Source organism: Salvelinus sp. IW2-2015, linkage group LG28, assembly GCF_002910315.2.
Source record: "Salvelinus sp. IW2-2015 linkage group LG28, ASM291031v2, whole genome shotgun sequence".
In the NCBI taxonomy this organism is placed as follows: Eukaryota; Metazoa; Chordata; class Actinopteri; order Salmoniformes; family Salmonidae; genus Salvelinus; species Salvelinus sp. IW2-2015.
Window position 1 is genome coordinate 3,644,515 of NC_036868.1, and position 267,082 is coordinate 3,911,596.

The following is a 267,082-nucleotide window of genomic DNA, read 5'->3' on the forward strand; positions in this document are numbered from 1 at the left end:
CTGACTGACCACTGGGTTCTGCCTCACGGACTGACCACTGGGTTCTGCCTCACGGCTCGACTGACCACTGGGTTCTGCTCACAGAGCTCTCACTGACTGACCACTGGGTTCTGCCTCACAGAGCCTCACTGACTGACCAACTGGGTTCTGCCTCACTGGGCCTCGACTGACCAACTGGGTTCTGCCTCACTGAGCCTCACGTTGGACTGACACTGGGTTCTGCCCTCACTGGGCCTCGACTGACACTGGTTCTTGCCTCACAGAGCCTCACTGACTGACCACTGGGTTCTCTCACTGAGCCTCACTGACTGCCACTGGGTTCTGCCTCACTGGCCTCACTGGACTGACCACTGGGTTCTGCCTCACTGAGCCTCACTGACTGACCACTGGGTTCTGCCTCACTGAGCCTCACTGACTGGACCACTGGGTTCTGCCTCACTGACTGACCACTGGGTTCTGCCTCACAGAGCCTCACTGACTACCACTGGGTTCTGCCTCACGACTGACCACTGGGTTCTGCCTCACAGGGCCTCACTGACTGACCACTGGGTTCTGCCTCACAGGGCCTCCACTGACTGGACCCACTGGGTTCTGCCTCACAGAGCCTCACTGACTGACCACTGGTTTCTGCCTCACAGAGCCTCACTGACTGACCACTGGGTTCTGCCTCACTGACTGACGACTGGGTTCTGCCTCACTGACTGATCACTGGGTTCTGCCTCACAGAGCCTCACTGACTGACCACTGGGTTCTGCCTCCTAGGGCCTCACTGACTGACCACTGGGTTCTGCCTCACTGGCCTGACTGACCACTGGGTTCTGCCTCACAGAGCCTCACTGACTGACCACTGGGTTCTGCCTCCACAGAGCCTCACTGACTGACCACTGGGTTCTGCCTCACAGAGCCTCACTGCAGCACTGGGTTGCTCCACCCAGCGGTCTATGGGGGAAGGATGGTAGGACTGGTCATTATGTCCGTGGAGGACCAGACCATCTGTCTCACTGGCTTTGTTCACTTGTGTCCAGCCAGGTTGTGTGATGGGTGGGTGGAGTGAGGGTTGTTGGAAAAGGGGGTTTGGGGATGGTTGAGGGGGGGACACAGGGCTGAATTGAATGCTCTCTAAAAAAGGCTAGAGCAGGTGGACCAAAGCTCACAGGTTAAAAAGGTCTAGCTGAAGTGATTCCTCCTAGCCAACACATTTGTAAGCACAGGCTACATCATCAATGTACGCAACAAAGGCTAAACGAATAGGTAGTCAACAGGAAACTATATCTATTAAAATCAGATCAGGGAAACATCCTCAGAAAGGTGTCTGGACAGATTAAACCAGCAAGTCATCAGCACTAGGGCTCCCGAGTGGCACAGTGGTCTAATGCACTGCATCTCTGTGCTAGAGGTGTCACTACAGACCCTTGTTCGTATCACATCCGGTCGTGATTGGGAGTCCCATAGCGCACATTGTCTGGGTTTGGCCAGGGTAGGCCGTCCTTGTAAATAAGAATTTGTTCTTAACTGACTTAGTTAAAGAAAAAAATATAACGAAAATGTTATGTAAGCTTTCAGCTATGGTTGATGGCCAGAGGGAACATACTATTGCTATAATTGTATCTATAGAACATGCATCCCAATTCAAGTTAATGTTCCGACAATGGCTTCTGTCAAATTGCCACCTGATCAGCTTTATTCTTTCTAGAGACTATTTCAATGCATACAAAACCCCATTCTAAATGGTGTTACAGAAAAAAAACTTGAATAAACCCAGACAATAGAGACCTACCACATGCCGACCCCCACCTCCCTGAACCATTTGGCCACATTTTCCAATCACTATGGGTAGCAGCCTGGGACTCAAATGTAAATAAAGTGAAACAATGGMGAGTGCGGTGTTGTCTGGTTTAACCAGGCCAGGTAAATGTGGGCAGAGGCAGCAGGACGCTGGAATGCTGTATAGACTACTAGAGCCGTTTGGCTTTGTGGAATGCTCCCCCAGGGCCGCTTACATAAGGCCYTCTGCCTCAGGGCTGTTCACTGGGCTACAGAGCTAGGCCAGGGGCTAATATGGCATACTGCCCTGCCTGGAGATGGACGCTAATTCRCAGTCACTAATGACGTTTGTTCCCACTGTAGATTCCCTTTCAAACGTACTGTAGATTCACYTTCAATGTAGATGTATTGTGGAAGAAGCCATTTGAAATGGCTGAGAAGCAGTACGGTTACATGTATTTTCTAAGGCCTTCAAGTGGCTTTAATAGTCTTACTWCTAGACCAGTCTACTGGATCAGTATCATTGCAGATATTAACTGTGTGTGTGACTTAAGTGTAGACCTAATGTCCAAAGAAACAGTATGTAACTAGACAAACACAGAACAGCTTAACTGTACCAAACAAGCATGTTTAATTTTCACAATGACACATTGACAGGTACTGTAATATATCAAAAACACATCTAAAATCCAAAAAACGACAACTCAATTTTGCACAGAGAGATTGAGTCTCAAAGATACCGAATAATAGTAACCAGACATTTTCAAAACAAAGAAACGTGTCAAAATACATTTCCCAATACAATGCTTCTATACTGCATACACATTTACTTTGAGRGGATATCTGAAATGCATCCTTGAATCATCATATAAAATGATATCTTTGTGATGATAAATGATACTGGATGAGGAATGATCAGATTTCCTTCTATTAAAAAGGCCACTAAGATTACTGTAAAATCGGCACATGAAGCCTAACAAACCCATTCACTACAAAGAAAGGAAAAGCTTAGGCCCAAGTTATTCTTGCCATCCGAGAAAACAAGGAAGTAGGCTACTTTTTTGCAGCACTGTTGGCTTGTTTTGAAGCTCTGTGATTCAAATAACACTTCAGTTTGGTCATGCAAAGTTGCAGCAGAAGGACTAGAAACTAAAAACGTTCAGCATGGATTTTGACTAGGTCCCTTCCTCAACACATTCATGAGGAATATTAGTATGAATTTCAACAACCCATCTGAATGTCCTCCAGCATAGATTTAAAACAATATAGTTGTTGACATTTTGTAGTACACATTTTATTTCAGTGAGACGCACAGGCTTGCAAGGCCGATTTGATGTTTGTCGAAGTTTGCCAATACAAGATAGGCTAACCTACAGGACTTATTTCAACTGTACTCAGTGCCATTTAAACTCAGTTTGAAATAAAGGCGAGGTTTGAGGTTTTTTACATTTTTTACACAGCATCTGCATTCAACTCACAACAACCATTAAAACAGAGTCAAGGCCAGAAAAAAAGTCATAATTAAAAGTAAAATGCACAATTTCAAAAACAAGTCTACAGCATAGARGGTTTGTCAAATATTCAAGTGGCAGAACAATTACAAAAAATGTAATCCATCATCCAAACTAAATATTATGAAAGCATTGACAGAGAGAAATAGATCATTACTAAACTTAAATACATAAATATTTTTGTTGTAATATAATCATTTTCCATTGGGCGCCCGAGGCTAATAAAATAGAGATGTTCAAAGCCTATCCAACAGAAATGTAATAATACATAAATGAAAGGTTCAGAGATCGATTTAAAAAACCTGCGGGGTAGACAGGTGTGCGTTGCCTTGCATATGTCGTATTTGCTCTTTGTCCTTGTTGGAGTCTCCCCTTGTCCTTTCTGCCCTGCATTGAGAAGCTTTGGCACAGAGACACCATGGAGGGARAGGACGACACACATCACAACATGGTACTAACGAGGGGTAGGCCACACATGCAGCAGGCCAGACCAGGCCGAACCCCAGCCTGGGTGAGAGGTGAAGTCACAAGTATCATCAATGTGCTGCTCTCTGTGACACTCAGAGTGGGTCAGGGGTGAGGGGGTCAGAGGTGAGGAGGTAAAGGTGGCGAGGGGTAGGTTGTGGAGGGGGGGGCAGTGGGAGGGTTAGGGGCTCAGAACAGAGGGTGTCATCAAACCAGACCGCGGCGGTGGAGCCATTTTTCAACCCGTCTCCAGAAACCGAGAGCGCTTGTACAACGACAACCCGTCTCAGAAACCGAGAGCGCTGTACAAACGACAACCCGTCTCCAGAAACCGAGAGCGCTGTACAAACGACAACCCGTCTCCAGAAACGAGAGCGCTTACAAACGACAAACCCGTCTCCAGAAACCGCAGAAGCGCTGTACAAACGACAACCGTCTCCAAAACCGAGAGCGCTGTACAAACGACAACCCGTCTCCAGAAACCGAGAGCGCTGTACAAACGACAACCCGTCTCCAGAAACCGAGAGCGCTGTACAAACGACAACCCGTTGGCAAGTTTAGCCCGCACTTAAAAAAAAAAACCTCCTCTGACCGTCTGGTCTGGTCTGGTCTGGTCTCTCTCACAGAGAAGACTCCACCTCTCGGGTGATGACGACCTCGGGCTCCGGCTGAGGAACCACCTGGACAATTGCAGTGGCCGCCTGCTCCAGGACTGCAGCTTCGGGTCCTGCTGCTCCCTCTAGGGTCTCGTTGATTACATCTATGGCCGAGGCTGCCAGCGCATTCCCCTCACCGCTCAGGATCTTCTCCGTGCCCACCGGACCAGCACCAGCCACGCCCAGCTTGTCAGCAGCGCCACAACACAGCTTAGGTGCGCACTGCGTCCGGCAGGAGAGCTCGCAGAGGGACGCACTTGACTCGGAGTTGATGGTAACGAACTCGGGCTGGATGGTGGTGGCYTGGATGCCCTCGTCGTGGAAGAAGTCCTTGATGCGCTTGGCCACGTCCATGTAGGACGTGGGGTCGTGACACTTTATGTGCGCCGTGGCGATGATGCGTGAGCCCGCCAGCTGCCAGATGTGCAGTTCGTGGATGGCCAGCACGCCGTCCAGCAAGAGCAGCCGCTCGTTGAGGCGGTGCATGTCGATCTGCTTGGGCACCGTCTGCAGGAGGATCAGTGCAGACTCCTTGAGCAGTGGGTAGGTGGTGTAGAGCAGGATACCCACCATGATGATGCACAGCGTGGGGTCCAGGTACAGCACCCAGCACGGTCCCACCATGGTCCGTTGAAAGCTAGAACTGTTGCCCTCYGTGGAGTGGCTGTCGATGCATGGGTTGAAGCAGGTCTCGCCGGGGGGGCATGGCCGCCATACGAAGGTGAAGATGAGGGCGTTGACCACRACGATGACAGAGCCCAGGGCATCGCCCAGCACATGTAGGAAGACGCCGCGCATGTTGAGCGAGGCCTCGTCGTGGCTGTAGTCCAGCTCCTCGTAGGGAGCGCTGCCGTTCATCTGCATCTCACTGTCGTTACAAARAATCTCTGAAGGAAGAAGACAGAGACGAGGYGTTAAAGAAGTACAAGGGAGGCAAAAGCACAGCCCTGTCACAAATTCATCCTTCCTTCCTTGAGATAAGCATCGACCTATAAGTGATTAGATAGGTGAAAGCAGTGACCACTATCCCCAATGACAGGCAATTCAGATAGGTAGGAAGGATGCATTTTTACAGCATTTAAAACAGAGCCCACATATTTGAGAGGACGGAAGGAAGAATGTCAGAGAAAATGGTGGGGGGGCACTCTTCCAAGGGATGGAGAAAAGAAAATWGAGATTTTTTTCAAAGACGAGGAATGACTAATACATAAATCGTGAATGACTCACGAGTCCCGCTGCAATTTATCAGCTGACTGGTCCAACTAGTGACCCAAACAAAGCATAATGATTGATGACTGCGTCAGGGTTTTTGGAGGACATGGTTGAGGTACCGTAAGTTATGGCTGCCCCAGGTGATAAACACCTTCATAGGAAGCTAAGTCGTGTTAGACATGAAACCCATTTACTTTGACGTGGGAAAGAAAATAGGCCATYAGACATCACCTGAGGCAGGCCTCCAGTTCTAGACATGAACTACAACCAGTGTGGTGGTGGAAGCCAGTATATTAACCAACCACAACRGACTCCCCTGCTTAACACCTCGAGGATATTCAAATGGTGTCTGCAGACAAGTGAGACGGCCTAGCACGACACTACAGCTCATACAGTTACATAATGGCCAATGGCACCAGAACCAGTGCTAGGCTAATAGCCTCTGGCTTGGCACACAGCGACGTAGGGGAAATTCATGGGGCTAAATAGTCTGGGTGTCGGTCACTGCCTTCGATGATGTATGGATGGCCGGGTGGCAGCGACCAGTGCACGGAGAAATGGGCTCAATTTATTGAAACTGGCAGAGCCTGACAGGCCCAGGGTTGGGGGGAAATGACAGTCTCCTGGTTCTACCCTTTTCTGTACCAACAGGAAGCAAGGCCAAGMGCAGCTCTCAGTACCCAACCCTTAGTACCAGCAAGATGGTCAAACAATGTTTTACCTGAAACTGGAGGATCACCAAGTCTAAATCATGATATCTTGTTAATATGACAAAACAATAGGYGACATGAATCCCTGAAGGCATGTGACAGTGATTTAACACAAGTATAAACAGAAAGAAAATGGCTTATAAACACATGGGTTTTGTGAAAGAAGACAACTTCCTGTTATGGGTGTAGCAGCACCAATAGAGATCAAGTGTCTTCATAAAAAGGTCACGATTTGAATGTGTAACAGTTCAAATATTCATTAATTTACCCAATGCAATTGGAGTGACCAAATCAGGATGGCGGGACTCCCACCAGTTTGGTTTTGTAACAAGTCATGACTCGTCCGCCACCATGTAAAACACATGTCAAACTCATTCCACGGAGGGCCAAGTGTCTGCGGGTGTTTGCTCCACCTCTTGTACTTGATWGATGAATTAAGGTCACTAATTAGTAAGGAACTCCCCTCACCTGGTTGTRCAGGTCTTAATTGAAAGGAAAACCCCAAAAGCTGCAGACACTCGGCCCTCCGTGGAATGAGTTTGACACGCCTGATGTAAGACATCTGCAGGCTGAGTGGGGGCTAGATTCTTCAGATAACAAAGATCAACTCAAAACAAACTTATGTGACAGTGAGGATGAAGGGGCACAGGTTTAGGAACCATTAGGTCTTTCCCTGACAAGCTCAGATGCAGAACCTCAGAGGTCATATTTATCCAGCTATTGCCTGATAACAAGACATAAAAAAATTGTTTCCTAAAGTGATGAAAATAATGAATGAGTTACAAGGTCTGTCTTGCACTCTCATTGCCTCTGCTAAAGGTACTTCAAAATGGGTGTGCAGAATGGACACAGTCATGGACCACATTGTTCTGTATCAAGTCACTGCTGATACCAGTCYCTGAAGTTTATGAATTMAATAGCCCCGTCCCGGTTCCTGTTCAAAACTTAAAGCGACGGGCTGGATTTCATTATGATGCTCCCAACACATGCGTCTTTGACTGGTCTGGTAAAAAGGCTCCTACAGCTTACAGGGCAACAGATGATACTGATGATGCCCAAGCCAGGAGACACACATCAGCCCAGTTACACGTTTGAGATTGTAGTGGATATCGATCCATCTACAATACTACAGAAGAAACCCAGCCAAGACCATGTGAGACTGGCATCTTGATCAACAGGGCAGTTGTGTTGAATGTCTCTCCTCAAAAGGCAGAAATATCAAAGGGTTTTAAGGTCATTGCCATGTAAAAGGACCCATGAGGACCAACATGTGAAGTCCATATAAGCATGTCAAATTGGGTGTCAAATGAAAGCTAAGAGTCTATTTTTGAGAAATTACGACACACATATATACAGTACCAGTCAAAKGTTTGGACACGCCTACTCATTCAAGGGTTTTTCTTTATTTTTAGTGTTCTTTACATTGTAGAATAATAGTGAAAACATAAACTATGAAATAACACATATGGAATCATGTAGTAAGAAAGAAAAAAAAGTGTTAAACAAATCAAAGTAGCCCCCCTTTGCCTTGATGACAGTGTTGCACACTCTTGGCATTCTCTCAACCAGCTTCATGAGGTAGTCACCTGGAATGCATTTCAATTAACAGGTGTGCCTTGGAAAGAAATTCCACAAATYAATMTTTAACTTCTTAATGCGTTTGAGCCAATCAGTTGTGTTGTGACAAGGTAGGGGTGGTATACAGAAGATGGTCTTTTACCAAATAGGGCTAAGTCCATATTATGGCAAGAACAGCTCAAATAAGCAAAGAGAAACAACAGTCCATCATTACTTTAAGACATGAAGGTCAGTCCGGAACATTTCAAGAACTTTTAAAGTTTTGCCAAGTGCAGTTGCAAAAATTAAGCGCTATGATGAAACTGWCTCTCATGAGGACCGCCACAGGAAAGGAAGACCCAAAGTTAGCTCTGCTGCAGAGGATAAGTTCATTAGAGTTAACTGCACCTAAGATCGCAGCCCAAATAAATGCTTCAGAGTTCAAGTAACAGACACATCTCAACATTAACTGTTCAGAGGAGACTGCTTGAAAATCAGGCCGTCATGGCCAAATTGCTGCAAAGAAACTACTACTAAAGGACACCAATAATAAGAGACTTGCTTGCGCCAAGAAACACGAGCAATGGACATTAGACCGGTGGAAATCTTTCTTTGGTCTGACGAGTCCAAATGTGAGATTCTTGGTTTCAATCTCTGTGTCTTTGTGAGACGCAGAGTAGGTGAACAGATGAGCTCCACATGTGTGGCTCCCACCGTGAAGCATGGAGGGGGTGTGATGGTGACACGGTGATTTATTTAGAATTCAAGGCACACTCAACCAGCATGGCTACCACAGCATTCTGCAGTGACACGCCATCCCATCTGGTTTGAGCTTAGTGGGACTATCGTTTGTTTTTCAACAGGACAATGACCCAAAACACACCTCCAGCCTGTGTAAGGGCAATTTGACCAAGAAGGACAGTGAGAGAGCGCTGCATTAAATGACCTGGCCTCCACAATCACCCGACCTCAACCCAATTGAGATGGTTTGGGAGGAGTTGGACTGCAGAGTGAAGGAAAAGCAGCCAACAAGTGCTCAGCATATGTGGGAACTCCTTCAAGACTGTTGGAAAAGCATTCCTCATGATGCTGGTTGAGTGAATGCCAAGAGTGTGCAAAGCTGTCATCAAGGCAAAGCATGGCTACTTTGAAGAATCTAAAATAGGTTTTGACACTTTCTTGGTTACTACATGATTCCATGTGTTATTGCATAGTTTGTCTTCACTATCATTCTACAATGTAGAAAATAGTACAAATAAAGAAAAACCCTTGAATAAGTAGGTGGTTAAACTTTTGACTGGTACTGTATATACACGCACATATTTTTTTTGACAATCATTTTCCATCCTAAAAAGTATGAATAGGCTTTGATAAAAAAGGTATTAGAAACACACCCAAAAAATTAAGTAAACACCCCTGCCAACTAATAAACACACATTTAGTTTAAGATAATTTTCAGCCTTTTGTAAGTTTAAGAAACCTGACCTCATGCCTTGAAATTCCATTGCCAAAAACCCACATATCTTCAAGATATTTTCTAATTTCTCCCACTCATGGTGGGAGGATAATGACATTTCACAGAAGTAACAAGGTAGACCTATCAACTAGTTAAATTACATTTTGTTTATGAATTATGAAGTGATTAAAARGCAATTGTTACCAAATCGGTAACAGACTTTRTGAAATTGTATTGGCTACAATGGGAAATCATAGTAGTCACAAACCACAATTGGGTCGACTGTACTGTCCTCCCTTCCTCTGGCATACCGTTAGGCTTATGTTCAGATGAAATTTGGTCAGTCCGCCCTGGCCTTAATTTCAACGCCCATAGACGCCTGGACTGGCCTTCATTTGGCCCAATGATTGGTACAGTACATTCAATACATCAAAGAGTAAAGTACAGTAAAGAAAAGTAGAGTAAAGTTCAGTACAGTACACAGTAGAGTACACTATAATTTACTGTACTATACTGTTATGTGCTGAGCTTTAATGTCAACTCTTGTGAAACAGACGTCTATGGTTGGTTCAGATTTGGTCCTGTCCAACCAAATTTGATCTTGTTTGATGATGGCGCTCAATATAATAGCCAGTGTGTAGAATAATACCTAAATATAAAAAAGGAGGATATTGCATGTTTATACATTTGTGTACCTATTTATGATACATCACCATGATGACAATGACATTCATATCAACAATTATGCATTTCTGTGTAGTACAGATCAGGGACCCATGATCAAATTCTGTTACCGCAACTCTGTTACTGGATGTAAATCCACTTCAATATCCAAAATATATATATATATTTTTTTTAACCTAAGGTGTCATGTCATAGCTGACACCCCATTCTTTKGGCAAACAACGTTGAATCTTAATTTGGAGCCAATTTGCAATATSATTAGATTTTGATGACAGAATATTCCAGAGACAGCCACATTCGCATTCATTTTAAACAATACATTTGACAATGTTTTTACGATTCTACTACATAAGATACATTTTATTTTAATGGTAAATCTCTTGATAAACTGGGTAAATTAAGATGGCATAGGCCTACTCACAATACAGGTGAATGCATATTCAAACTTCCATTTGGGACTTATATTAGCCTACTGATCAACAACATTTGCATAGAAGCATCACTCCAGCATGTCACACCTGTATGGAAGGACATCATAGATGTCTGCCTTTAGTTTGAGAATATAAAAGGACATATATTCAATGAAAATCGGTCCACGTAACGTCATGATTTGGGATCAGGGATGATTATGAAACTATTKTTTTTTGTCAATTTCCATGATCTGGATTTTATTTTAGACGTCAGGACGTATCTCTAAACAAATCCACATGAGCCCCATTATCGGTAAATTAACTAAACTAATATTTGCAACAGGAGTTCGATTTAGGACACTGTCAACTCATCCATTTCTCTCAATACTTCACCTATCTGTTGGAGAATGAGCTAGCACGCTGCTGATTTACCCTGCTGGACATTCCTCGGCATTGTGCAGTGCTCCTGGCTCAGGCAGTGAGTGGCAGCTTGCATAGCAGTATTTTTGCAATGATCGAGAAGTGCGAACAGACTACAAAAGGTTCAAATCGACCAGATATCGGCTCGGCCGATTATCCGTGGTTCTCCAAAAAAATCTATGGTTTTTGTTTTGCATATATTTAAGTGAGTCTCAGGGCAATTCCATTCYGGGCAATTCGGTTACCATGGAATTGCCCTTAACAAGAACACCACAGAGATGGCTTAGTTTGGACTAAAGATCGCTTCATCTTCAGTAGGCCTAGCCTACGTTATTTAGTCAGCAAAGTCCCAGAAGTTTCAGTTATTTTAATAAATTCCCTGTCTGTGTGAGATTGTGAGTGTGTGCTCCGTCTGCCCCCACTCCCCAATAAAATATCTTATTTTAAATRGATGAAACCACATAGCTAGCCAAGTACAGTAGTTACAGTATAGCTAGCTACTGTAATAGACAAATGATTAACATAACTTACCATGTCTACGTCTCTCGGTGTTCACGCCATTAGGGGGGCTGTTGTGGCTTCCTACCAGGTTGTTGGTCTCCTCTCCTGATGATCCATTCGGTCTTTCTGACTTGCATAGTTTACCCCTCTTGTTTTTCTTATTTCCATGAGAATGGCCTCCTCCTCCGTGGGAGTGCCCGTGTCCACCACCTGCGTGTCCGTGGAACAAGCACAGCCCGAGGAGGTTGACCAGGAGCCCGGCGGCCCCCACACCGATAACTACATGGGGTTTCTCGATTTCATGTGGGTTGGTGAATCGCTCGACGGCCTCCAATATTATGGTAAAACAGAGAGCTGTGAGGAACACTGCGTTGACCAGAGCCCCCATCACCTCAGCCCGGATCCATCCGAAGGTGTTTTTATTTGTCGATTGTGTTTTCTGAGCGAAGCGCACGGCCACCAAAGCCACAAGCAGCGCTATGACATCCGATAGCATATGYAAGGAGTCCGAAAGCATTGCTAAAGATGCAGTGATCCGACTGACGACAACCTCCACGATAAAAAAGCCAAAAGTCAATGAAAGCATGCATACTAGCCGCACACGATTAGGTTCACAAGCCATTTCTCTACGCTGATCACTTGTTAACGTTAACTGAGTTAGCTAGCTAGCTTACGATATGCACGATGTTACGGTATACTAGCTGTAACGTTAGCTACAACATGCGAGCCAATCGATAGGCATATGATGCGATTCCACCACGTCTTGTAAATATTTATACGGTCGCTAACAATTCGTCATTGTCATACGATTACAACCGACTCCAATTCCAGATACAGCTAAGACCGATGTTGGTTCCTCAAAAGCAGACAATTGGGAACATTCAAAGACAAGGGCATATTCCAGAAACGTTGACCGTAGACTCCGATTTGCAGACGGCTGAAACTTTGCACCCGAGCCGGTAAAGTTTCCACACGGAATAAGGCGACTAAGAGGCACGCCCTGGTCTTTTGCTATTGGTTGTTAGGGATAAAGTAGAATTTGGTTGGTCAATTTATACAACCATTTCACGTGGACGGAGCCCATCGTTGCTATGTAGCCACGTTGATTAATGCAAACATTTAGACGTTGCGGACTCCTCCAACATTCTGACTCATCATTTTTTAGGATGGTGTGTAGCATCGGCACACGGCCCCCTGTCTTATTTCTGTGTGGTTAACAAAATTTTATCCATTCGAAATACATTAGGTTAGACTACGTTTCAAGCACCCAACTGAAAAGAAGACTAGTCCTACTAGACTATAGGTCTAGACGTATTATTTCGCAATCTGTTCAAACACTTTTGAGAGGTTAAATGTCCTGGCAATACTTCAATAGAATAAACAACTTTCCATGCATCTAGGGCTGGGCCCTCACACATTCACAGGATTCACTTTGGTGGAAGCGCTTTACCTGCAGATTTCTCCAAAGCCACTATCGAAACATCTTTCAACCTTTCCAACATGAAGAGAAAATATAAGGATAAACGACGACATCATGTGGGAGATACTGATAACTACAACCCTTTAGATACACAGTAGCCTACGTACATCACCGGGCTGTACATTTTGTTTCCCTTTCCATTGTTTGAAGTGAAACAAGTCAGTCAATCACCAGATAAACTCTTTACGAGGTGTGCATGGAGATCAATGCATGCAACAGAAACTTTCCATGTAGAAAAATAGATKATGTAGATATACATTCTGCAACAGTAATCACTCTGATTACATCTGCATTAAATGTTTACAAGAGACCATTCACTACATGTTATGTTCCCACATAATTTACATGACCAAATGTATATGCAAACTAATTATGTAAAACATGTAAATTAAGTTTAAAAACATACATACCAAGAGTTGAACTTCATCATGCAACCAAAATAATGTACATGATGCCAATTTGAGATGAAAAACAGGAGACAATTCAAGGGCAAAGGAACAATAAAGCAAGGGCAAAGGTCAATCAGTTGACAGTTCAACAGAAAGTAATGCCACGTTCCCGTCTTGTCGGAAACTCAGAAATGTTCGACTTGCTTGCTCGTTGTAGAAAAATTATACCGAGTTTAACCACTTGGGAAGTATCAGAATCAAGCAATAGGAAGCTCTACGCAAATAATTTATGTTAATTTTAAATCMGAGATTCTGAATTTCCGACATTATSTGAACGCAGCATGGAACTTTGCACCCGAGCTGCTTAAAGTTTCCACTTTCCACACATAACTAGAGGAAAGCCCTGGTATTTTGCTATTGGTTGTTAGAGATAAATGTACAATTTGGTTGGTCAATTTTTACAACCGTTTCACGTGGGCGGYGCCCAGCGTTGCTATGTAGCCACGTTGCGTAATGCAAACGTTTCAACGTCATCGTTTGGAATGCGCTGCGAAGTCATCCAAAATTCTGACTCATATTTTTAGGATAGTGTGTAGCATCTCCACACGGCCCCCTTATCTTATTTCTGTGTGGTAACAAAATAGTATAAATCCAAAATACATTAGGTTAGACTACATGTCCAGCACTACTACAAACTGAAAAGACTTGGCCTACTAGACTATCGTTATAAATAAAAATMGTGTATTTTTTCACCTTCTGTTCAAACATCTTTGAGAGATAAAATGTCCTGGCAATACTTAAATAAATGTAACAACTTTGAATGCATCTAGGGCTAGGCCCTCACATTCACATGATTCACTTTGTTGGAGGTGCTTTGAAGAGAAAAGATAAGGACAAATTACATCATGTGGGAGATTCTAAATACAAACCTCTAAATGTACAGTACATCAACAGGCTGCAAATGTTTCCATTTACATTGTTTCAAGTGAAGCTAGTCAATCACCAGATAAACTCTTTACTTGGTGTGAATGGAGATCAACACATGCAACATAAACCTTTCATTTAGAAGAGATAATGTAGGTGTACATTCTGCAACAGTAATCACTGATTACAGCTGCCWTTAATGTTCACAAGAGGATACTCACTACTTATGTTCCCACATCATTCTCATGGCCAAACTTCTATGCAAACTGCTTATGTTTAGAAAACAAAACATGTAAATGAAGATTAGAAACACATTTTCCAAGAACTGAACCATCATGCAACCAAAATAAAGTACATGACGCCACCTTGAAATAAATAGGAGACCATTCAAGGGCAAAGGAACAATAAAGCATTACGGACAAAGGTCAATCAGTTGACAGTTATACAGAAAGTGGACCTGCCTGAAACAGACATTTGTTGAAGGTCAACAGTGCTTGTTTTTTGCCAACCCATCCCAAAATCATATTTGCAAAACATTGACATATTTCCTGAACAGAAGTGTATGCGGGAGTGTACACATATTTATACATCTTCAGATAACGTACAAACATTGCCCGTAAAATATATTTTTAATGCCACAATACAGTATGTACATAGTGGTTATAAATCACATATTCACAAATCAGAACTTGAGTGAAATTCTGAGCATCAACAACACATTTTAAATGTCAAGGTTGAAGAAACACAAACACCACTATAAACAGAGATATCTGGCATCCAATATTTGGCAATTTCACCATAGTACAAACCAATCACCATGATACAAATAAATTAAAGCTACATAATTTCCCTATGGACCGCTAGGTTTCAATAGCTCTGAAACTAATGTTAGTCAAGAAAACTAAAGCAGAGACCTGCTACTTCAGGGACACACCTCAGACAACCATATATTCATCCATCCACATGACACTGTTAGTCAGGCCCTAGGCAGCAGACTCTCTGTGGGCTAGCGGATGCCTAGGATCTGCCAGCTCTTGAGCTGGTAGAGCCTCTCCACCTCCCCCAGGGCCTGGGCCCGCATGTTGGCTGCCTGCAGCCTCTTCTTCAGCCCCTGGCTCACACTCTGCTTCTGATCTGGCCTCTGGTTCTCTTTGCTTTCTCCGGCAAAATGGACCTTCTTTCCAGGTGAGACGTTCGCCTCTCCCTCATCTAAGGGGCCAAGACGGCAAAGCGTTATATTTTTTATTTATTGAACTCTACAAAAAACAGCTCAGATAAAGACCCTCCTTTGTAGGATGCCTCTGGGATTTTTCAGACTACCCAGAAATGTTAAAATTCATAACTTAACTCTAAATCAAATATGCTTCCCACCTTTATTTCATTTAAAAACATGGTTACCCCATGGCTACTGTATATTATATTGAACTTCAATTACAAAGCAAAACAAGTACCCCTCATTTACCTCCTGGTTCCCACCCCATGTTTGTTGCAGGTTTTATTGCAGTAAAAAAAACATATATATATATATATATATATATATATATATATATACACACATTCACAAGGTTAAAAATCATAAATACACAAAAATACAGTAAAATGCTAAAAATTCCCCAATTAGAGAAGTGAACACAATGCTCAGTTCTTCTCAATGTTCAGGGGGTCCAGAGGCCTTCGCTTGACTCCCATACCCATTTCATTGGAATAGAGCAGTGGCAGGGCCTTCTGCTGTTTCACCAAGTTGTAGCTCTTCAACAAACTCTCCGCTCTAAAACCAAAAGCAAACATTGTTGGAAGTCAAAATGGATTATACCCACTTGCAGTTTTATAGCAAGCAATGAGATTATAACACCAAAGCAGGAAGCAAAAGTAGCATTAGCACAGCTTGGAGGAGGATTAAAGCCTTAGAATTTAGTCTGACAAACAGCAGTTTGCTGCATTTCAAGTAAATTAAGTGATCCAAGAGAGCTCCGTTTTACCTGGCAAGCTTCTCATTTGATAGTCTCTCGCGAACACAAAGCTCCTGCTCCCGCTCTGTAGGAGGAATGGAAACACATTCACCAGATTTAAATTAAACATACCTCAGGTAACAAACAATTCAGTCTGTGTATACTCAGTAGCATAGCCAGTGACACATTGACCTCCTTTACAACCAATCATTTCAACAAGACTGACCCCAAAAAACATGCACGTTCCAACACCACAGGGTCTCATCTGTGACTAGGACATTATAGGGACCAGGGTTGGGGTTGAAAACATTTTCAATTCAGGACATTAATTGAAATGGACATTCACTTCCTGAATTGGCTGAGCTAAAAACAGAATTGAGCCCGACCCTGATAAGGGCAAATGACACTCACGCTCCAGCCTCTCCTCTCGCTCCTTCAGGGCCTTCTCCCTGTGCCGCAGCACCTGCTCCTTCAGCCTCAGTCCTGCAATGGTAGGGGCGGTTGAAGACTCTGCAGGCTTTGGTTTCTCTGGATCAGCCGACCTCCTCCGGTGTCTTGCATGCGCCCGCCTCTGCTCATCGGCGACCAGGTCCGTCAACAGGCTGCTCTGGAGAATGGACTCAACTGAGGGCCTCAGGTAGTCCTGGCAACACGGCACAACAGTCAAATCGACAAAGCAAACTGGTAGTTTGAGTACAAGGGAGTGAGGGATTCAAATCTCTTGACGTTGAAATTGTATATCGAGCAAAATTACATGCTTGGTGATTCAGACAAACAATCATCTCAACAGAAGTGCAGCAGTTGCTCACAAGATGCCCTGAACTTTATATGGAGATAATCAGTGCTGTGAAAGTTGTTCCAAACCTTTAAATGGAGCATTCTGGACAGGAGTGTATTCAGCTCCTCTGAATACCGGTAGGGGATTCTCCTAAACTTTCCCTCTCGGATCTTCTCTGCCAGCTCTTTTTGGTTATAAGCTGTGAAAGGTGGCCTACATGGAAGAAATGCATGCGTCAGACTTCAATATCGTCTAATGCATTGACTGGGGGATATTGAGCAAGAATATAGATGACAGGCAAGGTAACTCACGATAAGGCACAGAGTTCGTACAACAAGCACCCCAAGGACCAGATATCTGATTTCTCATTGTAGGACATGCGATTTATTTGTTCCTGTAAAATATGAAAGTGTCCACACAMTGACAAACTGATTAGACAAGCTCATTATTTCTCTAAAATCATAATTAAAAAAAGATCTACTTTTAAACCATAATCATAGTTGGAGTCGGTATTGACAATTTCCCCACCGTGGGGGAAAACACAGGGAAGTACTCAGACCGCCAGCAAAAAAGGCCTCTATTTACACGTTGCTTAGGAGTGCATTTCACACGACTTTTTGATTCTAAATTGGATTGTAAGGCACGTATGAATGTCCTGCGTAATATAATGTTTGTCATTGTAGCCAATCAGCTGCATTATACTTAAAAACACTTCAAATCAGTTAAAATTCCCTTTGGAATGTAGGTTGTAACTTTGTCACAACCTATATCAATGAGCATTAGCATTCTAGCTCAGTGGTTCCCAACCTTTCTCGGTTACTATACCATCAAATACATTTTGCTCTGCCCGGAGTAACCCTGAAGAACCCCCCCACGTGAATTTTATCAGTAGGCCTTTGATCTCATGAATCTTCTCATCAACCCCTTGTAGATAAGCCAAGTACCCCCAGGCGTCCTAGTAACCCGGGTTTGGAAGCACTGTTCTAGTGAACTGCTGCATCCAAAATAGGTATTCTAAGATCACAATCAAATGTAATCTCACCGACTGTTCAAGCAATAATCAAAACATTGTAAGAGTTTGAGAACCCCTCTCCGAAAGACCGCAGTAAATCTAGGCTGTTGAAAGGGCGCAGATGGCGAACGGCAGTTATCCCTACGGTGGCCGTTGTTCACAGGGCTACCTGTTCATGACATGAATAGCAACTTGGAGTATAGGATTCACAATTATATGATTGCCTTTGCTACGGACTCACAGGAGACATGTAGTATGGGGTCCCGACGAAAGTCTTAGCGAAACTGGTGTCATGGTTCAGGATACGTGCGAGACCAAAGTCGCCAAGCTTGACATTCTGCTTGACATCCAGGAAGATATTGGCGGGCTTAAGATCTCTGTGCAGCACTGTGGCCCCACCATTGCTCCGGCGATGGCAGTCCTTCAGGGCAAGAGTGAGCTGTGCCATGACTCGCATGATGAATTCCTCCTCCAAGTAACGCCTGGACACCAGGAACACAACATACAAGTTTTATTAGTCACATGTAAGAAATACACATGGACGATGTCTAACGAAATGCTTTCTTGTAGGTTTCTTCTCAACAATGCAACAATAAATAATAAAAATCCGAACATTAAGTAAATGGCTCAATAGAGTAAACATTTTAGCATAATACAGGAACACGCAATTTATAGTCCAATGTGCACACGGGGGTGGGGGGGGGGGGGGGGGTGTATAAACTGAGCAATATAATAAATGTCTGGTAGCAGCAGTTGTGATGTGTACGTAGCATGAATGTGTGTGTAGCATATGTGTGTGTACAGTGCATTCGGAAAGAATTCGGACCTTGAATTCCACATTGTTACTTTACAGCCTTATTTTAAAATGTATTAAATTGTTTTTATCCCCCCTCATCAATCTACATACAATACCCCATAATGACAACGCAAACAGGTTGACATTTTTGCAAATATATAAATAAATGAAATAACACATTTACATAAGTATTCCGACCCTTTACTCAGTCTTTGTTGAAGCACCTTTGGCAGCGATTACAGCCACGAGTCTTCTTGGGTATGATGCTACAAGCTTGGTTCAAGTCCGGGCCACTCAACGACATTCAGGAGACTTGTGCCCAAAGCCACTCTAGCATTGTCTTGGCTGTGTGCTTATGGTCGTTGTTCTGGTGGAAGGTGAACCTTTCACCCAGTTTGAGGCCCTGAGCGCTCTGGAGCAGGTTATCAAGGATCTGTCGTTCTGCCCCTGAACAAGGCAGTAAACCCACTGTTCCTAGGCCGTCATTGTAAATAAGAATTTGCTCTTAACTGACTTGCCTAGTTAAATAAAATAAAACATTCAAAACCCACAAAGGGTGTTGCACTGTCGCAGTTCACCACCTGGTGTCAGAGTGGGATGGCCATCAGAGAGGTGTATACATGACACATGCTGGACAAGGGAACCAAGGTCAGCACAAAACACACACACACACACCTTTCTTTGATGCATCTGGTGATGAGGCTGGAGAGGTCACCGCCTTCACAGTGCTCCATAACGATGTACAGTGTGGTGTTGGTCCGGTCAATGATGCGGTCATAATATCTCACAATGTTTGGATGCTTCAGTTCACGCAGGAGATTGACCTCGGACACCAGCATCTGCTTCTCYCTCTCAGCCATTGTGCCGTAGTCCAACTCCTTCCAAACTAGAATCTATGACGAAACCCAGACAACAGGACTAAACATGTATTGATTGGCCAAAGCTTGTTGATGTTGGGAAACATTTTAAAGATAAACATACAGTGTAGGATATTTGCTAACTACCTGTTTGTTTTACGTCAAATCCTGGTTTAGCTAAATGTTAGCAGTGTGGTTCATATGTATAGCTAGTTATATAACACATGCCATACCATAAAACCACACAGTTCCTCGCAGTAGTAGGCAAACATGGCAAATGCTTTAGTATTGCTGATGTGGGGAGGTCTGGTGTTGTTCCCCGCTTTATTTCTAAAATAAATTTGAAAAAAAATGTCTGTCCACTTAGGGGACACCTTTTGTCTCGTCTCAAGAGCATCCCCCCGAGGCAAACGTTACGCACTGGCTCTGGTTACCTTGACAGGTGCAATGAGAGCATGCAAAGCAAACATAGCTAGCTAACGTTGGTCGAACAACGCCTTACTAAACGTCGGTAACACTTACCTTTGCATCAGATTTCCTCCGTATTTTCTGACATTTTCCGTAAGACCCTGACCCTATGGTATACAACACCTCATAATCTTCAACACGAGATGGCATTTTGTCGTAGCGAACGTTATATAACTAGCTAGCTAAATGCAGATTGCAATGCAAGGTAGCTAACGCAGCTATCTATCGAAGAGCAATAACGACTATTCTGGACGTCTTCTTTCTTGAAATATCGTTAGCAAACGTAAATGCTGACTATATCTCTCCGATAACGTATTGATAATTTTAGCTAGCTAACTACTGGTCAAAACAACGTGCTTTATGTTGATAACACAAGCGACGAAAGGAAGCAGGGGATTCCTTGCGCTGGTTTCAAATTGGTGCCTGAATCCTTCAATGTGATTGGTCCGTCTACTACATATAGAATGTTCTAATTGGCTGTAATGAAGACACAAGCTGCTGGTTGCTAAGCATCTGAAACCCGCGAGATTTGGCGCGGTTGTTTAAAGGGGAATAATTATTTTGCCGACGGGAACCGTTCTGATGATACCTCAGTGACGGAAACGTTCTATCAAAGACAGTACGATTGCGTGGGAAATATATTTGCATACCGCATTTGTCCAAATTAAAACGTAGTAATGTAATAAATTCACAGAACCCCATGTATACATCTAAAATATGGAATCTTCACTTGCTGATTACCACAGAGTTTAAGTAATCTATACCATCTATGACACCACATTTACATGTTTGTCATTTAGGAGACGCGCTTACCCAGAGCGATTTACAGGAGCAATTACGGGGTAAGTGCCTTGCWCAAGGGCACATCGGCAGATTTTTCGCCTAGTCGGCTCGCAGATTRGAATCAGCGACCTTTCAGTTACTGGCCCAACGCACTTAAACGCTAGGCTACCTGCCACTACCCCGTGTGTATCTCACCACAAGGTGGCAGAAAAAGCATACTCTACTTTTATCCTGCCCCATGAAACTGAAAACTGAAGGTGGCCACTGTCCATGCAAGTTAGAATATAATAACTTCTAGTGATTGTCTAGTACTTCCACACATCTATCTGATAACTAATCAAAGTACATTAGGTCCATCTATGCCAGTTAGAATATAATAAAACAAAATATAATAAAAGAGAATAGAATATCCAGTGTAAATAAAAAAACATTATTTTGTGAACTCTACAATTCCTCTCAGATTCTAGTAGATATCAAGATATAGACAGCCTTGAACCCTCTTGGGTGTTTTTACATATGCATCATTGACTTTATAATCATTTTCTGCTGCGTAGCTTGTCATTGTGAGAACATGTGGCAGCCAGGCTGAGTTCTCTGTCTGTCCCACAGTCCCAGAGCAATGATGKATATGGTTATCAGTCTGCATCATAAATCACTGTCAGGGGAGCAGTGTGTTAGACATTGTTAGCAGTTGACCTCACATAGCGAGTGCCACATTTTGTGATCAACTGTTGATCTACCCTCATCACAGAGAAAGTGATACCCTACAACACAACACTGCTCATTGATTTACTGCCTGCATTGACAGGGAGGTTGTTTGGCGTTTGTACTAAGGTTGAGTGGGCCAGCTAGGCTAGATGATAGGCACRCATGAAATCTGCAGATCGTGTTGATTACTGTGAGGTACATTGAAACTCGAAACAGAGACCTCACACTCCATCCAGGGATATCAATAGCCCTTTACCTGGGTCATATTCATTCATGCACACCATCGCAAAACATTTTACAACAGAAAACAAAAAATGAGCATTTCTCATTGGACACGTGCAGGTATTCCTTACGTTTCAGTCCGCTTTCTTCTGTTTAGTGCCTAATMAACATGACCCGGAACTTGTCAGTGTGAAATGATCTCGTCGTTGTCTTCATATCACCAAGCATCTTCCCTGTTGTGATGCACTCTGTGAAAGACAGGGGCCCATGTAGACAGGCTAGTTTGCGGCAACAATATCTAATTCCAATTATACCTGTGCACCTATTAATTGCCCCAAAAAGGTCATTGCCACTAGGGCTGTTTCCATGGCACCCTCTCATGCACACAGGGGAGGCTATTGGGAATCAAGATCCAGCAAACACGGTATCAATCCTCAGCAGCGGTGTCATGTAATTAACAAGGCCCCCTGCAGAGTCCCTCTAGGGGCATACCGTGGTGACAGGCGTCTTCGAATTACCCCTGTGTCACTCGTCTCTCTCTCCTGCCGTCACACTGAGTCGTACACACACATGTCAGGAGGACATGGCAGGGCTCACGGTGCGGTGTAAAAGAGTCTGTCTGTCACCACAAAGGTAATTTCCTACAGAGGGGCTGTTATGGTACCAGTGTCCCTCTTTCTGTAACCAAGTCAGGAGCGTTGGGGTGCTTAATGTGAGGCTGACAACCAAAACAACAAAGACTGCCGGGGGCGACTAGGGTCCCTTGGGGGGCCACGCTAGGTGTCACCCATCTCTCTGAGGGCCTAGGAGGGATAGGAGCTAGGAGGGAGAGACAGTGGACCCCGTTTGAATGGCACACTATCACAACAGGGGTGTCAGTCAGTTTTCTTGTCTATATCCTTTGGTCTTTTTATATACCGTGTGTGTCAATGTGTATATGCTTGTGTACTGCGTATGTGTGTTTATGTATCTGCGTGTGTTGTGTACCGGACATGCCCCTATCCGAGGAGTTGGTGGGTCTTTGGTGTCACCGGGCATGGAAGGTGGCGGAGCTGGTGGCTGCAGCCATGTTGCTGTACTGTGACATTCATCTGCCTGCTTCCCCTCAGACTGTCCTCCATCGTAGGTCACCCTGGCCTTCCCCCCCGCAGATCACCCTGGCCTTCCCCTGCCACCATGCCAAGTTTTAGTGTTTGCTGACTCAAGGGGAGCAGCCACGAACCACAACATTTATCAACCAGYCCAGAGCAGCCGAGCATGAAGACATGGTACACTGTGGAGCTATGCTTGTGATGCATTTAGTGTAACTGTCACTGCAGGCATTCTGGGAGCGACGCTATAGCCTAGCTTACCTGCGGCTGGGCATGGTGGAGTCTGTGTGCAGTCAAGAACATACCGGTACATGTGTTTGTTTCTACACTGATGTGTTCACATTGGCTCCGGGGTGAAGTTTCCCTCAAGGGACAGATCTAGGATAAGCTTCCTCTCCCCTAATCCTAACCATCAGTGGGGGAAATGCAAAACTGAACCAAGATCAGCATCTAGGGRGGGGATCGGCAACTTTGATGAGGGAGGGGGCCACAAAAAAAAACATTATTCATCATGAGGGGCCACAGTGGCTCATGGGTCTGCGTACCCACATCATATATATACATATACAAAAGGGGGGCCGGCTGCCAGTTGCCCATCCCTGGTCTAGCGGCAACTTCGTCCTACACCTTTCACATCACATGTGTAAAACAGAAAATTACTAGGCCTTCAGAGAAGAATATGTATGGGGTTGTTGTAAATGTAGATTATTAATATTAATTCTGTAGTCTCTGGCTTACGCTGGCCATGAAAATGCACAGCTCTGACACGTTGTGACGAAAGGAGATCCCTGGTCTGACTTTGGTCCTCCCTCTCAGTTGTTTGGTATGGAGATGACGCTCTGGTGTGAATCCCAGATTAGTCATTTTGCAGGTCAGCAGGGTCCTTATAGTCTCTCCTGTGCATCTTTAATCCCATTTTCCAGCTCACTTCCRAGTGCCTAGGCCCTGGCTACCCATTGGCTGCCTGCAGCTATGTGGCTCTCGCAGAGACCCGGCCCTCCTCCTCCCTTCCCCCATCACTCCAGCTGCTATGGCGATGACAAGCCAGGCCGCCCTTGCTCTAGTTCCTCGCTTATCATCCTATACATGATGTAACATTTTACTACATCTGCCAGTCAGGRGGCTTAGTTTAACAAGTGGCCACAAGGCCTCTCATTCATGACCTCGCCCCAGTGGTTTATGCCTACCTGGCAACAAATAAATGCAACAATCTTAGTAATTCAGTCCTGTGCCAAATGATAAGCGTAGAAGGATAAAGAGAAGTCTGAGAAGTGACAGATACTCTGTGTAGATAGAACAAGTGTCTGTTCAGAAGGGTGCGAAACGTGACATTTTCAGATAGAAATGCATTTTGTAGAACAGGCATGATATTCTGTCATGCAGAATTGGACATAAAAATTTAATTAATAAAGCTGACACTATCTGCAATGTTCTATAACGTGAATACACACCAGGAAGAAACGTGGTGGCATTCACTCACTTCCTCTAACATGGGCTGTGTTCAGAATGGCACAGCGTAGCAAAACGTTTTGGAACAGGAAATGAAAATCTATGAACAAATTTAGTTAGTGCCTCCCCGGTTTGAATGGTTTTCTTCCTACTGAGGACTACCGGTTTCAGAGCTGAAAGAGGATCTGTAATGTAAACCGTTGGGTCTCTGTGGTCAAATGACAGATGCCACGGTTAAACAAAGAGCAGAGACCAAAAGCAAGGACAGGCTTTAGTTACCTGGAGACCGCCCTGCGGCAACGGCATCACTATCAGTGCCTATGTCAATAGAAAATGAGGAAATAAGCCTGACAATAAACCTGACAGATGCAATCAGAGCACCATAAAATCACTATTTATTGTGCTGGGTTTAGGTGTGGGAGAAAGGGGTTTGCTTACCCATACCACTCCAAGACATAGAAAAAAATACAAATACATTGTGAAAGAGTTTGATTTACAAATGTTACGCTCCTGTTGTGTTATTTTTTTAGTTCTTACCTCGCCTTGAGACATGGCTGAGCTGCAATTGTTTTTTTTCTTCTTCAAATTAAGGAGTGGGCCTTTATTAAAAATGCCTCATGCACCGCAGTCTAAGTTCAATCAGGTCTCAGTAGCTCACAAGTATATCACACATTCTATGAGAGTGACATACCCTCTCTACACATTCTCAGTATATTAGTGAGATAATGGCTCCTAATAAAATGTATATATATATATATATATATCTATCTATCTATATGTATATTTATTTACATAAAACTCCAACAGAGATAAAAGTGTGCCATCTGAAAAGGGGTGTGTCAGACACTTCAAAAACCAACATCAAATACTGAGTATGAGGCAGAGAGAATATGAGGCAGAGAGTATGAGGCACAGAGAATATGAGGCAGAGAGAATATGAGGCAGAGAGAATATGAGGCAGAGAGAATATGAGGCAGAGAGTATGAGGCAGAGAGAATATGAGGCAGAGAGAATATGAGGCAGAGAGAGTATGAGGCAGAGAGAATATGAGGCAGAGGAAAAATCAGACAAGCTATCAGGATCTTTATGACCATCACTTTTATTCCAGCACAAGTTCTTTGTGTTGTAAAATGGCTGTGTAGCTAGGAAGAAAGGGAGGAGTACAAAATGGAAAATTACAGAGTTTCTAGTATCGTTTGTTAAAATTCTTAACGTTGTCATTGTTTTTCTTTCCTAAAACCATATCTAGGAAATCAGATTTTTACCTGCCTTTCTTTGGAGACAGTTAAAAAGAAAAAAGAAAATGAAGCTTCATTTTCTGTCACTCTCTCACATTGAAAAGCAATCTCACGGGACCGGCACAAAGATGACCGCTAAAAATGTACGTCCCTATCTTCAAATGGACTCCTTATCTCCCGAACCAGCCAGCCTTCTGTCTTTCATACACAGCCTGTTACTGGACAGTATTAACCACAGTTTAAGAGGTAAGTCATGACTAAAATGCATTCCGTTTGCATTCCTTAGACATCATGATTGTAGCTGTTCATCTAAAGCGTAAATACCTCTTAGGTGTGTTTATATATATTTTTTAGATAAAAAAACCCCCATGGTATTATTAAAACAACTTTTGGGAGAGAATTGGTGCATAATTGCTGGGCCGTGTCTGAATTCCCCTCCAATGTGAAGGAGTGATTTCTTCCTGGATGGTCTAGTTTCAAATCAAAAACGTAATGCCCTACCAATAGACAGCTTCTTGGTACCCCCCTAAGATCTAAAAGGACTGGATAGAGATCAGTAAATTGGCAATATCTTTAATAGGCTAGGTGGGAGATTTGCCATATACTGCACAKATCAATCAAGTCCTTTTAACATCTCCAAGTGGGAATCATCCAGTGCCTAGGGGGGAGGGGCCTATGTCCCTGTCCCGTTACTTCCACCAATCCAACCACTTCAGAGCTGTGATTATGACAAGAAAGGTAGAAAGGAAAGGATGCATTTCTGAAGTATTCCAACAGGGCCATATGTGTATCAATGAGCAGTGTGACAGTGCAGGAGATGAGAGCCTGGCCGAGCKCTCTGGATTCATGAAGCGCGAATGAATAACATCCAGGTCAGAGGTCAAACCAAAGGTCAAGAAATAGGGAAGTAACAGAGAAGTGACTGGTTTCAAAAGCCATTTGCTTTTTCTTCCTCATTTTTTTCTTGTTCTTTAAACATTTATGATATTTCAAAATTAAAAACAAATCAGAAATAGTACGGACCAAGAGAGAGATAACATCGGTTGCAGTCCCTCACAACATTGAATTTCTTCCTCAGCTTCGTTATGTACAAGAATAAACATACCCATGACGTAAGGACAACAGTTCAAGTCATTTAAAATTGAAATAAAATCTGACTACTAACAGTGATTTGCTGTCGAAACTCCGTTATCGCGGAGCAGCGCGACATCAATTATATATATATATATATATATATATATATATATATAAAGGGGGGCGGGGGAGGGGGGGGGTTATGCTGTAAATTTACAGTAATGACACCTATGAGTGTGTCAGCCAAAATCTCTAATTTAGAATGCAGAGCATTAGGGTAGCCACATCTATAAAAATAATATTTTATTATGTCATTCCCCACCCCATGACTTAAATATTTGTAAAACTACAGTATGGAGTCCAATGGGGGTAAATTCAGCTTTGTCCTCCTTTTTCAGTTTGGCTCGCTGAGACGTTCCTATATGGACAGAGATCCACTCTGCTCTGTGTGTGTACGAGTGAGGACAGGGGGGTGGGGAGTTTGTTTTCAGGGTGGATCGGATCAGAGTGCTGTCCCAATGTGCCATCAGTGTTCTGTCATCAGCGTTTGGGCACTGTTCCTCCGCCGCTGTGTCCTCCTCCCCCCCTTGGTTCCAGAACCAGGTACCCCCGACCACATGTTGTGGAAACAGTCCTAACCAGAGCCTGACATCGRCGCTAGCGTCCCTTTAGGCCCAGACGGAGGGCCACTAGTGTAAACAAGAAGATTCCCCCGCAGTCAGTCAGTTCAGAATACTGTCGAAGACAGACAGAGTAAAGTCTCCAAGACTTCAACGTAGATAGAGAGCGACGACGACCACAACAAATGCAATGGCCGTTGTTAAGGGGAGGGGCAATTTAAAATAAACATTAACAGCTACCATTCAGGAATATTTCCTGGAGTAGAAGAGGGGGTAGTAGGGATCCTTTTAGTGCAATGAAGGCTAGAGGAGAGGGGTTGGCATGGTAGTCTCTGATGGTACATACAACAGCCCCCCCTCTCTGTAGTGTGGGTCAACCGCAGAATCAGCAGGCCTGGAGAGAGGTCCAACTGGGGGTTGGTTCACCCGAGGGTGGGGGTGGGTACAATGGCAGACACAATGCATACTCGCACACTGTAAAACTACACCTAAAGACCAGGAAGAGAGTCCACTTGAAAACACCCTCAGTTTAAATCCTGAGCCTCATGCTTGATTTGAGAATGAGGCTCCAGTGGAGAGACCAACTAGATTGGGGCGTTTATATCCAAGTAGTAAGTATGTGTAAATGATTAATGTTCAGAAGTATGGGCTTCAGTCAATTGTGTGTGTGTCCGTCCGTTTGTCTGTGTGTGTGTAGGTATTCATGTAACCAGGGGGGAAAATAGCCTCCAACATGGTCATTTTTTTTCAGTCTCTCCCGGTTTTTGCAAAATGTACATTCATCCATCATAGGAAGGAGAGATGGCGCCGGGGCGGGCGAGCCATCGACTGATCCAGAAGCAGTGCCATTAGGGTCTGGTCCACTTTTAAACTCCATCTTCTTCAGCACACTCAGAACAAACAGTAGTAGAAGTACTGGAGGACGCTGTACCACAGGTAGCCCGAGGCAAAGGCCAGGGATTGGATGAGACAGAGCCGCACGGGGTCAAGGGTCATCGCCCGGGAGACGGCCTCCTTCTGGCCTTTCGGTGGAGGGAAGGCTCCTGTTGGGGGGGACACAGGAAGGAATAGTCAGCGACATTGTTATCACGCCTCAAAGTGGACAGTCACTTCTCTGAAATAGAGGGAGAGGCCAGAAAGAGACAGCTCAGAAAGAAAGGCAGAAAGAGAGGAGGGAGAAAAAGAGGGAGAAAGAAAGCAGTGAATACCGACCTGTTTCGTAGAAGTGAGCCAGTAGATCCTCCTTCTCCACAAACCTCTGGTACAGCCAATCTGTCAGGGGCTTGGTCTCTACCGGAACCTCCTTTATGGGGTATACCCTGGGAGAGGATCAAGGGGAGAGAATTATTACATTTAATTACATTTATTTAATATGTTCCTATATGTTTGCGTTGGCAATGTATGTGGTTACCCTTTCCATTCTGACACAGACAGACAGACAGACAGAACAGCATTATTGAAGTTTTTTCTCAACGAAGGCTGGCTGCATTGATCGGTCTCCTCACTCCCTGAGCTGAGTCTATCCCAGAGAAGAGTCTATCACAGTGTGTGTGTATGTGTAGAGAGATGTGAGAATGAGCTGCAACCCAAGTTTGTTAATGAGTTTATCAGAGAGTGTGTGCGCGTTCGTGTGTGTGTAAGCAGTACAAGCCTCAGCTCTTTCAGGAGACTTCATTAACAGACAGGCTAATCACGGTGACAGGGAATCCATCCCTGCCTCTGACTCTACAGAGATACAGACAAACAGCAGTCCCAGCAAACAGAGAAATGCTGCAAGGCTGCCTCACCTAGCTGGTCCCAGATCTTGTTTGTGTGGTCTTGCAAACTTGGCAAGTCAGCACAAACGTATCTGCGACCAGGCTAAACCTCACCTGCCCATATGAGAGAAACCACAAACTCGGTCACTTTATCAGGGCTAAAAACTGCTGGCTGTTGTACAGTGCCGTGCCGTTTTTTTGCATTAGTCAGCTCCGTTGTCACAGGGCCTGTGCAGAAATGGCCTGTACCACACCAAGGCACTTCTGAGAGGATTGGATAGATAGAAACAATATGGTAGTAGCTCCACCCAGCTCTCTGATAGGCTTGTTGTAATTCTGCCATACTGCTTAAACCAATCCAATCCTTTCAGATCCAAGACTACAGTCTTTCTAAACAAGAGATGGCAGAAAGTAAACTAACTGCCATCCAGGCTTCCCTGGACATCATGCTTTCAGATAAAAAAGTCAGATTCTCCCACTCATCTCCCATGACATGAATCCTTGAATAATACAGCTACACAGCCCATCTACCACAATAGTACAGCGGCAGGTAGCCAGGCGGTTAGAGCATTGAGCAAGGTCACTGGTTCGAATACCTGAGACGACAAGGTGAAAAATCTGTCGATGTGTCCTTGAGCAAGGCACTTAACCCTAACTTTCTCCAGTGGCGGTGTACTACTATGGCTGACCCTGTAAAACAACACATTTTACTGCACCTAACTGGTGTATGTGTATTTTTTGTAACATCGACTGTACGGAATAGGATTATTACATTGTGAATCAGTAACAGGGAGGCTTGAAAGGATCAATGTAGCTCTGGTCTAGGTCAGTAGTGCATGCCCCCCCGTCTCACAGCCAAAACCAGGGTCCTGTTAAGTTGGGAAAAAACGTTTTGAAATAGATTGAAACAGGGGAGGTACTGCCTGATCTCATCCAATAAAAACACAGATTTCTGTTTTTCATTGCAAAATGTTTGCGACAGCGTGCCCTACTGAACCTGCTCCAGCTACGCAACACTAAAGAATTGACGAGAAACACACTGAAAATGAAACATGGTTTCTTAAAATAATTCCTCTGCTTTTCAATTGATCCACATTTAGTCAACAGTGGATCTCGAATCAGAAACTGTCTAATCCTAACTATATGTAATAATCCTATATAGTGTACAACCCAAATGACACACAGAGCTGACCAAATGTATTGCACTATATGGGGCAGCGGCATCAAACTCATTCCATGGAAGGCCTAGTGTCTGCATGTTTGACTTTTATCCTTTAAATTAAAGACCTAGACAACCAGGTGTAAGGAGTTCCTCACTAATTAGTGGCCTTAATTCATCAATCAAGTAGAAGGGAGGAGCAAAAACCTGCAGACACTCGGCCCTCCGTGGAATGAGTTTGACACCTGTGATATAGGTAATAGGGTGGCGTTTGGGATGCAGCCATTCATGAGAACCAAGCCCATCTAGCCATGGTTCCACACACACATAGCTGTTTTAGTGTAGCGTGCCTACTGCCTACCTATGAGGCCCTCTCCGGTCCCAGTGGTAGAAGATAACCCAGTAATCCTAGAGCCTAGCGAGAGGAAAGGGAAGCTAGCAGGCTTAGGCCACTTAATTGGCTGTTTGGGCATCAGTAAAGTGGCCACTGCCCTGAGCTTTCCTCTGGCTAAAATATCCATCCAGGTTAATCAGGGACCAGGGGGGCAGAGTGGGGGAGGATCCAGGTAATCCAGGGCGCAAGGGAGGATGATCCAGGTTAATCAGGGACCAGGGGGGCAGAGTGGGAGGAGGATCCAGGTTAATAGACCAGGGGCGCAGAGGTGGAGGAGGATCCAGGTTAATCAGGGACCAGGGGCAGAAGTGGCGGAGGATCCAGGTTAATCAGGGGCGCAGAGTGGAGGAGGACCAGGTTAATCAGGGCCGAGAGGACCAGGTAATAGGGCCAGGGCAGAGTGGCGGAGGATCCAGGTTAATCAGGGCGGGCAGAGTGGGCGAGATCCAGGTTAATCAGGACCAGAGGGGCAGAGTGGGGGAGGATCCAGTTAATCAGGGACCAGGGGGCAGAGTGGAGGAGGATCCAGGTTAATCAGGGACCAGGGGGCAGAGTGGAGGAGAGCAGTTAATCAGGGGGTAGAATGAGGAAGGATCCAGGTTAATCAGGGCGCAGAGTGGAGGGAGGATCACAGTTTAATCAGGGCCCCAGATGGAGCGAGATCCCAGGTTAATCAGGGCAAGGGCGGCAGAGGGGAGGACCAGGTTAATCAGGAGGTAAGAATGGAGAAGATCCAGGTTAATCATGTCCAGGGGGCAGAGTAGATGGATCCAGTTAATCAGGGCCCAGGCGGCCAGAGCCTGGAGGAGGACCAGTAATCAGGGGCCAGGTAGCGCCAGAGTGAGAGGAATCCAGTTAATCAGGGGCCAGAGGGGGGCAGAAGTGGGGAGGATCCAGGTTAATCAGGCCAGGGGCCAGAGGGGAGAGGATCCAGCGGTTAATCAGGAAGCGAGAATGAGAAGGATTCCAGTTAATCAGGGGCAAGGGGGGCAGAGTGGGGGAGGATCCAGGTTAATCAGGAGGTAGAATGGAGGAGGATCCAGGTTAATCAGGGGGCAGAGTGGAGGAGGATCCAGGTTAATCAAATGGTAGACTGGCATGAGATCACCCTTCTCTTATCTGTAGGGAAGTCGTCTGTGCGTGGGCAATAAAACAACTATACTCAACAACAATATAAACGCATCATGCAACAATGTCACAAGTTTACTGAGTTAAAGTTGAAATCAGTCAATTTAAAACAATTCATTAGGCCCTAATATAGGTATTTCCCATGACTGGGGAGCCAGGTCCAGCCAATCAGAATGTTTTTCCCCACAAAAGTGCTTTATTACAAACATAAATACTCCTCAGTTTCATCAGCTGTCCGGGTGGCTGTTCTCAAAAGCCGGATGTGGGTGTGGAGCCGGATGTGGAGGTCCTGGGCTGGCGTGGTTACACGTGGTCTGCGGTTGTGAGGCCGGTTGGATGTACTGCCAAATTCTCATGGTAGAGAAATTAAACATTCAATTCTCTGGCAACAGTTCTGGTGGACATTCCTGCAGTCAGAATGCCAATTACACACTCCCTCAAAACTAGAGACATCTGTGTTGTGTGACAAAACTGCATATTTTAGAAAGTGMCCTTTTATTGTTCCCAGCAAAGGTGCACCTGTGTAACGATTTWTTTTGTTTAAAATTTAAAAAACATATAACCTTTATTTAACTAGGCAAGTCAGTTAAGAAAAAAATCTTATTTACAATGACAGCCTACCAAGGCCAAACCCAGACAACGCTAGGCCAAATGACCATGCTGTTTAATCAGCTTCTTCATATGCCACACCTGTCAGGTGGATMGATTATCTTGGTAAAGGAGAAATGKTCACTAACAGGGATGTAAACATGTGTGTGCAACGTGCTTTTGAGAAATAAGCTTTTAGTGCGTATGGAACAGTTCGGGGATCTTCTATTTCAGCTCAAGAAACATGGGACCAACACTTTACATGTTGCGTTTATATTTTTGTTCAGAATAGTTCCAGACAGCCTGACCCGAGAGAGAAACAACACTATTTATCTCTGTGTGTGCGCCACTGAGGGTTCCTTTTTAAGGGAGTGGAATCCTAATCGCCATTCCATATMTTTTTGTTTATTGGGATAGGCGGATACGAAAGAGAGAAGGAAAGATAGAAGTAGACATAAACAGAGGATTAGATCCCATGCCAACACGTATGGCATATGCACTACAGCCTGTGATTGTAGCTGCTAGACCAGCCCCAGGCCAGAAGGATTCAGTTAGCTCTCCAACAACACCTTTAACCATAGAGGCTGTAGACTTCATACAGAGTCAACCGGGGTAGCCTGCAGGCATACTTCATCTTGCACATAAACATTTGACTGCTAACTGTGGAGCGATACATTGGTTACATGCACACAATATGATTATTGTGGATAGTCCAATTAATATAATAGTTTGTTTGAAACCTTGACATGCTTTACAAAGACAACTTTTTCATCTAATAATCCTGGATACATCTGAAATCAGGCTACCTGATGGGACTTTTGATAAACGCAGAAAATAAAACATTCTATCACAGTGATCATATTATTTTTTATTTGGACATATAAAGTTCGTATGTGAAGAAAAATGATTAGAGTTTTTCTGAACTCGTAAGATGGAGGCTTGCGCTACCGGTGCTGGTAGATGTGCAGATCAAATTCACCGCTGGAAAGCCCATTAAGCTGTTTACATGTRCTAATAATTAAAAAGATTGCTCAGAAAACCAGGCTTTTTAAGTAAGCAATTGAGTAATTGATTTGGGACCTTATTCCGATTAAGACAAGCAGAGTAAGGCGTTTACATGACTAATGTAATACTCTGCGTATTGCCATAATCAGTTTAATATCTAATCATTAGTGTGCATGTAAACATATTGATTGCTTCCAAATAGGGGTTTGGTGTCTGATGCGCCTGGGTCAAGTCCATTAGGGCCTAACGTAGCAAAACATTGTACAACGGAAAACAAAACGTTTCTTATTGGACAAGTAAAGGTTGTACCTCCTCGTTTGGGTCAGTTTTTTTCCGTTTGTGCCTAATGAACGCAGTCCTGATAGAAACCATACACTGGAATTACTCAGGAGTGTTCAGCCAGCTTCACCTGTGTCTGTTTACTACTACGCTACTAGCATCGCCATGGCGAGTCCTCCAAGGAAACCAGTCCCTAAAATGTCACTTTTCATATTCATACTCCCAATAGACTAATAATCCTCATAACCCTCGTTATAAAAAATCACCTGACTATACAGACAGCTGGAGAGAGGAATAGAGATGTAAAGGAGAGCTGGAGAGAGGAATAGAGATGTAAAGGAGGGCGGAAGAGAGGAATAGAGATGTAAAGGAGGAGGCTGGAGAGAGGAATAGAGATGTAAAGAGAGCTGGAGAGAGGAATAGAGATGTAAAGGAGGGCTGGAGAGAGGAATAGAGATGTAAAGGAGGCTGGAGAGAGGAATAGAGATGTAAAAGGAGGGCTGGAGAGAGGAATAGAGTGTAAAGGAGGGCTGGAGAGAGGGAAAGAGATGGTAAAGGAGAGCTGGAGAGAGAATGAGGTGTAAAGGAGGGCTGGAGAGAGGAATAAGATGTAAAGGAGGGCTGGAGAGAGGAATAGAGATGTAAAGGAGAAGCTGGAGAGAGGAATAGAGATGTAAAGGAGGGCTGGAGAGAGGAATAGAGATGTAAAGGAGGCTGGAGAGAGGAATAGAGATGTAAAGGAGGGCTGGAGAGAGGAATAGAGATGTAGAGAGGGCTGGAGAGAGGAATAGAGATGTAAAGGAGGCTGGAGAGAGGAATAGAGATGTAAAGGGAGGGCTGGAGAGAGGAATAGAGATGTAAAGGAGCTGGAGAGAGGAATAGAGGTAAAGGAGGGCTGGAGAGAGGAATAGAGATGTAAAGGAAGCTGGAGAGAGGAATAGAGATGTAAAGGAGGGCTGGAGAGAGGAATAGAGATGTAAAGGAGGGCTGGAGAGAGGAATAGAGATGAAAGGAGGGCTGGAGAGAGGAATAGAGATGTAAAGGAGAGCTGGCAGAGAGGAATGAGGTGTAAAGGAGGGCTGGAGAGAGGAATAGAGATGTAAAGGAGGGCTGGAGAGAGGAATAGAGATGTAAAGGAGAGCTGGAGAGAGAATAGAGATGTAAAGGAGGGGCTGGAGAGAGGAATAAGATGTAAAGGAGGGCTGGAGAGAGGAATAGGGATGTAAAGGAGCTGGAAGCTGGAAGAGGAATAAAGATGTAAAGGAGGGCTGGAGAGAGAATAGAGATGTAAAGGAGGGCTGTGAGAGAGGAATAAGAGTACAAAATGGAGGGGCTGGAGAGAGAATAGAGATGTAAAGGAGGGCTGGAGAGAGGAATAGGAGAGGTAAAGGAGAGGCTGGAGAGAGGAATAGAGATGTAAAGGAGGGCTGGAGAGAGGATATAGAGATGTAAAGGGAGGCTGGAGAGAGGAATAGAGATGTAAAGGAGAGCTGGAAGAGAGGAATAGAGATGTAAAGGAGGGCTGGAGAGAGGAATAGAGATGTAAAAGGAGGGCTGGAGAGAGGAATAGAGATGTAAAGGAGGGGCTGGAGAGAGGAATAGAGATGTAAAGGAAGGCTGGAGAGAGAATAGAGATGTAAAGGAGGGCTGGAGAGAGGAATAGAGATGTAAAGGAGGGCTGGAGAGAGGTATAGAGATGTAAAGAAAAGCTGGAGAAGGAATAGAGATGTAAAGGAGGGCTAGGAGAGAGGAATTAGAGATGTAAAGGAGGGCTGGAGAGAGGAATAGAGATGACAGGGGTTTTCAATATAAAAAGGCACTTTATAAAAGTGCAGAGAACAGGAACGATTCAACTTCCCCACCAAAATCCCCAAAATTGATATGGCGCTGCAAACTTCCTTTCAATGTGTGTGTGTGTGTGTGTGTGTGTGGTGTGTGTGTGTGTGTGTGTGTGTGTAAGCACATGTAAGGACAAGAGGTGCTAGCTAGCTGGTGACCAGGCAAGCATGGAGGTATTGAATTAAGTCCCCCCCCCCCCCAACACACACACACAGAGCAGCAGTTGGAAACACACAGAGCAGCAGTTGGAAAACACCAGAGCAGCAGTGGAAACACACAGAGCAGCAGTTGGAAACACACAGAGCAGCAGTTGGAAACACACAGAGCAGCAGTTGGAAACACACGAGCAGCAGTTGGAAACACACAGAGCAGCAGTTGGAAACACACAGAGCACAGTTGGAAACACACAGAGCAGCAGTTGGAAACAAACAGAGCAGCAGTTGGAAACACACAGAGCAGCAGTTGGAAACACACAGAGCAGCAGTTGAAACACACAGACAGCAGTTGGAAACACACAGAGCAGCAGTTGGAAAAACACAGAGCAGCAGTTGGAAACACACAGAGGCAGCAGTTGGAAACACACAGAGCAGCAGTTGGAAGGAAAGCTCAGAAAAAAAGCTGAAGGAAAATCCTTGAGGAAGAAATCAAGTCACACACACACACACACACACACACACACACACACACACACACACACACACACACACACACACACACACACACCACACACACACACACATTATAACAGAACATGGCCAAGATGTTCAAATGTTCATAGATGACCAGCAGGGTAATAATCCTCATCCTGACACCAGTGCACCACAAGGCCTTCCTCTGCTAAACTCAGCAACATTCATTCCCAGCAGCCAGTGTGTGTGTGTGTGTGTGCACAAGTGCCTCTCACAACAACCTGGGTTCCCAGAGCGGAGCTCCAGAGCGGCTTACCCTGCTGGGGAGGCTGATTGTAGTCACAGCCCAGCGGAAAGTCCCCTAGATGGGTTAGGAAAGAGCGTCTTGTCTCCTGCTTCTCTCATTACTGGGCCTAATGAGTCTTTAGCCTTAATCTGAGCCTGGCCCAGCAGTAGCAGAGAAAGGGGCCTCTGGGAGCCAGAGTGGGGGCTGGTGGAGGGCTGGAGTGGCCATGGTTCACACAGATCACCCGGATGTCAGCATCATAGCCCTCAGAGACCAGAGGGAGGTCTGTACCGGACTGGCTGGAGCACTGGGTCATGTTAATTCGGACCAAACTGACTGTGTTTTTYAACAAACACAACCTTGGATGCAGTGGACGGTGGAGTGGGCAGGAGAGCGAGAGAGAATGCCTCTAGAATGACAGGGCTGTAAAAAAAAGTCAACCCTTGATATAAATCATAGAGATCATTGTGATGCCGTTGGAAAAGAAGACTAATCAAAGAGAAAGTCATTGGAAATGTATATGCTAAGCCATCCACCTTATGAGAGGCCGTCGGTGTGAGGAGGCTGGGGTCACCTACACAGCTGAGCCTAGATCGGAGAGAACTAAAGCGAAGAACATGCCAAGTGTGCACTGCCTTATTAATGTGTGTGTGTATGCACGCTCATACACAAACACGCGCTCACACACAAACGCGTTTGTTTGTACTCTAATCAGTGCAGTAATATCAAGGGAAAAGCAGCTAAGGGAACCTGAGGAGATCAACGCTGTCAGAGGAATGGACTGAACTTGGCTGGGAGTGAGTGAGTGTGTGTGAGCGAGAGAGTGTGTGAGATCTCCTTTAATGAATAGCTGTAGAGCGGCAACAGAGTGACAGAAACAGCTTTTTAACAGCCTTGGCTTTAGGCCTCACCCTACCTGAATGCCTTAACCAGGGAGTGATCTATGCAGTCCTAGTGTCATATCTTAAAGTCTCCTGTTCAGCGCTATCCCTTTAATTCCATGTTGACACGAGGCTAGCGCCACTTTAATGGGTTGTGGTTCCCAAATGGCCCCCTATTCCCGATATAGTGCACTACTTTTGACCAGAGCCCTGTGGATGGGAGTGGGGGAATTCCTAACAGTGCCACACCAACTGTAGGCTTCCGACTGAGGCCATTTCTCTACCTTTTAAGTAGCTGCTTTATGTTGCGTACAGCACTATCAGTGTAATGGCTTTAAAGTAGGTTCAAAGTCCTCTCTGTCTGCACAGAAGTTAGGGCGGTTCCTCCGTATTGCAGCTAGGGCGGCCCCTCCGTATTGCAGCTAGGGCGGCTCCATACTTCCGTCTGGACAGTGTGTCACATGAATAGGGGTTACTATGGAGTCACAACGTCTCAATGTCCCTACTTTGCTAATTAGCAGTAATCCATTAGTGGCATTCCAGGCACCTTGTCACCTAATTTATCAGGTGATTTACTGGACAACAGCACATTTAAGTAGGTGGTGCAGGTATCCTCATGAATGGCATAAATGGGGCGGGGGGTGGTCAATTTGTTCCAGCAAGCATGCAGGGGGAGTGGTTTTCAATGATTTCCTCAAAATGTATGTTTTCACTATTTTGAGAAAGTAACAAAAATAACTGGATGGCTCCTTTTTAAAGGCCTTTAGAGTCTTGTGGAGTCGTCTTTAATCAGAATGGCTAGAGAATGATAAGAATAGAAACTAGGAGTGTGAACATTGTTTAACACATGTTAAAACAAAATTGGGATATTCACGTAACAAAACAAAATCCACATCACAGTGCAGTTAACACAAAACTAACAGGTCATCATCATCCTCAACCCTAACGCAACAATTGGATTTGATTGGACAATGCTGTACCGTAATGCACAAGACAAGTTGCGGGAGACGATGCTAGCGAATGAATAGGACCATATTCTGCATTGTGCACATTTTAATGGTAGTTTAAAACATTAAGAAAAAAWATATATTTTTTGGCACATCCCTAATAGAAACTGCTGAGGGGAAGGACATACAAAACTTACTGTACACAGCAGAGGCAGAGAGTGTGTGTGGGGGAAAGCTACAGCAACCAGCCTCTGTCTAATTAATCAAATCAAATGTTATTTGTCCCATACTTCGTAAACAACAGGTGTGGACTAATAGTGAAAAGCGTACTTACGGGTCCTTCCCAACAATGCAGAGAGAAAGACAAGAGAAATAATATAAATAATAATAAAAGTAGTACTAGATACATAATGAGTAACAATAACTTGGCTATAAACAAGGGATACCAGTACTGAGTCGATGTGCAGGGGTACAAGGTATTTGAGGTAGATATGTACATATAAATCTTTGAATAAAGTGACACAGTAAACAGTAGCAGCAGCGTATGTGATAAGTCAAAAAAGTTACCGCAAAAATGGTCAATGCAGATAGTTAAATAAATTCCGCAAAAAAAGAAACGTCCTCTCACCGTCAACTGTGTTTATTTCCAGCAAAGTTAACATGTGTAAATATTGTATGAACATAACAAGATTCAACAACAGACAAACTGAACAAGTTCCACAGACATGTAACTAACAGAAATTGAATAATGTGTCCCTGAACAAAGGGTGGGAGTCAAAATAAAAAATAACAGTCAGTATCTGGTGTGGCCACCAGCTGCATTAAGTACTGCAGTGCATCTCCTCCTTATGGACTGCACCAGATTTGCCAGTTCTTGCTGTGAGATGTTACCCCACTCTTCCACCAAGGCACCTGCAAGTTCCCYGACATTTCTGGGGGGAATGGCCCTAGCCCTCACCCTCCGATCCAACAGGTCCCAGACGTGCTCAATGGGATTGAGATCCAGGTTCTTCGCTGGCAATGGCAGAACACTGACATTCCTGTCTTGTAGGAAATCACGAACAGAATGAGCAGTGTGGCTGGTGGCATTGTCATGCAGGAGGGTCATGTCAGGATGAGCCTGCAGGAAGGGTACCACATGAGGGTTGAGGATGTCTTCCCTGTAACGCACAGCATTGAGATTGCCTGCAATGACAACAAGCTCAGTCCGATGATGCTGTGACACACCGCCCCAGACCATGACGTATCCTCTACATCCAAATCGATCCCGATACAGAGTACAGTACAGGTACTGTCTTAGGCGTCTCACAGTACGGACATTACAATTTATTGCCCTGGCCACATCTGCAGTCCTCATGCCTCCTTGCAGCATGCCTAAGGCACGTTCACGCAGATGAGCAGGGACCCTGGGCATCTTTCTTTTGGTGTTTTTCAGAGTCAGTAAGAAAGGCCTCTTTAGTGTCCTAAGGTTTCATAACTGTGACCTTAATTGCGTACCGTCTGTAGGCTGTTAGTGTCTTAACGGCCGTTCCACAGGTGCATGTTCATTAATTGTTTATGGTTCATTGAACAAGCATGGGAAACAGTGTTTAAACCGTTTACAATGAAGATCTGTGAAGTTATTTGGATTTTTACGAATTATCTTTGAAAGACAGGGTGCTGAAAAGTCTGGGTAGTTATTTTGTTAACTATTTAGCAGTCATAGCTTGGGGGTAGAAACTTTTCATGGTCCTGTTGGTTCCAGAGTGCAGTAGTAGAGAYAACAGTCTATGACAATTTTTAGGGCCTTCCTCTGATGCCGCCTGGTATAAAGGTCCTGGATGGCAAGGAGCTCGGCCACAATGATGTACTGGGCCGTACGCACTACCCTCTGTAGTGCCTTGCGGTCGGATGCRAAGCAGTTGCCATACGAAGCAGTGATGCAGCCAGCTCTCAATGGTGCTGCAGTAGAACTTTGAGGATCTGAGGGCCCACACCAAATATTTTCAGCCTTCTGTGGAAAAAGAGGCATTGTCGTCCCCTCTTCACGACTGTGTTGGTGTTTTGACCATGACAGATCCTTGGTGATGTGGACACAGAGGAACTTGACGCTCTCAACCTGCTCCACTACAGCCCCGTCGACGTGAAAGGGGGAGTGCTCGGCCCTCCGTTTTCTGTAGTCAACAATCAGCTCCAACAAACCACACTGCCAGGTCTCTGACCTCCTCCCTATAGGCCGTCTCATCTTAATGATGAGTGTTGGAGTTGTGCGCAACCACGTAGCCGTGGGTGAACAGAGAGTACAGAAGGGGACTAAGCACATTCCCCTGAGGGGCCCCCGTGTTGAGGGTCACCGTGCATATGTGTTGTTGCCGACCCTTACCACATGGAGGTGTCACATCAGAAAGTCCAGGATCCAGTTGCAGAGGGAGGTGTTCAGTCCCAGGGTCCTTAGCAMAGTAATGAGCTTAGAGAGCAATATGGTGTTGAACGCTGAGCTGTAGTCAAATTAACAGCATTCTCTCACAGGTTTTCCTTTTGTCCAGGTGGGAAAGGGCAGTGTGGAGCGGTATGCGAATTGGAGTGGGTCCAGGGTGGCTGGAATGATGGTTTTAATGTGAGCTATGACCAGCCTTTCAAAGTATTTCATGGGTACAGATGTGAGTGCTATGGGGTGATAGTAATTTAGACAGGTTACCTTGGCGTTCTTGGGCACAGGGACTAGACTGGGTCAGGGAGAGATTGAAAATGTCAGTGAAAACACTAGACAGCTGATCAGTGCATACTTTGAGTATGCGTCCTGGTAAWCTGTCTGGCCCTGCTGCCTAGTGAATATTAACCTGTTTAAATGTCTTACATCGGCTACGGAGAGCGTGATCACAGTAATCCGGAACAGCTGGTGCTCTCYCGCAAGGTTCAGTATAGAAGGCATTTAGCTTGTCTGGTAGGCTTATGCCACTGGGCAGCTCGCGGCTGTGCTTCCCTTTGTATAGTTTGCAAGCCCTGCCACATCCAACGAGCGTCGGAGCCGGTGTAGTACGATTTGATCTTAGTCCTGTATTGACGCTTTGCCTGTTTGATGGTTTGTCGGAGGGCATAGCGAGATTTCTTATAATCTTCCGGGTTAGAGTCCCGCTCCTTGAAAGCGGCAGCTTTAGCCTTTAGCTCAGTGCGGATGTTGCCTGTAATCCATGGCCTTTGGTGGGGATATGTATGTACTAGAGGTCGACCAATTATGATTTTTCAATGCTGATACCGATACTGATTATTGGAGGACCAAAAAAAGCCGATACCGATTAAATCGGCCGATTTTTATATATATATTTGTAATAATGACGATTACAACAATACTGAATGAACACTTTTATTTTAACTTAATATAATACATGAATAAAATCMATTTATTCTCAAATAAATAATGAAACATGTTCAAATTGGTTTAAATAATGRAAAAACAKAGTYTTGGAGAAGAAAGTAAAAGTGCAATATGTGCCATGTAAAAAAGCTAACGTTTAAYTTCCTTGCTCAGAACATGAGAACATATGAAAGCTGGTGGTTCCTTGGAGTCTTCAATATTCCCAGGTAAGAAGTTTTAGYTTGTAGTTATTACAGGACTATTTCTCTCTATACSATTTGTATTTCATATATCTTTGACTATTGGATGTTCTTATAGGCACTACAGTATTGCCAGCCTAATCTCGGGAGTTGATAGGCTTGAAGTTTCCGAGAAACATAAGATATTACAGTTCTTCAGGTCTCGTTGATAGAATAGTCTAGAACGGAGCTCGTCCAGTTTGTTCTCAAGTGATTGTAAATTCGCTAATTAAACAGAGGGTGGAGGTYGATTATTTACTCTCTGCCGTAGTTTCATCAGGGCACCAGCACGTCGGCCTCTATATCGCCGTCTCTTTATCTTCCTAGTGTAGGGGGATCAGGGCCTGGTCAGGGGTGAGCAGTWTGTCCTGTGTCGCCGATTTWWTTAAGTAGAAATATTAATCCAAATCAAGGTTAGTGATCGCTGTTCTGAATCTGTTTACGGTCATAGGAAACGATGGAGGAAACATTATGTACAGAAAAACAGAAGATCAGCGCACAAAACCCCAAAATAGCAGAGTTGGTCAGGAGCCTGTAAAACAACCGCTATACTTCCCATCGTCATCCTTCCTCAGAATGAATCCATAATTACAAGATCTGAACAACAAGAGCCTTAACATATTCTTATTATATTTTCTATGATGAAGAGGGCCAGACCAAGATATGGATCGCAACCTGGGCGAGCCCTAAAGCCAACAACCTGGGCGAGCCCTAAAGCCAACAACCTGGGCGAGCCCTAAAGCCAACAACCTGGGCGAGCCCTTAAAGCCAACAACCTGGGCGAGCCCTAAAGCCAACAACCTGGGCGAGCCCTAAAGCCAACAACCTGGGCGAGCCCTAAAGCCAACACAACACAGCCCAGCCTTGGATAGAGACTAAGAGGGTGAGAGAGGTCAGAGATAAAGAGAGAGGTGTCAGTATAGTTGGGGTCAGTCATTACCTGTAGTGTACATGTGTGACCGTGGGGGGTCTGTAGCCAAAGATCCACGTCTGGATGTCCATGGGCCTGGCTTTGGGGTACGCTATGGTCACGTCCACCACCCACTGCAGGCCTTTGGGTTTACTACCTGCACAGACGGAGATAGAGAGAGTTAGGACATGAATGAGCATCACAGGCAGACAGTGAGGATGATATGGACAGGGGAGAGAGGGGGGAGATGGGGAGACAGGGGCAGAGGGGAAGAGAGAGAAYGAGGGATGACAGATGGGAGGGAGAGAGTAAGTGACTCTAAGGGGTGTGTCTGTGTGTATGTCTGTCTGTCAGAGTGGGCTGTGCGTCCTTAGGCTGTGACAGAGAGGACGAGAGAAGCTGAGGGGGGTTGAAACCATCAGGAGGAACGTCTGGCTCAGACACAGGCCGTGTATGAAAACCTTACTAGCCGTCATATTCTTGCTTCCTCCGTCCTTGTTTCTTTAGTTCCTCTTCAAAGCTCATTGGAGGGGAGGATCCATAGTCCCTCCCTCAAATCTTCTCCTCCAATGAGCTTAGAGAAATTGCGGAAACGAGGAGGCAAGGATTTGAGGATTAAGTAAGCTTTTCAGACACAGAGCCATGGCATCACAGGGCGGACAGAGCTAGCAGGCGAGGCAGTGACATGGTCCAGGTGATTATCTAAGGATAAACCTCATCGCTCAAGCCGAGCCTCTGATCTGTGACATAAGGCTGCAATGGCCTACAAATACAGATGTAGCACTGTTGACCTGTGTTGTGACTGTTCGGAGACCGGTGTGTGTGTGTGTTGTGGTGTGTGATGTGTGTGTGGTGTGTGTGTGTGTGTGTGGTGTGTGTGTGGACTGTCGGAGACCGTGGGTGTGGTGTGAATTGCGGAGACTGATGTGTGTGTGTGTGTGTGTGGGGTGTGTGATTGTCGGAGACTGCTGTTGGTGTGTGTGTGTGTGTGTGAGTTGTCGGAGACCTGTGGGTGTGTGTGTGATGGTCGGAGACCAGTGTGTGTTGTGTGGTGTGAGTTTGGTACGGAGACTGTGTGTTTGTGTGTGACAGTCGGAGACCGTGTTGTTGTGTGTGGATCAGTCGGAACGTTGTGTGTTGACAGTGGAGGACTGTGCTGTGACTGTCGAGAGTATTGCTGTGATTGTCAGGCTGATTGTAGTGTGAATTGTGTGTGACAGTCGGCAGACCTGTGTGTGTCGGTGAGTGCTAGAGACGGCCAGATAGGATGTGTGTGGTGTGGAGTCGGAGGTGTGTGTGTGTGGTGTGTGTTTGATTGGAGACTGATGTGGTGTGTGTGTGTGCGTTGTCGGAGACGTGGTGTGCCGTGGTGATTGTGGAACCTGTGGTGTGTGTGTGTGCGCGCGCGTGTGTGTGTGTGTGTGTGTCAGTCGGAGACGTGTGTGTGTGTGTTGCAACGTTGTGTGGGGAGACGTGGTGGTGTGTGTGTTGAGCTTTGTGTCTGTGTGGAGACTGTGGTGTGTGTGTGTGACATGTGAGAGTCGTGAAGTGACGTGTGTGTGGTGTGTGTCGGAGACCGTGTGTGTGTTGGAGACTCGTGTGTGTGTGTGGTTGGAGACTGTGTGTGCTGTGTTTGTGGATGTATGTTGTGTGTGTGTGTTTTGTTGGAGACTGGTGTGTGTGTGTGTGTGTGTGTGTGTGTGTGTGTGGTGTGTGTGGTGCATGTGTGTGTGTGTGTGGAGACTATGTGTTGTGTGTGTGTTGGAGACTTGTGTGTGGTGTGGGTGTGGAGACGTGTGTCTGTGTTGGAGACGGTAGTGGTGTGTGTGTGTGGAGACTGTGTGTTGTTGGAGACTGGTGTGTGTGTGTGTGGAGACTATGTGTTGTTGGAACATAGTGTTGTGTGTGTGTTGGAGACTATGTGTGTGTGTGTGTGTTGGAGACTATGTGTGTGTGTGTAGTGTGTGGTGTGTGCTGGGAGACTATGTGTGTGTGTGTGTGTGGTGAGTGTGTGTTGGAGACTATGGTGTGTGTGTGATGAACTGTCGTGTGTGTGGCACTGTGTGTGTGTGTGTGTTGGAGGACTATGTGTGTGTGTGTGTGTGTGTTGGAAGACTATGTGTGTGTGTGTGGTGTGTGTGTTGGAGACTGCTGTGTGTGTGTGTGTGTGTATGTGTGAGACTGTGTGTGGTGTGTGTGTGTGTGGAGACTGTGTGTGTGTGGGTGTGTGGTTTTGGGGACTAGTGTGTTGTGTGTGTTGGGACGTGTGTGTGTGTGTGTGTGTGTGTTTGAGGACTGCTTGTTGTGTGTTGGAGACTGCGTGTGTGTGTGTGGTTGGGACGGACTGTGAATGGTGTGTGGTGTTGGTAGTGGGTGTTGGAGACTGCGTGTGTGTGTTGTTGGGAGACCGCATGTGTGTTGTTGTGTTGGAGACTGTGTGGTGTGTGTGTGTGTGTTGTGGCGACGTGGTCTGTGTGTTGTGTTGGGGGACGGTGTGTGGTGTCGTGTGTTGGAGACGAGCGTGTGGGACTGTGATGTGGTGTGTGTGTGTATTGTGTGTTGTGTGGTGGAGACTGTTGTTGCGTGTTGGAGACGTGTGTGGTTCGTGTGTGTGGTGTGGTGCAGAGGTGTGTGTGTTGGAGACATGTGTGTGTGTGTGTGTTGGAGACTGAGTGTGTGTGTGCGTGTGTGTGGGTGTGTGTTGGAGACTGTGTGTGGTGTGTGTGTGTTGGAGAACTGTGAGTGTGTGTGTTGGGACGGTGTGTGTGGTGTTGTTGAGACGCTTGTGTGTGTGTTGAGACTGGCTTGTGGTGTGTGTGTGGACGGGGGACCGTGTTGTGTGGTGTGTTGGAAGACTAGTGTGCTGGAGACTGCGTGCGTGTGTGTGTGGTGTGGTGGGGGACTGTGTGTTGGAGTGGTGGGGATGTTGGAGACTGTGTGTGGTGTGTGTGGAGACTGTGTGGGAGCTGTGTTGTGTGTGTGTTCGTGTGTGAGAGACTGTGTGCTGGAGACTGTGTGTGTGTGTGTTGGAGACTGGTGTGTGTGTGTGTTGGAGACTGTGTGTTGTGTGTGTGTGTTGTGTGTTGGCGACTGTGTGTGGTTGGACTGTGTGTGTGTGTGTGGAGACTGTGTTGTGTGTGTGTGTTTGAGACGTGTGTGTGTGTGGTGTGTGCTGGAGACTGTGTTGTGTGTGTGTGTGTGTGTGTGTGTGTGTGTGTGTGTGTGTGTGGTGTGTGTGTGTGTTGTTGGAGAGTCTCAACGTCAGTGAAGAGGCGACTCCAGATGGCTGGCCTTCTCGGCAGAGTTGCAAAGAAAAAGCCATATCTCAGACTGGCCAATAAAAATAAAAGATTAAGATGGGCAAAAGAACACAGACACTGGACAGAGGAACTCTGCTAGAAGGCCAACATCCCGGAGTCGCCTCTTCACTGTTGACGTGGAGACTGGTGTTTGCGGGTACTATTTAATGAAGCTGCCAGTTGAGACTTGCGAGGCGTCTGTTCTCAAACTAGACACTCTAATAGTACTTGTCCTCTTGCTCAGTTGTGCACCGGGGGCTCCCACTCCGCTTTTCTTTCTGGTTCGAGAGACAGTTTGCGCGTGTACTGTGAAGGAGTAGTACACAGCGTTATATGGATCTTCAGTCTTGCAATTTCTCGCATTGAACAGCCTTCATTTCTCAGAACAGGAATGACTGACAAGTTTCAGAAGAAAGGTCTTTGTTTCTGGCCATTTTGAGCCTGTAACCGAACCCACAAATGCTGATGCCCAGATACTCAACTAGTCTAAAGAAGACCAGTTTAATTGCTTCTTTAATCAGACCAACAGTTTTCAGCTGTGCTAACATAATTGCAAAAGGGTTTTCTGATGATCAATTAGCCTTTTAAAATGATACACAGGAGTGATGGTTGATGATAAATGGGCCTCTGTACGCCTATGTAGATATTCCATAACAAATCTGCCATTTCCAGCTCCAATAGTCATTTACAACATTAACAACGTCTACACTGTATTTCTGAACAATTTGATGTTATTTGAAATGGACATTTTTTTTTGCTTTTCTTTCAAAAACAAGGACATTTCTAAGTGACCCCAAACTTTTGAACGGTAGTGTGTGTGTGTGTGTGTGTGTGTGTGTGTATATATATATATATATGTGTGTGCATGCGGGTGTGTGTTTTACAAATTTAAAGATCAGATGGAGGAAGGAGAAAAATATTGTCAATTTCCGCAGGTCTTTTAGACTAAATCACTTAACTGCACTTGGACAACTCTGCTGTCTCAAAACTTTGCTAAGATGAACACAGACAGAATGAAAGCAGAGTTCTGATGCTGTTCAACAGAACATCTATTCCTGCCTGGGCAATGTTGAACATTTTGAATCAGGCCAACAGTGTTCCCATCGCCATGAGGGTAACATGGATCTGGTTCTCGGCACAGTGAAAGCCGAGCAGCCGAGCTTGCCGCTAGATCCGAAACAGGCGTGGTGCCAAGCTATCACTCCCTCCCTGTAACGCAGTGACAAACAATACTGTAATGACAGCACAGCCATTCATTTGATACCACATCGAGGTAGCCTGGATGCTGTAAACAGTTACAGAGGGAGCATACACAGGGTGTCCATCTCAAATGGCACCCTATTCCCTATAGAGTGCACTACATTAGACCAGGGCCCATAGGGAGTAGTGCACTAAAAGAGGAAGTGGGATGCACACAGGGACAAAGGTCTCCCTGACAATGAGGCTAGTCAGGCCATGCTCTTAACCAATCAGGAGGTTCCTGGGTTAATGGACACCTGTGATTAGTCACTGCGCACGGGAAAATCCCATACACAGCTTATCAAAAACCAAAAGGCATAGCATCAAGCGAGTCATCAATTAACTGCCGAATGCGTTGTCATCCCTGTACCTTGTACAAGCGGCCATTAAGACTACAACATTTCCCCTGCATTTCCACATCAGCCCGTTTAACAGCAGTTATCAGATTGGCGACCATGCTTCGGTTGAGTGGCTTGATTAGGCTGAACAGGCCAAGCCACCAGCGAGAAGCTCGGCAGTCATTGGCTCTGGGTTTACACAGTCTCTGTTGTTGTGCGACTGTCTTTATTTACCCCGAGTGACATAGAGCGCGAGCACACAGAGCACGCGAAATGCAGATTAGAAGCAATCATGATCTAATCTCATCGGACGTAGTGTACGAGTCTTAGCTTCCTTGTAAAACTTTAGGATATGTTGAACGTGAGGTAGGAAAGAGTAGCGGGATGTGAGACGATTGGTTATTAGGTTAACTGGTATGACAGAGTAGAGAATCGGTGGGAAGGCAGCGAGCTGTGTGGCTAATACACAGCAGTGGTGGAGAAGGCGCGAGCTGTGGTGCTAATACACAGCAGTGGGGGAGAAGGCAGCGAGCTGTGTGGCTGATACACAGCAGTGGTGGAGAAGGCAGCGAGCTGTGTGGCTGATACACAGCGGTGGTGGTGGAGGAGGAAGAAGCAGCGAGCTGTGTGGCTGATACACAGCGGTGGTGGAGAAGGAGGAAGAAGCAGCGAGCTGTGTGGGCGATACATTAACATCAAATCCCATTTCCTCTGAGTGGCCCAATATCTGCCTGTGTGAGTCAGCAGAGTGAGGCTCTAGGCACCATCAGGAAAGGTGAGAGAGAGAGCGCGATAACGCTGTGCCTTTCATCAGCCAGGGATACAGACGCTAATACAAACTCACACACGCATATACAAACACATACTACACAAACTATTCCAAACACTCTCACACTCTACGTAATAATAACACGTGTTGTATATAGTGCAGTTCAAGAGCCCAAAGACTGTTTTACACTAATGTGAATATACAAACACTCACATGCACTATAAGCGTGCACGCAAACACACGGTGCAAAACATTAATAAAACCAAAAGCGTACCTTGACTTGGAAGAGTTCCAGTGTTGGAAAAGCCATAGCCAGCTAGCTAACATAGCATCCCTCTCTGTTTGAGCCAGGAGTAGGCTAAACTAGCTAGCTGCATTTGCTAGCTAAGTGAAAGTAAAAACAAAAAATACAACCAAATATAGCTAGCTCTCTCGCTTCTCCTTCATTTTTGGAAGAAATTAATTTGTTGTCGAGTAAACTACTCACCACATTTTATACATTGCAGCGCTAGCTAGCTGTAGTTTATGCTTTCAGCACTAGATTCATTCTCTGACCCTTTGATTGGGTGGACAACATGTCAGTTCAAGCTGAAAGAGTTCTGATAGGTTTTTTATTATTCCTTTATTTAACTAGGCAAGTCAGTTAAGAACAAATTCTTATTTTCAATGACGGCCTAGGAACTGCCTTGTTCAGGGGCAGAACGACAGATTTTTACCTTGTCAACACGGGTATTCGATCTTGCAACCTTTCGGTTACAAGTCCAATGCTCTAACCACTAGGCTACCTYCCGCCCCAGGTTGGAAGACGTCCTRTGGAAGTTGTCATTATTACTGTGTAAGTCTATGAAAGGGGGTGAAAACCATGATCCTCCTAGGTTTTGTATTGAAGTCAATGTACCCAGAGCAAGACAGAAGCTAGTTGTCCTCCGGCTACACCACAGTGCCCACCCCCAAGAGTTGCTGCTGYGGCTACTGTAGACCTTTACTGCAAAACAGTGTATATTAATCAATAATTTGGTGATGTGAATATACAGTGCCTTTGGAAAGTATTCAGACCCCTTGACTCTTTCCACATTTTGTTACGTTACAGCCTTATTCTAAAATMGATTAAATAAAGCAATTTCCTCAGCAACCTACATACAATATCCCATAATGACACATCAAAAACATGTTTTTAGATAAAAAATGTTAACCTTATTTACATAAGTATTCCTTTGCTATGAGACTCGAAATTGAGCTCAGGCGCATCCTGTTTCCATTGATCATCCTTGAGATGTTTTTACAACTTGATTTGAGTCCACCTGCGGTAAAATAAATTGATTGTAAATCATTTGGAAAGGCTCACACCTGTCTATATAAGGTCCCACAGTTGACAGTGCATGTAAGAGCAAAAACCAAGCCATGAGGTCAAAGGAATTGTCCGTAGAGCTCCGAGACAGGATTGTGTCGAGGCATAGAGCTGGGGAAGGGTACCAAAACATTTCTGCAGCATTGAAGAGATGGTGCCGATAGAGATGGCAGCTTCGCTTCTAGTCCTTAAGAAACTGTGCAGTATTTCATTTAAAAAAATATTATTTCTTATATTGTAAGCCCAGAAAACCTTAAGTGTTATTATATACAGCCATGAAGAACTATTGGATATCAGAGAGATGTCAACTTACCAGCACAACCAGCACTACGACCAGGAATARGACTTTCCCAAAGCGGATCCTTTGTCTGCACCTCCCAGGGCATTTSAACTGACTCATGGTGTAATTGTAACAACATACAAGAACAAGTCCTTTTGTTCACTTGACCTAGAATTCCTCACAWTCAAATGCCGACCGTATTATCTACAAAGGGAACTCTCCTCGGTTATCGTCACAGCCGTGTATATCCCCCATCAAGCGGATACCAAGACAGCCATCAAGGAACTTCACTGGACTTTATGCAAACTGGAAACCATATATCCTGAGGCTGCATTTAATGTGGATGGGAATTTTAACAAAGCTAAGTTGACAACAAGGCTACCTAAATTCTATCAGCATATCGATTGCAGTACAAGAGCGAGTAACACGCTCGACCATTGCTACTCTAACTTCCGCGATGCATGCAAGGCCCTCCCCCACCTTCCTTTTGGCAAAACAGACCATGACCATCTTGTAGCTCCCCTGCTATAGGGAGAAACAAACAGGAAGCGCCCGTGATTAGGTCTATCTAACGCTGGTCTGACCAATCGGACTCCACGCTTCAAGATTGCTTCGATCACATGGACTGGGATATGTTCCGGGTAGCCTCAGACAATAACATTGCCGTATACCCTGACTCGGTGAGCGAGTTTATAAGGAAGTGTATAGGAGATGTTGTACCCACTTACTATTAAAACCTTCCCTAACCAGAAACCGTGGATTGATGGCAGCATTCACGCAAAACTGAAAGCACGTACCACCGCATTTAATCATGGCAAGGCAACTGGAAACATGGCTGAATACAAACAGTGTAGTTATTCCCTCCGTAAGGCAATCAAACAAGAAAAGTGMCAGTGGCAGGGTCTACAGACAATAACGGATTACAAAAACAAAAAACCAGCCCCGTCGCAGACAATGACGTCTTGCTTCCAGACAAATTAAACAACTTCTTTGCGCGCTTTGAGGACAATACAGTGCCACTGACGCGGCCCGCTACAAATGACTGTGGGCTCTCCTTCTCCATGGCCGACGTGATTACACCATTTAAACGTGTTAACCTTCGCAAGGCTGCCGGCCCAGACGCCATCCCTAGCCGCGTCCTCAGAGCATGCGCAGACCAGCTGTCTGGTGTGTTTACAGACATATTTAATCAATCCCTATCCCAGTCTACTGTCCCCACATGCTTCAAGATGGCCACCATTGTTCCTGTTCCCAAGAAAGCTAAGCTAACTGAACTAAATGACTATCGCCCTGTAGCACTCACTCCTGTCATCATGAAGTGAGAGACTAGTCAAGGATCATTTGACCTCTACCTTACTTGACACCTTAGACCCACTTCAATTTGCTTACCGCCCCAATAGGTCCACAGACGATGCAATCTCCATCTCACTGCACACTGCCCTATCCCATCTGGAATACTTATGTAAGAATGCTGTTCATRGACTACAGCTCAGCATTCAACACCATAGTACCCTACAAACTCATCATTAAGCTCAAGACCCTGGGTCTTGAACCCGCCCTGTGCAACTGGGTCCTGGACTTCCCGACGGGCCTCCCCCAGGTGGTGAGGGTAGGTAACAACATCTCCACCCTGCTGATCCTCAACACTGGGGCCCCACAAGGGTGCGTTCTGAGCCCTCTCCTGTACTCCCTGTTCACCCACGACTGCGTGGCCATGCACGCCTCCAACTCAATCATCAAGTTTGCAGACGACACTACAGCGGTAGGCTTGATTACCAACAATGACGAGATGGCCTACAGGGAGCTGATGAGGGGCAACAGAAAACGGCGATCCTGCGGATTTGCGTCAAGTTAATAATGGCAAAGGTACATAAAGATGACGGAATTCAGAAACGACGCCATTGTTTTAGTACTATGCACATAGTTTTAAAATTATGGCGCACCAACAAATCAGCACAATCTACTCAGTTTTTCTAATTGGTGACATCTTGTAGCTAAAATTGGGATCATGTATACTGTGGTAAAGACAATACCATTTTTTATTTTATTTTTTTATTTTATTTTTTTACAATACGTTGAACTTAGAAAACAAGGCTTTTGTGGTAAGTGCATGGGGGCCGCAAATGTTAAAAACATCTGTTGTTGCGGGGCTGCACAACGCAACGACGCAGAATGGCCTCGTTGTGTAGCTAATTGTAGTTCTTGCGTTGCATATACTGTATAGGGTATAAATCAAGCTTTAATCATCAAGCCCTTAGTATCCTCCATCATCATCCCTTTCCCAAACTATTAAATTGATTCTTTATTGGAATTTTTGTTTTACCTAAGAAGCATGTACTTCCATGCTTTTCAATAGACCTGGATGTATTTGATAGCTCAACTGTAAGTGCTGAGTCTCTTATTGCAGGCCACTGGAGTTAGCTGCATTAGCAACCCCCATGGTGGCCAGATCCCTTAGCCACGCGCACTCAATACTGCTGGCCCCAAAACTACTTTACAATTACTAGAAATGCAGCAGGACCCGTTTAAAATGGATTTTGATCTTAAGCCAGGGAATTCCAATTTGCGTGCGTATGCCTGTTTGTGTGACGGGGGGTTCTTGTGTGTGTGTGTGCGCGCTTCAGTGATGGTGTTTGTTAGGCTTGGGTGGTATACCGTATACCGAGGTATTTGGAAAAACCACAGGATGGTTTATCAATAACGTTAACACTATTTCCTTTAAGTATTTTAATACATTTTTATATTTGTAGCTACTGCACTTAAGTAAATACCTGCAGTCAACTTGTGCAATACGTTAGGAGATAAAGAACATTACCATCTTCATTTCACCTATCATGAAGGTTATGGCAGTCCCCAGTCACGTGGTGTTTTTTGTTGTTTTATAATTATTTATTACAACACACAAGGAAGGGGTAACATAAAAGTATTAGAACATGAAGGACAAACAATACAGCATCAAGACACCTTCAAACATGTATCAGTCTCCGCAACAGAGACATCCTTATGTGTGAGGGTCGTGTGCATGATAGTGATATAAAATATATGTCATAGTTTCCTTTTTCATGATCACAATCTTGTGAAGCCCGAACCCTCCAAGATCCCCCCACAGTTCCCCCAATAGCTGTCCCTCAACAATTCAAGACCCCTCCCACAGTCCCCCCCCAGAAGATTAAAAAAATATATAATTCCATTCCCCACCCCCAAGAACCCCCCCAATGCACCAACAACCAAGAGAATGAACTAAAGAGAAAAAAGGAAAAGACAGAAGAAAACAGTAAACAACAATGCAAAAAATATATAAAAAAATAATAAATTTAAAACAAAGGACATCAAGGACAACTGAAATCATAACAGCAATGCCTACCTTATATGTTTGTGTGCATGTCTGGCACTATTACATGTATGTGTGTGTTCTTGTATGTGTTTAGAGAAGAGAGAACACGTGGTGTTTGTTTACATGCACACAAAGACGTGAGTCACTCACTATTGTGCAGAATACACCAGGTGATCTAGTTACAGTATGGAATTCACAACTAAATGTTTGCCAGCTAGATATCGTCTAACTATTAAGTTTACTGTCTAAAATGTGCTAAATGCTCTGCAGTTGTGCATTCGATTTGCTAATTTAGTAGCTAGTTAGCCATCTAGCTAAGTGGTTAGCTTCTTCCAAAATCAAGCATTCGCTTAGTAACAGCAGAGAACCCCCTCCTGCATCAAGAGCCTTGCTGGCTAATATTTGTTTTGTGCGTGAAGCAAACTGTGTAGCATTTTTGAGTTACTTGTACAAAATGTTCGCAATGCGCTCATCAACATTTAGTTAGCGTTCTCTATGGGATTTTACATGTACTTGTTAGCATTGCTAACCTTCGGATTACAGAGTATCAGTGGCGTTTAAAAACAGCCCCCTTGTGTTCACTGCCGGTATTACCGAATATCCTAGTATGGCACAAGGTCGGTATGAAGGTATGACAATCTGGATACCGCCCAAGCCTAGTGTTTGTGTGCGCCTGTTTGTGTATGCGTGTATATGTGTGTTTGTACTCACGCCTGTGTGTGTGGGTGTATGCAGCCTGGGTGGGGGGGTAAAATAAACATGTCATTTTCAGAGGATTTTCTTAATTGCGGAGACATCCTCCCACTCAATCAGTGTATTGAGGCCTGGTCCCCAGAAAGAGAAATTACTCTACCGCAAACTGTCGCTGGGGGTCCAGGGAACCTCAGTTGCAATTTCTGGCTCCTTCATATGTGACACTATCTGTGTGTGTCGCCCCCCCCCCCCCATCCATCCAGCCCACGCCCTCCCATTTAAAACAGTATTCTCAGAGGGCACTAAAACAGAGAAGTGATGATTTGATGTGAGTATTCCGTCAACAGGCAGCCAGCTCAATACAAAACTCCCATTTGATCAAGATCTGCACTACACATTCTATGTATAGGAAGAGTGACAATATTTACAGGAACAGTATGGTAGTTTGAAAGAATAACTGTCAATATTTATCAAAGAGGCTACCAGTGAAAAAAGTAGTTTACTGACAGTAGAAACTAGTAMTTTACTGACAGTGTGACAAGATTTGCCCCTGGGAGGTATTTTGAAAGAGGTATTTTACTTGAAAACTAGGCCTACTCAAAAAAATAAAATAATGAATCCGCTTTTTTGATGGAATCAAAAGCTTAAGATACATTGTTGAGTCTCATGCCAAAATCGCATGTCTGATTACTACTTCAATACCCACAATCTCCTTCTCTCTKCCCCATTTGGAAAGTATAGAACTAGGGCGTGTTGTACTCTGGGAACCACAGGCATGGTTGATAACTGACCGGGAGAGTCAAAGAGCAGGAAGTGACGGATGGTGATGCGTCCTGACAACTTCTTTTCCAGGAATCGGTGTCTATCTGGAATCAGGTAAAATCCCCTTTAAACCAGGGTAGGGTCGATTCAAATGGAAGTCAGTCAATTCAGGATGTCAACTGAACTTCCAATTCAATCATTGAAAAAAAGGGCACCAACGTTCAATGACMTCTCAATAAACTGAAAATGAGAAGCTGTTTATATTACAATTATAATCGCTTAATAATTTCAATTGACACAGACCCTGCTTCAAACACAGGAGACSTTTGCTTGGTGAGCCCTGGTGGCTGACCTGATCCTAGATGACTATAATAGGTGAACAGATGGTTCTGTCTGTACCTGTCCCCGACAGTCTGACAGGATTAGGGGGGGTGTCAGAGTCCTCTCAGACCTCAGGTGACTAGAGATTTGGATGCAGGGTAAGGTGAAACGGAAGAGTGTGTGTAGGGAGCTTCTGACTTGACAGTGTGTTAACGTGTGTCTCAATGTGTGTGTGTTGGTGTGTTTCTGAATGTGTGTGTGTCAATGTGTGTGTTTGTGTGAGAGAAGTGACAATCGTAAAAGAGAGTTTATGTATGTACATGGTGTGTGTGATCCATTAGCTCCCCCTCCCTGCCCTTTGTGTGTGTGTGTTGGTTACCCACCTGACTGGCTGGGGTGCACCGTGCTGGCCTCCTTCCCCAGGCTGCCGTTCTCCTGCTGCGGTCCGAGGGTCTTCAGGATCACCTGGGTGGCGCCTAGCCGCGGCAGCGTCACGTGCGTCAGGGGCGGTAGTGAGTTCTTCTTGGCAAACGCCTGGCTGGTTTCCCGCCGCTTGCGCAGGAAGCCGCCCTCCGGGAAGAGCACGATCCACTTCCTGTCGCGGCTGCGGTAGTACCGGTCCAGGTGGTCCTTTAGGTAGATCAGCTGCTTGTCCCGGTACGCTTTACCCTGCGGGGTAAACAGGAACACAGACCAGCGGTGTCATGAGGGCACTATCAGGGCTGTCTGCACGAGGAACAATGTTTAGATATGCAGAAAATGTAAAGGGTCCACACACTAAAAGATTTTGCAAAAAGCTTCCGCTTTAATTTGTTTTATTCTTTATTACTGTGGTAGTGTACAGTCGTGGCCAAAGGATTCGAGAATGACACAAATATTAATTTCCACAAAGTTTGCTGCTTCAGTGTCTTTAGATATTTTTGTCAGATGTTACTATGGAATACTGAAGTATAATTACAAGCATTTCATAAGTGTCAAAGGCTTTTGTTGACAATTACATGAAGTTGATGCAAAGAGTCAATATTTGCAGTGTTGACCCTTCTTTTTCAAGACCTCTGCAATCCGCCCTGGCATGCTGTCAATTAACTTCTGGGCCACATCCTGACTGATGGCAGCCCATTCTTGCATAATCAATGCTTGGAGTTTGTCAGAATTTGTGGGTTTTTGTTTGTACACCCGTCTCTTGAGGATTGACGACAAGTTCTCAATGGGATTAAGGTCTGGGGAGTTTCCTGGCCATGGACCCAAAATATCGATGATTTGTTCCCCCAGCCACTTAGTTATCACTTTTGCCTTATGGCAAGGTGCTCCATCATGCTGGAAAAGGCATTGTTCGTCACCAAACTGTTCCTGGATGGWTGGGAGAAGTTGCTCTCGGAGGATGTGTTGGTACCATTCTTTATTCATGGCTGTGTTCTTCGGCAAAATTGTGAGTGAGCCAACTCCCTTGGCTAAGAAGCAACCCTACACATGAATGGTCTCTGCCTGGCCAGTTCCCCTCTCTCCACTGGGATTCTCTGCCTCTAACCCTATTACAGTGGCTGAGTCACTGGCTTACTGGTGCTCTTCCATGCCGTCCCTAGGAGGGGTGTGTCACTTGAGTGGGTTAGGTCACTGACGTGATCTTCCTGTCTGGGTTGGCGCCCCCCCTTGGGTTGTGCCGTGGCAGAGATCTTTGTGGGCTATACTCAGCCTTGGCTCAGGATGGTAAGTTGGTGGTTGAAGGTATCCCTCTAGTGGTGTGGGGGCTGTGCTTTGGCAAAGTGGGTGGGGTTATATCCTGCCTGTTTGGCCCTGTCCGGGGCCACAGTGTCTCCCGACCCCTCCTGTCTCAGCCTCCAATATTTATGCTGCAGTAGTTTGTGTCAGGGGGCTAGGGTCAGTCTGTTATATCTGGAGTATTTCRCCTGTCTTATCCGGTGTCCTGTGTGAATTTAAGTATGCTCTCTCTAATTCTTTCTCTCTCTCGGAGGACCTGAGCCCTAGGACCATGCCTCAGGACTACCTGGCCTGATGACTCCTTGCTGTCCCCAGTCCACCTGGCCGTGCTGCTGCTCCAGTTTCAACTGTTCTGCCTGCGGCTATGGAACCCTGACCTGTTCACCGGACGTGATACCTGTCCCAGACCTGCTGTTTTCAATTCTCTAGAGACAGCAGGAGCAGTAGAGATACTCTGAATGATCGGCTATGACATTTACTCCTGAGGTGCTGACCTGTTGCACCCTCGACAACCACTGTGATTATTATTATTATTATTTGACCCTGCTGGTCATCTATGAACATTTGAACATCTTGGCCATGTTCTGTTATAATCMCCACCCGGCACAGCCAGAAGAGGACTGGCCACCCCTCATAGCCTGGTTCCTCTCTAGGTTTCTTCCTAGGTTCTGGCCTTTCTAGGGAGTTTTTCCTAGCCACTGTGCTTCTACGCCTGCATTTGCTTGCTGTTTGGGGTTTTAGGCTGGGTTTCTGTACAGCACTTTGAGATATCAGCTGATGTAAGAAGGGCTTTATAAATACATTTGATTTGACAGAGTGATCTCCAGCCTTGTCCTCGTCAACACTCACACCTGTGTTAACGAGAGAATCACTGACATGTCAGCTGGTCCTTTTGTGGCAGGGCTGAAATGCAGTGGAATTTTTTMMGGGGGATACAGTTAATTTGCATGACAAAGAGGGACTTTGCAATTCATCTGATCACTCATAACTTTCTGGAGTATATGCAAATTGSCATCATACAAACTGAAGCAGCAAACTTTGTGAAAATTWATATTTGTGTCATTCTCAAAACTTTTGGCCACGACTGTACACAGAGGGAAAACATTTCAAGACGTATTACAGCAGAAAACTAAAATCTTATTGGACAAGTCCTGATAGTCCCTGGGTGTTTCAAATCTTTTATTCTGTTTGGTGCCTAACGAACTAGTCACAACCCCGTTTAGAGGGTACACTACAGTATCAGTGTAACACTCAGCCAAGCTACATTGAAATAAATGGACAGCAAGGTTCATATGAGCTGTGGTTACATTAGCAGTAGGAGCATTATCAGTAGAGATAACACTAGCAGGGTTTTTGGATTGATTGCCAGTTAGGCCAGGTTCAGAGGCAGTTTAACAGGCATCAACACACTGAGGCTGGATTCATGTGCCAGTATTGGGTTTCTATATTTGTGTGATTAGTACATGTGGTATGTTATACAATAGAGTTATACATGTTGGTCAAGTTATGTACGTTATGGCATTTGTAGTGTCGGCATGTGCCTTCATGTTCGCCTCAATTTCTCAACCCGTAGTAATCTAAACCCCAAAACTTCATACACAACCTTTTGGACAGCTGAAGCAAGCAGACCATTTCTCCTTCAGGACAATTACCTTTTCTAGTTTGCATGTGTCGGCATTTGCCTTCATATTTGTATGAGAGAATGTAAGTGAGTCCAAGTAGAGCTCCTGGTACAATATGCAGTAACATCATTCTAGAACACTGGCTACCATGTTATGTGTGTTAGGTGATTTGTGTGTGTCAGCATTCATGCTAGTGTGAGTGCCATGTGGAGCAGTCCAAGTAAAGAGCATACTATGTAGTAATACATCATACCAGAGCCATATATTTACATAAGATGTAAATACTCTGCATCATACTGTCTACTGTTGTGTTATGTATGTTGTGCAATTTGTCTTTTCATGCTTGTGTGCGTGCGATGCATGCCAGTCCGGTCAGTCCAGCCTAAGTAAAGAGCGTGGTGCCAACAGTGCAGATGTTCAGTGTGTGAGGGAGTGTGAGGTATTTGGAGAGAGGAATGCGAGCCACGTGACAGGAAGGCCAGAGGAGATTGGAGCTGCTGGGCCAGCATGCAACTGGCACTGTAACTGAATCAGCGCTCTCCCTCTCTACAGCACCAGTCCCCCTGTCCGTCTGTCTCAGTCTGTGTCCACCTCTCCCCGTCGGTCTGTCTGTTCTCCCAGTCTGTTAAGGTTGGGAAGTGCCAGGGACCTCATGATACGATCACAATACTTAGTTGCCGATACAATAAGTATAGCGATTCTCACATTTCTACATGTATTGAGATTCAATACTGCGATTTAATGTCCCAAACATATTGCTCACTATATGTCTGCTGCAGAGAGACAAGAGAMAGCATGATATAATTAGTTTTGGTTAGACCATGGAAATAAGTGCTGAAAACATGTTGGCTTTATTTAAAAAGAAGATAGAGAACAAGCTAAAGGTTGAAAATATCAGAGTTTTGGCGCATTTACTTTATGATTATTTTTACAACTCAATACTTGGGAGTCAAATTATRGATATATTATCCAAAATAATATTGCGATATCTAACTATCCATTCCCCCTCATCGCTACTGTCCGTCTGTCCCCGTCCATCTGTCTGCCTGCCTCTCTGTCTTCTCTCTCCGCCTGTCGGTTCGTCCCCCAGGCAGAACACTGCTCTCTGTTCTGTTGTCTTCCAGCTGCTCCCACACTGCAGGCTGGGTCACTCCAGGCCATGGGGCTAGACTACTGTACGGTACCATAACACTGCTCTACTGTCCACTGGGCCTGCCTGGCTGTTCCCTGTTAGGAGGTGGAGGCTGTAGCCGTTTCCTGCCTGGCTGTTCCCTGTTAGGAGGTGGAGGCTGTAGCCGTTTCCTGCCTGGCTGTTCCCTGTTAGAAGAGGAGGCTGTAGCCGTTTCCTGCGTGGCTGTGTCCCTGTTAGAAGAGGAGGCTGTAGCCGTTTCCTGCGTGGCTGTGTCCCTGTTAGAAGAGGAGGCTGTAGCAGTTTCCTTCCTGCTGCGCTGATATACTGCTCAGTTGGAGTGCATGTGTAATGAGTGTGTGTGTGTGGTAGGTAATAAAGTGTATGTGTGTGTAAGTAGGTAAAGTGTGTGTGGTAGGTAATAAAGTGTATGTGTGTGTAAGTAGGTAAAGTGTGTGTGGTAGGTAATAGTGTATATGTGTGTGGTAGGTAATAAAGTAGGTAAAGTGTGTGTGGTAGGTAAAAGTGTGTGTGTGTGTGTGGTAGGTAGGTAATAAAGTAGGTAAAGTGTGAGTGGTAGGTAAAAGTGTGTGTGTGTGTGTGTGGTAGGTAATAAAATGCTAACCTATGGGACAAATACAAACATTGGTGAAAATATAAAACACATTTTTAGATAGAGACGATGACAGTGTGGAAAGATGGATAGAGGTTGCCAGAGGGTAGAAGGCCTGATTCAAACCTATGCCGACACTGTAGATGTGTGTGCCGGACGCTGTGGCATTAGCCTTCCGCTAGATCAGCCAGACCACATAAAACAATATCTGATCACAAGAGCAGTTAGGTAGTTATCAACCATCAGGTGACGGCCGAGCTAAAGCCAGCCAGATGGATAGAGGTCTCTGAGAGTCTGTCTGTCTCACCTGTCTGATGAAGAAGTCCCCGTGGATTAGAGACACCAGGCCGAAGTTGGTGTACTTGAACACATGGTCCATCAACCACATCATCTTCCTCACCACCTAAAGGACAGAACGGAACAGACTGTGGTCACACACTCTATAGCCATAGGTCTGGACACACACACACAAACAAACACACACAGTCTACGTAGCCAAAGATGCGTCTGTGCGCGCACACACAAAAACACAATCTATATAGTCATAGGTATGAAGGCAGTCTACGTAACCCTAGCCCCCGCTGATCAGCTTTGGCCCATTCTGCCATTTTGGTCACTTCCTTCTTTCAGCACTAAGAGAATAACTGGGCTGAGGAAGCACGTGATGAGTTGGATCATATCATCATGTTGGTGCGCCCCGCTCTCCWCCTCCTCCAGAAAAACCCTAACCCTCAAAACCTCCACAATTCACCCTCTCTTCATTCCCCAAACCAGGGGCTCATCCATATGATGGCAGTGGGCTGCGTGTGAGGTTGGCAGTCGTCCTCAACAAAGAACTGTACTATCCTGGAGAGAGAGGACAGGACAGGAGCACCAGCCCCCTGCTCAGTCCCCACTGGCTCTACCCACCACAGAGGGGGTGTATCAGTAAGGCAGCCCTGTGATATTACACAGTATGACGTCTGCCTGGCTTGGCCTGCAGAAACCAAAGGCATTTCCAGGCAGCTCTATCACATTGATCTTTAAGTTGTACTGATAGAAATGTAGTTTATTAGATGTAGGCTAGTTTATTAGCCTAGGTCCCCTACTGCACAGTAAGAAGCCCACTCTTATTAGTGTCATGTTGGGCTTGGCAATGAATGAACACAGAGTTGTTGGCAAAAAGAACAAACCAACTGGATCACCAGGATGGAGGTTCATATAAACCTGGGGTGAAACAACTTTTTTAAATAAAATGTTATTCATTGCATGCTTGGTAAAGAACAGGTGTAGACTAACAGTGAAATGCTAACTTACGGGTCTTTCCCAACAATGCAGAGAGAAAGAAACTAGCAAAATAATAGAAAAGTAAATCATGTAATAATACATTCACAATGAGTAACGATAACTTGGCTATATACATGGGGTACCAGTACCGAGTCCATGTGCAGGGGTATGAGGTAATTGAGGTAGATATGTACAATGCATTTGGAAGTATTCAGACCCCTTCACCTTTTCCACATTGTTACGTTACAGCCTTATTCTAAAATGGATTCAATACTCCCCCCCTCCCCTCAAATCTAAACACAGTACCCCATAATGACAAAGCAAAAACAAGTTTATAAATGTATAAAAAAATATATTWAAAAAATATCACATTTACATAAGCATTCAGACCCTTTACTCAGTACTTTGTTGAAGCTCCTTTGCCAGCGATTACAGCCTAGTGTCTTCTTGGGTATGACACTACAAGCTTGGCACATGTATTTGGTGTAGTTTCTAGCATTCTTCTCAAGTGCTGTCAGGTTGGATGGGGAGCGTTGCTGCACTGCTATTTTCAGGTCTCCAGAGATGTTCGATCGGGTTCAAGTCCGGGCTCTGGCCGGGCCACTCAGGGACATTCAGAGACTTGTCCCAAAGCCACTCCTGCATTGTCTTGGCTGTGTGCTTAGGGTCATTGTCCTATTGRGCTCTGGAGCAGGTTTTCATCAAGGATCTCTCTGTATTTTGCTCCATTCATCTTTCCCTCGAGGCCGACTAGTCTCCCAGTCCCTTCCGCTGAAAAACATCCCCACAGCATGCTGCTGCCACCACGCGTCACCGTAGGAATGCTATTGGCCAGGTGATGAGCGGTGCCTGGTTTCCTCCAGGTGAGACGCTTGGCATTCAGGCCAAAGAGTTCAATCTTGGTTTCATCAGATCAGAGAACCTTGCTTCTCATAGTCAGATTCCTTTAGGTGCCTTTTGGCAAACTCCAAGCGGGATATCAAGTGCCTTTTACCGAGGAGTGGCTTCCGTCTGGTCACTCTACCATAAAGGCCTGATTGCGGGAGTGCTGCAAAMATGGTTGTCCTTCTGAAAGGTTCTCCTATCTCTACAGAAGAATTCTGGAGCMCTGTCAGAGTGACCATCGGTTTCTTGGTCACCTCCCTGACCAAGGCCCTTCTCCACCGATGGCGCAGTTTGGCCGGGCGGCCAGCTCTTCCTAGAGTCTTGGTGATTCCAACTTCTTCCATTTAAGAATGATGGAGCCCACTGTGTTCTTGGGGACCTTCAATGCTGCAGAATTGTTTTGGTACCCTTCCCCAGATCTGTGCCTCGACACAATCTCAGAGCTCTACGGAGAATTCCTTCGACCTCATATGCACTGTCAACTATGGGACCTTATGTAGACAGGTGTGTGTCTTTCCAAATCATGTCCAATCAATTGAATTTACCACAGGTGGACTCCAATCAAGTTGTAGAAACATCTCAAGGATGATCAATGGAAACAGGACGCACCTGAGCTCAATTTCAAGTCTCATAGCAAAGGGTCTGAAAACGTACACTACCGTTCAAAAGTTTGGGGTCACTTCAAAATGTCCTTGTTTTTGAAAGAAAATGCAAAACAAATTGRCCTTTTAAATAACATCAAATTGATTGGAAATACAGTGTAGACATTGTTAATGTTGTAAACGAGCATTGTAGCTGGAAACAGCGGATTTTTAATGGAATATCTACATAGGCATAGAGGCCCATTATCATTATTATTATTATTATTATCAGCAACCATCACGTTCCAATGGCACGTTGTGTTAGCTAATCCAAGTTTATCATTTTAAAAGGCTAATTTATCATTAGAAAACCGTTTTGCAATAATGTTAGCACAGCTGAAAACTGTTGGTCTGATTAAAGAAGCAATAAAACTGGCCTTCTTTAGACTAGTTGAGTATCTGGAGCAGCAGCAGCATTTGTGGGTTCGTTTACAGGCTCAAAATGGCCAGAAACAAATAACTTTCTTCTGAAACTCGTCAGTCTATTCTTGTTCTGAGAAATGAAGGCTTCTCCATGCGAGAAATTGCCAAGAAACTGAAGATCTCATATAACGCTGTGTACTGCTCCATTCACAGAACAGAGCAAACTGGCCCTACCCAGAATAGAAAGAGTGGGAGGCCCCAGTGCACAACTGAGCAAGAGGACAAGTACAAGAGGACAAGTACATACGAGTTTGAGAAACAGTTTGAGAAACAGATGCCTCACAAGTCCTCAACTGGCAGCTTCATTAAATAGTACCCGCAAAACACCAGTCTCAACGTCATCCAGTGAAGAGGCGACTCCAGGATGCTGGCCTTCTCGGCAGAGTACCTGTGTCTGTGTTCCTTTGCCCATCTTAATATTTTCTTTTTATTGGCCCGTCTGAGATATGAAGGTTCCCTTTATAGCGCACTACTTTTGACCAGGGCCCATAGGGAATCCCATAGGGCTCTGGTCAGAAGTAGTGCACTATATAGGGAACAAGGTGCTATTTGGGACGCTGTCAGTGAGTTTGGGACAGAGCCACTGGCTGAGGGCTGAGGGACTGGGTTCTCGCATCCCATCACAAGATGTGCCAATCATTTCAGGTTAAACTTGAGGGAGGCTGAGAATCAGATACTTGCTGGCTAGCCAGAGTACAGTATCAGCCAGCAGCTTCGAGTAGAGCTGTTACAGTCAACATGAAGATGTGTGTGTGAGTGAATGTGCGGATGACCCTGCGTGTGTATGTGTGTGTGTGTGTGTGTGTGTGTGCACGGTTTCCATTAGGAAAATGTGGTGCCAGATATTTGACCGCCAGCATTTTACTACATTTTGTTGAGAAATTTAGCGGACCCATATGCAATGTAACCTTATTAGGGCGTCCACCCATGGTGCTCAGAATGACAGAAATCCCATTTAGATTATGACAATTCATCTTAAAAAAGGTCCCACACAGTCACCCTATTTCCCAAGTAAAAATTTCCTTTGAATGACCAAACCATCATTCGTAATATTTTTATGCTATTAAAATGCTCAGAATTTCTCAGAATCGCTAAGTACCAGGAAGCCTAAAAGAACAGGCGGTGAGCGTATATTCATGAGCTCGCCTTGACTAACAGCTCTTTGAAACACCTTTGTGGTCGTAGGCCAGGTGACAAGGTAAGCAATGGGCAACATGTCGTTGATGACCTGGGTCCGGTTTCCCAAAAGCATCTTAAGTCTAAGTTCCTCATTAGAACCTTGGTAGGAGCATTGTTAAATCTCAGAGCTGTTTCCCAAAACCATCGTTATTAAAGTTGCAATATGTTACTTTTTGGGAGACCTGACCAAAATTACATAGAAATGTGATGTATAGATCTGTTACGTGTCGAAAGCAAGTCTAAGAAGCGGTAGATCTGTTCCATGTGTGATATTTCGGTGCTTAAGTTCTGTTTTTGCATCTTTTACCCTCGGTTTTGTACACCAGCTTCAAACAGCTTAAAATACTATATTTTGGGTTATTGATGATACAATGAATCTCTACACAATGCAAACTAGTAGGATTTTAGCAACCAGGAAATGGCTGAGTGATTTCTGCACATTACACCTTTAACGTTGCTTTTAAAAACGCTCGTAATCTAACTTCTGCTTCAGACCACTCGTAGAACTGCTAAGTGCGTCGTTAGATGCTTTTTTGCCCTCCCGCATCACTTAATACATAGAAGATCTCTGCCATAACATAGAATCACATGGTTAATCCGTCTCGCTGTGACCGCGATGTCAGAACAGTGGACTACAAATATAGAAGTTGCCAATGTATTTGTAATTGATAAAAACAAGTATAAAAAGATGCTTAAAATAAAAACCAAAATGACTGCATTAAAATAAACAGCAAGCTATAGGCCTATTTCATTCATATTGAAATATATTTAATGTTCAATCAAATGACTTCTATTTTGATACTTGTAGGCTAGTCTGTAATTTGTCTCAATGTATTTCATGATATGTAGCCTAATGATGTGCCAAATCGGGGATAATGCATTTTTATAGGGTAAGCATTAGAATAAGCCGCCTCAATATTAGCAGCCATATGTTGTAATATCTCTGAGCCAATCCGTCTTCAGTATTTTGAAATCAATTTAATGGGGGGGGGTTCTACTAAGCTAGCATATGGAATTGTGGTCATACCATGGAATATTTAGCTATTTTAGGACCCCTTAAGGCAGGGGTGTCAAAGTCAAATGGACGGAGGGCCAAATAAAAAATTTAGCTACAAGCCGAGGGCCGGACTGTTCGAATGTTCATTGAAAWWWHTTTAAATGACGCATATAGTCTAGTGAACCTAATTGAACCTACTGAAAACCTAACAAATATATTCCAATATGATCAGATAAATAAAGCAATATTTTCTTATGGCTCTGTCAGTAATCTTTAATTTTCAACAGACACAAAAGACAAATTTCCTTTATATAAAAATCCCCATAACATGAACATTAAATGAAAGAAACCGGTATTCAAGGCACCATCAGTAGCTATATCTTTCTATTTAGCAAAACGTGGGCTAAATGTACTTCAAAGAAAAAAACAATAATTAACAATTTCTATCATACACTCACACTGAAATATTTTTAAAATATAATTGGATTGAAATACAATAAAATAAGTTGCCAAAAATCTATTAATCAAAACAAACACTTTGTTTAAGGAGAAGTAACATGCAGTGAAAACAATATTAAACTTTAAACTTTTAAACTTGAACTGAGTAAAAAACTCTAAATATGTGATTACAGTAATGTTCACTTGTTGAGGTGAGGGTGATACTTGGTGGTGTCCCATCTTTTTTCCACAAGTTCATCAATGTTCGGCGGTAAGCTCTGAGCGTGAGAAATCCTCAGAATTTTTGAGTGGGTGTTCAGCAGTAAGTCGACTTCTGTGTGATGTTTTGTTCAGGTTCATCAAAGAAAACAAGTTGTTCACACAGGTATGTGGCTGCCAAACATTAGACAACGTTGAGCAGCCTGTGATGCGCAGCATGGGGCATTGTGCGGGGAGGGAAACGGGCGAAACTCCGCACACCCACTGCCGCATATTTTGCCCTCAGTGCATCATTTGCATTGGAGGTCAATAGAACTCCATTGGAGGTTTGGTGGTGAGCTTTCCACGTCAAAAACAGCAAATGGGTTTACGAGCAGTTCCAACCTGCTTTTGTGCTTCAAAGTCAGCAAATCGGCGTCGAAAGTCAGCGGCAAGCATACCTATTTTATCAGCCAACTGTGCGCTCCGGGAACGGCACTGGTAGAGAGCTTCTCTTTCATGGTCTGGCAGCTGGAAAGTGGCTCAAATTTTCTTTCCGCATCTGCGTCTCCCACAGAGTCAGTTTGGTTTTAAATGCCTTCACTGTACTGTACATATCAGAGATGACATTGATCCCGACCCTGCAGCTGCCAAGTTCATTCATTTCAGATGACTCGATAATGTCACACAGAAAAGCCATTTCACACAGAAACATTTCGTCTCGGAGTTGTGTTGTGTCTTTCCCTTTGCTGTCCAAGAACAGACAAATCTCCTCACGAAGCTCGAAAACATCTTGAAGCACCTTTCCCTGGCTTTAGCCATCGCACCTCTTGTGTGATAAGGCAAAATCACCATGCTCCGTTTCTAACTCCGTTCAGAAAAATGCCTGAACTGGCGGTGATTTCAAACCTTTGGCTCTGATAAAGTTAACTGTGCGCGTGATGATGCTCATTACATTGCTCCATTTTCAAGGCTTTACCGCACAACGCTTCCTGGTGTATGATACAATGATAAGCTGTCAGCTCCCTGTCGCGTTTTCCTCTTGCATCTTTTCCCGTATCTTCGCACCAGTCCGCCTCCTGTGTCCACACATCGCAGGTGCTCCGTCGGTTGTCAAACCCACGAGTTTTTCCCAAGGCAGCTCCATCTCATTTACACATCTTGACACCTCTTCATACCAAATCATGCCCGTATGTGCCATGCATAGGACGTAAGCCAAAAACTCCTCTGTCACGCTTAGGCTGGAGTCCACTCCGCGGATGAAAATTGACAACTGGGCAATGTCAGAAATGTCGGTGCTCTCATCCACAGCCAAGGAATATGCAATGAAATCTTTTCCCTTTTTCACAAGCTGCTCTTTTTAGATTGATGACAACTCGTCTACTCTCTCGGCAATGGTGTTTCTGCTCAGACTCACATTTAAAAAGAGTTGCCTTTTTTCTGGGCAAACTTCGTCACAAACTTTAATCATGCAGTTTTTGATGAAATCCCCCTCCGTAAATGGCCGGGCTGATTTAGCGATCTCTTCTGCCAAAATAAACTGGCCTTGACAGCAGCCTGGCCTTGTGATTTGGCTTTTTTGAACAGAGGCCTGTCGAGATTTGAGGCCTCGTTTTAATTCCTCTGCCTTTGTAGGCCTTTGTTCCATGTCCATATTCTTGTTTTTGTCCGCGTGTTTCGTTTCATAATGTCGTCTCAGATTATACTCTTTCAGTACCGCCACACTTTCTCCACACAGAAGACACACAGGTTTTCCAGCTACCTCCGTGAACATATACTCCGACTCCCACCTTTGTTTTGAAACCCACGGTTCTCAGTGTCCACCTTCCGTTTTGCCATTTTTGATGGGTATCTGAAAGTTAATTTTACTGTGATGCTGACGACTGCTGTGCCAATAAATATTGAAATGAAGCAGCCTACTGCTCGGTGCGTCACCGTTGCATTGTGGGAAATGTAGTATTGGTGCGTGTAAAAGATCTGCGGGCTGCCGGCTTGCTGCGGTCTGCGGGCCGGTTCTAATAATAAATCAAGATCATCCCAGGGGCCGTAAAAAACCTTCTCGCGGGCCGGATGTGGCCCGCGGGCCTTGACTCTGACATATGTGCCTTAAGGTATCAATTTTTTGGGGATGAAACACAGAATTTGGCCTTACAGCTAATAGTCCATGGAAACGTTTGCTTCAAACATGGATAAACAGATCGTACAAAAAAAATCAAAAGTTGGTACTGTGTCTGTCCTAAATCTGAGAGATAAGATAGATCAAGTATTTAACCACTTATTTTAGGGACTAAACTATCTCCACATACAGTGCATTCGGAAAGTATTAAGACCCCTTGACTTTTTCCACATTGTTACGTTACAGCCTTATTCTAAAAATGATTAAATAGTTTCCCCCCCCTCATCAATCTACACACAATACCCCATAATGACAAAGCAAAAACAGGTTATATAAATTTTTGCAAATGTGACCATTGGGTTCTTGGTCATCTCCCTGACCAATGCCTTTCTCCCCCGATTGCTCAGTTTGGCCAGGCGGCCAGCTCTGGGAAGGATCTTGGTAGTCCACTGTGTTCTTGGTGACTGTCAATGCTGCAGACATTTTTTGGTTCCCTTCCCCAGATCTGTTCCTCGACACAATCCTGTCTCGGAGCTCTACGGACAATTCCTTCGAGCTCATGGCTTGGTTTTTGCTCTGACATGCACTGTCAACTGTGGGACCTTATATAGACAGGGACCTCATATGTGTGCCTTTTCAAATCATGTCCAATCAAATTTACCATAGGTGGACTGCAATCAAGTTGTAGAAACATGAAGGACGATCAATCGAAACAGGATGCACCTGAGCTCAATGCCGAGTCTCATAGCAAAGGGTCTGAATAGTTATGGTATCTGTTTTAAATAAGGTATCTGTTTTTAACTTAGAATAAATGTGAAAACATTTATAACAACCTGTGTTCGTGAGAGTCTCATCTTTTCATAGAGGGGTTATTATAGGAGGGGTTTGTAGGTTCGGATGCTCCAGACGTTTTCGTGAGAAGACTGATTTACGGGATGTCTCATGGTCTGTCTGACAAACACCGCTCTAGCTCTGTAACCATTCACCGCAGATGGGGAAGGGTGACATTTGCAGATGCAGTGGAGTGAGACACAGCCCATGCAACAACAAAAAACATCTCTAGCCTATACTGACGAACTTATGGCAATTGTTTTGTTATCCTAATTAGATGTCCGTGGTGGAGCTGACATCGACTCTAGGGGGTTAAGGAAAGATTTGAATGGCAAAAGCTGAACCGAGAGCAACGCTCCCTTTCCTTCGATCCTATCAGCCCCAACAACGCACTTAGCGACTGTTCTCTCTGTATAGGCTGACAAGGAGTATACAATAAGTATACTGGACAATGTATTGGTGCCTCCTCATTATCATTATTAATGACAGGAATTGTATTTTTTTATCAGACATTTAATTCATAATTTACAATAGGCCAATATAGCCGAATAATGTATCAACATGAACACTCATGAGAAATAAAGGTGAGAAACAATGGTGAGACATCATTTGACATAAATGATTAAAGCCATAAGCCTAATATAGGCACCCGGCCACCCTACAGTGTGCAGGACCCCATTGATTCGCACAATTTAACACTCATCTCCAATCTGAATGCTTGAAAAAAAAAGAAAAAAAAAAAAGTGACATATCATGTAAATTAATTACTTAGGGTTTAAGAAATGCAACCAACACAGAGATTGATGGGAGGAGAGCGGGAGTGGAGGGTGACCCATATACCCGCTTCAATCAAGCAGGCTTCAGTCACCCCAAGATTGTAGTGGGAGACAAATCCAGCTATGGCCTCCTAGTCAGGCCTCTCACACTGGGTATACAGGGGTCCTGGGATGGACAGCTCAGGCCTCTCACACTGGGTATACAGGGGTCCTGGGATGGACAGCTCAGCCTCTCACACTGGACATACAGGGGTCCTGGATGGACAGCTCAGGCCTTTCACACTGACATACAGGGGTCCTGGGATGGACAGCTCAGGCCTCTCACACTGGGCATACAGGGGTCCTGGGATGGACAGCTCAGGCCTTTCACACTGGGCAACAGGGGTCCTGGTATGGACAGCTCAGCCTCTCACACTGGGCATACAGGGCCTGGATGGACAGCTCAGGCCTTTCACACTGGGCATACAGGGGTCCTGGGATGGACAGCTCAGGCCTCTCACACTGGGCATACAGGGGTCCTGGGATGGACAGCTCAGGCCTTTCACACTGGACATACAGGGGTCCTGGGATGGACAGCTCAGGCCTCTCACACTGGGTATACAGGGGTCCTGGGATGGACAGCTCAGGCCTCTCACACTGGGCAACAGGGTCCTGGATGGACAGCTCAGGCCTCTCACACTGGGTATACAGGGGTCCTGGGATGACAGCTCAGCCTCTCACACTGGGCAACAGGGGTCTGGGATGGACAGCTCGCACAGCTTCCCCACATACAGCGCTGGACCAAGGGTAACATCGTTAAAGAGGAGATCCAGGAGCCTGTAATGTTTTTGAAAACAGAAATGTTTGTTAAAAATGGGTAGTGAATTTTATTTTATTTACTGTTGTAGGTTATGATGCTATCAATTTGTGATGCAGAGATCTACTCATTCCACAATGTGTTTTTGAAGTACTCAATTTGAAATATTTGGTCCTGCCTTTTTTTGTAAAAGTTTTCAATGTTTGCATTTTGAATGTGTGCCTGAAATGCTCAATTGACTTGAAATTAATTACTATCACTACAGTATGTGTCGTAGCTGAATCAGAATTAGTTAGGTAACATAGATAAATAACATAGATAAATAAGATGTTTTATCTACTTTCATAATATGCTTATGTGAGATACAGTGGGGCAAAAAAGTATTTAGTCAGCCACCAATTGTGCAAGTTCTCCCACTTAAAAAGATGAGAGAGGCCTGTAATTTTCATCATAGGTACACTTCAACTATGACAGACAAAATTAGAAAAAATCCAGAAAATCACATTGAAGGATTTTAATGAATTTATTTGCAAATTATGGTGGAAAATAAGTATGGTCAATAACAAAAGTTTCTCAATACTTTGTTATATACCCTTTGTTGCAATGACAGAGGTCAAACGTTTTCTGTAAGTCTTCACAAGGTTTTCACACACTGTTGCTGGTATTTTGGCCCATTCCTCCATGCAGATCTCCTCTAGAGCATGTGATGTTTTGGGGCTGTTGCTGGGCAACACGGACTTTCAACTCCCCCAAAGATTTTCTATGGGGTTGAGATCTGTAGACTGGCTAGCCACTCCAGGACCTTGAAATACTTCTTACGAAGCCACTCCTTCGTTGCCCGGGCGTGTGGTTTGGGATCATTGTCATGCTGAAAGACCCAGCCACGTTTCATCTTCAATGCCCTTGCTGATGGAAGGAGGTTTTCACTCAAAATCTCACGATACATGGCCCCATTCATTCTGTCCTTTACACGGATCAGTCGTCCTGGTCCCTTTGCAGAAAAACAGCCCCAAAGCATGATGTTTCCACCCCATGCTTCACAGTAGGTATGGTGTTCTTTGGATGCAACTCAGCATTCTTTGTCCTCCAAACACGACGAGTTGAGTTTTTACCAAAAAGTTCTATTTTGGTTTCATCTGACCATATGACATTCTCCCAATCTTCTTCTGGATCATCCAAATGCTCTCTAGCAAACTTCAGACGGGCCTGGACATGTACTGGCTTAAGCAGGGGGACACGTCTGGCACTGCAGGATTTGAGTACCTGGCGGCGTAGTGTGTTACTGATGGTAGGCTTGTTACTTTGGTCCCAGCTCTCTGCAGGTCATTCACTAGGTCCCCCGTGTGGTTCTGGATTTTTGCTCACCGTTCTTGTGATCATTTTGACCCACGGGTGAGATCTTGCGTGGAGCCCCAGATCGAGAGAGATTATCAGTGGTCTTGTATGTCTTCCATTTCCTAATAATTGCTCCCACAGTTGATTTCTTCAAATCAAGCTGCTTACCTATTGCAGATTCAGTCTCCCAGCCTGGTGCAGGTCTACAATTTTGTTTCTGGTGTCCTTTGACAGCTCTTTGGTCTTGGCCATAGTGGAGTTTGGAGTGTGACTGTTTGGAGGTTGTGGACAGGACAGGTGTTCTTTATACTGATAACAAGTTCAAACAGGTGCCATTAATACAGGTAACGAGTGGAGGACAGAGGAGCCTCTAAAGAAGAAGTTACAGGTCTGTGAGAGCCAGGGAAATCTTGCTTGTTTGTAGGTGACCAAATACTTATTTTCCACCATAATTTGCAAATAAATTCATAAAAAATCCTACAATGTGATTTTCTGGATTTTTTCTCTCTCATTTTGTCTGTCATAGTTGAAGTGTACATATGATGAAAATTACAGGCCTCTCTCATCTTTTTAAGTGGGAGAACTTGCACAATTGGTGGCTGACTAAATACTTTTATCACAGCATTCCTGCTGCGGTGGTTGCCTGGGAAGCTGTGCAGACAGAGTAGATGTTGAATTTTCTAAAATGTCTATCATTACAGCTTGATGATAGTGGAAAGACAAAAAGGTGATGGAAATTATTAGCCCCAATCTACATCAACTGTAAGACAAAAACAAACAATGGAATGTCAGAATATGATTTTCAGAGGTAAATTACAAGTACCATACACGCTGCAACTCCTTTTGTGGCCAACATTCCTTCATGTCAGCTGTGTGCTGGCAGTTCTCAGACTCAACGTAGAGGGCTTAGGGATGTTGAAGAAAAAACATTGGTGTTACAGAAAATATACCATTCACAAATCAAAACAGCTACAATTACAGCCACAGCATCAGACTAAAACTTTGATACTTACATTATGGTCATCGCTGGCAAGATCCATTTCAATGATGGCAAAGCATCCGTCTTCAGGATTAGCTTCCTGGCAAGACCCATCGAATGTTCTCCCCAACTGACAGTGCAACTTCGCTCGACATATGCACTACACACGCGTGACATGATCKATTTTTTGTGCAGCCTGTTATCCAAAATGAAAGCGTAGCCACTGCTGTCGGATGTCTTCCTTCTTCAGATAATAGTATACCATTAAATTAACACTATGGCATCCAGTCACAACAGTGTGCCTTTTCTGCCGTGCTAGTTGGTAGCCTGCTAGCTAACAGTAACAACACAGGTGAAAAGGGGTTAGTTACCAGTATAGATCTGCCACATTCCGCTTGAGCCATCGTACAGTTTGTAAACAAAGCTGTATGACGCGCAACTGATGAAGGTTTTAAGGTCTTACATATTGCACCCCCCCTCCCCTCAATTTGCCTACATGTAGGCTATTGTATATATGCCTATTTCACACTATGTTGAGGTAAAAATCGGAGTATAATGCTTGTATGGATATCAACCCCAATATATGTTCATGTCAATCAACTACACTACAGTTAAAAACGACTGACTGCCACCACCGATTTCTGTATGCTAGCTATGCTACCAGCATATACGAACGGGAGTTAGCATTTAGCAGTCACTTTGTCTAAACCTGAAAAGGGACAACTTATAAATGTTATGCTGCGAAAACAGCCAAATGGATTTTAGTAACCACATTGTGGGCCTGTTACAATACATCAATCATGACATAGTTGACAAATATCCACTTTGTTAGATCAGATTTGTTGAATGTGCATCAATCCAGTGTCCTTTCCCCACGGCCTGTATTCCATTGACCTTATCCCCATTACCTCCTCTCTTTCCAGGAGTGCAAACTAATTTTTACATCTTTGAAATCCCTACACAAGGTATCATAAAGATGCATATTATTTGTGAACTGGCTTTGATAGCCTTTCGTCAAAGTTGTCCATGTTTGTCAAGGAAGTGAGTTTGTGTTTATACAGGATGTACTGCAACCACCTACCGTTAACCAATCATGTCAATGCACAGCTCTATGGAGCACTCCACAGTGTTACAAATGTTGTCATGTCATGTTTTGCCATGATCTACTTGCTAGCTAACAAGGTAGAACAGTTGAATTGTTATGAACACATCCTTCTGTCCGTCTCCAACTGTTTGAACAGCGTGCTAGCCTGTCCACGTGTTGAAATCAAGTGACCTACCTTATTTCTCAGAATGAGTTGCCAATTCCATATATAAATTGTTTTATTCTTATTGCACATTTATAAAAAATACAGCTAGTATAACAGTCTTTGGCTAGCGGTACTGCTACAAACTGAGCATACATTTTCCAGAATCAATGTGAATTGATACTCCCATTTTAGTAGTGTCTGCTCTTCTCTCAATGTGAGGAGCTGACATAAAAATGGTATTGTTAGAAAGGTTAACTTCTCTATTACAGTAAAGTAATGTCTCAATGTGTTTCAGTGTCCATATGAACAATTCTGTTGGATCAAAACTGAAATGCAAATAGTGAGCTGAAGAAATAACCTCTTCCTTATTGCTGTGAGTAGCAGTGGGAGGGGCTTGGTGTGTGTAAATATTAAGATGCACACAGTCCACAGTCATTGAACACATCACAGAAGGAGTGAAGGAGCTGACACCAAAAACACAACATGAGAGCAAGCGGACATAAAATGCTAATAAAATGTTTTTTTAAGTTTTAAAAATGGATTCGTGCAATACAGTCATTCTGAAGATCACGCCCCCCAATTTTTTTTATAATCAAATTAATTAAATATCGCACAGGCCCAGCCCTAAATTGAGCCCTAAAATTGCATTGAAATTTCTTAGGAACTATGCACACATTGGAGAGGTGTGGCCACTTGGAGACACCAGTTAGTCCTCTCACTCAAACTCTTGTCATTTTTTTGGTCTTATGTTGCACCTACCCCACATTTTTCCAGGAATAGTCTTAACATGTTACTGAATGTATCCAGGGTATTTTAATATTTTATCTTCAACAAATGCAGCGAAAAGTACAGTAAATGTAAAATGCACATAAAATCAACAGTGTAATGTTTGGATTCAGTCTTGTATCAGGTGAACTGTTGGGTACACACCTTTGGTCTAATACATGCCCCCTTTCAATTGCTGCCATGGTTATGCATATGCTTTTCATACTACTTTTGTAAGAAACATTTCAATTTAGCCCTATCCAGTTAGGTTAATTCCCATGAGTGTAAACGGGTTAAACAACTTCAATTAGCAAATTTGACATTCCTAAGACAAACAAAGAAATACCACTGGATTTGAACTCCAGGCTCAAGTCTTTGGTCATCATCGCTTCTGTCCTTTTACCTTACCAATTATTTACTTTCACACAGTAGAACTGTCATTTTGGGTAAATATGCAAGTCACAAATGACGATATCTTATCTTTGCCAAACACATTCCAGGTAGTGTGTGTCACTGTGGATACTGGATAGTCAGTTAGTCCTGCTGATACAATGGCTAATTATTAATATCATTCATCTGATACTGATAAGTAATATTATGCAATAATGTTGTGGCTCAGCATAGCTATCTCCCTTGGAGAATAGAACTGCTTCAGTGAATATTCCAACCCACACACAACCATCAGCCCACCTTGAGCAGTATATTAAGCAGGATATCACACCCAGACCATAGCCCTGAGTGCGCTGTGCAGCTCCCCCGGGATCAGCCCAGAGAGAAGCACGAGATTGAACTTCACTTAACTTTATAGAGCAGTGATGACCAGCCCGGTCGATCGACTGGTCGATCTCCAAACATTTCTGTAAAAAACCCAACGATAAAGCCTTGTGTTCCTATTTATTTATTTTTTCAGCTCAGGTTGTTGGCGGTAGGTGCACCCAATCAGCTGCCCTGCGTGCCAGGTAGGCCAACTGTTGCCAGGTTGAACCATTTTATCTGTCTGAAGGTCCAAACTCTGCCTTCCCGGCAGGTCCAGAGAGCAAATCAAGTCATTGCTTACCACTGGTGTGCAGTAACGTAGCAGGCATAAAAGATTGCTACAGCAAAGTTGATACTGTCAGTGCGACACGAGTTTCCCAATCAGCCGGAAGAAGGTGTCCCTTTTTGTTCATTGTCAGTGGAGGAAAGGGAGAGCAGAGGGAGGATGAAAGGCTGACCCTCAGTCTGCTGCTCTCTCCTTCTGCTGAGACTGACCATCAGATGCCAGGCACCATCAGCCCAGTAATATAAAAATAAAAAGCAAATGATTTCAAATGTGTGTTCACTCAGCTGTGCCTAAAGTAACACAACAAAGGATCTATTACCAGTGTGATCATATAGCCTACCTCACTGTTTTAGAGTTTGCCCTGTTAACACCATCAACATTTCCCTTTCCTGTGGCACTTGTGATTGAATCAACACCAATATTAGCCCCTTTCAATGCAATGAACTATGCAAGAGATTTTGCTGTAGGCAGAACACATCGGAGTAGGACTCTATTGCATTGACACGCACTACTCAGCCCATACTCAGCAAACACAATCAGAGCTGGAGTAAGCCTACATGCAAATAGACCATTGCCATACATTGATCTGTGCCATTTACTTTCAACTGGACTGGAATTACAGCATGAGCAGTCGTGAGTAGATGAGCTTGTTTTGAGATCAAAGCGAAAGCTGCATGTAGCCACCAATGCACATTTTGTTCATATGTTTTGCTAGTTAGTGAGTTATTAGCCCACTTATAGATTATTTGTAGTCAGCAATAGGGGAGTCATTGCTTCCTACAAGAGCACAAAACTTGTACATTTCTAGGCATCTTTGACAAGCGAGTCAGGCAAAGAGCTTTTTTTGTCTTAAAGGGGCAGTGTTGTATTTTGAGACAGGCTCGAATAAGCGAAGTAGCCAATAGGCAGAGGCTAGCATCATGTCTGATTCTCTGTAATAATATTATGGGAATAATAATGCATTTATTTTGTAAAGTGGTTTCTTGCATCAACATTTTCAGTCACCTCTTAGTCTGAAGGACAAGTGATTAAACAGGTTAATGTCAAGCCCTACATGTTTCTTTCTAAAGTCTCATGGAATGTACGCCTACATTGAACACCACACACAGGCTGCTACTGTAGGCTGAATGATAGAACAGCTATTTCCATGTTAAAATGTTAAGGGATGTATTTTCTCCATTGTTTTTGATGGTAGGCCATTCTGGTAGGCCTACATTATGATCAAATAGCCACAGTAGCCCTCTATGGCCAAAGTTAAAACGGCAAATTAAAAGTGGGTACAGCCTCAGTGTTCACAGTAAACATGCGCTGGAAGTTGCACCGAATTGTCACAATGTTCAAGTTTGCGCTCAGTAGACCTGAAATCTGTTCAGTGCAGGATTTTTTTTTTTAAGGGAAAGTTGGTCCCCAGACACACAATCCAACCACATTCCAGACATCCAAATCAAGTGCCCCTAATGGGTTGAAAGAGTTCAATTCAGTACCAGTCAATTGAAGACATTTTGTATTGAGAAATAGTCCTACCTCTTACATTTAAGGACATGTTTAACTGTCACTTCTAGATCTGTTAGTTTCATCCCTGAATTCACTTGAAGTGATTCGTAGTCTAGGACAGAGTTTCCCAAACTCAGTCCTGGGGCCCCATTTAGTTTTGCCCTAGCACTACACAGCTGACTTAAATAACCAACTCATCATCAAGCTTTGATAATTTGAATCAGCTGTGTAGTACTTGGGCAAAAGCACCCCGGGGGGGGGGGGCACGAGGACAGAGTTTGGGAAACCCTGGTCTAGGAGGCTACATTTTAATGCCAACTATGGAGGTGTCCATTACCGTGCCCTTGTCCTGCAGGCACATCATGAGGGTGCACACGTCCCCTGTGGCTTGGTGGTTGACGATGACCATGGCTTCCTCTTCAGAAAGGGGCCTTACATCGTCGCCCCATTCCATCACTGGAGAAGACGCAACACAAATGAAGTTAGTGGACACATCACAGTGACTGCACTTCACATTACTTCAGAGGATTCATAGCTAGGCCTACATCATATCAAACATCTAAAAGCAAGTCACAACTTGTAGGCCTACATTTTAGTACAAAATGGATCAGAGTTGTCTTCTCAAGCTGGGAAAAGACCAGTTCAAATTAGACTATGTGTAATCACATTATCCAAAAATAGCTTTTCCTTGTGAAAGCCCCAGTGTCAGAGAGCGATAAGCCCTATGTTGTGCTGAAAGAACACACAACCATAACACGACATTGGAAAGCAACTGAACACTAAAGAGGTGCTCTTGACATCTAGCAAATTCTATACTAATCTTGGAGAGAATGTTTCACCATTAAGTCAATGCCTAAAAACACCACACCACTTTGGTTTCAAAATGGACATGGGCCAGTCTTTAGCATTGATGCTCATTAAAGTAGAACTTTCTTGGACTCCATTCATTCCTGGCTGATTTACATTGGCACACTATTCAAGAGATAGCACGCTTAATGGAGTCTCTTTGGCTAACATGGTGGGTGACAACAATAGGCCTTCCACATAAGAAACGAACAAGTTTAATTTGTTATTTAACTCAATTGGACAAGGGTGAGTATTAATAACAGTAGAGCTACCCCTCTGGAGACCTGGGAGACTTTTGGGGTATCGCTAAAGAGCTAAAGCCACAGAGATGGACAAATCAATGGAAGATTGTGAGTGAATCCCCCCATGGTTCTGGGAGGCTCTTGCTGACTGAGGGCCTGTGTAATGCTAATGCTAGCAGGCTCAGGGGTGCCTAGCTAGAATTTACTGTTCTGTGGGAAGGCTAGGTTGGTGGAGCGTGCCGAGTTACATTTTCAAGGGATTACTGGCCAAATGAGTCCCAAGAAGTGGACTATGCTACTGGGACTTGCCGATGAAACAACAGAATATGGCTTAGCTATGGCATGCAAACAACTCACTGGTAAATGGGTTAGCATTGTAGAGCAAATGTGAATAGAAAATACAAATATAAACTTTTCATTGCCCACACAATGTGGAAATTTGCCTTCATGGCGTCATTGCCATCAAACAGTAWAAAACACTGATGGCATGATAAATATGAAGTCTGTAAGAGTCATTGAGATCGTCCCTTTTAGTCTTCACGACGACAAGACAGAAAATGTTTGGCCAAAGGTAAGATCTCTTTAGGCCGTTGCTAGGCGATATGACATCTGATCTATATGCAGCAGCCCTGAGGAAACCTTTCATTGATTGTTCCATTCTCTCATCATAATGATGAATACCCACTGAAAACATTATTAACGGTCAAGTTAGCACAGTCCTACGATTACATGCTTGAGTTACCCTGTTGAAAAAGGGCACAAGTGATCGCTCACTCCTGAAACAAATTGTAGGAAATGGTGTTTATCAAGTGTCAAATCAATAGATTCTTGGCAGATTTCAAATTGCAATATTAACATGAAGACAACAGCTAACTGGTATAAGATACACAGACATATGAAATCCAACCCTACTACTGTTTAAATAACATTATGTACAGCCTAGGCTAACCACAACAGTACTGTATCACCAAAAAGACAAAGAAAGGATGAGAGTTGTGAGTCCTGTACATTTGGCAGCACACTCAACAAAGTGTACAGGACCTGGTCGCAGGCTAGTTTCATGGTAGGAATAATGACAAGCAAAATAGAAGCAACTCTTTGTCACCACCATCATCAAACTATACTCAGCATATGGGCTGCTCGGTAGTTGTTACACAGAAAACTAAGCTAGCCCATCGATCACAATTCATGCCAACTTCAGGCAAACATGCTTTGTCCATGCCTCATCCCATTCAGATACCATGTTGACTTGGATTACAAAAACAATTACAGTAATCTTAAATGAACTGACTGACTGAGAAATGGGAATGATCTGACAAATTGACAAGCAAAGTTGAAAGTGCGGGAGTGCTTGGACGCCCATACAAAGAAAACATTTTCGGCTTGCTACTTTGTCAACGCTGGTGAATTTCAATGATACAAAGTGCTCGGCCGAGACAAAGGCCTCCGTTCAACACAGCTTCTGTGGAGATGTTTCACTCCTCATCCTCAATCAAGAGGGTTTTGTTGGGGGGAATTAGCCCTTTGAGTGCCCATGACACAGCAAGGTCAGGACCCATTCCCTGAAGAGGGGCAAGGATGCATCAGAAAAGGCGCCTGATGGAAAGAGAAAGGCCTGATTAGAAGCCATTGTTATTCACCAGAGATTTGGGGCTCTCAAGTGGTAGTGATTCACAATGTCGAACAGTGCTCAATGACATGGCCAAGTTTTCCAAATGATGGAGCTAAGACAGTGTCTCTCACATTAGGCCTATCCCCACAAAAAGAAACAGAATGTAACATTTAGGGAGAAGCACATCTCAGATATCAAATGAAAAAACTTAAGTGTAAAAGTGTCACTGTGGCTTCTGTGCTGGTAGTTAGACCTATTTACATGTCAGGCTACGGCTTGCCTTTCCGTTTGTCATTTTCATATTCAAATACACATACAACTGTTCCATTGTACATATAACTGAGCATGTGACATCACAGTGGGAAATTAACTTTTTGGTCCACCAGCCACTGTTGCAGGTAGATAAAAAAAWATATATACCAGCCACTTTTTWACCATTATTACACTAGAAATGACAAATAACAGATGAGCATGCTTGTAATGTTTCTAAAACAAGAAATATATTACTAGTCAGAATAAGTAATGTGGTGTATAACTCAATTCAATACAAATTGTGTGACCGGAGTATTTTAAACAATGTATCTTAAAATAAATCATTTAGATACAATAGATGTAAAGCAGATGAACAGTTCTACAAATGAACATCAAGAACCAGCAAAGCGTCTGCCCTGCCACAAAATGCTGATTGATACAGCTTAGGCTAGTTATAATTAAAGTTCAGGGCGCTATGCTGAAAGTTTTTACAAGGAGTACATAGGTTGAAATATAGGAGCACAATGAACGTGTTAAAGATCAGAAATAACTCAAAGTTAATGAAAGATTTTTGGATTGTTCCACGCTAAATCAAGCACAATGTACCCAAATATTTGAGTCATTAGTAGAGATAAAAATGTTCTGCTACCCCTTTAAGGTGTGGGCCGTTACCTGTTAACGGGGCACTACTCCATGTCTGTCAGATATGACGATCTCCATGTCTCTTCAAAATAACTCATATTTAAAAACAACAGCCAAGAACTGGCCAAGAAACACAAGGACAAAGTCACACTTTAGTAGCCTTTCGGGTTAAACAGACCAAGATCTAAATTTGTGTTTTGGATTTTTAAAAATACAACAATCATAAATGCTCTGTGACCACCCGCCAATGTCGCTGGTGAAATAGACATTTTGGCGAAAGCCAAAATCTACTCGCATTTGGCGGGTGTTAATTACCCATCCTGTGTGACATCTTCACATCTTTTGTCAATATCAACTTCAGCCCAATATAAGCTCAATAGCAGTCAGGTTTATCTAGTCTACTTATCATGCAAACAAAAAAAACATCAATGAGTATAGGGGGGAAGCAACTTATTTGCCAGCCTCGATTCATTCCCACCTCAGGAAAGACATCCTAATCCCCATTAGAATAGAAATCGAGCGCAAGCAGTATGACACAATGACAGAGCTCCTTCACTCTTGGGGGTCCCAAGTCCCCCAGAAGGGTTGATGAAGGTCACGCAGCCATACCTCCATCATTGAGTGGCAGGTAGCCTAGTGGTTAGAGCGTTGGACTAGAAACCGAAAGGTTGCAAGATRGAATCCCCGAGCTGACAATGTAAAAATATGTCTTTCTGCCCCTGAACAAGGCAGTTAACCCACTGTTCATTGAAAATAAGAATTTGTTCTTAACTGACTTGCCTAGTTAAATAAAGGTAAATAATAAAGGTAAATAAAAATAGAGTGCGGATGTCCTCCATTGTGTGGAGGAATAGGTGATATTTGAGAGACAGTTCATCTACAACAGGACTGTCATGGATCATTCATTAGGGAAATTGTCTGAGAAACGGTACGGCAGCATGATAGTTGAGTAAAAAGGAACGTTTTTAATCCGTTAAAGGGGGTCGCTGACCTTGTCACCCCTCCTTTCCTCTAGCTCTCTCAGGGAGAGTGGTGATTTCGCAAGACACTCAACCCTCCTCTCCAGTATATTAACATGGGCGCATGCTCATCTTCTCTCAGTGAGGCTACAGAAGGCAGAAGAGGCATCATTATACAATTTCCTGTGACTCACTTCCTGTGTCAGTGTATTTAGAAGTATGCAGTCAGTATCACTTAAAAATAGAAATAGCCCATAACCCCCAAAAATATTGGAAAATCAAATGACTGCTTTGACTTCAATACAAATGCTCTTTCACTCATGTATTAAAAATAAATGTATGTAATTGCTTGATGCCTTTACCCCTAAAGTGATKATTTTTCAAATCATTTGTATGAATTAACATGGGGGCTATCAGACAGAATTTGTGCAAAGTAGAGTGGGTCAATGTTCATAGTTACAGGACAATGCAGCCAATTCTTGGGATGAATAAATAGGACTAGAGACCAAAATCAGGTCAGGATCACCACGTCCTGCTACAGATTAAATACGGCCAATTGTCACCAGCCCAGGAATACCAAGGCAATTAATGTAAAATCCACGTTTCTAAATAATGGTTTCAATTTCAACCTAATACAGGCTACTAGAGCTTGCTTGTTCACAACATCACAATTCATCTATTGGGATAAAAATATTGTCTAACAGATTTGTCAAATGAATATGCAGAAATAAAAAGRGGCATGGCCAAATACGTTAAAACGGGAAGACTTTCACAATACTACGGAACAACAACGTGACCAAAGAACAGAAGGTCAACATTTCTAATCATGAGTCAGTCGCAAGGCACACAGTATATGATCTTCCAGCATTCCATTCTAGTGGAATAAAAAAAAAAGATATAAATAATTTTTGAAAAAGCAATAAATCACTGCATGCCACCGTTCTGTGAGGCTGAAATCTGATCATACGCCCTCAGCTAAGACAATACTTGCTCTAAAGACTTAAAATTATCTTGAAATCTTTTCCACTGGACCAGCCAGTCATTGGCTGCGCTGTTAGTGGCAACCCAATCCCACCAATCTCAGCCTACAGGGGCAACCTTGTGCACTTCAGTTAAAATAACAACCCAATGTCTATATGCAGGACAAATTAGCTAGCTAAATTGCCATAATAGTTTTATGCTTTTTGACCTGTCCCCAAATTAATATAATTGGTTCAGTTTTTGATATTTTAACCTGCGTGTCCTGATCGTATCTGGTGTGGGTGAACAAAATCAACTTGCGGAAGACCACGTATGGTCTGGTCAGCATGTTATTCACAAGTGATAATGTATAATTCACAAGTGATAATGTATAAATCACAAGTGATAGGCTAATATTGTCACCCATCAGACTATTCTTGATTTAATCTCGTCTTTACATATACTAAATAATATATGTGTGAAATTTCTTTTGATTTAGAATGGATCATTATCATGCATCTGTCTGGAAACGGGCAGAGGGGAAAAAATACATGTCATCTATGTACTTAAATAGCGAATGGAGGACGCTTTTCCCGTGGTTCATTTTCATGCCAGCCAGGTAGGCAATACTCCTGTTGTAAAGATAAGCAATGTGCTTAATATTAGTAAAGTTGAGAAATAAATATAGTAGGCCTAGCGTCATCTGGGTTAGGGAGGGTTTGGCCGGTAGGGATATCCTTGTCTCATCGCGCACTAGCGACTCCTGTGGCGGGCCAAGCGCAGTGCACGCTGACCAGGTCGCAAGGTGTACGGTGTTTCCTCCGACACGTTGATGCGGCTGGCTTCCGGGTTGGATGCGCGCTGTGTTAAGAAGAAGTGCGGCTTGGTTGGGTTGTGTTTCGGAGGACGCATGGCTCTCGACCTTCGCCTCTCCCGAGCGGGAGTTGTAGCGATGAGACAGTAACTACTATCAATTGAATACCACGAAATTGGGGAGAAAAAGGGGGTAAAAAAATAAAAAAATTGGACACACCTACTCATTCAAGGGTTTTCCTACATTGCATAATAATAGTGAAGACATCAACACTTGACATGTAGTAACCAAAAGTGTTAAATCAAAATATATTTGAGATTCTTCAAAGTAGCCACCCTTTGCCTTGATGACAGCTTTGCACACTCTTGACATTCTCTCAACCTGCTTCATGAGGAATGCTTCTAAGTAGATGCAGCGGTCTAAGGCAATGCATGTCAGTGCTGGTTTGAATCCAGGGCGTGATTGGGAGTCCCAAAGGGGGGGCGCAAAATTGGCCCAGCGCCGTCTGGGTTTGGCCAGTGTAGGCCGTCATTGTAAATAAGAATTTATTCTTAACTGACTTGCCTAGTTAAACTCAACCCAAACCATCTCAATTCAGTTGAGGTCGGGTGATTGTGGAGGCCAGGTCATCTGATGCAGCACTCCATCAATCTCCTTATTGGTCAAATAGCCCTTACACAGCCTGGAGGTGTGATGGGTCATTGTCCTGTTGAAAAACAAAATGATAGTCCCACTAAGTGCAAACCAGATGGGATGGCGTATCGCAACAGAATACCGTGAGACCATGCTGGTTAAGTGTGCCTTGAATTCTAAATAAATTACTGATAGTGTCACCAGCAAAGCACCATCACACCTCCTCCTCCATGTTTCACGGTGGGAACCACAAGAGATCATCCGTTCACATTTACATTTACATTTAAGTCATTTAGCAGACGCTCTTATCCAGAGCGACTTACAAATTGGTGCATTCACCTTATGACATCCAGTGGAACAGCCACTTTACAATAGTGCATCTAAATCTTTTAAGGGGGGGGGGGGTGAGAAGGATTACTTTATCCTATCCTAGGTATTCCTTAAAGAACCTACTTTGAGTCTCACAAAGACACGGCGGTTGGAACCAAAAATCCCAAATTTGGACTCATCAGTACAAAAGACAGATTTCCACCGGTCTAATGTCCATTGCTCGTGTTTCTTTGCCCAAGCAAGTCTCTTCTTCTTGTTGGTGTCCTTTAGTAGTGGTTTCTTTGCAGCAATTTGACCATGAAGGCCTGATTCACACAGTCTCCTCTGAACAGTTGATGTTGAGATGTGTCTGTTACTTGAACTCTGTGAAGCATTTATTTGGGCGGCAATATGAGGTGCAGTTATTCTAATTAACTTATCCTCTGCAGCAGAGGAAACTCTGGGTCTTCCTTTCCTGTGGCGGTCCTCATGAGAGCCAGTTTCATCATAGCGCTTATTTTTTGCAACTGCACTTGAATAAACGTTCAAAGTTCCATATTGACTGACCATGTCTTAAAGTAATGGACTGTCGTTGCTCTCTGCTTATTTGAGCTGTWCTTGCCATAATAAGGACTTGGGTCTTTTACCAAATGGGGCCATGTTCTGTATGCCACCCCTTTATTGTCACAACACAACTGATTGGCTCAAACGCATTAAGAAATTCCACAAATGTACTTTTAACAAGGCACACCTGTTAATTGAAATGCATTCCAGGTGAAATCAAGTTGAGTTTTAGGCCACATCACCGAGCCCTTACTAGGGCACCTGTCTCGGCCTACTACGGCAGGGGCTCCCAAACTTTCTCACTCAGGCCCCCCTTCTAGCATTGTGGAACATCCCACGCCATGTCTATTTCTGCACATTTGTATGAATTAACATGGGGGCTATCACAGACAGAATTTGTGCAAAGTAGAGTGGGTCAATGTTCATAGTTACAGGACAGGACAATGCAGCCAATTCTTGGGATGAATAAATAGGACTAGAGTCCAAAATCAGGTCAGGATCACCACGTCCTGCTACAGATTAAATACGGCCAAATGTCACCAGCCCAGGCATGCCCATGCAGAGTTCATGTAGAATCCACGTTTCTAAACAAATGGGTTTTAATTTCAGTCTAATATAGGCTAGCTTGCTTGTTCACAACATTACAATTCATCTATTGGGATAAAAATAATGGCTGACAACAGGTCAGATTTGTCAAATGAATACGCAAAAATAAAAAGCGGCATGGCCACACTACGTTCAACGGGGAAACTTCCACGATACTAAGGAACAAAGTGACCAAAAATCAGAAGGTCAACATTTCTAATCATGAGTCAGTCTCAAGGCACACAGTATATGATCTTCCAGCATTCCATTCTAGTGGGATAAAAAAAAAGAACTAAGATCACTGCATGCAACTGTTCTGATAATACTAATATTTTTCCACTGGYCCAGCCAGTCATTGGCTAAGCTGTCAGTGGCAACATAATCCCCTCCTGCCGGCCTACCGGGGCACCCGTCTCGGCCTACCGGGGTAGGGGTTCCCAAACTTTCTCACTCAGGCCATCCTTCCAGCAATGGGAACATCCCGCGCCATGTCTATTTCTATGGGCGCAAGAACTGTGCATTCTACTATCACAACTTTCAAGAATATTATTATATATTTTTTTAAAGCTGGACGGAGTCGGAGTCACAACCCCCCCCCCAAAAAGGGTAGCGCGCCACAGTTTGGGAACCACTGTACTAGAGCACCCGTCTCAGCCTGACGATGTGTGTGACATTCTGGGCAGACGACCGGGCTGCAGCTGTGCCTTAGTGGAGTGGGGTGACGGGGTGCAGATATGCAGCTATTTTTGCAGGAATCTCCTTGTGAATTATTTTGCCGAAAATTGTATCTCCGCCGGCCTGGGCAGCTTGAGCTTTTGCTATAAAAAAATAATGAACTCTTCACGAATTAGCATGTGCCTTAGTGGAGTAGGGTGACCAGGTGCAGCTGTGCTTAGTGGGGTGGGGTGACAGGGTGCAGAGAAAGTCATATGACAGTTCGTATTTACACCCTGTTGAGATTTTTTTTAAAGGTAAAAAGGTACATTTTTTTTTTTTTTTAAGGTTACTTTTAATAGCGACTACCATCTGTCATATAATCTGAGCCTAGAGAAAAGTCGTTGTCCTCAGGCCTGGAAGGAAGGCAAAGTCATTCCGCTACCAAAGAGTGGTAAAGCAACCTTTACTGGTTCTAACAGCAGACCTATCAGCTTGTGTTAGGGTTAGCAAACTGTTGGAAAAAATTGTGTTAGACCAAATACAATTTCTACATAAACAAACTTACAGACTTTTAGCATGCTTATAGAGGACACTTAACATGTACTGCACTGACACAAATGACTGATGATTGGTTGAAATACATTTAGAATAATAAGATTGTGGGAGCTGTAATGTTAGATTTCAGTGCAGCCTTTGATATTATTATTAACCTGTTGTTGAGAAAACATGTGTTAAGGCTTTTCAACTTCTGCCATATTGTGGCTTCAGAGCTATCTAATAGAACTCAAAGGGTTTTCTTGAATGGAAGCTTCTCTAATGTCAAACATGTTAAATGTGGCGTACTGCAGAGCAGCTCTCTCGGCCCCCTTCTCTTTTCTATTTTTACTATTGACCTGACACTGGCATTAAACAAAGCATGTGTCCCAATGTATGCTGATGATTCAACCATATATGCATCAGCAACAGAGCTAATGAAGTCACTGAACCCCTTAAAGAATTGCAGTCTGTTTTGGAATGGGTGGTCAGTAATAAACGGGTCCAGAACATCTAAAACTAAGAGCATTGTATTTGGTACAATTCAAGTTGTAGACCTCAGCTGAATCTGGCAATGAATTTTGTGGCTGTTGAACAAGTTGAGACTAAATTACTTGGTGTTAGCTTAGATTGTAAACTGTCATGGTCAAAACATATAGATTCAATGGTTGTAAAGAAGGGGAGAGATCTGTCCGTAATAAAGAGATGCTCTGCTTTTTTGACACCACACTCCAAAAAGCCAGTACTGCATGCTCTAGCTTAGTCTTATCTTGATTATTGCCCAGTCGTGTGGTCGAGTGCTGCAAGGACAGACCTAGTTAAGTTGCAGCTGGCCCAGGAAAGAGCGGCACGTCTTGCTCTTTTTTTATAATCAAAGGGCTAATTTAAATACTATGCATGCCAGTCTCTCGGCTATGAATAGAGAGACTGACTGCATCACTTATTTTTAGAAAAGTGTAGAYAATTCCAAATTGTTTGCAGTCAACTTACGCAAAGCTCTGACACACACTTACCTCACCAGACATGCCACCAGGGGTCTTTTCACAGTACCCAAAACCACAAATTCAAGAAACGGTACAGTATTATATAGAACCCTTATTGCATGGAACTCCCATCTCATATTGCTCAAATGGACAGCATACCTGGTTTAAAAAAACAAACACAAAGCAACACCTCACGACAACCCTTCTCCCCTATTTGACCTACATCATTTGTGTGTATCTATTGATATGTAGGCTACGTGTAACATTTTTTAATTGATGTAGTTCTGTCCCTGAGCGGTTCTATATTAATGTTCTGTATTATGTGTTGTTTCATGTTGTGTGGACCCCAGGAAGATCCTAATAAAATACCAAATCCTACCCTGTGATTTCAGAGAAGCATTTTTTAGGACCTTATCTTTGTAACCACAGAGTATAGAAACAGACCATTTTCACATATGTAGACACTGGTATTGTGCTGGATGTAATGAGGTTGAAAAGAGGCAGAATAATCCTTTAATATTAACAACAACAAAAAACATCCACACGGGCTTATATTAGGGTGAGGAAGTACATCCTCTACCGGTAAAGGCTGATCATGTGTTTATAGGCTACATCATTGATSATGTTACATCCAACGCACAAGTCACCAAGTTGTGAAACGGCAACACTGCAGACAGGTGTTGAGATTTGAAATGCTTTAATAGCTTTTCGTATTCTTTGTTACTGATCTGCTCCATCATTTCCCTCCCTCCCATCCATCCATCCTGGAATCATAGAAGGGGCACTCCTTCCACTCAGAGGGAAGACCGGTTAGCAGGCTCCAGTGACCTGTTTGACCTTGGGCGATATGGCCTAAAAATGTCAATTTTGTCAAACTTACAATTAAAAAAAGGTCAAATGCACTGCATTGGTAACATTATACCTAGGCTAACAAGTCTTCCACAACCATAAGACCAAATTATTAGTGGATATGTCTTTCAAGTCGATGAAAATGCCCTTTGTTACAAATGTAACCAGAACCATGCATAATGCACATTCCCTAATAATGACTAACTTCTTGAAGCAGGAATTAAAGAAAATGAACAGGTCTCATAAACACAACAAGTCCACATGCTAGAGTAGCCCACTAATCTTTACACAGAACCGTGAAAAAGTATTTCCCCCCTTTCTGATTCTATATTTCTGCATATTTCTGATAGTGAATGTTATCAGATCTTCAACCAAAACCAACTTGCTTTAATAGAACAAGCCATGTGTTCTGCTCTGTATCAGAGACTTCTACATGGAGAATGTCAGGTCATCTGTCTGAGCTGAAGCGCAGCAAGACAATGGTCCAAAACACAATCAAGTCTACATGAAAATGTTTAAAAAGCAACAAATGTGAAGTTTTGGAACAGCCTAGTCAAAAGTCCAGAACTAATCCCAATTGAGATGTGGCAGGACTTGAAACGAGCAGTTCTTGCTTGAAAACCCACAAATGTCGCCGAGGTAATGCAGTTCTGCATGGAAGAGCGGGCCAAAATTCCTCCACAGCGACGTGAGTGACTGATCAAGAACAATAGGATGGCGTTTGGTTGGAGTCATTGCAGCTAAAGGTGACACAACCAGTTAGTGTAGGGGGGCAATTACTTTTTCACACATGGGCATTGGGTGTTGCATAACTTAATGAAATCAATTAAATATGTACACTTAATAATTTAAAATGCAACATGTAAAGTGTTGGTCCCATGTTTCATGAATTGAAACAAAAGATCCCATAAAATGTTCCATATGCACAAAAAGCTTATTTATCTCAAATTTTGTGCACAAACTGGTTTACATCCCTGTTATAGAGCATTTCTCCTTCGCCAAGATAATCCATCCACCTAACAACTGTGGCATATAAAGAAGCTGATTAAACAGCATGGTCATTACACAGTTGCACATTGTGCTGGGGACAATAAAAGGCCACTAAAATGTGCAGTTTTGTCACAACACCATGCCACAAATGTCTCAAGTTGAGGGAGTGTGCAATTGGCATGCTAAATSCAGGAACYTCAACCAGAGCGGTTGGACAGAGAATCTAATGTTAATTTCTCTACCATCAGCCGCCTCCGTCATTTTAGAGAATTTGGCAGTATGTCCACCGGCTTCACAACCGCAGACCACGTGAATGGCATCGTGTGGTCGAGCGGTTTGCTGATGTCAACGTTGTGAACAGAGTGCCCCATGGTGGTGGTGGGGTTATGGTACGGGCAGGCATAAGCTACGGACAACGAACACAATTGGATTTTATCGATGGCAGTTTGAATGCACAGAGACACCGTGACGAGATCCTGAGGGCCACTGCCGCAAGCAACTCATGTTTCAACATAATGCATGGCCCCATGTCGCATGGATCTGTACACAATTTCCGGAAGATGAAAAAAAATCTGTTCGTCAGTGGCCTGCATACCCAGGGAAATGTTACCCATTGAGTACATTTGGGATTCTCTGGATCAAAGTGCACAACAGCGTGTTCCAGGTCCAGCCAATATCCAGCAACTTCGCACAGCCATTTAAGAGATGGAACACACTCCACAGGCCTCAATCAACAGCCTGATCAACTCTATGCAGTGGTGGGCCGTCAGGGCCTGCAAGGCCTTCTCTGCTGGCCTAAACATCATCAGAATATAAATTTATTTTAAAATATATTTTCCCACAAATATGTATTAAATTATTCCCCAAAGTAAGAGTTATACTCTTCATTTCATAGCTTTCCTCTTGGTTGCACTGCTTCCAGCCCCAGGTTGAGATTTGGAGGGCTGGTCTTTATGTTAGATCTTTTATCCAATCATATTCAGCCATCATGTGTTGCCAGGGGTCTAAAATCTGCCCTCAGGCCTTCAGAATCAACAGTGCGGGCGRTTGTAGCTTATAGGGAATGGAAATGAAAATTTAGTGTCAACCAATCAGCTTTAGAGTTGGCTATTGTACGCCTGCTAGCTGGCTCCAGTGTTACACAGGAGCCAGCTAGCAGGCGTAGTGCGTGTACGTCTTTTGATTGGATTACCAATATTGAGAGGCAGGTCCTATGGGCAGGTCTATGCAGATCTAGGAAACTGAATTTGATAAACAAATTAATTCGCGTACTACTAAGCTGTTTTTTCAACCCACAATGGCGGAAGGAGGAGAAGATATCGATTTGGTCGAGGATATAATTATAATGCCATTCTCAAGACGAACTTTAAGAAAAGTTAGACATTGTAAGGAGAGGTCGCCCGACGCCACAAAGCCTGTCACAGGCGGGAAAGCCACTTTCAAAGTTTCAATTACGAGCGCTGTCAATGGCTCACAGGCTCCGAGAAGCACTGCAAACTGTACTGCTGGGAATGCCTATTATTTGCAAGTGATCGATTTGGTGTTTGGAGCCACACTGGCTTTGCAAACTTGAGTTGTCTAACCAAGGCAGCAACGAGACTCCAAAGTACGGCTGGGCACTTACAAGCAATTGTGCTTTTGAAAACTTTTGGGGACACCGGAGTGGATCTACAGCTCAAAAAACAAGCGCGCAGGGCAACGGAGCTGCACAATGAAAAGGTGAAGGGAAATATTGAAAAGACCCATTGATTGTGTCATGTTTTTGGGTAAACACTGTTTACCCAAAAATGTCAATTTGTCAATTTCAAGGTGACGCAACGCCTGGTTATACTGCGTTTCTGTCTAAATGTATAGTGTCTAGAGCCATGGCATCATAATGATGGTAATAAGAGGTGGATTAATTCGGGTGGGACTGTGTAGTACCTCACTGAAGGCCCAGGCCCCAGGCCCACGGCACGCAACTGACTCTATGCAAAGGAGATGCCGTTCCGTTGCATGAGGGAGATGGTGGTCACAACAGATACTGACTGGTTTTCTGATCCACGACCTTAACTATGATAAGCAATAGATGCATATCTGTATTGCCAGTCATGAGAAATCCATAGATTAAGGCCTAATTTATATATTTAACATTGACTGATTTCCTTATACGAATTGTAACGCAGTAAAATCTTTGAAATGTTACGTTTATATTTTAATTCAGCATAATTGTTTTGTTATTTGTTTACTCAGGTACACTTGATCTGATATTAGGTTTTGGTTAAAGAACTGAACATTAAGAATCAAAATTATGCAAAAGTGGAGAAAATTAGAGAGTGGCAAATATTTTCACTGCACTGTATTTCAAGTTTAGCCAACTTGGATCTACAGTGCATTTGGAAAGTATTTAGACACCTTGACTCTATCCACATTGTTACATTACAGCCTCATTCTAAAATGGGTTAAAACATTTTTCCCCCTCATCAATCTACATCATACATTGCAAATGTATTATAAAAAAAACTTAAATGTCACATTTACATAAGTATTCAGACAATTTACTCAGTACTTTGTTGAAGCATCTTTGGCAGCAATTACAGCCCCAAGTCTTCTTGGTTATGACGCTACAATCTTGGCACACCTGTATTTGGGGCGTTCATCCCATTCTTCTCTGCAGATCCTCTCAAGCTCTGTCAGATTGCAGTGACGCTCCCCATACACAGCTATTTTCAGGTCTCTCTGGAGAGGTTAGATCGGTTCAAGTCCGGCTTCTGGCTGGGCCACTCAAGGACATGCAGAGACTTAGTTGTGTGCTTAGGGTCACTGTCTTGTTGGCAGGTGAACCTTTGCCGCAGTCAGATAACCTGCTCCAGAGTGCTCAGGACTCTACTTTTCTCCGTTCATCTTTCCCTCGATCCTGACTAGTCTCCCAGTCCCTGCCACTGAAAAACATCCCCACAGCATGATGCTGCAACTGTTTGGCATTCAGGCCAAATAGCTCAATCTTGGTTACATCAGACCAGAGGATCTTGTTTCTCATGGTCAGAGCCTTTATGTGTCTTTTGGCAAACTCCAAGCAGGCTGRCATGTGCCTTTTACTGAGGAGTGGCTTCTGTCTGGCCACTCTGCCATAAAGGCCTGATTGGTGGAGTGCTCCAGAGATGGTGGTCCTTCTGTAAGGTTCTCCCATCTCCACAGAGGAACTCTACAGCTCTGTCAGAGTCACCACCAGGTTCTTGGTCACCTCCCTGACCAAGGCTCTTCTCCCCCGATTGCTCAGTTTGGCCAGCTCTAGGTGGTTCCAAATGTATTCCATTTTAGAATGGAGGCCACTGTGTTCTTGGGGATCTTCAATGCTGCATACATTTTTGGTATCCTTTCCCAGATCTGTGCCGACAACCCTGTCTGAGCTCTACGGACAATTCATTCAACTTCATGGCTTGGCTTTTGCGCTGATATGCACTCTCAACTATGGGACCTTATAGACAGGTGTGTGCCTTTCCAAATCATGACCAATCAATTGAATTTAACACAGGTGGACTCCAATCAAGTTGTAGAAACATCAAGGATGATAAATGGAAACAGGATGCACCTGAGCTCAATTTCGAGTCTAATAGCCTAGGGTCTGAATACTTATGTAAATAAGGTGTTTATCTTAAATACATTTGCAAAAATGTTGTGGCATTGTGTGTAGATTGATGAGGATTWATTTTTTTTCATTTATTTTTTTCATTGCACTGTATTTGCTAGCTAACAAGGAGAACAGTTGAATTGTAATAAAACACACCCTTCTGTCCATCTCCAACTGTTTGAACAGCATGCTAGCCTGTCCAGTTTGTTCAGATGTTGAAATCAAGTGGCCTACCTTATTTCTCAGAATGCAAAATAGTTGCCAATAACTTATATTAAAATGTTTTATGCTTACTGCACATTTATAAATACACACACTAGCCACCTAGTATAACGGTCTTTGGTCAAAATACTGCTCGCCGTACGTGGATTTCATTGCTTCGCAAGACAAACTGAGTATTAAAATTTCCAGAACCAATCTTAATTTATACTCCCATTTTAGTAGTCTGCTCTGCGCGCAATTTGAGGAGTTGAGACATGTAAATAAAAAAATAAAAAAAGGTAAACTTCATTATTACAGTCAAATAAATGTCTCAATGTGTTTCGGTGTCCATATGACCGATTCTGTTGGACCACACCTCAAAATGAAAATAGCAAGTTGAAACCTCTTTTCAGAAAGGAAGAAGTGAGCTCATCTTTGACAGGGAAAACCTGCCCTAGAGCTATCATACAGCTACTGGATCTCCGCCCAGTCAGTGCTGAGCAAATAAACTCTGCCAAACCCTCTTGCCTCATCTCTCCCATTAATGGAGTTTGTTTTTAACAGGGTTAGCTGATTGAGCGAGGGAGGAGAAGAGCATAAAAACTGTGGTTTGGAGATTATTTGGTTTCCTAGGAACGCCGAGACTCCCATGAAGATCACACACCCTCGTCCACAGTGAGTCAGGAAGTCTTTACTCCCAAAATGCAACTCCCAATCTGCGCCAAACTCTTGTAGATCCAATGCTTGAAACCAACCCATTTAGACTTTTATTGGAGAAAATGGAATATCAGCTTTCACAGAATGCAGATGGACTTAGCCTCATAATTAAGTCCAACATTTAAGCAAAGACCTAGATACAATGTAATTTTAATTAATCATTTTATACCAATGTGGCATAATTGATCTTTAACTGTTGGGCCTTAAAAGATGACACAATCTGAAAGATTTCCTGCTTTTCAAATAGTTTCTGAAGCTAGGTTTCCAGCCAATTGGCAGATTTACCATTCGAATATTCTAAAACCAGCATAAAGAAACTTTGCACATTTCCCCACTAGTGTTGTTTCCACCAAACGGACTTGCTGCAGATAAAAATCACTGCTTGATGACAACGCACACAGTGTACTTTTTCTTATTAAGTTTTCATGTACCAAATAAAACCGTAACAAAAATTGTTGCGTTAAATAGCAAATGTGCCTACTCTGGTCTTGGCATCTGGGCTCTAGCCAACAGCTCACAGATACAGTACGGGTAGGCAAGTCTACATGACGAGATTACGGATAAGTGAGAATTTTTATTTGTCAAAACAGCACTCAAGCATCGATCACCATGTCACCAGAACAAGACCTTCAATAATTATTACAACGGCGCATAAAAGATGACCATGGACTTTCAACACGGAGGTTCGTCATAACTTAATCTGTAGCATAATAAACTGCATGGTATCCCGACTCGTAGCGGGAAGACCACACACAGACTATATTACGTGACTTCAAGTTTACTTCGATATGATGGTTATATCAATATTTGCACATAAAAGGGATTTCACCGCCACTTCAATTTACCACCACAAAAAGACCACAACCACATGGAACGAAAAATTGTCAGCATTTTTTTTTTTTTACAGTTTAACTTCATTCGCATAAAAACTGAAAGGAACCGTGGTTTAATATGGTGAAAGTCACCTCTAGTTCCTCTGTTGGTTTTCAATTAATGATAGAAATGCCTCAAGCTTATAGTACAACGGTCTTAACCTATTATAAACCAAAATAAAGTATCACTCCGTTGTTAATGTACACGAGTCCAGTAAACAAAGGATATAAAGTGCCTTCGGAAAGTAGTCAGACCGCTTTACTTTTCCCACTTTGTTACAGGCTTATTCTAAAATGGATTAAATACATGTTTTCCCTCAAAACGACACAATATCCCATAATGAAAGTGAAAAGAGGTTTTTGAAAAATAATGGCAAAAAAAGTACCACTCAAAAGTTGACACCTATTCATTTCTTGAGTTTGATAATTTTCTACTATTTTCTTACATTTTACTGTAGAATAATAGTGAAGACAACACAACTATGAAATAACACATCTGGAATCATGTAGAAAATGAAAAGTGTTAAACAAATTAATATATATTTTATAGATTCAAAGTAGCCACTCTTGGCATTCCCTCAACAAGCTTATTGAAAAATGCTCCTCCAACAATCTTGGAGTTCCCACATATACTGAGCACTTGTTGGCTGCTTTTCCATCAATCTGCGGTCCAACTTATCACAAACAATATCAATTGGGTTGAGGTCGGGTGATTGTGGAGGCCAGATCATCTGATGAAGCACTCCATCACTCTCCTTCTTGGTCAAATAGCCCTTACACAGCCTGGAGGTGTGTTTTGGGTCACTGTCCTGTTGAACAACAAATGACAGTGGGACTAAGTGCAAACCAGGTGGGATGGCGTATCGCTGCAGAATGCTGAGGTAGCCATGCTGGTTGAGTGTGCCTTGAATTCTAAATAAAATCACAGACAGTGTCACCAGCAAAGCACCACCCACACCATCACACCTCCTCCATTCTTCACGGTGGGAACCACACATGCAGAGATCATCTGTTCACCTACTCTGCGTCTCACAAAGACACGGCGCTTGGAACCACAAATTCCCAATTTGGACTCGTCAGGCCAAACGACAGATTTCCACCGGTCTAATGTCCATTGCTCGTGTTTCTTGGCCCAAGSAAGTCAGTTGTTTTTATTGGTGTCGTTTAGTAGTGGTTTCTTTTAGAGGTCGACCGATTATGCTTTTTCAACGCCGATACCGATTATTGGATGACGAAAAAAAGCCGATACCGATTAATCGGCCGATTTTTTAAATGTATTTGTAATAATGACAATTACAACAATACTGAATGAACACTTATTTTAACTTAATATAATACATCAATAAAATCAATTTAGCCTCAAATAAACAATGAAACATGTTCAATTTGGTTTAAATAATGCAACAACAAAGTGTTGAAGAAAGTAAAAGTGCAATATGTGCCATGTAAGAAAGCGAACGTTTAAGTTCCTTGCTCAGAACATGAGAACATATGAAAGCTGGTGGTTCCTTTAACATGAGTCTTCAATATTTCCAGGTAAGTTAGGTTGTAGTTATTATAGGACTATTTCTCTCTATACGATTTGTATTCATATACCTTTGACTATTGGATGTTCTTATAGGCACTTTAGTATTGCCAGCTTAACAGTATAGCTTCCATCCCTCTCCTCGCCGCTACTAAACTTCCGGCGCCGAAAAGAGATGGCCGCCTCGCTTCGCGTTCCTTGGAAAATATGCAGTTTTTTGTTTTTTTATGTGTTATTTCTTACATCGGTACCCCAGGTAATCTTAGGTTTCATTACATCAGTCGGGAGGAACTACTGAATATACGATTAACGTCAACTCATCATCGTTCCTACCAGGAATATGACTTTCCCGAAACGGATCCAGTGTTTTGCCTTCCACCCAATACAATGGATCTGATCCCAGCCGGCGACCCTGTGCGACGCCGAAAAAGGGCAAACGAGGCGGTCTCGTGGTCAGGCTTCGGAGACGGGCACATCGCGCTCCACTCCCTAGCATACTACTCGCCAATGTCCAGTCTCTTGACAATAAGGTTGAATGAATCCGAGCACGGGTAGCATTCCAGAGAGACATCAGGGATTGCAACGTGCTCTGCTTCACGGAAACATGGCTAACTCAAGGGACGCTAACGGAGTCGGTGCAGCCAGCTGGTTTCTTCATGCATCGCGCGACAGAAACAAACATCTTTCCGGTAAGAAGAGGGGCGGGGGGTATGCCTTATGATTAACGAGAAGTGGTGTGATCATCATAACAACACCAGGAACTCAATCATTCTGTTCACCTGATCTAGAACTCCTCACAATCAAATGTCGACCGATTATCTACCAAGGGAATTCTCTTAATCATAATCACAGCCGTATATATTCCCCCCCAAGCAGACAATCGATGGCCCTGAACGAACTTTATCTGACTTCTTGTAAACTGGAAACCACACACCCTGAGGCTGCATTCATCGTAGCTGGGGATTTTAACAAGCTAATCTAAAACAAAACTCCCTAAATTCTATAAGCATATCGATTGTGCTACCAGGGCTGGAAAAACCCTAGATCATTGTTATACTAATTCCGCGACGCATATAAGGCCTCCCCGCCCCCCTTTCGGAAAAGCTGACCACGACTCCATTTTGTTGATTCCAGCCTACAAACAGAAACAACAAGCTCCCGCGTCAGGTCTGTTCACCGCTGGTCCGACCAATCTGAATCCACCGCTTCAAGACTGCTTCGATCACGCGGATTGGAATATGTTCCGCATCGCGTCCAACAACAATATTGACGATATGCTGATTGTCGGTGAGCGAGTTCATTAGGAAGTGTATTGACGATGTCGTACCCACAGCAACGATAAAACATTCCCAAACCGAAAACCGTGGATTGACGGCAGCATTCGCGTGAAACTGAAAGCGCGAACACTGCTTTTAACCAGGGCAAGGTGACCGGAAGCATGACCGAATACAAACAGTGTAGCTATTCTTCCGCAAGGCAATCAAACAGGCTAAGTCCCAGTACAGAGACAAAATCGGTCGCAATTCAACAGCTCAGACACAAGAGGTATGTGGCAGGGTCTACAGTCATCACGGATTACAAAAAGAAAACCAGCCCCGTCGCGGACCAGGATGTCTTGCTCCCAGACAGGCTAAACAACTTTTTTGCCCGCTTTGAGGACAATACAGTGCACTGACACGGCCCCCTACCAAAACCTGCGGGCTCTCCTTCACTGCAGCCGAGGTGAGTAAACATTTAAACGTGTTAACCCTCGCAAGGCTGCAGGCCCAGACGGCATTCCCAGCCGCGTCCTCAGAGCATGCGCAGACCAGCTGGCTGGTGTGTTTACGGACATATTCAATCAATCCTTATCCCAGTCTGCTGTTTCCCACATGCTTCAAGAGGGCCACCATTGTTCTGTTCCCAAGAAGCTAAGGTAACTGAGCTAAACGACTACCGCCCCGTAGCACTCACTTCGTCATCATGAAGTGCTTTGAGAGACTAGTCAAGGACCATATCACCTCCACCCTACCGGACACCCTAGACCCACTCCAATTTGCTTACCGACCCAATAGGTCCACAGACGACGCAATCGCAACCACACTGCACACTGCCCTAACCCATCTGGAACAGAGGAATACCCATGTGAGAATGCTGTTCATCGATTCAGCTCAGCATTTAACACCATAGTACCCTCCAAACTCGTCATCAAGCTCGAGCCCCTGGGTCTCGACCCGCCCTGTGCAACTGGGTCCTGGCTTCCTGACGGGCCGCCAGGTGGTGAGGGTAGGTAACAACATCTCCACCCGCTGATCCTCAACACTGGGGCCCCACAAGGGTGCGTTCTGAGCCCTCTCCTGTACTCCCTGTTCACCCACGATGCGTGGCCATGCACGCCTCCAACTCAATCATCAAGTTTGCGGATGACACTACAGTGGTAGGCTTGATTACCAACAACGACGAGACGGCCTACAGGGAGGAGGTGAGGGCCCTCGGAGTGTGGTGTCAGGAAAATAACCTCACACTCAACGTCAACAAAACAAAGGAGATGATTGTGGACTTCAGGAAACAGCAGAGGGAGCACCCCTATCCAATCGACGGGTCAGTAGTGGGAAGGTGGAAAGTTTTAAGTTCCTCGGTACACATCACGGACAAACTGAATTGGTCCACCCACACAGACAGCGTTTGTGAAGAAGGCGCAGCAGCGCCTCTTCAACCTCAGGAGGCGAAGAAATTCGGCTTGTCACCAAAAGCACTCACAAACTTCTACAGATGCACAATCGAGAGCATCCTGTCGGGCTGTATCACCCCTGGTACGGCAACTGCTCCGCCCACAACGTAAGGCTCTCCAGAGGGTAGTGAGGTCTGCAGAACGCATCACCAGGGGCAAACTACCTGCCCTCCAGGACACCTACACCACCCGATGTCACAGGAAGCCATAAAGATCATCAAGGACAACAACCACCCAAGCCACTGCCTGTTCACCCGCTAATCACAGAAGGCGAGGTCAGTACAGGTGCATCAAAGCAGGGACCGAGAGACTGAAAAACAGCTTCTATCTCAAGGCCATCAGACTGTTAAACAGCCACCACTAACATTTAGCGGCCGCTGCCAACATACTGACTCAACTCCAGCCACTTTAAAAATGGGAATTGATGGAAATTATGTAAAAATGTACCACTAGCCACTTTAAACAATGCCACTTAATATAATGTTACATACCCTACATTACCCATCTCATATGTATATACTGTACTCTATATCATCTACTGCATCTTGCCATCTTTATGTAATACATGTACCACTAGCCACTTTAAACTATGCCACTTTATGTTTACATACCCTACAGTACTCATCTCATATGTATAACCGTACTCTATACCATCTACTGCATCTGCCATGCCGTTCTGTACCACCATCATTCATATATCTTTATGTACATATTCTTTATCCCTTTACACTTGTGTGTGTGTAAGGTAGTAGTTGTGGAATTGTTAGGTTAGATTACTTGTTGGTTATTACTGCATTGTCGGAACTAGAAGCACAAGCTTTCGCTACACTCGCATTAACATCTGCTAACCATGTGTATGTGACTAATAATTTGATTTGATTTGTTTACCTGGGCTTGAACCAGGAACACCATCAACAGCCACCCTCGAAGCAGCGTTACCCATGCAGAGCAAGGGACAACTACTCCAAGTCTCAGAGCGAGTGACGTTTGAAACGCTATTAGCGCCACACCCGCTAACTAGCTAGCCATTTCACATCGGTTACACCAGCCTAATTGGGAGTTGATAGGCTTGAAGTCATAAACAGCGCAATGCTTGAAGCATTGCGAAGAGCTGCTGGCAAAACGCACGAAAGTGCTGTTTGAATGAATGCTTACGAGCCTGCTGGTGCTCCCATTGCTCAGTCAGGCTGCTCTATCAAATCATAGACTTAATTATAACATAATAACACACAGAAATACGAGCCTTAGGTCATTAATATGGTCGAATCCGGAAACGATCATCTCAAAAACAAACACGTTAATTCTTTCAGTGAAATACGGAACCGTTCCGTATTTTATCTAACGGGTGGCATCCATAAGTCTAAATAGTCCTGTTACATTGCACAACCTTCAATGTTATGTCATAATTACGTAAAATTCTGGCAAATTAGTTTGCAATGAGCCAGGTGGCTCAAAAATCTGGATTTATTTTAGCTAAATATGCAGGTAAAAAAATATATACTTCTGTGTATTGAATTTAAGAAAGGCATTGATGTTTATGGTTAGGTACACGTTGGAGCAACGACAGTCCTTTTCACAAATGTGCACTGCATCCATTATATGCAACGCAGGACACGCTAGATAAACTACGTAGTAATATCAACCATGTGTAGTTAACTAGTAATTATGATTGATTGATCGTTTTTTATAAGATAAGTTTAATGCTAGCTAGTAACTTACCGTGGCTTCTTACTGCGTTCGCGTAACAGGTGGGCTCCTCGTGAGGCAGGTGGTTAGAGCGTTGGACTAGTTAACCGTAAGGTTGCAAGATTGAATCCCTGAGCTGACAAGGTAAAAATCTGTCGTTCTGCCCCTGAACAAGGCAGTTAACCCACCGTTCTTAGGCAGTCATTGAAAATAAGAATGTGTTCTTAACTGACTTGCCTAGTTAAATAAAGGTGTAAAAAAATAAATAATAGGCAAAATCGGCATCCAAAATTACCGATATCCGATTGTTATGAAAACTTGAAATCGGCCCTAATTAATTGGCCATTCCGATTAATCGGTCGACCTCCAGTTTCTTTGCAGCAATTTGACCAGGAAGGCCTGATTCACACAGTCTCCTCTGAACAGTTGATGTTGAGATGTGTCTGTTACTTGAACTCTGTGAAGCATTTCTTTGGGCTACAATCTGAGATGCAGTTAACTCTAATGAACTTATCCTCTGCAGCAGAGGAAACTCTGGGTCTTCCTTTCCTGTGGCGGTCCTCATGAGAGCCAGTTTCATCATAGAGCTTGATGGTTTTTGCGACTGCACTTTCAAAGTGCTTGACATTTTCCGGATTGACTGACCTTCATATCTTAAAGTAACGGTCTGTCATTTCTCTGCTTATTTGAGCTGTTCTTGCCATAGCCTTATTTGGTAAAAGACCCAAGTCCTTACTATCTTCTGTATGCCAACCCGTTGTCACAACACAACTGATTGGCTTAAGGAAAGAAATTCCACAAATGTACTTTTAACAAGGCACACCTGTTAATTGAAATGCATTTCAGGTGGCTACCTCATGAAGCTGGTTGAGAGAATGTCAAGATTGTGCAAAGCTGTAACCAAGAAAAAGGGTGGCTACTTTGAAGAATCTCAAATATAATTATATTTTTTGGTTACTACATGATGCCATGTGTTATTTCATAGTTTTGATGTCTTCACTATTATTCTACAATGTAGAAAATAGTAAAAATATAAAAAGCCTGGAATGAGTAGGTGTCCGAACTTTTGACTGGTACTGTAACATAGATAACTATTCAGACCCTTTGCTATGAGACTCGAAATTGAGCTCCGGTGCATCCTGTTTCTACGATCATCCTTGAGATGTTTCTACAATTTGGAGTCCACATGTAGTAAATTCAATTGATCAGACATGATTTGAAAAAGACACACCTGTCTATATAAGTTCCCACAGTTGACAGTGCAATTCAGAGCAAAAACCAAGCCATGAGGACGAAGGAATTGTCCCATAGAGCTTCGAGACAGAATTGTGTAGAGGCACAGATCTGGGGAAGGGAACCAAAACATTTCCGCAGAATTGAAGTCCGAGAACACAGTGGCCTCCGTCATTCTTAAAATGGCAGTTTGGAAACACCAAGACTCTTCCTAGAGCTGGCTGCCTGGCCAAACTGAGCAATCGGGGGAGAAGGGCCTTGGTCAGGGAGGTAACCAAGAACCTAATGGTCACTGACAGCGCTCCAGAGTTCCTCTGTGGAGATGAACCTTCCAGAAGTACAACAATCTCTGCAGCACTCCACCAATCAGGCCTTTATCGTAGAGTGGCCAGACGGATGCCACTCCTCAGTAAAAAGGCACACGACAGCCCACTTGGAGTTTGCCAAAAGGCACCTCCGACCATGAGAAACAAGATTCTCTGTTCTGATGAAACCAAGATTGAACTCTTTGGCCTGAAGGCCAAGCGTCACATCTGGAAGAAACCTGGCACCATCTCTACAGTGAAGCATGGTGGTGGCAGCATCATGCTGTGGGGATGTTCTTCAGTGGTAGGGACTGGGAGACTAGTCAGAATCGAGAGAAAGATGAACGGAGAAAAGTACAGAGGTCCTTGATGAAAACCTGCTCCAGAGCGCTCAGGACCTCAGACTGGGTCGAAGGTTCACCTTCCAACAGGACAACGACTCGAAGCACACAGCAAAGACAATGCAGGAGTGGCTTCGGGAGAAGTCTCTAAATGTCCTTGAGTGGCCCAGCCAGAGCTAAGACTTGAACCRGATCAAACATCTCTGGAGACCTGAAAATAGCTGTGCAGCGTTGCTCCCTATCCAACCTGACAGAGCTTCAGAGAATCTACAGAGAAGAAAATGGGATTAATGCAACAAAACCAGGTGTGGCAAGCTTGTAGCGCCATACCCAATAAGACTAAGCTGTAATCACAGCCAACGGCGCTTCAACAAAGTACTGAGTAAAGGGTCTGAATACTTGTGTAAATGTGATATTAAATTAGCAAAAAAAAAAAAAAAAAAAAACAGTTTTTGCTTTGTCATTATGGGGTATTGTGTGTAGATTGATGAGGAAAAGAAACAATTTATTCAATTTTAGAATAAGGGTATAATGTAACAATTTGGTGGGTGATAATATTTATCCTCTTTCACACGTATAAGTGTGTATTATACGCATGTGAAATAGATTATTTTTTTATTTTATTTTGCATATCCCAACTCCCCCACCGAAACACCCTCGGACGGTGGGACCATGAACAGGGTCAGCCATGATCAGCGGCTACCCTGGAGAAATTAGGGTTAAATGACTTGCTCAAGGACACAGATTATTATTATTATATATTTTTTTACATTGTCGGCTTGGATATTCGAACAATCAACATTTTGGTTACTGGCCCAACGCTATAACTGCTAGGCAACCTGCCAAATTTCCACAGCCCTCAGCATTAGGCCTACACCTAACAGTGGCAGTGCTGCTGTTGGGCTGAAATACAAACTCAGTATTGTGGTTTTCAGTGTCAGCATTGAAGCTTTCTCAACAGTCTAAGAATGCCYATCATAATGGAGAGAAGAGGAAGGACGACAAGTTGGATGGCTGATGGGAATACTACCCGTGTGATATATACAGTGCCGTCAGGAAGTATTTATACCCCTTGACTTATTTCACATTTTGTTGTGTTACAACCAGAATTTAAAATGGATTAAATTGTTTTCTCCCCCCCACCCAGCTACACACAATACCCCATAATGACAATGTTATTGTGGAACATTTGCCTATTCTTTTTAAAATTCTTCGAGCTCTGTCAAATTGATTGTTGATCATTGCTAGACAACCATTTTCAGGTCTTGCCATATATTTAAGTAGATTTAAGTCAAAACTGTYGCTCAGCCACTCAGGAACATTCCCCGTCTTCTTGGTAAGCAAATCCGGGGTAGATTTGGCATTTTGTTTTAAGTTATAGTCCTGCTTTAAGGTGAATTTATCTCCCAGTGTCTGGGATTTTGCTGTGCTGAGCTCAATTCGGTTTCATTTTTATCCTGAAAAACTCCCCGGTCCTTAACGATTACAAGCACACCCATAACATGATGCAGCCACCACTGTACTTGAAAATATGGAGAGTGGTACTCAGTAATGAGTTGTTTTGATTTGCCACAAACATAACACTTCATATTCAGGACAAAAAGTCAAATTACGTTTTTTGCAGTATTACTTTAGTGCGTTGTTGCAAACAAAATGCATGTTTTGGGATATTTTTCATTCTGTACAGGCTTCCTTTTCACTCTCTCAATTAGGTTAGTACGGTGGACTAACTAAAATGTTTATCCATCCTCAGTTTTCTCCTATCACAGCCAAACTAACTGTTTTAAAGTCACCATTGGCCTCATGGTGAAATCACTGAGCTGTTTCCTTCGTCTCTGGTAACGGAGTTAGGAAAGACGCCTGTATCTTTGTAGTGACTGGATGTATTGAGACACCATCCAAAGTATAATTAATAACTTCACCATGCTCAAAGGGATATTCAATGTCTGCTTTTTATTTTAACCCCTAGGTGCCCTTCTTTGCAAGGCATTGGAAGACCTCCCTGGTCTTTGTGGTTGAACCTGTGTTTGAAATTCACTGCTCGACTGAGGGACCTTACAGATAAAGTTGTGTGTGGGGTACAGCGATGAGGTAGTCATTCAACAATCATGATAAACACCATTATTGCACACAGAGAGTCCATGCAAATTAGACCCATTTTACTCCTCTTTAGGCTAGCCATAACAAAGGGGTTGAATACTTAACTCAAGACATTTGTGGTTATTTTTAATTTGTAAAATAAATTCCACTGACATTACAGGGTATTGTAAGTAGGCCAGTGACAAAAACTCAATTTAATCAATTTTAAATTTCAGCCTGTAAGAATTMTTTTAAAGTCAAGGGGTGTGAATACTTTGAAGGCACTGTAGGCTATTGAAATTCTCTTGTGGTTGGGAGAGTGGTAAAAATATACAGGTCCAGATCTTAGACACTGCACCACAACGTATCATTTCAAAATGATATGTAAAATTGGTACTGCCCTCACTTTTCTCCCAAACACAGTACTTTCCCGAAATTCTCTTAACCAGGCGTAGATAAGTGACAGTAATTATGTTGACAAGGACTTGAGTGGCTGTAGCAATGAGTCACGCAAGATACTACGAATCATGGCAGCTTTAGCAGTCATTTACCTGTTCCTTAAAGTAACAGACCTGTAAGTAACTACTGACCTTGTGTAAACATTTATCATATGTGGAGGATGGGGCATGAAGAAGTCAGGAAAACCCCCGTTGTGCATAGGCAGTCCGGTCACAGACTCCAACATAAACAAGGTACAGGGGTAACCTCATCTGCAATACGCTCATCAAGGTCCCATTACACAAGTTGCAAAAACAAGCCCAGGTGTTCTATAAGAAGACTCCTATGTATTATTTATCAGCAGGCCGTGTTCATTACTTTGTAAAGATTTTGCGCTCAGAGAGCAACGTGGCTCCCAGACACCCAATTGAAAGGAGGGAATGAACATGTAAAGAGTGCCGAGGGGAAAAACACACCTAGAGTGCCATCAGAAAGAATTCAACCCCTTAGATGATTTTTCCCACATTGTTACATTACAGCCATATTCTAAAATTGAAGAAAACTATTTAATCAATCTACACACAAAATAATGACGAAGCAAAAACAGGTTTGGAAATGTTTGCACATAATAAAAAAACTGAAACATCACATAAGTATTCAGACCCTTTACTTTGTTGAAGCACCTTTGGCAGCGATTACAGCCTCGAGTCTTCTTGGGTATGATGCGACAAGCTTGGCACACCTGTATTTGGGGAGTTTCTCCCATCCATCTCTGCAGATCCTCTCAAGCTCTGTCAGGTTGGATGGAGAGCGTAGCTGCACAGCTATTTTCAGGTCTCTCCAGAGATGTTTGATTGGGTTCAAGTTCGGGCTCTGGTTGGGCCACTCAAGGACATTGAGACTTGTCCCGAAGCCAACCCTGTGTTGTCTTGGCTGTATGCGGAGGGTCGTTGTCCTGTTGGAAAGAGAATCTTGGCCCCAGTCTGAGGTCCTGAGCGCTCTGGAGCAGTTTTCGTCAAGGATCTCTGTACTTTTCTCCGTTCATCTTTCCCTCAATCCTGACTCAAAAACATCCCCACAGCATGATGCTGCCACCACTCTTGACCGTAGGGATGGTGCCAGGTTTCTGCCAGACGTGATGCTTGGCATTCAGGCCAAAGAGTTCAATCGTGGTTTTATCAGACCAGAGAATCTTGATTCTCATGGTCAGAGTCCTTTAGGTGCCTTTTGGCAAACTCCAAGCGGGCTGTCATGTGCCTTTTACTGAGGAGTGTCTTCCGTCTGGCCACTCTACCATAAAGGCCTGATTGTTGGAGTGCTCCAGAGATGGAGCAACCCTTCTGGAAGGTTCTCCCTTCTCCACAGAGGAACTCTGGAGCTCTGCCAGAGTGAACATTGTTATTATGGGGTTTTGTGCGTAGATGGATGAGGAAAACAAAACATTTCTAAAAAAATGTTTTATATAAGGCTGTAACGTTAAAAAAAAGGTAGTCTGTATACTTTCCGYATGCACCTTATATCAAAGTTATTACACACGCGGTACTATACAGAGTCCCATACTATTTGAGCATGTGATAAGACAGGAAGCAGCAGTGTACTGTCTGCAACAAAAATTGTGCGTATAATATTTGCCTTCATAAAAGTATGCATACCCCTTGACTTATTCCACATTTTGTTGCATTACAGCCCAAACTCAATGGATTAAATTGCCTCTTTTTCCACACACATACACACTACCCCATAATGACAAAGTGAAAACATGTTTAGAAATGTTTGCAACTTTATTGAAACCGAAATATAGAAATGTCTATTACATAAGTATTCATACCCCTTTGCTACGACACTCCAACTTGAGCTCAGAGGCATCCAATTTCCTTTGATCATCCTTAAGATGATTATTTTCACCTCCGGATGAAAAGCGTGCCCAAAGTAAACTACCTGCTACACAGGCCCAGAAGCTAGGATATGCCTATAATTGGTAGATTGATAGAAAATGCTCTAAAATTTCCAAAACTGTTAAAAATAATGTCAGAGTATAACAGAACTGATTTGGCAGGCGAAAACCTGAGAAAAATCCATCCAGGAAGTGGGATTTTTGAATGTTTGTAGTTTTCTATTGAATGCTATTACAGTATCCATTGCCTTAGGACTCAAATTGCACTTTCTATGGCTTCCACTAGATGTCAACAGTCTTTAGAAATTGTTTCGGGCTTGTAATCTGAAAAATGAGGGAGTAAGACCACTCTGAATGAGTGGACCCCACAGTGTCCCAGAGATTTTTCATGCGCACGACCGAGAGCGCGCCTTTGTTTACCTTTTATATTGCCGACGTTACTGTCCGGTTTAAATATTATCGATTATTTAGGCTAAAAACAACCTGAGGATTGATTATAGACATCGTTTGACATGTTTCTACGAAATTTACGGATACCATTTGGATTTTTCATCTACCTGTGGTGACTGCGTTTGAGCCTGTGGATTACTGAACAAAACTGAGATTTTTGGATATAAAGAGGGACTTTATCGAAAAACACGAACATTTATTGAGTAAATGGGATTCTTGTGAGTTCAACCATATGAAGATCAAAGGTAAATGATAAATTTTATTGCTATTTCTGACTTGTGTAACTCCTCTAACTTGGCTGGTAACTGTTTATAATGCTTTGTCTGCTGGGCGCTGTTCTCAGATAATCGCATGGTTTGCCTTCGCTGTAAAGCCTTCTTGAAATCTGACACCGTGGTTGGACTAACAAGAAGTTAATCTTTAAACCGATGTATAACACTTGTATGTTTTATGAATTTTTATAATGAGTATTTCTGTTTTTGAATTTGGTGCTCTGCAATTTCACTGGATGTTGGCCAGGTGGGACGCTACCGTCCCACAGTGAGGTTAAACACCGTTTCCCATGCTTGCTCAATGAACCATAAACAATGAATGAACACACACCTGTGGAACGGTGGTTATTAAGACACTAACAGTTTACAGACGGTAGGCAATTAAGGTCACAGTTATGAAAACTTCGGACACTAAGAGGCCTTTCTTACTGACTCTGAAAAACACCAAAAGAAAGATGCCCAGGGTCCCTGCTCATCTGCGTGAACGTGCCTCAGGCATGCTGCAAGGAGGCATGAGGACTGCAGATGTGGCCAGGGCAATAAATTGCAGTGTCCGTACTGTGAGACGCCTAAGACAGTGCTACAGGGAGACAGGACAGAGAGCTGATCGTCCTCGCAGTGGCAGACCACGTGTAACACCTGCACAGGATCGGTACATCTGAACATTACACCTGCCTGCGGGACAGGATGGCAACAACTGCCCGAGTTACAACAGGAACGCACAATCCCTTTATCAGTGCTCAGACTGTCCGTAATAGGCTGAGAGAGGCTGGACTGAGGGCTTGTAGGTCTGTTGTAAGGCAGGTCCTCACCAGAAATCACCCGCAACATCGTATATGGGCACAAACCCACCGTCGTTGGACCAGACAGCACTGGCAACAAGTGCTCTTCACTGACAGGTCGCGATTTTGTCTCACCAGGGGTGATGGTCTGATTCGCGTTTATCATCGAAGGAATGAGCGTTACACCAAGGCCTGTACTCTGGAGCAGGATCAATTTGGAGGTGGACGGTCCGTCATGGTCTGTGGCAATGTGTCACAACATTATCGGACTGAGCTTGTTGTCATTGCAGGCAATCTCAATGCTGTGCGTTACAGGGAAGACATCCTCCTCCCTCATGTGGTACCCTTCCCGCAGGCTCATCCTGACATGACCCTCCAGCATGACAACGCCACCAGTCATACTGCTCGTGATTTCCTGCAAGACAGGAATGTCAGTGTTCTGCCATGGCCAGCGAAGAGCCCGGATCTCAATCCCATTGAGCACGTCTGGGACCTGTTGGATCGGAGGGTGAGGGCTAGGGCCAGGGCCATTCCCCCCAGAAATGTCCGGGAACTTGCAGGAGCCTTGGCGGAAGAGTGGGGTAACATCTCACAGCAAGAACTGGCAAATCTGGTGCAGTCCATGATGAGATGCACTGCAGGATTTAATGCAGCTGGTGGCCACAGCAGATACGGAATGTTACTTTTGATATTGACCCCCCCTTTGTTCAGGGACACATTATTCCATTTCTGTTAGTCACAGGTCTGTGGAACTTGTTCAGTTTATGTCTGTTAAATCTTGTTATGTTCATACAAATATTTACACATGTTAAGTTTGCTGAAAATAAACACAATTGACAGTGAGGACGTTTCTTTTCTTGCTTTGTTTAAATGAGATATCTATTTCATTTTCAGTACATTGGTAAAAATATATATATATTTTAAACATGTTTTCACTTTGTCATTATTGAGTAGTGTGTGTAAATGGCTGATAAAAAAAAAATATTTAATCCATTTTGAATTCAGTCTAACAAAATGTGGAATAAGTCAAAGGGTATGAATACTTTCTGAAGGCACTGTAGGTCTAACATTTACAAGTAGGTGTACACTACAAATACAAGGGGGATGACCTGTTCAGCATTAACTTCCTAGTTCCTACAGACAGGTGCTATTGGTCTTGCACTTAAGGTACAACAATCCTGAAAGGGGACCAGGTAATCATTGAAAAAGGTTGTTGTCTTCAATACCRTGAATACAATGATCCCACCACACCAGTCTGAACCATGTAGGCTAATGACCAATAGTGCTTGTGTCCACCATACCCCTTGCATTCATAGCTATCCCCAGTTTCAAACAACTGAGCCAAGGAAAAGCATGTTGTGTGGCAGCTTACCTGTATAGCCTGCAACCCAGCCCCACAGTGACACCATTGCCAACATCCATTTGAACATTATTCCTTCAATGAGCCAGAAATAGCGACTGTCCATTATTCTCAGAGGTTGAAGAAGAATGCAGTAGAGGCAATACGAAGGGATTGCTACACAGTTATTGATGAACACAAAGATGAAACGAAGGAAGGCGTTCAAGAGTACCCAGCCCAGTTTGCGGGCACCTTCTAGAAGCTGTGCCATACTGATACACACTCCTGTAGAAAGAGGGAGAAAACCAGTAAGCCAGCTAATAAATACATTTCAGACTGGTGCATTTCTAATGTGTGTAACAACTTGACATTGACAAGTAAACATGGCTAGCTAAGACTATCACACTGTAAGCTAGCTAATAAATGTAGTTAGCTACAAATATTGTTTGGTCGTTCTAAACTGGAGAGCATACATTACAAGCTAGGTAAAAGTAACATTTAGACACCTGAAAAAGGAAGCAGTCTTTCTAGAGACTAGGCTCATTATCACATTTTAAACATGTGTAGACCTTACAGTGAAATGCTTACTTACAAGCCCTGAAACAATGCAGTTAAGAAAAATAAAGTGCTAAGAAAGTATTCGCTAAAATAAACTGATTTAAAAAAAAATATATATATATATATATATATATATATATATATATATATATATATATAGAGAGAGAGAGAGAGAGAGAAAGATAAATGATTAAAGATCAACAATAAAATAACATCAGCGAGGCTGTATACGGGGGGCGTGTCAATGCAAATAGTCCGGGTAGCCATTTGATTAGCTGTTCAGTAGTCTTATGGCTTGGGGGTTGAAGCTGTTTAGAAGCATCTTGGACCTAGATTTGGCGCTCCGGTACCGCTTGCCGTGCGGTAGCAGAGACCAGTCTATGGGTGACTGGAGACTGACAATGTTTACGGCCTTCCTCACACCGCCTGGTATAGAGGTCCTGGATGGCAGGAAGCTTGGCCCCAGTGATGTACTGGGCCGTACGCACTACTCTCTGTATCCATGTACCAGCATTCGGTTTTATAGCTACACAAGATTCTACGTTACATAGTTAATGTCAATATCATTTTACAGGACTCAGGACGAATACCGCCGGGTTCAAATCACATCACTAGTCCAAATCATGGGAGACCAGCCAAAAGTGGTCTTTGCATTGAATGAATGAACCTACAACACCGTTCTCTGCGTCCAGTGGTTCAGGTAACTAGGTAGTTAACTATTGGGATATAAATAATATTATTAATAATAATAAAGCCATTAGTAATTACATTAACGATAGCTAACTTTGTTGGAATCTTCACCCAGGAAAGAAACTCAACCAGTTCGCTAGCTAATTTTAGCCCAGGTACTGTGACTGAAACAAGCGGCAAACTTATCCACAAAAACTAGTTAGCCAGCTAGTAACGTTAGACCAGTAGTTTATGTAACTAACTAGTTATAGGTACAACGGTTTTTACAACGCTGCATGGATAACCGCGTTTCGGTTAATGTTAACTGGCTAGCTAACTAATAAACCAACGCGACTCACAACATGCTGTCATTTCAATTGGATTTTAAGTACATTTTGTACAAATTCCGTACTAATCATGTCTTACTAGTTAACATTAGCTAGTAAATCAAATCACGGTCAGAGGTTTGTCAGCTAACGTTAGTTAGCTAAACATCAATGTTCTTATCCTACTCACCCAATCTTACTATCACTCCGTCCAAATGCCGGACGATAAAACCAGCCAGCTAACGTCAGAGATAGCTGGCTTAAAAATGGATGAATACCAAGTCACATGTATTTAACATGTTAGATCCTTCAACGTTGAGTAATACATCATCCTGTCTATGTGCGGTTCAGTCTCCGGTCACGGATAGCTCGCCGCTATCCATGTACTGAAACGTCTTCTTTAGCGTTGCTGGGTTGATCTCAATCAATGGCACTCGAATAATTCCATCGATGCAACATCAGTTAGCTAGCTAACGTTAGTAGATAGCAAGCAGGATAGCCAGGCATCTGGTCCAGCTACATCCCTTGCGTCTCTTTTAATCCAAATGCAACAATCCCTTGATGAAAGAGCCATATAACACGCCTTTATTGTTTTAATGCAAAGGCGGCCGCGTTTCAGTTTGTACATCGGGTGATGTTGAATAGATTCTGCTGTCTGCTCCTCTAGCTCGTAAAATCCGTTCGATTATATCTAGCTATTTATGCACTGCAGCGGCCACCAGAGGAGAATCTGTCGTTCTTCTTCTTCGGCATTATGTTGGCGGATCGCATCCAATTTTAACTGCATTCCCCTGCCACCTACTGTACTGGAGTGTGAGGCCATTCACGGCCTATATACATTTTTAAGGTACAATACAATTGGGGAAAGGTAAAAATTACACTGCCAACTATTAGTCCTTTAAAATTAAACAATATTTATATAACAAAGAAACACCCCATTCCACTATTTATCCCCTCTAATCCTTCTCCAGACCAAAGGTCTGGGAGGACAGAACACTACCAATCAACAGCCCCTGCAACTGTACTGCAGTAAAACCTCGCAATCCCAAGTATTTGCCGCTGCCACCATAACCTCTATTTTCTGTGACTTTCGATCCATTTCTGCCGTGCAATTGACAACCATAGCTATGAATGCCAAGAAACCTACCTTACTGAAGCACATATTCTTCCCATCACTCTCTATTAGTCTCTGCCTACTCACAGGAATCATCTCAGGATCCCTCACCCTGTACCCATCTTCCTCTACCTCCCTCTTCATTGCTTCAGCATACAACACTTTCTGTTATTCTGACACAACAACCTCAACCTGCCTTTCTCTCACCGGACACCTCTGATCTCCAGCCCCATGGGCACTCCCACAACTTTCTCCACTGAAACTACACATTCCTTCGTCTCATGCCCTCCTGCACACTTCTCATATCTAGGACTCTCCCTCCTACATACTGCTGTGAGAATCTGTGTTATGGGATAATCTCTCTGCCCTCTGACTTTCTCCTCCAATGGGTTTTGAGAAGGAGACGAGGAGAGAGAGGACGCGAGGAGTATGGAATTGAGATCTTCCCTATGACGACGACCAAAAACTTGGATTTGAGCAAGTGCCGACTGTCCCCACCGACCACCAAATAATTTTGAGCCAGAGATGAACAGTATTTTTTTTTACAAATAAATAGCATCAGTGCATAGACCTACATCAGTCCATCACTGAAGCTATTGTGGAATAAAATGAACTGTACCTAACTGAAAATACATACATTTCTGAAGGACATGTAACAATAACAGAAGGGGCAGAGAGCTGCATACAAGTCAAATTGATCAAGAGACTGTAGTCCATCCATACTTGTTCCAAATATCATTATTAGCGTTCAATGATTTTGTTTAGCCACTGTAGAACATTATTCTACAATAGTTACTGACCGCCCCCTGCTGGTCTTGTTTAGAACAGCGCCGAGTAAAGGGATGGAAGGTGGAAATGGTTTTGAATACTTTCACTGGCAGTCAAGGGCACCTTATGCGGAGCCGGCCCTGCCCATGGAGAATTTAATTTAATGGCTAAATGCTGCATTCTCTTCACTAAACTACAGATGGAGTAAGTAGCTTTGCTGAACATTTATATTTCCACTTTCCACTATACAAATCCTTTATTGAAAGCTAATAAAGGCACAGAGATATATGAAGTTATGTAGAATATTAATATTGTGATCTTGCAGACATTGATTTAGCTTCGATCTAGCTTCATTAAATAAGCACCATTCACCACAAATACGCCTGATTAGCCTGTTCTCTGGGCAGCCGAACGAGCAGAGCAGAGACTGTGCGTTATGTAGAGAATCCCGCACATGCGCAGAATCTTCGGCTCTAGCTGTTGGGAAGAGGGTTCCAGACAACTCGGATCCGCAGCTAATCCGTATAATATAATGGGCATTTGTCCAACTGCCCCCACGTGACAACAATTAAACTACACTCGCACAAAGACTCACATTGCGGAGCTTCAGTAAAATGTGGTCTTTAATAATTGGAAAATGTATAGAATATTAGTAAACAGTCACCTGAAATTCTGTCAGACAAGCAACCTCCTGGGGGGGCTGAACTATAACATTCCAAAGCTTTGTCTCCCTTCCTCCATTCTGTGACCACTAACCTAAAAGAAATGGATAAGTGAAAGCAATGATGAGTGGATGAATGCTCACCAAGCCGTTGCCTCTATTTCTTCAGTCCAGTCATTTCAGAGAAGGAAAGGGAAGGAAACAAACCAAGACCTTTGGGACAAGGCAATGGGTTAGAGGAGTTTTACTAGGGTATCACTGGAAGCGAGCATGTACACTACTCCTCTGGGGGGGCCGGGGCCGGCTTGGGCCTAGCCTGCTGTGCCTGCTGCTGCTGTTGGTGGTGGCAGAGCTGCTGGGAGTAAAGGTCCTCCAGGGACTTGACCGACAGTGATTTTGGGCTGTCTTCCACTCCATGTAGCTCTCGTCCACCACTGAGGCCTCCACGTTGACCGTGTGGCTGCCCAGGATGGAAAAGATGAGCAGGAACTGGGTGCTGAAGTAGTCGTTGTGGGGCTCCCCCCGATGCTCAATTTCATTGGTCTTGCTGACCAGTGGAATCTAACAGGAAATGAAATATGCTGGTGGTTACATACGTTGGCATTGTTGTATTAATGAAGCTGAACCATTGGGAGTTGTACTATTTTTTCTTTAAAATAAGTTAAAAGTTCAAAAACCATAGTAGCTAGAGACATTGTAACAGTATAGGAGTACAGTCTCAACAACTTATAACATCAGCCCATTAGTGTATACTGTATATAACCATTGCAATAATCATTACTAGGGCAGGGGGTTGGGATAGCTGCAGTCTTGGTCTGGAGAGCGGAGCTGACTTTGAGGCAGACAGACTGAATCTTGCGGAACAATCCGGGGGTGGAGCCACCTTCAGAGGCAGCTGTTGGTTGTACTGCACCGGGATTGGCTCGGTTGGGGTCCGAGGAGATGGGGAAAAGCAAGCTGGCAAGCTGGAAAAGCAAAAAATGTACAATAAGTCTGGATCAATTTCTATAAATAATTTAGATGCAAAATACCACTTCTAAAAGGTAATTGCGTATATGATACATACATTTTACAGCGTACAAAATACCAATGCATCAAACGGCCCCTAAAGCAAGAACTGAGCTACAGTAGTGTATTCCCAATAGTATTTCCATTGCTTTAGTTAGTTCCTTTAATACTGGTTGACTGGAGTTTCTGGAAGTACCTCTGGAAGGACAGTGGAACATTAAGCAGAGATATGACCGCGTCACATCAAATGACTGCACACTGACTATAAGCAGGTGGCCAGTCACTGACCGTCAGGGAGGCGATGCCTTTCTGGTAAGAGCGCAGGGCCTCGGCGATGGCCGCCATAGCTGCGCTGTAGTCTCCGTCTTCCAGGCCGCTAAGACACAGCACAGCCTGGGACAACTCCTTCAGACCGTTGAGCCAGAAGTATAAATGCTCCGAGGCCACATGCGTCTGCAGGCTCTGGTACAGCTTGCTGGAGAACTCATGGCAACCCTACGGAGAACAGAGAGGGCCAGGCAGGACAGAACAGACATCAGGACAGTAGGGTGGAAATGCTGCTACACTGATATCTAAGGTATCAGCATCAGTGACTAATGACTAAGGCTTGAATACTAACTTGAGATATGCGCATTGTAACTTGAGTTTTCACGGAAGTATGCCAATGACATCAATGCATAATTTATGCGAGTGTCAAGTTAAGCATGCACATTTAGGATTCCACCCTAAATGAGGGCAACAAAGATCTTATCTATAAATAGAGTATAGGTCTAGTCTTTCCTCTTTACTTTACTTACTTCACCGAGAGAGGACTACAAGAGCCTCCTTGACATCACTATATTAGGTTAATTTGACAGGGACAATAATTAACATTCCTGTAAATGTCCAGATTTAATGAGTCTTGACTTCCCACAGACTAGAAACTCACCATGCGTGAGGTCCGCCTGGCGATGCGGTTCACCATCCAACCGATGGCCATGTTCTCCAGCTGCTGCTTGATCACCGACGCCGACAGGGACAACTGGCTAGCCACAAACACCACAGTCGCCAGGGAGACCTAGGGAGAGGTGACACATGCCAGATGTCAGTATCTAGTAGGTGGGATTCGTGATTGGAGAACAGCTTTGGAAACAACTTGAATAGACTTCACACACAGAATTTATCAGAGACCATTATGATATATGAGAACAAATCAGTGCTCACTCCTTAGCTTCCTATTAACCCTTTACACTCGTGGGAATTTTTCTTAATTTAAATGTTTCAATTTCAATACACTTTTATGACTCAAAGAAGAGTCTTCAACAATAAGGTGCTTTTTTGAGCTCTCCTAACTGTGTCGTTGAGGAACTAGAGCAAGCACACTTGTAGTTGTTTTGTTTGGAACACAACCCTGCATCCCCGCCATCACACAATTACTGTTGTTGTTTACGAATCCAAAAACAGTCCATTATAAAATCGCAATCTAGGTCAGGTAGGCATTATTTGAAAGCTTTTTATATTGCCAACATAACTAGCTAAGTTATAAAATACAATATTACAGTGTTAGGCTTTAAAAATGCAATTCAGGGAAACAGACCGGAATTTTGGTGCGCATAGAAAGGAGTCATAAGTACATTCATGTGTGTGTGCCGCCACTCATTTTCTTCACAGTAGACAAACATAGGCTCATTCTATTGAGAACAACCCAGGGTATGACAGTATGTCATCTTGTAACTGTACATAAAATATAGGCTCATTCTATTGAGAACAACCAAGGGTATGACAGTATGTCATCTTGTAACCCTATCAACATGGTGATCATAAACATTGACACTGTATATTACATGAGTTTTATGATATGGAAATGTGAAGTGCATATTTGGACTCACAGGTGTTTGGCTTGCTTGTATGACATCAAAGCAGTATTTATTATAATCCTCAACATCTCATCTATTAAAATATATCAAGTCGTCTTCATTTACAACATTTCCCTCACTCAGACAACAAAACGTGCAGAAGTTGCCCAATTAGCAATTTTTTCTAATTCAATTCACTACACTTTTACTTGTCCCCTGAGGGCAATAACAGTTAGTATTAGGGCTTTGTGTATCTCTCAGCAGGAGCACCTGCAGCTTGTCGGTGAACGAGTGAATGACCACCCGGTAGAGGTCCACCAGATCCCCCAGCATGCCCTATCCCAGCACGTGTTAAGGGTCGCGGGCCGAGTGCAGCTGGCACAGCAGGAACTCCACAGCCAATTGGCTGAGGTGGGGGCGACTCTTCAGCAGCTGGACTAATGAGGTGAGAGCCATCTGGGGAGTGAGAGAGTAAAAAGTACACAATTACAACAAATGTGTTATAATTGTTTATTACAGATTTTTTTGTAAACTATTGATAAACTAATAGCTAATAAACTACAGTTTACATGACTACCAAGGAGGCCAAGCATCTTTTCCCCTCACTCTAAAAGTACTGTATAGACACTTGGACCAGGGTGCTATCCACCTTGAGCGTGGCCTGAGCTCTGGGGCTGTCGCCCTGACTGCAGAGCTCCAACAGAGACTCCACCCCCATCACTGTGTCCTGCTCCAGCTGCATCATGTCTGGGGAGGGAAAGCAGGACAATAACATTAATATAGATACCATTTTCATCGCTAAATAACACAGGCCAGGCAGCAACAACCATTACAAAAAATATTTTCTTGGCAAAGAACAAAACACTGCCGTTAATTAAATGGATGACTGTTACTTTATTACGGACAAGCCCTAATACTGTACTGGTATCTGTGAAGGCCTGTGAAGACCTTGGAGTGCACCAAACCCATTTTAACATGAATTCGTCCACTACTGGAAGTTTTTCTTAGGTAGACCCTATTTTGGATGGCTGTGAAGTGTGAAGACCTGTGATGGTCAGGTAGCTAATTAAAGATGAGTGAGAGGACATCTCCTCCTACTAAGTGGTACACACACCTTTCTCTGGAACAGAGAAAACACTCAGGTGGGGTCTTTGTCCCACACATACCTGCAAATTCCCAACTCCATAATCCAACAGCGAGTGGTGAATTATCTTTCATTGGTTATTATGAGGATAATCCATGTTTTCATAATACTGTGTTAATTTATTTTCCTTGAAATGCATTACCTTGCTTCCATAGCTATTCTGAAACTGACTTTCAAGTAAATCATTTGTTTTAAACTATTTACTACATATTCAACAACAGTTTTTTCCCTTCAAAGTTTAACAACGCTCCACTTGAAGCCCGTATTCAAAAAGCATCTCAGAGTAGGAGTTATTACCTAACAAATCTGATCCTTTACCAACACACCTACTCTAAGACTCTTTGTGATTACCAGCCCTACTGTTTTGGGGCTTTGTGACATTCAGTCAATTACTTAAGTTGGGTTCAAAACTTTCCAAAACATTCCTTCTTTCTGTTCCTCAGGTGATGCTTCCACCCCTCCTCGGCTCACTGACCTTGTTAAGCTAGCGCAGGAATGCTGTTACCACAGCAACCTGGCCTTCTCTGCACATGGAGTCACTGTGCCCGCCAACATTGCCATTTCCTATCCAGAGATAAGTGGCCTTTTTAGCCAGGAGCTTCAAGTCCTGGATGGCCAGTCTCTTGACTGCATTCCTAGGGTCCTCCTTCATGTACTGGAGAAGCAGCTGTAACTTCAGAGAGAACAGACTATACATTAAACATTATTCAAAGCCTTCTACTGATCTCACAGAAACTTAAGCTAAGGAAAGGAGTTTAGAATTTCTAGCCTGGGTGGGTGCCACAGCATGTTCTCCACTTTTGTTAAGCTATGCTGTCTTGGGACTTCAGGTGCATATAATAAACAGGTCAGTTGTCACTCAAATTCTGTACTTGGACATCTGTTTGTCTGTCTGTTTTGAATGAGATGTACTCTGTCTGCTGCGGTGGTAGGTGTCATGCCAAATAGCATCCAGCTGCCAAAAACTGTCTGGGTTGCGTACCAATGGGATTCTAATATCCATTATTGTCCAGGGGAGAGACTATGAGGACTTTTCTTACCAGCATCCCATTGACAGGCCGTCTAGCCAAAATCTAAAACGGAGCCTGACCTCAACGCTAATCTTAACCAAACCCTTAACACAAACTAACATTAACCTAATCTTAACCAAACCCTTAACAAACTAACATTAACCTAATCTTAACCAAACCCTTAACACAAACTAACATTAACCTAATTTTAACCAAACCCTTAACACAAACTAACATTAACCTAATCTTAACCAAACCCTTAACACAAACTAACATTAACCTAATTTTAACTAAACCCTTAACACAAACTAACATTAACCAAATTTTAACCAATTTGAAAATGTAATATCTGTTTACACGTCAGCCACGCCCCTTAGTTTCCCTCTAGTGTCCGTTGCTATAGCTACCCATTTTGGGATGTCGATGAGCGAGGAGGCGGCCAGCTGGGTGAATGTGTGCAGGGTGACAATGACCATGGGTGTGTAGGGGTAGGAGGTGACCAGCTGCTGAAGCAGCTCCCGGCTGCAGGAGGCCACGCTGCTAGAGGCCACGCTGCTAGAGGCCACGCTGCTAGAGGCCAGGCTGCTAGAGACCAGGCTGCTAGAGGCCACGCTGCTAGAGGCCACGCTGCTAGAGGCCACGCTGCTAGAGGCCAGGCTGCTAGAGACCACGCTGCTAGAGGCCACGCTGCTAGAGGCCACGCTGCTAGAGGCCACGCTGCTAGAGGCCAGGCTGCTAGAGGCCAGGCTGCTAGAGGCCAGGCTGCTAGAGTCCACGCTGCTAGAGGCCAGGCTGCTAGAGACCAGGCTGCTAGAGACCAGGCTGCTAGAGACCAGGCTGCTAGAGACCAGGCTGCTAGAGGTCAGGCTGGCATTGTGGTGCATGTGCTGCAGAATAGGGATTAGCTTCATTTTCAGGTCCACAGGGGCATCCAGAGCTGTGGAGGAACAAGAGCATAGTGAAACATAGCACGGGCCAATGGGAGATCACAAGGGGTCATGTTCAGTTGGCATGAAATGGAAGAAAACGCTCAGAAACCAGGACGTACTATCTGAACTTGTCCACTAACAAACGCTTGCATTTGTCTGCCTTTGTTCCCATTGCAAAATGTTTTGCTACAGTGTGGCATAATGAACCACGACCCTGGATGCTTCATCTAAAAATAAAATCGCATGGCTTTTTTTCTACAACAACACCTAAGGGACAACAGCCAAAGGGACAATGAAGAATCCTTGAAAATGTGCTTGTTCAGTTGCTTGTATATAACTAAACCCTAATTCCTCAGAATGTAATGTGATTCTGCACAAGATATTGTCACTCAGTGTCATGACACTGAGAACATTATGTTACCTTGAATCAATTAACTGATTTTGTTGCAAATCCCAGCTGCAAAGTCTCTGCAGATTGAAATGGGACAGAGAAACGAACATGTTCAATACATAATTATTCCTCTATGGGGCATAGAACCAAAACAACTATGTGAACAGTTTGCAAGGAAGTTAGCTAAATTCAAATAATGACAGATCGGCCAGACAACACAGCTACCAGACTGAAACTTATCTTAAACCACTTACTTTGACTGCGCAGATAAGTAGGCCGATGCAAAGATGTCCGCCTCTACTTCAACATTGTCGTGTGAGTCTAGACTTTGGTGAACGCTATGATGGCCATTCTTCCTTTCAGGTATGAAAGTGGCCAAACTGCCAAGCATCCTTAATAAATCAAAAACAGGACGAAACACACAGATTCAGAAATCATGGAAGCAGAGCTGATTGAGTCTTAAAAAAAGAAAAACGCTTTGTCATCTATGGTGTATTGTATCCCATTTTCTTTTGGAATCAGTGAGGTTTCACATTTTCTTCATGCACTGATGATCTAGCCTTGCATTGCTCTTGAAATAGTTGTAGGTACGATGCATTTGGAAAGTATTCAGACCCTTTGACTTTCTCCATATTTTATTACGTTACAGCCTTATTCTAAAATTGATTAAATTGTTTTTTTTCTCTCATCAATCTACACACAATACCCCATAATGACAAAGCGAAAACAGGTTTCAAATGTACATTTAAAAAAAAAACTGAAATATCACATTTACATAAGTATTCAGACCCTTTACCCAGTACCTTGTTGAAGCACCTTTGGCAGTGATTACAGCCTCGAGTCTTCATGGGTATGACGCTACAAGCTTGGCACACCTGTATTTGGGGAGTTTCTCCCATTCTTCTCTGCAGATCCTCTCAAGCTCTGTCAGGTTGGGTGGGGAGCGCCGCTGCACAGCTATTTTCAGGTCTCTCCAGAGATGTTCCATCAGGTTCAAGTCCGGGCTCTGGCTGGGCCACTCAAGGACATTCAGAGACTTGTCCCGAAGCCACTCCTGCATTTTCTTGGCTATGTGCTGTTGTCCTGTAGGAAGGTGAACCTTCGCCCCAGTCTGAGATCCTGAGTGGTCTGGAGCAGGTTTTCATCAAGGACCTCTCGGTACTTTGCTCCGTTCATCTTTCCCTTGATCCTGACTAGTCTCCCAGTCCCTGCCGCTGAAGAACATCCCCACAGCATGATGCTGCCCCACCATGCTTCTCCTTAGGGATGGTGCCAGGTTTCCTCCAGACGTGTCGCTAGGCATTGAGGCCGAAGAGTTTAATCTTGGTTTCATCAGACCAGAGAATCTTGTTTCTCATGGTCTGAGAGTCTTTAGGTTCCTTTTGGCAAACTCCAAGCGGACTGTCATGTGCCTTTTACTGAGGAGTGGCTTCCTTCTGGCCACTCTACCATAAAGGCCTGATTGGTGGAGTGCTGCAGAGATGGTTGTCCTTCTGGAAGATTCTCCCATCGCCACATTCTCCCATCTCCACATAATTTCTGGAACGTTCCAACAGGACTCTGTTCCAAAAACTTCGTAAATAACAAGGTTGCCAACAAACAACGCATACAAAGGTGTATAGCGGCAGAAGAAAATATCGGGTAGGGAGTAGGCTATTTAATTACGTTTTTTACTGACCACGTTTATTCCGAAAAGGACTCACTCTGGTAGTGAGTGGTAGTCTATGGACAAACATTACAAATTAGCTACGTGGTGAGTTGATGCCTATTCGGCAGCTACTGAATTGATCATGCTACTTTGTATGCGTTTTTTGTTGGCAACCTTGTAATTTACGAAGTTTTTGTAACAGATTCCTGTTGGAACGTTCCACAAATTATACCCACCCAGTCAAGGGGTCTGAATACTTTCCGAAGGCACTGAATGCAATATTTCGGAATCAATTGTCTGAATTGTGAGACTAATGATGACCATCTTGCAAATCTGTAACACAGCTACTGTATGGATTGTGGACTTAACCACCATCATAATAATCAAGCTCTAATGGAAAGACAAAGCGAGCAGCATGCCATGATACCTGAGAGTGATGGCTCTGGTCACAGGGTCGTTGCTGTGGACCGAGGTAAAGACAGATTCAGGTTGGATAGTCGACGGATATTTTGTCTGTAGTTTTCTTTACGTCCACCAACAGCAGTTACGGACCGTCAACATAGTGACAATAGCTTTCAATTACTCCTAAAACTTTCAAAACTGGTTGTAGCTAACCCGATGGCAGACACACACATTGCACACACGTTTTTTTGTCGGTTTACATCTCACACCATTTCAAATTACTTATTTACATTTATGAAATTAAATAGCGCCTTGGTCATGTGACCCACACACCTCAAACATGGTTCATAATGTACACTCAGTGGGCCAACACATTGCACACCCTTTTGTTTGTACATTTGCATCTCATGAGATTTTATGACAATTTTTAAAAGATTCAAATTTCAATAGCTCCTTAGTCTTATGACCTACAACCCTCAAACTACTTTCAGAATATCCACTGAGTAGCCTTATATTTTGCACACCGTTTTGTTTGTCCATTTTCATCTCACAAGATTTTACATTAATTGCCTGCTCTGTTCCCCTGAAGGACAGTGTTACTCACACACCTATTCACTTGGGCCTTCTCCCTGGGGCCTTCCTGAACTCCAGGCAGGCCCCCATTGACCTGGTGACCTCTGACTCCAGGCCTCTAGGCCTACACTCCCTGCCTGCCTGCCCTCTTCCTGGGCCTGAGAGTGTATACTCCCTGGAACTACAGACCTCCACACCTACTCTCCCTACTCAGTCAACACCCCTCTCACTGGGCATCACCCATCACCGAGTCTCAGCCATCTCCATAACCTTGCCCACCAGGCGAACCGGGGCACCCACACTTAAGCACCCCTCCCCGGACACTAAGACGTCTATATTTCCACTGTCAAAAACCACTGCACCTGGTAACCTGAAAACGAGGCTAGTACACCTGGTAAACTGAAACAGGCACTGTACACCCTGGTAAAACTGAAACAGGCACTGTACACCTGGTAAACTGAAACAGCACTGTACACCTGGTAAACTGAAAGACAGGCAATGTACACCTGGTAAACTGAAACAGGCACTGTACACCTGGTAAACTGAAACAGGCAACTGTAATACCTGGTAAACTGAAACAGGCACTGTACACCTGGTAACTGAAACAGGCACTGTACACCTGGTAAAACTGAAACAGGCACTGTACACCTGGTAAACTGAAAACAGGCACTGTACACCTGGTAAACTGCACAGGCACTGTACACCTGGTAAACTGAAACAGGCACTGTACACCTGGTAAATCTGAAACAGGCACTGTACACCTGGTAAACTGAAAACAGCACTGTACACCTGGTAAACTGAAACAGGCACTGTACACCTGGTAAACTGAAACAGGCACTGTACACTGGTAAACTGAACACAGGCACTGTACACCTGGTAAACTGAAACAGGCACTGTAACCTGGAAACTAAACAGCATGTAACACTGGTAACTGAAACAGGCACTGTACACCTGGTAAACTGAAACAGGCACTGTAACCTGGTAAACTGAAACAGCACTGTACACCGTAACTGAAACAGGCACGTACGCCTGGTAATGAAACAGGCACTGTACACCTGGTAAACTGAAACAGCACTGTACACCTGGTAAACTGAAACAGCACTGTACACCTGGTAAACTGAAACAGGCACTGTACACCTGTAAACGAAACAGGACGTACACCTGAAAAAAACAGGCACTGTACACCTGGTAAACTGAAAGGCACTGTACACTGGTAAACTGAAACAGGCACTGTACACCTGTAAACTGAAACAGGCACTGTACACCTGGTAAACTGAACAGGCACTGTACACCTGGAACTGAAACAGGCACGTACACCTGTAAACTGAAACAGGCACTGTACACCTGGTAAACTGAAACAGGCACTGTACACCTGGTAAACTGAAACAGGCACTGTACACCTGGTAAACTGAAACAGGCACTGTACACCTGGTAAACTGAAACAGCACTGTACACCTGGTAAACTGAAACAGGCACTGTAACACTGGTAAACTGAACAGGCACTGTACACCTGGTAAACTGAAACAGGCACTGTAACACTGGTAAACTGAAACAGGCACTGTACACCTGGTAAACTGAAACAGGCACTGTACACCTGGTAAACTGAAACAGGCACGTACACCTGGTAAACTGAAACAGGCACTGTACACCTGGTAAACTGAAACAGGCACTGTAGACACCTGGTAAACTGAAACAGGCACTGTACACCTGGGTAAACTGAAACAGGCACTGTACAACCTGGTAAACTGAAACAGGACTGTACACCTGGTAAACTGAAACAGGCACTGTACACCTGGTAAACTGGAAACAGGCACTGTACACCTGGTAAACTGAAACAGGCACTGTACACCTGGTAAACTGAAACAGGCACTGTACACCTGGTAAACTGAAACAGGCACTGTACAACCATGGTACTGAACAACAGGCACTGTACACCTGGTAACGAAACAGGCACTGTACACCTGGTAAACGAAACAGGCACTGTACCCTGTACTGAAACAGGCACTGTACACCTGGTAAACTGAAACAGGCACTGTACACCTGGTAAACTGAAACAGGCACTGTACACCTGGTAACTCGAAACAGGCACTGTGCACCTGGTGACCCGCCCCCTTTTTTCCACTCAGAAACTAAGTCCCCACTCGAACCTCCATGGCCCCAGAGTCCGGCCTCCCCTGCTCGGACTCTAAGTGGCCTCGCCATGATGGAGGCCTCCTCATGCACCTGGTGACCCTTTGACCTCCACAGCGAGTCCCAACCTGACTCACAGTCCACCACCTAGCCCCCTACCTATCCAGAGCCCCATGTCAATGTCTTACGGCTTCTACCTGTCTGCCTGGGCTCTCTCACACTCTGTGTCTGGCCTCTGGCCCTTCTGCGTGCACCTTGTAACCTGTAAGTAAAGAAGGAGGATGATGGAGGAAGACACCTTCCGTCCCCGACAAAAGCTTGGATCGACGGCTGACTTTCAATAGATCGCAGCGAGTGAGCTGCTCTACTACATACGAAACCCTGACCCAGAATCGGGTCGTCTAAGAGTGATTTAGCACCAGGTTCCCAACAAAATGCGGTGCGATTCAGGAGAGGGGAGGCAACTCATCTGGCCGCACCCAACCCCGTTACGAACAGCTCTACTCACCTGCCAAAAGAGGCAGGCTATCCCGGGCCAACCAAAGATCCGTAGTGCTACGGTATCGTTACGTTTAGGGGGATTCTGACTTAGAGGCGTTCAGTCATAATCCCACAGATAGTATCTTCGCACCATTGGCTCCTCAGCCAAGCACATACACCAAACCTACTTGGGTGATTTGAGTGCGACCGCGACAGGTGGGTATGCTCCTTTGAATTTCATCAAGTTGACATTCAGTGATCTGTGCCCATTGGGAACCTAGGTTTCTTCCGTCCATTTTATGGATAAGCAGCAAATCAATGGCCGTAGATAGCACTAGCCACATCAGATGGACGTCTCCCTCCCCAGACAAGCTGGAGATACCTCTTCCCCACTTCGTAGGGCATGATCCAGTTCCATCCAATGCCCTATCACTGCGGGGCCAATGGGTTTAGTCTCCGCCTCGAGTCTAGTGAGCGTAGAGGAGATCTCCCCACCTACAATGTGTGGTGTCCAGCACTCAGGCAAGCCTGAGGCCTGGTAGTGTCAGCTAATGGTCAGCTAATCGCCACTACATGCTCCAAGGAGCGTGGAGGAGAGCTCCCACATAGAATGTGTAGAGTCCCGCATCCAGGCGGACCGGAGACCTGGCAGTATCCATAACCGCTAACCACATTCAATCTCCATTTAGTGCTCCACTGTTAGCGGGTCCAGCCGAAGCCAGCGTTCAATTCAAACCTTTGCAGTTTATAGTTAGCTAAGTATACGGGGGACGCGTTTAAACGTTTCACCACAGCCGCTCTGTGATCAGACTGATGCCAGTAGTACACTTTCATCAGCCGTCTCCCAGGACTTAACTCCACCCTCCCAGCCAAAGCCAGGGATGCGTTCGAGCCATCATTCTCTGATTGGCTTCTTGTCAAGGTCAGGATTCATTTACAAGAGCCTTGCAGCAAATCATTGAGTCTGGTGGAACCGCCCTCACATTTTCATGCTTGACCGAAAGCCCCATATTCCAGGACAAACTGCCGCCTTCCGTTAACGATCAACAGCCGTCACCATCTGCAGGACTCTCTTTGCGTACGGACTAGTACCGAGGTAACTCCCACTTGGTTTGCATCGTTAGCGACACCTGAAAACAGGTGACATACAGGGAGGGATTGGAAGAGCCCTGCTAGAGGACTACCTCGTTATCCCATACTAAGGCTAAGGACTCCTTAACAGAGTCATTGTTACTCCCGTCGTTTACCTGCGCTTCATTGAATTTCTTAACTTTGACATTCAGAACACTTGGCAGTAATCACATCGCGTCAACACCCACCTCGGGCCTTCGCAATGATTTGTTTTAATTAAACAGTCAGAACCTGTGCGGACCAGGGGAATCCAAGTCAGCTGCTAGGCGTCGGCCGATGCGACCCACCGATACGACCCACCCAGCGCGAACAGGGCCGGCGAGCACCGTAGCTGGGGAGATCCGCAAGAAGGGCCCGGCGCACGTCCAGAGTCGCCGCCGCCAACCACCGAACCCAACCCCCCACCGGTCCGCCTTCGGCCTGCCGACGGACACCACCCCGACAAACCCCCGCACGCAGCTCCTTGCGAGACCACGCACAAGAGACGGCGAGATGTGCCGCGCAACGAACTTCCAACGGTGGCGAGAGGGTGACGGAGCAACTTCTCTCCCAGCCACGGCTTGAGCCCCGCGACTTCCTTTACCAACATTGTTCTAACATAACAAAGGCTGTTCATCTTGGAGACATGCTGCAGATATGGGTACTGCCCAGCGCAAGATTTCCATCCTCTCCCCAGAGAGAGCTCACCGGACGCCGCCAGAACTGCGACCCTTTCCAGGGCTTGGGCCCCTCTCTTGGGGCGAACCCATTCCAGGGCACCCTGCCGTTCACAAAGAAAAGAGAACTCTCCCTGGGGCTTCCGCTAGCTTCTCCGGGATCGGTCGCGTTACCGCACTGGATGTTTCGTGGCGCTCGTCTCCGCCAGTCCGTGGACATTCTGAAAGTAGTTTGAGGTCAGTAGGTCACAAATTAGAAAGTTTGAAAAATGTATGTAAAATCTTGTGAGATGAAAATTGACAAACTAAAGGGTGTGCAATGTGTAGGCCCACTGACTGTACATTCTGAACCTTGTTTGAGGTCAGTAGGTCAGGTCACATGACCAAGGAGCTATTGAAATTTAGAAAGTATGAAAAATTCATGTAAAAACGTGTGAGATGAAAATGGACAAACCAAAGGGTGTGCAATATAGAAGGGTAGTCAGTGGACATTCTGAACCTTGGTTGAGGTCAGTAAGTCGCATGACCAAGGAGCTATTGAAATTCGAATGTAAAAAAGTTTGTACTTTGTTTACGCTTCCTAACTAATTCAACTAGGAATACAAAATGCTGCTCACATTTCCACATGTTTATTAGCTTTGGAAAGCGAATTAATGTCCAAATCGTGAAAATAAGACCTGTGCAATGTTGTGCTCAATTTTTCCAACATCATGACAATTATTTGTAGTCTGTGGCTCAAGTGGTTTGAAAGCACAAATATCCGTTGAATATCCAACTCGAAACGGTCTTTACCTTGGTTTGCTGTGGATGACAGAGAACCCTCTCTTGACAAACTCGTCCACGTTGAGAAACTTCTCCAGGTGCTTCTTGCTCTGTTGAGTCACCTTCAACACACAAAGGTGCAGAAAGTTGTTCCTGAGAGGGGAGAGGTATGTTTATGTATTACTGTAGGAGGACAATATGGTCAAATCTGCCTTGAACGATTCTGTGGCTGAGGTATACGCATTTTGATATTGATCAATATTGCATTGCATTTTGCAGAGTAATGTTTTGTTGAAATGTCACAATCCTCTGTACCCAAGCCTGAAGATGTCTGCCAGTTTCAGGAAGGCAGAGTTGATGAGGATGGGGAAAGGGTAGTTCTGGAAGAGTTTGGGGAAGACGACCACTGCTTCACATTGCTAGCCAATTTTCCAAGACGCAAAACTGTAATAAATGACAGTCAAACATTTAGATCATCGAAGCAGTCTAACTGGGCAATGTCTGAATGTAGCTAGCTAGTTTTAGTTTGCTCATCACTGTGACGAATAGCTAACAAGCTAGCTTGTCATTTTAATTGTAGTAGCTAGCTTAGCAAGCTAGTTGCTTGATGACTGGTTAACTGTACACACCTTTGTCCAACTCCATGAAAGCTGAATTTGTATCAAATTCTTGTTCCCCATAACCAGCCTCTGACAAGAAAGGACGTGCAGTTAAATGCGACATTGCTTATATTTTAGACTTCACGTGAAATAACTTTATATTATCTTCAACCGTATCAATTTAGTATGTTTCATTCCGCACAAAGGTAGAAAGTGACGTAATACAGGAAGTATCAGATTTCCAACCAATCAACGAGTGTGATGTAGGTTTCGCGGGGGATTCGTGTTATATTTCTGTTACTTAAGAATACGTTATGTATGTTAGTTACTTACTTAAGTACGCGCGAAAGGGGAGCCACGAATGAACTGATGACCACCGCACAGAAATTCATCTGAAAAATCGAAATATTAGAAAAATCGTCTAGCTTCGGCTAAGTTACAGAAATGCTTTTTCGCTCCATTGTTGACAGCGGAGTCTGTGAACGGAGGTGCAATGGTAAGAATGTCAATTTATAGGGATCCAGACAGTATTCCGTCTGGTTTGACTCTTATTAACGTTAACTAGCTATAACGTTAGTTAGCCTAAGCTAGCTGGCTCAGCTGTGTCCACTTCAGCGTTGTTGGCTGCTAGGCTGGCCACTGTGTGTCGACTATAGCTAGATCTATCTACTCAGTCGATTGTTGACTCGTTCATAAAAAAACAATACTATCCTGATCATGTTACTATCTTATACTCGATTGCATATTTTCATTGAATATATGTGTCTTGTTAATTGTTGTTGTGGGAAGTACTGGTAACTAGCTCTATAACTAGTGACTAAGCATAGGGCCTACCCAGGCCGGACGGGGTTTAGGGTGGTTATCCATACAGTATTGCACTGCATGTTCCTGAGTGGCTAACGTTATTTGTTTATTTCCCAACAGACCTCAGCCCAAAATACAATTTGTACTCTCTGCTGGACGGCTACCAGTGTGCTCGTCATGATGAACACATCTCATACGGGAATCTGGGGATCGCCTTCTCTACAGGTAATACAGTAAATATTTTACTCTGTCTTTGACGGCGACAACCATGAATCACTGTCCTGATTTCGTTATTTTTTTACTGCATATTTTCCTGTCGATTTCAGCCCCGGGGCTGCAGGGCGTCCTTGCGGTGGCCAGTGATGGGGGAGCCCTGAGGCTTTACAACACAGAGAACCGACAGAGTCCACTTCTGAAAGGTATGTTATGCCTGAGTGACAGAATCACACCACCAACAGAGTAACTCTAGCACCTTGTTTATTCGGCTCAGACAACAGATGGTATGATCATGATGCTCCCTTATGATGCAGACCTCCTTGGAAGGTTGTGAGGCACACCACTAGTTGTGTGACTAGCCAATAGTCACCGCAGCTGTCAGAATCACCAGTCTAGCTTGTCTTGTTGTTGGACCATGAAATATCATCGGAGGCCAATTGAGGTACAAACTTAATGTATTCTATTCCACAGAATGGTTGGCACATGATAGTGCTATCTTTGACCTTGCTTGGGTGCCAGGGGAGGCTAGCTTGGTGAGTAGAAGTTTTTCCTGGTTGTTTCACACACAGTGATCAGACTAGTATTTTTTTTTTATAAGACACATGATAAAATTATGTTTGTATTTTCACCATCAGGTGACCGCATCAGGTGATCAGATGGCCAAGCTGTGGGATGTGACATCAGGGGAGCTCCTTGGTAGCTTCAAGGGGCACCAGTGCAGCCTCAAGTCTGTTGCATTCACACAGCAGGAGAAAGGTACATTTCTAATCAATTCATTGTCCCAGAAAGGGAGCGCACGATACATTGTAGACATTCTTCCTGAATGCAGAGACATTGCTTGCTCCATCGAGTGTATGGTCTTTCAGACTGTACATGTGTATAGCCATGCCACAAATATTTGTTATTTGATTATTCGTAGGCATCATCACTGGCCAGCTTCACAGCTCAGCTACTGAAAACAAAGCTCTTCTTAAACGACTGCTGCAGAGTTTCTGTTTTACCCCAGGAGACCCCATGCTTTTTAGGCCAAATACACACTTAGTTGTTTGTGTCCGGACACTTCTTCATGAGTAACCATGGTAACCGTCCACTCTGGCTTCTCTGTTCTCCCACAGCTGTGTTCTGTACTGGGGGCCGAGATGGGAATATTATGGTCTGGGACACAAGGTGCAGCAAAAGAGGTAAGGCCAGACATAAAAGTGATTTCGCTTTTCTTTAGTGTAAACGATGTTTGAGTTTTTCAGTGAGTAATCTTGAAACTAAAATCTTGGGTTATTGCATCAGATGCTCGATTAAGTTCTGCTTGGACACGTGTTAGAAAATATACTATAACGTGGAGCGATAGCAGGCCGGTAACTCCACTCCCCTCTCTCTGCAAGTTGGCCAAATGTCCCCTTTTCGAAAAGAGGCGTACACCTAGCCAAATGATCAGTTACAAAAAAGAAATCTGTGCACCGGTACAAAGTACCTTGTTAGTCATCGCATCCTACAGTGTGTTGGCAGATGCTACTATACCAGTTATGTAGTCTGTCCACAAGAGATTATTCGGTGAGTAATGGAGTTAGTTTTTTCCTCAGATGGCTTCTATAGGCAGGTAAAGCAGATCAGTGGAGCTCACAATAAGATGGATAGAAACACACCCTCTAAGACGAAGAAGAAACGCCCCGGCACACGCGGCATGGACCCCTCTGTGGTGAGTGGTAATACGCTAATACCCTTAACAACTGACTCGGCGTCAGCTTTGTTTTTAATGTTGAATAGGGGACTGGGATAACTGATTGTCTCCATCTCTCTTGTAGGACTCCCAGCAGAGTGTCACGGTGGTTCTGTTCCAGGATGAACACACACTCATCTCCTCAGGTGCTGTTGATGGGTAAGAATAATCTAATAACACAGGACCATATTCATTGAGACACACCGTAACATAATGTTTTACAACGGGAAACTAAAGCAAGCATTTCTTATTAGACAAATTCAGATGGTACCACCCTGTTTCCTTGCACTTTGTGCATATTGAACATGACCAGATGACTGTCGTAAGGATGTATGTGACGCCTGCATCACGCAGAATGATTCTGACATGAATAGTGACATATTTATCCTCCTAAACAGGATAATCAAGATGTGGGACCTCCGGAAAAACTACACAGCGTACCACCATGACCCCATCCCCCTCCAGGCGTACCCGTACCCAGGGACTAGCACACGGAAGCTAGGTGGGTTTTCTCAAACATGGCTATGGCCCAATTTGAATTCTTCAAAATTGCATCTTCCCTACGTTGAATTAGGCTAATAACTTATCAGACCTCACTGGATTGGTGAAAGCTATTTGGTGTCTGGAACCCCTACTTTCACCTAGCCAACAGTATCAGATCAGTGATTACTTCAAGGAATGAGGGAAACATTTTACAAGTATTCAAATAGGGCCTAGGTTGAGTCCATTTTTGGGGTTTCCTAGTGTAGAACCTGACCTGTGTTGTCTGTGTGACAGGTTACTCAGGGCTGGTATTGGACTCCACTGGCTCCAACCTGTTCTCCAACTGCACTGACAACAACATCTACATGTTCAATGTCAGCGGGCTGAAAACCACTCCAGGTAAACAAATGCTCCATACAAAGCTCATTCTGTGTCATCCTGTTTCTATGGCTACATCCATCAGAAGCATGTCTGCATTCAGCCCATGACTTTGTTTTATAGCAAGTTCGTTACCACCCATTCACATTCAGCTCCAGCACGCCATTGTTTCAATCTGCCAGTACCACTGTTTACCACCAGATGGGGCTGCACACTACTTCTGTTCAGTTGAGGCTATTTGATGTATGGGAAGCTGTCTGTCAGTTTGGCAAAAATGCCATACTTTGGGAAGATTAATTTGCTTAAATAGCTAGTTGTACAGCATGGGGTTGCCAACCTTTTCAAAATGTTGTGTGTAATTCCCCTTTTATTCCGGATGTGGCTGTTATAATTTCATGGCAAAGTTAGAAAATAATAGATAATGATATACTTACTCATGATATACTTCTGCCAGGTAAGCCTACTTTTCAGTTAACATTTTAATTGAGAAGATTTTGGGGATAGTATTTCTGTCAAGCCACAAGATGGTTGTCACATCCACTGGCTGGCTACGCATGGAGTGCAAGACAAACGCGCGTACCACAGACAGACAGAGACAATACTACTGGAAATTAATTATTGTGTTAAGTTTGGCTTTTTAAACCAATATTGACTAACTAGGTGTGGGATAATGTCAATGTTGTGTTGATTAGATATTAGCTGGGAGCTAATGGTGTCTGATACTTGTGAGATTTATTTATGACAGTTTGCGGTGGAACACCTGAAAATTGCATGTACTTTCAGAATTGTTTGGTGAGCTGCTCATAGGTGGGCTGCGAGCAACTGGTAGCTCACCATCGACCTGTTAGAGACCCCTGTTGTACAGCATGACCACTGTTGTACAGCCACATAATGAATTTGGCTACTGTCATTCATGTGCCTGACACGTATCATAATATATCGTCTTTACAATAGCCCAGAGGTTGTTGAATGGCTGAGTGGGTACCTCCGTGTACAAGAGACTGTCTGACAGAAAGATGAGAAATACCTCAGTGTTTGTGTTGTTAATGAGTCATCAAAGTCTAGGTTGTGTTAATTTGAACATGCAACAGAAAACAATTCAGGTTGCAATGGAAAGAGAAAATTAGCAGTTCTTATTGGACAAGTCCAGTTAGTCCCTCCCTGTTTCACTCAATTCCCCTTTGGTGCTTAATGAACTGATCGTTTGTGTGTATGTATTGATATGTAGTTCTGTCCTTGAGCTGTTCTTGTCTATTAATGTTCTGTATTATGTCATGTTTTGTGTGAACCCCAGGAAGAGTAGCTACTGCTTTTGCAACAGCTAATAGAAATCCTAATAAATACCAAATATGGCCCTGGTATTGTTTGCAACCACTATTCCTTAGGAATTAGCCAAGAATGTAGCCCAGGGGGCTTTGACCCACCATGTGACCAGTCTCTTGACCAATCAAGAAGTAATATATGGAGAGCCTCTTAAGGATCCTATTTGTTGACCACTTTGTGTACTCGCACTGTATACTCTGAACAACTGAAATGTTGTTCTGGTGGTTTCACTGTCCAGTTCTATGCATGTTATTCCTGATGTTCATACATGTCTTTCTGTTGCAGTGGCAGTCTTCGGTGGTCACCTCAACTCCTCGTTTTACGTGAAGTCCACTGTTAGCCCCGACAACCAGTTCCTGGCTAGTGGCTCAAGTGACCATCATGCGTACATCTGGAAGGTGAGCTGCCATTTTGATTTGACCAATCCAGTGAAAACCTTTGAAAAGCAGACTGATAGACGATTGCTGACAAATCAACATGCTTTGACTATTCTATCCATGCATTTATTAGTGTCTTACCAACTTATATTCCGACTTCAGATCTCCGACACAAAACAGCCTCCCATGATGCTTCAGGGCCACAGCCAGCAAGTGACCTCCATAGCATGGTGCCCCACAGATTTCACGAAGGTGAGATCTAAGATTTTGTCAATGTTCACATAGCCAGCGTGATTTCAGATGAGTTTGAGAACATTCATCATGCAGCGGCCAGGAAAGATACCCTTTAAGCTGCCTTTATATCCGTTCTGTGTCTCTGGAGAAAATGTTTTCAGTTTGATCTGCTCATTCTAAATATTATTATTTTGCCATAAAACAGAATTGTGGTAGTTGAAGTGGTCTGGAGGTGGAGGTGCAGGTTGGTAGCCTGGGAAGACCAGACTAAAAGCTGTGTTCACCATTGAAACAATGATGAGTGCAGCATTCAGTCTGGTTTAACCAGGCTAGGAGAAGTGCAGGTTGGGGCCCTGTGTAATCTCATGTTCTGTCTTGGCAGATTGCTTCCTGCTCTGATGACAACACCGTACGGATCTGGCGTCTGGACCGGGGTACGGATGGAGCAAAGTCTTCTGTCGGAGAGGCCAATCTGGTGGGCTGGGCATGTTCTAAACCTGCCACCACCATGCACAGTCCAAGTGAGTACCACTACTGCTGCTATCTATCAGTAGAGAGGGGGTCCATTAAATGTTTTACATTCCAGTCAATTAAAGAATTGGATAGTACAGTTCATCTTTACTAATATTGCCTGATGAGGATTGGCAGTATCTAAAATTCCATATCCATTGCGGTGGTTACCATCCTCAAATGCTTTTACTGGTCTGTATAGCCTGTATATTGCCAACCATAACAAAGATGACTATCTCCAATGATTCTTGAACAAGCTGAACTCTTGATTGAAACAAACTCTGTTTCTCTCTCAGTGCCTTTGAACCAGGCGGAGTGCACCCCAGCCAAGAGTCCCCGGCCAAGGCATCTGGGGGCCCTGGCCTCCCCCCAGCCTGCCGCCTGCGCTCCCAGAGGAGCAGACCTGCCTCTCGCCTCCAGCACCACCGCCGCCTCCCCCTTTCAGGCCCAGGGCGCCAGGGCCCCCCTCATACGTCAGAAAACGCCCTCCATCAGGAACTGGTTTGTCCGGACTCCCGGGGAACAGATCACCCCTCCTCTCCGCAAGGTGCTTAGTCCCTGTCCCGTCCCTACCCTTTCCTCGGAGAGGACGGCCGAGTGCCGGCTGGAGATTGGTGACAGTGGGGCGGCAGGGGGCTGTGAAGGTTCAGGGGAGTGTGACTGCATCACAGGGCTCTACCCCGCAGCCAAGAGGAGCCGGGGACTAGCAGGAGTGTGCTGCCCTAGCCAGGAGCCACCTCATGCGGGCACAGAGAGGAGCGAGGCCTGGGGAAAAGCAGACCTCCAGGTGGAGGACCAGAGGCCTGTCCCAGCCACACAGGCAGACAAGGAGAACAGCTCTCCAGAAGGGGCAGACTGGTTGTCAGCAATGAGCCAGAAGCTGAGGAAAGGTTTGGGAAAACCCAGAAGCACCAGTGCCCCCAAGAGGCAAGATGGCAGGATACCGACCTCACCGGTATACACAAGATCCTAAAATTACAAGTTGACCAGAAATGTATGAAGTTTATTGATGTTCTTAACAGGATTTGCGCCATCTCTTTTACGTGTTTTTCATAATGTGATAACACATGGTTGTTCCCAATGTAGAAAAAACATTGATGTCTCTTACTGCATATCCAGGAACCTGTTATCATTTACCTTTCTCCTGTTCCTTCCTTATCCCAGGCAATGTCCTCTCCCTCCTGGGCAATGCGCTCACCGAAATCCATTAAGAAAATATCTTCCTCGTTCCAGCGAAGGAATCGGGAGTGATCAGCTTGGAATGAAATGGTTTTCTCAGTGCTGATTCAGAGACAATATTTAGATTTGTAACAAAAAATATATTTCCTATATATGTATTTTAATTTGGATCACTGTTCAACATAGAGAAATCTTTTTAAAGATATGAGGGTTGATTCTTAACCTTAATATACCCAATATTGCACCCATTTTTGAGGATCATTACAATGAGTTGTCCACTCAACATAGAAGACAAACATACAAGAGATTCCTGTTCTCACGTCTTTATTTTGTACATTAACTTTGTATACAATGATCCGCTTCCCCTCCACCAATCCTAACCTTAACCATTAAATGAGTCTAGGGGCAACTTCACCCTACACCATTCATGTCTGCACAAGTTTGAATTCCAGTCTTAGTTCCCCATTCTGAATAATTAGCTGTGTCACTACCATATCACACTATAAGTCATGAGTATTCACAAAGGCCATGAGACTAAAATTACCATTAGTAAAGTCTAATGTCAGATTTCCCTACAAAATATTTAGATGATAATGCAGAAAGCAAGTCCCTAGACATGACAATACTTATAAAAGTACACTAAAACTAAACTTTGGGTGAGTTAGTAGTGTTGTTAGTACTACATTATAACAGTTCGCAGCCCATGCAATGCTGTTCAAAGGTTTCTGACACTGGTCTCCAAGCTGTTTTTCCAGTATACTTTCCACTTCTGTTGTAACTTGACATGTGTTTGCACTGTGTTAATCCTGTCTTCACATACACCATGATCATTTTTACTGAAAGGAGACTAAGAATGCATGATAGTTTGTAGTCCTGTCAACCTGCAACATTCTTTTGTGTCTGTCTGAAACATGGATGTCTGGTGTCTGAGCTAGTGCCTCCACCATGAGAACATTTTCTTCTGCTCTCTGCATGTGATCACATGTGCAAAGGTTAGCATGCTACTAGTGCTGGGGGCTTACATTCAGAGGATCACATGATTGTGGGGTCAAACAATCTTTTTAACCTCACACCACACTGTTGGATCTCTGCTGCAAATATAGGTGACATTAATTGGATGTTAGTGTATCATCCTGATGGATAAATATAGTAAGTGATGTAATTGCAACCTATGCCTGGCCTCAAAAGAAGCACTCGCCTGAAATGACAATGTTGACAATTTTTGTTTATATGGACACAGTATCCTGCCTATTTATAAACGTTTCCAGTTGCCAATTTACTGGTATTTGTTTTCTGTGCAATATGTCACATGGTTTAGAGCCCAGTCTTAGTCGAATTCAATTGGTAAAAAAAAAAAAAGGCATGAGCATGCCTGTTTGAACATTTTGGTTGGCCACTGCAGTTGTCTGTCAAAGACGTACGCTTTTGTCACAAAATGCAATCCGACAACGATGTACTCATAAAGCTGTTTATGGTTTCACTGAGTTTGCAGTGTGGCGGCTTTTTACATGGAATTGTGTTATCTAATAAATCGAAAAAGTTATTGACGTCCGATTACAAGTAAAAAGTGATTATCGGTGTGTTCAGTGCAACTCGATATTTCCGACTAAATGGACACGGGAAAGTGCTGAACATGACTCCATTGGCGCCGTGGTTCTTCCGATATACGAACGTTACTGAGTAGTTCGAGGTTGCCAGACTTCATTCGTCCAGACTGTTTTTCATTTTGACAAAGCCAACTGCTGCTAGAAGACACGGAATACAATATTTATTTTTCTTGTGGAAAATAGTATGAATTTCATCATGACAGTTCGCTTTAAATTGTAAATGTTCATATTATTTAGGTAACGGTACGTTTTAACGAAGCAGCTAGCAAGGTAGCTAACGTTAGCCAAGCAGCCAGCTGGCTAACATTAGCATTTTTTGTCTGTCATTTAAAAAGCTAGCACTGACAGCTAGTTTTATGCTAGTTAGCATAAGTGTTCTCTCTGAAGTAGCTAACGTTAGCTGGTTAGCTATAAAATGACAATTATAGCAACAGGTTGCTATATTGCAGAAATTACAAGTTAAATATCCCCAGCAATTTATTTAAGCAGTGTTTCTGCTGTCAGTCTATTAGCTAACGTTAACCTAGATACGTTTTCTCATAAATCTGTCATGAGTTGGCTGGCTTGTTGATACGCGTAGCGTTAGCTAACGCTAGCTAGTTTTCTAAACAGCTTACTGGACTCAACAAGCGGGACGAAAATGCGGGCTTTACATGGAAACTGATTAACTAGCAAGCTTCAGTGGATCAAACAAGCAGAAGGTGTTTTTCAAAGTTAGCTGTTTACGCCATTATTTCAAGTTGCAGAAGATTTTGATGCTCCTGGGCTGGGAGACATAGCCCACTTGTGGAACACCCTAAATCTATCGTTGGTGCACATGTCAAAAAATACTTCAACGATACAGTTGATGCTTCAAAATGTCGGCGATCTCTGCGTCTGAGAAAGTGGACGGGTTCACGCGAAAATCAATGAGGAAGGCCCAGAAACAGAAGAAATCTCAAGGGTCGTCCCAGTTCCGAACTCAAACTTTTACCGAGCTTTCACCCTTGCCGCAGCTCAAAGGTAAGAAAATAAAAAATGCTGCCTGAAATAGTCTCAAGTGAAAGGGTGGCGGTGTTGACACTTCACGTTTACTCTAYCAAACGTGATCAATACCCGACGTAGTCGGACATTGACTATTTTCTACCAATCTGTACAGTCAGACGATCTGTACAGAGATAAAAATGTGTTGGTCAATGAAACGCGGAAGCTTTGGGTAGCTAATGACAGTGGCATTTTCAGCCTCTGTTTTTTGGCAGCCAGCTGTGATGTATGCTCACAAGGAGGACTGAAGTGCAATCCTGGCAAAGTAGGCTACATCGAGAGAATGAGAGATTGATCTAATTGCTGATACTTTTGTGTATATTGTGCACTGCCTACGTTTTAGCTGGTTTGAAATCTCCGTCAGTGCCTGTCAATTTCTCCACTCAAATAGTACCGTTATTATTTATGCATGGTAATTGCTCTTTTGACAGCTATATATTTTGTGCAGTACTACTAGTCACGACGCATCTGGATAGTTGTTGGTTATTTTCCTGTACAAGACATATGGGCCAAGGCCAGACACATGCATTCATTTATGTTTTGAATCCATGAAAACTACAGAGCCCTCAACATAGGCCTACTACATTAACTTTATATTGTTTGTTTTGGTAAGGAGGAGCCTGCATATCAATGAAATGTTGCGTTCTGAGAATTTCATCCTAGCTGGAGAGTGATATTTTGTACACCTTGGCAGCCAGGAGAACTGTAATGTAGCCTATGATCTACACTGAACAAAAATATAAATGCAACATGTAAAACCAACATGTAAAGTGTTGGTCCCATGTTTCATGAGCTGAAATAAAATATCCCAGAAATGTTCCATATGTACAAAAAGCGTATTTCTCTAAAATGTTGTGCGCACATTTGTTTACATCACTGTTAGTGAGCCTCTCCTTTGCCAAGATAATCCATCCACCTGACAGGTGTGGCATCTCAAGAAGATGATTAAACGGCATGATCACCTTGTGCTGGGGACAATAAAAGGCCACTCTATTGTTGTCACACAACAATTCCACAGATGTCTCAAGTTTTGAGGGAGTGTGCAATTGGCATGCTGACTGCAGGAATGTACACCAGAGCTGTTGCCAGAGAATGACATGTTAAATTCTCTACCATAAGCCGGCTTCAGCGTTGTCTTAGAGAATTTGGCAGTACATCCAACCGGCCTCACAACCACAAACCAAGTGTAACCAAGCCAGCCCAGAACCTCCACATCCGGCTTCTTCACCTGCGGGATTGTCTGAGACTAGCCACCCGGACAGCTGATGAAACTGTAGGTTTGCATAACTGTCAGGGAAGCACATCTGCGTGCACGTCGTCCTTACCAGGGTCTTGACTTGACTGCAGTTCGAATTCGTAACCGACTTCAGTGGGCAAATGCTCACCTTCGATGGCCACTGGCACACTGGAGAAATGTGCTCTTCACGGATTAATCCCAGTTTCAACTGTACTGGGCCGATGGCAGACAACGTGTATGGCGTCGTGTCGGTGAGCGGTTTGCTCATGTCAACTTTGTGAACAGAGTGCCCCATGGTGGCGGTGGGGTTATGGTATGGGCCCGCATAAACTATGGACATTTTATCGATGGCAATTTTAATGCACAGATTCCGTGACGAGATCCTGAGGCCCATTGTCCGTCATTCATCCGCAGCCATCACCTAATGTTTCAGCATGATAATGCATGGCCCCATGTCGCAAGGATCTGTACACCACTCCTGGAAGCTGAAAATGTCCCAGTTCTTCCATGGCCTGCATACTCACCAGACATATCACGCATTGAGCATGTTTGGGTTGCTCTGGATCGACATGTACAACAGGGTGTTCCAGTTCCCGCAAATATCCAGCAACTTCGCACAGCTATTGAAGCAGACTGAGACAACATTCCACAGACAACTCTGCGAAGGAGCTGTCAATACTGACCGGTTCTCTGATCCACACCCCTAGCTTTTTGAAAGTTCTCTGTGACCAACAGATGCATATCTGTATTCCCAGTCCTGTTAAATCCAAGATTAAGGACTAATGCATTTATTTCAATTGACTGATTTCCTTATATGAACAAAAATATTTGAAATTGTTTCATGTTGTGTTTATTTATGTTCAGTGTAGCTTCTGTCCTGGGCCTTGAATGTAGTGGCAGATTGCTAAATTACAGGTAGCCTTTGTTTTACTCAGAGGTTCTTCAATATGGAGACTTGACATAGAACAGTGACATTGAGAAGAATGTTCACTTTACCTCATATAGTGCAACATTGCAAGTTAGTTTCACTGGAGGGAATGGGAATTGTATGCTGCCAGTGCATTGTTACTGTTAAATCTGAGTCTGTTGCTATGCCCTGCCATATGCCTTGCAATTTTTGTTTTATAGGACATTTCAAGATGGATACTATAACAGTTGCCTCAAAATAAATTTCCACGGTCAAATTCCTCAATCCAAACCGTTGTCAGACACAATGAAACCTATAGATAGGGATTACATTGCTTCATGCTCAGCAGTATTATTGGGATTGAGAGAGCGGTTCAGAATCCAAAACCGCTCGGCACTTTTAAGTGCGTACCTCCTTTTTATTCTTCATTCAGCAATTATGCCAAATTCAGTCCTGGCCACACATACTGTATTTCAATGACACGTGTGAATTGAGCGCCTGTGTTGAACTTCTCTTAGTCAACCCACACTTTGTATGATCAAGAGCTTGGTTATTATCTGATGAACTCCTAGTGTGTGTGTGTGTGTGTGTGTGTGTGAGAGACAGTCCGCTATATCTGGGGCCCTGGATGGGGCAGTGAAGATGGGACTGAAAGCCTCACACTGTAGCCTAAATGAGGTGATTGGGGTGTGTGTTTTAAAAAGCAGGGTAGCCACCAAGTATCAGGATCCAGCCTGGGTAGTAATTGTTCATTCAACCATCATGAATTATTCCTGATGGGAGAATTGACTAGATAATCCAAACCAGGTCATAAGTACAGTTCATTAAAGGAAGTTGATCCCACCACTCCCCAAATGTAGCTACAAGGCATCTGTGTTACAATGACAATTTGATCTTTAATGTTTATGCAGAGTAATTTATTAAGCCCCAATAGAGAATTATGTGTCGCTGAAGCCTGTCTGGGAGAGAAATGTCAATGTATTCAGGAATATGAAAGTATCTCCTTTCACCTTAAGAGTCCATATTGGAAACTCAAGATTCACACTATCCTCACGTCTACTGCATGGTATGAGGGAAGACTGCTGAAACTTAATTTGCTAAAGCAAAACCTCTCACTGACTTCAGCAGTCAAGTTCAGACAAGTTAGCCTGCCAACATGTTGAAATGACGAGGGGGAAAAGTGCAGACACTGAACCTTGGGCCTACATGGCATTGACTAGGCTAATGCTGCTTATGGATTGAGGGAATGTTTGACTTGTTTATTTGTGACTTTTCACCTTTTTGTTTGGTTAGAAACGTAATGTGCCATTATACACTACTCTGAATAAAGTCATTGATGGATATTACAGAGTAACGTGTCACAAACAGCCCCACACCAGCAGGACCGGAAGGACCGAGGGAGATAGCCTAGGGGGCTTTGGGCTTCCCTCGGTGGGGTGGTTTCCCACCTGCGCCCCCCCTTCCATGACCTGCAGCAGCAGGCTTCCTCTCCTGATCTTTAAACTCAGAGAGGGAGGGGGGTGGGTATGGAGCACATGATAACAGATTATCTTTCTCCTCTGTTTGAATGTAAATTGACCACTAATGCCGATTTATAAAAATAAAGTTGATCAGTAAAGTTCTCAATTAGTCTATTTTATTACTGTTTAGTAGCTAGTACTAACATGGTTAACTAGCCTAGTATGTGGTTTCATGGCCCTTTCGATTCTGCGAGATAGTTGTAGTCGACCATAACCTCCTAGGCTACTCTTGTCTGAATGGGTGGCATTTTATTAATGATGTCGCAGACTGGTTCAGCTCTGGGTGATAATGCTGGAGTGACTCGCACCCCTTGAATGGAGGATTGTGTAGGGGAGGGGGTTGGTATGTGGGTGGAGTGTTTTGTCGGGGGCAGTATTCCTGGCCATTGACGGTTGTTACAGCTTGTGTGCATTGAGTACCTTTTTGAGACTCAGAAAACTCCCGACTTGAACTCTGAGGGAGTACAGGATGAACAAAGTGGGATATAATCAGATGTGCACCATGTTGCATAAGGACAAAGAAGTGGGGTTTGGGCATTGGGGCAGTGCAAGTACAAAAAAATGTGTGACGTTTTCAACATTTCTGACAGAATGACCTGCAGAATGAATAGCTGCAAGAATGCATGTCTATTTGAGTGACTTGACAGTAATTAGGCACAGTGGTTGGGGGTGATGAGGGGAGCTAACTGGACTTCTTGGTGAGGTTATGATCGCCATAACAGAGATGCTCGTGTGTCGTCAGACAGGATTCTGATTCACCCCACCAGCTCTCTCGCTCTCCCTCTCCTTCCCTATTTCTCTGGAGCAGAGACCTCATCCTACCGCTCTTGTTTTGGCTAACCTAGTCTGTCTGTTTCTCTGATCCCCATCTGTATGCCAGTGAGAGTAATCGGAGAGGTAGCCTAATGTTGTCTTGAGTGAAATGGGTTGCACAGTGGACGAGTTGCTCACCTCTTGTGTTGGTGTAGTGTGGTTAGGCTCTGATGTATTGATTTGAGCGCTGGTTGTTATGGCAAATTAATTTGGGGCAACTTACTTGTGGTTAGCGCCGTGTGTGGTTGTTTGACTCTGCTCAGGTGTGGGCCCCACACAGAGGTTTACGCCTCGCTCATTTGATTCATGACTGGTTCCATCAGTGGTTCCCAGGAATGCTTTCTGCCTACTCCCCAGAGGACTCACTCTGGTTCCCCCTGTTGTTCCCAATCAGCTACAGGTCGATTTGCTATGTCATTCACGTTTAAGTGGTCCCTGGGTATAAAGATGGATAGGTGAAGGCCTGAACTGTTTTGATTTCTGTTAAATCCATATCCCTGACAGGGAGTGATGTGGTTGAGTACCTCCGGTTTGATATAATTGGCTTAGCTGTGTCTGCACAACACTGATAGGGGAACGACAGCTTTGGTTTCATATTTAATGCCTCCATCCTCACATCACCTCTTTGTGTAAAAGTCATTTTACACAAATAATTAACCATTTTATTCATGTTGTGAAAAAGTGTTTTCCTCTGGTATAGTCCTCAATAAGCCCACACAACATGGGCATATTTCCCAAAAAATAAACAGCTTGGCATTGCTCCTATTTCTTGACGCATTCTAATAGGCTACCCGTCATAACTTAATGGCATTATTACACTTTAACCCACAATCTATGCATCATAACAATAGCCTAAATCTGAGTTTTCTCAGCTTCAAGTTCCTTGGTGTCCACATCAACAAACTAACATTGTCCAAGCACACCTTGACAGTCGCGAAGCGGGCACGACAAAACCTATTCCACCTCGAGACTGAAAATATTTGGCATGGGTCCTCAGATCCTCAAAAGGTTCTACAGCTGCACCATCGAGAGCATCCTGACTGCTCGGCCTCCTACCGCAAGGCACTACAGAGGGTAGTGCGAACGGCCCAGTACATCACTTGGGCCAAGCTTCCTGCCATACAGGACCTCCATACCAGGCGGTGTCAGAGGAAGGCCCTAAAAATTGTCAAGGACTCCAGCCACCTTAGTCATAGACTGTTCTCTGCCACCGCACGGCAAGCGGTACCGGAGCACCAAATCTAGGTCCAAGATCTACCCCCAAGCCATAAGACTCCTGAACATCTAGTTAAATGGCTACCCGGACTACTCGCATTGCCCCCCCTCTCCACACCAGTGCCACTCTGTTGTCATCTATGCATAGTCACTTTAATTAACTTGACCTACATGTACATGCTACCTCAACTAACCGATGCACCTGCACATTGACTCTGTAGCGGCACCCCCTTGTGTATATATTGTTATTTTTTTTGCTGCTGCTCTTGAAGTACTTGTTACTTTTATCTCTTATTCTTATCWGTATTTTTTTTAACTGCACTGTCGGTTAGGGGCTCGTAAGTAAGCATTTCACTGTAATACCTGTATTCGGGACATGTGACTAACATTTTATTTGATTCATGTTATGTTTGCGCTCCTTCCCAATCTAAAGTAATTGGTCAGTTTGTGTAAGTACCTGTGTGCAGGAGTGAGAGAGGGGCTGTGGAACCTGTTGTACAGAAGCTAAATGGTTTTACTACACAATGTTTGGCCAGCTATAATGCATGAATCACAGTATAGCAGGCTGGGGAAGTACTGCAGCTGTAGATATGCTGATCTTTCATCCTGCAGTAGAGTTTCTGGAGTGTTTATAGCCCCATGTTGTGTGATAAGACACTGAAATGATGACTCACTGGGAGACCTGCATTGTTGCCATGGCAGCCAGAAGCCCTGCAAGGTATTTCTCAAAACATGCTAGACCGAATTTTTTCCTGAAGATAGCCGGCTTCATTTAAAGTCAGACTTCAGCGGTGTTCTAAAGCTGGATTCTGATCAAACCCATGCCATTCTGGAGCAATTCAAACACTGATAAGTTAGGCCGATAGCTAAGTCTGTGTCCTGCTTTGTTAAATGCACAAATTTGCCATTGACAACTCCTGACTAATAGATTGATAGGCTTTGTCATATGACTTACTTGTTTCCACTGTGTGTGTGCTAAAACAGGGTTTCCCAAATTCTGTCCTGGGATCTCCTGTGTGCATGTTTTTTTCCTGTAGCGCTACACAGTTTATTCGGATAATGAAAGCTTGATGATGAGTTGGTTATTTGAATCAGCTGTGTAGTACCGGGGCAAAAAACAAAACTTTGTTTAGATATCAAGAGGTTTCGGCAAGCTGTTTAGATTTAGCTCAATGGATGAGTTGGTCTCTTTTTATTCATATGCAAACTGACTCATTTGCAATGGATGCTTGTCAAGTGGTAAATATGAGTGTAGTCTAGTTGTTTGCCATTTATTCATGTTTTTCAAAAGAAGACAAATGAGCGGAGGACATGCTCTCTGTCAACCACAACCAGACACTTTGCAGATCACTTACATCAAGTTTAGCCTATTGTTAGCCCATCACAGCCTGAGTGCTATGGCTGGCACCTATGTGTGCAGATTAGGAAGTGCACTCTGTGGAAGAGTGCACTTCCTTCTCTATGGGTGGGAAAGCAAAAAGCAGCCTTGGGTCTTGGCTGCAACAGTGTGTAACCACAGGGTTACAAGATCAAATCCCCTGGTTGATGATTATGTAATACCAGAGCATTACAAATAGAAAGCTTATACTATTACTAAATGTAACATGAAGTAAAAACAACAATAAAATGTTGTAATAACCTTATGTTATTACAGCAGATAGGCCAGACTGAACAATGTAAAACATGTCTTTTTTTTTTTTCTTCTGTGATTATTTGTGTGGGACAAGATTTAGTATGCAGTGTAGTGTTATACCTCTTCATGAGGTCAGACATCTAAGCACAGCCCCGGCCCCCTCGGTTAGTCTGGCTGACAGACGTCTTTCTCGAAACCCAGTACAGAGCTCTACAGTGCGACAATTTTACTGGCATATGCGCCTAAAAATAGATGTGGACGAACTGTAAAAGTCAAGTATGAGCACGTGCGAGTTGATTTATAGCAAAGAAAATGCTGCCGTAGCTATTTTCAAAGTATTTCTGACGTTTTGTCTCATAGCTGTTAGCTAATCGCATAAAGAACTACGAACTCATAATAAATGGAATCTTTCAGCACGGGCACTATTGCGTGGTATACTTCTCTCACCGCAACGGGGCTGAGCGCACTGTGAAGTGCTGAAAGATACGTTTTGAGCATAGATGTTGGTCGAATTTACCCCATACTCTACTAAAGGGTGACTTTTTCCTTTTGTTTCTTGGCCATTTACATCGTTTTGTTCACGATCTTGGTTGTTTTTCAATGTTAGTTTGAGCTTGCTCAACTGCTAGCGAAGAGATGTCGGAGAATCTAATTTCTCTGACAGACAGGAGTGCCTCGTTACCACGGTTAACGGCCCACCACTTAAAAGGGCAGCTGATCATTGTTCTCATGTTCAAGAACTTTGTCATTTCTTATCATGAAAACTCTAACTCAAATACTTTCGTTGTGTGCCTAAATTTATTTTAGGAGAACATGCTCCTTGTAACGATTTGATCACACCGACAGCGTCATTGCACAAAATAGCACGCAGCATCATCTGGATTTATGTACAACAAAAGTTCAACATGTACCTTCTGCTACCATTTCTGTCAAGCCATCTACACCTATAGTTTGACGCATATGTTTGATAAATTCAACGTATGCACCACACCGAATGCACTGCAAATGCCTTTGCAACGCAATGCTGCAAGGCAAACGCAGCGTTTCATTGGAAATGAATACAATTCTGGTGTATCAAAATGCAATGACGCTGTCGGTGTGATCGAAGACACACTCAAGTGTCACCGTGTCCCATAGACGGAACTGTTGTAACGTGAGTTAAAGACACCTGCGCTACGGATTCCTGGGCGACAGGTGGGGATTAACACTTCCGGTACAGTTGTTGAGGCCAAAATAAACCTCATGAGAATGATTGCAATGCCTACCAGGTGTGTGTATGTATATTATATATTTTTTGAACTTCACAGGACCGTGTAAAAGTCCTGGCTTTGTGCGTTGGCGACCGTCTACTCTTAGCTGAGTGCCCAGTCCCTTATGGACGCCAGGGTTTTTATTTATGTTGTGTTGAGGGTTTGTTATAAGAAATCAGACTGCGGGGAACTTGCCGAGAGTGCATTGGTTGTATGTGGACCCTTTGTGTGCACTGACTCACTCTCCAGTGCATTCTAGTGCAGAATAAGTCATGCTTAGCAATTACATTGAGTGTCTGAAGGGAGCAGTCTTCATTAAAACGTAGACAGATTTCCAGAGTAGATACAATATTGCCTGATCACACCTGCAGCTGAGCCTTTTTTACACCACAATCTCATTAGGCCTATTACGTGATCAGTTACACTGTCATTTAATCATATTCAAATATTCTAGTATAGTGTTATTTCCTTGTTATAAACATATCGATCCCTTGGGATTTTTTGCTAATTGTTCTTGCTGTGGTTAACACATGTTCATTGTCAAAGAGTAGTCTGCACCAGGCCCACTAGGCCTCCTGTTTTTCTTGCAACACACTCTTTTTAATCGTCTCTTTGACTGCTCTTTTCTGTTTTTGTCACATGCTCAGCCGGCATCATTCGGAGTGAACCCTAAAGAAGCCTTTGCGACTGGTGTGAGAAGCAGACCTGACTGACCAGTCTCCCCCAACCGGTTTAGCAACTGCAGTGGGTTGTGCGGTATCAATCGACATGCATTAATGCCCACAGACTAGGCTACAGTAGGCTGTAGGCTGTCTGTCACTCCCTCATTTTATGACTCGCTTCACATGTTCATGCACTTTCTGTTTGCAATGGACCCCTACGTCATTGCCATTTTGCACTGGGCCAGTCAGATCTAGGCCACTTTTTCAAAGCTTGACAATGACATGAGGACCTCATGTCGGTTTCTTTTGATCTAATCCCCCTGTGCTGTCATACCCATATTTAATTTATTCTCCATTTCATAAGGTCGTCTGACCCCTCCACTCAGAGGTTGCTGTCTATTTTTACAGTGTGAGGGTGGGAATATTCTGTAAAAGTGAATCGGCTGAATAACTAAATAAAGTTCAGGACTTGACCTATCAATATGTAAGCTAATAGGGAGGAGTAACGAGGTCCTGTGAAAGCTGCACCATGACTATCTAGAATGGAAACTGGCAACAAGTCCCATTGGCACTAATCTACAATTTATAGCTTAATTTACAGTACATGTTTCTGATAACCTGGCAGTTGACTGAGCAAATCGTTAGGGCAAGTGCCGCTGCACTAATGTCTGCAAGCAGGCCTAAAGTGTAAACCCTGTTCTCTTTTGCGTCTCTTTCAGATTGATGTGGCGTAGCAGTGTAACCTACATTCTGTAATGTAGAATGTGTACCTTGTGTGATTGGGAATATGATCATAAAGCACAGGCCTTATCAGGAGCCAGCGCTAGTGAAGCAGTGTCTTGTGTCCAGCGGTGGGGAAAGTACTCAATTGTGATACTTGAGTAAAAGTAAAGATACCTTTTTAATAGAAAATGACTCAAGTAAAAGTGAGTCACCCAGTAAAATACTACTTGTCTAAAAGTATTTGGTTTTAAATATACTTAAGTATCAAAAGTAAAAGTATAAACCATTTCAAATTCCTTATATTAAGCAAACCAGATGGCACAAATATATATATATATATATATTTGTTTTTTACGGATAGCCGGGGCACGCTCCAACATTCAGACATAATTTACAAACAAATCATTTGTGTTTAGTGAGTCCGCCAGATCAGAGGCAGTAGAGATGACATGGGATGTTCTTTGGTAAGAGTGTGAATTGGAGTACTTTCGGGTGTCAGGGGAAATATATGGTGTAAAAAGTACATTATTTTCTTTGGGAATGTAGTGTAGTAAAAGTTGGCAAAATTTTAAAAGTAAAGTACAGATACCAACAAACAAAAAAACATATCTAGTATTTTTACTTAAGTACTTTACACCACTGAATGTCTCAGGTTTTTGTTAAAAGGTAGGCCAAATGTAAAAGGAGTTTCGTGAACTGTGGAAACCGTTGCCGCTGAAAATTAGTCAAACACTTTTTGACCTTTTCTAAGGTAATAAATGGTGTGCTCAGGTGTGATACCGAGGTCTGTGTTTTTGACATCTGGAAACCACCCCTTGGTGCTAGGTTCACAACCTGGAAGACATCCTCTTGCATTGGCACCTTTGTCATAACACTGTCCACGAGGCCTTCTTTTTCAATTCCAATTTCACATCAAGCCAGTTTGCCTTGTAGCATCATGGACATCTATCAGCCACTAGTTGTTTTTCCATGTTCCCAAAATTTTAAAAACTAAGTCATGTGATCGTTTGTTGTGCTTGCTGAAATTGTCCTGACACCTTAGCTGTCAGTCTCAATTGAATCTTGGGTTCACCCATAACAGGATATTCAGGTTTCTCCCATGGCTGCAGGTGTTTTTTTGTTGTTGTTTGTTTTAGCCTGTCAACCAACAAGATTGGAATCGCATCTCATGTGATGAGTAGCATGTGAACTTTGAGTAGCCTCTCCAACTTGACCTGAAGTCATGCAATAATGATGATGATAATAATAGCCATATTTATATTCTATGACCGTCAGCCTCTCTCTCAATGTGTGTTTTTGTCTCATAACTGTTTCTCTCACAGCATTGGCATAATCACAATCATAATTGGGTGGATGTTATGGAATAGGTTAGATAGGTACGGTCTTAGGAGTGCGATTAGACACTACCACTACCAAGTCCACACTCCATCCCCAGGGGGCAGCATCAACCGGGTTAGGTAATATGCTCAGCCAGGAAGCCTTAATTACTCAGGTGTGGGCAATTGGGATGATCATCAGTCCTGGAGAGAGAGGAGGCCAGATACCTCTCAGCCCAAGTTTCTTTGTGTTAGTTAACCTCTTTAGTTGGGCTTGCCTTTTGTAGTTGTTTATTTTGTCGCCTTGACCATATCAATAATCTGACAGAACCGGCTGACCAAGAGGTCAAGACGGAGCTGGTCCTGAGCTCTGTAAGTTTGCGCTCTACTGGGTACATGTACATACAACACGGTCCTCATACGCTGATTTCTTACACAGATGCACATCTTAAAACGTGTTGCAGACCAGTTAGCTGAGCATAAAATCCCTAGACTTTGCGAGCGTATCAATATTAGTAGTTTAGTTATTTGGTTTCTTAACTGTTTTTCTGCTATCAAATGATGTTCAGTAGATACAGTGCAAAAGGCAAGCTGCTCTCATTTGTGTACTCTTGAGTAGAGGTCGACCGATTTTAATTAGGGACGGTTTTCAAGTTTTCATAACAGTCGGTAATCTGCATTTTTGGATGCCGACTATGTCCGATTACATTGCACTCCACGAGGAGGCTGTGTGGCAGGCTGACCACCTGTTATGCGAGTGCAGCAAGGAGCCAACGTAAGTTGCTAGCTAACATTAAACTTATCTTTAAAAAAACAATCAATCTTAACATAATCACTAGTTAACTACACATGGTTGATGATATTACTAGTTTATCTAGCTTTTCCTCCGTTGCATATAATATAATCGATGCGGTGCCTGTTAATTTATCGACTCACAGCCTACTTCGCCAAATGGGTGATGATTTAACAAGCGCATTCGCGAAAAAAGCACTGTCGTTGCACCAATGTACCTAACCATAAACATCAATGCCTTTCTTAAAATCAATACACAAGTATATATTTTTTAGACCTGCATATTTAGTTGAAAGAAATTCACGTTAGCAGGCAATATTAACTAGGGAAATTGTGTCACTTATTGTGTCACTTGCGTTCTGTGCAAGCGGACTCAGGGTATATGCAGCAGTTTGTGCTGCCTGGCATGTTGCGAACTGTGTGAAGACCATTTCTTCCTAACAAAGACCGTAATTAATTTGCCAGAATTGTACATAATTATGACATAACATTGAAGGTTGTGCAATGTAACAGGAATATTTAAGAGTTATAGATGTCACCCGTTCGATAAAATACAGAACGGTTCCGTATTTCACTGAAAGAATAAACGTTTTGTTTTCTAAATGATATTTTCCGGATTTGACCATATTAATGACCTAAGGCTCGTATTTCTGTGTGTGTATTATATTATAATTAAGTCTATGATTTGATAGAGCAGTCTGACAGAGGTGGTAGGCAGCAGCAGGCTCGTAAGCATTCATTCAAACAGCACTTTCCTGCATTTGCCAGCAGCTCTTTGTGACTTCAAGCCCATCTATTAGGCTGGCAGTACTATAGTGCCTATAAGAACATCCAATAGTCAAAGGTATATGAAATACATATGGTATAGAGAGAAAAAGTCCTATAATTCCTATAATAACTACAACCTAAAACTTCTTAAATGGGAATATTGAAGACTCATGTTAAAAGGAACCACCAGCTTTCATATGTTCTGAGTAAGGAACTTAAACGTTAGCCTTTTTACATGGCACATATTGCACTTTTACTTTCTTCTCCAACATTATTTAAACCAAATTGAACATCTTTCATATTTATTTTAGACTAAATAGATTTTTATTTGTATTATATCAAGTTAAAATAAGTGTTCATTCAGTATTGTTGTAAATGTTATTATATATAAAAAAAATATTTAAAAAAAATGTCAGATTTTAATCAGCTTTTTTTGGTCCTCCAATAATCGGTATCAGCGTTAAAATCATAATCGATCGACCTCTACTCTTGAGTGTGCCCATGTTTTCTCGTGTGCACGTCAGAGGTTGCAATAACGCAGGATTCTGTGTTTTCCACACAGAATAGGAACGATACAATTCAGTCTGCATGGTCAATGCAGCACATGCAACAATGTTGATGACAATGATGTTTCCACTTTGATCTTAATATAAATCCACAAGCGTTCTAGAATTACACTGTTTGAGTTCTTTCTTTTTTTAAATTATTAGCTAAATTGTGTTAGCTGCTAATGCTAGTTAGCAAACGTAGCTCGCTAATACAGCCTGATAACAGTGCTGGTGTAGGCCTAACAGTATCTTCTAAATCAAAGAGGAATATAGTAATAATACCGCCAAATATTAAAAATACTATCGAGCTGATGTCACCTCCCAGCTCTTACTGAAACCTACCATGAGCAGCCCCCTCTTTCCATTTACTTTAACCAGCGTCCTCACCCACTGAGCACCAACAGACACTGCATGTCCATCGACTTTGAAATATGGTCAGTCCACCCTGGCCTTGATGTTAATGTCCACAGACGGACTGGACTGAACCAAATTTGAACCTATCATGGACGTACAGTCGGAAGTTTACATACATCTTAGCCAAATACATTTAAACTCAGTTTTTCACAATTCCTGACATTTGATCCTAGTAAAAAATTCCGTCTTAGGTCAGTTAGGATCACCACTTTATTTTAAGAATGTGAAATGTCAGAATAATAGAGAATGATTTATTTCAGCTTTTAATTATTTCATCACATTCCACTCAATTTGTATTTGGTAGCATTGCCTTTAAATTGTTTAACTTGGGTCAAACGTTTCGGGTAGCCTTCCACAAGCTTCCCACAATAAGTTGGGTGAATTTTGGCCCATTCCTCCTGACAGAGCTGGTGTAACGGAGTCGTATGTAGGCATCCTTGCTCGCACACACTTTTTCAGTTCTGCCCACAAATTTTCAATAGGATTGAGGTCAGGGCTTTGTGATGGCCACTCCAATACCTTGACTTTGTTGTCCTTAAGCCATTTTGCCACAACTTTGGAAGTATGCTTGGACCCATTTGCGACCAAGCTTAAACTTCCTGACTGATGTCTTGGGGAGAACAAGTATTTGATACACTGCTGATTTTGCAGAAAATCCAGAAAATCACATTGTATGATTTTTAAGTAATTCATTTGCATTTTATTGCATGACATAAGTATTTGATACATCAGAAAAGCAGAACTTAATATTTGGTACAGAAACCTTTGTTTGCAATTACAGAGATCATACGTTTCCTGTAGTTCTTGACCAGGTTTGCACACACTGCAGCAGGGATTTTGGACCACTCTTCCATACAGACCTCCAGATTCTTCAGGTTTCGGGGCTGTCGCTGGGCAATACGGACTTTCAGCTCCCTCCAAAGATTTTCTATTGGGTTCAGGTCTGGAGACTGGCTAGGCCACTCCAGGACCTTGAGATGCTTCTTACGGAGCCACTCCTTAGTTGCCCTGACTGTGTGTTTCGGGTCGTTGTCATGCTGGAAGACCCAGCCACGACCCATCTTCAATGCTCTTACTGAGGGAAGGAGGTTGTTGGCCAAGATCTCGCGATACATGGCCCCGTCCATCCTCCCCTCAATACGGTGCAGTCGTCCTGTCTCCTTTGCAGAAAAGCATCCCCAAAGAATGATGTTTCCACCTCCATGCTTCACAGTTGGGATGGTGTTCTTGGGGTTGTACTCATCCTTCTTCTTCCTCCAAACACGGCGAGTGGAGTTTAGACCAAAAAGCTKTTTTTTTGTCTCATCAGACCACATGACCTTCTCCCATTCCTCCTCTGGATCATCCAGATGGTCATTGGCAAACTTCAGACGGGCCTGGACATGCGCTGGCTTGAGCAGGGGGACCTTGCGTGCGCTGCAGGATTTTAATCCATGACGGCGTAGTGTGTTACTAATGGTTTTCTTTGAGACTGGAGACCCATGAGGCAACACACAATTGGCCCAGCGTCATCTGGGTTAGGGGAGGGTTTGGCCGGCCGGGATGTCCTTGTCCCATGGCGCTCTAGTGACTCCTGTGGCGGCCGGGCGCATGCACGCTGACATGGTCGCCAGTTGTACGTGTTTCCTCCGACTCATTGTTGTGGCTGGCTTCCGAGTTAAGCGAGCAGTGTGTCAAGAAGCAGTGCGGCTTGGCAGGGTCGTGTTTCGGAGGACGCATGGCTCTTGACCTTTGCCTCTCCCGAGTCCGTACACATACATGTTATTCAATCATTGCACCCACACTGCTCGCTAGCGTCTGTGTAGCCAGGTGCAAAAATAGAACTTGGTTCTATTTGTGACGCTTGACATGCTGCAAGTCCCGCCTCTCCCATCTCCTCATTGGTTTTTAAGAGCATATACCCACGTGGGTGATTGAAAGATTAACTGAGGTCCACACTCCATTCCAGTTGTTGGTGGTAATACACCTTAAAGTTGGTTGCCAACCACCATATCAAAGTAAAATTCCAAGTAAAATAACAACCCAATGTTTATATCCCAGGACAAATTAGCTAACAGTAAGCTAGCTAGCTATTGCCATAAATGTTTAATGCTTTTCGACCTGTCCCCAAATTAATATAGTTGATTCCGAGGTCGTTTTGATATTTCCTCATGCGTGTCCTGATCGCGTCTYGTGTGGGTGGACAAAATCAACATGCGCGCGGTGGCACACGCATGGTCTGGTCTGCATGTAAGAATCGATCTGTAGTCTGCACTGATATTACAACGCCACAATTTCCACAACATGTTTTACTCCAGTGTCAGCTCGTGGATTCTCTTATTTGCTGTTGTACCCCTGGCTTTGTTCTGCTGTGGAGAGGCCAGCATTTCACTCCAAAAGACTCAGAGCCACCCTCATGCACATAGAGACTGAGGATCTTTTAAGCGAAAGCAGATAGCGCTATAAAATAGGCCCATAAAGCTTTCAGCAGGTCCTTAAATAACCATCTACAGTTTTGTGACAGTCACTAGAAATAGACGCCTTACATTGCACCCTCAGCAAGGCCAGTGCAGTATCTGGTTGCTAGGTGACGGCAATGCGGAGCAGGTTTGCTGTTGCTCCTGTGATATGCTGCTGTGCTCTAGTGTCAGTGTTTCTCAATAGGAGAGAACATAAAAAGGGCATCAGGCCTGCTGCATCTCCTGTAAGAAGTGTGAGCCTGGACAATTTTGTGCGTATAGGCTAAGGCTGTGGCGGTCATGAAGGTTTGTCAGCTGGTTATTGACTGTTAATTAACAAACATGTTTAGCATCTCTAGGCCTCCTCCGCATACAAGCCGCTGATGCATGCCTTTTAGAACATCTACATTTTAAAGAATTCTAAAAAATCGATTTAATATACGCCATCACAATAAATGCATTGTTYTTATTTTTTATTTTTTTGGTAGGTCTAAAGAAACATGATATGGAGAATTTATTTCAGAAGAAACSAATACGAGTTGGCCTACTGTATGTTATCTGGCTATGCACCATACCATAGGCTGGAAGCTAGTTCATTTAGCAGACAAAAGCATATATTTTAATCTCCTGTCATTATGTTATGATTTTGTAAGAATAATATAATTGAACTTTGCTGAATAAAATGGCAATGTTGAGCATATGTGATCATTTGAAACAACTCTAAATCTAGCATATAGGACCTATTTGGCAACATTTGTTGTGAATGAAACAAACCTTAAATGTCTTAGAAATCAAAACATATATGGGCTGCATGACTATTTGAAAAGTTTGTGCTCTGTTCCTTAGCTTCATGTTGCACAACCTATTCTCTCAAGTGATCATATTTTTACCCGTCAGACTATTCTCAGTTTAATCTTGTTACTAATTAGWAAAATTTGTTTTGATTTAGAATGGCCAATTTATCAAATAGGTAAGGGCCCATTTATGAAAGAGGTAGGAACAGGGGCAGGGGGAAAAAGACATGTCATCGGTATGCACTAGAATAGCGAATGGAGGCCGCTTTTCTGCAGTTTAAGTCATGCCGGGTAGGCTACTCCAGGTTTGTAGCAGAGCAGCTGAGAAATAAATATAGTAGCAGCTGGGATCCTGCTTTTATAGTGTCAATCATCAAAACTCTGCTTTCACACYGGATTGCATTTAGAAATGTCTGGCCTTTAAGGACATGTATTTCACTTCACGCATCAACCACTGTTTGAGGAGCATGTTTTCTCCTGCCTCTGTTCCTACCTATTTGATAATAGGTGATATTCCGCCCAAACTATGTATGCAATGGGCTCTCCAACCATGTTCCTGCAGCTACTCAGTGTTTATTTTGGGAAACCAAGTGAAATCTGTTTGGGAACATTGATAGTAACATCTTTTCACAACAAAACATAATTAAACTGTTGACAGCCCCTATCTCTGCGTGCTCAAGAAAGGAAAGAGGAGGACATGGAAATGCATGGTGGTGAGATATATTGTAGCTAAAGGTAATATCAGCTTAGTAATTATAATAAATATAAAACATTCCCTATTACTAGGCTATTCAAATGCAAATTGACGATAATTGTAGGCTAACGCTGTAAGCCGCCCTGCACAATCGATGAACCAACAGCATCGCCTAGGCCTTTTCGTTCTCTCCTAGACTCATGGATAGAACGTTTGGAGCGTAGCATYAGGTAACCATTCCATCGAGTATGCATAATAATATAGTCCACACTCAAAGGCGATAACTAGAATGTGTTTAATTTTGGAGTGTAGGCTAGACCAATTATGTACCAAGACATCTTAAATCTGTAAAAAAATATATATATCTACCGTGCATAATATCCGATAGGCTATGTAGGCCTATTGTATAACGGCACAGTCATTTTTTTTTTTTTTTTTATGCGTTTTTTTTTAGGGCAGGGGGGGTCTCAGAACATATGCATGTGCACAATTTCTAATATGCGTATGAGTGTTCTACATGCAACATCTGAAATGCTTTGAATTAATCAGCACCTTCCACAGTGCCTTCGGAAAGTACTCAGAACCCTTGACTTTTCCCAAAGTTCTTACGTTACAGCTTTATTCTAAAATGGATTTTAAAAGTCMACACACTACCCCATAATGACAGTGAAAACAGGTTTAGACACAAATATAAAAAATAAAWTATTTTATTTACATAAGTATTCAGACTAGAGGTCGACCAATTATGATTTTTCAACGCCGATACCGATTTAATCGGCCGATTTAAAAAAAGAAAAAGTATTTATTTATTTGTAATAATGACAATTACAACAATACTGAATGAACACTTATTTTAACTTAATATAATACATCAATACAATCAAGTTGGCCTCAAATAAATAATGAAACATGTTCAATTTGGTTTAAATAATGCAAAAACAAAGTGTTGGAGAAGAAAGTAAAAGTGCAATATGTGCCATGTAAAAAAGCTAATGTTTAAGTTCCTTGCTCAGAACATGAGAACATATGAAAGCTGGTGGTTCCTTTTAACATGAGTCTTCAATATTCCCAGCTAAGAAGTTTTAGTTTGTAGTTATTATAGGAATTAAAGAACTATTTCTCTCTATACGATTTGTATTTCATATACCTTTGACTATTGGATGTTCTTATAGGCACTTTAGTATTGCCAGTGTAACAGTATAGCTTCCGTCCCTCTCCTCGCTCCTACCTGGGCTCGAACGAGGAACACATCGACAACAGCCACCCTCGAAGCAGCGTTACCCATGCAGAGCAAGGGGAACAACTACTCCAAGTCTCAGAGCGAGTGACGTTTGAAACGCTATTAGCGCACACCCCGCTAACTAGCTAGCCATTTCACATCGGTTACACCAGCCTAATCTCGGGAGTTGATAGGCTTGAAGTCATAAACAGCGCAATGCTTGAAGCATTGTGAAGAGCTGCTGGCAAAACGCACAAAATTGCTGTTTGAATGAATGCTTACGAGCCTGCTGGTGCCTACCATCGCTCAGTCAGACTGCTCTATCAAATCATAGACTTAATTATAACATAACACACAGAAATATGAGCCTTAGGTCATTAATATGGTCGAATCCGGAAACTATCATCTCGAAAACAAAACATTTATTCTTTCAGTGAAATACGGAACTGTTCCGTATTTTATCTAACGGGTGGCATCCATAAGTCTAAATATTGCTGTTACATTGCACAACCTTCAATGTTATGTCATAATTACGTAAATTCTGGCAAATTGGTTCGCAACGAGCCAGGCGGCCCAAACTGTTGCATATACCCTGACTCTGCGTGCAATGAACGCAAGAGAAGTGACACAATTTCACCTGGTTAATATTGCCTGCTAACCTGGATTTCTTTTAACTAAATATGCAGGTTTAAAAAAATATATACTTCTGTGTATTGATTTAAGAAGGGCATTGATGTTTATGGTTAGGTACAGTCGTGCAACGATTGTGCTTTTTTCGAAAATGTGCTTTTGTTAAATCATCCCCCCGTTTGGCGAAGTTGGCTGTCTTTGTTAGGAAGAAATAGTCTTCACACAGTTCGCAACGATAGTCATCGCAACAGCCCTAGGTCTACCATTTTAAAGCAACAGTCCTCTGTAGGCTACATGTAGGTAATGTGTTTGCCCTTTGTCATTCCATTCCTTTAAAAAGCCTCCGGTTTGTGCGCTGTCATTCAACTGCAAGGATGTTTTGTATTTTTGGGTCCTACTTATCATGTGTAGGACCCATGGGTCCTGAATGAGAAAAAGGCCGTTAGCTAGATTGCAATGGAAGCTGTAGATGGGGATTGACTCCTTGTCACAGTGAGTCCAGGTCATGTTGCCATTACTGAGAGATACTAAAGAGCTTAAGGCCTGTAATCCTGGGGCTCCTCCAGCTTCAGGTGCTGGCTGTTTCCCAGACCTGGATCACTGAAAACAGTCTTTAACGTGCCTCTCGCTCCAGAGGTAAACAAACAGACGCTCCCATACTTTACTGTACGTAAGCAGTCATTCATTCTCTCTCCATACTCTCCTCCTCTACCTTATCACGGTATGTTTTCTCTCAAACACACACCTCACTTTGTCTTTCTCTGTCAACAGGTCTGAGTACATTCTGTGTGTGTGTGTGGTTATGAAACGACACACAAATACAATAGACAGAGCAAGATCAATTTGCCAATACGATCTCTCCATGCCATCAGCTATGCAAAGGTCTGTTACAAAACAAAGGCTTTTTGCATGTAGCGCTCACCAATCAGTCACAATGGGAACACCAGTTAATTGGAGTGAACCTGTTCATCTATTATGTGTGTACATCTGTTGTGCATATAGGCTAGTAAACCGGTATTGCAGGGTAACTGCCAACGTCGTGACATTACAATTGCTAATGGCTAATCTCATTCCACCTTATAAGGAMGTTTTCACTTTTTTCCCCACATGCGATTAAGGCTAACCTTTGTTCTTGTAGACAATTTCCCTTGAAGGAAAACCCATGGTGGTCCATTCGCTGTGAGAGGAAGATGGTAGGGCTTTATCTTTAAATCTCCCCAAACCTCTGCCTCGTCGTCTTCACCAGCATTCTAATCCCCAGCTCTATGGTCATAGGCCTAGTTTAATCATGTTTCTCCCGGTGGAAATATTTCCTTTCTCTCTTCTAAAGCCCTCCTAGGAATGTGTGCAACAAAGCATCTTTTTTTTTTCGAGAGCGAGATGTCAAAAATAGCTGCGGATGGGGAGACTTATCTCCATGTCAGGCTGTATCTTCCAGTCTCAGCCAACTCTGCTGCTCCCAGAAGGTTAGAGATGATTCCCTCCATCGCGATCAGGGAGGGAGGTTTCTATTTGGAGGCAATCTGGGTCTCCTCCTTTTAGATGGCTTACAGAGAACATGTACACTACTGTCAAATCAAACTTTATTGGTCGCTTACACATGTTTAGCAGATGTAATTGTGGGTGTAGCGAAATGCATGTGTTCCTAGCTCCAACAGTGCAGTAATATCTAACAATACACACAATTTAAAAAGTAAAATAATGGAATTTTAGAAATATGTTGGAGTCGAGAGTATAAATATACAGTGCATTCAAGGTATGCAGACCCCTTGACGTTTTCCACATTTTCTTACATTACAGCCTTATTCTAAAATGGATTCAATTGTCTTTTAGCTAAATATGCAGGTTTAAAAATATATACTTCTGTGTATTGATTTTAAGAAAGGCATTGATGTTTATGGTTAGGTACACGTTGGAGCAACGACAGTCCTTTTTCCGCGAATGCGCACCGCATCGATTATATGCAACGCAGGACACGTTAGATAAACTAGTAATATCATCAACCATGTGTAGTTAACTAGTGATTTATGATTGATTGTTTTTTATAAGATCAGTTTAATGCTAGCTAGCAACTTACCTTGGCTTCTTACTGCATTCGTGTAACAGGCAGGCTCCTCGTGGAGTGCAATGAGAGGCAGGTGGTTAGAGCGTTGGACTAGTTAACTGTAAGGTTGCAAGATTGAATCCCAGAGGTAAAAATCTGTCGTTCTGCCCCTGAACAAGGCAGTTAACCCACCGTTCCTAGGCCGTCATTGAAAATAAGAACGTGTTCTTAACTGACTCGCCTAGTTAAATAAAGGTGTAATATAAAAAAATCGGCCAAATCGGTGTCCAAAAATACCGATTTCCGATTGTTATGAAAACTTGAAATCAGCCATTCCGATTAATCGGTCGACCTCTACTCTCCAGAGATGTTCGATCGAGTTCAAGTCCAGACTCTGGCTGGGCCACTCAAGGACATTGAGACTTGTCTTGGTTGTGTGCTTAGGGTCGTTGTCCTGTTGGAAGGTGAACCTTCGCCCCAGTCTGAGGTCCTGAGCGCTCTGGAGCAGGTTTTCATCAATGATCTCTATTTTGCTCTGTTCATCTTTCCCTCGATCCTGACTAGTCTCCCAGTCCCTGCCACTAAAAAACATCCCCACAACATGATGCTGCCACCACCATGCTTCACCGTATGGATGGTGCCAGGTGTCCTCCAGACGTGACTCTTGGCATTCAGGCTAAAGTGTTCAATCTTGGTTTCGTCAGACCAGAGAATCTTGTTTCACATGGTCTGAGAGTCTTTAGGTGCCTTTTGGCAAACACCAAGCGTAAATTTCAGTCACTGATTTAATAACATTTGCTCTTGTATTTCAATATTGAAAAATATAATAACATAATGTCGTTGACAGAACTAGTCATTAATGTCCCTTAACGCGCAAAGACAGATTCAATGGCTGTAGCAAAGCATATTCGACTGAATGATTAGCTAATAACTATTTGAGAAATGATGAATAATAAGCATATGCTTTTACCTGATAGACTACTAATGATAATATAACTTCAAATACCGAGCTAGTAACTTTAAGTAGCCTTGGTAAACTTAGCTGACCTTCAATTGAGGGAATTCAGAGACATTTTTACAACTCATTGAAACTCTGAAAATAAATACATGGGCAAATGTTACCAAACACGATAATAATAGGCCTGCGTTATGGTAGGCAGCTAATTTATTAAATTACACTTTCCATCCTTCCTTGGAAGGCCACTGTCTCTGCGCTGATCGCCTGTGAGTGAGACAACGGGAGCGTAGTAGAACGTCCCTCTGAGTAACGGGGCGTGGTTTTGGCTTAACTGCATTGGAGAAAAGAAAGATGCTGTTCTGAGGGCAAAAGGGGATGTGCAACTCAAAATAAGGAAAGTATTCTTAATGTTTTGTACCAGAGTATGTCAGCGGTGCGAGGAACAGAGCGTGCAAAATTGGACTGGAGCACGGTGTGAGATTTCCCAAAGGCTGGAGTGTTGGTCTTCTCGCCTGCTCCAGTAGCACTCACTTCAGGAGCTATAGCCCCTTTAGCTACTGTCATGGAGTTCGCTAAATATTTTCATTAAGAAACTGATAAAACACACAGGTGCAAAATCAAGGTGACTTAGAAAGATGAGGATCAAAAGCAAGAGGAGTGCGGTGATGTGGTGTCCACAACTAAAGAATCATCATGGAATCTGAAAATACATGTATTCCGAGAGCATGATGGTGTACTTACTCTGTGTCACAAAAGGCTGCAAATGCTTCACATTTTTTTGGTATGCTATAGCTTTGAAATAATATAGCCTAAATAATACATTTTTGTTCCTTAGTCTCCCTGTTTGGCTCATGATCTATTTAGAGTTGATATGCTGTTTTTAATATGAAATGTAGCCTATTTGAAATTGTGTGTTCACCTTTTCATATTTATTCAAATACTTTTCATTCAAATCATATGGTTTGGTTTCAATACTTCAAAACCAAATGGTATGTCCAGGTAGTCACAGAAATAGATGGGTGTTGGTTAAATTGTGGTTTTAATGAATGGAGGGAATGTAGAGCTGTAATTTTTTGTGTGAGCGAGGAGCGGTTTTTAGCAGAGCGGTTGGAAAGGACGTGGGACACCAGTACCTACATGAGCTTGGAGCAGAATATCCAACTGCTCAACTCCACTCACGTACGCAGTGTGTGTGTGTGTATATATTTTATTTATTTATTTATTTTAAGGTGACCTCGTCATTTGGCTGTCCAATTAGTCATCCAAAATTCAATGACCGTCACACCCCTACTATACCAGGATTTATTTGCTATGGCACAGGCACAGTAAGCCTAGTTATGATGATAACTAGAGTACTGTAACTAATGTATAGGGTCAAAAATAAATCCTGGCTCCAGTTAGGACAAATCAAAGGGAGAGAAGAATAAAAACAATGTTTAACTTGGTAGTCTCTCTGTTGGCCATGTCAAGGTAGGACGGTGCGACTAGAAGTAAGACAACACGCCTAGAGATGCACAAGGAGTAGTGAACTCTTCCACTCTCCTTCTCTAAGTGCACCTAAATCACACAATGCCAGAGGTGCTCAGGGGGGCTGTGGTTTTGAATATAACTGCGTGCCTTACCCCAGCACATTAGCCAGGGAATGCACTCCTTCACCTAACTCTTACAGATCTAAATCAGATGGTGTTTACAAGGTAAGGATGGAAACCACCAGGCAACAGCACTTACCTCACACACCCCATAAAGGCTGGAACCCAGAGCTCCCCTGCCCTAAGCAAAGAATTCCAGTCTCAGACAGGCCCTACGCTATAGCCTGCAGTAGACTCTTACTGTTGCTCACAGAGGAGGAATGTAAGCTGTGTGTTTGAGCGAGCAGCAGCAGCACCGGATAAAGATTCACGCTATGCAGGAAAAAAGAGGGGACGAAAAAATGTCTGTTACGTAAGACTCGCTAACCCAGAACACAATGACGCCTGATGCATTATGGTACAATCCACTCAGCCTTTGCCTGCCTGCTCCAGTTTAGCTTCAGACAGAGGACTTCCCGGAGTATAGAACCGAATTCTCTCAAAAGCATGACATTATGGGGTATTGGAGAACTGCTCTTTCTGCTATGTGACGAGACCTGAAGCCCTTCAGCAAGCCACGACAAACCGAAATGCATGTAGTGTGTAATAGCCCTAAAGCCAGGTGTGCCTAACCTTTCCTGAGCTTCTCTCATAGCGTGATATTTCCAGATACCCCATTTCCGGAGTCCATATAGTTAGCCAAATGCATGCTTACTGCTAACTTTAGTCTCCCAAGGCTTTTGATCCAAATTGAATCAAATGTTATTTGTCACATGCATACCGTGAAATGTTTAAATACAAGCCCTTCCCCAACAATGCAGAGTTAAAAAGTAAGACATTTAGAAAATATTAACTCCGTAAATAACAATCTCCAGCTGGAACAGATGTCTGCTAATGATGCTTTCCACTGCAATTTGTCTGCACCGCAACAGCCAAACGACCGGACCCTGTTGGAGTTCTGATGCGTCACGCCCCTGCCAGTCCTTCCACGCCACGGGCACAGTTTCACTAGGTTCGAAACCGCGGAGGGAATTCCCATGGAATGTTCTGGTGCTACCACCTGTACAGTCCCTCCATGTCGTAATTCAGAAATGTGTCACTTCTCAATGAAAGACTGCCCCCACTCCCCATCTTGCTTTCTCTACAGTGTCATGGTAACCCTCCCCCTCCTTGCTTGTACCAGCTCTGTCACTCCAACAGCGGATGGAATATATGTGTTCAAGTTTTCATGTTAGTTTGTTTAGGAGTATATGTTTGTACAGTATGTAAATTTAGGTTTGTGTGTGTGCATGTACGCACAAATATACACACTGCACACATGTTACTCAACACTATACACATCAGCTACTGTGACTGAAATGACTGTTAAGTGTTCAAAGAGCTGCAGTTAGTTTCAGAATGGGTGGCAAGGACTAAGTTATTCCTAAATATTTCAAAAACGAAAAGCATTGTATTAGGGACAAATCATTCACTAAACCTCAACTAAATCTTGTAATGAATAATGTGGAAATTGAGCAAGTTGCGGTGTCTAAACTGCTTGGAGTAACCCTGGAATGTAAACTGTCATGGTCAAAACATATTGATACGACAGTAGCTAAGATGGAGAGAAGTCTGTCTATAATAAAGCTCTGCTCTGCCTTCTTAACAGCACTATCAACAAGGCAGGTCCTACAGGCCCTACAGGCACACAGCTCTGACACCCATGCATACCCCACAAGACATGCCACCAGAGGTCTCTTCACAGTCCCCAAGTCCAGAACAGGCTATGGGAGGCGCACAGTACTACATAGAGCTCTATTCCACATCATGTAACATAACATACGCACTATACACACATGTACACATGGATTTTGTGTTGTAGATATGTGGTAGTAGAGTAAGGACCTGAGGGCACACACTTAGTGTGTTGCGAAATCTGTTGTGTGAACCAATCCCACTTCCTTATTTGCTGGACCCCAGGAAGAGCTAATGGGGATCCATAATAAATACAAACAGCATTCAGCAGCACTGCACTATAAAGGTCTTGGTGAATAGGCAGTGAGTGTTAGGGTTTCAGTTAGTCACGTGCCAGCAGTGTGTGAAACGCTTTGCCTAGTTTGCTGTGTACAGTACAGACAGAGCTTTGTAACGTACATGAGAATCCATCTAGGCCTTTACAGTAAGGCCATGCTAATTAAGAAATAACACATGCTGGAATTGGCCTGGCTTCATAGAGAAGGTTGCTTTTAGACCCTAATGCAGGGTTCCCCACCTGGCAGCCCGCGGGTGGTCTCATTTGGCCCCACAAGTTTTATGAGCACAAGTTTTTTTTTTTATTGTTAGACATAGGACTGTAAAAACACCAAGAAATCAGCTCCAAATGATTTTCATTTAAGAAATCTGTTCCTGCGTGTTCCCACGCAAAAAAGAGAGGTGTAATCTTATTCAAATGTAAGCATGGTTTGAAATTGTTTTAGTCAAACATATGTATTTTATTTATTTCACTTTTAACTAGGCAAGTCCTTTAAGAACAAATTCTTATTTCCAATGACGACCTACGAAGAGGCAAAAGGCCTCCTGTGGGGACGGGGGATAAAAAATAAATAAATGTAGGACAAAAAAAACACATCGCGACGAGACACCAGAACACTACATAAAGAGAGACCTAAAACAACAACATGGTAGCAACACAACATGGCAGCAGCACAACATGGTCGCAGCACAAACATGGTACAAACATTGTTGGGTGCAGACAACACCACAAAGGGCAAAAAGGTGGAGACAACAACACATCATGCGAAGCAGCCACAACTGTCAGTAAGAGTGTCCATGATTGAGTCTTTGAATGTGGAGATGGAGATAAAACTGTCCGGTTTGAGGTATTTTTGCAGCTTGTTCCAGTCGCTAACGACAGCGAACTGAAAAAAGGAGTGACCCAGGGATGTGTGTGCTTTGGGGACCTTTAGCAGAATTGTGACTGACAGAACGGGTGTTGTATGTGGAGGATGAGGGCTGCAGTAGGTATCTCAGATAGGGGGGTGTAAGGCCTTTAGAAGGTTTTATAAATAAGCATCAATCACTGGGTCTTGCATCGGGTTTACAGAGATGACCAGTTGACCAGTTTACAGAGTATAGAGTGCTATAAGCAGCATTGGTGGCAAATCTGATGGCCGAATGATAAAGAACATCTAGCCGCTCGGGAGCACCCTTACCTGGCAATCTATAAATAACATCTCCGTAATCTACCATGGGTAGAATGGTCATCTGAATTAGGGTTCTTTTCGCACCTGTGGTGAAATAGGAGCGACTATGATAGAGGAAACAAAGGCTAGATTTAGCTTTAGTCTGCAGCTTGGATATGTGCTGAGAGAAGGACAGTGTACCGTCTAGCCATACTCCCAAGTAATTGTATGAGGTGACTACCTCAAGCTCTAAACCCTTAGCGGTAGTGATCACACCGGTGGTAAGATGGGAATTCTTCTTACCGAACGACACTACCATTATTTTTGAGGTGTTCAGAACAAGGTTAAGGGCAGAGAAAGCTTGTTGAACACTAAGAAAGCCTTGCCTTGTTTAACACAAAATCTGGGGAGGGGCCAGCTGAGTATAAGACTATCATCTCAAATAAAATGTTATTGGTCACATACACGTGTTTAGCAGATGTTATTGCTGGTGTAGCGAAATGCTTGTCCATATAAATGGATGAAAGCTTCCTACTGCCTGAGTTATGTTGTTGACGTAAATTGAGACGAGCGTGGGGCCTACGATCGAGCCTTGGGGTCCTCCCTTGGTGACAGGCAGTGACTGAGACAGCAGATGTTCTGACTTTATACACTGCTCTCTTTGAGAGAGGTAGTTAGCAAACCAGGCCAAAGACCCATCAGACACCAATACACTACCCACAAGAATGGAATGGTCTACTGTATCAAAAGCTTTAGCCAAGTCAATAAAAATAGCAGCACAACATTGCTTAAAATCAAGGACAATGGTGACATAATTTAGGACCTTTTTAAGGTTGCAGTGACACATCCATAACCTATTCGAAAACCAGATTCTGTACCAGAGAGAATACTATAGACAGACATAAAGAAAGCCAGTTAGTTGATTATTGTTTTTCCAACACTTTTGATAAACAGGGCAAATTAGAAATAGGCCTATAACAGTTAGGATCAGCTTGATCTCCCCCTTTTAAATAAAGGATGCACCGTGTCTGCCTTCCAAGCAATGGAAACCTCCCCAGAGAGGAGAGGCTCTGCGATGATAGGGGTTGCAACCTTAAAGAAGAAAATATCTAAACCATCTGACCCAGATGTTTTTTGGGGGTCAAATTTAAGGAGCTCCTTAAGCACCTCAGACTGTGACCGCCTGCAGGGAGAAACTGTGTAGGGGGGCAGGGGAAAAGAGGGAGGAGCATCGGGGCTAGTCGCATTAGAAGGGCTGGGAGATGTTGGGAAATGTTGGATGGGCAACGAGGCATGGCTGAGTCAAATAGGAATCCTGACTTAATGGAGTGGTGATTTTAAAGAGCTCAGCCATGTGCTCCTTGTCAGTAACAACCGTATCATCAACATTAAGGGACATGCGTAGCTGTGAGGAGGAGGGTTTATTCTCCAGAACTTCTTGGTGTTAGACCCACAGAGAGAGAACTGCTCCTTAAATMAATGTAACTAACTTTGGCCTTCCGGATAGCCTGAGTGCACACTTTTTTCTCATTTGCCTAAACGACAGCCAGTCAAGCCTGAGTATTTGTGTGCTGAGCCTTTCGCCAAATGGTGTTCTTGATCAAATCAAATACATTTTTATTTTTCACATGCACCGAATGCAACCGCTGTAGATCTTACAGTGAAATGCTTACTTCTTGAGGTGGAGTAACTCTGCCAGATCACAGTTGAACCAGAGGCTGAACCTGTTTATTAAGTCAAATGTTCTTTATGGTGGTGTGTTTGTTAACAATACCACTGAAAATATTTTAAATAAGGTCCAAGAGGGTATCAAGCTGATTCTATACCAATTTACAGAGGCCAGGTCATGAAGGAAGGCTTGCTCATTAAAGTTTTCCAGCAAGCGTCTATGACAAATCAGGACAGGACGTTTAACTGAGCAGTCCATACGAAAACAGGCTGTGAAACGGTGATCACTAAGGTCATTACAGAAAACACCAGACTGATACCTATCAGGATTATTCGTGAGGATTAGGCGAGTAGCCTTTTCTGCATGTTTGGAGTCCTACCTTGTGGGATTGATAATAATCTGAGAGGGATTTATTGTTTTAGGACTTGGTCAGGTGGTTTAGCATGTCCCAGTTTAGGTCACCTAGCAGGACAAATTCAGATTTAGTGTAAGGGGCCAGGAGAGAGTTTTGGGCAGGTAGGGTACAGGCTGGTGCTGATGGTGGACGATAACACCCAGCAATAGTCAAAGAGCTATTTGAAAGTTTAATGCTTAAAACCAGCAAATCCACAGACTTGGTGGAGACAACCGAGCGCTGAAGGTGTTCATTGGTAAAGATTGCCACTCCACTACCTTTGGAAGATCTGTCTCCGAAAAAGGTTATAACCAGAAAGATTAACGTAAGTGTTAACACTCGTTCGTTCTTTCTTTCTGTTTGGGTTTCTTACGGTCAATTTGCGGTCCGCAAATTATTTGTAATTTAGTTCCGGCTTCCCGACCATCCATTCAACAAAAAATCTGCCTGTGGCTGAATCTAGTAGATCAGTTATTCCCAAACTGGGGTACACAATGCCATTGGGGGTAAGCCCACAAAAAATGGATTCACTTAAAAAAATAATTTAAAAAATCCAACAGGGCTATACAGTTGGGTTAGTTTTTTATTTCTCTTTCTCTCCTTAGTAACCTCGTTTTCACTGCCAAAAATAACTGCCGTCTAGTGTTCAGCGAAATAACAACATGATTTCAAATACAGGTAGCCTAGTCAAATAATTAACATCCAATTACATTAACCATTATTCTCTCGCGGGAATTCCACTAACGGTCCGTATGTAGCCAAACATAGCTGCTGCTCATTCAGTTTGCTCGAAAATGGATCAATTGTTTTTTTTTWAATTAAGGCCCGCATCCATGGAGACACATACCAGCTCTACTGATAGTACTGCTACTACCAGCAGTACAACATCTGCACAACGCAAGTTGTTCTGCTTCCACGAGCACATCCAATGCTAGCATCAGTAATTCTACATTTGTTGTTAGCCCAGCTAGCATGGACACTGACAGTTGTGAATCTGATGCAGCCGAAGAGCTACTGCCCCCTTACCCGGGAAAGCATCGAACAACAGACAGGGACATTTGACCATCAGAGGCGCAAATATGATGAGAACTACATTGATTTGGGGTTCACTTATGTTGGGAGTGGTGCCTTTCCTCAGCCACAGTGTGTTATATGTGCAAAAGTACTATCTCACAACTCGATGAAACCTTCACTCTTGCGCAGACATTTAGAAACCAAACATGCCATTTTGGAAAGTAAGCCACAGGAGTTTTTTGAGCGAGAATTAAGACGACTTTCGAGTAGTAAGACATGTATAAAAGCAACAGATACTATTAATAAGAAGTGGCTGGAAGCATCTTATATGGTGAGCTACCGAATGGCTAGGACAGGCAGGCCCATACTATTGTGGAGGACTTCATTCTTCCTGCTGCCGCCGATATGGCTGGGACAATGCTGGGGGAAAAGGCCCCCAAAAAACTGTACAGACAATGCGTTTCACTACACATCAGTGACATGGCAGGAAACGCTTCGCATACAAGCCAGTGAATACTATGCGTTACAGCTGGATGAGTCAACCGATGTGGCGGGCCTGGCATGTTTACGTTTATGGGGGGTCAATTAAGGAAGACATCATCTTCTGGAAACCAGGACAACAGGAGAGGATATTTTTAAGGTATGGGACAGCTTTGTGACATCAAATGGACTTTGGTGGTCAAGATGTGTTGGTATCTGTACTGATGGCGCAAAAGCCATGACAGGGAGACATAGTGGAGTGGTAATGTGCGTGCAAGCAGTTGCTCCCGACGCCACTTGGGTACACTGCAGCATCCACGAGAGGCTCTTGCTGCCAAGGGAATGCCTGACAGTTTGAAAGATGTTTTGGACACTACAGTGAAAATGGTTAACTTTGTTAAAGCAAGGCCCCTGAACTCTCGTGTATTTTCTGTGCTATGCAATGATATGGGCAGTGACCATGTAACACTTATACAACATGCAGAAGTGCGCTGATTATCAAGGGGCAAAGTATTGACACGTTTTTTTGAAATGAGAGATGAGCTTAAAGTTTTCTTTACTGACCATACTTTTCACTTGTCTGACCGCTTGCATGACGACAAGTTTCTCTGAACACTAAATACAGGCACAGATTGTGTATGGAAAATGATTTAAGACTGAGACTCTCCAATACAACCGAACATTGCAGAGTTATGAGCATCCTTTCAAGCACACCCTTCTCATTAACCTGTGGCGAGTTATTCACAATTTCCGATGATCAAATGAAGGTGTATATGTAAGATGGCTAAATAAAGAGCAAAATTATTGAATTATTATCAAATTATTATTTGAGCCCTTGTCCTATAACAGCTCTTTGTCACAACCCGACTTGTGGGAAGTGACAAACTCACAGTCCATTCTTATGTTTAATAAATGTATTGTATAGTGTGTGTCTGTGGCAGGTTTACAATGATGGCAAAAAACAACATTTGAGAGTGCGCTGACCCTGGTGCTAGTGGGGGTACACAGCTGGAGGTTGAGTGTTTGAAGGGGTACGAGACTATAAAACGTTTGGGAACCACTGATCCCTGCCCTAATGCTTGTTCAATTTGGAAGAAAAATGGTGTTCATCTGGAGAATGTTGAGACATAGGCTGTCTTAAATATGTAAATAGCCCACCCTTTATGTTTTTTCTGTGATTTTAGCAAAAGCTCTGCAATCGGGAAGTGTCAAAGTCAAGAAAACAAGACTTTCCCCTGTGAACAGGAGGATTAAGGATGTCATGTCTCCCGTGTGAGCCATCAGAAATTAAAGGAAATTGCTCTGTAGATCTTGTGCATCACCGCAGCCAGCATAGTTAATGTTTAACGAGCCGTTGGCATAGTGGAGTTGGCAAGGCCTTTCACACAGGTACATGTTATGGCTACGGCCCTGTGTTTTGTACAATCATGTGACATAGCAAGATTTTATCCTGTGTTTTAAACCTTATCCAGAAATAAGAATTACATCAAAAATTAAAGCAATTGTCTGAGGATGGTGCTGGACCATCTGACATAAAAAGAAAATGAGACAGTTTGACGAAAAAGGTAGACTAAAAGGTAGTGAAATGACGTTGCCACGAGCAGATATTGAGATGCAAGAACTTTGCTCTCACGCAGTCACACGGTATCTGCGCAGTGTGGTAGCCAAAGCACCAAAACAGCGGAGAAGTTGAGCCTCACACTTCAACGCTCTTAGTTGTTGCGGAAATTTACCAACTATGCTTCATACAAGTCCAAATCCAGGCATGTTACTTGACTGCACAAAACTCAGGACCCTAGTTATGTGCCTTTTTTAGTTTTCAGGCCTCGTGAAACATCTGGCATTTTTAAAAATGTCTTTTAAAATGACAACAGAACAGTTAACGGTAAACACTGCTTGTTTGAGCTTAAACACTCACCTGTTTTTGTCATAGAGAGCAGCTATAGGCCTAGATGTAAGTATTATTTTTTGCTTTGTTAGTGCCTGAGATTGCTTTATTGACTTTGTTGCCTAACCTGTGCTGGTAAAAGTCAAATGCCAACCCTCTTGTTTCTACAGCGTCCTCCTGAATTATTGGCACCCTAGGTAAATATGAACAAAAAAGGCTGTGAAAAACTTTAATCGTTGTTTGTCAGCTTGATCTTACTCAACATATCATATGAATCTAACCTTTAATTGAGTTAAACACATTTTACAAGAAACTATTTTATTCAAAAACATGCATGCCAGTTATTGGCACCTCTACAAATTATTTTGAACAAAATCAAATTGATGTATATTCAGATTTTATGATTTGTTAATTTTAAAGTTCATCTGAGTCTTCGGGAACCTCATGACTTCCTGTTTCACTGGGGTATAAATATGAGGTGACACACAGGCTAAACTCTCTTTGTCATCCTTCAACATGGGAAAGGATAGAGAACACAGAAATGAAATGAGACAAAAGGTTGCTGACCTTCACAAATCAGGCAATGGCTATTAAAAAGGTAGCTACAAGCCTGAAAATACCCATCTCCACTATTAGGGCAGTAATTAAGAAATGTAAACCTGGAGCTGTAATGAACCTGCCTGGAAGAGGACGCAAGTGTATTTTGCCCCCACGGACAGTGAGAAGGATGGTTCAAGTGGCAAAGAAATCTCCAAGGATCACAGTTGGAGAATTGCAGAAGTAGGTTACATCTTAGGGTCTCCAAAACTACAATTAGGTGCCATGACCAAGTTATTTGAAAGGGTTGCCAGAAGAAAGCCTCTGATGTCACCAAACCACAAACATAAGCGCCTGGAGTTTGCTAAATGTCATTGGAACTTTGATTGGAACCAGGTTCATCGGTCTGACGAGACTAAAATATAGTTTTTTTGCAACTAACACTAGAGTTGGGTTTGGTGTAAAAAGAACCATGTTCATGCAGAAAAGATCCTAATTCCCACTGTGAATGAAGTATAGTGGTGGATCTGTGATGTTGTGGGCCTGTTATACTTCCAAAGTCCCTGGGACCCTTGTTAGGATACATGGCATCATGGACTACAAGTACCAGGAGATTTTAGGTCAAAACCTGTCTGCATTTGCCAGGAGGCTAAAACTGGGTCGTCGTTGGATCTTCCAGCAGGACAACGATCCAAAGCATACCTCCAAATCTACACAAATGGTTCGCTGACCATAGAATCAAGTTTTGCAATGGCCGTCCCAGTCCCCTGACCGAAACACCATTTGAAAACCTATGGGGTGAGCTGAATAGGAGAGTCCAAAAGTGAGGACCAAGGACTGAAGGATCTGGAGTGTTGATGTATGGAGGAATTGTCTCAAATCCCTGGTCTTCTCCCACCTTATCAAACATTACAGGAGATGACTTGGCATCTTTTTTGTTCATATTTTCCTCGGGTGCCAATAATTCAGGAGGGCACTATCTACTAGAGATAGCATTTCACTGCACCTGCGATAACATCTGCAAAACGGTACGCAACCAATAAACTTTGATTTGAGTTTGAGTGTTCTTTGAACTCACGTGTGATAGGGAATTATAGGTCATAAAATATCCCGGGGTCAGTTGCCACAGTGAAGTGATTTTACTTTGTGCATTTCAGTTTTGAAACAATAACATTTCCACATGTAAGGAAAATGTAATGATACAGTAGCTTAGTGGCCATCTGAAAGAAAGGGGGGGGGGGGGGAATGTTGCTTAATGGGTGGGAAAAGGAAAGACCTTCCAGACGAAAGGCAGTTTCCATTATGACAGGCATATCCTGTTCAGCAATGCCTCTCTTCCTCTCGCTCTGTTCTCGATCCCATCACCCACAGCAAAGTTTGAGTGCTCTCTGTCCAAACATACTGCACATTATGTGGTTCAGCCAGCCCGTCACTGACTGAGGCCTCTAAGTGAGTTAGGATGTTGTCAACATGGCACTCTCTATTAGAGCCCGACCGATATATCGATTCACTGATATTATAGGCCGATATTGGCCTTTTACCGCTATATCGGTATGGGACGATAATTCAACCAATGTGTAATAAATAGGATGAAAAAACATATCTCATGCTTATCTGAACACTTGCGGACATTCTCATGATGTCATTATTGTCACAATATTAAATCAGCATTTGAAGCATACATATTGAACAATTTCTCTTTTGGATGGCAAATTCTGAAAATTCACTGTGGGAAAATTACACTTTTTAATTTCCCCGCTGTAAAACAGTATATCACAGATATATCGGTATCTGCAAGTTTTGTCCCCAAAGAAATCTGTATCGGACAAAAAACAAGATTAACTTGGGCTCTAGTCACTATTCATTACTGTATTACAGCATTGAACCACAAACACTGGACATCTCATTACTGTATTACAGCATAGAACAACCACACATTCTTCCCTGAATCTAAATACTGTATGTGTCCAGGAGAGAGATGGAGCTTTAGGTCGTGTTCACGTTGTCATGCTGCGTTACACAGTTGCTAAACTAATCATCAAGCAATCCCCACAAAGTTAAGTGTCACTATTCCAAAGCTATACAATATTACAGAGAACAAGTTAATTATCTCACCTCAGAAAATATTTCTAATTTTGTACTTCTTGTTCACTAAATGCATGCTAATGTTAGGTTTTTGAGCTAGTGCACAATTGGCTCCCATTCACGCCTTGGAGGAGAGCTGTCCTTGTCCCAGAATTGCCGGGAATGCTCCGCATGGCTCATTGACGACATATGGGCAATGTACACAATGGGCATTAATACAAATCCAGTGGAGTTTCCCATCTCCTCAAAAGTGTCTCTGGTACTATGCCCACAATTTTTTTCCCAAGGCTTTTTCATCCTGATACCGTATCAGTTAAGATCCATAACCCTACTGCTAGGCTAGGCTAGCCCAACGCTGTGCTGTACTGTTCTGTCTGGGCGGCTGCCATAAGTGCTGTTTGTAGCCTGGCCGGGATCAGGTTTGACAGCTCTAATAACCCTGCACACACTCACCGTCTAATCCATAAATGGCTTTATGACAAAGGCTAGAGTGACTGGGCTGGCTCTATTGAGTTTTATGTCAAATGCCCGTTGATTGGAACAACACTGACTACCTCGAACTACCAAGGTTAAGGGCTTGTAAGTAAGCATTTCACTGTAATGTCTACACCTGTTGTATTCGGCGCATGTGACAAATAAGATTTTGATTTGAAATTGTGATTTTTAAAATCGGATCTCTGGGTCCTTGCCTGTGTTTAATGTAAATTATAGTCCTCACATCTCTGTTTTCACAGGCTGTGTAAGCATTTGGCCTATTATGATTTGAGGTACAGTATGGAGTGTTTACTAAAACCTACTAAAATGTTCCATTAGGATTACTCTCAACTGCACCTATTGTATCAGTGTTCTGTTCTGTGTTCTGTCACTATACACATAAGCCAAGTACCTGTAAACTTGTCGTCTTTCAGAAAATTTTTGTTTGGCCTTGCACTGAGGATGTGAATTGAGGCCTCTGTATATTGTATAGTTTGGCTCTGTTTCAGTCAGTATTGACATCCAATCTGCCCATGAATTTTCATAAAGTTTTGTACTTTTCTCATGTCATGACGGGTCTTTTCCTAAGTTACATTCAGTCGGGCTGCCTTGGCAACAGTTGACTGCAGTTTGTGGGTAATGTTGTTTAGGCTACAAACCAGGCAAGCTTTTGTTGACATCGATACCATGCGATGGTTGTACAGTCGCCCCATTTAGGAGTCTTAAGGCTAAATGACAATGTAGACTAAATGTTGTTTCCATGTCATCTCTGGTTCCAGATGCAACCTCCACGGAGCAGCAGGAGCTGTTCACCCAGAAGCTCCAGCAGTGCTGCATGCTGTTTGACTTCATGGACTCTGTCACCGACCTGAAGAGCAAGGAAATCAAGCGGGCCACGCTCAACGAGCTGGTGGACTACGTCTCCACCAACAGGGGCGTCCTGGTAGAGACAGCCTATCCGGAGATCTCAAATATGGTGAGTGGGCTCCTTACACTAACAGCCTTTTCACGCTACTGAGTAAAACCGAGCTGAGACTAGCTGTACGGTGCTAGCCTATTTACGCATCCTCTATAGTTGCTGAAATGGACAATGGACAACAGTTTGTGTTAGTACAATAGTGTGAAAATGGTATACCAGAAAACTATTTTGTTTTGTCACGGTGAAACAATTAAGCACCCTGTCCCTGACATAGAATTTTCATCGAGCAACATTGGGAGATTTTATACTCCGGACTCCGACGTTGCTTGTCCTAATATTTCTAAATMTCTTATTTCCATTCTTTTACTTTTTAGATTTGTGTCTTGTGTATTGTTAGATATTACTACACTGTTGGAGCTAGGAACACAAGCATTTCGCTACACCCGCAATAACCTCTGCTAAATATGTGTATGCAACCAATACATTTTGATTTGAATCTTTATCCTGGATAGAATGCTACTAAAAAAGGAGAGAAAGTGGTCATTTAAAACATGAACTTCAATTGTAATCAGGGTTTGAATGAAGAAGAAAAAGTACTGGGGCCTCTCGAGTGGCGCAGAGGTCTAAGGCACTGCATTGCTGTGAGGTGTTACTACAGACCCGGGTTCATTCCCGGGCTGTGCCACAACCGGCCGTGGCAGGGAGTCCCATAGGACGGCGCATAATTGGCCCAGTGTGAACCGGGTTATGGGAGGGTTTGGCCGGGGGGGTCTTTACTTGGCTCAACGCACCCATAGCGACTCCTTGTGGTGGGCCGGGTGCCTGCACGCTGACCCCATTCGCCAGTTGTACAGTGTTTCCTCCTCCGCGGCTGGCTTCCGGGTTAAACTGGCGGGTGTTAAGGAGTGCGGTTAGACAGGTCATGTTTCGGAGGACAAATGACTCCACCTTTTCTTCACCCGAGCCCGTTGGGGAGTTGCAGCGATGAGACAAGACTGAAATTGGGGATAAAAAGTGGGTCAAATACAAAATAAATATACATTTAGAAAAAGGACTGATTTGCTCATGGCTTGGTTATCAAAACAACTTTCCATACTCACAAAAAGCTTATTTCTCTACGATGTTGTGCACGAATTTGTTTACATCGCTGTTAGTGAGCATTTCTCCTTCACCAAGATAATCCACCCACCTGACAAGTGTGGCATATCAAGAAGCTGAAAAAATGATAATTACACAGATGCACCTTGTCCTGTGGACAATAAAAGGCCACTCTAAAATGTGCAGTTTTGTCACACAACACAATGTCACAGATGTCTCAAGTTTTGAGGGAGCGTGCAATTGGCCAGCTGACTGCAGGATTGTCCACCAGAGCAGTTGCCAGAGAATTGAATATTAATTTCTCTACCATAACCTGCCTTCAACGTCATTTCAGAGAATTTGGCTTATGGAAGCTCATCTGCTTGCTCGTCAGCCTCACCGGGGTCTTGACCTGATTGCAGTTCGACTGTTGTAACCGACTTCAGTGGGCAAATGCTCACCTTCGATGGCCACTGGCACACTGGAGAAGTGTGCTCTTCACAGATTAATCCCAGTTTCAACTGTACCAGGCAGATGGTAGACTGTGTGGGCGAGCAGTTTGCTGATGTCAATGATGTGAACAGAGTGCCCCATGGTGGCGGAGGGTTATGGCAGGCATAAGCTACGGACAACGAACACAATTTTATTTTATCAATGGCAATCTGAAGGAACAGGTATACCGTGGCAAGATCCTGAGGCCCATTGTCGTGCCATTCATCCGCCGCCATCACCTCATGGTTCAGCATGATAATGCATGGCCCCATGTCGCGAGGATCTGCACACAATTCCTGAAAGATGAAAATGTCCCAGTTCTTCCATGGCCTGCATACTCACCAGACATGTCACCCATTGAGCGTATTTGGGATGCTCTGGATTGACGCGTACGACAGTGTGTTCCAGTTCCCGCCAATATCCAGCAACTTCGCACAGCCATTGAACAGGAGTGAGACAACATTCCACAGGCCACAATCAACAGCCTAATCATCTGTAACTCAGTAAAATCTTAGAAATTGTTGCATGTTGCGTTTTCATTTTTGTTTAGTGTAGATCTTGAATAGGAACAGCTGTCATTCTTCGAGATGTGAAATGAAAGGGCCTTAGGATATAACCTTATTGCGCACTGTACACAGTCGCTATTCTCTGAGCAACCTGGGAGAGAGGCAGTGCTCCCAAAGCCCTCACACACCTTCAGCTCCAGTCAGACCCAAAGCTTACCCAGGCCTCTTAATCACCTCGCTCATCCTTTTGCCCTTGTCTCAACCCTCACCGCTAGCCATGGTCCCAGAACAGACAGAGAAGGACGACCCAAACGTCCCCAGTCAGTTTCAAGCACTCCTTCAGTTCAGCACTCCTTCAGTTCAGCACTCCTTCAGTTCAGCACTCCTTCAGTTCAGCACTCGATCATCAGGATTCAGGAAGCAACTAGCTGTCTCTTCTCCATGCCACCTTGAACTACTGTCTCTGGCATCCACTGCTTTCCTCTGCTATGTGAGGGGCTAAGCAGTATATTTATTGCATTTATTCATTGATATATCAATCAAATGTATTTATAAAGCCCTTTTTACATCAGAAGATGTCACGAAATGCTATACAGAAACCCAGCCTAAAACCCCAAACGGTAAGCAATGCAGATGTAGAAGCACGGTGGCTAAGAAAAACTCCCTTGAAAGGCAGGAACCTAGAGAGGAACCAAGCTCTGATGGGTGGCCAGGCCTCTTCTGGCTGTACCAGGTAGAGATTATAAGAGTATATGGCCATTAACCTCTCTCGGGTATGTGGGACAGTAGCGTCTCACCTCGTCAACAGCCAGTGAAACTGCAGGGCACCAAATTCAAAACAACAGATATCCCATAATTAAAATTCCTCAAACATACATGTATCTTACACCATTTTAAAGATACACTTGTTGTAAATCCAGCCACAGTGTCCGATTTCAAATAGGCTTTACGACGAAAGCAAGCCAAACGATTATGTTAGGTGAGTGCCTATTCACAGAAAAACACAGCCATTTTTCCAGCCAAAGAGAGGAGTCACAAAAAGCAGAAATATAGATAAAATTAATCACTAACCTTTGATGATCTTCATCAGATGACACTCATAGGACTTCATGTTACACAATACATGTATSTTTTGTTCGGTAAAGTTCATATTTATATCCAAAAATCTCAGTTTACATTGGCGCGTTATGTTCAGTAGTTCCAAAACATCTGGTGATTTTTATGAGAGCCACATCAATTTACAGAAATAGTCATCATAAATGTTGATGAAAATACAAGTGTTAAACATTGAATTTTAGATCCACTTCTCCTTAATGTAACCGCTGTGTCAGATTTCAAAAAAACTTTACGGAAAAAGCAAACCATGCAATAATCTGAGTACGGCGCTCAGACGACAAAATCAACCCAAAGAGATATCCGCCATGTTGGAGTCAACATAAGTCAGAAATAGCATTATAAATATTCACTTACCTTTGATAATCTTCATCAGAATGCACTCCCAGGAATCCCAGTTCCACAATAAATGTTTGTTTTGTTCGATAATGTCCATCATTTATGTCCAAATTCCTCCTTGTTGTTCGCGCGTTCAGTAAACAATCTAAACTCACGACGCGCGTGCAAGTCAAGCGGAAAGTGTGGACGAAAAGTCCAAAAAGTTCCGTCACAGTCCGTAGAAACATGTCAAACGATGTATAGAATCAATCTTTAGGATGTTTTTAACATAAATCTTCAATAATGTTCCAACCGGAGAATTCCTTTGTCTTCAGAAAAGCAAATGGAACAGAGCTCGCTCTCACGTGAACGAGCGTTACGAGCTCAAAGCATTCTGCCAGACCTCTGACTCATTCCCCTCTCATTCGGCCCCACTTCACAGTAGAAGCATCAAACAAGGTTCTATAGACTGTTGACATCTAGTGAAAGCCTTGGGAAGTGGAACATGACCCCATTTCCACTGTATCTTGGATAAGCAAAGAGTTGAAAACCTACGAACCTCAGATTTCCCACTTCCTGGTTGGATTTTTTCTCAAGTTTTTGCCTGCCATATGAGTTCTGTTATACTCACAGACATCATTCAAACAGTTGTAGAGACTTCAGAGTGTTTTCTATCCAAATCTACTAATACTATGCATATCCAAGGATCTGGGCCTGTGTAGCAGGCAGTTTACTCTGGGCACGCTTTTCATCCGGACGTGAAAATACTGCCCCCTACCCCAAAGAAGTTAAGGCCAGATTGTTCTTCAAGATGACCAGTAGGGTCAAATAATAATCCCAGTGGTTGTAAAGGGTGCAACAGGTCAGTACCTCAAGAGTAAATGTCAGTTGGCTTTTCATAGCCAAGCATTCAGATGTCGAGACAGTAGGTGTGGTAGAGCGAGAGAGAGAGTCGTTTAACAGCAGGTCCGGGACAAGGTAGCACGTCCGGTGAACAGGTCAGGGTTCCATAGCCGCAGGCAGAACAGTTGAAACTGGAGCAGCAGCACGACCAGGTGGACTGGGGACAGCCAGGAGTCATCAGGCCAGGTAGTCCTGAGGCATATATCACATTTTAAGGGTGTGTCAGACAGAATAATTGTTTATCCAGATGTCATTTTATGGGATTGCTATCTAGGAAGATCAGCCCTGCATTACCTGACATTTGGCGTGTACCATTGCGCCAGGCAGCCACATTATACATTAGCATGTCTACTTATTCTCAGCTTACTTAGAAAATGTTCTGCACTTGTTATTCACAAGCTAGAATTAAATGGGTGATATACTTGAACATTATTAGTAATAGGTAATGACATTGTGAGAGGTTTTATAGTGTGAATATTATCTCCCTATTCCAGAGTAGTGTGGGATAACAAATGTAGCCCAGTTAGTTAAATCAACAATTGTTGGATAACTGGATATGTACCTATATTTTTGTTGTGGTGAGGCACATCTCCACTGCCATTTTGACTCATCAGCATATGAATTGGAGGGATTGTGTCGCCGCCCACCAGCCAGGCAAGATATGGCTAGATGTTTCCCARCCTTCCATTGTTTTCATCTCCACGTTGATGGTTAATCACCAATCCAACATGGCTGCTCAAAAGAACAACAACCAGGAACTAGACTACCTTTTCAGTTCAGGTAGCAGATAATGGACCCTAATAGGTATTTATTTTGTTGMTGTTTTATATTAACTAATATACACTGAGTGTACAAAACGCTCTTAGGAACGCTCTTTCCATGACAGACTGACCAGGTGAAAGCTATGATCCCTTTTTGATTTCACTTAAATCCACTTCAATTACTGTAGCTGAAGGGGAGACTGGTTCAATAATGATTTTTAAGCCTTGAGACATAGATTGTGTATGTGTGCTATTCAGAGAGTGAATGGGCAAGACATAATATTTAAGTGCCTTTGAACAGGGTATGGTAGTAGGTGCCAGGCGCACAGGTTTGAGTCAAGAACTGCAACGCTGCTGGGTTTTTCACATTCAACAGTTTCCTGTATGTGTCAATCAACAAATGGAGGCTGTTCTGAGGGCAAACTCAATATTAGGAAGTTGTTTCTAATGGTTTGGACACTCAGTGTACATTGGTTCTAACTTGAATAATTATTGGTTTACAATTGTACAATTTATGCTACCCGTATATAAAAGTCACGAAAACTGTCGGAAAGCCCCACGCTCTCCCCGGTTTTAGCTTGTCGTCTAGCTGGCTAGGTTTAGGATATTTACCAGCCCATACCAGTGATAAACGTAGCTATGTTATCGACATATTATGTTATCGTACACAAACAAAATCAAGCTCACTTATTTTGCTAGCTAGAAAGAAGTAGCCACAAATTCATTCAGAAACAGAGGAAGAGGAATGCTAAATGCGTTATAGCTAGCTACTGTTAGCATAGAGGTACCAAGCTAGCTCTTTCACTTACCCGATTGAGGTCCATGCTCTCTTAAGCCACTGATAATGTTCGGTCTCTGCTGGTGCTGCTGGCTGTTTGACATGCTTTAGAAGCCACATTGATGGTAGGGACAGCATCCACTTTGAGAAGGAACTTCTTGCTGAACCCCTAATTCCATTGTTGATAGCCATGGAACTTCTCATGGATAAAATGTGTCCCTCAGTAGATACCCAATTTGCCCGCCTCATTCTCATATCCCACTTTTTTTTTAAACTTTTGTCATTCATCGTGGGATTTTGTCCCGAAGTTAGAGCTGATTTGGCGAAAACCTCAAACCCAACTTTTTGAACAACTTTGTATTATAACAATTGATTTAAGAGTTTGTAATTTGGGAATGTTTTCTTGGTGTTCTAAGTTACTATTATATGCATTGAAAAATAAGTGCTACACGTCCTTTAACCGCCCTGGTAGAGCTTTCACATGTAGTTTGATTATTTAGATGACAGGCTGGGACATGCGTATGACGGAATCAGTGAGTTGGCCAAATGTAGCGTTCAGTTGGTTGCGTAAGTTGTGCTTAACCCACCTCTTTCACAGGTAATGTGTATGTAACGGGAAGCATCCTATTAAACTGTGGAGTGTGGATGAGTAGCTCTGTCTTTTTCTGTAATAGGTAGTCACTCTTGAACACAAAGAAGCCTGGCCCGCCTCTAACAGCCTCACAGTGACTCACACAGCGTTTACAGTGCCACGGATACGGACTCACTCGGCGGCGCTGCCAAGGGAACCGCTGATTACACACGGGGATAGGTTATCATCAGGACATCCTTAGCTGCCGCGGCCAAGGGGACTGCAGGTTACTTGTCTGTCATAGGTAATCGTGTAGGCATCCTTCCTAGGAGGGGCCTATAGATTTCGATGTAGCAAATCGATAACATACACATCCAGGGACCGCTGCTTGACTATACTGCTGTATAGGTTGTTGACTTGTCTGTCTTGAGTGTTGATGGCTCTCTGCCTGTAGAGTAGCCTCACAACTGGGCATGTTAGGAGGAGCAGGGCCTCTGAATAGGGTTCGTCATTAAAGTTGCTCTCACCAACAGCACCCCATCTATCAGTGCTATTTATCTGGAGGCCGAGGGCTGCTCTGAGCGAGAGGAGGAACCATGGTGGACAGATGGGCAAGGGCGTCCTCGGGATTCTCCATTCTCTGCATCCCATGATAATGAAGTGGTGGGTGTTGAAGTGCAGTCCATTATGCCCGAGCCACAGCGACCGCTTTGATCATTGAGGCAATGGAGAGTACAAACAGGTAGATCATAAATGTAACCATGGCTCTCGCTGAAAAAAGCCTCTGCCCCTGGGTGCTGATAGATGAAGGGTTTAGCCTCTGTAGTTGCCCACTCTGTTTGACACACGAGCAGTGTAATATGAAAGACAATCTTTACAGCTGCACAGCTGTCTCAGTTCAAGGTGAAGAATGTTTGATTGACTTCATATTGTGTAGGCCTATGATGATGCCGCCGCCTTTTGTCAGCGATGAGGATGGGAGGACCGAGGGCTTACGCAGAGATACTTTCAGAGCTCTGATTTACATTGAATTCCGTGAACTCTGGCATTTATGGTATAATAGGTCCATTAAACTACATCTATAACTGGATGATTCATCTCTATCCACACCTTCTCTATCCTTTTCTTGCGCCCTTTTACTCTTTTGTACAGCACCCTTTACTTTATTTCACTCTCTTATATACACACCACACACAGTACAGATTTAGCGTGATACCACTGAGTGAGTGGGGCGTTGCTGTGTCACACACACAGTCCCTCAATGACCCCACACAGAGCTTAAAGCCTTCTGGTGCCATTAGTGCATTTCACTTACAGTTATCGACCCCAACCCTGGATAGAGACACACCCCCCTTCTCTTTCTCTCTTCTTTTCTCTCTCTACCATACACTCTCCTGTTCCCTCTCCTTCATTTCTTTCCTTGTGGTCCCAATCTCCCACTGTGCATTTTGACATGTTTGATATGTGTGCCGTGAAATAATAATAGTCATGTCCATGCAGGGGGTAATCAAAGTACATTCATGGTATGACACCCTATTTTCAGACTAACACAATCATATATGAATGAAAAAAAATATGCAGGTATTTCCTCTGGAAATTGAAAAGGGGCTGATGTTACAATAAATCAATTATTATACAGCTACATTATAACATTACAGCAAGAATGGCTTAATGCTGCTACAGCAGCACAGCAAGAATGAGCTAATATTGCTACATAACAGAGCTAATAGTGCTACAGAGCTAATAGTGCTACAGAACAGAGCCAATAGTGCTACAGAGCTATGAGTGCTACAGAACAGAGCTAATAGTGCTACAGAGCTAATAGTGCTAGGAACAGAGCTAATAGTGCTACAGAGCTAATATGCTAGGGAAAGAGCTAATAAGTGGCTAAGGGACAGAGCTAATAGTGCTACAGAGCTAATAGTGCTACAGAGCTAATAGTTGCTAGGGAACAGAGCTAATAGTGCTAGGAAACAGAGCTAATAGTGCTAAGCAGCAGGGCTATGAGTGCTACAGAACAGAGCTAATAGTGCTACAGAGCTAATAGTGCTAGGGGAACAGAGCTTAATAGTGCTAGGGAACAGAGCTAATAGTGCTACAGAGCTAATAGTGCTAGGGAACAGAGCTAATAGTGCTAGTATTTGTATGTGTGTCTGTGTGTCGCAGTGGTTGTTATCAGCCCGGGCAGTTGTCTTGAGGTATTTGGCGTCAGGGCGGGATGAGTATCACACTGTTGCTTTATGTCCCGCCTGGCAGCCCTCCCTGGAATGTGGCCCATGTGACACCACCAGCAGCCAATCAGCTGCATTATACCAGGCTAGAGAAATATGCCTCTGAGTGAGCCCAGGGGAAAAAAACTCCCATTTCTTTCACTGGCTTGTTTGGGATCAGCTGGACATGTTCAGCACAGGGTGGTGAAGAGAATGCACCCAAAGCATTGATATGAAGCTGTGTTCGCTACTCTCATCTAACACATGAAATCACATCATACACAGATTACATCAGTTAACGGAAAACCATATAGTCTAGAAAAAGAGTTGAACAATTTGTCCTAGTTTTACTAGCCTCGGACTTGTGTCCCCCACTCTCCACTTTACAAACCGAAGCAGAATTTGATTGTTCAATACAAGGTTATTGTCCAATGTGTATTTTTCTCTTTCTTTCTGTCTGTTAGTTTACTCAGTTTGGTGTTGGGTGTCCCTAATTGAGGCTGTCGGTTAAGGTCCAGTCCTCTTTGAACACCTTAGAGAGGTGACTGGAGCGTCGTAGCTGCAGATAAAAGGCTTTGTCACCGGCTGTAGTGGGTTGTCTGGCGTCTTATCCCGTATCCATGGCAGAGCGGCCCCACACCTAATGAGATCTGGCCAGATTAAACCCTGAATGGAACTACACAGAGATGGCGGAGCGAGGCAGGGCTGCACCTGTAGACCATCCAGGGACCCAGAGAGGTGTTATTGAGGTAGAGTAGGTTCCTTGAAGTGACGGACAGGAAATTCAGTACCACCCTGAATACCACTTCAAGGCCTGTCTTCAAGACGACTCTCTTAGGCACAGCACTACAGTGTCATTAGTTTGAGCAGCTTTCATTCTAAATGAGACATGAACTTGGGTCAAGGAAAGGCGAAGCACATACATAGTTATTCTCGAAGTAGCTAAACGATTCAAAAGTAATTCCTGTACATACTTCCAACAATTTTCCATCTACTCCCCCATGCTATTGTTCAACACACTATCTGTGTGTGAGAGTGGCAGGGATGTGTGACTGGCTGCTTATTTGAACCCCAGTGTGACTCTGTCTATAGTCTGGATCATTAGTCTCCCCCATTTCCCTCCCTCTTCCCAATGTCTCTTTTTCTCTTCTTCTCCTGATGGTCTCTGTCTATTTCCCTGAATAAAAATATCTGTTTCCAACACACACGTACACTGTCTCTCTCTAACATCCACCCACCTCCTCCACCAAGGCAGTGAGATGCAAGACAGTGTCCAACAGCACCCCGTTGCTTTAGAAACCTCGGCCAGTGAAAGGAAGACTCTAAAGCGTTCTTTACACCAAGAAGATCAAAGCGACCCAAGCTGTTAGCTCCAGCTAATTACATATGGCGCCATCTTTGTAGTGTGTGTACCGTGCACTCTCGGAGCCTGTCTCAGCAGTGGGCTCTGCCTGTCATGATAATGAAATGGTATAACAGCACTTATGTGTTTAGCGTTGCACATTGTTCAATGGCCGCTGCCAGTGCCATATTTCATTCAATGTATGGTTCAGTGGGCTCAGTATGTTCAGTGTTATCCAGCCACCTCTGCGGAAGGCTAATTTTATAGTCAATTAAACTCTAAGGAAATGGTATAGTAAGTAGCAGCAAGCTCTTCGGCATCTCAAAAGTTGCATTACTGTCAGCTGAAGAATGTTTTACTCCTTCGTCACCCCTTTAGAGCTGTGTGGCTTGTCAAACTGACAATAGGTAATTGGGTGTTGTCATACACACACACACACACACACACACACACACACACTGTGCAGAATGGTAGCACTCTTGCCAGCCTCTCCGTCGTCGTGTGTGTCACTCTCCAATTCCTCCAAGGCTAAAAATAAGCCTCTGCTGCAGTGATCGTGGTGGTGATGACCTGCCTCCAAACCGAGTCTCCAGCACAGAATTGTAATGGGGAGATGTGGCTGATGCAGAATCCTTAATGGATTTATCTTTGCCCCCATCCGTTTTGATTCTATTATTCTCTGCCATTCGCCACGGTAGATGTATTGAAACATGCTTAGTCATAATCAAGTAAAGAGGAAGTTGTCCTACGCCCCCTCTGTAAATTACTGCCAGTTGTGTTTATGCAGCACAGCATGAATATGATTTGCTCTCCTGGGTCACGTTAGCTTTCAAAAGTCTTTAGAGTTGACCTTCTAATTAAACAAACAGACAATAAATACATGGCTCCACTCAGTGTTGTAGAATGCAGGAAAATGCGGGTCAGTTCAAGACAGTGCTATGTGAATACTTCGTTTTCTTTACCCAATGTCGTTATAATCACATGCAACAATCATTTGTAGTCTGAATGATATTATAGCCGTAATGTGCTTGTAGCCTACTCGACACTGTTGATGAAATACAAACACAATAGGAGCGTTGGAGAAATGACACGCATCTGATTAATTCATTATGAATAGGATTAATTTAATTTCATTATTTTACATTTTTAATTGTAACCACAATGTAACAAATAATTAAACTGTGGTTCGAACTTTAGCATACAAACTAGTGTGAAAACGTCAGCATAACAAACATTGTCAACATAAATGTGCGCCTACTTCCTCATCTCCCTCCTTTGCGCTCTGTTTTCTCCTTGTCAAAAAGGGTGCGTGCCCAAGCAAAGTAAACATTTCAGGACTCCGGTGCCCCTATTTTAAAAATTGTCATTAGTCTCTGGGTGATCAGTGCCTATGCAGGAGCATTTCTTGGGTCAGAATTTGGTTCTGGCAGCTGAATCCCCTTTCAGCTCAAACACTGGACACGAGTAGGACCACAGCATGCGCTGTGAGCTGAGCGTGTGCTGGGAACACGTTCCAAATGCCACTGACTGAGACTCCTGCCACATACACCCTCCCCACAGACCGGCAGATAGAGTACAAGTGGTTTGGAGGATTGATGAGACGTTTCGGATAATTGCAGCGAGTCTATTAAAATATTAAAAGCTGGAACTTGAAATGTTATGTCATGGTCAGTACACTTGCGTTTTCAGAATGCAACACATATTTGTGCTTTTTGTTGTTGTGCGAAACATAATTCTAAATAATTGTGCTTTAGCTAGGCTACATCTCCATGGACTGTTAGAAATGAGTGTGTGCTACATTTCTATGTAAACAGCCCACAGGCCTCGCAAATTCTTTCTAACACACAGACGCATGAACACACACACGCACACACACAGAGACGTATACATGCGTTTGATACACACACACACACACACACACACACACACACACACACACACACACACACACACACACACTACTCCGGATTGTATGGATTGGGTTACCTCTGTGAACAGTCGTTAGATCATACAATGGTTTTACTTTTCCTACAGTGCCCTCAGAAATTATTCACAACTGTTTTTTTGCACAATTTGTTGTTTCAAAATGGGATTAAAATGGATTTAATTGTACTTTTTTTGGTCAATGATCTACATAAAATACTAAAAAGAATCTGAGTCCATGCAACTTATTATTTGACTTGTTAAGCATTTTTTACTTCTGAACTTATTTAGGCTTGTCATAACAAAGGGTTGAATACTTATTGACTTTCAACTTTTCATTTTTTATTTGTTTGTAAACATTTCTAAAACATAATTACACTTTGACATTATGGGGGTATTGTGTGTAGACCAGTGACACAACATGTCAATTAAATCCATTTTAAATGTGAATACTTTCTGAAGTTATCTCTTTTATTTGTGGTACCTAACTTTGAATGCAGAATTTAAACCATTCTGTGAGTGTGTTTAGTCAGGCCTTCTTTATATGTTGGACATTTTTGAGCGGACTGAACAATACAATAAAACTGTTTCCATGCATCCTAGACTACATTCGATTAGGCCTGTCCGTAGTTTCTAGTTTTTCAACAGAAACTTGTCTATCAGTCCCAAGATTTTGAGGAGAGCTGCATCTCCCTCTTCTCTCCTTCAACCCTCCCTGTATGTTTTGGATTGTTCTGTGGCTGTGTTCATGATAAAGCAAAGGATCCCAGCAGATAACAGCCTACTTATCGTCCCTCACTCAGCATATTAGTGGAGTAAACTGCTACTGTTCTCTGGGTATTAATACAATGATAGGAGACTTGCAGCTTTCATCTACCTGTATGCAAGGGAAGCCTCCCTCTGTTTCCTAGCTGCAGTGCAAGCTGTACACATCTACATTGGGGAAAAGATGTGTAGCTGAAATTGTAATTAATTTTATGTCTTTGTTTTGATTTAAAGTTAGTATAACCTATTGATATGCAACCTGGTCACTCACTACTAATTTCCTAGATATCTTCATTTTTCTATAAAGGCCTAGTGGGCTAGTTATTGTGCAATGTATTTTATGCCATGTCTGTTCTAGTAGCGGTACCATAATGCTGTGTTGATTGCTGAATTGATGTGAAACACTTAAAGGCCATCCTCAATGGGAAAAGTAATCTTGTCCGCTAGCGTGGGGAAGGACATCTAGAGGCCTGCACAGGCATGAATTTTAAGCCCTGCCCATGCCCATGACGTTCAGGCCCTACCCTACCCATGCCTCCGACGTTCAGGCCCTACCCTACCCATGCCTCCGACGTTCAGGCCCTACCCATGCCCCCGACGTTCAGGCCCTACCCTACCCATGCCTCCGACGTTCAGGCCCTACCCTACCCATGCCCCCGACGTTCAGGCCCGACCCTACCAATGCCCCCGACTTTCAGGCCCTACCCTACCCCGGCCCCATTGCATCTGCCAGATTTAAGGCCCGGTCCGAAATCAGAAATAACTTCTTCCATTAGTAAATTCATTAGCTGCTCCTATGCTTGTCATTGCTCCCTATGCACAGCTCGCACTGCATGCGCTCTACCCATGACGCTCGGAGTCTGAGTATCCATAGCAACGGCTCTGCTTGGGCTGCTCTGCTCAATGAGGAGACATAAGTGAGCAGTTAGCTGCTTTATGTCACTCTAAACTCAGACAACTCAAGTAACATTATTTTCTTTGAAATAATCTCTCCTGTTTTATATTTGACGAGGTTGAAGCACTTCTGACACCATGTTATGATCTTAGTCAGATATGACTACTGTGCAGCAGAGCACAAGCAGATGGCTCAACTTCAATATGTTAGTGATCAAATTAGTGATATCCGAGCCCTGCCCATACCCTAGTTATTGATAAATAAATAAAAAACAGGCCCTACCCGATGTATAATCGGGGCTCCCGAGTGGCGCAGCGGTCTAAGGCGCTGTATCACATCCGGCCGTGATTGGGAGTCCCATAGGGTGGCGCACAATTGGCCCAGCGTCGTCCTGGTTTGGCCGGGGTAGGCCGTCATTGTAAATAAGAATTTGCTCTTAACTGACTTGCCTAGTTAAATAAAGGTAAAATAAAHHAAAAAAATTGGGGTTGGGTAGCAGAGCTCTAAGGGCATCCCATTCTGATGTCCTGGGAACACCCATCATCCCAGGCATTCAAATGCATTGATTGAATTATGTTTGAATTATGTTTGAATTATGAGTTACACCTGTGGCACTACCATTACAAATGTCTCCAAACGAGAACTTTCTCACCAGAAGTAATTGTCCCATGATGTGTGATGATTAAGAAGCACTAGGCCTTTATCTTAATTTCTCTGACTAAATTTAAGACACTTTTGAATCTCCTGATGTGGTCATATTACTGGAAAACTGTTTAAATAAGTCCGGGATAAGGAGGCTAGGACTATCATGAGGCTTTTAAGGAAGTTGACAGCAGCTAGGCATTTGGCTATAAKGTTTTCCCTCAGGACATCAGCAAATCCACAGTGTGTAACTTTTTAATGTAGCCTAGTATTCTTAGACTTCAGTCTGTTACAGCGGGCCAAACTGCATTGGACATGAAATGCCTTAGGAAATATCATTCTGGTTATTCTTTCATTATGTATTGTATGAGTGGAAACCTAATGAATAGTAAACAGTGTATTGTAATACCTCTTGTCTTGTAATATGTCTTGTGACCACCTGTTTAATCTTCAAATTTCATGTAGCTCTCCAAACCTAAGGTCGAAGTTGACTATGTTCAGTGGGTAAAAGTTTGCCGTTTGTCCAAGTGCTTTTGTGTCAGTTTTTGTTGTTGCAGTTTTAGTGTGTTCATGAAATGCCCTCTTTTTCACAGATCTGCACCAACATATTCCGGACTCTTCCGCCGAGTGACAACCCTGATTTTGACCCAGAGGAGGACGAGCCTACTCTCGAGGCCTCATGGCCACACATACAGGTTAAACCACGTCACTTCAACTTAACCTCATCTTAACTCTACTTTTTTAAACATATGTGTTATACCTGGTAGTATGCGCTATATGTATATTTCATTTGGCTCAGATTTAGTTCGTTGACTTTTCCCAGCTTGTCTACGAGTTCCTCCTGCGATTCTTGGAGAACCCAGACTTTCAGCCCAGCATCGCCAAGCGCTACATTGATCAGAAGTTTGTGCTGCAGGTAAGCATTGCAATCTGATGTCACCCGTCAATGACCCTTATCCCCTCAGATTTCATGCCATCGTCAGTCAAATGGCCACGTGACATCGCCATCAGCAGGGGTGTGTGTATTCACTAGGAGGCAAACGGGCCAAAACATTGAACTTGTCCAATAAGAAAGTCTTGTTTTCTGTTCTTAACGTTTTCCGTTGCATACACCCCTGGTTTGTCAGTGTTGTTCAAAGCTATTGTATTGATTACCAAATATTGTAGAGACTCTCATTTTCTGTTGTTTACTGATGTCACTGTCAGTTCTCTGTGGAACAAAAAGGTACACACAGAAACAAGGCCAAACTAAGTGAAGTCAAGAAGACAGACCTGGCAGACTCACAAGCCTCAGACTGCCTGCTTAACATCTTCTCTTCAAAAGACTCCAGTACAATACATCAAACACCAACCATGTTTGAATAATCATTTGGTAAATGAATCTGTTTTGTTAAAGCGGTCATTTTGATTTGGCTTTGAACAAAAGCGGCACCGATGTGCAATTCCGTTTTGCGCTCCAGAGCAGAAAGGTCAGAGTATGACCGACCGAAAACAATGAACATGTTTGATTGATTATCTCTCCTGGCAGTTATCAAAGCCAGTTTTTTTTTAACATTACATCCTGTGAAAGTTAGTTTGGAGCATAACATTTTACATAGAGTACATTTCTTCAGTGTTAGTCTCAGTATTTAGCCTAGCTTCTCACGGGCACATATGCCCTGATCCCAGATTGCCCGAGTATGTCTCAATGGTATTTCACCATCTTAACGTCCCACCTTGGGTCGTAATCATTAGGCACCAAAAGGTAGAAAACAGACTGAAACTGGAAGAGACAACCTGACATTTCCGTTACAAAACGTTTGCTGCGGTGTGCCCTAATGAATACGACCCTGTCTCACCCTTGCTGGAGCTCTTCAGCGGTAACCTGCTGGGGCTGTGCCGTGCGTATTTATCGAGCCGTCCTCCTCTCCCTAGAGCGAGGGAATAAAAGGACGAACGCTATGGCCTGGAATGTTGGCTGAGCTGCAGCATCCGAGGTGCTCTGGCTGAGTTTCCATGATGCGAGTGGTGGAGTGGTGTCGTGGGGAAGCTTTAAATAGCTCCCTATTGTTTACTCTGTTGGAAGGGAAAAGGGGACTGTGGTTGGAAAGAGGCTGGTGAAGGGGCCGGGCTAAGGGTCGGACAGAGAGGACAGGCCCTGTTTTTTCTGTGGTTGTTTAATTCTCAGTGCTCTCTCCTGTTTCTCTATGACTGTTGGAGACAGACCTTGACATGGGAGAGGGACTGTACAATCAGTTCACATTGGAACGTTTGTGTATTTATAGCCGACTGTATTTCATTTCATCAGGTTGAGCTGTCAGGACATATTTTATGCATAGTTATTTATTAGGGAAATTGCACTCTCTGTGAATGTAGTAGTCTTTGAAATGGTGTAGTACGTGCAGAGGGGAAGGAAGTACAGCCCTGTCATTACCAGAGTTGCGGAGGTGTTGTCACTAGATTGGCTTCCTGTCGCTCTGCTGATGCTGGACAAAAAACTCCTCTCAAAACATCCACATGAAAGGTGTCGTACTCTCCCAAATATTCAATCAGTTTGAAGATATAAGCATAATTTTAAATGTTTCCAAATGATGTACATATTGCAGCGGGCACTGGTTTTTCTCCCAGTTACTGAATGCCCACTAAAGAATGGAATACATACAATTGTACCATGATATTTGATTAGAAAGCTCTCTTTCAAAGTGTGTTGATATTTAACAAGGAAGCCGTTGAGTCCAGATCTTATGTAGCCTATGTTTCTTGTCTCTGGATGTGTCACAGATAGTCATCATGCAGAGCTCATTGTGTGGTTAGTGGCTGCTGCTGTGGTATGATCAGAACGCCTGTCTTCACTGTCAGCTATGTGCTTGTCAGGGCAGGGGGACTGGGAGAGGGCCTGGTGGGACAACAACATGGCAGGGAAAACACTCAACACATTCTGTTTTGACTGGCTGACTGGTTGATTGGCTGGCTGGCTGGCTGGCTGGCTGGCTGGCTGGCTGGCTGGCTGGTTGACTAACTGACTTGCTGAAGGCAGTGAGGAGTTATTCTCACCAGCCCCGCCCATATCCTGAAACTGAACAAACCCTTTGCTGTTGAACAAGGCTTCTAGTCACTTGGAAAGATGCTTTGCTAGAACTGAACTGAAACCTATTGTGAGTCATGCATTCAAATTACAGTGACACTCTCTCTGTTACCTTGTTCCTCACTTTTTACTTTCTGTTTGAACCTATATCTGTCTCTCTATACTGTGTATGTCTGCGCACGCACACAATATTGTACCCTTAAGTAGTGTTAAGCGGTATTGCCTCTGCTTCCTGTATATAATACAGGTTAGGCTACTGACTGTAGAAAGAGGCTGTTTGCACAAGTCTAATCCCGATCATTAGATATATGCTATGAACCCATTAAGCCCTGTGTTGTCAAAACAACAATACTTAGTGACAGAGGTCTCTCGACCTCCGTACGTTCTCTCTATGTTCTCCCCCTCCTAGTGCACGGTTAGCCTGTCCAGGCAGAGCTCTCTGTGAGGGGTCTGGATGTGACTGTCTCAAATGGCACCCTGTTCACTATAGGGAATCCCATAGGGCTCTGGTGGAAGGTAGTGCACTGAATAGGGTATAGGGTATTATTTCCGATGCAGCCCGCGTCTCCGATTGAACTCTTCTCTTCCAGGTGGGATTATTATTAAATGACGCCGTCACGTCATTGGCACTCAGCGAAAGGAAAGAGAGCTCCAGGGGGGCTGTTTTTACCTTTGAGCACAGACTGAGGCTTAGAGGAAGAGCGGAAGAGCGAGGAAGTGCTGGAGGTCACAACCTCCCCGTGGATACACCCCAATTATTTACGTAGCTGCTCCAGACCCACTTCCTCCCTCTCTGACTTCTCAATCAACATACTGCACACAGCTACAGTGTAGACTGTACGCGCATTACAACAAGCCCGTATTAAGTTTGTCTGTCTACAGCTCAAATGCATGCATGCACACGTGCATAGGGTGTACACACAGCGCACAGCAGGGGGTGCGATGATTGCTTTTCTGTCACGCAGTGTCAAGCTCACCTGACACCTGAAAGGCATTGACATGCATTGTTTCTTTTAGCTTCTCTCAGAGGGCTGCACATAAACAGACAGGATGAGGATCAGCCATTTTGTTTATGCACCATTCTCCTTCCATCCTGGTCTCAGTGTGTGTCTGTGCTTTGTAAAAATAGAGACCTGTTCTGCTTCCCTATCGATAAAACTGGAGGTACTTTCTCTGAGGTTTAGCAGAATGTCGCTCTTTGTTTTGCTGCTTTTATCTGCAGCAGGAAGTAGCCTTAGACCTGCAGAGAAAATAACTACTTTGAGTGTAGGTTTCAGAAACTTATTTGCTTCTTCTGAAAAATAGTAATTTCAGTTCAACCATGACTCATCAGTAATGACCCTTTTGCACAGACAATTGACATTGTTGGAGGTTGGTTGTAACAATAGCTCTGTCACAGTGGCAACAGCTCTGGTGGAGATTCCTGCAATCAGCATGCCAATTGCACGCTCCCTCAAAACTTGAGACATCTGTGGGATTGTGTTGTGTGACAAAACTGCACATTTTAGAGTGGCCTTTTATTGTCCACAGGACAAGGTGCATCTGTGTAATTATCATGCTGTTTAATCAGCTTCTTGATATGTCACACCTGTCAAGTGGATGGATTATCTTGGCAAAGGAGAAATGCTCACTAACAGGGATTTAACCAGATTTGTGAACAACATTTTTGTGCATATGAAACATTTCTGAAATATTTCAGCTCATGAAACATGGGACCAACACTTTACATGTTGTGTTTTTGTTCAGTATAAAATGTGATTTAAGATTATCTCCAGCTCAGGGCTCCAGCTATGCAATTTGTTTGCTAACTTGCTAGCTAGCAAGATCAAACTTCTTGGTTACAGCAATCAACCCCTGCTGGATCAAGATTCCCGCTCCCTAGATTGTTTTCTGCGTCAAAAAAACATCCCTTGTGTGGACTGCCGGTAATATTATATACCCCGGTATGGTACAGGAACACTGCCGGTAATATCGTATACCCCGGTATGGTACAGGAACACTGCCGGTAATATCGTATACCCCGGTATGGTATAGAGAGGAATGCACTCCGTAATATCTGTTACCCCGTATGGTACAGAACACTGCCGTAATATCGTATACCCCGGTATGGTAGTACAGGAAACACTGCGTAATATCGTATACCCGGTATGGTACAGGAACACTGCCCGGTAATATCGTATACCCCGGTATGGTACAGGAACACTGCCCGTAATATCGTATACCCCGGTATGGTACAGGAACACTGCCGTAATTCGATTACCCCGGTATGTCAGGAACACTGCCGGTAATATCGTATACCCCGGTATGGTACAGGAACACTGCTGAAAATATTGTATACCCCGGTATGGTACAGGAACGGTATGAAGGTATGACCATCTGAATACCACCCAGCCCTACAGAACACAACCCTGGTCAGAGCTGTTCTACGTCTATAATGTTTCGTTAGCTAGGTGGTTAGACTGTGTTGGCTTAGCTTATTAGCACCAATAGTGTAACAGCCCTCTACTTTCAGGATATTTTCATCATTCATACAGTGAATCGACTGACTGACTGATGACGAACGTACAGTACTGTGTCCCTCTGGGAGCTTTGTCTCTCAGACATCATAGGTTCTTCTTGGATGACCTTGCAGAACAGAACAATTCGCTCAGCTCCCAGACCCCAGTGCGACTGTAACATAACAGACACAGCAGAGGTCAAGTTCAGGAAAAAGTGCATTAGCCTCTGGGTGAAATCCCACTGGTCGGGTCTTGATGATCACTGATGGTGATTGAATATTGACCCTGGCCCCGGGCCCCCTGCATGGCTGAATCATAGTCTTGTCCGGGCCACGTCCCAACACTATCAAGCAACATCCTTATCTATGGCCTATTTCCTTGTCCTCGCTGATTTGAGTGGACTTGATGGATGCAGGCTAAGTAGCATTGCAAGAATAAAGCTGAAAACAGCAGTTAGCTGTAAATTAGCTTCCCGCATTTGGAGTGATGACATAAGGTCATACAATAGGTCAAAGGATGTTATTAAGAGTATTGGGAAGCAGCCTAGTATCGTCTGTGTGTCTGCAACAGAGGAGTCTGCTGCCTCGGTGTCAAGCTGGGGGATGAGGGCTGGACTGTAACGGAGGAGGCTGCTGCCTTGGTGCCAGGCTGGAGGAGGGCTGGACTGTAACGAAGGAGTCTGCTGCCTTGGTGCCGGGCTGGGGGAGGAGGGCTAGACTGTAACGGGAGTCTGCTGCCTTGGTGCCAGACTGAGGGACTGAGGGACTGCGGGACTGGAACGGGGGCACTGCTCTGCTGGAATGGCAACCCTGTCATTGTGGTCCTGGCAACCTCATAAAATGACGAAACCCACATTTTAGGAACTGGCCGACATCAGCACTAGCTAGGCTATTCCTCTGGGCTCAGTGGCATGTTCCTACACCGCTCCTCTCCTTTAAACAGTAACGTTACAGTACTGATCACTGATACCAAAATTGCTCCTCTCCTTTAAACAGTAGCTAACATTACAGTACAAAGGACTGATCCTAAACCGCTAATTTCCTTTCAACAGCAATTTGCCCGCCCACACGACGCCATACACGTGGTCTGCGGATGTGAGGCTGGTTGCATGTACTGCCAAATTTTCTAAAACAACATTGGTAGAGAAATTAACATAAAATTCTCTGGCAACCGCTCTTGTGGACATTCCTGCAGTCAGCATGCCAATTGCACACTCCCTCAACTTGAGACATCTGTGGCATTGTTGTGTGACACAACTGGACATTTTAGAATGGTCTTTTATTGTCCCGAGCACAAGGTGCACCTGTGTAATGATCATGCTTCTTGATATGCCGCACCTGTCAGGAGGATGGATTATCTTGACAAAGGAGAAATGCTCACTAACAGGGACGTAAACAAATTTGTGCTCAAAATTTGAGAGATTGTGCGATTTGGAAAATTTCTGTGATTTTATTTCAGCTCCGGAAATATGGGACCAGCACTTTACATGTTGCGTTTTATATTTTTGATCAGTGTGTGTATATACCTGCACCAGAACCTACAGGGTTACATCATGTATATGATATGCAAGCAGTTGGTAGCTGCAATAAGATATAATGTGATTTATGTCTGTTCTTGGCTCTGATGACTAGTAGGTAGCGGCAGGTAGCCTAGCGGTTAGAGCGTTGGGGCAGTAACCGAAAGGTCGCTGGTTTGAATACACGAGGTAAAAAAGGTCAAAGATCTGTGCCCTTGAGCAAGGCACTTAACCCTAACTATCTCCAGTGGTGCTGTACTTACTATGGCTGACCCTGTAAAACAACACATTTCACTGCACCTATCTGGTGTATGTGACAAAACATAATTCTTTGTTGTAGCAGGCATATAGTTGACTATATTTGTCACATTTGGTGATAAAAACATAGTAAGTTTGGCCTCCCGGGTGGCGCAGTGGTCTAGGGCACTGCATCGCAGTGCTAGCTGCGCCACCAGAGTCTCCGGGTTCGCGCCCAGGCTCTGTCGCAGCCGGCCGCGACCGGGAGGTCCGTAGGGCGACGCACAATTGGGCTAGCGTCGTCCGGGTTAGAGAGGGTTTGGCCGGTAGGGATATCCTTGTCTCATCGCGCTCCAGTGACTCCTGTGGCGGGCCGGGCGCAGTGCGCGCTAACCAAGGGGGCCAGGTGCACGGTGTTTCCTCCGACACATTGGTGCGGCTGGCTTCCGGGTTGGAGGCGCGCTGTGTTAAGAAGCAGTGCGGCTTGGTTGGGTTGTGCTTCGGAGGACGCATGGCTTTCGACCTTCGTCTCTCCCGAGCCCGTACGGGAGTTGTAGCGATGAGACAAGATAGTAATTACTAGCGATTGGATACCACGAAAATTGGGGAGAAAAGGGGAGAAAATTTAAAAAATAAAATAAAACATAGTAAGTTTTAGTTGAAACTGTCTTTAAATCATGTTTATTCTGGGTTCGCGCCCAGGCTCTGTCGCAGCCGGCCGCGACCGGGAGGTCCGTAGGGCGACGCACAATTGGCCTAGCGTCGTCCGGGTTAGAGAGAGTTTGGCACAGAGATATCTTATATCTCTGTAGGTATGACTGGGACCTCTGTATGTTTACGCTGCTATTTGTTTCTTTACATTGGTTGGTTGTTTAGCAACGAAACCGACAGGTGCGCAAATATGGGGTGAAACAGATGGGGTTGGCTTAAATTGTTGACATGTAAACTATATTGTCTCCAATTTTTATTGAAAACATAAATAAATGAGCACTTATTGTCTCTCAAATGCATCGTTACACTTGTTTTAATAATACTGATTGTGGCTTCTATCAATGTAATTGTCTGCATAATTTCCAATCCCCCATATATATAATTTTTTTGTAAATATATACTATTTTAAATATATATATTTTACTTTATTATTTTCCCCTACCCTACAACCCCTTCCTTAATTGAAGTAAACTAATGGACAACAATACTTAAGCTTACACTTCCAGCTGATACATACTACATACATTTCACAGACAGTATATTTTACGTTAGTTATCTTTTGTTTGTTTTTAGTCCCAGCCTTCAGCTTAAATCAACAATATTTTACCGCTGGTTTAGAACTTTTGTGAAATATCACATTCTCATAGTTTCTATAGATTATAAAAGAAAGATAAACACCTTTGCTAATAGTATTATTATATTATTGATTGATTGTTCTTATCAAATCACCCAGCAGTGCTATTTGCAGAGTTGGTTACATGTAAGTGTTGCATTTCTTCAGCCATTCCTTAACCTACGACCAAAAACATGCTATACAATTGAAGTCGGACGTTTTACATACAACTTAGGTTGGAGTCATTAAAACAATTTTTTCAACCACTCCACAAATTTCTTGTTAACAAACTATAGTTTTGGCAAGTCGGTTACGACATCTACTTTATGCATGACACAAGTAATTTTTCCAACAATTGTTTACAGACAGATTATTTCACTTATAATTCACTGTATCACAATTCCAGTGGGTCAGAAGTTTACATACATACACTAAGTTGACTGTGCCTTTAAACAGCTTGGGAAAATGCATGGCTTTAGAAGCTTCTTATTTGAGTCAATTGGAGGTGTACCTGTGGATGTATTTCAAGGCCTACCTTCAAACTCAGTGCCTCTTTGCTTGACATCATGGGAAAATCAAAAGAAATCAGCCAAGACCTCCACAAAAAAATGTTTTGCAGACCTCCACAAGTCTGGTTCATCCTTGGGAGCAATTTCCAAACGCCTGAAGATAACACGTTCATCTGTACAAACAATAGTACGCAAGTATAAACACCATGGGACCACGCAGCAGTCATACTGCTCAGGAAGGAGACGCGTTCTGTCTCCTAGAGATGAACATACTTTGGTGCGAAAAGTGCAAATCAATCCCAGAACAACAGCAAAGGACCTTGTGAAGATGCTGGAGGAAACAGGTACAAAAGTATCTATATCCACAGTAAAACGAGTCCTATATCGACATAACCTGAAAGGCCACTCAGCAAGGAAGAAGCCACTGCTCCAAAACCGCCATACAAAAGCCAGACTACGGTTTGCAACTGCACATGGGGACAAAGATTGTACTTTTTGGAGAAATGTCCTCTGGTCTGATGAAACAAAAATAGAACTGTTTGGCCATAATGACCATTATGTTCAGAGGAAAAAGGGGGAGGCTTGCATACCAAAGAACACCATCACAACAGCATCATGTTGTGGGGGTGCTTTGCTGCAGGAGGGACTGGTGCACTTCACAAAATAGATGGCATCATGAGGGGAAATTATGTGGATATATTGAAGCAACATRTCAAGACATCAGTCAGGAAGTTAAAGCTTAGACGCAAATGGGTCTTCTAAATAGACAATGACTCCAAGCATACTTCCAAAGTTGTGGCAAAATAGCTTAAGGACAGCAAAGTCAAGGTATTGGAGTGGCCATCACAAAGCCCTGACCTTAAACCTATAGAAAATGTGTGGGCAGAACTGAAAAAAGCGTATGTGAGCAAGGAGGCCTACAAACCTGACTCAGTTACACCAGCTCAGGAGAAATGGGCCAAAATTCTATGGTACAGTTTTTATTGCTATCTATCTGTAGTGTTAGTCCTTCCATTTCCTTTGTATTGTATGGACTCTTTTGACCTAAATTGCTTTTGTTTTATAGATGAGTACTGAATTGCATTGCCTCTAAAGGCACATTTTAAGTGTGGATCTGCTGTACCTATGTCATGTCTGAAAAAGTCAGTTATAAATTATTCTGTTCTAGTTAAAAACAAGTTATCATCCAGTAGGCTGATTTCAATTTCCAATATCCTCATCCATGTGGAAATTCTGTAAGAGTAATAAATATGCCAATTATGTGACCATCCGACCGCATTCTGTCCCTTATCAACATTTGTATTTATTTTTTATTTTGGCGCCATAGAGAATGACATAAGAAAGTAATCAAGCCGACTAGCTTGATTAAGCTTCCGCCATGTATATCTCACTAGGTCAGGGTATTTAAGCCTCCATATATCCACTAATTCCAATATATCCATGACATTTATGATTTCCTTAAGTGCCTGAGGGTGATAGTGTGATGTCCTTTATGGGTCCATAGAGGTATTTAAAACCGTATTATAATCTCCCACCGTAATAATAGAGTCTTGGGTTGATAAATTATTATATATATTTTCAAAGAAGTGTGGATCATCATTATTTGGACCATATAGGTTAAGAAGACATATCTGTTTATGGTCCAATAACATTTAAAATCATCTACCTTGAGGATCTGTTTGMACAATTAGCGCAATTGAATCAAAATTACTGTTAATTAATATCGTCACCCCTTTTGAATTGCTTTGCCCATGGGAGAAATATATTTCGCTCCCCTGTCCTTTTTCCACAAAACTTCATCTAAAATTGTTGAATGAGTTTCCTGTAAACCAATAGATATTATATTCCTTCTCTTTTAGCCAGGTAAATACTGATAGTATTTTCTTATTATCTGCTAAGACATTAGAATTATAACTGGCTATACTTATTTCACTAATTACCATTAATGAGACACAAGTCAATTCCATTTATCATAATATATGTTTTTGTAAACGTACCATGATGATTGAGTGTCTATATAGCTGTACCATGATAATTGCATTGCTACTAAGTAAACTTCCAATTGGTCCCAACTATTCCACCTGCTAAAACCCCTCCTCATCCTGAGTTGGGTTGTCATCCCAGTGACCGGTAGACCACCCACGATCCCATGGCCCCCGAGAGATCAGGACCCATCCTTCGATAAGAGCACACAGTGCCACCCACAGAACATAAGCAGATCAACCGGCAAAACCATTTCCATTGCCCTCAACCCAATTTTATATTATATTTAAAAAATATATATATACAATACCGTTCAAAAGTTTGGGGTCACTTGAAAGAAAAGCAATTTTTTMGGCCATTAAAATATCATCAAATTGATGAGAAATACAGTGTAGACATTGTTATGACATGACTATTGTAGCTGGAAACGGCAGCTTTTTTATGGAATATCTACATAGGCGTACAGAGGCCCATTACCAGCAACCATCACTCCTGTGTTCCAATGGCACTTTGTTAGCTAATCCAAGTTTATCATTTTAAAAGGCTAATTGATCATTAGAAATCCATTTTGCAATTATGTTAGCACAGCTAAAACAGTTGTAATGATTTAAAGAAGCAATAAAACTGGCCTTCTTTAGACTAGTTTAGTATCTGGAGCATCAGCATTTGTGGATCTCGTACAACGTTGRGTACTAATCTCTTCACAGAACAGCGCAAACTGGCTCTAACCAGAATAGAGAAAGAGGAGTGGGAGGCCCTGGTGCACAACTGAGCWAGAGGACAAGTACTTTAGTGTCCAGTTTGAGAAACAGACGCCTCACAAGTCCTCAACTGGCAGCTTCATTAAATAGTACCCGCAAAACACCAGTTTCAACGTCAACAGTGAAGAGGCGACTCCGGGATGCTGGCCTTCTAGGCAGAGTTGCAAAGAGAAAGCCATATCTCAGACTGGTCAATAAAAAGAAAAGATGAAGATGGGCAAAAGAAAACAGACACGGGACAGAGGAAGAAAAAAGTGTTATGGACAGACGAATCTAAGTTTGAGGTGTTCGGATCACAAAGAAGAACATTCGTGAGATGCAGAAAAAATGAAAAGATGCTGGAGGAGTGCTTGACGCCATCTGTCAAGCATGGTGGAGGCAATGTGATGGTCTGGGAGTGTTTGGTGGTGATAAAGTAGGAGATTTGTACAGGGTTAAAGGGATCTTGAAGAAGYAAGGCTCTCTCCATTTTGCAACGCCATGCCATACCCTGTGGACAGTGCTTAATTGGAACCAATTTCCTCCTACAACAGGACAATGACCCAAATCACAGCTCCAAACTATTCAATAACTATTTAGGGAGAAAGCAGTCAGATGGTATTCTGTCTATAATGAAGTGGCCAGCACAGTCACCGGATCTCAACGCTATGGAGCTGTTGTCGGAGCAGCTTGACCATATGGTACGTAAAAAGTGCCCATCAAGCCAATCCAACTTGTGAGAGGTGCTTCAAGAAGCATGGAAGCAACACATTGAAGAAGCAACAAATTGACAACTGGAATGCCAAAGGTCTGCAGGGCTGTAATTGCTGCAAATGTATGATTCTTTGACAAAAGCAAAGTTTGAAGGACACTATTATTTCAAATAAAAATCATTATTTATAACCTTGTCAACGTCTTGACTATATTTCCTATTCATTTTGCGACTCTTGTGTTTTCATGGAAAACAAGGACATTTCTAAGTGACCCCAAAACTTTTGAACGGTAGTATACATATTTTTATTTTAATAAAATAATAATATATATATATTTAAATCCTGCTTATCTTAATTTCCATAATTAGCCATTCATAAACTCAGCAAAAAAATAAACGTCCTCTCACTGTCAACTGTGTTTATTTTCAGCAAACTTAACATGTGTGAATATTGGTATGAACATAACAAGATTCAACAACTGAGACATAAACTGAACAAGTTCCAGACATGTGACTAACAGAAATTGAATAATGTGTCCCTGAACAAAGGGGGGGTCAAAATCAAAAGTAACAGTCAGTATCTGGTGTAGCCACCGGCTGCATTAAGTACTGCAGTGCATCTCCTCCTCATGGACTGCACCAGATTTGCCAGTTCTTTCTGTGAGATGTTACTCCACTCTTCCACCAAGACACCCTAGCCCTCACCCTCTGATCCAACAGGTCCCAGACGTGCTCAATGAGATTGAGATCCGGGCTCTTCGCTGGCCATTGCAGAACACTGACATTCCGTCTTGCAGGAAATCACGCACACAACGAGCAGTGTGGCTGGTGGCATTGTCATTGTCAAGTTTTGACCTCTTTCTTGTGCAATTCCCCACTTGAAAAGGACAGTCCCTCCACATGAAGATTTTAGCTGGATTTCACTCAATAAACAGCCATGGAATCAGTTGTTTGTCTTTTATTTACCATTCTTTGGTTGGCAGTAAACAGGTGAAAAACCTAAAAAAAAGAGATGACAAATACAAGTTACTATTTGAGTTGACAGCCCAATCAAATACACAAAATTATCCACATTCACCCCAGATAAACACATTTCTGCCACCATAAAACACAAGGTTTCCACTTTTAAGCAAATGTTTCCCAAAATAGAAACCCACCATTTTTAATCAAATGAGCAGAATCAGTATATTTTTCTCTAAATTTGCATTTTAGCCAAATACATTCAAAATATTTTTAGTAGTAAAAAATTACATTTATTTTCTAATCAGTAGTTTTAAGCAGACAGATCTTAAATTTTTTAGCCAAAGATTTTTTAGACTATACATTTGTTACTGAATTAAGAACTTGGTTTACTAAGATTTCTACAAAGTTTAAATTACTTTTAACCATTTCAAACAAGTTCTTTGTCAACAATGAATTTGGCTCTTCTTACTTTTCCTTTATACCCCACAAACGACATTTGAAGTTATAAATACCACTGCAAAAGTCCTATCAAAGTTAAGAGTCTGTGTTTTCCAGAGTATCATTAGCAGTCTAGCCAAGCATGGCTAATATGGCGCTTACCGGCTGTCTTTCACAGTTTTATGGAGGGCTTGGACTTGCACAGTCACCTTGATCACAAAGATGAAGTTTCCTTGGTCTTGTGGTGTTATAAATGCTCCTTTCACTGCGGTCTAAAGACAACAGCAGAGCCAGGTGCTGGCACGCCCAGATTGCCTGGAAGATTTGTTCCACCTGGTTCACCACTGATTGAAGGAGGAGGAGTTTCACCACTGAGGAGCTCCCAGGCAGTTTGTCAGCACAGTCATGCTGGAGGGTCATGTCAGGATGAGCCTGCAGGAAGGGTACCGCATGAGGGAGGAGGATGTCTTCCCTGTAACGCACAGTGTTGAGATTCCCTGCAATGACAACAAGCTCAGTCCGATGATGCTGTGACACATCGCCCCAGACCATGACGGACCCTCCACCTCCAAATCGATCCCGCTCCAGAGTACAGGCCTCGATGTAACGCTCATTCCTTCGATGATAAATGCGAATCAAACCATCACCCCTGGTGAGACAAAACCGCGACTCGTCAGTGAAGAGCACTTTTTGCCAGTCCTGTCTGGTCCAGCGACGGTGGGTTTGTCCCCATAGGCGACATTGTTGCCGGTGATGTCTGGTGAGGACCCGCCRTACGACAGGCCTACAAGCCCTCAGTTCAGCCTCTCAGCCTATTGTGGACAGTCTGAGCACTGATGGAGGGATTGTGCGTTCCTGGTGTAACTCGGGCAGTTGTTGTTGCCATCCTGTACCTGTCCCGCAGGTGTGATGTTCAGATGTACCGATCCTGTGCAGGTGTTGTTACACGTGGTCTGCCACTGCGAGGACGATCAGCTGTCCGTCCTGTCTCCCTGTAGTGCTGTCTTAGGCGTCTCACAGTACGGACATTGCAATTTATTGCCCTGGCCACATCTGCAGTCCTCATGCCTCCTTGCAGTATGCCTAACAGGCTGACTACACCACTCGCGTCGCGTGCGTTGCAAAATACATTTAGAAATCTATGTTATTCAATTATTGCGCCAATGAGCGTCTGCATTGCCACGGGCTAAAATAGAAGTCAGTTCTATTTCTGACGCAGATCGCGCTGCAAGTCCTGCCTCTCCCATCTCCTCATTGGTTTATGGAAGCAGGTACCCACATGCCATCACCTCATTGGTTATACCCACGTGTGACTGAAAGATTAACGAGGTCAGTGGCGGTAATGCACCTAATTTATGAAAGTTGCCAATCGCAATATAAAGTCAAGAGAAGAAAAGGCCTGGAAGGAGGAGAGATGACTAGGAACGATTCGGTTGACCGTTTTATGTGTGGATTAATTGTCGGAGTAGAGGACCTTGTGAATTTCAGGTAAAATAACAACTCAATGTTTGTATCCCAGGACAAATTAGCTAGTAACAGCAAGCTAGCTAAATGGGACAAATTAGCTAGCAAGTGCAAGCTAAATTGCCATAAATGTTTAATGCTTTTCGACCTGTTCCCAAATTAATGTCATTGGTTTAGAGTTTGTTTTGATATTTTAACCTGCGTGACGTGATCGCGTTTGGTGTGGGGGTCCAAAGTACATTTATGCACGATGGCGCATGTGCGCAGACAGTTTGGGTTCCGTGTTYGGCACGTTCACGCAGATGAGCAGGGACTCTGGGCATCTTTTGGTGTTTTTCAGAGTTAGTAGAAAGGTCTCTCTAGTGTCCTAAAATTTCATAACCGTGACCTTAATTGCCTACCGTCTGTAAGCTGTTAGTGTCTTAACAACCGTTCCACAGGTGCATATTCATGGGAAACAGTGTTTAAACCCTTTACAATGAAGATCTGTGAAGATATTGGGATTTTTACGAATTATCTTTGAAAGACAGGGTCCTGAAAAAGCGACATTTCTTTTTTTGCTGAGTTCATTTGTAATAATGTAGGTAGTTTATGCAAAGGATTGTTACCTCTTACCAGTATTGCCATTACAAAAGTTACATTTTGGCAAGCAATTATTATTTTAGCAAACAATTATTGTTATTCATAATATATTGTCCCTCACATCTTTACTCCCGAGCAACAGTTGTGGGACACACACACACTCAACCCCTTTCCCCCCAAACAACCATACACTCAGATGCTCAACAGTTGCACCATCCCAGAGCCCAACTCGAGAAAGGCCTTGATTTACGAATGCATATACAGTTGCAGCTGAATGAGAAGGCCTGCAAAACTTATCAAAAATGGGGAGATTTGGTTAACCATTGTCACGTCCTAGGTGATGGAGGTCAGATATACCCTCTTCCCCTGAAGCACCCACACATGGTGCCCCGTAGTGACCACATTCCCAAGCATCTCCGTGTAGTCAGACCTTTGAGTTTATGCCACCATGACCACAATAATATGCCCCCTCTCTGAATGTCAGAGTGTGACCCCCTCCCCATGGGTTACTGCAGCTAGTGTTGCCAGCACTGCCACTGCCTGGGTGGGGGCACCCCACCGGCTAGGTACAAGGTTCTCATTAGCAGCTTTTGAGGATTTCCTTGTATATTATGCTCTCCCATCAAGGGGCTTTTTTGCTATCTATTTGTACTGTTCGTTTCTCTAGTTCATTTTTTAAGATGAACTTTTTTGACATAAATAGTATTGAATTGCATGGCCTCTAAAGGCACGTGTGACATACAATAAGGAAATCATCTGTTGTACCTATGTAGGAAAGAAAAACAATCTAAATTATTTTGTCTTGGTTATAAAAAAAAATGTCATCCGGTAGACTCTCTTTAAATTCCCAATATTCTCGCCCTGTAAGAGTAATGTGTTTACCAATTATTTGATGGTCTGACCGCATTCTGTCCGCTATCAACACTATTTAAACGTTTGGTGCCAGCGAAAATGACAAGYCAATCAAGACGACTAGCTTGATTGATCCTCCTCCATGTATATCTCACTAGGTCAAGGTATTTAAGCCTCCATATGTAATGTCCACTAGTTCCAATATATCCATAATATTCGTAATTTCCTTAAGTGCGTGAGGATGATAGTTTGTAGTGTGATTTACTTTACGGTCCATTGAGGTACTTGAAACCGTGTTATAATCTCCCACCATAATAATTGAGTCATGTATTGCCTGTAAGCTCGATAAATTATCATATGTATTTCTAAAGAAGCGTGGATCATCATTATTTGGAACATGTAGATAAATGAGCAAAATCTCTTTATTGTCCAATAGCATATTTAAAAGGATCCGCCTTCCTTTCGAAACGTTGTCAGGTAACTCATCTATTGACAATTTTGGTAAGAGGGCCTGGGTATGGCTTTGCTTTAGGTGCCTTTGCACCGCGCCTGTAAAATAGAATCGAGTTGAAACACCACTGTTACCATAGAGAGAGACACAGCCCAGTCAGAAACAAAACTTTAGATTCTAGGTTTGAAATGCTTTGAAATGACACTGGGAAGCTAGGAAATAACTTTTTGCTCTCTTGCTCTCGCTCGCTCTCTTCCTCTTCCCCCCTCTTCTTTGACCTTGGCAGCTCCTGGAACTGTTTGACAGCGAGGACCCCCGGGAGAGGGACTTCCTGAAGACGGTCCTGCATCGGATCTACGGGAAGTTCCTGGGGTTGCGGGCTTTCATCAGGAAGCAGATCAACAACATCTTCTTGCGGTGAGTGACTAGTGAAGCGGCCCTCTCTCTTGTTCACAGGAGCAAACAGTGGGGCCTCCTTCGAAGACACACAGAACCACACAGGAATCCGTCAAACTGAGTTCAACCCCCCCCCCCCCGCAGCTCGGGCACCCAAAAGAGTCCATGGCCGTATTCATTAGGGCTTATCGTAGCAAAACGTTTTCAACTGGAATAGAAAAGTAGCGTTTCTCGTTGGACGAGATCATGAATACCGCAACCTCCCCTGTGTTCCTGGGAGCCCACTCCTGTCAGTTGACTCCCCTCTTCTTTCGTCTATGCCCTGGCTGAGAAGGAGAACTTCAGCGTTCTGTCTATTCCCTGGCTGAGAAGGGGAACTGTCCAGCTTTCTGTCTATGCCCTCTGAGAAGGGGAACTGTCCATCTTTCTGTCTATGCCCTGGCTGAGAAGGGGAACTGTCCAGCTTTCTGTCTATGCCCTGGTTGAGAAGGGAACTGTCCTACTTTCTGTCAATGCCCTGGTTGAGAAGGGAAACTGTCCTGCTGTGATCGTTCCCTGGCAGGCTTCCCAACTAGGTTCTTTCAGGCAGCAGCAGCTTGGGACAACTGGTAGATAGATGGACATGATCAAGCCTACGTCAGACCCACAGCACAACTGGTGTCAGTGGCTGAGCACATTCACAGGTTTTACACATGCTATGATTCGACTCTGAACATCGATGTTAGCAGAGGGCCATCCTCATCACTGTCTCTACCCTCTCTCTCTGCTCCGTTGTGTCCTATCAGAGCCATATGCTCCGCTACTCAGTGTGTTATCATTGTAGTTTGATTGTGATGGTGTGTTTGTGTTCTGGTAGGTTCATCTACGAGACTGATCACTTCAACGGAGTGCCAGACTCCTGGAGATACTGGGGAGTGAGTCCAGAGTTGTGGTGGGACGCTGGGAGGTGAGCAGAGGTGGTGTGGTGGGACGCTGGGAGGTGAGTCCAGAGGGTGGTGTGGTGGACGCTGGGGAGGTGAGTCCAATGTGTGGTGGGACGCTGGGGAGGTGAGTCCAGAGGTGTTGGTGGGACGCTGGGAGGTGGAGCAGAGGTGTTGTGGGACCTGGGGAGGTGAGTCAAGAGGGGTGGGACGCTGGGGAGGGTGAGCAGAGGTGCTGGACGCTGGGAGGTGAGTTGCAGAGGTGGTGGGATGCTGGGGAGGTGAGTGCAGAGGTGTGTTGGGACGCTGGCAGTGAAGCAGAGGTGATGCGGGGAGGTGGAGGCAGATTGTGGTGGGACGCTGGGGAGTGAGTGCAGAGGTGTGGACGCTGGGAGGTGAGTGCAGAGGTGGTTCGGGGACGCTGGGGAGTGAGTGCAGAGGTGGTGGGATTGCTGGGGAGTGAGTCAAAACGTGTGTGGGGGACGCTGGGGGAGGTGAGTCCAGAGGTGGTGGGAGTTCAAGCAAGCAGCTCAACTGCATCAAACAATATCAATGTTATCAAGACACCTTTGACTAGCAGCAGTGGCACAGCGAGCTCATGGAACTAGGACATGCAACCATTTACACTCGTATGCCAGAATATCTCCATTTGAGGCTAATATACTCACCACTACATCAGTAGGTCCCTTTAGTGTTGCTACAGGCTTTCTGCCTTTAGCTCCCCATCCCCACAAGAATTCTGGGAAAACCCAGTCACCACTGCTACCTCTGCCTTTTCCACCTTTTGAGCTAAAGACACGAGTGGCTCTTCCTGTTTAGTTTGATTTGTAGAAAGCGTTCTTTTTCCAGCAGCTGAAATGTCTCTCTGGCCTCTACTATGAATAATCTCTGCTTCCTCAGACCGCCCACCCTGCTCTCTTGTGTCCTCAGCATTCTGGATATGGGGGGGGGGGTTCTGATGGCTGCATCATCCATACTGTGTGTGTGTGTGTGTGTGTGGTGTGGTTGTCTCATGCATGTGTGTTGCTAATGCTTGCTTCTCGACGCGATGATTGATTGAAGTGTTGTTTTTGGTCATCTGCAGCATCATCAATGCTTTGCACTGCCACTGAAGGCGGAACACAAGCAGTTCCTGATGAAGGTGCTCATCCCCATGCATACCGCCAAAGGACTGGCCCTGTTCCACGCACAGGTAACCAAATGTGTAACTGATGCTCAATTAAGTTATGAATCCATACGTGTTAAGAGAAGAGGTAAGAACTAGGATGGAACTGAATGAACATCTCCACACTCTCTTTGAAACTACGTGCCGAATCCCCTCCACTTCCAAAATTCAAAATATGCTAAATCGTGATTTGTCCAAAGCACCGGAACTAATGCTATTGTTCTCACACGGCCCGTCATATCACGACAGATTTACCGTACCATTTATGTTTACGTGGTCTGTGTACGAGAGATGACCAAATTCCTAATACCAGATGAATAAATAACCCATTTTAAAGGGGTTGATTTGAAATACTCACTCCCACTAGACAACAACTCTTCTCTTTTTAGCAGCTATCTAAATCTGAGAAATGTACCTGGCATAATGTGGGTTTTAAAAGGAATTCTAGGTAGAAGTTCATACAATATTATGATATGGTAATTAGCCTAGCTACCCATTTTGTTCTGTCAGGCTTTGTGAACAGTAGATGACCTAGATGCCTAGTTAAGCATAATTCTCATGAGCTGAAGTGAACTGTGCTCTGAAAAAAAGCCTTGGATAACAGTGCTATCTAGTGGCCGTAGAATGAACTTGAAAGCTCTGATAGTATTGTGTACAGAACATACCACATGGGAACGTTTCTGTTAACAGTAAGTAAATAATATCACTACCTGTTCTGTTTCCTTTTAGCTGGCCTACTGTGTCGTCCAGTTCCTGGAGAAGGACCCCACCCTCACAGAGCCGGTACTCTAACCAACTAACATTCGTCACGTTGTTCTACCGTCGGGACACTAGGTTCTGCTCTCCCTTGGAGCTGTAGAAATGTTGTTGTGTGCTAGGATTCTATCTGTGCACCTTTCATGTAGGGGACAAACAATGTTAGCTTTCTCAAACAAGTTTGAGTCCAAAATCATGAATAGTTCATATGGTACCTAGCTAAATGGCATGTAAAATGCTGCAGCACTATCGACCTATGTACTGTAGGTTTGTTGACTAAAGACAGACAAAAAACTAAAGGTATTTCCTTGGAAATTAGTGTCATCTGTTCAATCCTCAGGTGATTCGGGGGCTGTTGAAGTTTTGGCCCAAAACCTGTAGCCAGAAGGAGGTATGTCTGTCTGTCATGACTGGTAGATGACACCGAACACGCTAACAGATGCTGTACCTTGTAATACCATAAGTGTGGTTCTGAACAGTTTACCTGCTTCTCTTGAACATATGACTTCCTCATGTGTCTGTTGTTTCCCCCCTGTCCTAGGTGATGTACCTGGGGGAAATGGAGGAGATCCTGGATGTCATTGAGCCCACCCAGTTCAAGAAGATCCAAGAGCCCCTGTTCAAGCAGATCTCCAGATGTGTGGCCAACCCCCACTTCCAGGTACAGTCTTGATTTCCTTGACCTTCAACTTACTTTTAGCTCCTAGTGGAGCAAATGGCATCAATAAAAGTGCGTCTCCAGCGAACCCTGATCTGGGATGTTTTCTTGAGTTTGTTTCAGGTGGTTCCTCATACAGTACATTAAGGCTATTTCTGCTCCTCCTCCATTTACTGCTACATGTACTTTTTTCCCTTTCATTTTTCATAATGACCTCCTTAAGGAGCTTTCCAGCACTTCTCTAAATGGGTTTTCAATCTGGCAGTGGAGCTGTGAAAATGGCTGCCCTATACGTAACATGTTCTTGTCATTTACTGCCAGCCCGTCTCATTTCTTGTTGATTCCTACAGGTAGCGGAGAGAGCCCTCTACTTCTGGAACAACGAGTACATCCTGAGCCTGATTGAGGAGAACATCGACAAGATTCTGCCTATCATGTTTGGTAGCCTGTACAGAATCTCCAAAGAACACTGGAACCCGTACGTATGCCACTCTCCAGTTCTCAACAAATGTTTTATTTGAATTTTTTTATTTTACCTTTTATTTAACTTGGCAAGTCAGTTAAGAACAAATTATTTGCCCCTCAGGGTAAAGCATTAACAAGCAACGCCATGCTTAATACTGAACTCTCATACCTATAGTTGGTTGGGGTCTTATGTAATCCCTCTCTAACTAACTATGTACGTATGACAAAATGGTCATGTCTCCAGATATCAATGTCATGTTTCCTCCAACATCCCGTCACTGAAATACCAAAGGAATGTATTTCCAGTTATTTAATCTCAGCATTGCTACTGTAGGATTGACTGAGAGCCGGTAAATATCCTCTGGATGTATTTAAGTCAGATGCCATTGTCCCCTGTGTGTTTCCAGGACGATTGTAGCTCTGGTCTACAACGTGCTGAAGACCCTGATGGAGATGAACAGCACACTATTTGACGAGCTGACAGCCTCCTACAAATCAGACAGACAGCGGTAAGTGAGCTCCCTCCAGCTCTTATATTCATTCTTGTTCTTCAGTCCAAACAAACAGTGTTCACAAACTATTACAATAACTAGTCAGGTATAATTTATGAAGCGTGGAAACAAAGCTGCATGGTACAACACAACACACTGGATTACATAACCTCTGTTAGCTACCCTTTTTCAAGGACAGTCAGGTCTGACAGCTTCTTGTATGTGTCCGTGCGTGTGTGGTGTCCGTGCGCCCGTAACGTGCTTGTGTCTCTCCAGGGAGAAGAAGAAGGAGCAGGAGAGGGAGGAGCTGTGGAAGAAGCTGGATGAGCTGAAGCTGAGCGACGCAGCGGCTCTGGTGCAGAACAACAGCCACGGGCTCCAGAACGCTGCCCAGAACAACAACAGCAACAACAACAATCACCAAGAAAACCAGGAGAAGGGCACCGCTGTCATCGCAACGGACCATGAAGACCCTGTCGTCGCCATGGATACCGCAGAGAATGTCAAGGGCGTCAAGAGTGCCAAATGACACAGGACTCCCATTTTGTACTCTGTAACGGTTTCCAGGACGTCTGAGAACTGTCAGGGAGGGGCTCGGGGGTGACAGGGAGGAGGGGCTTGAGAAAATAGCCACACAAAAAAAAAAAGAGATAAACCTCATCAGTATGTTAAATCTATATACATTAAAACTACTTCAAATGCCAGAAATTCTCCTTTGGCAGAAAACGTATATTTCAACTTAAGACTATTTTGGGATGTTACAGTGTGACCACAGTATATTGGTAAACTTTTTTTGTCTGATCAAAGAATTTATCCTTTCACATTTAGTTTCTTAACTGAGAAAAGTTTTTTTTGGGGGGGGGTGATATTCAATGTATGAAAATATAGGAGGGGGAGAAAATGACTTGAAAATAACCTTTCTGATTGTGCTGCACTTCGAGAAGCTAAATGGCTATTTTAAGATTTGTCTATTTTGTATGTGCTTTCATCACTGCTGCCAACATAGGGGTGCAAACTGTAAGGAAGATGGGGTCGGGGGCGAGCTTTGGAGGGTGGGTGGGTGGGGGGCTATGGAGGAAGGACTGTGTTAATAGTCTCTACATAGGAGACCTGAGTGAATGTCACTATCATGAGGTCTTGTGTTTTCGGGTGTTTGATATATGTATCTGAATACATGAAGCTTAATGTTATAGCCGTTATTATAGCACATTCAAGACCTGCAGCCATACAACCTATTTACAGTAAGTATTTGAAATGAGTTTAGTTTAGAGAAACGAACGATGAAACGGGCACAGATTTAAGTAAGTATAACATATTTTTCCAGTCTGAATAGAGAATTGATTAATAGATAATGCCGATGTAGAAAAAGGTAATGAAATGAGCCATATATTTTTTTCCAGAGTATTGTTAAAGGCAGAGATGTGGATTTTTGAAGCCAGATGGTGTCAGATTGCCGATAGTCTGGTTTCTGCAGATTTAAACGTGGCTGGATGAAGTGTGTGCGTATGGGGGTCAGGGGTGTTTGCTTTAACGTGTCTGTTCTCTATTGTAGGTCCAGTCTCTTCTGATGCCTTTTCTGTCAGAGTGTACCATTCCAATCTCTGTGACATGCAACTGTGTGGGGAACCTGTTTTGTAATAACTGACCTTATCTAGGTTTTAAATAAAAATAAAGTCTACCATATGTTTCTACTCTAAAACCACAGGACTATGGCTCTTTCTTTCGTATTGAGTAGCAGCGACACGTTGTCACCAGATGGCGCCAGAATTTAATATTAATCTTCTGTGGGAATTGTAGTACGCTTATTTGAAAACCTATCAAAAGTTAAATATAAGCCTTGATTCAATCAGATCAAGCATTGACCCTCATTGGCAGACATCCACATAGCAGATGTTTTGGAGGTGTAACTGGTATGAGCTGACCAATAGGTGAGTGGCTGCCCTTCCTTATTGGTCCGTGCTATCCGGACCGGGATCCTTGGGACATCCATACCCTAACCTTAACCCCTACCCTAACCATTGTACATTTCAACTTTAATGCGGTAGGGACGTCCCAAGGATTCCAGATAGCATTTCCATATTATCCCTACAGCGTTAGAAGTTCAAAGTGGCAATAGAAAGTGTAGGCTAATGCATGTTTTCATGTTAATTTGGATGGGGGATTTATTGCTTCAGTCTAATTGAGGCGTAGACAATACACAAGTATACATTCAAGTGATTGAACTTGTAACACGGCTGAACGGGATTTGTCAGATTATAAAGTCGGGTGGTTTCGTTGTATCCAATGGCAGTGCATAGAGCTAGATAGAGGAATTTGTATCTGTTTCATTACAGCAGTGGTTCCCAACTCCGGGCCTCAAGTACCCCCAACAATACACATTTTTATTGTAGTTCTGGAACAGCACACCTGATTAAACTTGTCAACTAATCATCAGGCCCTCAATGAGTTAAATCAGGCACGTTTGTCTGGGGCTACAACAGAAATGTGTGCTGTTGGGGGTACTTGAGGCCCGGAATTTGGAACCACTGCATTATAGAATCTGTGACAGCATGGGCAGCACCATTTAGGCTATGCCATTTTGAAGTACTAAATTTTCTTGACGATTGGCTGATCCATCCTGATGACCCGGTTGGACATGACACCAAAAGGGTCACCAGGAGGGATCAGTCAATGAAGTTGGAAGTCTCATCCAGTTGACTACATTAAAATGGTGGAAGCCCTCAATGGCGCTGCCCATGCTAATATAGCTTTTTGTCCAATAGAGGCCTCTATCATTCTCTATGCGCGGATCTGATAGAATCTTGCCATAATTTTTTTTCAAAGTATTCAAACCCAGCACAGGTTTAACATTTTATTGCCTTAAAGTTTCCTTTAAAAATCTATTAACTTTGGATTTTTCCCCACTGATCTTCTACATAACCGCCACATTTATAATGAAWTTTTTTTTTTAATGTATTGGGGCATTCAAGTTTTATTTAGGAAAAGTTGAGGCGAGCAAGCAAATATTTGTTTTTAAATGTAGTATAGCCTCTTATTTTAATACTATAGCAACCTTAGTTCAACACCAATGAATAGATGTTAGCCTCTTAGCTCAGCCATAATCTGAGAGGAAGTTGTGTATCTCTTTACTGGAAGCTTGAGGGCATTATTTTTGCTATAATTGTGCAATCTTTTGGTACAACATTTACATTTTTAAGATTTTTTATTTTTTATGAAACGTGTAAAGGGGAATTTCCTTAAATGTATACTGTATGGCCTTACAAATTGAAAACTGGGATGTCTTGATGGCAACAGTATCCTCAGTGGTTGGGATGTAATCTATAACAATTCATAATTTTTTTTGTTTTTAGAGTGAAGATTTAAAGTGSCAAAATGCTTACTTACGAGCCCCTAGCCAACAATGCAGTAAAAAAAAAAAAGATTTAAAAAAAATATATATAATAGAATAAGAAATAAAAGTAACAAGTAATTAAAGAGCAGGTTGCGTCTGGAGAAATGTAACCACTCTCAAATTCATAGACGGAGCTATGGATGCAAGGACTGACCATCAAAATTATAGTTTTATCCATGTTTTGAGGCTATACTGTGTTTTATTTACAAACATTGGAGATGAATAAGCTTATATTTTGGGTTCTGATGGGTTCTGAGGCGACACTTGAACTAAGCTCATGAGGCAAAACCTCTTCAGGATTTAACCCTTTTTTTTCAATTTTCAGCTAAAATTACACACCTAAATCTAACTGCCTGTAGCTCAGGACCTGAAGCAAGGATATGCATATTCTTGATACCATTTGAAAGGAAACACTTTGATGTTTGTGGAAATGTTACGTTAATGTAGGAGAATATAACACATCAGATCTGGTAAAAGATAATACAAAGAAATAACATGTGTTTTCTATTTATTTTTTAGTTCCATCTTTGAAATGCAAGAGAAAGGCCATTATATGACTTAGGAGTCTAGGCGCAATTTAGATTTTGGCCACTACATGGCAACAGTGTATGTGCAACGTTTTAGACTGATCTAATAAACCATTGCATTACTGTTCAAAATATTCTATCAAGCTTTGCCCGAAATGTGCCTAATTGGTTTATTGGTACATTTAAGTACATAACTGCACTCTCCTCAAACAATAGCATGGTATTCTTTCACTGTAATAGCTACTGTAAATTGGAGAGTGCAGTTAGATTAACAACAATTTAAGCTTTCTGCCCATATATTCCTGGGAAATGTTCTTGTTACTTACAACGTCATGCTAATCACATTAGCGCACTTTAGCTCAATAACATACATTTTATACAGTGCCTTCAAAAAGTATTCACACCCCTTCAATTTGTCCATATCTTTTTGTTACAGCTTGAATTGAAATTAATTAAATTTAGATTTTTTTTGTCACTGGCCTACACACAATACCCCATAATGTCAAAGTGGAATTATGTTTTTCAAAAATTAAATAAAAAATGAACGTTGCCTGTCAGCGCTAGTTGTATAGCTTCACGTTTCGTTTGTTCGTTTTGTTGTTTTTGTTCGGTGTTCATTTATTAAAGTAAAAATGTACGCTGCACCATGGGGAAATGGCTACCTAAATATAATCCCCAATCAGAGACAACGATAAACAGCTGCCTCTGATTGGGAACCATATCAGGCCACCATAGACATACAAATTCACCCAGATGACCCACCCAAGTCACTATCACGCCCCAACCAACACAGAGAATAAACAGCTTACTCCTTACGAACATCGTGACAAAGATGTCTGTGGGTTTGGGGAAATTGGCTGTTTTGTGTTTTGAGTAGGGAAAACTGTAATCACGTCAGACCAACAAATATTTGTAATCATATCATCCCACAAAAGAGTCACAGCAAAATCTTTTGTATGATCTCTTATACACTATTTTTAGGCCAGCTGTTGGGACTTTCACTTTCTCCTGGTATAGCCACTATATTGTGGATCACTGCATTCAATGGGTACGGATACAACTTTAGAACAAGTTCTACAGTATTAGTCAAAATGTGATCGATACATGTGGATGATCTTGTTCCTGTAGTTTTTGTAAACACCTGGTAGGTTGATTAATAACCTGAACCAGATTACAGCAGCTGGTTACAGTAAGAAGCTTCCTCTTGAGCAGACAGCTTGATGAAACAGTCAATATTCAGGTCCCAGAAAGTAGACCTATCTGTTAACATCACATACATTATCAAGCAATTTCACATATTATTTAGATACTGACTGTTCGCAGTTGGTGGCCTATCGCAACACCCAAAAGTCTTTCGATCTCGGGGCGACAGGTAGCCCTAGTGGTTAAGGCAGGGGTGTCAAACATACGGCCCGCGGGCCGGAACGGCCCCAAGGAGGTTGCGATCAGGCCGCAGGATAATTTTGAAAGTGGAAAAAATGCATAAAGCATGGAATTAATATTTTTAATTCGCTGCAATTCATGATTATCCGCTAAGGGGGCGCACTCTTTCCATCAGAGTGAAGAGACAAGCCGCATCACTGAGACAGACTGAAAACAGCAGACGGATCAATGCGCCATCTGCTGCTTGTACGACGTTGTTAATACTTGGTCTCTACCTCTCCGCTACACCCTCATTAGCCAAAATGTCGTTATCAAAACGGAGAAAAGTAGATAAGGAGTGTAGAATTTTCAAGAAAAATGGACCACGTCTATCTTATTACGAGATGCACGGAAAACCTTCGTGCTTGGTGTGTTTGCAACAAGTTTCGGTATTGAAGGAATATAATATTCGACGCCACTACGAGACTCATCACAGCGAAAAATATGACGGCTTGCAAGGACAACTGAGAAGAGATAAGATTAACGAATTGCTGGCGGGTCTGAAGAAACAGCAGTCAACTTTCATTATTTATAGCAGAGTATGGTATAATTTTAATGGTCCGGCCCACTTGACATCTCCCTAGGCCGTATGTGGCCCACGATGCGAAATGAGTTTGACACCCCTGGGTTAGAGCGTTGGACTAGTTACCGAAAGGTTGCTCGATTGAATCCCCGAGCTGACAAGGTAAAACTATGTCGTTCTGCCCCTGAACAAGGCAGTTAACCCACTGTAATTGTAAATAAGAATTTCTTCTTAACTGACTTGCCTACTTAAATAAAGGTTAAATTAAAATAAAGTTGTGCCAAGTGAACCTGCAACCACAACACTTCAATAAAACTTGACATAAGATCTTCTCTAAGCATTACAGGGATATGGCATTTCTGTCTTTTCTATAGATGTTATATCCTTGTATTGCTACTGCTGTATCATCAAATGAATTATCTAAGTGAGTCTCATAATAGTTTTAACATCTTTGTACCCCACACATACAATTATCTGTAAGGTCCCTCAGTCGATCAGTGAATTTTAAACACAGATTTAACCACAAAGACCAAGGAGGTTTTCCAAAGCCTTACAAAGAAGGGCACCTATTGGTAGGTGGGTTAAACAAAAAAACAGACATTGAATATTCCTTTGAGCATGGTAAAGTTTACAATTACACTCTGGATGATGTATCAATAAACCTAGTCACTACAAAGATACAAGCGTCCTTCCTAACTCAGTTGCCGGAGAGGAAGGAAACCGCTCAGGGATTTCACTGAGGCCAATGGCGACTTTAAAACATTTACAGAGTTTAATGGCTGTGATAGGAAAAAACTGAGGATGGATCAACAACATTGTAGTTACTCCACAATACTAACCTTATTGACAGAGTGAAAAGAAGGAAGCCTGTACAGAATAAAATATTCCAAAACATGCAAACTGTTTTCAACAAGGCACTAAAGTAATACTGCAAAAAATGTGGTAAAGAAATTAACTTTTCATCCTGAATACAAAGCAAATGCAATACAACACATTACTGAGTACCACTCTCATTATTTTCAAGCATAGTGGTGGCTTCATCATGTTATTGGTATGCTTGTAATCATTAAGGACTTGAGGGTTTTTCAGGATAAAAAAAACAAATGGAGCTAAGCACAGGCAAAATCCTAGAGGAAATCCTGGTTCTGCCTGCTATCCACCTGACACTGGGTGATAAATGCACCTTTCAGCAGGACAATACACTGGACTTGCTTACCAAGAAGACAGTGAATGTTCCTACAGTAAGTGGCCAAGTTTCAGTTTTGACTTAAATCTGCTGAAAATCTATGGTAAAACCTGAAAAGGGTTTCTAGCAATGATCAACAACCAATTTGACAGAGCTTGAAGAATTTTGAAAAGAATAGTGGGCAAATGTTGCACAATCCAGGTGTGGAAAGCTCCTAGACTTTCCCAGAAATGGAGTGAATCCTTACCACTGCTACACCTGGCTATCAGCAGCACCTTGTCTGGCAGCGAAACAGTTCATTCAACCTCATTTACTGACTTTTAAAAAACATACAGTTGAAGTCGGAAATMTACATACACTTAGGTCGTTTTCCAACCACTCCACAAATTTCTTGTTAACAAATTACAGTTTTGGCAAGTCAATTAGGACATCTACTTTGTGCATGACACAAGTAATTTTTCCAACATTTGTTTACAGACATATTATTTCACTTATAATTCACTGTATCACAATTCCAGTGGGTCAGAAGTTTACATACACTAAGGTGACTGTGCCTTTAAACAGCTTGGAAAATTCCAGAAAATTATGTCATGGCTTTAGAAGATTCTGATAGCCTGTGGATGTATTTCAAGGCCTACCTTCAAACACAGTGCCTCTTTGCTTGAAATCATGGGAAAATCTAAAGAAATCAGCCAAGACCTCCACAACAAAAAAATTGCAGACCTCCACAAGTCTGGTTCATCCTTGGGAGCAATTTCCAAATGCCTGAAGGTACCGCATTCATCTGTACAAACAATAGTACGCAAGTAAAACACCATGGGACCACGCATACTACTCAGGAAGGAGACGCATTCTGTGTCCTAGAAATGAACCTACTTTGGTGCGAAAAGTGCAAATCAATCTCAGAACAACAGCGAAGGACCTTATGAATATGCTGGAGGAAACAGGTCACAAAAGTATCTATATCCACAGTAAAACGAGTCCTATATCAACATAACTTGAAAGGCCACTCAGCAAGGAAGAAGCCACTGCTCCAAAACCGCCATAAAAAAGCCAGACTACGGTTTGCAACTGCACATGGGGACAAAGATGGTAGTTTTTGGAGAAATGTCCTCTGGTCTGATGACACTAAAATAGAACTGTTTGGCCATAATGATGATAGTTATGTTTGGAGGAAAAAGGGGGAGGCTTGCAAGCCGAAGAACATAATTCCAACCGTGAAGTACGGGGGTGGCAGCATCATGTTGTGGGGGTGCTTTGCTGCAGGAGGGACTGGTGCACTTCACAAAATCGATGGCTTCATGAGGATGGAAAATTATGTGGATATATTGAAGCAACATCTCAAGACATCAGTCAGGAAGTTAAAGCTTGGTCTTCCAAATGGACAATGACCCCAAGCATACTTCCAAAGTTGTGGCAAAATAGCTTAAGGACAACAAAGTCAAGTTATTGGAGTGGCCATCACAAAGCCCTGACCTCAATCCTATAGAAAATGTCTGGGCAGAACTGAAAAAAGCGTGTGCGAGCAAGGAGGCCTACCAACCAGACTCAGTTACACCAGCTCTGTCAGGAGGAATGGGCCAAAATTCACCCAACTTATTGTGGGAAGCTTGTGGAAGGCTACCCAAAAAGTTTGACCCAAGTTAAACAATTTAAAGGCAATGCAACCAAATACTAATTGAGTGTATGTAAACGTTTGACCCACTGGGAATGTGATGAAAGAAATAAAAGCTGAAATAAATCATTCTCTGTACTATTATTCTGACATTTCACATTCTTAAAATAAAGTGGTGATCCTAACTGACCTAAAACAGGGAATTTTAACTCGGATTAAATATCAGGAATTGGGAAAAACTGAGTTTAAATGTATTTGGCTAAGGTGTATGTAAACTTCCGACTTCAACTGTAGCTGATATGGCTGACTTGCTTAAACAAATATGTTTTCTATTGACATTTGAGATGTACAAAACTATGGCAAAAAGGGACGACAAGCGGATATGAGGCAATCCGTAATTTCAATTAAGACATTAATGAGAGAGCTAGGATGGACATAGTCAATATAACTATTTGTTCAGCACTTTTGAAATGTACTGCAACAGGATTCAGAACATGAGCAGTTCTTACAGTATTCTCCTTGCACACCAAGTCAGAGCCGTAGGATAAATAAAGGGGACATATAAGCAGACAATGAAAGCTCTTTTATTTTTATTTTACAAATGTTAGAATTTGTCTAGATCGTTGACAAAACATTACAATTAAACCTTCTGAAGGGGCTGTATGTCCAAAAATTGATGTCGCAACTCCAGATTTACCCTTTATTACACCCAAAAATGCTTACTATAAAGTGTAAAAGGGGTAAAGGAGCTAATTTATTGTGGTAGGATGTTTATCAATTACATTTCTTACCAAAAAGTGAAATAAAGTAGAGTCTGAATCTGAACATGATTGTTAAGCACACAGCAATTATTTATATACACTGGAAAAGTTTTGAAGTCTTCATATCAAGATAATTGGATAAAGTGCACCTGAGTAATGGGTCTACCATTCCAGTGTTTAATTGCTATATTGTAATTACTTTGCCACCATGGCCTATTTATTGCCTTACCTCCCTTATATTACCTCATTTGCACACACTGTATATAGACATTTTCTACTGTATTACTGACTGTATGTTTGTTTATTCCATGTGTAACTCTGTGTTGTTGTATGTGTCGAACTGCTTTGCTTTATCTTGGCCAGGTCGCAATGAGAACTTGTTCTCAACTAGCCTAGCTGGATAAATAAAGGTGGGGGAAAAAATAATAATAATAATGAGTCACACACACAAAATAGTCTGTCTTTAGCTAGAAGGTACAGTGTATCTATAGCTGTATGTTTCAACACAGAGAATAAAGGCACCATATAGATCAGTCCAAGGTATATGGTCAGTCTGCTGCAACCTGCTCTCAGCGCATTTTGTATTATTCTGTATGTAAATCCGAGGACCTCCATTTAGTATGATATGTTACATTTCGTATGATATGTATTAATTTGTAGATGTCCATCATCCATTCCATATGATATGTTACGAATTACAATTTGTATGATATTTTGCAAAACATACAATATGTAACAATTCCAATTTGTTGTGACTAACGTTAGCTAGGTGGCTAGCTGGTTACGGTTAGGGGAAGGGTTWGCTAAAAGGGTAAGGGTTAGGGGAAGGGTTAGCTAACATGCTAAGTAGTTACAAAGTAGCTACAAAGTAAGTGAAAAGTTGCTAATGCGCTAAAATGCTAAAGTTGTCACTGATGAGATTCAAACACTTAAGGCTGGGGTGGATGGGTGGGCGTATAACACGAAAGGTTGCGTTTTTGAATCTCATCAGTGACAACTTTAGCATTTTAGCTCATTAGCAACTTTTCACTTACTTTATCACACTAATTTGATGGTCCCGGTTTTACATTTACTATGAGACCAGGCTGCAACTCCACAAGCTTCAGAGAAAACATCTGTCTGAGTTTGACCAAATAATCCCATCATTATTGGTCTCTTCAGAGATAGCGACTAGAAGAGAGTACACATGATAATTGATGGCGCGAGCGTAGGACATTTCACTTTATGCTAAACATGAGATGACTGACACGAACATGTGATCCAATGCCACGAATATTTGCTTTTGCTGGCTTTTAAATGTTGAGTCGGATTCAAAAGTGAGGTGATCTACCTTTTCCTGAATTTGTATCCAAAATGATCTCACTGAACTCGTCAGAACGCACAGATGTGTGTGGGAACCGGACTGTCTCTATTTTCTCCTCCAAACTCGCACCTGGTGCTGATATAGGTGTGGGAATTACAATCCTGTCAATCGGTGAGTTGGACTTCGTTATTATCACTTTCATATCTGATCATCTAGAAAATGTATCCTAGAATATAGACACGCTGATGTTGATGCCTAGTTGATTGAGATTTATAGCACATGTTATTATTATTTTTATTTTAGTGGTCAGGTTCTTCCTACAAATTACACGTTAGAATGAACCGTGCGCTATACATGATATTAACGACTTTGTGGGCAATAGTAAATCATACAGATGTATGTGTAAAATATTTGAAATGTTTGTTTCAAAGACTTTATTCATATTTTAAAGTATTTCATGTAGCTTATTGGTGGAATGTAAGTTATCCACAGTACTATGTATAGCCACCTACATACAGTATACTGCATTCGGGAAGGATTCAGACCCCTTGACTTTTTAAATATTATGTTACGTTACAGCCTTACTCTAAAATGTATTAAATCGTTTTTTTCTCTTATCAATCTACACACAATACCCCATAATGACAAAACAAAAACAGGTTGAATTTTTTGTGTGCAAATGCTGAAATCTGAAATCTCACATTTATTCAGACCCTTTATTCAGTACTTTGTTGAAGTACCTTTGGCAGCGATTACAGCCTTGAGTCTTCTTTGGTATGAAGCTACAACTTGGCACACCTGTATTTGGGGAGTTTCTCCAATTCTTCTCTGCAGATCCTCTCAAGCTCTGTCAGGTTGGATAGGGAGGGTTGCTGCACAGCTATTTTCAGGTCTCTCCAGGGATGTTAGATCGGGTTCAAGTCCGGGCTCTGGCTGGGCCACTCAAGGACATTCAGAGACTTGTCCGGAAGCCATGCCTGTGTTGTCTTGGCTGTGTGCTTAGGCTCGTTGTCCTGTTGGAAGCTAAACCTTCACCCCAGCCTGAAGTCCTGAGTGCTCTGGAGCAGGATCTCATCAAAGATCTTTCTGTACTTTGCTCAGTTCATCATCCCTCGATCCTGATTATTTATGTATTTCTTAATTCAATTATTTCACTTTTAGATTAGTGTGTATTGTGAATTGTTAGATACTACTGCGCTATTGGAGCCCGGAACACAGGCATTTAGCTACACTCTCAATAACATCTGCTAAATATGTGTATGTGACCAATAAAATATGATTTGATTTGATTTTGACTAGTCTCCCAGTCCCTGCCGCTGAAAAACATCCCCACAACGTGATGCTGCCACCACCATGTTTCGCCGTAGGGATGGTGCAAGGGTTTCCTCCAGACGTCACGCTTGGCATTCAGGCCAAAGAGTTCAATCTTGGTTTCATTAGACCAGAGAATCTTGTTTCTCATGGTCTGAGAGTCCATTTTCTTAATCTTTTCATCATCCTTTCATTTGTCTCTGTGTCAGGCCAGGAGGTTGGTGGCACCTTATTTGGGGAGGACGGGCTCATGGCAATGGCTGGAGCGGAATAAGTGGTTTCCATGTGTTTGATGCCATTCCATTCGCTCTGTTCCAGCCATTATTATGAGCTGTCCTCCCCTCAGCAGCCTCCACTGGTGTCAGGGGTGTTATTTGTACCTCTATTGGAATATCTGACAGTCTTATTGTAGAAACAGAAATCACACACTATCAAAGTCTTCTTCCTTTAGGGTTCAGTAGTTCATGTGTTTGTTGTACGGGCCTACTTCATTTCAGTATTGCGGACACATGTTATTGCAGACATGGGTTATTATTTTGAGTCACCTGAATGCCTTATTGCCTGGAACAGCTACTATTTCAGGAAATCCATCACTCTCTATCCACGGTGACTTATGGCTCAGTGGTTCCTTAGTGGTGTATTCCCTCTGTGTCCAGCAGAGTTATTTCTCACACCTCCTCTGTGATGTTTACATAGTGAGTGAACACACTACAGGGGGTTAGCTGTGATTACCAGGCAAAAACCTTAACAGTAGAAAGGTCATCCGGTGACTGGTGTCTGTCTTACAGGAACATGATACTGTAGGTCTTATATAATGTCAGGTGTAATACATGGAAGCGTTGGTTTAATATTTCAGACAGGTTATATTCAGGATCCATTCTGATCACTGCTTGAGGAAACTTTCTTTCTGAAGATACCTGTGGTTATTGCACCAGATCTTACTGTATATATTCAGACTACCATGAGAAATTACATGTCAGAATGTACGGTGCCCTATATTTTGACATGATCAAACCAAATCAATATAACATTTCCAACATCCCATACACTCTTATCCCTAATTGAGAGAAAACTTTTATTTATTTTACCTTTATTTTAGCAGGTCTCATTGAGATTAAGGTATCTTGTTCAAGGGAGCCCTGCATCACACAATTACACAACAAATGACACAATAGGAAATACACAAGAAAATAGAAAAACCATTCATGAAAAACAATCCAACGATAGACCATATCAATCATCACTCTCTTCTCCCATCTCTATAGAGATTCTTTGTATCCCCTTTCTTGTCTCTCTTCCAACCAGTGCTTCTGTCCGTCCTCGGCAACGGCCTGGTGCTGGTCATCTCCTACCGACGGAGGAAGAAGATGGTGGGTTCAGAGCTCCTCTGCGTCAACCTGGCCGTGGTAGATTTCCTATGTTGCATCTGTTTCTACCCGCTGTCCATTCTGTCATCGTTTAACCATGCCTGGCTGGGGCACCACGTCACGTGCGTCTACTACGGTCTGGGCTGCTACATATTCGGCCTGTGCGGCATGTTCACCATCGCCGCCATCAGCGTGACCCGCTATCTGAAAACATTCTATAACCTGGTCTATGGTGAGTAGAGCCTAGTCTAGTTGGAGGGGGGGCAGCCTGGTCTATGGTGAGTAGAGCCTAGTCTATTGGAGGGGGGGCAGCCTGGTCTATGGTGAGTAGAGCCTAGTCTATTTGGGTGGGGGGGGCAGCCTGGTCTATGGTGATAGAGCCTAGTCTATTTGGAGGGGGGCAGCCTGGTGTATGGTGAGTAGAGCCTAGTCTATTTGGAGGGGGGCCAGCCTGGGTCTATGGTGAGTAGAGCCTAGTCTATTTGGGTGGGGGGGGGGGGCAGCCTGGTCTATGGTGAGTAAGAGCCTAGTCTATTTGGGTGGGGGGGCAGCCTGGTCTATGGTGAGTAGAGCCTAGTCTATTTGGAGGGGGGGGGAAGCCTGGTCTATGGTGAGTAGAGCCTAGTCTATTTGGGTGGGGGGCGCCCTGGTCTATGGTGAGTAGAGCCTAGTCTATTTGGATGGGGGCGGGGGGGGGGGGGGGGGGGGGGGGGGGGGGGGGGACAGGCTGGAGTACCAACCAGTTAGTTGGGTTTGCATGTTTGGGACTATTCTATTGGTTTTGTTGTACCAGGCAAGGTCAATATTACATTTACATTTTAGTAATTTAGCAGATGCTCTTATCCAGAGCGACTTATAGGAGTAATTAGGGTCAAGTGCCTTGCACAAGGGCACATCGGCAGATTTTCACTTAGTCCTGTCGGGGTTTTCGAACCAGCGACCAACATATTTCACAAGGCTAAGTGAATGCTAGACTCCCTACAAGCTTACCCAACCTAGCTGCTGCACACTACACAAAGTACAGATACCCCCAAAAATTACTTAAGTAGTACTTTAAAGTACACTAATATATCTTAATTTATATTCAACCTCCTGAGTCAATGTTACAGTCACCTTTGACAGTGATTACAGCTGTGAGTCTTTCTGGGTAAGTCTCTAAGAGCTTTCCACACCTGGATTGTGCAACATTTGCCCATTTCTTTCAAGACATTATTCGAGCTCTGTCAAATTTGGCTGTTGAACATTGCTGGAGAACCATTTTCAGGCCTTGCCATAGATTTTCAAGTAGATTTAAGTCAAACTGTAACTCGCCACTCAGGAACATGCACTGTCTTCTTGGTAAGCAAATCCAGTGTAGATTTGGCCTTGTGTTTTAGGTTATTGTCCTGCTGAAAGGTGAATTCATCTTCCAGTGTCTGATGGAAAGCAGACTGAACCAGGTTATGTCAGCTATTATGCCATATTATGACCGTGTCATAACGTGTTATGATGCTGGATGTCAAGTAAAGTGTAACCATATTATAATAAATGACAATATGACATGATCATACAAAGCGGGCAACGTCCTGCTTACAGACATCAACAACGACAAACTTAAAATCTGCGAAGACTACCACTACTACCACTACTGTTGTTGATGATGATATCAGTAAACAGGAAATCACCACTCTGTATGATGATGTCATGCCTTCAAAGCTCTGTGGTTTAAGAGCCCAGTTTTTTCTCTGTGGTATATTTATAGGCTGTATTTATAATGTATTGCATACACATTTATAGGTAGTTATACAGGCTTGATCTCTCTCTTGTTGTAGCACCATCCCTAGGGTGGCTATAACAGAATGCTTGCTGCCCTGTTCTGTATCTAGGGTGGCTATAACAGAACGCTTGCTGCCCTGTTCTGTCCCTAGGGTGGCTATAACAGAATGCTTGCTGCCCTGTTCTGTATCTAGGGTGGCTATAACAGAATGCTTGCTGCCCTGTTCTGTAWCTAGGGTGGCTATAACAGAATGCTTGCTGCCCTGTTCTGTCCCTAGGGTGGCTATAACAGAACGCTTGCTGCCCTGTTCTGTATCTAAGGGTCTGGCTTTATACCAGAACGCTTGCTGCCCTGTTCTGTATCTAGGTGGCTATAACAGAACGCGTTGCTGCCTGGTTCTGTAACTAGTGGTGGCTATAACAGAACGTTTGCTGCCCTGTTCTGTAACTAGGGTGGCTATAACAGAACGCTTGCTGCCTGTTCTGTAACTAGGGTGGCTATAACAGAACGCTTGCTGCCCTGTCTGTCCCTAGGGTGGGCTATACAGAACGCTGCTGCCCTTTCTGTCCCTAGGGTGGCTATAACAGAACGCTTGCTGCCGCTGTTCTGTTCCCTTGCTCTGATCTGAAAGACATTAAAGACAATATGGGCAAATCCACCTAGCCTATCACAGGTAAGTGTGGAGGTGCTGTAATACTACAATACCTTGGAAACTAAATGAAGTGCCTATGAGAGGGTGCTAAGGATCGATTTGGATTTGACGTCTCCCTGTCTCGCTCTCACTTTGTGGTTTCAAAATTAAATCAAATTTTTATTTGTCACATACAATGGTTAGCAGATGTGTATGCGAGTGTAGCGAAATGCTTGTGCTTCTAGTTCGACAATGCAGTAATAACCAACGAGTAATCTAACCTAACAATTCCACAATACTACCTTAATCACACAAGTGTAAAAGGGATAAAGAAATATGTACATAAAGATATATGAATGAGTGATGGTACAGAACGGCATAGGCAAGATGCAGTAGATGGTATCAATACGAGTATATACATATGAGATGAGTCATGTAGGGTATGTAAACATAAAGTGCATAGTTTAAAGTGGCTAGTGATACATGTATACATAAAGATTTCCATTATTAAGTGAGCTGGAGTTGAGTCAGTATGTTGGCAGCACCACTCGAGTAGTGGTGGCTGTTTAACCAGTCTGATGGCCTTTGAGAATAGAAGATGTTTTGCAGTCTCTCGGTCCCTGCTTTGATGCACCTGTACTGACCTCGCCTTCTGGATGATAGTGGGGTGAACAGGCAGTGGCTCGGGTGGTTGTTGTCCTTGATGATCTTTATGGCCTTCCCTGTGAATCAGGTGGTGTAGGTGTCCTGGAGGGCAGGTAGTTTGCCCCCAGTGATGCGTTGTGCAGACTCACTACTCTCTGGAGAGCCTTACGGTTGTGGGCGGACAGTTGCCGTACCAGGCGGTGATACAGCCCGACAGGATGTTCTCGATTGTGCATCTGTAGAAGTTTGTGAGTGTCTGTGTCTGTCTGTCTGTCTGCCTGCCTGCCTGCCTGCCTGTCCTGTCTGTCTGTCTGTCTGTCTGTCTGTCTGTCTGTCTGTCTGTCTGTGTCTGTCTGTGTCTGTTCTGTCCTGTCTGTCTGTCCGTCCGTCCGTCCGTCCGCCCGTCCGCCCGCCCGCCCAGTGGCTCCGGAGTGGCGCAGCAGTCTAAGGCACTGCATCTCAGTGCAAGAGGCGTCACTGCAGTCCCTGTTTCACATCTAGCCGTAATTGGGAGTCCCATTTGGCGGCGCACAATTGGCCCAGCGTCGTCCGGGTTTTGCTGTGGTAGGCCGTCATTGTAATAAGAATTTGTTTTTAGCTGTCTTGCCAAGTTAAATAAAGATTACATTTAAAAAATGTAATAATAATCTCTCTCTCGCTCTCTCGCACCCCTCTCTCTCTCTCACTCTCTCACACACACCTCTCTATCTTTCTCTCTCCCTCTCTCTCTTTGTCTCTCCAATTAACTAGTAGCAGGGCTTTCCGCTCTCCTGTGTTAATTGTAAGAGACGAGTAGGGTGCTCAGCCCTGAGTACTGGGATCAGGTGTGGATTAGGACAGGAGATGAGGGGAATAATACCACGGGACAGTCATCAGTCAGTCTTCTTATCTCAGTCGGGAGCCTGTGAGATCGATTGGTGCTCTCTAAATACCATCTATGTGTCAGATCAATGGAGACCACATAGCATTTKTTTTGGAGAAATGGCCTTATGTGCCCATGGACTTTACATTTATGTGCCATAACTGCAATATTTTTAAGCCAATATTCTATAAGACAGGTATTCAAGGTATTCAAGCAATAGAGAATTTGAGGTGCGGTACTCAGTACTGGTGTGTTCTGGCCCAAATCAAGCACTGATTAATCACTGAATCATCCAAACACAATAACAATCCCAGATGTCACCCTCCCTTTAAGAATATAACCAGGCGATGGATGTCTCTTTCCTTGCAGCAGTCTGGCTGGATGGCGCCAACATCCGGCTGGTGTGCTGTGCCTCGTGGCTAATCGCCGCCGTCTGGTCCTCCTTCCCCTTGTTCGGCTGGGGCGAGTACGTCCCCGAGCCCTACGGCCTGTCCTGTACCATCGCCTGGCACAGCTACCACACCTCCTTTAAAGACGCCTTCTACGTCATCTGTTCCTTCTCTTGTTTCATGCTGGTGCCCGTCCTGCTCATCGTGATGTCCCAGATCCAGATCCTCTATAAAGTCTATCATTTCACCTACGCCTTGTCAGCCCGGGGGATCCGGACCAACCTGCGCCATGCCGAAAAACGTCTCTCCATGGTGAGAAGGGTTTTATGTCCTGCTTAAAGAGGAACCAGGGCAATGTGCCTGAACCTCTCTGACTCAGTTGAGGACTGTCTGTCACAGTGCATACGTCTTTCACTCAGGGAGAGCGGATGTAGAGCTTACTGCAGCGCTAGATAGAACTTTTACCTCCTGTCACAGTGAACATAGTATCTTTATATTTGATACAAGACCAATCGATTGTCAGATATTCCATACAAGGTTTTCACAAACAGTACCACCCCAGTCAAAAGTTTGGACACATCTACTCATTACAGGGTTTTTCTTTATTTTTACTATTTTCTACATTGTAGAATAATAGTGAAGACATTAAAACTATGAAATAACACATATGGAATCATGTAGTAACCAAAAAAGTGTTAAACAAATCTGTTCATCCTGTCGTATGCTCTGGCATTATACAGTCTGGATGACATCTTATGTCATATGTTATTACATGCTACATAAGAGTCTACATACGAGATGTTATAACAGGGTGTTATGTCATTTATTAACCTCTGTGTCACATTATTACATTGAATGGAATGATGTGCGTCATAACCATGTAATATGCCCTTATAGAGTGTGCACATACACCTTTAAGTAAAGTGACATTCATTTGAGGTGGTATAAAACAGTTATGAATGTGCTTATACCACGGGATGAGTTGAAAGTATCACAAAAAAAGGACACGTTATAATAACCAATAACACAAAATAGAAATAGAATTATAAAGGGCTCGATTTTGTCATTCTAAGCATATGCAATGTGTCTGCTTCTGACATAAAATAAATGTTTGACTTCCACACAAAATTACTTTACTTATTTTAGGTTTAAGGAAGTGTGTAGGCCGCATTCTTTGTTGTAGAGTTATGTATTTATATCCGCCTGCTCAAGACAAATTCAGCCATTGCTTTGCCAAATACACGTGTATACGACAGAGGACGTTGACATGGCCCTAGTAAGGTCTGGGTGGCTGTCTTCTGACTTATAAAATGGTGGGAAATCAATAAAATCAGTCATGTAAATATATGCATATTTTTTCAAAGTAATTCTAGTACCCAATTTCGGGGACTGTCAGCTTAAGAGGCTAGTTTGCTAGCTACGGAAGGAATTAGCTGAGGGATGGGGCTGGAGAAATGTAAACACTCCAATGTATAGACAGAGCTATGGATGCAAGGATTGACCATCCATGATATCAAAATTATAGTGGAACAATGTTTTGAGGCTATTTTTTGTGTTTACTTTTATTTTGTTAACAAACATTTGAGTAAAACAAGCTTATATTTTGGGTTCTGATGGGTTACTACAGTTGAACTAAACTCATGAGGCATTTATTCAGTTATATTCTTCAAGGATTAATGGGTACTTATCATTCATTTATAAAGAGATGTCGGCTCATCATGTGGCAAACCTAGTTACAGTAGCTACAGCAAATAGCATGGATAATAAAAAACAATAGTTAGCTTGAGTTAAATAACGTGTATTATGATGAAAAGGTAATTGTGTTTAAAGTGTACGTGAAAGAGGATGTTAATGTGCAATGTGCTACAGAGTACTTTTTTTCATTCCAAAGGGTGGCTACTTTGAAGAATCATAAATCTAAAATATATTTTGATAGGTTTAACACTTCTTTGGTTACTACGTGATTCTACTATTTCATAGTTTTGATGTCTTTTGACTGGTGCTGTATGTTCTTTGAGAAGTTTAAAAGATTTATCAGGCTTGTGACTATTTCTCTACTACGGATGTCCTTTGTCGTTTCAAATGCTGCGTTTACACAGGCAGTCCAATTCTGACATTTTGCCCAATTATTGTCAAAAGAGCAGATTAAAAAAAAAATCTGAATTGGGCTGCCTGTGTCAATGCAGCCCAAGGCACGTATGCCATTTTTGGGCTGCATTTTGCTCAGTAAAGTCAGTACAGAAGTCAGTACTAGTGGTGTCATTAGGTAGGCTTGAATTAGCTGCATATACAGAAGCCAACTCTAACGTTGAAAGAGTTGGCTTCAGTACATACTGTATATTTGAATCTACCCAATGATACCAGTTATTGTATGAGAGCGTACGAGATAGAGTTGGATTTAGGCCTCCCGAGTGGCGCAGCGGTGTAAGGTACTGCATCGCAGCGCTAGAGGCGTCACTACAGACCTGGGTTCGATCCCAGGCTGTGTCGCAGCCGGCCGTGACCGGGAGAACCATGAGGCGACGCACAATTGGTCCAGTATCGTCTGGGTTAGGGGAGGGTTTGGCCGGCTGGGATGTCCTTGTCCCATCGTGCTCAAGTGACTCCTTGTGGCAGGCCGGGAGCATGCACACTGACTTTGGTCGCCAGCTGTACAGTGTTTCCTCCAACACATTGGTGCGGCTGGCTTCTGGGTTAAGTGAGCAGTGTGTCAAGAAGCAGTGTTGCTTGGCGAGGTCGTGTTTCGGAGGACGCATGGCTCTCGACCTTCGCCTCTCCCAAGTTTGTATGGGAGTTGCAACGATGGGACAAGACTGTAACTACCAATTGGGGGTAAAAAGTTAAATTTAGCAAATAATGTATGGATTTGGGTCTAGATATTGGACACAACATAATGTCTCTGTCGTCCCCCTCAGATGTTCTTCTGCATCAGCCTTGGCTTTGTGACGGCCTGGGCTCCCTACGCCGTTGTCTCCTTCCTCTTCATCTTCCACAAGGACAACAGGTACATGGCTCCTGGGGGCTTTGTGTTCCCCGCACTGTTCGCCAAGAGCTCCCACGTCTACAACCCCTTCATCTACTTCTACTTCAACAAGGCCTTCCGTCAGGAGCTGCGCTGCCTGTTGCGCTCCTTCTGCCCCCGGTTAGCCGGGAACCGTGTGGGGGTCCGCTCTGCCACGGGCCAGGAGGGACTCCCCGGGGGGCCACATCCCATCCAGATCCAGCTCCAGGAGCTGGGGATGTCTGGAGGGGGAGTCCTAGGGGAGGAATAGCAGTAAGGACACYGGGAGCACACTTTGGGGCGATCTCCTGCTGAGTGTCCAAGATCAGAGTGACCCCCTCGGGTGTGGACCATAGACCTGTCCAGTGCTTGACTTGGGCAGGAGCTCACCGGAGCTGAGCACCAGCACCTCAAATGTTCTACTGCTTGAGCTCCTGTTCCTCTTATAGAATATGAACTCAAAAGTATTGTGGAGTTCTTGCACCTAAATATGAACAGTATTGGCACCCAAAATGAGTACCGGCACCTATTTCAATCCAAGTCAAGCACTGGCACCTGTCTAATAGTTCCTTCCTATCCCCACCTGAACACTGATTGGATGATGAGAAAGAGAGAGGGGAGTGGACTTTGCAATAGGTTTGCTATAAGTTGAAAAGTGAATCGGGGTTGGTGCTCCTGAGACTGAGGCTTAATCACATATCAGTCCCTTCCCCTCATCCCTCATCCCTCCATTTGCGTGTTCACACGTGCCTCCACAATATGCACACGTGTCTGACAGCTAAGGGAGTGAAAATGATCGAAGGTGTAAGGGCTTATTAGCCACTTTAACTGAGCCAGCAAGTTACATGTTGCGTTTATATGTTTGTTCAGTATATATGCCATGTGCATTTTGTTCGTGTCTGATTTTGAGATTTGACACATGTAACAAATGAAATATCTCCCAAATTAAATGTTTGACTGTTACTGTAAAATGACAAGGGGAATTTGTTCATTTGAATTTCATGCTTGTTTTATTATTTAAATGTGGAACATGAATTACATAATTTAAGTCACGAGTGTGTCCTGAAGTTGATGGGTTTATTTGATCCCCTTGCCACTCTTAAAGTCACCCTCAAAGTCCTTCTGCAGAAGCAGTGACAGGGTGCTACCATAGGAGGGCCAGTGAGACCAGAGACAAAGAGCTGAGGCCACAGAACCAGGAAGAGGCCAGCAAAGACTCCCAGCCAATAGGAAGAGCTCAGCATAATGGTATGGTAACACACAGACAGCACTGGACTAGAGTACAAGATGAGAACAAGGAGTAAAAACATTTTTGTCTTTTAAAAACTCAAATTCGCCAATTCTTAATAGCATTTCAGTCCTAAGTGGATTTATAAGAATACCTAAATTGTAATGAAAACAACATGAAATCAGTGGTTTATGTATTAATCTTGTCCACCAGCTGGCTTGCTTTCTCTGTCTATATGGGGTAGCAATTGAGTTGGGGGACGAGGTTATGTACTGTTTGTATAGTCAGTCGTGTAATGTAGGGTAAACACAAATAAATGCAGTTTACACACTTTTGGTGGGGTGGACAGTTTACCCACCTTTTGAGAAAAATGCTTTGAAAGTTTAGGGAGCGTAACCTTTTTTCACTGCCACCGGTAATCAAAGCTTACCCACCATTTTTTTTTACCACTAGGCTACATCACTGGTATAGGTGATGACACTTTTAAATGACTGGGCTAAACTATGCATAAAAAACTCATGTATTTTGTTTTATTGTTACACTAGTGTCCCCATGGATTTTAATTGTCTGTTAATACCTTCATCTTCTGATTAAGATTCCATAAGATTTGTACCTGTGCTTGAATGCACACAGTACATGGAGCTACAGTGCCTTCAGGAAGTATTCACACCCCTTGACTTTTTCCACATTTTGTTGCWACAGCCTGAWTTTAAAATGGCTAAAATGTAGATTTTGTGTCACTGGTCTACACATAATACTGCATAATGTCAAAGTGGAATAATGTTTTTAGTCATTTTTACAAATTAATAATAATTCTAAAGCTGAAATAATTATTTTGTTATAGCAAGACTAAATAATTTCAGAAGTAAAAATGTGCTAAACAAGTCAGATAATAAGTTGCATGGACTGATGATTTTTGAACGACTACCCAATCTCTGTACTCCATGCAATGATCTGTCAGGTTCCTCATTTGAGCAGTGAATTTCCAGCACCTATTCGACGTCAATGAAGAGGGAGGTTTTCCAATGCCTTGCAAAGAAGGGCACCTATTGGTAAACAAAGAGAAATGGCGTCCTTCCTAACTCAGTTGACGGAGAGAAAGGACACCGCTCAGGGATTTCACCATGAGGCCAATGGTAACTTTAAAACAGTTTTTAGGATAAAAAGAAAAGGAATAGAGCTAAGCACAGGCAAAATCCCAGAGGAAAACCTGGTTCAGTCTGCTTTCAACAGAAACCGGGAGACAAATCCACCTTTTAGCAGGACAGTAACCTAAAATGCAAAGCCAATTATACACTGGAGTTACTTACTAAGATGACATTGAGTGGCTTAATATACAGTTTTGACTTAAATCTGCTTGATTTAATCTATGGCAAGACCTGAAAATGGCTGTCTAGCAATGATCAACAAACAACTTGACAGAGCTTGAATATTTGTTTTAATAATAATGGGCAAATATTGTACAATTCAGGTTTGCAAAGCTCTTAGAGACTTATCCAGAAAGACTTGCAGCTGTAATTGCTACCGAAGGTGATTCTAACATTTATTGACTCAGGGGGTTGAACACATTACAGAGTATTTTGTGTAGATCGTTGACAGAAAATTAAAACTAAATCCATTTTAATCCCACTTTGTAACAGAACAAAATGTGGAATAAGTCACATTTTGAATACTGTCTGAAGACATTGTACATGTTGTGCCTATCTACATGTTGTACCTATCTACATGTTGTACCTATCTACATGTTGTACCTATCTACATGTTGTACCTATCTACATGTTGGTACCTTATCTACACTGATTGTACTATCTACAATGATTGTACCTAATCTACATGTTGTACTATCTACATGTTGTACCTATCTACATGTTGTACCTATCTACATGATGTACCTATCTACATGATTGTACCTATTACATGTTGTACCTATCTACATGTTTTCTATCTATATACATCTACATGTTGTACCTATCTACATGTTGTACCTATCTACATGATTGTACCTATCTACATGTTGTACCTATCTACATGTTGTACCTATCTACATGATTGTACTGACAGGATCAATTGGAAGGATGATTTTCACACATTGTGGTTATGGGTCAAAATCAATCTTCTCTTCATTTGATTGATTTTACCATCATTTCACCGTATTATCCAGACGAGCGGTGCTTTCAAATCTGTTGCCTTGTTCTATCCGTATCATCTATTGAGTTATCATAGGGGTTTTTACAATGTGATGCTTGACTGCTTTGTCAATCACTTCAGTTAAAAAAAAGCCTAGTTTGAAAGCATTGACTGTAGGCATCTTGTTTGGATGTTGACATACATTTATATATATATATATAAAAGCTTTGTAAGGTATGTTTGTGTCACACGTTCTTAGATGTCCAAGCGCTTATATAACATTATTAAAATAGGCTTTTACACATGATTTGCTMTATGTTTCAGTACAATATTCAATAGTTGCTGTTAGTTACTGTTAATGGTCATTTTCAATTGATAATATACACCTATTGATTGTTAAATTATATAATTTATAAATGCTTTATGGGCTTAGTAGTAGCTTGGTYGAACTGTCCTATCAGAACTCAGAAATCTAAGTTTGTATTACTCCGCGGTTTATGTTGTTGTCATTTGAGTGTAAACCTACCATGTAGCCTACAGCTTCCTGTTTGAAACATATCATGTCGATCTCATGGACGGTGTTGTCCTTGGATACATTGCATAATTTAGCGCCAGGTGTCAGATGTTTGTTGTTTGGATGTTTATGTTTCAGAATTTTTATTGGATTCTGGTTTGTTCCGCTACTATGTATGATGTTTCTGAATACATTAGGAAATCTGTCACTCAGTCCACTGATTATTATCATTTGTAATGAATTAAATGATATCATACCAAAGTTGCAATCTATCTCTGTTAGAATGTGTTCTGCATTAAATGACTTATGACATTATAAATGCTTATACATGATTATCACATGCCATAATGAATGATTCCTTTCAGAATTAAGTACAGTGCAACCAATATATATATATATTTAATGTGCTGTGAATGTCCAAAAAATAACACACTGAATTCACCCTAARAGCAATATTCATAGTTAAAAAATAATAATTAAAGGCAATTAGTTAAGGCAATTTTCTCTCTTAACAGGTATTCTGTAGGTATTCTGATATGACTTCAATGTTTAAATACCATTAATGTTCTCTTCCCTTCTTATTATACAGCCCAAGCGAGGGACTGATTCCATTAGAGATACTGGACCACTAATGGACACTGGAAAAAATGAAAACAATTATGAGATATGGGTAGAATAGTTGCATTTAATCAGTCTTAATAACCCTTCTACTAACCCTCTGAGACTGCCTCATCTCATGCATTTTAATGAACGGGCAAGAGACATACAGTACATACTCTATCTGTGATTATATCCTCCTCAATCAGTGCTCTCTCCGACACCGTGCTCTAACATGTGGTGCTCTCCCCGACACCGTGCTCTAACATGCAGTGCTCTCTCCGACACCGTGCTCTAACATGCAGTGCTCTCCCCGACACCTGTGCTCTCTAACTATTGCAGTCTCTCCCCGACACCGTGCTCTAACATGCAGTGCTCTCCCGACACCGTGCTCTAACATGCAGTGCTCTCTCCGACACCGTGTGCTCTAACATGCAGTGCTCTCTCTGACACCTGTTTCTAACATGCAGTGCTCCCCCTGACACACGTGCTCTAACATGCAGTGCTCTCTCCGACATGGTGCTCTAACATGCAGTGCTCTCTCTGACACCGTGCTCTAACATGCAGTGCTCTCTCTGACACCGTGTTCTAACATGCAGTGCTCCCCCTGACACCGTGCTCTAACATGCAGTGCTCTCTCCGACATGGTGCTCTAACATGCAGTGCTCTCCCCGACACCGTGCTCTAACATGCAGTGTCTCTCCGACACCGTGCTCTAACATGCAGTGCTCTCTCTGACACCGTGTTCTAACATGCAGTGCTCCCCTGACACCGTGCTCTAACATGCAGTGCTCTCTCCGACACCGTGCTCTAACATGCAGTGCTCTCTCCGACATGGTGCTCTAACATACAGTGCTCTCCCGACACCGTGCTCTAACATGCAGTGCTCCCCCTGACACCGTGCCTAACATGCAGTGCTCTCTCTGACACCTATTCTAACATGCAGTGCTCTCTCCGACACCGTGTTCTAACATGCAGTGCTCTCCCCGACACCGTGCTCTAACATGCAGTCTCTCCCGACACCGTGTTCTAACATGCAGTGCTCTCTCCGACAAACGTGCTCTAACATGCAGTGCTCTCCCGACACCGTGCTCTAACATGCAGTGCTCTCCCGACACCGTGTTCTAACATGCAGTGCTCTCCCCGACACCGTGCTCTAATGCAGTGCTCTCCCGACACCGTGTTGTAACATGCAGTGCTCTCTCCGACAACGTGCTCTAACATGCAGTGCTCTCTCCGACACCGTGCTCTAACATGCAGTGCTCTCTCCGACACCGTGCTCTAACATGCAGTGTCTCTCGACACGGTGCTCTAACATGCAGTGCTCTCCCGACACCTATTCTAACATGCAGTGCTCTCTCCGACACCGTGCTCTAACATGCAGTGCTCCTTCCGACATGGTGCTTCTAACATGCAGTGCTCTCTCCGACACCGGATTCTAACATGTAGTGCTCTCTCCGACACCGTGCTCTAACATGCAGTGCTCTCTCCGACACCGTGCTCTAACATGCAGTGCTCTCCCGACACCGTATTCTAACATGCAGTGCTCTCCCGACACCGTGCTCTAACATGCAGTGCTCTCTCCGACACCGTGCTCTAACATGCAGTGCTCTCTCCGACACGTGCTCTAACATGCAGTGCTCTCCTCCGACACCGTGCTCTAACATGCAGTGCTCTCCCCGACACCGTGCTCTAACATGCAGTGCTCCCCCTGACACCGTGCTCAACATGCAGTGCTCTCGCCGACATGGTGCTCTAACATGCAGTGCTCCCCCTGACACCGTGCTCTAACATGCAGTGCTCTCTCCGACATGGTGCTCTAAATGCAGTGCTCTCTCCGACACCGTGCTCTAACATGCAGTGCTCTCTCCGACATGGTGCTCTAACATGCAGTGCTCTCTCCGACACCGTGCTCTAACATGCAGTGCTCCCCCTGACACCGTGCTCTAACATGCAGTGCTCTCTCCGACACCTTTCTAACATGCAGTGCTCTCTCGACACCGTGCTCTAACATGCAGTGCTCTCCCGACACCGTGCTCTAACATGCAGTGCTCTCTCCGACACCGTGCTCTAACATGCAGTGCTCTCTCCGACACCGTGCTCTAACATGCAGTGCTCTCTCCGACATGGTGCTCTAACATGCAGTGCTCTCCCCGACACCGTATTCTAACATGCAGTGCTCTCTCCGACACCGTGCTCTAACATGCAGTGCTCTCTCCGACACCGTGCTCTAACATGCAGTGCTCTCTCCGACACCGTGCTCTAACAGATCAGATATTATGTGACCAACTGATGGATATTTTCTGGAGGATGAATGTCCACAAACTGGTGTGCACACACACGCACACACACACGCACATTATCCCCCCACCCATTTCATCCCATTCACTGTGAAATTGTAATGCATCAAAGACCATTTCTCAGTAGCCACTTAAAACGGATTGAAGTGAACCTGTAAGGTTACCTCCGCCTTTGTGCAAGGAGGACACTGCCAGAGCTCTGCAAAATGACCTCCAGCAGGCCACAAATGTGCATGTGTCAGCATATGGTCTCACAAGGGGTCTGAGGATCTCATCTCGTATCTAATGGCAGTCAGGCTACCTTGGCGAGCACATGGAGGGCTGTGCGGCCCCACAAAGAAATGCACCCACACCATGACTGACCCACCGCCAAACCGGTCATGCTGGAGGATGTTGCAGGCAGCAGAACGTTCTCCACGGCGTCTCCAGACTCTGTCACGTCTGTCACACTCTAGACTATCGGCTGCCTTTGATACTGTGAACCATCAGATCCTCCTCTCCACCCTCTCCGAGCTGGGCATCTCCGGCGCGGCCCACGCTGGATTGCGTCCTACCTGACAGGTCGCTCCTACCAGGTGGCGTGGCGAGAATCTGTCTCCGCACCACGTGCTCTCACCACTGGTGTCCCCCAGGGCTCTTTTCTAGCCTCTCCTATTCTCGCTATACACCAAGTCACTTGGCTCTGTCATATCCTCACATGGCCTCTCTATCATTGCTATGCAGACGACACACAATTAATCTTCTCCTTTCCCCCTCTGATACCAGGTGGCGAATCGCATCTCTGCATGTCTGGCAGACATATCAGTGTGATGACGGATCACCACCTCAAGCTGAACCTCGGCAAGACGGAGCTGCTCTTCCTCCCGGGGAAGGACTGCCCGTCCATGATCTCGCCATCACGGTTGACAACTCCATTGTGTCCTCCTCCCAGAGCGCTAAGAACCTTGGCGTGATCCTGGACAACACCCTGTCGTTCTCAACTCACATCAAGGCGGTGACCCGTTCCTGTAGGTTCATGCTCTACAACATTCGCAGAGTACGACCCTGCCTCACACAGGAAGCGGCGCAGGTCCTAATCCAGGCACTTGTCATCTCCCGTCTGGATTATTGCAACTCGCTGTTGTGGGCTCCCTGCCTGTGCCATTAAACCCCTACAACTCATCCAGAACGCCGCAGCCCGTCTGTGTTCAACCTTCCAAGTTCTCTCACGTCACCCCGCTCCTCCGCTCTCTCCACTGGCTCCAGTTGAAGCTCGCATCCGCTACAAGACCATGGTGCTTGCCTACGGAGCTGTGAGGGGAACGGCACCTCCGTACCTTCAGGCTCTGATCAGGCCCTACACCCAAACAAGGGCACTGCGTTCATCCACCTCTGGCCTGCTCGCCTCCCTACCTCTGAGGAAGTACAGTTCCCGCTCAGCCCAGTCAAAACTGTTCGCTGCTCTGGCACCCCAATGGTGGAACAAACTCCCCACGACGCCAGGTCAGCGGAGTCAATCACCACCTTCCGGAGACACCTGAAACCCCACCTCTTTAAGGAATACCTAGGATAAAGTAATCCTCCTAACCCCACCCTCCCCTTAAAAGAGTTAGATGCACTATTGTAAAGTGGTTGTTCCACTGGATTTCATAAGGTGAATGCACCAATTTGTAAGTCGCTCTGGATAAGAGCGTCTGCTAAATGACTTAAATGTAATGTAAATGTCACATGTGCTCATGTGCTCAGTGTGAACCTGCTTTCATCTGTGAAGAGCACAGGCGCCAGTGGCGAATTTGCCAATCTTGGTGTTCTCTGGCAAATGCCATACGTCCTGCACGGTGTTGGGCTGTAAGCACAACCCCACCTGTGGACCCCACGTCGGCCCTCATACCACCCTCATGGAGTCTGTTTCTGACGTTTGAGCAGACACATGCACATTTGTGGCCTGCTGGAGGTCATTTTGCAGGGCACTGGCAGTGCTCCTCCTTGCACAAAGGCGGAGGTAGGTCCTGCTGCTGGGTTGTTGCCTCCTACGGCCTCCTCCACGTCTCCTGATGTACTGGCCTGTCTCCTGGTACGCCTCCATGCTCTGGACACTACGCTGACAGACACAGCAAACCTTCTTGCCACAGCTCGCATTGATGTGCCATCCTGGATGAGCTGCACTACCTGAGCCACTTGTGTGGGTTGTAGACTCCGTCTCATGCTACCACTAGAGTGAAAGCACCGCCAGCATTCAAAAGTGACCAAAACATCAGCCAGGAAGCATAGGAACTGAGAAGTGGTCTGTGGTCACCACCTGCAGAACCACTCCTTTATTGGGGTGTCTTGCTAATTGCCTATAATTTCCACCTTTTGTCTATTCCATTTGCACAACAGCATGTGAAATTTATTGTCAATCAGTGTTGCTTCCTAAGTGGACAGTTTGATTTCACAGAAGTTGATTGACTTGGAGTTACATTGTGTTGTTTAAGTGTCCCTTTATTTTTTGAGCAGTGTATATGATGGCACCTCTTTCTCCATAGTAAAATGATGGCACATCTCTCTTCATATATATATGATGGCACCTCTTTCTCCGTAGTAAAATGATGGCACATCTCTCTTCATATATATATGATGGCACCTCTTTCTCCGTAGTAAAATGATGGCACATCTCTCTTCATATATATATGATGGCACCTCTTTCTCCGTAGTAAAATGATGGCACCTGTCTCTTCATATTAATATATGATGGCACCTCTTTCTCTATTGAAATAGTATGGCACCTTTCGTTATCCATAGAAATATGATGGAATCTCCTTCTCCATTATAATAGTATAGCACCTCTCTCTCTCCATCTCCCCTGCTTGTCATGAACACAGACCAGTTTAAAGTTTCAACATTTATTAACAACATGCACAGGATACAACAGGTGAAAAACAGTACAGTGAAATTCTTTCCCAACAGTGCAGTGATAATAATAATAATATAGATAATAATAGAATATAAAATAGAATATAAAATAAATATAAACACTACACAAATTAGGATGTGAGTTAGAAACACGAGAATGCAAGTATATACAGGTCAGTACCAGGACCTTATTCAATGTTCAGGTGTACTGGAGTGGTTGAGAGGGACTTATAAGGTGACTGGTAGTAGGATATACACTGAGTGTACAAAACAGTAAGAACACCTTCCTAATATTGAGTTTCAACCCTGCCTTTTGCCCTCAGAACAGCCTCAATCCATTGGGGCATGGACTCTACAAGGTGTTGAAAGCGGTCCACAGGGATATTGGCCCATATTGACTCCAATGCGTCCAACAGTTGTGTCAAATTGGTTGGATGTCCTTTGGGTGATGGACCGTTCTTGATACACACAGGAAACTGTTGAGCACGAAAAACCCAGCAGCGTTGCAGTTCTTGACACAAACCGGTGCACCTGGCACCTACTACCATATCCCGTTCAAAGGCAGTTAAATCTTTTTTCTTGCCCATTCACCCTCTGAATGGCAGACATACACAATCTATGTCTTAATTGTCTGAAGGCTTAAAAATCCTTCTTTAACCTGTCTCCTCCTCTTCATCTACACTGATTGACGTGGATTTAACAAGTCACATCAATAAGGGATCATAGCTTTCACCTGGACTCACCTGGTCAGTCTATGTCATGGAAAGAGCAGGATTCCTTACTGTTTTGTACACTCAGTGTACATGTAAACAGAGCTGAAATGTGACTGATCGCAGAATACTTATGGTCGTGTAGACAGACTGCATCTACACAACCTCGGTGAGAGTCAGTGACAGTGGGATAGAGGGAATTGTTTATGACTGTTAATGACTTTCTGTTCTGTGTTCTGCTGGCTGTGCCCCTAATAGGTTTTGATGGCAGAAGGTCATATCCTCCCTGACAGATGCATTCCTATTTCTTGGATGATCTGTTTGCTTCAGTTTGGCAAAGGTGACTTTACTGTGAAAAGACACAGTTCTATGGAGTGAATTGAAACTGATGTGAATAATCATTACCAGTTCTGTTGAGTACTGTCACGTTCCTGACCTGTTTTCTGTTGTTTTGTATGTGTTAGTCGGTCAGGGCGTGAGTGTGGGTGGGCATTTCTATGTTATGTGTTTCTATGTTGGTAAATGGGTGACCTGATATGGTTCTCAATTAGAGGCAGGTGGTTTTCATCTCCTCTGATTGAGAACCATATTAAGGTAGGTGGTTTCACATTGTTTGTTTGTGGGTGATTGTCGCTGTGTCTGTGTTTATTGCACCACACGGTACTGTCTCGTCTAGTTCATTCATTCATTCATTCATTCATGCATTCATTTCGTTCGTTCTTTCCTGTTCGTGCGTTCATTGTTTTTTATGTTCACAAGTTCAGGTCTGTTTAACGTCGTTTGTTGTTTTGTAGTTTATGCAAGTGTTTTTTTCGTGTTCGTCTTCATTAAATAAATAATTTATGTCTACATACCTCGCTGCGTGTTGGTCCGACCCATGCTCCTCCTCGTCTGAGGAGGAGAACGAATATGACTGTCGTTACAAGTACAGGCTTAACTGAATGAACAACAGAGACAGAATGCAATATGGAATTTTATTAAATAGTTATGGCCTCGTCTCAGAGGAATGTTCCTCAGAGCCAGATGCAGATGATATGTAGCCCTTTGCTGGGCAGCTGGCATCGAAACCAATGACGGGCCTTAAAGTTATTGTAGCTGGTGGTGGTGGAGAGGTGGATGGTTGTCGAAAACTGTTGCTGAAAAACAGTAAGTGAGAGAACATGGGTAAGTTGAGATAAATATATCCCAAGATTTACGCTGTGGAGCCCCTGGTGGTGTGGCCGGGGAAAGCCACTGTTTGGAGCATCAGTCACAACCAGCATTGTAGGCTACAGCAAGCTAGGCTGCAGGGCTACGCCCACACCTGAGGCCACTGCCTCATTAAGCTGCAAAACATCTTGGAAAATTTAAGGGGCGGCTTTAGTTCAGCTCAGGGGAGGTCCTGGCTGGARGCTACAGACATTTGTTTGAAGTTTTGGACATTGTGTTCGCCACAGGAAGAAGTGACCGGCCTACAAGTGAAGCTGGGTAACAGCCCAGCTAGTTTTCTTTAAAGTTAAGGCTAACTCTAGGTTAYGTTGAGTGTTTTGTTTTCAGTTRATGTTTGAGAACCAGCTTTGTGAACCTAAGCTGTCCCCCTGTGTGTTGGACTTCTGTCATTGTTCCTCCTCGATGCCTTCCTACCAGCCACACCTAGCAAGTCAGTTACAATTCCCACTGGTTGAGAGAGAGGTAAGTGATAAATGCAAGTATGAGCCCATATGTTAAATGGCAGACATGCAGAATGTGCATTATTGTGCCGTGTTTATAGGCTAAAGGCAAATAGGTGAATGACATTCTGCACATGGCTAATTTGGTATTTTATTAGGATCCKCATTAGCTGTTGCAAAAGCAGCAGCTACTCTTTCTGGGGTCCACACAAACCATGAAACAAAATACTGTCACGCCCTGACCATAGAGAGCTTTTATTCTCTATGTTCGTTAGGTCGGGGTGTGATTTAGGGTGGGTCATCTAGGTGTTTTATATGTCGATGTTGGCCTGTTATGGTTCCCAATCAGAGGCAGCTGTTTATCGTTGGATCTGATTGGGGATCATATTTAGGCAGCCATTTCCCCTTTGTGTTTTGTGGGATCTTGTGTTTGTGTAGCTGCTTGTTTGTTTTGTTTGGTGAGTTTCTATTTATTAAAATATGTTTAACTCTACGCACACTGTGCCTTGGTCCATTCCTTATGACGAACGTGACAAATACAGAATACAGAACATCAATAGACAAGAACAGCTCAAGGACAGAACTACATACATTTTTTTTAAAGGCACACAGCCTGCATATCAATGCATACACACAAACTATCTAGGTCAAATAGGGGAGAGGCGTTGTGCCACGAGGTGTTGCTTTATCWGTTTTTTTAAACCAGGTTTGCTGTTTATTTGAGAAATATGAGATGGAAGGAAGTTCCATGCAATAAGGGCTCTAATATAATATTGTAGGCTTTCTTGAATTTGTTCTGGATTTGGGAACTGAAAAGACCGCTCGTGGCATGTCTAGTGGGATAAGTGTGTGTGTCAGAGCTGTGTGTAAGTTGACTATGCAAACAATTTGGAATTTTCAACACATTAATGTTTCTTATAAAAAGAAGTGATGCAATCAGTCTCTCCTCAACTCTTAGCCAAGAGAGACTGGCATGCATAGTATTTATATCAGCTCTCTGATTACAGTTAAGAGCAAAACGTGCTGCTCTGTTCTGTGCCAGATGCAGTTTAACTAGGTCTTTCCTTGCAGCAATGGACCACACGACTGGACAATAATCAAGATTAGACAAAACTAGAGCCTGCAGAACTTGCTTTTTGGAGTGTGGTGTTAAAAAAGCAGAGCACCTCTTTATTACAGCTAGACATCTCCCCATCTTTATGTAACAGTTTAACTTTAGTCTGTCCCCTCGCCCCGACCCGGGCYCGAACCAGGGACCCTCTGCACACATCAACAACAGTCACCCACGAAGCATCGTTACCCATCGCTCCACAAAAGCCACGGCCCTTGCAGAGCAAGGGGAACCACTACTTCAAGGTCTCAAAGCGAGTGACGTCACCGATTGAAACGCTATTAGCGTGCACCACCGCTAACTAGCTAGCCATTTCACATCAACCATTGAATCTATATTTTAATTTTTWATTTTACCTTTATTTAACCCGGTATGCAAGTTGAGAACAAGTTCTCATTTACAATTGCGACCTGGCCAAGATAAAGCAAAGCAGTTCGACACATACAACAACACAGAGTACATGGAGTAAAACAAACATACATTCAATAATACAGTAGAAAAATAAGTCTATATACAATGTGAGCAAATAAGGTGAGATAAGGGTGGTAAAGGCAAAAAAAGGCCATGGTGGCGAAGTAAATATGTTTTGACCATGACAGATTACAATCTATGGTAACGCCAAGTAATTGAGTCTCCTTAACTTGTTAAACAGCCACACCATTCATTACCAGATTCAGCTGAGGTCTAGCTCTTAAGGAATGATTTGTACCAAATGCAATGCTCTTAGTTTTAGAGATGTTCAGGACCAGTTTATTACTGGCCACCCATTCCAAAACAGACTGCAACTCTAAGGGTTTCAGTGACTTCATTAGCTGTGGTTACTGATGCGTATATGGTTGAAGCATCAGCATACATGGGGACACATGCTTTGTTTAATGCCAGTGGCAGGTCATTGGTAAAAATATAAAAGAGTAGGGAGCTGCRCTACGGTACACCACACTTTACATGTTTGACATTAGAGAAGCTTCCATTCAAGAAAACCCTTTGAGTTCTATTAGATAGATACCTCTGAATCCACGATATGGCAGAAGTTGAAAAGCCATAGCACAAGTTTGTTTAACAACAGGTTATGGTCAATAATATCAAAGGCTGCACTGAAATCTAACAGTCCAGCCCCCACAATCTTCTTATTATCAATTTCTTTCAACCAATCAGTCATGTGTCAGTGCAGTACATGTTGAGTGCCCTTCTCTATAAGCATGCTGAAAGTCTATTCATTTGTTTACAGAGAAATAGCATTGTATTTGGTCAAACACAATTTTTTCCTACAGTTTGTTAAGAGCTGGCAGCAAGCTGATCGGTCTGCTGTTAGAACCAGTAAAGGCTGCTTTACCACTCTTGGGTTGCAGAATGACTTTGGCTTCCCTCTAGGTCTGAGGACAAAGACTTTCCTCTAGGCTCAGATTAAAGATATGACAGGAGTGGCTATAGAGTCAGCTACCATCCTCAGTAGCTTCCCATCTAAGTTGTCAATGCCAGGAGGTTTGTCATTATTGATCGATAACAATCATTTTCCCACCTGTTCTACACTAACTTTACAAAATTCAAACTTGCACTGCTTTTATTTAATTATTCGTTTTTTTATGCATGAGTACAATTGCTCACTGTTCGTTGTGGGCATTTCCAGCTTAATTTTTCCCACTTTGCCAATTAAATAATAATTAAAATAATTGGCAACATCAAATGGTTTTGTGATGAATAAGCCATCTGATTCGATGAAAGATGGAGTTGAATTTGTCTTTCTGCCCATAATTTCATTTAAAGTACTCCAAAGTTTTTTTCCATCATTCTTTATATCATTGATCTTGGCTTCATAATACATTTATTTTTATTTTTGTTGAGTTTAGTTACATAATTTCCCAATTTGCATTAAGTAAGCCAGTCAGATGTGTAGCCAGACTTATTAGCTTCCTTTTGCCCCATCTCTTTCAACCATACAGTTTTTCAATTCCTCATCAATCCACGGAGCCTTAACAGTTCTAACAGTCAGTTTCTTAACAGYTGCATYTTTATCAATAATTGGAAGAAGCAATTTCAGAAATGTATCAAGTGCAGCGTCTGGATGCTCCTCATTAATCACATCAGACCAACAAATATTTTTTAACATCATCCACATAAGAGTAACAGCAAAATCTTTTGTATGATCTCTAATAGGAAAGAGGAGAAGAACGAGACACTATGCTGATGAAATGTTTGTATTCATTCCCACTATGCCCATATAACAGTAAACATAATTAATTATGTTATGCTTACTTGCTGAAATTAAACAAGCATTCAGATCAGCCTTTCCTGATGTAACTTTTGTAAACTACATTTCAATTGAGTACAGGCTTAACTGAAAGAAAAAGAGAGACAGAATTTTATTATAGTTTGMGGTATTGGTTCGTCTCRGAGGAATGCTCCTCGGCGCCAGATGCTGATGACAGGTAGCCCTTTGCTGAGTCAATAATTTACTCACCAGGGAGAAGGGACACAGTGGAACAACGGTTGGATCTAAAGATTGAAAACAATGATCATTAAATGTAAAAGAGATGCATGCAAAGAGTAGAACAAAAGTGCAATTATGCTCCAATGGAAATTATTGTATGAAATGTTTATGCAAATGTTGTTTAGTGCAAGGTGCCCTGTGCGCAGGATTCAAACATCTTTTCATGTTTTTGGWTGAAATGAGATGTTTGCATGTACATCTACCCAACCACGCATGCCGTAACGTGATACGTATGATTGACATGAAACGCTAGCTGAGTGTTTAACCCAATAGTACATGCCAAAAAACGGGAAGATATGGACACCTGCCAAAAGTCCCAGTCCAATGCTGACCTGCTGAGTGCCTTGCATTGTTCCAATATGAGAAGGTGTAAGGATGAATGACCACCACTGCATTACAACTCCTCTGCTTGAACACTCTACTAAAGAAAAGAGACATTTAGGTGTGTCTACCTGCAGGCTATGGTAAAAGTTTAGTGTATCAAGTGTGGCTGTCAGTCTGCGATTTATTGAAATTGAAAGTGGAGAAATCGATGGTTATAGTAGTTTCTCCTCTGAAGGATCCTCGAGGATCAGGTTAGTGTTCTGACAGCTTCCAAGGCTACAAAGAAGAGCATAATGAAGCACCTGGGCATGCAGCAATATGTTGAGGTGGTGAAAGTCCTGACAGGGACAACATCAGACTGGCAGTGAAGAAAGTGTTGTCTGACCCTGTCGAGATGTTTTCATGGTTGCTCACAGAGTTGGAGTCAAAGGGGCCTGAGACCCCAAGGACTGTCATATACTGTAAGAGAAATTAAGAATGTTCTTTGCTGTACAACAAGGTTTTTCAGTATTTCCTTGGGAAAAAATCAAATGCTTCATAAACAACAGGTATAGACTAACAGTGAAATGCTTACTTACTGGCCCTTCTCAACAATGCAGAGAAAAAATGAAAAATAGTAGAAAAAATATAACATGGAATAAATAGAAGAATCATAATACAAGGAATAAATCCACAATGAGTAACGATACACGGGGTATCAGTATCGTGTCAATGTGGAAGTTGGGGTCGCTGGGGCTGGGGCTGGGGCTGGGGCTGGGGCTGTGGCTGGGGCTGTGGCTGGGGCCCTGAATAGGCCTCGTCTCACCGGACTCTCTTTCCTGAAGGCACTCTTTTGGTACATCTGGGGGTTGAGACAGCCGCGGCACAATGAAATAATGACTGATTGGTCCCGGGCAGCATTTCAGTGGACTATGAAGCCTTCACCACGTCCAACCTGTACATATGACAATAACATTTGTTTGTATTGATTTGGCAGGCACGATAGTTGCTACAATGAAGGCTATATTATATTGACTATGCATTGTGTGCAGAACTGAAGAATGACATAACAATGAGTAATATCGTCAGATAAATATAGGCTAATCATGGATTATACTTGCGAGCCACCACCAGCTGTATTTATGCGGCCTTGTCCCTGCAGCGCATAGCTACTGTATATTTGCAAATAACTGTGCACTCCCTGCAAAATAATGTGTTTAGAAAGCTTATAGGTTGAGTGTTTCCAATGAATAGCCTCGAAAGATTGCGTAAAATGAGCAATAACAATAAATCCAACCTGATCTGATAGCTGAAGTGAATGATATTATATATCAACGTGGAATGACTGCTAACCACGCCCACAGTTCTTAGAGATGTAATTATCAAGCTCTCTTCTCCTGGGATTAAGCATGGAGCAAAACAACGCAGKGAATTCTGTAAATGCTACCACAAACTCTGCAATGATAAGGAAACACTGTAGCCTGGGATCAGAGGTTTTAAAGACAGCTGGATAGATGCCATCGCCGGGACACTTGGGCCCAGAGAGTGTTCCGGGTGGAGGGGGCCGCATAGGGAGCGGAGGAAGAAGGATCAGCCTAGTCGGAGACTACCATAGCCTCACAACTTGGAATATTCCCCCTTCGCTGGTGAAGCCGTATATATTGGAGCCTGTTCTTCCCTCTCGGAGAAACGACCTCTTCTCCCGAGAAAGGAATACTGTCGTCTAGGAGTGCAGAGATGAGCCGAGTACATTCGTAGCCAGGTGTAAATAGCTCATGGCTYGAAATGCCTGGAACCATATTCCCATCTCGACCAGGAATCCCAGAAATTGAGCGTCAGAAATGGCCCACTTGCCTAATGGTGATTCTTTAACTTCTTCTCGGGAAACCTAGTCATAGAGGAATCACCTGGATCGCCTGGGAGTGGGTGTAGATTGATCGCTGGAACAAGGGACGTATCCTCTTCCTCAGCGGTGATTTCGCTGGAACAAGAGACGCTATGCTGATGATGATATGTTTGTAATAATTCCCACAATGCTCATAGAATAGGAAACAGAGTGAATTATGTTATGCTTATTGGATGAAGTTAAATGAGCATTCAGACCAGCCTTCCTGATTTGAACTTTCATAAACAACATTTCTTGTCTTGGGGTGTATGACAAGAACAGCAACCATCACAGAAGTATTTTGATCTGTCATGACACTAAGAACTTGGCTATTGGTACAGTAATATTATGGCACCAATAATGCCATCATTTAAATCCATACAAATACTTCCTGCCTTTATGAATCCATCCTTATGTAACAGAATGGGTTTAACTTATCTGAGACCTGAGGACCTGGCGTTGGCTCCCCGACGTAATGCCTAGGCCAGGGATACTCACTTAGTTTAGATCGAGGGCCCCTTTAAGACAATAACAAGAGGTTATTCACAGGTGTTCACGTGCCACCACTTGAGTTTTCTGGGCTAGCACTGTCCTCTGACAAACAGGATACCCGGGTTCAAACCCCGCTAGTCACACTTACACAATTGACTCACAAGAGSCAAGGACATTCCGCACCCGAGATGTTTTGCTAATACACATCGACTCTCATGTGCCGACATTGTCTGAGGATGGATACACGAAGCCAGAAAGTACACTGCTCAAAAAAATAAAGGGAACACTTAAACAACACAATGTAACTCCAAGTCAATCACACTTCTGTGAAATCAAACTGTCCACTTAGGAAGCAACACTGATTGACAATAAATTTCACATGCTGTTGTGCAAATGGAATAGACAACAGGTGGAAATTATAGGCAATTAGRAAGACACCCCCAATAAAGGAGTGGTTCTGCAGGTGGTGACCACAGACCACTTCTCAGTTCCTATGCTTCCTGGCTGATGTTTTGGTCACTTTTAAATGCTGGCGGTGCTTTCACTCTAGTGGTAGCATGAGACGGAGTCTACAACCCACACAAATGGCTCAGGAAGTGCAGCTCATCCAGGATGGCACATCTGGCGCCCTGTGCTCTTCACAGATGAAAGCAGGTTCACACTGAGCACGTGACAGACGTGACAGATTTCTTTGGAGGGACGCACAGCCCTCCATGTGCTCGCCAGAGGTAGCCTGACTGCCATTAGGTACCGAGATGAGATCCTCAGACCCCTTGTGAGACCATATGCTGGTGCGGTTGGCCCTGGGTTTCTCCTACTGCAAAAAAATGCTAGACCTCATGTGGCTGGAGTGTGTCAGCAGTTCCTGCAAGAGGAAGGCATTGATGCTATGGACTGGCCCGCCCGTTCCCCAGACCTGAATCAAATTGAGCACATCTGGGACATCATGTTTCGCTCCATCCACCAAAGCCACGTTGCACCACAGACTGTCCAGGAGTTGGCGGATGCTTTAGTCAGGGTCTGGGAGGAGATCCCTCAGGAGACCATCCGCCACCTCATCAGGAGCATGCCCAGGCGTTGTAGGGAGGTCATACAGGCACGTGGAGGCCACACACACTAGTGAGCCTCATTTTGACWTGTTTTAAGGACATTACATCAAAGTTGGATCAGCCTGTAGTGTGGTTTTCCACTTTAATTTTGAGTGTGACTCCAAATCCAGACCTCCATGGGTTGATAAATTTGATTTCCATTGATAATTTGTGTGATTTTGTTGTCAGCACATTCAATTATGTAAAGAAAAAAGTATTTAATAAGAATATTTCATTAATTCAGATCTAGGATGTGTTATTTTAGTGTTCCCTTTTTTTATTTTGAGCAGTGTATATATGTAACGGATGTGAAATGGTTAGCGGGTACGCGCTAGTAGCGTTTCAATCAGTTACGTCACTTGCTCTGAGAGTTAAGTAGGGTTTCCCCTTGCTCTGCAAGGGCCGCGGCTTTTGTGGAGCGATGGGTAACGACGCTTCGTGGGCGACTGTTGTCGATGTGTGCAGAGGGTCCCTGGTTCGCGCCCGTGTCAGGGCGAGGGGACGGTACTAAAGTTATACTGTTACATATACATACATTTGGATAATTGTGTAACAACTGCGACTCGGCTGACACCCCAACCCCAGTCTTTTGAATTGACAGACTAATTGACATACGATATTTTTAGATTCAATGTTCTGTTCTTTCATTTGAAAGACCAAACTGTCTTCTCAAGCTGATCCAGTGAGGGGCCGTTGTTGTTAGGCATTGTAACCGTTTGGAAGGGATTCAAGAGAACCAGTGCATCACAGTATTGTTACATAACTCATATATCACTGCCAGTCTCCTCTTTGATCCAGCCAGCCATGAAAACTAGTGTGCATAACAATAACTTTTACTTGATTTAAGTCTGAAATGTGTCAACGGCATATCACACCCAATTATTGTTTGATATGACGCTGTCGTGTCTGTAGAAACATTTCTTCAGTGAATATCAAAGAGATGAACGAATCTTGTAGATTAAATACATTTTAAATTGAGCCACTTTTCTCCAATCTTGATAGCTCGTAACTGAAGGATACACTTCTATGTATTTCCATACACCTCCATATTAGGGATATCAGACTCAAGTCGTCCACACGCTTTTAGGTGATTGGTGTTCAGTATCTCCTCTCCTCTCCTCTTCATATTCTCCTCATTGAATACCTGTTTGTGTAGTGAGTAGACTACACATTCATATTTAAAGGGGAAATCTGCAGTTGCTACATCCATTTTTGGACTTACTCAATTAATAATATGTACCCATTGACTCTTGAAGAATATAACTTATAAATGCCTCATGAGTTTAGTTCAACTGTCATACCCCGTTAGAACCCAAAGCTTGTTTTACTCCAATGTTTGTAAACAAAGTAAATGTGAACAAATACTGCAGAGCCTCAAAACCAGTGGCAGTCAGCGCTGTTTAGTGCTTTTGTAATGACCATGACCTTATTTCTATTACAGCATATTGGATGACTCTCATTCATATTTCATTCGCCCAACTCAATGTAACATCAATAGGTTTAGGCTACTACATGARACTCACATTTTCCCTATACCCATCATGAGGTTGCTACAACCTAGCCTATGAATTAAAGTTTACAACGTAGGTGCACAGGTCGAGAGACAAATGGAAGTAATCAAGGTGACAGACAGTGACACATTCAGTYCCGCCTTACACACTCTTGCCTGCATCTAGCTGATGTAGGGTGTAATCTTTAGTCCAACCGCTGCAAATGAGAATTTCTATTGGACAAATTCAGGGATGTTTATTCCAGTTTCATTCCGTTTGCTTCTGTTTAAGAACCGTTTTTCAACAAAATCGGTGGAATGAACACACCCTTGATCACACGCACACTTGTTCACTTTCATAGCAGCCACATAAAAACAGCATGATTACTTTGATTGTTGTGTAATTCCTTCTCGCATCTACGCTCTCTCCTCCTCTCACCTTTTTCCTTTGCTTGTGGACTTCACTGCACAACACATCAGCTGTCTGTGACCTGGCAAAAAAAGCTTTCCAAGCCAAACCTTCAAACCAAAGCCACTACACACAGCCTACATCGTTTTCACCACATTAGCTAACATCATAGTCAACATACTATAGCTACTAGAACTATTGAGTTAGTAAAACTGCTACAATTGTGCAGCCAGCTAGCTAACATAGCATCCACCCTCTCTGTTTGAGCTGGGTGTTTGAGTAGGCTAAACTAGTTAGCTGCATTTGCTAACTAACAAAGTCAAAGTGAAAAAATACAACGAAATACAGCTAGCTCTCGCTTTCTCTTGCTTCCCCTTCTTTTTTAAAGAAATATWTTTTTTCTAAACGATTCAACTATTGTTTTTCTCTCTGAGTCAATTACTCACCACGTTTTATGCACTGCATTGCTAGCTAGCTGTAGTTTATGCTTTCAGGACTAGATTCATTCTCTAATCCTTTGATTGGGTGGACAACATGTCAATTCATGCTGCAAGAGCTCTAATAGGTTGGAGGACATCCTCTGGAAGTTGTCATAATTACTGTGTAAGTCTATGGAAGGGGTGAGGACCATGAGCCTCCTGGGTTTGTGTTGAAGTCAATGTACACAGAGGAGAACGGAAACTACCTGTCCTCCGGCTACACCATGGTGCTACCCTGCAGAGTGCTGTTGAGGCTACAGTATACCTTTATTGCAAAACAGTGTGTTTTAATCAATTATTTGGTTACGTTAATATATTTAATATAGTTTTATCTATAAAGGATAACTTCTTTAATATTTCCTCTCTGTCTATGAATTTGAGATTGGTTACATTTCTCCAGCCCCATCCCTCAGCGTTTTAACAGCTGATTGACCCTTTAAATACCTTTTGATATTCTCAACATTATATCCTATTTCCATTGATCACTGGAAGGAAAATTACTTTGGTTGCCTAGCTGGAAATAAATTGTCTGTGCAACCCAAGTCCATCTCCATGGAATCAACCTCAAGACTCCTCGAAACAACAGCCAATATCCTCTTCAAACTGACAATTGAGGTAATGAATGACTAGTCAGACATATTAGATTGAAATCAATCAAGTCAAGAGTATGCAATTTATTATACCCCAGGTCTTGGAATCGGAGTGCAACAAGTCCAGGAACAGAGAATAATGAGATGTAGGTTAGAGGTGAGGATATTTACCTCTTGTTTTACAAACCTAACAATATCCCCATAGTCGGTGTGAGGGCTTGAGAATGATGTGAGGGTGCAGGTGGGAGGATACTTAATTTGTACCCCTTCATATACTTTTAAATCACTGTCACACTCCAAACACATCCAGACCTGAGAGAGTTGAGGTGTGCGTGTGCATGCATGTATTTGTTCATGTGTGTGTGTGAGCCCCCTCTTTTCTAAGGTATTGTTGGGTCTGGTTGTCACGGCGGTGCCCTGCTCGTTAGCCTCAAAACGGGGGAGAGTGCTTTGGTGGGATGCCTGGCGATCTCATTACTGCAGGAAGCCTGTCTGAGTGGAGCCGGAGGGATGGAGAGATGAAGGGATGGAGGAGGGGGACAGCGGGCCCAGATCAAGCAGAACCCCAATTCCTATTTTGTCCAGAGGGCCTCCATTGTTCTAAACCTTCATTAGCACCAGCTGAAGAAGCCGGTCAGAAGGACCTGGCGCCCCATTCTGTTCCTGCACTCCTACTGTGTACTGTGGTATGCTCCTGCAAGTCCCTCCACTGTTCCCCTGCACTCCGCTCCACATACAGACCGGACACGGACAGGGATACAGAGAAACGGACAGGGATACAGGGAGACGGATAGGGATACAGAGACACGGACAGGGATACAGAGACACGGACAGGGATACAGGGAGACGGACAGGGATACATGGAGACGGACAGGGATACAGAGAAACGGACAGGGATACAGGGAGACGGATAGGGATACAGGGAGACGGATAGGGATGCAGGGAGAAGGACAGGGATGCAGGGGAACGGACAGGGAATGCAGGAGACGGACAGGGATGCAGGAGGACGGACAGGATGCAGGGAGACGGACCAGGATGCAGGGAGACGGACAGGGATGCAGGGAGACGGACAGGGATGCAGGGAGACGGACAGGGATGCAGGGAGACGGACAGGGATGCAGGGAGACGTACAGGGAGACGGACAGGGATACATGGACATGGAAGCTCCAAAAACACGAACACTGGAAGATCTTGGGATTGCACCAATGAGGAGGGGAAGCTATGATGAAGCTGAGGCTTTAAGACTACGTCCTGTGAGTATTAACCAACTACAGTAAGCCTTTATGGTAACATGTTTGAGTTGTGCAGACTGAGGGTATTGCCATGGCAAGGGTCAAATCATAATGGTTTCAGTGGTGTTGCCATGTGATTAGGGTTGCAATGCTCCCGGTATTTTACCAAAGTTACCTGAATCTTCAGTAATTTTGGTAATTAACAGGTAATCTATGGCAATCTATGGTAACTTTGATAATTTATACACCAATAACTTGTAAAAAAAAAAAATACTATATATTCAAATATATTTTTTATTTTTGTCAATACTGCCCTACTAAGCAAAAAGGCAGTAACTGCTCATTTGGTCAAAAATGTGTTAATGTCATTTTTGCTACATTAAATACGTGCTTAATCATGTGTGCAGATACAGCAGCCTTTTGCATCTGCACACATTGACAACAGCAGGTGTTTTGTGTTGTCTCTGATTGGGAATCATATTTAGGTGGCTTGTTTTGTGTTGGGGATTGTGGGTGGTTGTTTCCTGTCTTTGTGTTTCTCTGCACCAGCTAGGACTGTATCGGTTTGCCACATTTTGTTATTTTGTATTTGTTAAGTGTTCACGTTTATCGTCTGTATTAAATATGTTGAGCACAAACTACGCTGCGTCTTGGTCCGATCCCTGCTACACCTTCTCTTCTCTTGAAGAGGAGGAAGGCTGCCGTTACATTATGGCCCTGCCTACACCGAACTACTTGTTTTTATAATTATATGAGCAAAACAAAATCCACTTTATTTGGAATGGCAAGCCAGACAAAATTTAAATGGGCCTATTTATATAATGAATATGAATTCGGAGGGCTAAAATGACTAAATATGAAAGAATTGAACCTCACACTTTCATACAAAAGTTGTATTTAAATCCAAACTGTTTTTCCAGCAGAATTAGTAAGAATGGCTCACCCCATGTTCAAAAATGATATCTGAGGTCCTGAGTGCTCTGGAGCAGGTTTTCTGAAAAACATCCCCACAGCATGATGATTTAACTCTTTGGCCTGAATGCCAAGCAGTCATTCTATTTCTATGCCTTTTACCCTGAAGGGATTTATTTGATTCACTTGTAGGGACCTGTGTGTGTGTGTGCACCTCTGTAAAATGTTTTTCTGTGTACGTCAGCTTATGTCTTTTACTTGACAATACACTTGCTAACATTAGGCTCAAACCTTCTGTTTCCCTTCAGCACCTTGGCAGTTTGGCTCAGAGGCGACGTTCTGCCCCGTGCCTGGCTTTTGAGAAGGCTCTGGGCAGCATGCCATGGTCTTCCATCAGGTGAGTCTGCTCTGCTCCTCTCCACTCTGTTCTCACTGTAGTACCAACCAGTGGAGGCTGCTGAGGGGAGGACGGCTCATAATAATGGCTGGAATGGAGTCAATTGAATGGTATCAAACACATCAAACACGTGGTTGATACCATTCCATTGACACTTTCCAGACATTATTTTGAGCCGTCCTCCCCTCAGCAGCCTCCACTGGTACAACACTAACAGTCAGTTGCCACTTTGTGAGGTTTTAAAGGATAGAAATTGGACAGCTTTACTTAGCCACTGTGCTTGACGTCTGCATCTGCATTGCTTGCTCTTTTGGGGTTTTAGGCTGGGTTTCTGTAAAGCACTTTGTGACAACTGCTGATGTAAAAAGGGCTTTATAAAATACGTTTGATTTCGATTTGATAGAAAGGGGTTTCAATGGAGAGAAATATATATTTTTTGACAGTGGTGGAAAAAGTACTCAATTGTCATACTTGAGTAAAAGTAAAGATAGAAAATTAGAAAATGACTCAAGTAAAAGTGAGTCACCCAGTAAAATACTACTTGAGTAAAAGTCTAAAAGTATTTGGTTTTAAATATACTTAAGTATCAAAGTAAATGGAATTGCTAAAATGTACTTAAGTATCAAAAGTAACAGTATAAACAATTTCAAATTCCTTATATTAAGCAAACCAGATGGCGCCATTTTAAATGTTTTATTTTTATGGACGGATAGCAAGGTGCACACTCAGACATAATTTACAAACAAAGCATTTGTGTTTAGTGAGTCTACCAGATTAGAGGCAGTAGGGATGACCAGGGATGTTCTCTTGATAAGTGTGTGAATTGGACCATTTTCCTGTCAAAATGTAACAAGTACTTTTGGATGTCAGGGAAAATGTATGGAGTAAAAAGTATATATTTTTCTTTAGGAACGTAGTGAAGTAAAAGTAAAAGTTGGCAAAAATATAAATTGTAAAGTAAAAAAAAAAGTATTTAAAGTACTTTTACTTAAGTACTTTACACCACTGTTTTTGGGGTTGTAACGATCCTCTTCCTGTGAATGACTGGACCAAAGCGCCGCGTGAAACGTGTTCATGATATTTTATTAAAATCAGAACACTAAAACAAAAAATAACAAAGATGAAAACGAACAGTTCTGTAAGGAAACTAACAATACAGAAAACAACTACCCACAAAACTACCCACAAAACAACTACCCACAACTACCCATGTGGGCAAGAGCTACCTAAATATGGTTCCCAATCAGAGACAACGATAGACAGCTGTCCCTGATTGAGAACCGTACCTGGCCAAAAACAAAGAAATACAAAAACATAGAAAAAATAACATAGAATGCCCACCCTAATCACACCTTGGCCTAACCAAAATAGAGAATAAAAGCCTCTCTATGGCCAGGGCGTGACAGGGGTACAATTCTTTGACCTTTTGTTTCAGTTTTATCACTTTCAAATTTCAGGATTATATAATAAACATACGCAACTAAGTCAACCTCATTCACCTGTGAAAAGACACGTTGCTTATTCAATATTGTTATTTCTTCAGAAGCAAACTTTCAGAACTATGTCATAAACATATGCTTCTAAATCACCTCATTGACGTGTGAAAAAACTCATTGCTTATTCTATATTCAATACCATCAAATTATTTCTTCACAAGCAAACAAGCACAAAGCATAATTCAAAGGGACTTGTCATTTACCCAATAATTGCTKATTTGCAACTGTCCACATCATTTCACAGCCTACATTCAGTACATGACATAAAAATAAACAGAGATCAGCCTTCCCCCTGCTCTGAACACTATGACTCACAATGACACCTCAGTAGCTGTAAAGGGGGCTGCAATGCCCACTCTCTATGGTAACTGTGGACACAGATGTCATGTAGGGGGATTTTCCACAAGCTCTGGCAAACATTTTCTGAACCCACTCAAAACTCCCTCATCAGCCCATCAAAATTAGGGTGACTCTGAGGACACATAGACAGTGGAGGGGTGATTGACATTTAAACAAGGAAACAGACAAACAAATGGCGAAGATGGTAAACGTGATATTTACTTGATTGATTTTATTTGTTTTAATCAACCACAGTAAATATCAAAAGGACAGAGGGGGATAATCTAACAGATAACCCCAATAATAACTGACTGTCCATCCGGCAACACTCAATTTCAAATCCTTGAACAAAATGTTATCTTCCCAGCATGTGGTTCAAGGGATTACTGATAAAAGTCAATATGGCTCCATTTACACAGGCAGTCCAATTCTGATCTTTTTCCACTTATAGGTKTTTTGACCAATCAGATCAGCTTTCTACAATAATTGGGGGAAAAGATCAGAATTGGGCTGCCTATGCAAATGCAGCCTGTAAGGTTTATCAGGCTCACATTATTGCGGTACTATTGGGTGAGAACTCATCTATGATGTCTCATATTGAATGATACTGTATGTCTTAGGTGATACTGTATCAGGAACAAATTCAACCAATGTGTTTTAAGTCTTTACTACAGATTTTGTGAACATCTTCAAACTAAAAATGATCAGTTTATAAAATACGTATAAACCCATAATTTACATGGTTTCATCCAGTGGATTAAATTATGGCATTTTCTATATTGTTGAATGAAGTAGCTGATCCATAGACTTAGATAGACAACCCATCTTTACATCTGTCCCATTATGGAGTCTGTGAGAGTACAGGCAGCACCATTAATTAAGGCTATTTCCATTTGGAAGTAGTCCATTTTCTTCTTCTACTTATTCTGAGTTGGTAAACAAACTGAAATGTTGCACTGCCACCTGGAGTGTGTTGTTTGAACAGGTATAAAGCTAAGTTTGGCGATTTACTGCCACCTGCAGTTATGGAATGTTCGCTCACGAGTATCCAGTGTATGTAACAAAAAACATATATTTATTTATTTTATTCATTGGCTGATCCCTCCTTATGACCTGGATGGAATTATGTGATCATTCCTTAACCAATACGAAGTCCCACCCAGTTTACTACTTAAAAATGATGAAAGTCCTTAATGGTGCTGCCCATGCTAAAACAGGCTTTTGGGCACTAGAGTTGTCTATCTAAGTCTATGGTCTGATCGTTATTCCAGACTTTGATCAGCCCATGCAGTAGTTGATACCCAGACCACCCAGTCACAGACAGAGAGGTGGGGGAGTCCACTCCAACCACACAATATAACTTCCATCAGAGACGTCACACCGCTCACTCCCACACGTTCAACACACAACAAGCAAGCAAACACTGAGCTACAGTGAGGGGGCGGAGGGTGGGTCTAGTTTCACTACAGCGGGTGGGTGTCTTTGAAGTAGAACATTTTATAAATGGCCGTTTGATCTTTAAAGTAACTGTCCAGTTAAAATCACCCTTTTAAAAAGTTCATATTCGGTTAACTAATACCCAAATAATGTTGTTGGTTCATCCTATACTCTTATTTTTTGGCCAAAGAATAAATTGAAGAAAAAACACTTCAAAACCCCCACCTCAAACTTGTATCTCAAACAGACCTTTTCAAAAATGCTTGATATTTCCTCAGAGGATGATGTCATCCTCCTGAGTAGAATGAGCTGGCCAATCAGCGGTGTACAGAGTATACTCACGGTGTACTCACATTCATATTTTCAATGACAGGTTCTGCCATTTCAACCCCCAAAAATAGCTTTTTAACATATTTCTATAAAATAACATTTGGGAAGGAAAACTATTTCACTCGTATTGTAATTATGTATAGGTCATATTTCATTGAAATGTGGAAACACTGGACAGTTACTTTAAGCATATAGTCTACTGATGATGTTGAAATATGTTATGAACTGTAGTTAAGTCGTGTAGGCACTGTGTTTAGTGGTAAGGCCAAGTAGGTCAGAGACGATAAGGTAACATGGGAGAGTCCCTCTGTGATATCAATTTGAATAGCAGTCCAAAACACACACGTTGAAAGAGGGAAATAGTCAAATGACAAGTTCCACATAGAATACAACGTGAAGTCTCATAACTATGTCCCTAATGTTATTTATTTAATGTTTATAAGAATATCACAATAACGAAGTCAGGGCTTAAACAGCCAAAGGTTTGTCTTCATAGACACTCAAAGCATAGGAATGACACAATGAACTGTGAATGTTTCTGTTTATACAGGGAAACATGTAGTACATTAGAAGATATTTTAGGTCTCTAAAAAAGACGAGAAACAAAACAAAACATGAAAATTGCATGTAACATCCTCTTACTTATTCACAACTGTGGGAGGCAAGAAAAAGTCCTGAAGGTCAGAGGGAAACTGAGGGTGTTAGCGTGAGCTAGAGAGAGAGAGAGAGTGAGCTAGAGAGAGAGTGAGCTAGCGAGAGAGGGAGATAGCGAGAGGGGAGATAGTGGGAGAGGGAGAGATTCAATTCTACAACCACCTAAAAGGAAGCAATTCCCAAGCCATCAAATACAGAGGTATTAACCTAGAGAATAGTCCCCTAAGCAAGCTGGTCCTGGGGCTCTGTTCACAAACAGACCCCACAGGGCCCCAGAACAGCAACACAATTAGACCCAAATCATGAGAAAAAAAACCATTGGAAAGAATTAACTAAAAACAGAGCAAACTGGAACGCTATATGGCCCTAAACAGAGAGTACACAGTGGCAGAATACCTGACCACTGTGACTGACCCAAAAGCTTTGACTGTGTACAGACTCAGTGAGCATAGCCTTGCTATTGCGAGAGGTTGCCATAGGCAGACCTGGATCTCAAGAGAAGATCTCAAGAGAAGACAGGCTATGTGCACACTGCCAACAAAATATGGTGGAAACTGAGCTGCACTTCCTAACCTTCTGTCAAATGTATGACCATACTAGAGACACATATTTCCCCCAGATTAAACAGACCCACAAAGAATTAGAAAACAAATCCAATTTTGATTAATTCCCATAGCTATTGGCTGAAATACCACAGTTTGCCATCACAGCAGCAAGATGTGTGACCTGTTGCCACAAGAAAAGGGCAACCAGTGAAGAACAAACACCACTGTAAATACAACCTATATTTATGTTTATTTATTTTCCCTTTTGTACTTTAACTATTTGCACATCATTACAACACTATATAGACCTATGACATTTGACATGTCTTTATTCTTTTGGAACTTTTGTGAGTATGTTTACTGTTAATTCTCTATTGTTTATTTCACTTTTGTTTATCTATTTCACTTGCTTTGGCAATATAAAGATATTTTCCCCATGCCAATAAAGCCCCTTAAATTGAAATTGAATTGAATTGAGAGAGTTCTAACCTAATGTGTAATATGAAATAGGAGAACAAACTTGTGAAAACTGTCATTCAACAGTCACAAACCACACCATTTCACAGACTCCATAAATGCACTTCACCTCCTTTTTATAGATACATTATGCCCTAGTGAGAGTCATAGCAACTGGCTAGAAGCCATTATGTATTTGCTTTGCGTTCTGCATACAGGCTCATCTCATACTGCCTCCCTTTAAAAGTAACCATACATGATCATTTCATTTGTTTCTGCCCCCAAAACAACTCAATGGTCAAAATTAAGAAAAAGTGGTTGAAGTGACATCATAATTACCAGTTTTGCCCACTGAGAACTATCTGATACATGCTCTGGGTATAAAACATGAGGAACAGCTTCCTAATATTGAGATGCCCTCAGAACAGCCTCAATTCATCGGGTCATGGACTCTACAAGGTGTCGAAAGCGTTCCACAGGGATGCTGGCCCATGTTGACTTCAATGCTTCCCACAGTTGTGTCCTGTTGGCTGGATGTCCTTTGGGTGGTGGACCATTCTTGATACACACAGGAAACTGTCAAGTGTGAAAAACCCAGCAGCGTTGCAATTCTCGACACACTCAAACCTGCTACCATACCCCGTTCAAAGGCACTTAGATCTTTTGTCTTGCCCATTCACCCTCTGAATGGCACACACACACAATACATGTCTAAATTGTCTCTAGGCTTGAAAACCTTAACCTGTTTCCTCCCCTTCATCTACACTGATTGAAGTGGATTTAACAAGCGACATCAATAAAGGATCATAGCTTTCACCTGGATTCACCTGGTCAGTCTATGTCATGGAAAGAGCAGGTTTTCCTAATGTTTTGTACAGAGTGTACATTACAAGGCCTCTCAATGAAATGCTGTGCAAAGCCCTGTGGTAACATACCATGTGCCTTCCCTTTTCGTCTATAACCCAATCTGTCTAAATAAAGCATTAAAATACTGTCTTTGTACTTTAATAAAAATATAAAATAATAAAACCGTTATGAAAAGCTTATCTAGCATTGATCCAAGGGTAGCGTAGGCCCTGAGTGTTGGAATGACTGACCTTCTACTTTGAAATAAAGGCTTTACTGTAACACCCCCCACAAACTATAACCTCCTACTTTGAAAGTGTAACATGTTCGCTGGGAGTCGGGAAGCAAGTCCAGGGAGTGTATTTAATAAATAAATGAACATAGAACAAGAGACACAGGTAGTGTACAGACATGAACACTGGAACAGAAACAATAACGCCTGGGGAAAGAACCAAAGGGAGTGACATCAGGCAGGTGATGGAGTCCAGGTGAGTTTGATGAGTGGCTGGTACGCGTAACGATGGTGATAGGTGTGCGTAATAATGAGCAGCCTGGTGACCTCGAGCGCTGGAGAGGTAGTATATGTGACAGAAATTAAGGCTTTACTGTAATACCCCTACAAACCAAACTATGACATTTCATGAAAATATTATGAAGAAAGAATGACAAAATGATTTGAAATGTTCATGAGGCAAAATGTTCATGAGGCAAGATGTTCATGAGGCAAGATGTTCATGAGGCAAAGTGTTCATGAGGCAAAGTGTTCATGAGGCAAAGTGTTCATGAGGCAAAGTGTTCATGAGGCAAAATGTTCATGAGGCAAAATGTTCATGAGGCAAAGTTGAAAACGGGCCCTCAGTTATGTCCAAGACTGATCTGTGTCTTGATGAATGGGTACACGTGGGATGGAAGGCTGATCACACACACAGGCACGCACGGTTCCGCCATGGTTTTGACCCCCCACTCTCTCTGCCCTCTCTACCCTAGGGAGGAGACTCAGTGCTTTGTGTCGGTGGAGCAGTGCCCCTTCGTCCTTGGTCTCAGCAGTGAGAATGCAGAGCTGGTCTTGGATGCCTGTGTTCAGATCAGAGGGAATGAAGACCAGAGAGAGACAACTCTTCCTCTTCAGCGACGTGATCGTCATCTCTAAGCTGAAGTAAGATATAGAACATAATAAGCACTCACACACCGACACAGATACACTCACACACACCAACACAGATACACACACCGACACAGATACACTCACACACACCGACACAGATACACACACCGACACAGATACACTCACACACACCGACACAGATACACTCACACACACCGACACAGATACACTCACACACACCGACACAGATACACTCAAACACACCGACACAGATGCACTCACACACACCGACACAGATGGACCCAGACACACCGACACAGATACACACACTAATACGTACACATACAGTCCACAGAGCAGCACACAGACACACACCACATACTATAGATTGTCTTATTCTTTTAGTTTTCTCTTTAAAGTTTTGTCATCAGAGAACAGAACTAATTAACTTCCCAATAACACTCTGTCAATATAGAAATTGTGCTCATTCTTTTTGATACAGCACTTCTTCTCTTGTCGGTAAACTTTCCAAATGTTGACAAAACAAAATGTGCTAGACAAGGTGGGATCTTTATGCGTAGATCAAATTAATTATGCGAGAAATGTCATTGGAAAGATTTTATGTGCAAATATTAATATAATAACCATCATATTGAAGTAAACTTGGAGTCACGTGATGACGTGGTGTGTGGTCCTCCCACTACGACTCGTCAGGAAASCATGCAGTTTYTTAGGRTACAGATGAAATAAGTTATGATGAACTTCACAGGGAGGTGAAAGTGCACGGTGATGAACTTCACAGGGTGGTGAAAGTGCACGGTGATGAGCTTGATGCTCCTTTCCAATAAATATCCAGGGTCTTATTCTGGTGACATGATGATCGATGCTTGGRTGCTGTTTGACAACTAAAAATAATCTTGCTGTTCTGTCTATAATAGTCTCATCATGTAGGCTATACCAGCACTGTATCTGTGAGCTGTTAGCTAGAGCGAACGTGCAAAGACCAGAGTGGGCACACTTACTATATACAGTTTAAATGTGATGGAAACCCAGTTAACTTGTATTTTTTATTCGGTACATCAGAATTTAACTGGACAATATGTATTTTTATGTGCACTATTTCTTCACGCACAGCCTTTTACCCGCTGTAACTTCTGAGTCCAACTCACACTCCCAAACACTTAGATCCCGGAACGCAGCCCACTTTCCAACTCACTCTCCAGATCCCAATCACCGGAATTCTAATCACCTGTTCACACACCTGCATGTCATCATCCCACACTATTTAGTTCAGGTCCTTGCACCCCATCACTGTGAGGTATTGTTTGTTTTGAAACACATTTTTTTGGAGCGCTGGTTTGGAGCGCCCCCATCCTTCTCTCCTCCCGTGTATGATAGTTTTTGCCTGCCTCACCCACGACGCCTTTTGCCTATTCCCTGCCTGTACTGTTGCCATTTTTGGACCTACCGTGTATGACCTTCTGCCTGCCCCTGGACCCAGTTACCTGCCTCCTCCTATGGTCCCTTTTATTAAACACCTGCTGCGCTTGAAACCAGCTCTCTGTCTCCCTCGTGTTCATTATACCCGCAACAAGGAAACATCTCTTGTAGGAAAATGCACATATTGTTTTTATGCAGATTTTAGCATATTCGCATGAAGATCTGTCGCCAATTGGATGAAAACATACATAGTGATTTGTATTTTCCTTCACATTTAGAGGCAACGGCAGAAACTGTGTGTGTGCTTTGTCTACCACTTTGTGTAGCGTTTAGTGATGATTCTAATGTAATGGTCGATGGAAAGGCTTTCCCAAAAACCTTCTCAATTACATTTTTGAATACAAAGTAGCCTATACCTAAAGTATCTGGCGGAATTATATCACGAATAACTGCAAAAAAATTGGGAAAAACTGAAACCTGGAATAACAGTATTTTGGGAAAAAAACAAAACTGAATCAGGCAAAAAATGAGTCCTGAGTCTGAAAGGTGAAGTTATTGTAACAGCATAGCAGGAAGGTTTACGGTAGGGGAGTCTGAAAGGTGAAGTTATTGTAACAGCATAGCAGGAGGGTTTACGGTAGGGGAGTCTGAAAGGTGAAGTTGGTG

General features: G+C 43.3%; 6 protein-coding genes and 1 pseudogene across 7 annotated transcripts; 3 read left to right on the forward strand and 4 right to left on the reverse strand.

The window, feature by feature from the left end:
- Positions 1–4,205: 4,205 nt before the first annotated feature.
- Positions 4,206–12,341, reverse strand: slc30a1a (solute carrier family 30 member 1a). Its single transcript, XM_023974007.2, has 2 exons — positions 11,377–12,341; positions 4,206–5,283 (listed from the first exon to the last, which is right to left on the reverse strand). Exons 1-2 carry the CDS (start codon positions 11,966–11,968, stop codon positions 4,361–4,363), a joined length of 1,515 nt encoding a protein of 504 aa, XP_023829775.1. The 5' UTR covers positions 11,969–12,341; the 3' UTR covers positions 4,206–4,360.
- Positions 12,342–14,749: 2,408 nt separating this feature from the next.
- Positions 14,750–20,379, reverse strand: nek2 (NIMA-related kinase 2). The gene is made up of 9 exons (XM_023974490.2): positions 20,054–20,379; positions 19,350–19,567; positions 18,120–18,360; positions 17,178–17,260; positions 16,953–17,079; positions 16,500–16,731; positions 16,119–16,173; positions 15,831–15,907; positions 14,750–15,348 (listed from the first exon to the last, which is right to left on the reverse strand). Exons 1-9 carry the CDS (start codon positions 20,147–20,149, stop codon positions 15,146–15,148), a joined length of 1,332 nt encoding a protein of 443 aa, XP_023830258.1. The 5' UTR covers positions 20,150–20,379; the 3' UTR covers positions 14,750–15,145.
- A 6,559-nt stretch (positions 20,380–26,938) lies between these two features.
- On the reverse strand, positions 26,939–112,605 carry lpgat1 (lysophosphatidylglycerol acyltransferase 1). The gene is made up of 8 exons (XM_023974015.2): positions 112,065–112,605; positions 110,355–110,606; positions 77,774–77,892; positions 60,333–60,428; positions 55,326–55,611; positions 42,590–42,716; positions 28,397–28,503; positions 26,939–28,227 (listed from the first exon to the last, which is right to left on the reverse strand). The coding sequence occupies exons 2-8, from the start codon at positions 110,590–110,592 to the stop codon at positions 28,076–28,078; spliced, it is 1,125 nt and encodes a 374-aa protein (XP_023829783.1). The 5' UTR covers positions 110,593–110,606; positions 112,065–112,605; the 3' UTR covers positions 26,939–28,075.
- A 1,464-nt stretch (positions 112,606–114,069) lies between these two features.
- LOC111954066 (integrator complex subunit 7-like) lies at positions 114,070–129,507 on the reverse strand (annotated as a pseudogene).
- On the forward strand, positions 129,349–136,761 carry dtl (denticleless E3 ubiquitin protein ligase homolog (Drosophila)). 2 transcript variants are annotated; one of them, XM_023974089.2, is made up of 15 exons: positions 129,349–129,611; positions 130,040–130,144; positions 130,246–130,338; positions 130,607–130,668; positions 130,771–130,891; positions 131,251–131,316; positions 131,713–131,828; positions 131,935–132,008; positions 132,248–132,351; positions 132,627–132,731; positions 134,319–134,431; positions 134,573–134,662; positions 135,027–135,165; positions 135,451–136,109; positions 136,319–136,761. In XM_023974089.2, the coding sequence occupies exons 1-15, from the start codon at positions 129,560–129,562 to the stop codon at positions 136,403–136,405; spliced, it is 1,986 nt and encodes a 661-aa protein (XP_023829857.1). In that variant the 5' UTR covers positions 129,349–129,559; the 3' UTR covers positions 136,406–136,761. The 2 variants fall into 2 exon arrangements, with proteins under 2 accessions (XP_023829857.1, XP_023829858.1); XM_023974090.2 differs by having other exon boundaries at positions 135,451–136,148; positions 136,319–136,406.
- A 980-nt stretch (positions 136,762–137,741) lies between these two features.
- Positions 137,742–213,906, forward strand: LOC111954381 (serine/threonine-protein phosphatase 2A 56 kDa regulatory subunit alpha isoform). Its single transcript, XM_023974091.3, has 14 exons — positions 137,742–138,942; positions 175,588–175,784; positions 190,617–190,718; positions 190,847–190,939; positions 207,643–207,773; positions 208,609–208,641; positions 209,106–209,135; positions 209,735–209,864; positions 210,567–210,620; positions 210,934–210,984; positions 211,135–211,254; positions 211,602–211,729; positions 212,124–212,225; positions 212,484–213,906. The coding sequence occupies exons 1-14, from the start codon at positions 138,798–138,800 to the stop codon at positions 212,734–212,736; spliced, it is 1,569 nt and encodes a 522-aa protein (XP_023829859.1). The 5' UTR covers positions 137,742–138,797; the 3' UTR covers positions 212,737–213,906.
- Positions 213,907–222,985: 9,079 nt separating this feature from the next.
- opn8c (opsin 8, group member c) lies at positions 222,986–233,168 on the forward strand. Its single transcript, XM_023973566.1, has 4 exons — positions 222,986–223,106; positions 225,552–225,845; positions 229,877–230,208; positions 232,812–233,168. The coding sequence occupies exons 1-4, from the start codon at positions 222,986–222,988 to the stop codon at positions 233,166–233,168; spliced, it is 1,104 nt and encodes a 367-aa protein (XP_023829334.1).
- The last annotated feature ends 33,914 nt before the right edge of the window (positions 233,169–267,082 follow it).

What these genes read in the sequence shown, in the direction of transcription:
- LOC111954381 (XM_023974091.3), top strand. Translation starts at nt 138,798, where the DNA reads ATGTCGGCGATCTCTGCGTCTGAGAAAGTGGACGGGTTCACGCGAAAA. An exon ending in ACCCTTGCCGCAGCTCAAAG is followed by an intron (nt 138,943 to 175,587) that starts GTAAGAAAATAA and finishes CTCTGGTTCCAG; the next exon opens with ATGCAACCTCCACGGAGCAG. An exon ending in ACCCCACCCTCACAGAGCCG is followed by an intron (nt 210,621 to 210,933) that starts GTACTCTAACCA and finishes TTCAATCCTCAG; the next exon opens with GTGATTCGGGGGCTGTTGAA.
- opn8c (XM_023973566.1), top strand. Translation starts at nt 222,986, where the DNA reads ATGATCTCACTGAACTCGTCAGAACGCACAGATGTGTGTGGGAACCGG. An exon ending in AATTACAATCCTGTCAATCG is followed by an intron (nt 223,107 to 225,551) that starts GTGAGTTGGACT and finishes TCTTCCAACCAG; the next exon opens with TGCTTCTGTCCGTCCTCGGC. An exon ending in CCGAAAAACGTCTCTCCATG is followed by an intron (nt 230,209 to 232,811) that starts GTGAGAAGGGTT and finishes CGTCCCCCTCAG; the next exon opens with ATGTTCTTCTGCATCAGCCT.
- dtl (XM_023974089.2), top strand. Translation starts at nt 129,560, where the DNA reads ATGCTTTTTCGCTCCATTGTTGACAGCGGAGTCTGTGAACGGAGGTGC. An exon ending in CACAAGGTGCAGCAAAAGAG is followed by an intron (nt 131,317 to 131,712) that starts GTAAGGCCAGAC and finishes TTTTTTCCTCAG; the next exon opens with ATGGCTTCTATAGGCAGGTA. An exon ending in GCCCCACAGATTTCACGAAG is followed by an intron (nt 134,663 to 135,026) that starts GTGAGATCTAAG and finishes CTGTCTTGGCAG; the next exon opens with ATTGCTTCCTGCTCTGATGA.
- lpgat1 (XM_023974015.2), bottom strand. Translation starts at nt 110,592, where the DNA reads ATGGCACAGCTTCTAGAAGGTGCCCGCAAACTGGGCTGGGTACTCTTG. An exon ending in GCCTGCAGGACAAGGGCACG is followed by an intron (nt 60,429 to 77,773) that starts GTAATGGACACC and finishes TCTGTCCTTTAG; the next exon opens with GTGGTGAGGAAGATGATGTG. An exon ending in GGTGCACCCCAGCCAGTCAG is followed by an intron (nt 42,717 to 55,325) that starts GTGGGTAACCAA and finishes CCGTCTGTGCAG; the next exon opens with GTAGTAAACCCAAAGGCCTG.